Source organism: Rattus norvegicus, chromosome 3, assembly GCF_021556685.1.
Source record: "Rattus norvegicus strain SHRSP/BbbUtx chromosome 3, alternate assembly SHRSP_T2T, whole genome shotgun sequence".
Lineage (NCBI taxonomy): Eukaryota > Metazoa > Chordata > Mammalia > Rodentia > Muridae > Rattus > Rattus norvegicus.
The window spans coordinates 50249019-50502849 of NC_141536.1; the positions used below are offsets into that span (position 1 = coordinate 50249019).

General features: G+C 38.4%; 1 protein-coding gene, 1 long non-coding RNA gene and 1 pseudogene across 5 annotated transcripts; 1 reads left to right on the forward strand and 2 right to left on the reverse strand.

Annotated features, from left to right (window-relative positions):
* The first annotated feature begins 15073 nt into the window (after positions 1-15073).
* LOC147995489 (uncharacterized) lies at positions 15074-188413 on the forward strand. Of its 4 annotated transcripts, XR_015683542.1 has the most exons (5): positions 15092-15474; positions 37016-37081; positions 71133-71312; positions 185069-185114; positions 185903-188413. It is a non-coding gene; the product is annotated as an uncharacterized LOC147995489 (long non-coding RNA). The 4 variants fall into 4 exon arrangements; XR_015683545.1 differs by lacking the exons at positions 71133-71312; positions 185069-185114; positions 185903-188413 and adding exons at positions 124353-124397; positions 125349-125418 and having other exon boundaries at positions 15074-15474; XR_015683543.1 differs by lacking the exon at positions 185069-185114 and having other exon boundaries at positions 15078-15474.
* Scn9a (sodium voltage-gated channel alpha subunit 9) lies at positions 66828-211706 on the reverse strand. The gene is given in 27 exon segments (NM_133289.2): positions 66828-71358; positions 73840-74110; positions 74378-74482; positions 78760-78897; positions 79688-79741; positions 80438-80719; positions 82574-82696; positions 86157-86330; positions 89175-89329; positions 97037-97154; positions 108177-108653; positions 112532-112888; positions 113585-113758; positions 115482-115720; positions 116632-116761; positions 119465-119836; positions 121987-122271; positions 125281-125487; positions 127402-127543; positions 128679-128742; positions 139656-139868; positions 140843-140934; positions 142224-142352; positions 142855-142944; positions 143231-143349; positions 145719-146026; positions 211197-211706. Coding segments are annotated over 26 exon segments (5955 nt in total). The 5' UTR covers positions 145977-146026; positions 211197-211706; the 3' UTR covers positions 66828-70171.
* On the reverse strand, positions 191032-192094 carry LOC147995490 (histone deacetylase 1 pseudogene; annotated as a pseudogene).
* Positions 211707-253831: the final 42125 nt, after the last annotated feature.

Genomic DNA, 253831 nt, shown 5'->3' on the forward strand with positions numbered 1-253831 from the left:
ATGCTGGGTATTTGAACACTCACAGCAAATTCATGACTTTGATATTATAATCATCATTTTATAGATTAGAAAACCAAAATTCAGAAATTTGGCCAAGGAGGAGATAAAATGTAGTTTGGAAAATAACGACCTATCTTCAAAGTGAGATTCTTGTTTTATATAAGTCTCTTTGTGGTATCACATTATTGGTATGCTATTGTCAAGTCTCTGGGATGATGAATCTGTTCTTCCTGGTCTGGGGTACATCACATCGCACTTACTTAGATACCATGGACAAAGCACGTTTCTACATGTGCCCAGGCAAAGGGGGTTTTGAGGTACAAGGCACAGCAGCAGCCACAGTTCTGTCAAATGTGATGTGAGGCATATGGCCAGAAAGCAGAGTAGCAAATGACAACTCTTCTTACTTAGCTTTGTGTCTCAAATCTCCAATAGCATATGAAAGGACATGAGTTTCTGGCCAAGTAAACACATCAACTAAATTCCAGAGAAGCATTCAGGGGGGAAAAGTACCTCTTAGTCTGTTGGTCCCTTAGTATCCACAAGTCTACGGTGATTGAAAATAAGAAAACTATAAGAGAAGAACTTCTGGGCATGAGAGGTCAACAATGAGGGTGTTCTGACAATGTTTCAAACATCACGTTCCATGCTGTGTTTCCCTTTTCCTCAGGACATTTTTGAAAGGGCACATGCTATCTGGCTCTGTTGGATTTTTGTGAAGACACAGATTACATGAGAACACAGAACTTTGTAAGCTTTCAAGCCTTGCTTCTCAGAGCGCGGCAGTGGGAAAACAGCATCTCCATTTTTGAGGGGCTTGTTGAAATTTTGGTCCATTTCTTTTGTCCCACGATCTGCCAGGTCTGAAAGTACGTTTTGACAAGATGCCCCCTGTGATTCCAGTAGACACTGTGGTTTAAAAGTGGTGCTGTATACTACTGTTTAACAGGTCCTGGAGACTTTAACATAATTGATGTCATGATGCAAGTTCCATTCCCGACTGCTGCTGCGATCCTTTAATATCACCTCATGTTGTAGTGACCCCAACCATAAAATTATTTCTGTTGCTACATCATAACTGTGATTTTGCTAATCACAGTTTTATGAATTGTAGTGTAAATATCTGATATGCAGAATAGTCTTAGACATTCCCTGTGCCAGCATCATTTGCTTCCCACCAAGGGATCATGACCTACCGATTAAGAACTCTAAAAACTCTAAAAGCCACTTTAGGCTTTAAAAACTCAGCACATGGACAGTACCACCAGTCACAACAAAGACAAAGATGTGACCCATCAATTCACAGTTGTAGGACAGTCCCTGAATGCATCACCCTTGCCTTTTTCTTTTCTTTTTTTTTTTTTTTCGGAGCTGGGGACCAAACCCAGGGCCTTGTGCTTGCTAGGCAAGCGCTCTACCACTGAGCTAAATCCCCAACCCCACTACCCTTGCTTTTTGGCTTCTATAGTTCTGCTTTTGGCTAACTGTTCTTACTAACAGAGGTGTGTCAATTCAAGAGGTGGCTCTGTGCTTGAAAACTGACTCTGAGCCTGCCCCACATGTGGCCCATACATATACAGTCACCCAATTAGATAAGATGGATGAAGCAAAGAAGTGCAGGCTGACAGGAACCGGATGTAGATCTCTCCTGAGAGACACAGCCAGAACACAGCAAATACATAGGCGAATGCCAGCAGCAAACCCCTGAGCTGAGAACGGGGCCCCCATTGAAGGAATCAGAGAAAGGACTTAAAGAGCTTGAAGGGGCTCGAGACCCCATATGAACAACAATGCCAACCAACCAGAGCTTCCAGGGACTAAGCCACTACCCAAAGACTGTACATGGACTGACCCTGGGCTCCAACCTCATAGGTAGCAATGAATAGCCTGGTAAGGGCACCAGTGGAAGGGGAAGCCCTTGGTCCTGCCAAGACTGAACCCCCAGTGAACTAGACTGTTGGTGGGAGGGTGGCAATGGGGGGAGGATGGGGAGGGGAACACCCATATAGGAGGGGAGAGGGAGGAGTTAGGGGTATGTTGGCCTGGAAAGCGGGAAGGGGAATAACAATCAAAATGTAAATAAGAAATACTCAAGTTAATAAAGATAAAAAAGAAAAAAGAAAACTGACTCTGAGAAAGACTCAGGACTGTACATGAACACCTAGTGTAGTCTCTAGCCAGCTAATGAAGACTTTCTATTGCTTTAAATCTATGTCCATGCAGTGTTCTCTGGTGAATACCCCACAACATTAGCCAGTACTTTCACACCTCTCCTAAGCACATTTATTTTTAATTAAATTTTAATTTGGTATGCAAAGTAATGTTTTTATTATGACATTATATATACACATCTCTCTCTCTTTATATATATACACATACATTTATATATATACATATATTTATATATATGTATAATGTGTGTGTGTCTGTGCGTGTGTGAGTTAGAACAAATCTTTCCTCTTACTTGCTTCCCCCTTACTGATCTACTCTTCTCCACCCTCTTCTTTCCAGTTTCCTTTCTTCTCCTTTCTGATTTCATGCTCCATGTTACCTGATGTTTATAAACTATCAATTTATCTATACCAAGAACATGCAATTCAACAATTTGTTCCTTCTCATCATTCCCTGGGCACTCCTACTCCAATCCAGAAACTTTATTGCCTAATTTTTTCTTGTAGGAACACTTTGGAGATCGGATCACCATGGTGGCTCTTTAAGAGAAAAATAACATTTCTATTCACTGCTCAGGTACAGGTCATGCCAGCCAGAACAGGGAAGGGCCCCATCTGCTATCTGAACCCTCTCACTACCTGGATGTGGAGCCCAAAGACACAAGCCACTGACACTACAACCCTATTGCCAGCCCTCACTTCTTACACTTGTCCCTACTCCAGTCAACACCCAGAGCGCTGGTGCAGGCCAGGCCAAGGAGAACAAGGAAGAGCCTCATCCGGACTTGGAAACCTCCTATGCCTTTGGTTTGGATCCCTAAGGAACACTCTGCAGACATTCTTCTGTGTTTCATCATCCACACTGCTCATCACCCATCACAAAGGCCCAAAAATACTTTTAACAAAATCATAGAGGAAAAATTTCCTAACCTTAAGGAGGACATGTCTATATGGACAGAAGAATCTTTAAAATACCAAATAAATTGAATTGGAAAAGAAAGTCCCAAGTCAACTAATAATTAAAACACAGAACACACAGAAAAAGGAAATTATTAAAAGCTGCAAGGGAAAAAGCCAAATAACATACAAAGACAGAATTATTAGGATTATATTTAATTTCTCAAAGACACCATAAGAGCCAGAAAGGCCTGGACAGATGCCTTACAGACTCGAGGAGACCATGGGTGCCAGCCTAGACTAGTACACCCAGCAAAACGTTTAATAATCATAGTTGGAGAAAACAAAATACTCCATGACAAAGTCATATTTAAACAATAACTACCCATAAACCCAGCCCTATAGAGGTACAAATGGAAGACTCCAACCCTAGGAGGTTAACTACACCCATGAAGAAATAAATAATCTTGTACCAGAAAAAAAGAAGAGAAACACACATGCACATGCACATGCACACACACACACTAGCACTACCATAAACAACTTAATAATAAAAAGTAACAATTATTAATCATTAGTATCTCTTGATATCAGTGAACTCAATTCTCCAATAAAAGGACACAAGTTAACAGAATGGATATCAAAACAGGATCATCCTTCTGTTGCATATAAGAAGCACACCTCATCATCAAAGCTCGACATTATCTAAGAGTTGAGGGTTGGAAAAATTTTTCCAAGCAAATGGATCCAAGAAGCAAGCTGGGGTAGCTGCTGTAATCTAGAACAAATAGACTTCAAAACAAAATTAATCAAAGGAGATGAAGGACACTTCATACTCATCAAAGGAAACGCCTACCAAGATGATGTCTCAACTCTGAACATCTAAGCTCCAAAAGCAAGGGAACCCACATTTGTAAAAGAAACATTATTAAACCTGAAATCAGAAATCAAAACACATACATTTATAGTGGGAGACATCGGGTCATCCAGACAAAAACTGAACAGAAAAATAATGGAGCTAATGTGATATTATTCAAATAGGCTTAACAGATATCTATGGAAAATTTCACTCAAACATAAAACAATATGCATTCTTTTCAGTAACCTCTGGAACTTTTTTCAAAATTGACCACATACTCTGTTATAAAACAAATCTCAACAGATACAAGAAAACTGGAACAACTCCTTGCTTCTTATCAGACCACCATGGGTTAAAGTTGGGCTTTAACAACAGAAACAACAGAAAGCCTAAAACCTTATGGAAAGTGAACAACTTTCTATTGAAAGACTACTGGGTCAAGACAGAAATAACGAAATACATTAAAGACTGCTTAGAATCCAATAAAAATGATTGCACAACATACACAAACTTATGGCACATAATGAAGGCAGTGCAAAGAGGAAAGTTCACAGCACTAAGGACTTTCATAAAGAAATTTGACTTAATACTAGCAACTGAACAGCACACCTGAACACTCTAGAACAAAAGAAACAAACATCCCCAAGAGGGGTAGATGGCAGAAAATCATCAAATGGGGCTGAAATCAGTAAAATAGAAACAAAGAGAACAGTACAAAGAATTTAATAAAACAAAAGGTTAGTTCTTTGAGAAAACCAAGAAGATAGATAAGCTGTTATCCAAAACAACTAAAAGGCAGAGAGAAAAATGTCCAAACTAGCAGAATCTTTTCTTTTGCTGGAAAGGGAGACATAATAACAGGCACCAAGGAAATACAAAGAAACAGTAGATCATATTTCAAAAACTTACTCCACAAAATTAGAAACCCTAAAATAAATGGACAACTTTCTCAATAGACACCACTTACCAAGATCAAATAAATAATTAAAATAGACCTATAACCTGAAAGGAAGGAATCACAAAGAAGCATTAGAGTAGTCTCCCCAACTCCCTCAAAAAACAATCCACAACCAGACAGATTTTAAACACAGACTTCTACTAGATGTTCAAACAAGAACTAATACCAATTATTCCACAAAATAGAAAGAGAAGGAATATTGGCAAAATCATTTAATGAGGCCATAGTCACCCTGTTACCCAAGCCACAAAAAAGTCTCAACAAAGAAAGAGAATTACAGACCAATTTTCCTTATGAACATTGATACAAAAATACTCAATAAAATACCCACAAACTGAATCCAAGTACACATCAACATTTTTTTTCACCATGATAAAGTAGAGGTCATCCTATATGAAAATCTGCCAATGTAATTCATCATAAAATAAACTAAAAGAAAAAACCCACATGATAATCTCATTAGATACTGAAAAAGTCTTTGATAAAACACAACACCCCTTTATGATAAGAGTTTTAGAAAGATTAGGAATTAAAGAGACTTACCTAAACATAACAATATATAGCAGGTTGATAGCCAACATCAAATGGAAAGAAACTCAAAGTAATTTCATGAAAATTTGAGACAAGACAACACTGTCCACTCTCACCATATCTCTTAAATACAGTACTTGATGTTCTAGTCAGAGCAATAAGACAACAAAAGAAGAGCAAAGTGAATACAAATTGGAAAGGAATAGGCAATGTATCATTATTTTCAGATGATAGGATAGCATACACAAACAACCCATAAAATTTTACCAGAAGACTCCTACAGGTGGTAAATACCTTCATCAAAGCAGCAAGATGAACAAGATGAACTGAAAAAAAATCAGTAGCCCTACAAACAACAAATGGGTTGAGAAAGAAATCATGGAAGCAACACACTTCACAGTACATAGAGATAAAATATATTGGGGTAACTGTAAGTAAGCAATTGAAAAGCTTATATGATAAAAACTTTAAGTCTTTGAAGAAAGAAATTGAAGATGTCAGAAGATAAAAAGATCTCTTACACTTATGGATAGACGAGATTAACATAATAAAAGCAATCTATAGATTCAATGCAAACCCTATCAAAATTCTAAAAAATTCTTTTCTTTTCAGATCTTGAAAGAACAATTCTCAACTTCATATGGAAAACCAAAAAAAAAATTCTGTACAATAAAAGAACATTCTAAAGTATCCACATCACTGGTTCCAAGCTCTTCTAGAGACCTATTATAATAAAAACACATGCTATAGGCCCAAACACAGGCAGCTTGATAAATGAAATCGAATCAAAGACCCAGTTGTAAATCCACACACCTATGGACACCTGATTTTTGATAAAGAAGCCAGAATTATACAATGGAAAAAGAAAGCATCTTCAACAAATGGTGCTGGTCTAACTCAATGTTGGCAAGTAGAAGACTGCAAATAGATCGCTTTATATCACCCTGCACAAAACTCAAGTCCAGGTGGATCAAAGAAACTAACATCAAACATATGCATCAAACTTGATAGAAAAGAAAGGAAGGACCAGCCTTGAATGCGTTGGCAAGAAGACAACTTTCTGAACAAAACATCAATAATGCAGGCTCTAAGATGGACATGTAATAAATTGTTCCTCGTAAAACTGAAAAACTTCTGTAAGGCAAAGGTCACCATCAAAAGGACAAAATGTCAGGGAACAGAATGGGAAAATATATTCATTGACTCCACATCCAACAGAGAGCTGACTTCTAAAATGTGTAAAAATCAAACAAAAAACCTCAAGAAACTAGACATCAACAAACCAAATGATCCAATTTAAAAATGGGGTACAGCCCAGTGATGTGGTGCACACCTTTAATCCAGCACTTGGAGGTAGAGGCAGGCAGATCTCTGAGTGTGAGGCCAGCCTGGTCTACAGAGATATGTCCAGGACATTTAGAGCTACCTTGTCTTGAAGCCTCTTAAGACCCAGCTATACCACTCCTGAGCATATGCCCAAAGAACAGCCCATCCTACCACAAGGATACCGTTCAACTATGTTTATAGCAGCTTTACCATGAAATTTGCAGGCAAATGAATGAATCTAAGAAAAAAAATCATCCATAGTGAGACCCAGAAAGACAAACATGGCATGTATTCACTCGTAAGTGTATATTCACTTTAACGTAAAGGATAACAATGCTACAATCCACAGACTCAGAGAGCCTAACTAACAAGGAGTGCTCAAGGGGGTTGTCATGGTTTGAATATGCTTGGCCCAGGGAGTGGCACTGTTAGGAGCTGTGGCCATGTTGAAGTAGGTGTGTTCTTGTTGGAGTGAGTGTGTCACTGTGGGTGTGGGCTGTAAGACCCTCATCCTAGCTGCCAGGAAGTCAGTATTCTGCTGGCAGCCTTCAGATGAAGATGTAGAACTCTCTGCTCTGTCTGCACTGTGTGTGTCTAGATGCTGCCATGCTCCTGCCTTGATTATGTTGGACTGAACCTCAGAATCTGTAAGCCAGCCCCAAATATATGTTGTCCTTTATAAGGCTTGCCTTGGTCATGGTGTTTGTTCACAGCAGTAAATCCCTAACTAGGACAGGGGGGGACACATGAATCTCCCTTGGAAGATAAATAGAATATATATTGTGGATACACTAGGATGGGTAGGGGTAGGGACAAGAGGGGTCATATGGGAGAAGGGGACATGGAGGCGGGGACAGAGACAGAAACAGAGAGAGACAGAGAGACAGAGAGAATTGGAAAGACAACTGGAATGAGGGGAAGGAAATTTTGGGAGTGATGGAGAAACCTAGAACAATGGAAAAATCCCAGCAATCTATAAGGGTGACCTAGCAAAGGATCCTAGAAAGTGGGCATATAGAGCCTGAACTAGACATCTTCTGTAATTGGGAAGATATCTCCTGGAGGGACTGAGACACCAACCTAGCCTCAACACCTTCAATCTACATTTTTTTCCTGCCTACAAGATGTACTGTACTGTGGTGATGCAGAAATTGGAGGAGTGACCAACCAATGACTGGTTCAGCTTGAGACCCATGGAGGAGGGAGCCCAGGGTTGATACTGGCTGGAGGGTCAGGACCCAGAGGCTGGATATTACAGACACCTAGGATAGAACCAAATACTATTGAAAATAATAAGTCAATAGAATGATTCCTAATGATATTCTGCTATACGTGTAGATAGGAGCCTAGCAGCAGCAGCATGAGAGAGGCTTCATTCAGTAACTGATGCAAACAGATGGGGAGACCCACAGCTCAACATTAGGTGGAGCTAGGGGAATCCTGGGAAGGAGGGGGGATTGTAGGACAGGGGTCAAGGACACCACAGGGAAACCTACAGAATCAACTAACCTGGATTAATAGAGGCTCACAGAGACTGAATCCACAGCCAGTGAGCCTGCATGGACTGACCTATGCCCTTTGTATAGATGTTATGATGGTTTTGTAGCTTAGTCTTCTGTGGTACTTGTAACAATGGGAACAGCGAGTGTCTCTGACTCTTTTGGCCTGCTTGGGATCCCCCTTTTTTTCCACTGAGTCACTTTGTCCAGCCTAAATACAAGACAAGGAACTTAGTCTTGTTGCAACTTGATCTGCCATGTTTGATCTCCCTGTGAAGCCTGCCCTTTTCCGAAGGGAAATGGAGGAGGACTGGATGAGGTGGGGGACAGACAAGGAGGTTCAGGAGAAGGACTGGGTGGAGAGGAGACAGGGTAAACTGTGAACTGGATATAATATATGAGGTAAAAATAAATTAATTACACAGAGAGAAGCTAGCATTCCATGTTCTCTTTGCCTAAGCAGACTCTACATGGGCAGTAGATGTAAACAATTTATTTTCTGGAACTTCCTGTATATATTCAAGTATATGAAATGTGCTTATTCAATAATGATACCATGCACTATATATAGCTGCATAACTTGTTTGGTTTAAATGACCTAGTTTATTTCCTTGTTATTCAACTCAAAAGCACCTTTCCACTATATGAAATTTTCTCTAACGTACATTCTCAGGAAATACACCCGTTTTTAAACACTGGTAGATTCCAATCAGCGTCCCTCTGAAGGTGTGGCACCATTTAAGACTCCAGCACTAACCCCTTCACACCGTTTTGTTTTGTTTTGTTTTCTGGGAGGGGACGTTGAGGCCAGGGCTGATTTTGCTTGTAAGTTTACCTGAGGCTTTTGGTAGAACCAGGTGACAGTATGTATACACAGAAAAAGGGTCAGATCCAAGCCCTGGGCTAGAGTTGGGCAGGAGAGCTGCGGTCCAGATCCCATGGACCCAGAGCATGTGACAAAGACAGAAAACTGGATCCATGTTCACGTGGAAATCAGGAAAACCGTGCTGAGAAGGTAATACCAAGTACTGTATTGTTCCTTTCTAACAGTGAGAAGGAGATTTCTATTTCCAGACAGGGCAATGCTATAAAAAAGGCATTCTTCTGAATGGCTAAATTGTTCTTAAATCACAGTTCAGAAGTTTTATTGATGGGAGAGGGTTGGCTGCTAGGGGGGCAATGTTTAGTAAGTTGGAAGGACAAACCAATACCTTTTCTGTCCTAGCTGTACTGATTAATACATAGTTATTTCTAACAATTTCACTAGAAGGTGGGCGCTGGAAACCAGAGCTCCTTTACTGTTAGCGCTGTGTTCTTGTTTTCCAACATTACAAGACCATGATACTATTTTTAGGAAATGTCATATGGAAGATTAACACCTGTTCTACTCATATGTTCCCACACAGGACAGTTTCAACAGAAGGTGGGCACCCTTTGGATGTCTTATTTCTTTTGTTTTTACTTGTAGATATTAAAATATTAAATAAAATAACTCAGGGAAGAGTATAGTGTCACTGTATTACAGAAGGTCAGACGTCCAGCCCCAGGCCACAAGGAAGAAGCAGGACTCAGCCTCAGACTCTTGCTTCTGATAAATTCCCATTGGTGAATGCCTAAGTGGAACCATACAGTGACTACTATGAAAAACACAGAAGGGGCCAAACAAAAACCAAATACCAAATTCCGTTTCTTTAGCTCTATTCCTAGGATTACTGGATCATGTGAGGAGTCTACTTTAACTCACACTATTGTTGTGTCTTGTCCTGTAGGACAGAAGAGAGAGAAGTAGGTTTGGTACCTTGGGATCTTGATTTTATTTTCTTTCTCAAAAATGATAGCATCAGGAGAACCTACCTTTTTATACTTCTGTGGTTCTCAGAGCATATAATGTGTGAATTTACTTACAAATGTGGATAAAATATTACACCTATCGGCTAATAATTTTGCTTGATAGAAATAGAGCTACTACATCTTTGACTAGATTCCTGAGTTCACTGATATTTCTGGAAAAAAAAAACAGCTTATACTTGTAGAACAGGATACCCAACTCTTAGACATAGAGAAAGTGTGTGTGTGTGTGTGTGTGTGTGTGTGTGTGTCCTTGTATATATGTGCATACATGTGTTTATGATTAGATGTGCTTATGTATAGTGTGCATGTATGTGTGTATTTGGGTTTTTGTAAAGTTTGTATGTTTGTACCACACACATTCACTCCAGAAAATGTCTGGATTGTGTTGCTAAGTTTTTCAAGATAATAATTTATGGGAAAATATCACTCAACTTTCTGAGGCTCTAACATAGACCATGCATAATTTGAAAGGCCATGAGAGTCAATATAACTTGGATGCAAAGATGATCGTGAGTATAACATTTTTTTCCAGCTCTATAATATAACATATTCCATCTATTTCCTTCTGGGCACATAGTCCTAAATGGAGGTCCTTGATCGCCTGTGTTCTAAAATGGTTTGTGTGTCTACATCTGTATAAAAAACCAAGGAAAGGTAGCCTACCATATGCACAGGAGGAAACTAGAGGAACTCTGCAGTTCCCCGGGGATGGCAAGGTGGATTTGAGGTCCAGAAAAAATGTGAATATAAATCCCTATCTTCAGTGAAATCTATTAAATCTAAAAGTCATTAGCTTAGCTAAATATTTGGTATAAGCTCATAGTAGAAGGAGTCTAGGCCATCTGGGAGAATAGGGCGGTCCATAAAACAAGACTTCAGAACAAAGACGATGATGGAGAACTAGTTCCCTGGAAAGTGGCAGAAAGAGTTTAGATTTCCAGTCTGTGGATACTTGATTGAATTACACCCCCACATTTGTGAATATGATGGTATCTAAGTTTACCGTATTACATATGTGGGCATATGTGTTAGAACCTTCTCCTAATGAATAAAAATTTCAGGGGACCAATCACTGGGCGAGGGGTAGGCGGGACTTCCAGGTCAGAGAGAGGAAAAGGAGAGACAAAAGAAAGATCTTTTAAGACCCGTGAGTTGATGGAGGACACAATGTAGGTAGGGGAGACCCCGGGTGCGGGTGGAGGGCCTGCCGGGTTGCACTACTGGAGGATTTATAACTTAGAATGGCTCACAAATTAGGATGCTAGTTGCTGCTCCCAGCAAATGTATTACCTGTTGATTCCAAACTAGGTTTTGTGTGGTGTTTTCCTTCACATGGGGTTCCAGAGAGACAGATAGGGGGATGGAGAGTGGGTTTGTGAGAGGTGCACCCCCAAAGCCATGGGAATTTAAGGAACCAGGTGGAGAGATTTCGGAGCTTGGGGTCAGAGATTCTGCTGGGCTGAGAACAGGCCAGGCCAGCCTGTTCGCCTGAGCCCTGCCAGTGGTAGCAGGAGATTCTTATTTAATCCTTCATGCAACAGGCAAATATTTATTTCTGTGTCAGTTTAACTTACCGGTAGGAGAAGCAACACAGTTGTCTTGTTTACTGTAATTGTTCATAGATAGATAATCTAAGATGGGAAAGATAATCTAAATTGGTTGAACTTAAATTGGCATGCGGGAAGAGTTTTGCCTTTAGAGGATGTTTGTTAGTCTCTACCAGCACACCAGTATAGGTCAGTATAGTGGTAGAATCCTGATATGCACAAGATAGACCCGTCGCTAAGAATTCCTGGCCCAAACGCCCAATATCATGGCTGGTTTTATGTGTCAACTTGATACAAGCTGGAATTAATCACAGGGAAAGGAGCCTCCCTTGAGGAAATGCCTCCATGAGATCCAGCTGTATGGCATTTTCCCAATTAGTGATCAAGGGGCCGGGGGTGGAGGTGCAGGTGCATTGTGGGTGGTGCCATCCCTGGGCTGGTAGTCTTGGGTTCCATAGGAAAGCAAGCTGAACAAGCCTGGGGAAGCAAGCCAGAAAGCAGCATCCCTCCATGGCCTCTGCATCAGCTCCTGCCTCCATGTTCCTGCCCTGTGTGAGTTCCAGTCCTGACTTCCTTTGGTGATGAGCAGCAATGTGGAAGTGTAAGCTGAATAAACCCTTTACTCCCCAACTTGCTTCTTGGTCACGATGTTTTGTGCAGGAATTCAAACCCCGACTAAGACACCCAATTAGGCACAGCCTCAATCTTGTGTCAGAACGATCACTTACTTAACAGAGGGAAATTGAGCATCAAAGGGGGCCAAGTCACACTGAGCAAACAGGAGAGGTGGGTCCTCTAGTGCATTTCCGTCATGCCGTTTAGCCTCAAAGAGCCAGTATTCTACACAAAACTGCTGAAAAGCGAATATTGCTGTGAACACGTTCTACTTCAGATTCAGTACATAACTGCACACACCTTTAAAACACAGCATAGGTCAGCGTCAGGCCATGGCTAATGTTAGTTAGATCAGGCAAGGAGAAACAGAGAATTTAATTATGTAACACATATTCAGATATCGTACGAAAACCATTTTCATATCTGACCAAATTACTGGCCCATGTACGGGATCTTCACACATCTCACAACTGTCTGGAGGTTATAAGAACACGTATTTCTAGAACCTACTTAGGGAAGTTCTACTAAGTGTGTCTGCCTTGAGGCCTGAAGATCTGCATTTCTAAATGCTCCATTTAGATGCTGATGGAGCTGGCACTCTCAGACCACTGAGAACCACTATCTAACATTTGATGGGAAATGGCAAATATTGGTCTAAGAGTGTAGGTATTTAAACTCGAATCTTGCCTTTTAACATAGAGTGTTTAATGTTAATTCACACAAAAGAATATAATCATAGAAATGGTGAGCCCCAAAGTAATTTAGACATAATTCAAATTTCAAAACATCTAAAAAGGAAGAAACTTGTAGGTTTTAAAGTTTGTAAAAAAAAAAAAAAAAACAAAAACATAGCACCAGTGGAAGGGGAAGCCCTGGGTCCCGCTAAGACTGAACCCCCAGTGAACTAGTCTATGGGGGGAGGGCGGCAATGGGGGGAGGGTTGGGAGGGGAACACCCATAAGGAAGGGGAGGGGGGAGGGGGATGTTTGCCCGGAAACCGGGAAAGGGAATAACACTCGAAATGTATATAAGAAATACTCAAGTTAATAAAAAAAAAAAAAGTTTGTAAAAAAAAAAAAACAAAAGACAACCAACCAAACAAACAAAAGAACAAAAAAGTAAATCCATTTTATAATAGCAATGGAGATAACATTGAGGAATAACCATGTTATTTGAGAAGTGATTCTCTAAATATAATAAATATTACACACACAACACCCTAAATTGAAGACATCCAAGCAAATAAAATAAATATTATTCTGTATGTATTCCTTATTTATAACATTTTATTTCTGCCAGACTCAGTAACCTTGATTTTGTTGGGGCTGCTAAGCCAAGCTGCATCTGTGGGGATCATTGCTATTGACATCAGTAATATAAAATCAGGCCTTCAGGGAGCTGTAACTGTCTCTTCAAGTGATTTGGGGAAATGTGTACATCTTCAATCAATTAAATACAGCACAAATTCAGCCAATCATAAGTGATCAACACGCCCTGGTTCATCATACTCGGCAGTGTGAAAATGGCACCCAGGGAAATCGATTCCCAAAACACTCAATTTCATTCTTTTAATTCAACGGTGCACGGAATGTAAGGCAGTTTTCAAGGATCTACCCGGAGTACATCCTGTAGTTAGCCTGTCTTATACCAGAGTTCATTTGAAAACACCAAGCAAATGACAGGGAACTTTCTACTCTGCCCTTTGAGATGATGGAGACGGTTTACAGAGCCATTAAGCCTTTAACTCCATTGAGCCCCTTGCTTGCCAAGGGCATATAGGAAGGCAAAGACTCACGCGTGCAGCATTTACCTCCAACTTTTAAAATCCCTCTGTCTTTTTAAACGAGGTGCACTCTGTTGTGGCATCATCTCTGGTTTAATTGTGTGAAAATTTCCTGCCAATCTCACACCGCTGCGGTAGCCTCACTGAGCTACTCGTCCTGCAAGTTCTGCAGTGTGCGGTCTGGGTGTGCTGTTTTAACTAGTTCCTACAGCAGGACACAAGGGGAGGTAGTCTGAAAGAGAACCAGTTCTCTTGCCTTGTCACCTTTACTCTTAGATGAGTAACTGTTCACATCAAACCAGGGCTCAGCCCTCCGGAGCTCCTAAGCGCAGCCCCTCCTGACCCAATGCAGTTAATCCAACCTCATTCAGCGCTAGTATCAGATGACGCTCCAGCTGCTGCAGTATTTATCCATCCTGAGACTAAGTAGGCAGGATTGATTATCTGCCGAAGTCCCCTAACTACCAGGTTATTCAAGCCCCATTCTTGTCACAAACAGGTGCAACAGAAGACAAGTGCAGCAGACACAGAGCTCATTTCCAAGACAAGCGAATTCACAGTTAGGGAGACAAGGGCAGCGCGGCAGCAGCAGAGAACTGCAGTAAATCTTTTCATGCTCACAGCGATGTCTAACAATGCTCTCCTGCAACGCCTCAGATCAAACGGCTCCTACTTGGTTTAAAACATCAAATCAACACCACAAATAATGCTTCATTAGCAAATTTAAACTTGGGATGTTTTTCATCGGGCCTTAAGGCTAGGATCAGTGCAAGACTTCCAGGGCTTATTCAAGCATGCTGATAGAATTGTAACCTCTTAAGACTGTCTACCTGCACCTATCAGCCTGGCTGATAGGTGCCCGCCAAAGGATGAAAAAAAAATCAAATCATGCAAAAAAATATTTACCCCCAAAAGATGTATGTAGTTAGAGCTCAGCTTCCTGTAGCCTCCATAGCCCCTGAAGTGTTAATCTGAAGAAACAGTTCCATGAGTTTCCACAGGCCGGTACTGAGTCTCCTACACTTGACCTAGACAGACTTACATAATGAAGCATCAGTGCTGAGAAGCTTGCACGATGTCATCACCAGCGAGAGTAAGAAGTATTGGCAGCAGCAAGCAGGCAGGCAGGCTGGGATCTTGCATGGAAATCATGAACCCTGTCTTGCTTTTCGTTTTTGAAACATTTTGGAAGGAGAATTATGAATAGCCCAGAAATAGATCTCATTTTGTGGGTAGGAAGAATGACCAGAAGCATGAAAGCTAAATCTTCTGGCAAGTGCATGAACCCTTTCTTGGAGTGTGCAGTAAACCCGAGGGGAGGACTTTGCCTGCTGTGAACTCATGAACCATCACATCTGGAGTGAAGGCGTCGGTGAAGCCTTGTAATAAACGCAAAGGATGTCGATGAGAGCTTTGGTCTGCTTTTAACTCGTTGTGGTGAGTAGAGGGGGATATGGCAGTACGAAATGAGAGAGCTGGCAATGTAGGTTGCTTTGCAGAGTAACAGCCAAAAGGTTTTCAAAGTGTTCAATACTTTGCAAACAGTTTTATAAACAAGATGACAGCAGAATTACTCTCCTAGATCGAATTGTGCTGGGTTAAACTGTTTAAAGCATTTTAGCTCCTGATGTTCAAGTGATAAGAACAGGTATCTCTGTGGTTTGCAGAAACGTCAGATTGGTCTGCACTGCGAAACAGGCTATGAGTTTTCTTGTTAAATTTTGCATATAGAAAACCCTTTTTAGACTTTGAAAGCAATCTCTATGAATGCATCATGGGAATTCTTGTTTTACTTTGTCTTTTTTCTTTTTTTGTAAAGATGGTTTTGGTTAGATTCACTTTTGATACCTAGGGGAATATTTTAAGCAGCAAATTAAAACAAAGTGTAAAACTGCCTAATTAGCAATCAATTATCTCAAGTGTAATGTTAAATGAGTTACAGCCTTAAAACCTACGAACAGTAAATTCAGTCTTCCATCATGATTCTGAACATGATGACTTCCTATGAGAGTAAGATGACATCATACTATTTAGATATATGTAAATTTATGGTTTTACATGGGTTGTGGACAAAGCCACCTAGTTTTGGAGGTGACAGAAATAGAGAGGACCCCATGCACTATTTAAAAACAATCACAATCTTCTGTTCTTAGCTAGGGCTGATAGCAATTGGCCACATTAAGACTAGGGTGAGGCCATGAGACAATGCAGGTCTAGGAAAGAACACGGTGATGTACTTCCTCCTGTTAGTTAATGAGTCCTTACAGATATCAAAAGAAGTTAGATATGACTAAGCCGATGTAAAAGAGGTTTTCCTCAAACTCACCTGGTAATTTTGATACCATTGTATAGTAAATAACAGCTTTCATTTGTTTTTATACTCGAACATGGGCTGGATTTACAGTCTTTTTTTTTTTTTTTTTTTTTTTTTTTGCTCCAGACAGACTATAATGTCACTAAACACTTGCATTTTTGCAGTAGTATAATTTTGGAAAAAATCAAGTTCTGTAGTAAATAGAATAAGAAAACTTATAATCCCCTTCCCCTGCCTTCCTCCCCAGAACTGTAAAGAACATATTGGCATAGCGTTGAGTCACATTTTCAGAGACTTACGTTGTACTCTGAATATTAAGTGACATAGACGGTGCTGATGTGAATTATGCAATAGGCTTCTACGTGGTTTGAAGCATTGATGACCTGGGAATAAACCACATAGAAGGCAAGGATCTGGGATATACGTATCATTTTAAAAAGTCCTATCTTACATTTTTTTTTGAAAAAACACTAAGTCTCTTGTAGTCTGAATCTGATTTTCTCACTGGTGTCTCTGCTATTAGGACAGTGCTCACTGAACCTCATTGAATGTTTGCTGAATGAATGAATAGTGGAATAAACGGGGTTCACAATGTGTATTCAAGTACGGGGAGCTGCACTACTACGGCTTAGTCGAGTTCTTCAGGAGTAAGTTAAATGGTCTATACGATTATCTATTAGCATGTTAATGTAATAATTTCCTATGCAAATGGAGGCTCCTGAAATACTTGTTCACAAACTGGTTTTTATGATGTTTAATATAAAGATTATCCTACTGGATCAAGGTAGTATGAGTTTGGCCACATAAGATGTAATATGGCTGCTATGAACATAGTGGAGCACGTGTCTTTTTTATATGTTGGGGCATCTTTTGGGTATATGCCCAAGAGAGGTATAGCTGGGTCCTCAGGTAGTTCAATGTCCAATTTTCTGAGGAACCTCCAGACTGATTTCCAGAATGGTTGTACCAGTCTGCAATCCCACCAACAATGGAGGAGTGTTCCTCTTTCTCCGCATCCTCACCAGCATCTGCTGTCACCTGAGTTTTTGATCTTAGCCATTCTCACTGGTGTGAGGTGGAATCTCAGGGTTGTTTTGATTTGCATTTCCCTTATGACTAAAGATGTTGAACATTTCTTTAGGTGTTTCTCAGCCATTCGACATTCCTGAGCTGTGAATTCTTTGTTTAGCTCTGAACCCCATTTTTAATAGGGTTATTTGTTTCCCTGCGGTCTAACTTCTTGAGTTCTTTTTATATTTTTGATATAAGCCCTCTATCAGTTGTAGGATTGGTAAAGATCTTTTCCCAATATGTTGGTTGCCGTTTTGTCCTAACAACAGTGTCCTTTGCCTTACAGAAGCGTTGTAGTTTTATGAGATCCTGTTTGTTAATTCTTGATCTTAGAGCATAAGCCATTGGTGTTTTGTTCAGGAAATTTTGGTGTTCAAGATTCTTCCCCACTTTTTCTTCTATTGGTTTGAGTGTATCTGGTTTGATGTGGAGATCCTTGATCCACTTGGACTTAAGCTTTGTAAGCTTATTTGTGATAAGAATGGATCGATCTGCATTCTTCTACATGCTGACCCCCAGTTGAACCAGCACCATTTGCTGAAAATGCTATCTTTTTTATATTGGATGGTTTTGGCTCCTTTGTCAAAAATCAAGTGACCATAGGTGTGTGGGTTCATTTCTGGGTCTTCAATTCTATTCCACTGGTCTATCTACCTGTCTCTGTACCAATACCATACAGTTTTTATCACTATTGCTCTGTAATACTGCTTGAGTTCAGGGATAGTGATTCCTCCGGAAGTCTTTTATTGTTGAGGATAGTTCTAGCTATCCTGGGATTTTTGTTATTCCAGACGAATTTGCAAATTGTTCTGTCTAACTCTCTGAAGAATTGGATTGGTATTTTGATGGGGATTGCATTGAATCTGTAGATTGCTTTTGGTAAAATGGCCATTTTTACTATATTAATCCTGCCAATCCATGAGCATGGGAGATCTTTCCATCTTCTGAGATCTTCTTTAATTTCTTTCTTCAGAGACTTGAAGTTCTTATCATACAGATCTTTCACTTGCTTGGTTAGAGTCACACCAAGGTATTTTATATTATTTGGGATTATTATGAAGGGTGACTACAATGTAGGTAAAGAGAGATAGGAAACAATAGGTGTTAGGTACCAACAGTTCAATTGTTTCTCTAAGAATATTTCTTGAGGACCACAGGAGACTGACTTACATCTCCTAGTGCTTAACTGTGAAAAATGCCTTCTACAGGGTTGTCCAGAATATTTGGTATTTTTGCTAAGATGTTGCCACCACCACAGTGAAACTTGGGTTCTGTTTTTATGGCCAATGTGGTATTCCTCTCTCTATTAACTACTTTAGTCTTTGCTGTGACCAAGCACCTGACAAGATGATACTTAAGGAGATGATTTCGGTTTACACTCAGAAGGGATACAGCATTTCATGATAAAGGTGCATGGTAACACAAGCTTCATGTAGCCGGGCACACAATGTCCATCCAAGGTCGAAACGCTGAGAGTTATAAATGCTCCTACTTACCTAGATGTCTCCTTTTTCTTCAGCACAGGACTCCAGCCCACGAAAGCAGCCACATTCACAATGGATTTTCTCATCTTAATTAGTCCAGTCCCTGACCGGTTTGCCTAGCCAGCTGTCTCCTTGGTGATACTACAGACCTTGTCAAGTTGACAATCAAGGGACTGGGGTCACAGATGTTTAGTTGTCACCCCAATAAAGGTGTTTCTATATGAAGTAAGATCCTCTGAAAGAGCAGGATATGCTCCTGACTGCTAAGCCATCTCTCTATCCCTGAACCATCTCCTTGTATAACTGAGACCTTCAGTTACAGTTGTTCAAAGGCCTATTGATACATAAAAAAGAATCTTACATGAAATAATAAATGGATTCTGAGTTAAACCCTAGCTCTCAGATCTCTGTTATAAGTACACTCCAGCCTGGCTAACTTAGATCAACGCTACTACCACTATTGCTTACCATTCTCAGTCTCCCACTCTCCTGTCAAAACCAACGGAATTGAAAAGCATGAGGTTCCCCTGGCAGATGCATGGACATCCTCCTATTTTCCATCAATCAGATTATAAAATACTGCCATTAATCAGAAGTCATTCTGCATCCCAGGACACTGGAATGAGAAGGGCCATCTACTCAAAAACCTTACCTTCCACAATCAATATTTATAGAGAAGGCAGGTGACTTCTAAAGCTAAATTGCAATTATCTTTAAAATAATCTCTTCACAAATAATTTCATATTGAATATGTCTCACTGAAATCCAGGTGCAGTCATTGGCATACATACATACATACATACATACATACATACATACATACATACATGCATGCATGTATGTGATGAGTTTTGTAACTTATTTGGGTTTTTGCTTCATTTTTATGATGCAATATTTTTCTTTACTGAAATAGATTTTTCTTATTACATATCCTGAATATAGTTTCCTTTCCCTCTACTCCTCTCAGTTTCTACCTCCCTTCCCTCCCCTTCCCTCCACATCCACTCCCGTTCTTTCTCTCATTAGAAAAGAACAAGGTTTTAAGAGATAACAACCAAACAGGCCAAAATCAAATATAATAAGGTGAAACAAAAACTCTCATATTTCAGTTGGATACCAAAACCCAACAGGAGTAGCCAGGCACCTGTGGGTCTTGTAACAAATGCTTGCAGTTCGAGGCCTTGGGAGACTGAGACACAAGGATCAAGAGTTAAGGCTAGCCCAAATGATGTAGTGATCCTAGGTTGGCCCGATTACATAATAAAAGCCTATCTTATAAAATATACATGTGATATAATTGTGGTAGCGGATCCAATATGATTGTTCTCTGCATATTTTGTTTGACTTTATATAAGACCTGAACTATTGTTTTTTAAGAAGCTTAATACTGACAGCACATATCCTATAAATTAGAGAAATAATTAGGACTTTATGACACATTCTTTCAAGTAATTCTTGAAAGTAATTTCTTGATCATATATTCTATAAATGATTCCAGTTCCTCCAATCACACTCATGGTTAGTTCCTTATTTCATTGCTATAATACCCTTATAATGATCATAAAGTTTATTTTGCTACTCTTTAAAACAAGCAGAGGGAGAAAGAGTTGTATATCTCTTCAAAATCTGTTTACTGCCTTCTCTGTGCCGTATAGCCTTGCTTTTGTGAAGAAGTCTCTTTTGATCTGAGTTCAGAATTAAGGCATGGGTCTTTGGATCCAGCCTTAGCAGTTCAGAGCTCAACAGCAAGCCTCATATTTTGATGTGGTGATCTGTAAGCACCAAGAGAGCTGAAAACCAGCCATACCCCTTCTACTGAAGACCTGCACTTCTGTGGGGGTGAAGATGAACTGACTGAACTGGTTTAGGCTGATACAGGTCTGTTTATCCGTTTTGCCTGATAAATTTCCCAGTCCTAACCACCAGTTTTTCATTTGGAGAAAGGTCCTGAAGAAACTCGGTGATTTGTCCAAGCCCATATACTTAATTTGCTGTAAAACTTGGTCAACAAATAGATCTCGAGTGGAATCAAAAGAATGAAAATTCAATGGGACTGAAATGAACAACCAGTTTCTTTTGTGCACACAGCTGGATTGTAAAAAAAATTAAATATATTTCATGTAGCAAAAATTCTGAACATCTTCTATATGATGACTTGTGTGCTGACACATTGTCTTTGTTTCCCTTTACTTTTTTATTTTTGCACCTTTCCTTCATTTATTGAAATAGATTCATTTCCAGAACAATATATCCTGGTTACAGTTTTCACTCCTGCTTCTTTTCAGCTCTCCTGCCCCCACCTTCTTGTCCATCCAGGTCCAGCTCTCCCTATTTCTCAGAAAAGAACAGGCTTCTAAGAGATAATATTAAAAATGTAATAAGACAAAAACAAAGAATAATTGCTTCAAAGTTGGACAAGACAGACCCCAAAAGCAGGAAAAGAATACAGGAGTCAGACATCTACTCTCTGGCACACTCGGGAATCCTATAAGAATATTAAGCTGGGAGCCATAACTTGCACACAGAGGACCTGGTGAAGACCCCTGCAGGCTGTGCGCTTGTTGCCTCAGTCTCTGTGAGCTCCTATGATCTTTGATCCTGTTGACTTAGAAATCCTTGTTTTCTTGGTGTCCTCCATCCTTTCCGGGTCTTACACTCTTTCGTCCTCATCTCCCAACTTTTCATCCTTTTATACGAGGGGGGTGGGGTATGGTGAGACTATAGGGCCAGTGCAAACAAGTGCTAGTCATAACATGTATTCAGGGAGCATATTTAATTCTTTGCAAACCTCTAATTTATCTGCCTCTTAACCTGCATTCCTACCACCAGTGTGAGCTTGGTAAAGCCCTTACTAACTTAATTACATATCTCTGTGAGGTTCCACTCAGACAGCATCTCTCACGGAACTCTGCCTTGTCATAGGAGAGGATGCTTCTAGCCCTCAGAGCTACGTGGACGTGAGGGAAAAAATGTGTTTGGACATTACCAAATTCAATTAGAAAGCGCTGCACAGCAGCTGGGAGATCTCGTCCTCCCACTTGGAATTTTGATTGATGTTCTTAATTTCAGTGGTAGGGTCAGACTCGTGAAATGGTGATGAGATTTTTTTTTCCAGCAAAATGATGCTCTGACATTATTGTGAGCAACAATTAGTCCCAAGATGCCTTTTATTTTGGGGACAGCAATCTTAGAAGCGCTTCGCCAAGTAGATGAACAGCTGCAGATCTCCTCAGATTTGAAAGCACTGCTCTTTCTGCTAGACTGGCACTGCAACTCCAAATGTGAGCAATTTTGCACCTAGGAAGAACTATTCTGTCAGCACACGTAATTATGCAGGACAAAATTTCCTCTAATTTCAATGACAATGTACATTACATATCAACTAACAATAGTACCCTGAGACTGAAAAACACCCTGGTTTTGCTATTGTCCCATGTGTTGAACATGAAAAAAAATGAAAAAGATAGATTTCATGAGAAGATAATGTTTGAAAATAAAACGTATTTTGAAAACACATTAAAGTATGCCATCTTCTCTTATTGATGTAAGGCAATCTTTAAATGTAAAACAGTGGCGGTATAACGTATAAGCTTTGAGCACTAGTAAATTGTGTTTTATACAAGTAAATAATATTAAAGCGCTATGTTCGTGAATGTTCAAAAACATTAGGCTATATAATATTATGTGTGTACGTGTACATGTGTTTATATATGTGCATGTGTACATATAAGTGTGGGTGCATGTGCATGAATGTGTACATGTGTAGAGGCCAGAAATTGACCTTGGTGTCCTTCTTTAGGTGTCTTCTTTCTTATTTCCTGAGATCTCGTATCTCACTATTTTGGAGCTCATAAGCATGCTAAGCTGACTGGCCAGTGAAGCACTTGGATCTCCACTTCACAAGCACTGTATTTACAAGAGTGTACTGCCATGCCTGTTGTGGTGATTTGGATAAAATGGTCCCCCAACAAGGTGATAGACAATGGCATCATTAGGAAATGTTGCTTTGTTGGAGAAAGTGCCAGTGCAGGGTGGATTTTGACATCTCAGAAACTCAAGCCAGGTTTAGTGGCTCATAGACTTGGGGATCTAGATTGAGAAGTCTTACCTGCACCACGTCTGCCTGCATGTTGCCCTGGTGATGATAATGAACTAAGCCTCTGAAATTATACGCGAGCCCCAGCTAAATGTCTTCCTTTATAAGAGTTGCCAGAGTCATAGTGTCTGTTTACTGCAGCAAAACTCTAATTAGACACCTACCTTTCATTGTGTGGGTTCTGGGATTTGAACTCATGCCCTTATGCAAGCAATTATCTTACTGTGTTGTCCACCAAACCTATCATTTTTTAAAACAAATGACATTATTTTATTTTTTAAAATTCTTTTGTGAATATGGGTGTTTGGCCTGCATGAATGTGTGTGCACCAGATGCATGGAGTGCCCATGGAGGCTAGAAGCAGGTGTTGGATCCCCTGGGACTAGAGTTACAGATGGTTGTGAGCTGTGTGCCATGTGGGTGCTAGAGACAGAACTTGGTTTCTTTGGGAGAATAGCCAATGCTCTTAAGCACTGAACCATCTCTCTACCCTTTATAACCGCTTAATATTTACTTACTTTATAGAACAAAGAATAGAAAAGTGTACCACTTTTAAGTAATAATACACCTTGACTGTAATTGTCTGTACTCCTGTTTAGTTAGTATCAAAGTGCATTTTGTAAGATTATGGGAAAAGTAATGCTTCTCTGGTAAGGTTTTATTCAAAAAGAATGTCACAAGTACCTAATAGTGTTCACCTCCATCTTCCTTAATGCTTTCTTACAAACACGGGGATTTTGATCTCTAATGGTTCAAAAGAAATGCACCTAACCATTTAAATAATCAGATTCAAGCACATTGAAAAGATTCTGTTAGCTTTATATGATTAACCCCTTTCTATATTCACTCATCTGTTTGTGAAACTTAGAAAGTTTGAGTGTTCGTTATAACTGAGGAATTCCGCTCTCGGTGGAATATAATTTCCTAATAATCTAGTGGTCCCATTTTCAAGTATGCTTTCTTCTGACCATCTTAACTGTCTGATGTACGCTACCTTGCAGCAAGGAAGAAATCAACCACCTCTTCTATATTCTAAAAGAATATCATTCAATAATTTTGAAACTCTTGATCTCTTGGCTGATTATATATAAGTCATTGTATATTCAATATTCATGACTAGAAGAACAGACTATTTAGGGTTTGAAGAAGGACAGGATTGCTTCATCCTTTGGTGGTCAAAGCCTGCGATTGTGGGAAAATGAAAATTGAACCAAGAAATGGAGGTGAAGATTTTATAAAAGAGGATGGAGTTAGTCCTTTTTGGAGGAAAGGAATGTTCCAAAAGGAGGGAATAAGACAGTTTATGCAGAGCTAAGGGTTTGTGCGTTGTTATGATTAATCATGAGGACAGCTGCCAAGTTTCCATCATGAAAATATTCTCCAGGAGAATTCATCAGGCTCCATTGTCTATTAATTTCTGTTGATGTATCTTATTTGACATCTCCAATGGCAGAGGACACTTGTTAGTTTTTTTTAAAAGTGAAGGTTAAAAGACAAAGTTCATTAAAGAAATGATTTATATATGTTATTTAAGAACTAGCAATGTCATCGCTTCAAGAAAAATATGAGAATTTGGTCTTGGTAGGAGTTTACACCATGTCCTTGAAATTTCTCATTATGTGACTTGATATTTTTACTTAGTACTTATTCATTGGGCTAATATTTATTATTTATCAAGAAATTATGGGAGGAGGTAATGTGGCATGGGAGCACACATTCTGATTTTAAAATAACCCTACTTTTACCACTAACTTTACTCTCATATAATTTTGAATATATTTCCTGTTTATGAAACTATGTAATCATGCAAAGAGAAAAAAAAGCAAGACTGAACCTAAGCACATTTTAATTATCTCAAGTTCTATTTTTAAATGGAATCTTCTTCCATTATATCCCTTTAAATAAACACATGCAAAATGAATGTGAGCCACACAATTCAAGTCCTTTTCCCCTTCAAGCGTCAAGGGAAGTTTTCGGGATATGCAGGCCAGCAATTGGCCTAGTTAAAGCTTAATACCCAAACCAACTTCCCAAAGAAATTTAATGAGGTAAAGAAGACTCTGCAAGGCTGCTTCTCCTTTGTTCCTGGCAGGCCTTGCAAAGAATAGTAGTAGATCAATCACAGGGCAGTGCAGAAGTGTTTCACAGTGCAAGTACACTTGACCTTAGTGACCTTCAGGGAAGGATAGTAAGGCATTTAAGACTCTCTTGGAACTGGCAAAGGTGCATCCTCTTTACAAAGAAAAAGCATGGTCTCCCGTGAGAAGTCAAATATGAAGGGGTGGTTGCTGGCTTAAAAGTAAACTAAAGACTCTCTCCTGTAATGGGACCATTTCTTCTTTATCCCCTCTGTAATGAGGTTGAGCTGAAGTGAGTCAGGGTGGTTGTTTCCAAATGCAGACTTACTCAGAGCATTGCCTCAGCCTTGCTGATCCATCTTCAACCCAGAGAACACCTGAGGGCCTTCTCACAATGCCTGCTCAGAAGACAGGCCTGGCTTCGCATTTTTACAGTTCCTTCTGTGAACTCTTTCAGGAATTTTCATAAGACCGTTCCTTGTGGACATGCAACTCTAGCTACACATAAATAAATAACACCAGAGGTAATAGGACATGCACCTTCTGTTGTGAAGTAATTTTCCCAAATGCCTATCGTTATACATTTTTAATTCCCTCAGAATAAATAGAAAATATTTCTTTAAATAGCGAATAAATAACTTCCTATTTGAGTGGGAAAGATAAACGTATGCTACTTCTTTAGGTTTTGAGAATATAGGAGCTCCTCTCACTTTTGCCCAGAGCAGATTTGAATGTTCTATTTTCTAGTATCACTCTTTAATATTTAAAGATCAGTCGATTATATTAGCCAAAAATAAGAGTATGCTTATAAAAACTCTTAATTTTTAGTAAGTGTCCATTACATTGTCATTGGTAGTTAACCCCTGAAACACATACAATGTCAACATTGCAGGACATAAGCAGATCTTAGCTGGGCTCGTGGGTACTAACTGCAGTACTGTGAGCTCTAGAGTATAGTTTATGCCCTTGTTCTCATCTGTTAAATGGGGTGATGATCTGGGATCCCATGGCTGTAAAATATAGCAATGAATAAAGAGCATGCTGTTGCAAGATCAAGCATGCCATATAGAACTACCGCTCTCCTCCCCCTCCTATTTAACTCGCTACCCCAAATCTTAGCGGTTCTTGTCCAGACAGTTGCAAAGGCTCCATAATTATAATCCCTGGTTACATAATTGCCACATCTTCCCTCTAGTTAGTAGCCAGAGAAATCACTTAAAATACAGATGAATTACGTCATCCCACTTGGTAATAGCCCTAGAAGAAAATCCGTGAGGTTTATCGCATCATACAAAGCTCATGTGGTCCAGCCTGGCTCTACTGTAGCCTTTCACCATCCACACCAGCTGTGTTCCTTACAAGAGGTGATATTCATGCCTATGTGAGAAGATTGACCTTGTGTTCCCTGACTTTTTTTCTTATTTCTCCAGCAACCAGTTCAATTTAACCCTTTTTTGTTCTCCCACTTATACAATCTCTCTCTTAGCCTACCATTAGTCAAATTTAACATTTATTTCTTTAGCATTTAAAATGCATATGCTTGTATAGTTCTCATCTTCCTTTAGATAATGTTTAATAGCAAAAGTGAATGCAAGCAATCTTGGAAATAGGGATTCTGGTCAGTAATGCCTATAGCTTAGAAGGTTGCAAAAAGATTTTTATATATCTTCTCTAAGCATGAAAATAACTTTATATATCTCTATTCATTGATCTGATATTTACTATAGGGATATTTTTCTAGGGAGAAGTGATGTTATGCTATAAATATCCACACAGAATTATATTTCCATGACATTATTATTATTATTATTATTATTATTATTATTATTAATTATCTGAGGACTAAAGATATAGTTCAGCAGTCAAGAACATTTATTGCTCATGTGGAAGATCCAGTTTGGTTCTCAGTGTCCACTTTGGACAACTCCCAACCACCTGTGATTTCAAATCCAGAGGATGAAACACTTTCTTCTGGCCTGCATGGGTACCTGTACACATATGATGCATGTAATTCATGCAGGTAAACACACACACACTTATAAATAAAATACATATACAAATTAATCCTTATTTTTCTTCCTGTGGTAGAAAGTACTCAATGGAGTTTCCATATTGACTTAATAACTTTTTATAATATAGAATAGAGTTTATTTAGGGCATGGGGAGGGGAGTTGAGGGAGTAGAGTCAGAAAAAGGCAGGGGCAGGAAGAAGTAGAGGCTGGCTATGAGTACATAGAGAGAGGGGCAAAGAGAATGGAAAGAAAAGGGACAGAGGGGGAAGAGAGTAAGAGCTCAAGGTAGCAAGAGAGACAATTTAATAACTTTGGAAGATGGTATTATAAACACTTTAATGTGCTCTTTGCTCCAAAACTACCATATCTTGGATATGATTAAAATTACACTCTAATAGCTCAGTGTCTGCCAACTAACATCTAACAGTGCTCTTGGGGCATGTGGGAATGTTTCACCAATGTTTCTGTTCATTCAGTGTTGCCTTTGTAACAAGGAAAATATTCATAAGATACTAGATGGTTTTATGTGTGCAATATGGGGCTTTTAAATGTGGCTGTTGGTAAAGTATATTAGACAACTCACTGTTTTGATTTTTCTTCCTTGTGTACACAGACTGTGATGTGTTTCATCCATGTGGCAGGTCTCATACATTTCCATTCACTGTATGTTTGGTGTTAGAAAATGGAAGAAGGTTTGAGAGGAGGCTCTGTAGTTAAGAGAACTACTACTACCTTCTGTAGGTCCCAGCATTGGCTCTCAGCAGCTTACTGCCCTCTGTAGCAAGAGTTTTAGGGAATCCTATGCCTTTTTTCTCTCCTCTTGGGCGTGACACACATGTGATGCAAAAACATACATGCACGAACAAGTATGTGTATTATATGAATCACTGAATGAACAAAGAAACAAATAATTAAATAATAGGAAAAGTAAAATGACATTGTCCTTAGTTCTGGACAACTTGTTAGAGTTATATTCTTTGGATTGTTAAATTCTAATGGTGACCTATGTTTTTCCCTTTTTTTCCAAGAATAAACAAAAGATCTATGATCCACTGCTAAGGTAATAATAGGTGAAGTGTTCTTAAAGACTAAGTTTTATTCTCAGAACTCTTTAGGAGAATAGAAGCAGACAACTTATGAAAAGATAAGAAACACAGAGTGTGAATTTGTGTCTACATATGGATTTTCTTTATCATTTGTTTTTATTTACTTTATTTATATGAATACACTGTAGCTGTGTTCAGACAGGCCATATGGTTGTGAGCCACCATGTAGTTCCTGGGAATTGAACTCAGGAGCTCTGGAAGACCAGTCAGTGTTCTTAACCACTGAACCATCTCTCCAGCCCTGCTTTATCACTCTTAATCTTAAGGTATTTCCAACTTTCTTTTAGAATGAAAATCAGCAAGGAAATACTTTATAGATTACAAACATATCCACATAATGGTAATAATAATAATAGTAATAATAATAATAGTAATTATAATAATAATAGTGACACCTTTTTAAGATCTCTTATCTTCACGGTGCATACGTTTCCAGTCATATCTTTGCAAAACTGATGTCTTTTGGTTTAGAAAGGTTGGACATTAAATGTCACAGGCACACATGGCCATGCTTTGGTTATTTGTATTTTTCTTTCCTCCATTGTGAAATGTCTCTTCATTCAGAATTTACATGAATGTGAACTAGAAGAGCTTGTCTGAGTGGAGTCAGGGTCAGTGCTGGAGGCAGCCTAACTTAGTCACACGCCCACTGAGCATATCTCCAATTGGCTCAGAGGTGTTTCCTGCCCTCAGACCTATACTCATGCTGTGGAAATGGTCTTGCCAAGAATAATGTTTGTTATAAAGTTCCGATTGAAATAGTCCATTTGGAGCATGAACCATCTGCATACTGATTCATAGACTTTGTTCCCAGAGTGAATGCTGATCTTCCAAACGTCACAGGTTCTTCTTCTTCTTCTTCTTCTTCTTCTTCTTCTTCTTCTTCTTCTTCTTCTTCTTCTTCTTCTTCTTCTTCTTCTTCTTCTTCTTCTTCTTCTTCTTCTTCTTCTTCTCCTCCTCCTCCTCCTCCTCCTCCTCCTCCTCCTCCTCCTCCTCCTCCTCCTCCTCCTCCTCCTTATTCTTTTCTTTATGTGGAGGCCAACTTCAGTAGTCATCCTTTGGTGAAAGATAAGATTCAATGGACAAACCGCCTGTCCTGATTTTTGGACAATCAAGATGTTTTTGTTGTCCTGCCTGCCAAAGAAAAGAGCAAATGATTCTGTTTATATCAGATTTTGTCTCCCAATACTGAGAAATTGAACAAGTGGAATGTGAGGATAGAAAAAGTGGCCAAAATGCATTACCCTTGATGATAGATCTTTGCTGGATCTTTACATGGACTAGAGTTCAAATTTTCTGATTCTTATGTAGACATTCCATGAATTTTGAATTAAAATGTAACTCTATGTTATATTTCTTTAAGTAGGGCAGAGTTGATTTCTAGTTCTGAATATATTTTTAATTTAAATTTAATTTAATTTCATGTGAATTGGTATTCTGTATACATGTACCTTGGTGCACCATGTGCGTGCAGGTGCTTGTGGGAGCCATCTGATCCTTTGGAATTGGAGTTACAGACATTTGTGAGCCATCAAAGGCTGTGTGAGAATGGAGCCTGGGTCCTCTGGAAGAACAACCAGTGTTCTCACACACCGAACCATCTCCAGCCTATCTCTGTATAAGATTAACTGAGATACAGCATTTCCTCAAGTATAAGTCAGTATTTTAATGGAATTTTATAAACATCTTTTCTAAAGCTATTCCTTTGGGTAGGGACACCTTCAGGGACAAAGGAATCTGACTATCTTATATTCAGTCTCAATTAAAAAGCAAATGAGTACATCAATTTCTGTTCATGCTATAAGTGCTTAAATGCCCGTGAAGAATACATATATGTTTTTTGTGCCAGATTTAGAGGTTGATGTAATTAAATATATAATCTCCACAGTAAAGAACATTTTAAGGTGAAAGTCTAAAGTGGCTTATTAAATAAAAGTAAATTAAATAAAATTAAATAGAACAGTAAAGATTGAGTTAAAACAAAACCACATGACAAATACATCACGTGGCTACCATCTGGCCCATTCAAGCCAAATCAAGATGCGGATGTAGTGATGTCCAAGTCAGCTACAAACCCCATGTGCTGAGGTGTTCTGAGGAGATCCTGGAGATTATATTGAACAATTCAAGTGGGACACTGACTTTATGTCTCCTGATCCTGAAAAGCATGCTACGCCTTAAGAAGGGAGCAGTAGCCATGAACACATCACCACAGCACTGAACTGGACTAGGAAGTATGGATGTTGCCGTGCTCCCCAATTCACTCTCAGTTTCGTTTCTTAACTATTTGTCTGCTCAGATCACCTAACTTGGTGTCTCAAGTGATCAAATCTCAGTGGCCTTGCTTCTCCCACTGGCACGTAATCTGAGAATTATGTTTCCTGTGATATTGATCTTTAAGTATCCCCTTGGCGAAGCCAACTTGCTCCACTCCTGATGGAAAACTGCCTTTTTAAGCAGCAAGTCCTGGCTGTACACCATGCTTCTCTCCATTATAGACCACAAAAGTTGTACTCTAATTACTGGGAAGGCTTGGATTGGCAGTGGGAAAGGTGTCAAGAATGACAAAGTACTGGCGATAGAACACAGCGAAAGTACAGGTGCAGAAGGGTATACAGGGTAGCAGGACTGGCTGAGGTCCCTGGACTGAAGGGGAATTGTGAAGGACTGAAGTGATAAGGCCGACTGAAGTTAGTTTATAAGTGAATAGTACCAGAAGAATGAGTTTGGATTAACCTTATTTGAAATAGGAGTAGATTACTTTCAGTAGGTACTATTTATACTATTAGGTATAACAGAGGTTAATTTGTGAACATTATGCATAATACATTGAAAATAGGAAGGCCTTGCCATAACCCAGATGTGAGGAAATGAGAACTTTAGGTGGTGGGTTGTTGACAGTGAATATAGAAATAAGAGACTGACTATGACAGGCATAATAATGTCTTAGACCCTCAAGTGGTTTTTGTTGCATGATACATACACAAAATGGGTTACCAGTGATTTCTCAGGAGTTCTGATAAAGTTGCAATAGTAGCCAACATACATACCTCTTTCATGTTCATTTAAACTAGTCATGAAAAGTAAATATTTGTATATTTATAAATAATTGATATATATGTCAATTGATATATATATATATATATATATATATATCAATTATTCTCTTGACCCTTCCTAAGGTAGTGGCTTTTTATTCATAGTCTTGCCCAATTGATCTGAATTGGATTACTAGTTTCATGTTGAATAGAAATGAATGGTGATACTGAGTTTGCTTGTCTAATTCTACTTCCTGATGTGATTGTCTCATAACATTTAGATGTAAAGCTCTCAACTTCCTCTTTGAGGGTGTTGCTAGCCATGGACTTACTCTACATTGCCTCTATTTTGCTGAGAAACGTTCCTTCTATTCACACTTTATTGGCATTTATCATAGACAGGTATACTCTAAGATACTTCCTAAGTCTAGGTCTACTGGGGAGCCTCCTTGTTTGTAGATTGTCTGTAGACAGTAAGGCTAAATAGCAGGTCATTTTAGCTTTCCATATTTTTCCTTTCTATTTTGACAAAAAATTTGTAAAATGAGTCCCCAAAGAGAATGAAAATGGGAATTTCTGGTTTCATTGGAGACTCAATTGTGTATGTGATGTTTTTCTGGAAACTGTCTTATGAGAGGATGTTTTGCTGAAGCAGACACAGGAAAGGATGTCTTCCTGATAACAGACATGTGGTAATTTATCTGGGAGATGCCCGGTGAAAGGGCATGTGATGCTTTGCATATGAGTGGACAGTTGAGAGGACACATGTTGTTTGGAAAAGGTATAAGTATAACCCAACTGACAGTGAATGATGTTTTGGCATTGGTTTGCCTTACTGGTCTTTTTGGGCTTTGCTGACACGGGTCCTTGCTGATGACACTCTGGCCTTGCTTTTGTCTCTGATCTTCACTTGTCAAAACCTTGTAGAGAGAAAGGTACCAGTGAACCTCTGGTGGTGTTCTCGCTGTTTCTTGCCTCTTTCTTGCCTTATACTGATTAGCAGAGCCTCGAGGTTTCTTCTGGATTGAGCTACTACTGCTGATTTGTGTTTGGTGTTTTGCTAGTGGACTGTACTGTAGACAATGAAGATTGGAATACCTCCAAGGAACTTCTCCTAAACAGGTCCATATCCCCCTTGTCCTATTAGCCATTTTCCTTCCCTGCCTTTGGTCGTTGAGTTATAAGGAAGGTTAAAGTGTTTAAGAACTCTCCATTGTTGGTGGGATTGCATACTGGTACAACCATTCTGGAAATCAGTCTGGAGGTTCCTCAGAAAATTGGACATTGAACTGCCTGAGGATCCAGCTATACCTCTCTTGGGCATATACCCAAAAGATGCCTCAACATATAAAAGAGACACGTGCTCCACTATGTTCATTGCAGCCTTATTTATAATAGTCAGAAGCTGGAAAGAACCCAGATGCCCTTCAACAGAGGAATGGATACAGAAAATGTGGTACATCTACACAATGGAATATTACTCAGCTATCAAAAACAACGACTTTATGAAATTCGTAGGCAAATGGTTGGAACTGGAAAATATCATCCTGAGTGAGGTAACCCAATCACAGAAAAACACACATGGTATGCACTCATTGATAAGTGGCTATTAGTCCAAATGCTTCAATTACCCTAGATGCCTAGAACACATGAAACTCAAGACGGATGATCAAAATGTGAATGCTTCACTCCTTCTTTAAAAGGGGAACAAGAATACCCTTGGCAGGGAATAGAGAGGCAAAGATTAAAACAGAGACAGAAGGAACTCCCATTCAGAGCCTGCCGCACATGTGGCCCATACATATACAGCCATCCAATTGGACAAGATGGATGAAGCAAAGAAGTGCAGACCGACAGGAGCCGGATGTAGATCGCTCCTGAGAGACACAGCCAGAATACAGCAAATACAGAGGCGAATGCCAGCAGCAAACCACTGAACTGAGAATAGGACCCCCGTTGAAGGAATCAGAGAAAGAACTGGAAGAGCTTGAAGGGGCTCGAGACCCCATATGTACAACAATGCCAAGCAACCAGAGCTTCCAGGGACTAAGCCACTACCTAAAGACTATACATGGACTGACCCTGGACTCTGACCTCATAGGTAGCAATGAATATCCTAGTAAGAGCACCAATGGAAGGGGAAGCCCTGGGTCCTGCTAAGACTGAACCCCCAGTGAACTAGACTGGTGGGGGGAGGGCGGCAATGGGGGGAGGGTTGGAAGGGGAACACCCATAAGGAAGGGGAGGGGGGAGGGGGATGTTTGCCCGGAAACCGGGAAAGGGAATAACACTCGAAATGTATATAAGAAATACTCAAGTTAATAAAAAAAATAAAATGTATAAAAAAATAAAATGTATAAAAAAGAAAAAGAACCCTTATTAAAGTAGATTTTGAAAAAGCTGACATGAAAGTCTGGAAGAAAGTTATAAAATGTAGGGAAAGCAAATCTTAAAATCTCAGGGGCAGCAACAGCAGGATTTTTGAGCATTCTGGAAAAAATATCAAGATGTAGGAGTGGGGAAGACGACAAAGAAAATAGAGGGGACAAAGCAACCATACCACCCATGGCAGGATTAGGAGCATAAGATGACTGAAATGGCTAACAAAATAAAATTTCCAAGGGAAAATGACTTTAGCCTTGTCAAATAAAACTGTGAAAACAACCATACTCTTTTTCTGATATATTACACTGTTTTACAGAATGTAGCATGTAGTTTTACACTGTACCCGTCTTTAGTTTCGGGAAGTGACCACACTGCCAGCCCCCTCCCAACTTTCTATGACTCTGTGGATAAAAGACACACATATACAACTTGTTTCTTCTCACTTTGCCTTAGGATACAATTGCTGTGCACTACTGTCTCCCGCCTGGAGAAGTGTGCCCTTATAATTTCTTATCTCCATCTTTTCTACCTGCCCTAGGCTTCAGTTGCTAAACTACTGTAACCGTTGTCAAGCTTCCCTGACCACCCACTTGTGGTAGTGGCTACAGGACCCGGATCCTCCAGAGACTTCATATGACTGCTGTGTTTTTCTGGTTCCAAAGCATGGTTGAAAACCCCTCCTCTCCTTCCTTGTGTCAGTCCTGTCCTCCTGACACCTGGAAATCCTGCCTGTACCTTCTGCCCAGCAATTGACCCCCAGCTTTCATTACTGACAGATCAGGAACCAATTGGGGAACAGGACCTTAGCATCAGAAGCACCCCCTACAGCAGAATGTGAAATGACTTCATATTTACCCAGCATAAAATATCATTTATTACATACTATCAGGAACTCGATTTACTGGTAATAAACTTATTCACATCATGGGAATAGAAAACAAAACGAGTTAAGCTCATCAGAAAAGAATGAATAATACACATTGCCAGTCGAGTATGAAACATCCCAGAGAGTTCATGTCTTGAGTGTTTTTCTTCTGCAACTTCATTTTTGATGCTGAAACTTACTTCACAGGCCAGTAGATAGAGACATTGGACAAATCATTTTGAAGCTTATAGGTCACATTAGAACCACAATTTCTCTGTGTATTAACTTTTTGCCTAAAGGAAATAATTTATTATTCACAGGACTAATATGTTGCAATGATATTTGACCAGTCAACAGCTAGTGAGAATGAACAAGCAAGATCCATTGCTTCCCTTTGTAGGAGATGAATTCTATAAGAGAAGGTAATCTCTTCAGTTGCCTTAGACTATAGGAAAAATCATGAAGCCCTCATTTTCCAAGTGTTTGGATTATGAGCTTGAGCTGCAAGGCCCCCTTTTAACATCCTTATTTGGAAGCTTCCTATAATCAGGAGGTCTGGGATTATATTTTGAAAACAGGAGATAATATACTTTTCTCCTCTGTGTAGCATGTCTAAGCATCAAAGTCATTATAGCCTTCAATGCCAATTCTTTGTGACTTTAGATTTCTCTGAATATTTTCCCATTCCTTTATTTACTCCCCCTGCTAATCTGTACTTAAGGACAAAGGGCAGGCAGAGGACAATGTCTGCTGGTTATTTTAGCCAGCATCAAGGGAGGGTCACCTTCAGTTATTTTTCTTTAGTATCTTCTCTCTCAATGGACTCCTTGATATCTTAGGCATTAAACTTGAAGATTTTTTTTCTTTTTTTATATATAATTGGAAGCTAACAAAGAAGGAATAAGCAGAGTACAAAGCACACTTCTGGGATGTTCTTGCTGTATCCTTCTCTGAATTTTTATTTTAAGGATCTCATTCATATATGCCATAGATAGGAGTAAACTTTGCATAATCTGTGAGGAAGACAGAATATTTAGAAAATTCTCATGTTATTAAGAAGCAGCTTGATCCACCCTTTCACTACCCCTCCCTGGTGTCATGTAGCCTGTTTGGGCAGGGCAAACCTGAGAAGCCCCCCCGACCTGAAGCCAGGTCGGCAGAGGTGCCATGCAGTATGTATGGGCAGAACAAGCCTAGGATGAGCCGTCCACTGGGTACTTCCCAGCATGGCCAGGATATAGCACACTTGAGCTGACCCCAGACACCCAGAGGTCCTGGGTACTACTTAGATGAACGAGAAAGTGGTGAACAGATGGAAGAGAAAGAGACAAATGGTGTGTGCAGTAGGAAGAGAGGCAGAACTGGCGATGGGAGGGTGGTGAAGACCAGCTGAACGTGAATAGCTGGCAATACCGCTTTAAGCCACGGTGGGGTCCTGGCTTGTCCTCTTGCTAAGGACCATTTCTGTGTTCATGGCACTACAGCAGTGGGTGTCTGTTACCAGCAAAGGTCAGGAGGATGTTCCTGGCTGCCGCCTGGCATTGCACAGATGATGGCCCTGCCCCATTGCTTGAGTGTCCTGGGAGAGCTGGCCCAGAGGTCACGAGGGTAAGAACAGGAGCAGGAGAGCTGCATACTTCAGGAGAGTGGACAGCACCTCACATGGGAAGCACAGTGAGCTGGCCTTGGTGGCGTGGGAATGGGTGAACTAGTCTGAGGTGGTGAAAGTGAGAGAGCTGGCCCTGCCTATTGATGGCTGAAGCATTGGGTAAGCTTGTCAGGGCAGTGCTGAAGAGCTTACCCTGATTGTATGGGTGCAGGAGAGCCAGCTCAGCTTCCACCCAGGCTCAGGTCCAGGGTGTTGGCCCATCTCAACATCTGCGCCATCTATGCACTGCTATAGTTGGTGAAGGGGCCAGTCCTTTTCAGATCCAAAGCTGTAGTAGAATCTCAGTGACACAGGGAAACAATAACATATCCAAGAGGAGTCCCAGTCGGGATCCAGTATTGACAGTGTGTCAGAAACCAAAGGCCTCAACCCGACCAATGACTCACTGCAATGAACATTTTCAAGTAGAGATACGTGGACAGAAGGGAATATTGTGTGGCACACAATGACACATCACAGCTTAAAAAAAGTGATATTTGCTTGTTGGAGATTGTAAGGGCAAAAGGCAGATATGAAGAGATGGGAAGATAAGTAGAATCAGGGTGTATGATGTGAAATACTCCCCTCCCACACACACACACACTAAAGTTTTTTTAAAAGAAAAAAGAAGCTCTTAACACTTAACAGAACTCTTTCTTTATAAAATATTATTTTATTTTTCAAAATTCTTTTGTTGCTGTTGCCTCTTTTTATCACCACCCCTGATATCTGAAAGGTACAATCCCTTAGTGTCAGAGAGAGCTGGGTGTAAAGTCTTGTTTTGTCTTTTCACAAGGTATGCTCGTGGGTAAGTCACCAAGGTTATTTCTAATTTCTGGCACATGACTAACACTGTTTTCTTTCCATTTTTTTTTCTGCAGGTGTCAGAAGTGAATATGAAATGTTTTGCTGCATTGTTGCGGTGTAGATGAGCTGATACCAGCATGGTGAGTTGGATGAGACAGTGGTGCTGGCCTCCTCTCCGGTTTATGTCTGGTGACTTCAGGTTGATTACTTGGAATTGGCCGTAGTGTATTTGCATGATCAGAATTAGCAAAGTGTACATAAAATACAAGCTTTATTGCTTCACCTTGTCAAGGTCCCACGTAAGACACTATTATTTTAAAAATTTCTTTAAGTAAATAAATTGAAGCTCTATCTTTAAGAAAAACTGTATCCACCAAAGGGTAATTAGGAGCAGATAATGTCTCAACTAAAGATAAATAACTTTAAATCTCAAATTTTGTGGAGGGAATACTTTGTGGGTAGGCAGCCACTGTTTCATCTGCAGACTAATACTGTCCAGAAAAGGACAAATTATGCAGAATAGTTGACTGATAAACCCTGCCAAGACAGGGTGATCAGCCCTTCGAAATCTGCATTTCAAGAGTCTGTCAGTTGATTTTGGTCCAGAAGGCTGAACACTTGCGCTCACATGTTGCTAACAGAGGACTGTGCTAGTGGGGATTTGTCTCTACAACCTCTCAGTTCTGGAAGCCGTGTTAGGTTTTCTTTGTGTATAGATATTTGGTCATTCTCAGATTTCTGACGGGGTTGAAGACTGATTATAGTCTCATAGCTTATTAGGCTGTTTAACTCTGAATAATATATATTTTATTAAATAGTTATCAGATAGTATACAAGCTAACCAAGATATAATATAGATTTTAAGCCTTTCTTAAGCTGGAATGAATAACTAAATGTTCTGTTTAACTGATATAGTGATGGACTGGGTGTTGAGAATATCATATGCTTTATAAATTGTAGAATGGTAATAATTGTACTCAATTTATATATAAGTGAAAAGGCTTTTTAACTGGATAAAAAGGGAGAAATGTTGTGGTTTGCCCTGAAGTCATCTGTATTTTGATGCTAATTCCACTGCCCCAAGGACAGCTGCCTAATCAGTACTCAGGAATCAGGTGACTTCACCAGAACCTTCTCCCCATTGAATTTGTAAGATACAGGTGAGGGGCAGGTACAGGATAGAAGGTGGCCTGTCAAAGGAGGAGAAGGAAGGAAGGGCAGGAGAGAAGTTTGAAGGAAGAGGAAGAGACTAGAACAGAAAGGAAGAGACAGGAGGGAGAGAAAAGGGGAGAAGCTGTGGCAGGAGGAGGCTGATGTAAAGATCTCGCTCTGTGTATTTACAGGTTGTTATCAATGTTCCTAAGGGATGGATGGTACCAGGCTTTGTATGTTTAAGTGGGCAATTATATCTTATCAATTGGATCTAAAAAAAAAAAGAAAAAGAAAAAGAAAAGCTGTGTATTAGACACTAGCACAGTCAATGACAGTCATCGTCTTAGGGTTGCCTGCTGCTACTTTTGGGAGTTATTGCCTTTGTTTCATGGAACAAACAAAAATTGCAATGCCAAAGCCCAGATAGGTGATATGATCACAACATGCCTGGGAGAGCCCTTCATTGAGATTTCTGTCCAACCACATAGGAACTACTTCTCTACAGTTTCTCTCTTTAACTATACTTGTGGATTGTGTGCAGACATCCATGTGAACCCATCAGAGATTCAGCATTTATGTCAAACTGCCGGAGTCCACAGCTCTGGAACCTCCATCTGTGCTGGTTAGCTTAATGACAACTTGTCATAACTAAAGCCATTTGAAGGAGGGGAGCCTCAAGAGAGAAAATGCCTCCATATGATCAGCCTGTGGGCAAGCTTGCAGGATATTTTCCTATTTGGTGGTTGATGGAGGAGGGCCCTGCCCATCATGGGTAGTGCCATCCCTGGGCTGGTGGTCCTGGATTCTATAAGAAAGTAGGCTGAGCAAGCCATGGGGAGCAAGCCAATAAACAGCACTTCTGTCACCTCTATATCAGCTCCTGCCTCCAGGTTTCTGCCCTGGTTCAGTTCCTGTCCTAATATCCTTCAGTGATAAACGATGATATAGAAGTCTAAGCCAAATAAACCCTTTCCTCCTCAGATTGATTTTGGTCATGATATTTTATCATAGGAATAATAATCTTAACTAAGACATCCTCTAGCAATATGTTGAGCATTTTCTGACTGTGTCACCATCTTGGAATGGAGATGGCTATAACAGATCAAGTCTGTACCTTGTGGCACCATATTTATCACTGATGAGAGAACATGAAGTTAGGCCAAAGTACACTACATTTAGATAGTAATAAATGGTGAGAGGAAAATAAAATGCCTTAATGATAAAGTAACAAGGAATATTTGGTAGACTGATTAGGAAAGGTCTCCAAGCGAAGAGATTTCTGAACTGAAACATGGAAGATACTTTATGTTTAGAGTATTCCAGGTTGAGATCAAGATAGAAATACTGAGAGAAGAACAGACTTATTGGACTCAAGAACAGAAAGGGAAGTGTAGGCAGATCATTGTCAGTCTAAGAAGTTGCAACATGGGGCAGTATAATTAAATGGTGACTGGACTGGTGTGTCAGGAGCCATCTAGGAGAGGCTAAGGCTAGCAGATGACATTCCTAAAGATGGCCTGCAGTTTTTTCAAGGTCTATGATGGATAAATTCTGAATTTCATGGCCTTCAGAAATTTCATCTCAGGATTGAGTCTTATTGATGATATATTTTTCCTGTCATTATTATATATTCTAATGATTCCTGGGCATTATCCCAACCTGTAGGTCAGATTTTCTATAGATCAACAAAGATGTATTATCTGGTAGCAATGGTACATAGAGGAATCAGTGATTTCTTTCCTAATGATTCTGTAGAATTCCTAAACTTATACAACTAATTTTGAACCCTTATAGAAAAAGCTACATATGGGCTCTGCAAATCTCATGGGTCACGGACTAATTGCCCTTAGGATAGAAGGTGGGCTTTGAACAAATTCATGGCCAGGTAAATTATTCCTTCTAGGCTAGTTGGGGAACCCTTTTCTGCTAACTAATGCTATACACTGGGAACAGATAATTTATTGTAGAAGAAAGGACAGAAGTTTGTATTTATCTATACAAAAATTTCAAAACTAATGAGACACAATGCAGTGATTTGCCTCTTGACAAAACTATGCTAACTTATGGCATGAAAAATATTTTAAGCTTTTAATGAACTTGTGAAGATAGTGACAGATAATGAATGCTTAATTAGATAACCAGTCTTAAAATGGAAACTCATATAAACATTCCTGCTAAAACTTTTTATTTGATTTATGATAAACTTTCAGAATGTAAACATACTCGGAAAACCATGTGATCTATTCTAAGAAAATATAAGTGCTAAGGACAACAATAAGGCATGTTTTTTTCTCTTTTACTCACAAGGCTTCTTTATTTAGCAATAAAATGGTAGAAGCTTTTTCTTTCTTTGAGAAATAAAGGATGGAGTTCATTTTTCATCCAGAATGAGTAAGTCTCTGTGTGTGTGTGTGTGTGTGTGTGTGTGTGTATAATCAGGTGTATGTATGAAATACTTGTGGAGTTGATGAGACAAGTAGTTGGGCCTGACCAGAATCAGAACTTGTACATGTATGAATGTATGTGTGTTTGTGCATATTACTTGTGTGATGTTTTTCCTTTCTGTGAGTGTGATTTTCTTCTTCTGGTTCACAAAGAACTAATAAGCTTCAAGCTTCCCTTTTACCTGGCCAGTGAGAGGTGAGGCCCCAGGGCAAGAGAGAAAGAAACTCTAATGCTGCTGTAATCAGAAATTAGTTACCAATGTATAACCAAATTAGTTACCAAATGTCTGTCTATATGTATGAACACTTAAGAGTTAGACTAGTTTAGAGTTTCTCACTGGTCATTCTTGCCAGCCGCAGATAATTAGCTTTGTTCTGTCAATAATTTTGGCTCCATAAATCACCAGTGGCTGTCACCAGTCCCTGTCTGGTATCAGCTTGACCACAATCACTAACACTTCTCCCCCAGAGTTGTCTTTCTAGAGAGAGAGAACTTATGCTGGGAAGTTTCCCAGTCCCTGGAAAAACCTTTTACAGTACAAAGAACTTGTCTTTCATTCCTAGTGACATAAGAACTTCTGAAAATCCTTAAGAACTGGAGATAACTGGGAGAGTGGCTTAATCTAAATTGGAGCTTTCAAAGATTTCTTTTCCAGACTTGCTTCTGTCTAAGGGAAATATAGGGACAAGGAATGAATCAAAGACTGAAGAAAAAGCCATCCAGAGACTGCTCCACCTGGGGATCCATCCCACATGCAGACACCAAACCCAGACCTTATGGTTGATACCAAAAGGTGCTTGCTGACAGGAGTCTGATACAGCTGTCTCCTGAGAAGCTCTGCCAGATCCTAACCAATACAAATGCAGATGTTCGAAGCCAACCATTGGGCTGATCACAGGAGTTAGAGGAAGGACTAAAGGAGCTTAAGGGTCCTTATCTGTCATCAGTGGGGGGGGGGGCTTGGTCCTGTGAAGACTTGATGCTCCAGTATAGAGGAATGCTAGGGTGGTGAGACAGGGGTGGGTGGGTGGGTGAGGGAGCACCTTCATAGAAGCAGGATAAGGGGGGATGGGATAGGGATGTTTCAGAAGGGAAACTGGGAAAGGGGATAATATTTGAAATGGAAATAAAGAAAATATTCAACTTAAAAACAAAACAAAAAAGAAATAATCAGAAATCTATGTAAAGATTCTCACTCAAAAAAAAAAATATCACTTTCATTCGATGGAGAATCTGTAATAGCAAATCAAAGGGGAAGCCAAAAGATCAGTAAATGGTGACTGTAACACTCAGTGCTGAGACTCAGGCAATTTTGACAGGAATAAGTGGAAATGGGCAGTTGGGGCAGGAGGCAAGGACAGTCCTTGGTGCTGATTCACATGTCATGCAAGGAAAAAAAATCAAAACATGTGAAGTCTTTTTTAATGGTAGCAGAAGTATAAACATGATGTACAAATACACATAAGTTCATTTGTAGTCTAGTGTAGGCTGAAGAGTGTATATTTTTGCAAGTGGGAGAAAGAATTGTTCATGTTGCCTCATTTCTTTCAACCCTTTTCAATAGGATAAGTGATAATGCATTTGTGATATTTCCAAGAGCTTAGATTTCTCTGTATTTTTAGCAACATACAATTTAAAGCAATAGAAATGTAATTGTTCAATTAAATTACCCAATAATTAGCCTAATATAAAACAATTAAAATAATATTTAAACCTACAAATATAATTCTCAGTGTTAATAAGTCTTCCGGAGTCTTTAATTTTCTATTTCATTTCCAATTTTAGCATTTTCAGTGTCCCTTGAGAGGCCTTAGAAATAAAAACCAAAAAAAAAATGAAAAATAATTGAAAGCCCACTTTTTTACTGTAGCAGCTAAAATTTAGTGACTTTTAGACAGAGTTTCAGGAGATTCTTGGGCAGGAAATTACTTAGTGACTATCTAGTGTCCAGCAACTAGATGATCAGATATCTTGGGGGAGGGTTAAAAAGCTGTGGTTAAAATTTAGTAATCATTGAGTGAGGTAACTCAAACACAAAAGGACATGCATGGCATGTTCTCACTAATAAGTGAGTATTAGCCAAAAGAAAAAAAGTACAGAATACCGAGGATACAGTCCATAGAATTCAAAAAGGTTAACAAGCTGAAGGGTCCAAGTGAGGACACTTCAATCCCACTTGGGAGGGAGAAGAAAACAGTCACAGGAGAGGGGAGCGAGGGTCCTCAGTGGTAAAGGGGACAGGGAGGGGAAGAGGGAAACATGATCAGGTGTTGGATGGGGGAAAAGGACTGAAGCCCCCCAAGGGCCAACAGAAAGAATGGAAACAGGAAACCTGTGGAGGTAGGAGTTGGGGGGGGTGACCCTCCAGAAAGTACCAGAGACTGGGGAGGTGAGAGACTCTCAGGACTCAAAGGGAGGGACCTTAGATGAAATGCCCTACAGTGGAGAGAGAACTTGTAGAGCTCACTTCCAACAGCAAGACATCATCAAGTGAGGAATGAGGTTGCCATCCCACACTCAAAAACTCTGACCCATAATTGTTCCTGTCTGACAGAACTGCAGGAACAAAAATGGAGAAGAGCCTGAGGAAAAGGAAGTACAGTGACAGGCCCAAAATGGAATCCAGCTCAAGGGAAGGTCCCAAGGTCTGACACTATTACTGAGGCTATGGGGTGCTCACAAAAAGGGACCTATCACAACTGCCCTCAGAAAGACCCAACAAGCACCTGAAAGAGTCACATACAGATATGTGCACCCAACCAATGAACAGAAGCTGATGACCCCTGTGTTGAATGAGGAAAAAGCTAGAAGAAGCTGAGGAAGAAGGTGACCCTGTAGGAAGACCAACAGTCTCAATTAACCTGAATCCCTGAGATCTCTCAGACACTGGACCACCAACCAGGCAGCATACAACAGCTGAGGACACATATACAGTTGAGGACTACAAGGTCTGGGTTCACTCAGAGAAGATGCACCTAACCCTCAAGAGCCTGGAGGCCCCAGGGAGAGGGAACATCTGGTGGTGTTGGGGTTGAGTGGCTGGGACAATCCTTGTGAAGATGAGGTGGGGGCAGGGGAAAGTGTAGGATGTGGAATAGTGAGAGGGTGGGTCGGGAGGGGTGATAAAACCTGGAGTATACAAAAAAAAGATTAAATAAACATTTTTAAAAATTAATAATTTTTGCATGCAAGGCTAATCTTTTAAGCAATTAAAGATTTCTAGGAACCCAAAGCAAAAGATAAGTAATGCAGAAAGTGATAAGATGGCCTTGTAGCTGTCCCATGGGGATTTTGCTGTTCTCAGGAGCCTTGAGACATGCTTGCTGCCATTGCTACTATCTGATATCTGATAGCTTTTATCTTATAGTAGAATCTTATGAAGGTATAAATATTTACTTCCATGATAAATGACTAATATACATTTCAAACGTGTATAAACTTTAATCACTCTTCTATCGCTGTGAAGAGACACCATGACCACGAAAAAGAAGCATTTAATTGGGAACTTGCTTACTGTTTTAAAGGTCTAAGGCAGACAAAGAGAGAGGTGGGGAGAAGAGAAGGGGTGGGGCACAAGACCAGGGACTTTTTTTGTTGTGTTTTTTTAAATTTTATTTTTTTTATTTATTCACCTTATCTTCTGATCACCGCTGCCATTCCTAGACACCCCCTCCACAGTCTCTCCCCCTCCTCTTCCCCCTTTCTCCTCTGAGATGGTGGAGGCTCCCTCTGGGTATCCTCTCACTCTGACACATCAAGTCTCTACAGGGCTAGGTACATTCTCCCCAACTGAAGCTAGGCAAAGTAGCCCTGCTAGGAGAATGTATCTCACAGATAGGCAACAGCTTTGCCATAGTCCCTGCTCCAGTTTTTCGGCTCCTACATGAAGACCTAGCTGCACATCTGCTACATCAGGGGTGGGGGTGGGGTGGGGTTACGTATAGCCCATGTATGCTCTTTGGTTGATGATTCAGTCTCTGAGAGCCTCAAGGGTCCAGGTTAGTTGACCCCTATCTTCCTATGGAGTTCCTATTTTCATTGTGGCTCTCAATCCTTTCTCCAACTCTTCTGTAATTGCCTTCAAGCTCCACTCACTATTTGACTGTGGGTCTCTACATCTGTCTGAGTCAGCTGCTGGGTAGAGGCTCTCAGAGTCTGCAAGCCTAGCAGAATATCATTAGTAGTGTAAGGGACTGATGCTTGCTTGTGGGACTGTTCTCCAGTTGGGCCAGTTATTGCTTGGCCATTCCCTCAGTCCTTACTCTATCTTTGTCTCTATAATTCTTCTAGACAGGATAGACTTTTGGGTCAAAAGTATTGCAGATAGGTTGGTATCCCTATCTCTCACTGGAGTTCCTGTCTGGCTACAGGGGGTGGCCTCTTTAGGTTTCATATCCCCCATGTAACAACTAAGGTTAATCCCACTGATTTGTGGACACCTCCCCTATCCTAGGTCTCTGGCATACCCTGGATATACACCCTCCTTGCTATCCCAATTGCAGATTTCTATTTATTCTCCTGGTCATATGGCCATCTCTCCTGTCTATTCACTCACCCAAACACCCTCCATTTCCCTCCCCATCCCCTTTTCCACCCAGTTCCCTCCCCCTTCTAAGTGAGATCCAAGCATCTTCACTTGGGCTTTTCTTCTTGCTTAGCTTCATTGTGTCTGTGGACTGTAGCAGGGTGTCCTGTGTTTTGTGGCTAATACCCACTTATAAGCAAGTACATGCTAGGCATGTCCATTTGGGACTGGGCTACCTCACTCAGGATGATATTACCATTTCATTCACTTGCCTTTGAAATTCAAATTGTCTTTGATTTTAATGACTGAATAGTGTTCTGTTGTATAGATGTACCACATCATCTTTATCCATTCTTCAATTGAGGGACATCTAGATTGTTTCTAGTTTCTGGCTATTATGAATAAAGCTGCTATGAACATAGTTGAGCAATATCCCTGTGGTATAGTGGGACATCTTTTAGATATATACCCAGGAGTGGTATAGCCAGGTCTTGAGGTAGAACTCTTCACAATTTTCTGAAAACTGTCAAATTGTTTTCCAAAATGGTTGTACAAGTTTACACTAACACCAGCAAAAGAGGGGTGTTTCCCTTTCTCCACATCCTTGCCAGCATGCGCTATCTCTTGAACTTTTGAATTTAGCTATACTAATAAATAAAAAAAACCTCAAAGTTGTTTTGATTTGCATTTTCTGATGACTAAGGACATTTCTTTAACTGCTTCTTGGTCATTCAAGATTCCTCTGTTGAGAATTCTGTTTAGCTCTGTACCCCAATTTTTTAATTGGGTTACTCATGTTCTTAGTGTCTAACTTTTTGAGTTATTTATAAATTTTTGGATGTTAGCCCTCTGTCAGATGTAGGGTTAGTGATGATCTGCTCCCAATCTGTAGGCTGCTATTTTGTCCTGTTGACAGTGTCCTTTGCCTTACAGAAGCTTTTCAGATTCATGAGAGACCATTTATCCATTGTCGATCTTGCAGTCTGAGCCATTGGTGTTCTGTTCAGGAAACTGTGTCCTGTACTAAGGAATTCAAGGCTATTTCCCCATTTTTAGTTCTATTCAATTTAGAGTATCCAATTTTACATTAAAGTCTGATTAAAGGTTTGTCTATTTTGTTGATTTTCTTCAAGAACAAACTTGGTTTCTTTGATTTTCTTTGTTTTCAGCCCTTAATTTGATATTTTCTGTCTTTTACTCCCCTTCCATGTGCTTGTTTTTTTCTTTTTAGAGTTTTTAGGTGTAGTTTTAAATTGCTGGTATGAGAGCTTTCTGATTTCTTTATCTCGGCATTTAGTGTTATGAACTTTTGTCTTAGCACTGCTTCATTGTGTCCCAAAAATTTGGGTATGTTTTGCCTTTATTTTTTTTTTATCGAATTCTAGAAAGGTTTTAATTTCTTTATTTCTTCTCTGATCCAGGATTATTGCGTGGCGAGTTGTTCACTTGATAAGTAAGCAGACTGTTGTTGAAATCCAGCTTTAATCCTCAGTAGACTGATAACAAGATGTTATATCAATTCTCTTGCATCTGTTGAGGTTTGCTTTGTAACAAATTATATGGTCAATTTTGGGGAAGGTTCCATGGGGTGCAAAGTAGAAGGTATAATCTTTTTTTTAATTGGATATTTTTATTTACATTTCAAATGTTAGTCCCTTCCTCAGTTTCCCGTACCCTATCCCATCCTCCTCCTTTTTTCTTCAAGAGTGTTCCCCCTCCACAACAACCCCCTATTCCCACCTTGACATTCGCTTACTTTGGAGGGTCCAGCCTTGGCAAGACCAAGAGTTTCTTCTCCCATTGGTGCCCAACAAGGCCATCCTCTGCTACATATGCATCTGGATCTGTTTTTGTGTACTCTTTGGGTAGTTGGTTTAGTCCCTGGTAGCTGTGGTTGGTTGGTATTGTTGTTCTTATGGGGTTGTAACCCCTTCAGCTCCTTCAATCCTTTCTCTAATTCATCCAATGGGGACCCCATTCTCAGTTCAATGGCTTACCGCTAATATTAGCCTCTGTATTTGTCATGCTCTGGCTGAGCCTCTCAGGCTCCTGTTAGCATGAACTTCTTAGCTTCATAAATATTGTCTAGTTTTGGTGGCTGGATATATATATATATATATGTATGTATATATATATGTATATATATATGTATGTATGTATGTATGTATATATGGGCTGGATCCTCAGGTGGGGCAGGCTCTGAGTGGCCATTCCTTTATTCTCTGCTCCAAACTTTGTCTCCATATCCTCTCCTGTGAATATATTTGTTCCTCCTTTTGAGGAAGATTGAAGCATTCACTTTTTGGTTATCCTTTGTCTTGAGATTCATGGGGTAATTCGAGCATTTTGGGCTAATATTCACTTATCAGTGAGAGCATACCATGTGTGGTTTTTTGTAATTGGATTACCTCACTCAGGATGATATTTTCTAATTCCATCCATTTACCTATGAATTTCATGATGTTATTGTTTTTGATAGCTGAGTAATACTCCATTGTGTAGATGTATGACATTTTCTGTATTCATTCCTCTGTTGAAGGGCATCTGGGATCTTTCCAGCTTCTGGGTATTATAAATAAGGCTGCTGTGAACATTGTGGAGCATGTTTCTTTGTTGCATGTTGGAGCATTATTTGGTTATATGCCCAGGAGTGGTATAGCTGGGTCCTCAGGTAGTGCAATGCCCAATTTTCTGAGGATCCTCCAGACTGATTTACAGAGTGGTTTTACCAGCTTACAATCCCACCAATGGAGGAGTGTTCTTATCTTAACCATTTATCTTAACCATTCTGACTGGACTGTGGTGGAATCTCAGAGTTGCTATGACTATCTTTTCCCTAATGACTAAGAATCCTGAACATTTCTTTAGGTACTTCTCGGTCATTCGATATCCTTATCTGAGAATTCTTTGTTTAGCTCTTTATTCCATTTTTAATAGGGTTATTTGTCTGTCTGGAGTCTAACTTCTTGAGTTCCTTGTATATATTGAATATTGCCCTCTTTCAGATGTAGGGTTGGTAAAGACCTTTTCCCAATATGTTGGTTGCCGATTTGTCCTAATGACAGTGTCCTTTGCCTTAGAGAAGCTTTGCAGTTTTATGAGGTCCCATATTCTGATTCTTAATCTTAGGAGCACAAACTCTTGGTGTTTTGTTCAGGAAACTTTCCCCAGTGCCCATGCGTTCGGGGTTCTTTTCCACTTTTTCTTCTATTAGTTTGAGTGTTTCTGATTTTATGTGAAGGTCCTTGATCCACTTGGACTTAATCTTTGTATAGGGTGATAAGAATGGATCAATTTGCATTCTTCTAAATGCTGACCTAGAGTTGAACCAGCCCCATTTGTTGAAAAGGCTTTTTTCCACTAGATGGTTTTAGCTCCTTTGTCAAATTCAAGTGACCATAGGTGTGTGGGTTCATTTCTGGGTCTTCAATTCTATTCCATTCATCTACCTGCCTATCTGTCCCACGCTACTTCTCGCCAGCAAGAATGACACGGGACACAAAGGATCCTCCTGCAGAAAAAGCTTTAATGCATCTTGAGAGCGAGAGCATAAGCTTACAATACAGAGACCCCGAGTGAGGGAAAAACCATCCCTTATATAGGAAACTATCCTCGCCTAGGATGTGTCACTCTCTGGCTGGTCGCTGCCAAACATGCCAGATGACGTACCACAGCATACGTGTCCCCCTGAGTGAGGAATTTACCAGGCGCTTGAGTGTTGCCCTTTTACTAGGTGCATCCTGCCGGATATCGGTGCCATCAAACAATGGAGGATGTGAGGGTGGCCCTCCACACCTATCTCTGTACCAATACCATACAGGTTTTTTCACTATTCATATGTAATACAGCCTGAGGTCAGGGATGGTGATTCCCCTAGAAGTTCTTTTATTGTTGAGAACAGTTTTCACTATTCTGGGTTTTTGTTATTCCAAATGAATTTGCAAATTGCTTTTTCTAACTTTATGAAGAATTGAGTTGGAATTTTGATGGGGATTGCTTTGAATCTGTAGATTACTTTGGCAAAATGGCCATTTTTATTGTAATAATCCTGTCATTCCAAGAGAATAGGAATTTCTTCCTTCAGAGACTTGACGTTCTTGCCATACAGATCTTTCACTTGTTTGGTTAGAGTCACACCAAGGTATTTTATATTATTTTTGACAATTTTGAAGGGTGTCATTTCCCTAATTTCTTTCTCATCCTGCTTATCCTTAGAGTAGAGGAAGGCTGTTGTTTTGTTTTGAGTTAATTTTATACCTATCTACTTTGCTGAAATTGGTTTTCAGGCTTAGTAGTTTTCTGGTGGAACTTTTGGGGTCACTTAAGTATACCATTATATCATCTGCAAATAGTGATATTTTGACTTCTTCCTTTCCAATCTGTATACCTTTGATCTCCTTTTGTTGTGATTACTCTGGCTAGGACTTCAAGAACTATATTATATAAGTAGGGAAAGAGTGGGCAGCCTAGTCTAGTCCCTGATTTTAGTGGGATTGCTTCAAGTTTCTCTTCATTTAATTTGATGTTGGCTACTGGTTTGCTGTATATCACTTTTACTATGTTTAAGTATGGGCCTTGAATTCCCGATCGTTCCAAGACTTTTAACATGAAGGGGTGTTGAAATTTGTCAAATGCTTTCTCAGCATCTAATGAGATGATCATGTGGTTTTTTCCTTTGACTTGTTTACATAGTGGATTATGTTGATGGATTTCCATATATTGAACCATTCCCGTATCCCTGGGATGAAGCCTACTTGATCATGATGGATGATCATTTTGATGTGTTCATGCATTTGGTTTGCAAGAATTCTATTGAGTATTTTTGCATCGATATTCATAAGGGAAATTGTTCTGAAGTTCTCTTTTGTTGTTGGGTCTTTGTGTGGTTTAGGTATAAGCATAATTGTGGCTTCATACAAGGAATTGGGTAGTGCTCCTTCTGTTTCTAGTTTGTGGAATAGTTTGGACAGTATTGGTATGAGGTTTTCTATGAGTGTCTGATAGGATTCTGCACTAAACCCTTCTGGTCCTGGGCTTTTTTTGGATGGGAGACTTTTCATAACTATTTCTATTTCTTTAGATGTTATGTTTAGATGGTTTATATCATCTTCATTTAACTTTGGTACCTGGTATCTGTTTCAAAAATCACCCATTTTATCCAGATTTTTCCATTTTGTTAAATATAGGTTTTTGTTAAATATAGGATCTGATGATTTTCTGAATTTCCTCTGATTCTGTTGTTCTCTCCCTTTTCATTTCGATTTTGTTAATTTGAATATAGTCTCTGTGTCCTCTGGTTAGTCTGGCTAACAGTATATCTATCTTGTTGATTATTTTTCAAGAACCAGCTCCTGGTTTTGTTGATTCTTTATATAGTCCTTTTTCTTCCTACTTGTGTGATTTCAGCCCTGAGTTGGTTATTTCCTGCCTTCTACTCCTCTTGGGTGTGTTGCTTCTTTTTTGTTCTAGAGCTTTTAGGTGTACTGTCAAGGTACCAATATATGCTCTCTCCAATTTCTTTTGGAGGCACTGAGAGCTATGAGTTTTCTCCTTAGCACAGCTTTCATTGTGTCCCATAAATTTGGGTATGTTGTGCCTTCATTTTCATTAAATTCTATAAAGTCTTTAATTTCTTTCTTTATTTCTTCCTTGACCAAGTTATCATTGAGTAGAGTGTTGTTCAACTTCCATGTATATGTGGGCTTTCTGTTGTTGCCTTAGTCTGTGGTGATCTGATAGGATGCATGGGATTGTTTCAATCTTCTTGTATCTATTGAGGCCTGTTTTGTGACAATTATATATATGGTCAATCCTGGAGAAAGTACCATGAGGTGTTGAGCAGAAGGTATATTCTTTTGTTTTAGCATGAAATGTTCTATAAATAACTGTTAAATCCATTTGTTTCATAACTTCTGTTAGTCTCTCTATATCTGTTTAATTTCTGTTTCCATAATCTGTCCATTGCTGAGAGTGGGATATTGAAATCTCCTACTATTATTGTATGAGGTGCAATTTGTGCCTTGAGCTTTAATATGATTTATTTTATGAATGTAAGTGCCCTTGCGTTTGGAATATAGATATTCAGGATTGAGAGTTCATCTTGGTGGATTTTATTTTTGATGAATATGAAGTGTCCTTCCTTATCTTTTTGATAACTTTGGTTGAAAGTCAATTTTAATCAATATTAGAATGGCTACTCCAACTTATTTCTTTGGACCATTTGCTTGGAAAATTGTTTTCCAACCTTTTACTCTAAGGTAGTGTTTGTCTTTGTCACTGAGTTGTGTTTCTTGTATGCAGCAAAATGCTGGTTCCTCTTTATGTATGTAGTCTGTTAATCTGTCTTTTTATTGGGGAATTGAGTCAAATGTTGTTAAGCGATATTAAGGAATAGTGATTGTTGTTTCCTGTTATTTTTGTTGTTAGAGGTAGAATTATGATTTTGTGTCTTTCTTTTATTGATTTTGTTGCAAGGAGATTATTTTCTTGCTTTTCCTAAGGTGTAGTTTCCCTCCTTGTATTGGAGTTTTCCATCTATTATCCTTTGTAGGGCTGGACTTGTAGAAAGATATTGTATAAATTTGGTTTTGTAATGGAATATCTTGGTTTCTCCAATGATGTTAATTGAGAGTTTTGCTGGATATAGTAGCCTGGGTTGGCATTTGTGTTCTCTTAGGATCTGTATGACATCTGCCCAGGGTCTTCTGGCTTTCATAGTCTCTGATGAGGAGTCTGGCATAATTCTGATAGGTCTGCCTTTATAGTTACTTGACATTTTCCCCTTACTGCTTTTAATATTCTTTTTGTTTTGTTTTGTTTTGTTTTGTTTTATTTTGTGACTTTCGTATTTTGACTACTATGTGATGGGAGGAATTTCTTTTCTTGTCCAATCTATTTGGAGTTCTGTAGACTTCTTATATGTTTATGGTCATCTCTTTCTTTAGGTTAGGGAAGTTTTCTTCTATAATTTTGTTGAAGATATTTACTGGCCCTTTAAGTTGGGAGTCTTCACTCTCTTCTATACCTATTATCCTTAGGTAGGTTTGATTTTCTCATTGTGTCCTAGATTTCCTAGATGTTTTGGGTTAGGAGCTTTTTGCATTTTACATTATCTTTGAGGGCTGTGTCAGTGGTTTCTATGGTATCTTCTGCCCCTGAGATTCTCTCTTCTATCTCTTGTATTCTGTTGGTGATACTTGGATCTATGACTCCTGATTTCTTTCCTAGGTTTTCTATCTCCAGGGTTGTCTCCCTTTGTAATTTCTTTATTGTTTCTATCTCCATTTTTAAATCATGGATGGTTTTATTAAATTCTTCCACCTGTTTGGTTGTGTTTTCCTGTAATTCTTTAGGGGAGTTTTTGTTTCCTCTTTAAGGGCTTCTACTTGTTTACCTGTGTTGTCCTGTATTTCTTTTTTTTTATTATTATTAACTTGAATATTTCTTATATACATTTCGAGTGTTATTCCCTTTCCCAGTTTCCGGGCAAACATCCCCCTCCCCCTCCCCTTCCTTATGGGTGTTCCCCTCCCAACCCTCCCCCCATTGCCGCCCTCCCCCCAACAGTCTAGTTCACTGGGGGTTCAGTCTTAGCAGGACTCAGGGCTTCCCCTTCCATTGGTGCTCTTACTAGGATATTCATTGCTACCTATGAGGTCAGAGTCCAGGGTCAGTCCATGTATAGTCTTTAGGTAGTGGCTTAGTCCCTGGAAGCTCTGGTTGCTTGGCATTGTTGTACATATGGGGTCTCGAGCCCCTTCAAGCTCTTCCAGTTCTTTCTCTGATTCCTTCAACGGGGGTCCTATTCTCAGTTCAGTGGTTTGCTGCTGGCATTCGCCTCTGTATTTGCTGTATTCTGGCTGTGTCTCTCAGGAGCAATCTACATCCGGTTCCTGTCAGTCTGCACTTCTTTGCTTCATCCATCTTGTCCAATTGGGTGGCTGTATATGTATGGGCCACATGTGGGGCAGGCTCTGAATGGGTGTTCCTTCAGTCTCTGTTTTAATCTTTGCCTCTCTCTTCCCTTCCAAGGGTATTCTTTTTCCCCTTTTAAAGAAGGCATGAAGCATTCACATTTTGATCATCCGTCTTGAGTTTCATTTGTTCTAGGCATCTAGGGTAATTCAAGCATTTGGGCTAATAGCTACTTATCAATGAGTGCATACCATGTATGTCTTTCTGTGATTGGGTTAGCTCACTCAGGATGATATTTTCCAGTTCCAACCATTTGCCTACGAATTTCATAAAGTCGTTGTTTTTGATAGCTGAGTAATATTCCATTGTGTAGATGTACCACATTTTCTGTATCCATTCCTCTGTTGAAGGGCATCTGGGTTCTTTCCAGCTTCTGGCTATTATAAATAAGGCTGCGATGAACGTAGTGGAGCACGTGTCTTTTTTTATATGTTGGGGCATCTTTTGGGTATACGCCCAAGAGAGGTATAGCTGGATCCTCAGGCAATTCAATGTCCAATTTTCTGAGGAACCTCCAGACTGATTTCCAGAATGGTTGTACCAGTCTGCAATCCCACCAACAATGGAGGAGTGTTCCTCTTTCTCCGCATCCTCGACAGCATCTGCTGTCACCTGAGTTTTTGATCTTAGCCATTCTCACTGGTGTGAGGTGAAATCTCAGGGTTGTTTTGATTTGCATTCCCCTTATGACTAAAGATGTTGAACATTTCTTTAGGTGTTTCTCAGCCATTCGGCATTCCTCAGCTGTGAATTGTTTGTTTAGCTCTGAACCCCATTTTTTAATAGGGTTATTTGTCTCCCTGTGGTCTAACTTCTTGAGTTCTTTGTATATTTTGGATATAAGGCCTCTATCTGTTGTAGGATTGGTAAAGATCTTTTCCCAATCTGTTGGTTGCCGTTTTGTCCTAACCACAGTGTCCTTTGCCTTTCAGAAGCTTTGCAGTTTTATGAGATCCCATTTGTCGATTCTTGATCTTAGAGCATAAGCCATTGGTGTTTTGTTCAGGAAATTTTTTCCAGTGCCCATGTGTTCCAGATGCTTCCCTAGTTTTTCTTCTATTAGTTTGAGTGTATCTCATTTGATGTGGAGGTCCTTGATCCACTTGGACTTAAGCTTTGTACAGGGTGATAAGCATGGATCGATCTGCATTCTTCTACATGTTGACCTCCAGTTGAACCAGCACCATTTGCTAAAAATGCTATCTTTTTTCCATTGGATGGTTTTGGCTCCTTTGTCAAAAATCAAGTGCCCATAGGTGTGTGGGCTCATTTCGTGGTCTTCAATTCTGTTCCATTGGTCTATCTGTCTGTCTCTGTACCAATACCATGCAGTTTTTATCACTATTGCTCTGTAATACTGCTTGAGTTCAGGGATAGTGATTCCTCCTGAACTCCTTTTATTGTTGAGGATAGTTTTAGCTATCCTGGGTTTTTTGTTATTCCAGATGAATTTGCAAATTGTTCTATCTAACTCTTTGAAGGATTGGATTGGTATTTTGATGGGGATTGCATTGAATCTGTAGATCGCTTTTGGTAGAATGGCCATTTTTACTATATTAATCATGCCAATCCATGAGCATGGAAGATCTTTCCATCTTCTGAGGTCTTCTTCAATTTCTTTCTTCAGTGTCTTGAAGTTCTTATTGTACAGATCTTTTACTTGCTTGGTTAAAGTCACACCGAGGTACTTTATATTATTTGGGTCTATTATGAAGGGTGTCGTTTCCCTAATTTCTTTCTCGGCTTGTTTCTCTTTTGTGTAGAGGAAGGCTACTGATTTATTTGAGTTAATTTTATACCCAGCCACTTTGCTGAAGTTGTTTATCAGCTTTAGTAGTTCTCTGGTGGAACTTTTGGGATCACTTAAATAAACTATCATATCATCTGCAAATAGTGATATTTTGACTTCTTCTTTTCCGATCTGTATCCCCTTGACCTCCTTTTGTTGTCTGATTGCTCTGGCTAGAACTTCAAGAACTATATTGAATAAGTAGGGAGAGAGTGGGCAGCCTTGTCTAGTCCCTGATTTTAGTGGGATTGCTTCAAGTTTCTCTCCATTTAGTTTAATGTTAGCAACTGGTTTGCTGTATATGGCTTTTACTATGTTTAGGTATGGGCCTTGAATTCCTATTCTTTCCAGGACTTTTATCATGAAGGGGTGTTGAATTTTGTCAAATGCTTTCTCAGCATCTAATGAAATGATCATGTGGTTTTGTTCTTTCAGTTTGTTTATATAATGGATCAGGTTGATGGTTTTCCGTATATTAAACCATCCCTGCATTCCTGGGATGAAGCCTACTTGACCATGGTGGATGATTGTTTTGATATGCTCTTGGATTCGGTTTGCCAGAATTTTATTGAGTATTTTTGCGTCGATATTCATAAGGGAAATTGGTCTGAAGTTCTCTTTCTTTGTTGGGTCTTTGTGTAGTTTAGGTATAAGAGTAATTGTGGCTTCATAGCAGGAATTCGGTAGTGATCCATCTGTTTCAATTTTGTGGAATAGTTTGGATAATATTGGTACGAGGTCCTCTATGAAGGTCTGATAGAATTCTGCACTAAACCCGTCTGGACCTGGGCTCTTTTTGGTTGGGAGACCTTTAATGACTGCTTCTATTTCCTTAGGAGTTATGGGGTTGTTTAACTGGTTTATCTGTTCCTGATTTAACTTCTGTACCTGGTATCTGTCTAGGAAATTGTCCATTTCCTGCAGATTTTCAAGTTTTGTTGAATATAGGCTTTTATAGTAAGATGATTTTTTGAATTTCCTCTGAATCTGTAGTTATGTCTCTCTTTTCATTTCTGATTTGTTAATTTGGATACATTCTCTGTGTCCTCTCGTTAGTCTGGCTAAGGGTTTATCTATCTTGTTGATATTCTCAAAGAACCAACTTTTGGTTCTGTTGATTCTTTCTATGGTCCTTTTTGTTTCTACTTGGTTGATTTCAGCTCTGAGTTTGATTATTTCCTGCCTTCTACTCCTCCTGGGTGTATTTGCTTCTTTTTGTTCTAGATCTTTTAGGTGTGCTGTCAAGCTGCTGACATATGCTCTTTCCTGTTTCTTTCTGCAGGCACTCAGCGCTATGAGTTTTCCTCTTAGCACAGCTTTCATTGTGTCCCATAAGTTTGGGTATGTTGTACCTTCATTTTCATTAAATTCTAAAAAGTTTTTAATTTCTTTCTTTATTTCTTCCTTGACCAGGTTATCATTGAGTAGAGCATTGTTCTATTTCCATTGTCAGCTCTTGAACTGTTTTACTTATTTCCTTCACCCGTTTAATTGTATTTTCCTGTGTTTCTTTACGAAATTTGTTTCCTTTTAAAAAGCTTCTTCCTTTTTGATTTAATTTTCCTCTATTTCTTTAAAGGCCTCTACCATCTTTATAAGATAGGATTTAAGGTTTCTTTTATGTTTCAGTTGGAGGGAGCATATAAATATACCCCAAAGGAGTAGACAACAGGAAATAATTAAACTCAGGACTGTAATCAACCAAGTAGAAACAAAAAGAACTATATAAAAAATAACCAACAAAACTAGGAGCTGGCTCTTTGAGAAAATCAAAAAGATAGGTAAACCCTTAGCCAGACTAACCAGAGGGGACAGAGAGAGTATCCAAATTAACAAAATCAGAAAATAAAAGGGAGACATAACAACAGAATCTGAGGAAATTAAAAAAATAATCGGATCCTACTACAAAAGCCCATTGTAAACAAAACAGGAAAATCTGGATGAAATGGACAATTTTCTAGACAGATATCAGGTAACAAAGTTAAATAAGATTAGATAAACCATCCAAACAGTCCCATAACCCCTAAAGAAATATAACCACACAAAGACCACATAAACAAAGAGCACTTCAGACCACTTTCACTTATAAGTATCAGTGCAAAAATCCTCAATAAAATTCTTACAACCTGAATCCAAGAATACATCAATATGATCATCATTCACTGTGATCAAACTGTAGAAACAAACTAAACAACAACAATAACCACAACAAACCAAAACCCACATCATCGTCTCATTAGATGTTCAAAAAGAATTTGACATACCTTTTCATGTCAAAAGTCCTGGAAAAATCAGGAATCCAAGGCCCATACCTAAACATAGTAAAAACAATATACAGCAAACTAGTAGCCAACATCAAACTAAAAGGAGAGAAACTTGAAGCAATTTCACTAAATCAGGGACCAGACAAGGCTGCCCACTCTCTTCCTACTTAACCAATATAGTACTCAAAGTCCTAGCCGGAGCAATTAGACAACACAAGGAGGTCAAAGGGATACAAATTAGAAAGGGTGAAGTCAAAATATCACTATTTGCAAATGATATGGTAGTATAAGTGACCCCACAAATTCCACTAGAGAACTCCTAAACTTGATAAACAACTTCAGTAAAGTGGCTAGATATAAATTTAACTCAAACAAACCTTAAGTAGAGCCTTCTTCTACTTAAAGGATAAGCAGGCCGAGAAAGAAATTAGGGAAACAACACCCTTCACAATAGTACCAAATAATATGAAATATCTTGGTGTGACTCTAACCAAGCAAGTGAAAAATCTGTATGACAAGAACTCCAAATTTCTGAAGAAAGAAATCAAAGATCTCAGAAGATAGAAAGATCTTCCATGTTCATGAATTGGCAGGATTAATATAGCAAACATGGCCATCTTGCTGAAAGAACTCTACAGATTCAATGCAATCCCTATCAAAATCCCAAACCAGTTCTTCACAGAGTTAGAAAGAGAAATTTGCAAATTCATTTGGAATAACAACAAACCCAGTATAGCAAAATCTATTCTGAACAATAAAAGAACTTCCAGGGGAATCACGATCCCTGATCTCAAGCTTTATTACAGAGCAATTGTGACAAAAGCTGCATGGTATCGGTATCAGAGACAGGAAGGTAGATGAATGGAACAGAATTGAAGACCCAGAAATGAACCCACACACCTATGATCATTTAATCTTTAACAAGGGTGCTAAAACCATCCAGTGGGAAAAAGCACCCACAAATGCATTCAACAAATGGTGCTGGTTCAACTGGAGGTCAGCATGCAGAAGAATACAAATCTATCCATTCTTATCTCCTAAGATACAAAGCTCAAGTCCAAGTGAATCAAGGACCTCCACACAAAACCAGATACACTCAAACTAATAGAAGAGAAAGTGGGGGAAGAGCCTTTAACACATGACAATGAGGAATATTTCCTTAACAGAACACCAATGGCTTATGCTCTAAGATGAGCATAGACCAATGAGATGTCATAAAACTGCAAAGCTTCTGTAAGGCAAAGGACACTGTCAATAGGACGAAACAGCTACCAACAGATTGGTAAAAGATCTTTACCAATCCTACATCCAATAGCGAGCTAACATACAATATATACAAAGAACTCAACAAGTTATACTCCAGAGAATCAAATAATCCTATTAAAAATGGGGTACAGAGCTAAACAAAGTATTCTCAATTTAGGAATACTGAAAGGCTGAGAAGCACCTAAAAATGTTAAAAATCCTTTGTCATCAGGGAAATGCAAATCAAAACATCCCTGAGATTCCACCTCACACCAGTCAGAATGGCTAAGATAAAAAACTCAAGTGACAACAGATGCCTGGTAAGGACGTGGAGAAAGAGGAACACTCTTTTATTGTTGGAAGGATTGCAATCTGATACAACCACTCTGGAAATTAGCCTGGTGGTTCCCCAGAAAATTGGACGTAATCCTACTGGAGGACCCAGTTATATATCACTGCTGGACATATACCTAAAAGATTCTCCAACATATAACAATAACACATGCTCCACTATGTTCATAGCAGCCTTATTTATAATAGCCAGAAGCTAGAAAAAACCCAGATGCCCTTCAACAGAGGAATGGATACAGAGAATGTGATACATTTACACAATGGAGTATTACTCAGCTATCAAAAACAACGACTTCATGAAATTTATAGGCAAATGGAAGGAACTAGAAATTATCATCCTGAGTGAGGTAACCCAGTGACAAAAGAACACACACGGTATGCACTCACTGATAAGTGGATATTAGGCCAAAAACTTGGAATACCCAAGATACAATTCACAGACCACATGAAGCTCAGGAAGAAGGGAGACCAAAGTGTGTATGCTTCAGTCTTTCTTAGAAGGGGGAATAAAGTACTCACTGGGAAATACTGAGACAAAGTGTAGAGGAGAGACTGAAAGACCATACAGAGACTCCCCCACCTGGGGAGCCATCTCATAGACAACAAACGCAGACACTATTGTGGATGCTAAGAAGTGCTTGCTGACCGGAGCCTGATACAGCTGTGTCCTGAGAGGCTCTGCCAGAGCATGACAAATACAGAGGCAGATGCTTGCAGCAAACCATTGGACTGAGCATGGGGTCCCTAATGGGGGAGTTAGAGAAAGGACTGAAGGAGCTGAAGATTTGCAACCCCAGAGGAAGAACAACAATATCAACCAACTGGAACCCCCAGACTTTCCAGAGTTTTCAGGGGCTTAAAGAGTATGCATGGAGCAACCCATGGCTCAGCCATATACGTAGCAGAGAGTGGCCATCAGTGGGAGGAGAGGCCCTTGATCTTGTGGTGGCTCAATGCCCCAGTGTATGGAATGTCTGGGCAGGGAGGCAAGAATGGGTGGGTGATTGTGGGAGCACCCTCATAGAAGCAATGGGAGGAGGTATTGGATAGGGGGTTCCGGAGGGGAAACTGGGATAGGGATAACATTTGACATGTAAATAAATAAAATATTCAATAAAAAGAAAGAGAATGATGATGGTGAGGAGGAGGAGGAGGAGGAAGAGGAGGAGGAGGAGGAAGAGGAGGAGGAGGAGGAGGAAGAGGAGGAGGAGGAGGAGGAAGAGGAGGAGGAAGAGGAGGAGGAGGAGGAGGAAGAGGAGGAGGAGGAGGAAGAGGAGGAGGAGGAAGAAGAAGAGGAGGAGGAGGAAGAGGAGGAGGAGGAGGAGGAGGAGGAGGAGGGCAGTCTATTACATGTAAGAGTCACAGACAGGGGTTGGGGATTTAGCTCAGTGGTAGAGCGCTTGCCTAGGAAGCGCAAGGCCCTGGGTTCGGTCCCCAGCTCCGGAAAAAAAAAAAAAAAAAAAAAAAAAAAAACCAAAAAAAAAAAAAAAAAAAAAAAAAGAGTCACAGACATTAGGATGTGGCCAAGCACAGGACAATCCACTAGGTGGCTCCCTACAACAAAGAATCAAGTAACTCACATTTTAACACCGACTATGGAGAAGCCTTCAGGGAGAGGTGATTTGATATACAATTATTATTTTTTTACTTGACATTATTTGTTTTTATTTCTTACTTATACATAAAAGTATTGAGAAAAGGTTGTGAACTTAATTTTTACAATTATCAGTTATGTTTGTTTATTTTAGAGGCAGTGCTGTTCAGATTCACATAAATCTTTATGTTGGAGCCCCCTCCAGGACTGTGTTCTAAGGACCATCTATATCAGAAAGTTATCAGAACCTAACTGGATTCACTTGTGCCAGTTTTGATGAAAAATAGATACAGTGAGGAGGCAAAGAAGGGAAAGTGCTTCTACATAATCATTTGATGAAAACAGATCCCAAAGCCTCCCAGACCACAACCTTGTTAGGTTGCACCGTGACCACATATGAAAAACATCTTCTGCCAACACATTTGTTCAGTAACCTTCTGTTCATCCTCACAGTGGGCCCACACTTGCCATCCTTCGTAGCTAAGGACTCTTCCTTTAAAACACATTACTTAATCCTCCTGAATTCATTTTTAAAAACTGGTGAGGTTTTTTTTTTTGGCCTCAAAATTTATGTGAATATTCAGAACACAATGGCGTATATATTCCTACTGTTATGCTCTGCTATTTTCAAATAAATATCAATATTGAAAGGAAACTCTCTCTCTCTCTCTCTGACCATTGCACAGGTTGATATAGGCATGTACTACATGACCACTTAAAGGCAAGACAAACTAGAGGGAAGCTGCCAGGACAGAGGCACAGGGAATATGATAGCAAAATAGACAAAAAAGGTAAGAGAAGCAGGCAGGACTTAGGGCTTGCAGTCAGAATACGGTTTATTGGCAAATTAGTACAGCCTTTCTGTACCAAGGGTTTTAGGAGCGATAATAATGATAAGAGAAAAGGGTAATTATACAAAATTTGAACCAAACAATAAGCATTATCAAACAAAAGCCATTCTGGCTAAGTGTGCTGAGAAAAGATTTGAAAGTGTGTTGAGTTGGGGAGTTGAAGTCAAGAAGTTGTTGTATTGTGTTTCAAAGAGGGACAAATGATGAAGGGTGGGATTTGGGGACAACAGATGAAGCATTGACAACGGGAATTAGAGTTAAGCAATGGACTTACATTTCAAGTATTAGGTAAATGAATATATATTAGTGGAGATATTAGTGAAGAATCATAGATAGGCAAGGAAGAGGGTCATTAGGAAAGCATAGAAGGGGGTGGTGATATCAATCACCAAGAACATAATGTAAACTATAATATATTATATTATATATCATTACCATTATACACATGATCATTACCATGGGGATTAATAGTTTTAGTAGAAGAGAACAGAGATAGCTGCTTTTCCTGTGAGGACCATGTGAATTCCTATGAGAATGGAGGTCTTTACAAGTTTAGAGCAGAAATCTACCTGGGTGCCAAGCTAGTTAGAGGCCTACTCTTAGAGTCTCTCTCTCTCTCTCTCTCTCTCTCTCTCTCTCTCTCTCTCTCTCTCTCTCTCTCTCTCAACTATTGGAAATAAAATCCTTTGTTTCAGTTCCCTGGTATCTGGTGTTTGATTGTGACACTCTGAACTAACTCAAACAGTTACCAACACAAACACAGTAATACCTTGGCTACCTCTTATATCATATAATACACTAAATTATGATTTAAATATATTTTACATCCCTCTTGACATGTATAGACTTGGAAACACGTTTATGACTCACAAGTGACATTTGGAAACACATCATTGCAGTTCTCTTTACATATGGGTTGTTGGGTGTATGCTGTGTTCTCATTGACCTGGAGAAAATATCACTTAAAGTTGACCACCACTTTCTTTAGGTTCTGATTATAAATTGATGAGATATCTTGAAGCCAAAAACAGAATGCACTAAATGGTAGATATGAAAAGTATGGCAACCAGGGACAAAAATCCACTTTGAATGTCTAAGGCTGACCAATGCCTGCTTTGCTTGAATCTGTGTGTGTGTGTGTGTGTGTGTGTGTGTGTGTGTGTGTGTGTGTGTGTTAGAGAGAGAGAGAGAGAGACAGAGAGAGAGAGAGAGAGAGAGAGAGAGAGAGAGAGAGAGAGAGAGAGAGGTCAGTGTATCTCTCTCTCTTTTTTGGCTTTCCCCTCCTTTTACTTCCACAGCACATTAGTTATTTTGCTTAACTAAAACAAAACAAACAAAACATTTCCTAGTAGCCATTTGGTCACTCTCCTCAATGTATTAACCTAGCACATTGTAATTTAGGAGAATGTCTTTGTCTTCAATACTTCATAACAAGTTATTGCAAAATTAGCAGCTTTAAATTTATTTCTTTGCTTGCTCATTTTTTCAGGCAGGGATTAGCTATAATTGTTGGTGTTTTCTGCATGGAGATTTGTGCATTGAGAATTTCATTCATTTATCAAACGAAATGCGATCATAACTACCCTACTCCCCCCAACAATTTCTCTCATATCCCTCAACACTTGTCTTACTTATTTCCAATTTCTCATATGAACTTGGCCCAGATTAACTCACTCAAGATGGTCGTATGTGCATGGGTATGGGGCCATCTGCTGGCGATGAGAATATAACCATTGGATCATATCCTCCACAGAAAACGATTCTCCCCCCTTATACAGGATGGGCTGTCCACCGTCTATCATCAACCATCTGCCCATCTATCTATTCAGAGGATTTGTCTAGCGTGATCTTATATAAGCTATTGTGAGACCATGATTGCAGTAACGATGTCATGTCCCGAAGGACACGTCTCAGCACTCCTCCTTACCTTCCAGCCCTTGCATTCTCTCTCTCTCTCTCTCTCTCTCTCTCTCTCTCTCTCTCTCTCTCTCTCTCTCTCTCTCTCTGGTGTGTGTGTGTGTGTGTGTGTGTGTGTGTGTGTGTGTGTGTGTGTGTGTGTGTGTGTGTGTTCTGTAATGAGCCTTGACTCTGGTGCTGTGGTTAATAGAGAATTTCCGTTTAGGACTAGTCTCTTATCTCAGCGCTTTGATCAGTTACATATCTCTCCATTGTCTGTTGCAAAAAGTCAGATGCTCTGATAAGGTTGAGAACATCCCAAGTCTATTGCATAAACATCAATACTTAGAAGGTACTTGGAGAGTGTGTCATTTAGCAACATGACAGGAGTATGACATATCCTTCGGTCTATGACATCCTCAGCTATAGCCTTTTGACCAGGCCTGTGATTATCTCAGGTGGAGCAGGGCTCAAATCCACTAGAAAGCAGCAGTTACTCTAAAAGTGATGCCGCTATTGACCATCAGGTAGATTTTTAACAGTAAGGTTGGTGTTTTAGTTAGGATTTCTATTGCTTTGTTGAAACCCTGTAACCTAAAGCAACTTGAGAAGACAGTGTTTCTTTCAGCTTACACTTCCTTATTACAGTCCTTCACTGAGGGATGTCAGTGTAGAAACTTACAGGGCAGGAACTTGGAGGCAGGAGCTGATGCAGAGGCTATGGAGGGGTGCTGCTTACTGGCTTGCTCCTTATGGCTTGCTCAACCTGCTTTCTTATAGAACCCAGGACCACCTGCCAAGTCCCGCTGGACTTTCCCACATTAATCACTAATTAAGAAACTGCACTACAGATGTGCCCGTAGGCTGGATATAGGGGGGCATTTTCTTATTTGAGAACTTCTCTTTGCAACTGACTCTAGCTTGTGTCTAGTTGACATGAAACTAGCCACACAATTACTGTCACAGCATGCATTGTCCAGCACTGGTTAAAATCATCAGTATCTTTTCTTTCCCACCATCCTGCACAGCTCTTTTCAGCACTATGAAGGGAGAGCCAGCACTAGCCAGCAGAGGAAGTTTCTGGGTAGTTTTGGATTGATTTCTCTATATCCAGAATCCAAATAATTTGGCATGTTCATCAGTAGGGTTTTATCATGTACTCATGGTGGGTAATGAAAGGCAGTGGTGATAGCCTGTGTCACTCTGCTCTTCTTGCTGAAAGCAAAGGTTGATATACCATACCTTGTACCCTGCATTATTAAAAAAAATCTTTGTTTTCTGGGAACAACCCTGTAAAATCATGAAGGGAAATTAAAGAGATGTGAACAAAAATATAGAAGCCCACTTCCTCACAACCCATTTTTTTAAGAAAGGAGAACATTAGTGAAACACTTGTGAAAAGAAAGAAATTAGAGGAATACTAAGGTTTAGAGGATTAATTAGGAATAGTGGCAGGGGATAGGGAGGTTATAAGGTAATCTGTAAGGTCATCAAAGTAAAGACATTGTTTTTGCTTCTTTAAGGTGGACTGACCCAGGGCTTCAACTGCATATGTAGCAGAGGATAGCCTTGTTGGGGCACCAGTGGAAGGGGAAGCCCTTGGTCCTGCCAAGGTTGAACTCCCAGTGCAGGGGAATGTTGGGGGGAGGTATAAGGGAGGTTAATGTGGGGGAACACCCTTATGGGGGAGGGGGAGGCAATGGGGGCTTATGGACAGGAAACTGGGAAAGGGAATAATATTTGAAATGTAAACAAAGAAATATATCTGATAAAAAATTTAAAAAAAGTGAAGTTACTGTGTTACAGCTGTCTAAAACCTCTTACATAGTGAGCTAAAATACTTTGAGTTCTCAAATGCTAGAAAAAATTAGATATAAACATTTTTTAATGGATAAAGGAATGGGGGATACACCTTAAAAATGAAGAAAAAAATCTTGGGGTTCACAAATAACAACAGGATCAACTAGCAGTAAAAGAATGTTTTTGTCTAATGAACATATTGAAACCTAGTTTAAGTTTAGAAGCATTTGGAAATGATTATAATTTAATGGAGAATATTCTTTTTAATGAGATCTATTTTTGATAAATTATACATTTTATATTTTTTGCATTATATTAGTATTTTAGAGAAGTCTATTTTGATAAGGGAATGTAACTTGAAATATATTCTGCTTTGAAACATAGGCAATACAATTTAGGACTCCTTAGCAAGTGGAACAAGTAAGGTATTGTTTGCCCTGTTCCTGTCGATTGTTTGATATTTATAGGAATGCGGGATCTTCCAGCTAGACCACAGGACAAACAATACAGAAGCTTCTCCAACCTTATCAAATCAGCTTCCTGCAGACAGACCAATTACTACTGAAAGATCAACTCTCAGAGTTGATAGATGGGCATTAAGTGAAGCAGGTTTGATCGATTGCACATAACTGTTAATTATTCGTATTCCTCTGTTGTGTTCATGAGGTGTCCTCTCAGCAGAATTCCCTTCTGCTCTAGCTGGCGTGTAACCTTTTTCCATGAGACAGATTGACATGGGTTCGGCATCTCATGTTGCTTGAGTTACTGATTAGTGCAATTTACAGCATAGAAGAACTGAGCTTTTCTGTGGGAGGAAATTTCTGTCAGTGTCCGTCAGTACTGTTGGAAAGAATTTTGATATCATTCGATGTCTACAATTTTATTTTACAGAGTGACTGTGACAAATATTAATAGCATTACAGAGGTCCTCTAGAATGTTTTGAAGCTATTTTGAACACTATTATATTATTTCCAAGGTTGAAATAATAATACAACATAACAGCTATTAGTTTTACTGTGTGTTAACTGAAAGAAAGTTATAAACACAGGCTGCTCACAGCTAAAGTAAAACACAGTGGTTTGTATTAATTATGTAGGTAAATGTTAGAACAAATATCTCCATTTTTTGAATAATTTAAGCTTTTGTCAATGCCCATTTTTTTCAACCTTACCATGTTGGTTCAATGCACAAATCATAAAAAAGAAAAATCTAAAACTTGGAACACTTGTGCAAATATCACATCACTAAACATTCATTCTTTACACTAGAAAACATGGAACTTTTCTAGGAATATACTTATACATACTCATGGGAAACAGGAACTATTTCCGTTATTGAACAGGTATGTGGACTGCACTGTGGTTCTGCACAACCTACATGTAGCCTGGGCTCCTGGAAACCTTGGGAGCCCATGTAGTGCTAAAGTAGTACAACTACTGAAGCTAATTCGTGATTTTGTATTGTCAAGTATGGCTCTAATCGCTTCATGGGAATTTTTCTACCCTTCCTACAACTTGTGAAGTAGGGCACTCTCATATTTTCAATGAGAAACAGAGATCCATGTAGGAGAAATAATGCATCTAGGAAATGCATTCAGAAGGTTATGATTTCTTTGGTATCCATATACGGCTCTGGCTCTGACACACACACCATTTCCTGTTATGTATGCTAGGCAGCTTCCCTATGTTAGGACGAAAAGAACAAGCAGACATTAGTGGGCGGCTAAATGCTTGCCTTTGGTGGCTGCCTGTCTCAATTTCATCTCACTGTTCATACCAGGTTGTAGATTTGAATGAATTACTTTGGTACTCCAGACTTTGATTTCTTAACTTTTGCATCCATGAGTCATTTACACAAGATACTTTGTTGCAAAAAACAAAGATTGGAGAGAGAGAGAGAAAAAAAGGAAAAAAATACCAACTGTTATTAGAGATCCAATGAATTTACCCCTAAAGGTGCTATTCTCATTGGGGCACAAAATAAATACAACATAACTTAATTTTAAGCGACTTTTATTTTAGATTCTATTAACATTTTAAATTGTCAAGTATAACTACAATGTATTTTTTTTTACAAACTCAGACGTTTTGAGCATTCATGGGTCTATGGGTTTTGTAAACAGCATTCATATATTCATGGCTACTTACTCATTTTCTGGGAGCAATTCTTGATTGCTTTCTTTAGAAAACTAATAAAGTGAGAATACATACTTAAAAATTGGTGGCTCCAAACACAAGTTCTAAACCCAGATCAATCACTGACCATTCTTATTTAGTTGCTTCCTTTTAATTAATTCCCTTAGCATATGACGAATCTGCTCATATGGGCTGCTGTATTTACATATTAACATTTGATGAATCTGCTAGTATGGGCTGCTTTATTTACATATTAACATTTGATGAATCCGTTAGTATGGGCTGCTTTATTTACATATGCATTTGTTTTTCACTCTTTTATAAAACTATCAAAATTCTACAAAGTCGTGCTAAACATTTATGATTGCAAATTGTGACAATTCGAATTTAGAAATAGCCCAAAGATTTCTTGTCCTTTTTGCACAGTGAGAAGAGACAAAACAGAAAAATGAGATTCTCCCGTTTTCACGCAAACTACCTGCATGGATTTGTGGTCACGTATGCTGTCTTCTACTTAATGCTAACTCATATTTTCTGGCCAGTCACCATTCTCCACCAATAGGTAAAATAATTTCAGTGACTAGTAGCTTCCGTGGGTGACATTTTATAGTTAGTGCAAACCCTAATCAACATGAAAAAGGGTGAAAGCTTTTAACTTTTACTAAATACAGTCCTAGTGTCAAATACCATTTTTAATTGATATGATGTCATAAGTAGTGATTTTGGAGATAAACATATGCATATAAAATAATATTACATTTAAAATTGTGTAAATCAGAATGAAATATGTTCAACATGATGTAGAAAAAAGAGAAATTTTATACCTGTTTATTTTTTGTAATGCTAAAAAAATTGTGTTGAGGAACCAGTTGCCAACATATTTTAAATTTTCACAAAAATCAGTGTAAAAACATTAATAGTAAATTACAGATAATCTACAACAAACATCCACACATATAATATCAATAAAAATGGACGATATAGTTATATTTTAGGAATGTGAAATAATAAAAGTACTGATTTCTTAATTAAATGTATTAAAATTGTCAGAAATGTAAGGCTTTGTGTGTTTCCCTAATTAAGTTGCCCAAACATATTTTAGCCGCTTGACAGATGCACAATGCATCTGTATTGTCTGGCTTAGCATTCCTTGGCATCTTCCATAGAAATGTAAAAGCAGCTTCCCAAACTGTTAATGATTAATGATATCTGTAAACAACCTTTAGTCTTGCACTTAATTTCTTCGATCCCCTTATGACAAACATTTGGAAAGAGACTTTTATACAGCATCCCGGACAAAGCCCATAGTGTGAAAACCTGGACGTATTCTGTCTAATCTTTTTGTCCCTAGTACTTTGTTTCTTCTCTCCCTCTTTCTCTCTCTGTCCCTTCCCCTCTATAGGGATTTTTAATCCTTTCCTTTAAACTGGGCCAGAAATAAAGAACGTGTTTTGATGACTTATTAAATCCATATTTTTGTGTTACTTTTTAATTTCAAAGGCAAACTGAGGAAGTATGTTTTACATATTTACTTCAAAGGTTCTCTCAGAATCTTCTAGATAAAGCCCCTTTGTTTACATGGCCCATGGGCTTATCTTTGTTTTTTCTTTCTTCTCTGCAAGGATAAAGTGTTGGAGGAAAGATTTCACATTGCTGGAATAAAATTATGAGAGAATTTGTCAGGGTCATTCATTTTTATCAAGTACTTTAAAAACTTGGAGTAGGTTTCTAATCCTTGGTAGATTAACTTCAACTACCTCAAAATGTATATGCTCTTAAAATGGTTATCCCAGACTACTTTACTGATCAATGCAAAATATATGTCACACCATGGATTAGAATATTAAGAACGAAGTGACATCTATGTTATTTACAAGGGGATATAATAGTGCTTCAGAGGATTAGTTCCTCATTTAGGAAAGTCGTTGGTAATAAAGCAAGCCAATGAGACTCACTCTTTGAATGTCATTTCATTCATACAAAACACCTGGTGAACGGAGAGATATTAAAAGCCCGGCGTTCCCTGTAACTTGGGAAGCTGCCAAACACATTAAGGATTGTATTTTAAAAGATGGGGTACATACCATGCTCCAGTCATCTGCTCAAACAAGCACTAAAGTATCAAGTAGCTAATCGCTTTTCAGGATACGTTTCATTAAAAAGGAAACATAGAATTTGCTTAGAGATAAAGTCTGACAAACCGAAGCTTCGTAAGAAGAGAAATGTGGCAACTGGCTGTAAGAGGTGAGAGCTGTCTCATTGTGCAAACTAGATTGGATAGACATTAGTAAGTAAAACGCTGTAAATTAACTTTTCTGTTAATATTCACATGTTTATATTGAGAAACCTAATATTTATATTCCAAATAATGTTTAAAGGTCTGTGGTTATTGTATGAACAGGGTGGAGCGTAAGACTGGGTAGCTGTTCTCTGTGATGTGTGCCTGAAGTTTCAGCTAAACAATTTTGTGGGAGCATCATGTGACCACAAAATGTCCAAGATGTCCATAAATCAAGGTGAATGATGCTAATATACAAATGAAAGTGATTTCTTAAATAAGTAGCCCACATACGTTTTTCAATTCCATGACATCTTATAGATTCCTATAAGTTGCTTTTGACGCAATGTAGGATAAGTTTCAGCACCTCAAAAATATAAACTGAATTCTTTTTAGATTAAAGATTCTGATTCCCTAATAATAAGATGTTTTGACAAAACCTTCGTCACTAATCCCATTTCCTTTACAAGGAAATTTCATTGCAAACCAAAGTGAAACATTTACATAGAATTTGAAATCGTAGCCAATCCTGTTTGTATTTGTGACTGTGTGCATGTGTGCATGTATGCCTGGATTTCTAGATTCACATGGGTGCACATTTATTTAGAACCTAGAGAAAAGACATGGAGGCAAATGAGAAAATGTTTGACTTGGTTTTCTGATTTTTAGAATGTCTAAGTCACCCTTGAATGCAGTGATGGCTATTCCCTGCAGAGTTACACTCTCAAATCTTAAAAGAATCATTTACCAAAGCAAAACATAGCCATGTGTAAATGCTGCCCTCTGCCTCGTTGGATCAGAGCTAATGGCTGTGCTGCCTTTGAGAATTTTTTGATAAAAAGAGTTTGGCATAGACCTCCGTAAAAGAGTCTTACTAACACGAGTGAGTCAACCTTCACAGGCTGTCAACAGTGTATCAAAACCAAAGCTCTATTTCCTGCTTTCATCTTTCTCTTTGTCTTCCTTCTCTGTTTTGTCTGTTTCATATTTCTCTTGATCTGGCTTTGTGACACTGTCATAGGAAGGTGGCGAGATGGTTGAGGCAGTTACATCTGTCTTTTCCGGACTTGAGTTCTCGTTCACGTTATCAAAAACTGTATCTTCTTTATTGGGCAAATCATCATCCCTGTCTCCATCTTTTATGTATATACTCGATATATTCTTGACGTGTTGTCTGAGGCGATACCGTCTGTAAGCACGCTGAATGATAGTCGCGGACACCTCCTCTTGTTTTCTCTTCAGTGTGGTCGTGATGGGTTCATAGGACACTTTAGAAGGATTGGCTGACATGAACCTTTCTTCCATCTGTGAACGAAGAGAATCCATCTCTCCACCCTCACCCAGGACCCGCTTTGTAAAAGCAAACAAGATGTCCAGGCAGTGGATGCGGTCTCCACTCACCATGGGCAGGTCCATGGCAATGAGCTGGACTTTGTTTGGCTTTGCGATGAGGAGGGGAGGATCCAGGGCAGCTGCAAAGTCAGAGAGCTTGCAGAACTCTATGAACTGAGTGGCGTCAGGGTCGAACTTCTCCCAGACCTCGTAGAACATCTCAAAGTCGTCCTCACTCAGAGGCTCAGTGCTCTCTTCGGTGGCGACGCTGAAGTTCTCCAGGATGACAGCGATGTACATGTTCACCACCACCAGGAAGGATATGATGATGTAGCTGACAAAGTAAAAAATCCCCACGGATGGGTTCCCACAGTCCCCTTCCACTGAACTTCCTGGGTGAACTTTTTTAGGGTCACAGTCGGGAGGTGCGCTGTTGAGGATGGGGGCCAGCAGTCCGTCCCAGCCGGCAGAGGTGGTGATTTGGAACAAGCAGATCATGCTGTTGCCAAAAGTCTCAAAGTTGAACATGTCATTAATTCCAGCCTCCTTTTTAACGTAGGCAAAGTTGGACATCCCAAAGATGGCGTAGATGAACATGACCAGGAAAAGCAGGAGGCCGATGTTGAACAGCGCAGGAAGGGACATCATCAGAGCAAAGAGCAGAGTGCGGATCCCCTTGGCGCCTTTGATCAGGCGTAGGATTCGTCCAATCCTGGCCAGGCGGATGACTCGGAACAGGGTAGGGGACACGAAATACTTCTCTATCATCTCAGCGAGAAACATTCCTGTATTGGAATAATAAACAGAAATGTTCAAAGATCCATTAAGCACAATATCATGAGTCTAAATAGCTTCATTCGACATATGATAAATGCAGAATTGCTGTTCTATCTTGATTTGATATTTTATTAACTGCTTGTGAATGTTTTTCATCTAAACTAAATTCATGGACACACTCCTCTCTATTTTGGCTGGTAAGATTTTGTTTTTTCGTTCTCTTGAGACTAAAGTTTGTGTCATGAATAGAAAAGATTTCACATGTGCATGCTCAAAAATTTAATTCCAGGGTTCAGAATGGAGTTCAGTGCTAGACCTATGTGCAAACTAAATCCTACTAATAAAACACGTGTGTGTGTGTGTGTGTGTGTGTGTGTGTGAGAGAGAGAGAGAGAGAGAGTGTGTGTAAGTAAAATCATTTATAAAAATTTCGATCTTAAAACATTTTTCTTTTTCCTTCCTTCCTCCCTCCCTCCCTCCCTCCCTCCCGCCCTTCCTTCCTTCCTTCCTTCCTTCCTTCCTTCCTTCCTTCCTTCCTTCCTTCTTTCCTTCCTTCTTTCCTTCCCTTCTTTCCTTCTTTGAGGTAGAGTATTAGTTTGTAGCCTTTGCCCTTGGAAGGAGAATGGGATTTGCTATGTAAACCAGGTTAGCTTGGAACTCACAGGGATCTGCCTGCCTTTTTATCCCCTGTGCTGGGATTAATGATAGATCTCACTCCACCTGCCCATGTTTTAAATATTGTGATTTCTATGCCTATAGAACTGCATAAATTCCTAATTGTGCATTACAGTCCAGTGTTCAGTTCCTTGGAATTCTTTAAAAATTCACACACCGTTGCAGCTGCCCTCACTGCTGTATTTTCTGTCAGTAACCACCGCCATATAAAAAGTTTCCCTGATAGTTTTATTGAAATCATAAATTAATTTCCATGAAAGGTGGCTACTGAGGCTGGAGAGGTCTCTCAGAGGCTAAGGTTTCTTGCTGCTTTTGCAGAGGACCTGAGTTCTGTATCTGATGATTCACAACAGCCTGTAACTTCATCTCCAAGGGCTCTAGCACCTTCTTTCTGCCGTCTGGAGGAGCTCAGACATACAACATGCATTCACACAGGTACACACTCATATGAGTAAACGTTAACAAACCTTCAGAAAGTCATCATTGCAATGAAAGCCTTTGGAAGCACGCGTAAGATAAGCCTTCAATTATTGCAGCTTTTTTGTCTTTTTTTTCCGATAGATATCTGATACATTATATGGTACATTTACTACTAGATTTGTAATCCTATTTTTATTGTGAGTTTGAATTAAACTTTTCTTCAGATATGTTTTCTACTTTTTTGGTCAACATTTCAGAAAGTTAACTCCAATGGATTTATTATTATTATTATTATTATTATTATTATTATTATTATTATTAATTATTATTATTTTAAAGTTTGAGATTGTCTCACTAGGTATCCTAGGAAAGTCTGGGACTCCATATCCTCCAGGCAAAGCCTCCTTAATGCTGGAATGGCAGAGAAGTGTACAGGGCCACAGTCAACTCTTCCCTTTAGAAGAGTGCCATGATTTAACAAGGATAACAAAGAATTACTCCTGGTTTTAATGCATAACCTCCTTGTTCTCTTGTTTAAATGCTCTGGCTAACATTGCTAAGACTACATTATTTTATTGTCCTGACTGAACATGAACGTTTCCATCCTTACACTTTATCTTGTCACTCTGGCATTAATTACTACCTGAAATTTAATTTGCTTGGATATATCAATCTGGTAGCAATATTGCTCGAACATTGGTTTTAAGTCATTTGGTATTTTTTTTATTGTGGTTCTGGATTATATAAACTTTGGATTTTTTGGCCCTGTTTGGTTAGCTGTGCATTTTATCCTGCAGTTTCTTCCATCTAGAAAGTTCAATGCTAAAAGTTAAATGTAACCTTAAGATATTAGGCATGTTGGACAAAAAGAGAACAGGAAAGATATGACAGTGAAAGAAGACTTGTAAATCATATCTGTGCTACACGGACACAGCTGCTAGATGAGAAATAACTGAATTTTATAGACTGCTCCAGTATTAATTATAAGAGATGAAATGTCAATTTTTTTGTACATTTTAAATCAGGATGAATTTCAAAAGTAAGCCAGTATCCATATCGACTAGCTTGGCCCTGCTAATAAAAATAATTGCGCATTCTTCATTGGCTTCCAAGACACATCTATGAATAGATGTCTATGAGCAGGTTCCATGGGGCAGTTTTGGAAACTAATCTCAATGGGAATTTCTTTCTGACAGACCCATACCTTTGGCTTTCTGGGCTGGGGTTTGAACTTGGAAATTCTGACCAGAACTTTGCTTTCTTTCTAAATCTCCTTCCTTCTATCATGCTAATAATTCACTCAATGGTAAAACGGATCTCACACATGTAGACTACTTCTTAGAACAAATGTGGACTTTATCCACAATTAAGATTTGATTAGTAAACGGCCTTACCTACAATGGAGAGGATCACTACCACAAAATCAAAAATGTTCCAACCCACAGTGAAGTAGTAATGTCTGAGGGAGATTAGCTTCAGCACACACTCCCCAGTGAACAGGATAATGAAGACCATGTTGATCCAGTGTAAAACATAATCCATGTACTCAGTTTGCCCCTCTTTTTCTACCATCATGGTTACCATGTTGAGGCATATAAGAACCATGATGGTGATATCAAAAGCTTGGTTTGTCACTAAGTCAAATATACATCCTTGGAATTTGTTCTGCAAAAGAAACCAAAAGTGAGACAGAATGCTGAACACAATTCTAAAGTATTATCTGCAATTTTAAACATACAAAGGTTCTGGGAGGAGTTGAGAGAGGGGGAAAATCATGAACAAATATATTGTATAAAAAATAAATTTTATGAAAGATTAAAAATATGTTACAAATTTAGTACACAAACATGCTTAAGAGAATGAATATCAAAGGTGTGTGTGTGTGTGTGTGTGTGTGTGTGTGTGTGTGTGTGTGTGTTTGTATTTATTTACCCCTGGCCTTGGAATTGGTTTTTGTGGTTTCTTGGACCCAAGCTTCTTCATTGCATTATAGTATTTCTTCTGTTCTTCTGTCATAAAGATATCTTGACCTCCAAGGTAAAGGAATAAAAAAGAAATCCAATTAAAACCAGAACCAAAGTGCAGTTCTTTCTTCTCCTTCATAAAGGTTAAATATATAAACATAGAGATGATATTATTCACTTGGCTAATACCTAGGAGCCATACATAAGATGCCTAAAAAGGGTTACCTGTATAAACCTTGTATAAACATGGACATGCTGTAATTCAAATATATAGAGTATGCACAACATATGATCATGAGTGGCCACATTACCTATGATATACTAATACGTTATTCTTTAGCCTCTGTGTTGAGGTTTTGTTTCCTCTGCTATCTCTCTTACTGGAAAATATTTGTGCTAAGTAACGGACAGATTAGGAAAATTTAAAAATGTCTTTCACACATTGGCAGATGTTTTGGACTCTAATCACAAGTAGGGTTCAGAAATAACAACTAAGATAGCACTAATTTTCTATTGATTTATAATTTCCAAATGGCACCATTTCATTAATGGAGGAAAAAACACAGGCAATTCTAGAAGTGCTTGGGCAGTCCTATATCTATGTCAGCATCCATGTATGTCTCTGTCTTCATGTAAAGAAACTGGATTTTTAATAATCCCTCTCTGGTTTCAATATAAATATTTTATTGGATATCAGCATTATACTTGTAAAGTTCAGGTACAAAGGAAGCTACCAGTCATCAGTCTTGAGCGGTCTGAAAGATTATCAAATAATTAAACAAAAAGAAATGCAGTCACCTAGATTAAATAGCCTAAGCTGATGTCAAAATCACATTTTAACCCTTTCTTCATCAGAAAAGACAAAACTTCAGAAAGAAAGTCTAGAAACTTTGGTTATTTTTTTTTATCCTTTGCTGACTTTTGAAGACTATCCACAATCTTCACAGACTTGGATGGACTCTGCCATGGTCTTTGCTATTGCTCTTTTAAACTCACAGCATAATGCAGAGTAATGTGATCTTACAGATTCATTTCTGAGGACTTGAAGCTTCAACTGCTTTGCTTAACTTACAGTGTGTTGAAGTTGAGGACAATCTGACTGTGGCTTCCATTTTGTTTTCCTGATTTAACCTATATTCAGCTTTATTTTGGTTTCATATAGTCATACTTTCTTTTTCTTAGATTTTATTCACTCTGCCTACTTGGCCCACTGTCTTCATGCCATTCATTTTGGTACTCATCTGATGGCAGAGAGTTCCTGCTAATGTTAAGAGAGCAGCCTTGGTCCTTAGTCATTATTAGTAGTGACTGACTATCTTCACACATCAGAAACTAAACAAAAGTTGGTAACAACACATGGAGAAGAAATTTAAAGCATAAAATAATGTTGCAGACTTTGTTTTCCAGGGAAAATATTCTATTTTCAAAATATCATGATGGGTATGATGAACCGTAGGGGAGACTGTGTGACCCAGAGTAAAACTGTTGTGTTTTACTGCAGACTATATAGTCCTTGTGCAAAATCGCCTCCTAGAAAGGCCAGACGGACATTATATATAGGTCAGTTTTTCCTATCCGAATGTTTATTGGATGTCAAAGTTGTATCAGTTAAGACTAGGCTCTTATCTTTGTTCAAATCTCATCTCTCTTGTCCATATATAAGTTCCTTGATTTCCCCAAACACACTATTATTATGCTGTTATATAGCAAATACACCATTCATTTGCTGAGAGGATCAAATGAAATCAGACTTGCCAAACAGTATAAAACTAGGACAGAGAAACACTTTATAAATGCTCTATATTAACTTGAAATCTTTCAAATTCTGAATGTTTTGAGAATTGGCATGATACTCAAAGTGGAGAATTCTGTTACTAACCCAGTGGCTTGGTCTTAGTGAACATGCAGATACACTTCAAATTTTATGCTAAATTTCATTCTTCTCATTTCTATGAATCATAAATGATTGTTTTTTTTGTTTAGTGTTGGGCCTCATACCTCAATACTTTATTATATATGTTGATATTTAAAAATACAAGAAAGTGTGACATTTGAAACATGTGGGGCTCCAAAATTTTGAATGAAAGATGTTTTTGTGTATTTGCATTCATCTTCCCTATAAGGATGTAGCTATTTAAATAGGGCTGTTGTTACTTAGAATTAGCACATAGAATAATTTTCTGTAGAGATCCTACTTCTAATTCTCCAAGCATCTCTTTTCCTTAGATGGTAACCAGGTCAAAGTTAATCATCAAGAAACCTGAGACATAGATTCTGCTCTCTTGAAATCCACAACAACCATGTAGACACTCCTTGAGAGAATGTCTCATTTGAGTATGTTCCCTTTCCCAGTTGTCATGGTGGGCTATTTTGGGTTTCCAAGAGCAGCTCAGTTGTCAGATTACACAGGACCTGGATCAACTTGTGTTTTCCTAGTCACAGACACATCTACTAAAGCCCCGTTTCATAATCTGTGATTGAAAGAATTCTGGGGCTTAGTTTTTGATGAAGCTACTCTCTAGGGTCAGACTGTAAATATTACATAATGTTTCTAAGAAGTTAACTAGATATCATTCCTCTAAATTACACACAAGGCATCTTATGCAATATCAGACAGAACAGAATTCCAAAAATGTCAATGCTTGCATGTAATTCCTTGCTTGGAATACCCAATGACATATCAGCTCCTACTGAATGGTAGTTAGTAAGGGTTTTCAAATCTGCTTTTCCAAAACTACAAACAGCATGTATTTTTAAAAATTTCTATCTTCAAATCTGAACTCTATAATAATGGAGTGAGTTGCTACTCATCCTGAAGATCTTCCTCCTTTATTAGGGCTAGACATTATGCCCACATATTTCTGTTCTTCATGAAGACAGTCTATCCATTGACCTCCCAGTTGCTGCATATTCTCTTTCCTACCTTCAGAAAGCAAATCAAGTACCACAGCATCCACTTCCTGACAGCTCATTTGCATTATCATAAAATTTTATCATTGCGCTTATTGCTATTTTATATGTGCAGTGTGGCAGATGGAATAAAATACTTGATTAAATACCCAACAGATAAGGGATATATTACAGATTCTACTTAGTCTGATATCTGATTTGGAGGAATTACTTGTTCTTTGTGCCCTTCCTATTTTCTACTTTCCTAATTTTATTTAGTTATTTATTTTCATGCTGGGACAAAAAACAGGGCCTCGTGCTTCCTAAGTAAGTGCTTTACATATGTTAGATCCCCAACTTCATATCCCCCTTTCTAGGTTATTGTAGCAACAATTCAGACTATAATGGTTGACTGTATGAATTGAATTGTATTCCCTTCAAATAAATATGGAAATCTTAATTCCTAGCACCCCAGTATATGACATTGATTGAAGATACTGTTATTGCCTAGTGTGATTAAGAGGAGGTCCAAGAGAAGTAGAGCAGATTCATAATCAGGTACTCAGTAGAGGAGATGATATAGAAGGAATATTATACATATATATATATATATATATATATATATATATATTAGATGTACCCTGTTCTCACCCCAAAAGGGAGCCTGGGCTGACAGGGACTGAGGGATACAAAGATGAGTCCTCTCTTAGGGGCCAGGACAAAAAGCATGACTCCTCCAGCTCTTTGATTTTGACTTCTAATGTCTAGATGAGTGGGGAATAAATTACTGTTGTTTTTAAGTCCTGCTCTTGGTTGTATTTTATTATGACAGTCAAAAGGATCGAAAGCTGACACGTGGATTAGTGAGCTTAAAAGCTAAGGAGAGTGATTGGCACACACACTCTGCAGACCTTATTTTCACTAGTTATACTATTTCTTATGTGTGACATAAGTGACCTGGGTTCACCAGCCATGTCCTAGGTAACTGTCACCCCATGACCATCATAAGATTCATCACAGAAGAGTGGTTAGCAGGAAAAAAAACCCTGAAATAAACTACTATAACTGCTTTGAACAAAATAGCTCACTGCTTTGAGTTGTAGTATATTTATTGTTTAGTCCTCTATATGCAAGATCAGAGAAAGCAGAGAATATAATTAAAAGTATTATTATGTTTAATTACATTTTAATATTTTAAATACATATATAATAGCATATAACTAAATGATAGTTTAAATAATGAGTATACTATATAATAATATATAACTACATACAATATGATGTAATGATTTAATTAAAACTATTAATATAATATTCAAAACTACACAACAAATATGATAAGATTATGCATATATGCAATTGCATACTTGACCAATTATTTTGAAAAATTAAAATCAAAATAACCCCCTTACATGAAGTGCATTTTTTCTCAGTGCAATGAAGGAAACCTAAGATACTTATCTTTTTTTTCTGTTGGTTGAAATTATCTATGATGACACCAATGAACAGGTTCAACGTGAAGAATGAGCCGAAGATGATGAAGATGACAAAGTAAATGTACATGTAGAGACTGTATTCGTATTTCGGCTGTTCATTTACCTGCAGAAAAAGTCAACAGCGTGTTGACAGTAGCATGGATTATTTCCAGTCATACGTGGGCTGGAAAAAGTTAGTATTTCAGAAGCACTCGCGTTCAGCAATAAGCACATGTTTAATACATGCTTATATTATATGCACACAGTCTTCCAATGATGTATAAAGGATCTTATCATAGGCAGTGATTGTCCTCAGACTGACAGGACAAGTCACCAGGTAAATTACTCAAAGTATTCCCTTCATTTTCAAATGAAATTGTCAAAGTGATCGTACCAGAGTCATACTAATTTTATTGTATTTCCATTATTTATAAATAGGTCTTTACTGGATTTCACAGGAACACAAACCAGCCAATAATCTCTAAAGTTTATTGGTAAAGATATTGTTGCAAAGGGTTTCAAGACATAAAAACAGTAAAAACTATGAATAAAAAAAATCACTTTACTTTTATTTTGATCCACTAGTATTTGCTGCTCACTGGTTACCACTAGCCTCTGCTAAGTGCTGGATGGTGGATCCCCACAAGGAACCTGTGAGGGAGACACTGGGTCGTTTCAGTTTTTCAGTAGACTGCTCTGAGTTGGTTGCAGAATTTGCACAATGTAGCAGACCCAGAATTTACACTGGGTCCCGCCTTCAAATGCTAGACTCCAAAGTAATTGAACTCAGTAGGGAGGCAGATTTTCGTTGTATTTGTACATATTTAGGGTCCTAGAGAGCTGAAGTTCAAATTCTAAAGCTAAATTAAAGGTAAAAAAATGTAAGATTTCCTTTTAGGTTGATAGAAACTTACATTAACAGAGTCAACTGCTGCATACATAATATCCATCCAGCCCTTGAATGTTGCCTGCAAAAAAATACATTTAGAGAAATTAAATGATAAGCTCAGACTCTAAAATCATCATATGGTTTACCTATTTAATCTTCCAATATAACTAGTAGCATCCAATTAGTTTAGTTCTATTTAAAGAACTCGGTAGACTTAACATAAAAGTGCTATGATTATGCTTTAGAATCAGAGCACTCCATAATTTACTTCAGATGTAAAAAGACATGTGAAAACTGCTATAATATTTTAAGAAGACATAGTCTAAGCTTTTTTCCTTATTAAGAATTTCTTAATTGTTACAAATACTTGTACGTTTTATATATGAAACTTTTTCTAAAAGTGGAACTGAGTTTTTTTCATTAGAGCAGAAAATAATTTGTCTCTATTTCTCAGGGCTTCTCAGTGCCTTTAAGAAGATCTTCCCATTACCTTGTAAGATAAACATAGAAGTCCCACAAAGACTGCTTGGAAGGCAATTTTCTGTTGATGCAGTGATGGGGGTTCAAGGGAAAATAAACCATCTATCCTGGATTAATAAATCTAAAAATCAAGAAACCTGTGCGCTTTAGCTAAGCTTACAGGGCACATGCTCTGAGAAAATATTAAATCCACTTGAAAAATCATATGGCATCTTAATTTCTAGTTAGTAGCAGATTTACACAGCATTTTACACCCTCCACTCTGTACCAAGTATTCGCGAAGGGAGTCACTTACAACTTGAAGCAGCGACAGGTAACCAAGCCCAACGTTGTCGAAGTTTACTTTCAGGTTTTTCCATCGCACATTTCCACTAACGTTCATCAGGGCAAAACACTCAGAACGGTTTGCAACTTGAGATGTAGGAAATCGTGACCCATCGGTGGTGTTGACACACTCATAGAACTTGCCAGCAAACAGATTGACTCCCATGATGCTAAATATTAGCCAGAATATAAGGCACACGAGAAGCACATTCATGATGGAAGGGATTGCTCCTATGAGTGCGTTGACCACTACCTGATTCCCAAGAGACAAGACAAGACCAGTTAGGATCAGTAGAAAATGTCACACAGGCACCAGTGCAGAATTAAAGGCATAAGGCCAACCAACCCACAAGTCTATATAGAGCTACCGATATACAGTGGCCAGTAGGGCACCTAGTAATACGAGGTGTGCCACACACCATGTGATTTTTGATTTACCAGTTTCATGATTAAGACAGGAAAACTATTACCATACACAAGGACTAAGTGGCCAAGATTACATTGTACTCCAAATAAATGAAAACAAAACCAAGTCAAACAGAAAAACCAAAAACATCCCCTCCTCTCAAAAAACTCTCCAAAGAACCTGGTCCTGCTAAGACAAAGTCAGAAATATACAAACGTTTGAAAAGAGAAACATAAATGGCAAAAACGAACAAGCAAAAAACAAAAGAAAAGACCAAACAGACAAAAACCATCAATTAAGAATGTGCGTATTGACAGTTCCATGATCTTGAAATCACCAACTTTTGGAAATGCACTCTCCCGTATGGTGAACCTGCTAGTTTGTATTGGATTAGGTTAGGGTTGGGAGTCTTTTAGGTTTGTATTCTTTAGATTGTGATGATTATACAAGGTGAAGGTAATTTTCTTGAAATTACCTTTATAACTCTAAAATTAGCTTTTATGTAAGTGCTTGGCCAAATACAGGCGGTGCTGGCCTCAGCAGCAGCTGGCCCTAGGTGAAGCTCATGCCCCTCTTCTTCATTACTGCCTTTCAGTCTTGGCTACTGATCCTGTGAGTTCCCTGCTTCTAATTTCCTGCCACACACCTTCTGGAGTAGGTCTCTCTAACCCGGTTTTCTTAATTATCTCATTCCTCAAAAAACGGTCTTTCTTCTTACTCTTAAGCTAATAGTCCACATTTGGGTACAAATGAGTTAGAATTAGATGGTTAGATAATAGATTAGCATTTGCCGTTTTTTAAACTTTCAACTTATTAAACAGGATCTCAAGACACTTCCAAGTGGGGACTCGTGGGCTCTCTGTCCACTTGTGAGACAATCTGGAATGGAGATAGGCTTCAGTATGTTTAGCCAACATGGGTTCCATGATCTCTATGGCCATTGGAATCATCTTCCACACATAAAGGGTCTGACTCTGAAGAATGACTCAGGATGAATATCAACAAATGACTTGTGCCAAATTCAGGAAATATAGGCACTGTCCTCTATGGGTACTATGAAGAAGTTGCTGATTTAATACAGCCCTTAAAACCAGGTTACTGTAGTTACTGTTTGCTTCACTTTGTTTCTGTGGAATGACTCTATTTGGGGTCTACTATGCACATATTACGTTGTACTAGAGCATATAACTCCTGGGGCTTCGATTTCTTTAAGTGCAATTTTGGTATAATCCACTGATTTTGAATCCTTATTTTGAGCATGAAATTAGATACAATGGCTAGTGTTACCTTACCTTCTTATCATTTCTTATGTTCCCTAAGTTTGTTCTCTAATCAGGAATCAGCTGGACATTTGATGAGGCAAACTATTTATGTATTTATGAAAAGTTGTATTAGGATGAACAGTGATCTCATCCTTTAATTCTAGCATAGGAAAAACTTCATTTTGAAAAGAAGGCTCTTTATTAAGACCATAGACTTTCTATCCATATTATATAAATTATAGTATCATCTGCTACTTTGTTACATCATAGGTATTCTACAGTTCTCTGTGTAGTTAATCTATATAGCCATATCACATGTGTATGTATATGTCTGTGTACATATACAGATAGTTCATAAGAACTATACAATCATTTTAGAATTATTTCAAACTATAGTATAAAAAAGAATTTTACATTAAGGAGTTTGGTATTTTCTTACCCTCATTCCTTCAAATCTAGACAAGGCTCTTAGGGGTCTTAGGGCCCTCAGTGTCCGTAGAGATTTAATGGGGCCAAGGTCTGAGTAGCCAAGAGTGTTGGCTACTAAAGTAACTAGAGACACCTGCAAAACATGGCATTCTCAGTAAGGATTTTAATGAAGTGACACAATGAAAATTCAAGTCTAAATTGCACTCAGAAAAAGCAACAATAATGTAATTTTCTTCCAGTCAGCCCTCCCCATAATAGTATGTAAGAAGGAAGATTTGGAAAAAAAATAGATTTCTTAGAAGGATGGCCAAAAGAGGAAATAATGGAAGGAAGAAAGATTACTTATTACTACACATAAGTAGAAACAACATCTACAATTTTTGTATTTCATAATTACTGGCTATCTAATTGAATAATAAATCAGGACCTTGATAACAGCAACCAACACATTTTCTATTAAAATGAAACCCATGGCACACCCCAGCATGCCTTCAAAGCTGTAAATAAAAGTATGTTAAAAACTTAAATAGATCTAAACATGATTATCACTGTATTTTGAAGCCATCTGAAGATTCATGACTGAGATGGGAACAAGTTCAAAGAAAGAACGTTTGCAGCCTTTGGTTAGTCAACATTATCACAAAAGATCTGTCTGTAATGATTTATGGAAGGAACTTTGAATTATATTGAAAATAGAGTGAGAGTGAGTGAGTCACTGCTTAACTGTCAACCTGAGGGCATAATAATTTCATCATGTTAGACCTAGCCACCATGATGACGAAGCTACAGGAATGTGTACTCTCTTCACGAATCATCTCAAAAGAAAGAACACTTTCAGAAAGGAAATCAGCGTCCATTTTGGAATAGAACAACGAGTTCCCAGTGAACAAAAAAAAAATCTGTATCTCTAAGTGTGCTCCACGTCTGAGTAATTTCCGTTTATTATTTACTGCGGCAGGCACTGTGTCTAAGAACAATGCCTTCAACACAAGCTAATGCAATGTCAGAGACCCAGTATTTCTAGGGAAGAGTGGATTGAGTTCAGTTTCACTGAATGGTTTAGAGAATTAAAGACTTCATTCCTTAGAAGTTCACTGCTGCTGCTTGAGACAGGGACAATGCTCTGTGGAACAGATGTCCTTGTGGAGTCATTTCAGAATATCCCACTAAATGGAGCATACATTTTTAATAACCTCTAGCTAGTAGGACTCATTACTCTTCTTCTCACTCCTAAAGTGATTCAGTCATGCAGTTATCCCCATTTCCCACGTAAGAAAAAAGGGTATGCTCTCTTTTTCATAAGAGAGATTCTAAAAATATTACATAGAATTTGCTCATTCTTTAGTGACATAGTAGACCAGTCCTTCAACCTGATGCTGAATGTTGTGATAATGAAAATGTGATAATCGAGAAATGCTGCACTCCAGTCTGTTCCTGGGAACCTATGTGCATGTACCCACACGTATATTGTTCCTTTTTAATTTTAAAAGTATTTCCTTTATTTTTGAGATTATAATAATTAAATCATTCCCCCTTTGAATTTCTTTCCTCCAAATGCTCTCATATTGATTAATCACCCTGCCTCTATCTTAGACTTGAAAGTCATTTTGTAGTGAAGTCAAGGTAGAGTCATTCCTGTTTATAATTAAAACTGTTTCTCATTGTTGGCTGTGCCCCACCTATAACCTTAACTACAAATAGTTCCATGCTGCCTGGTCCAGAAAATGGCAACCATGCATTTGTTTCAAAAGTTTATTACAACAGATGCTGTTCTGATTACCTTGTTATGAGCACCTGTAACCTCTTTAATTCAGGAACTTGTTATACTGTTTCTGTAACCCCACCTATTTGCCTGCTGAATCCCCTATTTGGAAACCCCCTACTCCTGGTCTGTAAAAGTCCTTATCTCACCACGTCCAATGATGATCTCTTGAACCCTGTTTCAGGAAGAGACAAGCTGTGTACACTTTTTTTTAAAGCTTGTTTTAATTAATTGCTTGCTATAATTAGTTTGACCATGATGATTTGGGTTGGCGATCTTTTCCCTTAAATCTGTGAGATTAACAATATACCCCTCCTCACTCTCTCTTTTTCATTAATTGTTGTTACGTATGTGTGTATGTGTATGTGTGCATATGCCCACACGTGTATTCCTGAATACATATTTATTTCGAGGAATGTCAGAGACTCTATCAGAGCATTTTATTAACATGACTGCCTAAACTTGAGCTAAACAAAACAACAATAGATGGTCTAATGTGGACAGGTATTGGAGGGCAGCCGTAAGCTCAACTCTACACAAAGAACTAGAGACAAGTAAGAACATAAGAAATGTTGGGGGTAATTTGTATATATGCATACAAAATTTTCAACAAATTAAAATAATAAGGAAGCAATGGCACAAGTTTGCCGTCGCTTCCTCTTTTATTTTTTCTGTGCTGAATATTGAACCTAGCGCATCACGCATGGTAGGCAGACACTCTACAATAGAGTTCTGTCCCTAGCTCCCAAATCATTTTTCCTATGTTGAATAACAAGTAAATTAAATTATTCTTATGCACTTTCCATCATCCAAGTCCAAAAATATTCTCTTCATTTATTGAAGTAATTAGTAGCTTTGCTGGCCTTCTGTAAGGGGAGTGGGTGGGGTAGGAGCACCCGTATGGGGGAGGGGAAGGGGATGTGGGCTTATGGACAGGAAACTAGGAAAGGGAATAACATTTGAAATATAAAGAAATATATCTAATAAAAGATACAAAAATAAAAGGAAAACTCATATTGGTTTTCTCCATCATTATGACTGAGCTATTTTCTAGCCTTTCCTTCTCTCTAGCATAGAACTAGTCTTAATCCTGAATTTTTACCCAAATTTAACCACCATGTGAGACAACTTGAAAATTAGTATCCTGTCTTTTAGAAATATTCATATGCCCTTTTCTGTTTCTATTGCTCAAGGATACTCTGGTCTCTATTTCCTTTCCCTTTCTTTTCCTTTCTTTCTTTCTTTCTTTCTTTCTTTCTTTCTTTCTTTCTTTCTTTCTTTCTTTCTTTCTTTCTTTCTTTCTCTTTCCTTTTTCAGTGTTAAGTGGAATGATATTTAAATCATGTGCAATTTTAAGAAAATTATTTTTTGAATTATGTGTGGTTATCTTACCAACATGTCTGTTCAGCATGTGCATGTACTGCCCACATAGGTCAGATGGGGGCATCGGTAGCAGAAGTGAGAGAGTGCTGTGAGTCTCTAGGAGAGCGCTGGGTACTATAAGTAGGTCCACTGGAAGAGAATTTAGTGCCTTAACCCTCAAGCCATCTCTCCAGTCTCAAATCAGGTATAGTTTTAAATCCACAGTTTCGTTTGATTTTTGAGAAACATATGCAAAGGTTACAAGTATATTAGAGTCATATGGAAGAAAAATTACAATGATTGAAAGATTGCTGTTCTGTTCATCACAGACAGATTTCTATAACTACCTTAACATTCATAAAAGCTTCTGGCTTTAAAGTAAGATGACAAAATGGTAATCTAGAAAAGCACTGGTGAAAACAGAACTCTTGAATAAACCACACTTTAAATTTTATTCTAAAATACTTACATCAACAATTAAGAAGTCCAGCCAACACCAGGCATTAGTGAAATATGTTTTATACCCATATGCGACCCATTTTAGAAGCATTTCCAGAATGAAGATGTAGGTGAATATCTTGTCAGCATACTCCAGGATAATCTTAATGGTCTTTTTCTTTTCAATATAGATATCTTCAAAAGCCTGTGGAAACACATTTCAATTTATGTACAATGCTAAATTTATATTTCACAGGAGGAGAAGAAATTACAATTCAGTAGGAGACATCACAAAAAATAATGGTGTGAAAACAACTTGATTAGCATTCTAGTTCCAGCACAAAATTTACTTCCAGTATCCTTTTTTTTTTGTTACTAGAGGCTGAGAGAATGCAAAGGAATGAAATTACATACAATCATCTGAAATAATCATGGTTTCTAAAAACCTACTTTTTTTTTTTAACATCACCTGCTTGGTCTTTCTTCCCTTTCAAATGGAAAGAGTCCTGATCCTTTTCAGACTTCAATTCTGGGTCAGCCCCTCTCTAGAGCTTTGTAATCCCAAGCTTTAATTCACACCCACCCATAAGGTTAGGAACCTCCTTTGGCTCTTACTCCAAGCAAATAGCATTTATAGTCTGCAAAATATTCTAGAAGAGTGACAAGGGTGTGGTAGTTAGGGAACTTATCACAGTCAGAAGCTCTTTGGAAAATACATTTAGAGAGTTGAACTAATGAGGGCATTATAAATGGCCGCTGATCAAAATAGATGTGAATTTCTAGAGTTTTTTTCCTCATATGGAAGCAGTAATCTCTTTGGTAGAAGAAATGAAAGCTAACATAGATTTGGTGGTTAACATCATATTTCCTGCCCATGGTTTTGGACTTGATCAGTTCTTATCCCCCTCACTGCCAAAGTGAGTCAAGTGTGTTAGTACTTTAAATATTATCCTTAGCACATTTTTTTCAACTGTTGACAACAATACCAAAGGAAAAAAATCTAGGTTCGAGAGAATGGGCAGACTTGCTAAGATTCACATTTGCAGATATTCTGAAAGTAAGCAGGGTTGAGATGGGGATGGTATGGGGTAGAGAAGGAGTCTCGCTCTCAAGACTTTCCTGCACCTTTCTCCAAGTTCTAGGGGATTCACAAAAACCATCCAAGCAGAATCAGTAACTTCAAAACATGGCAAGACAGAGATTTGGTGTCAGAGAAGAAGTCCGTTCTTTGGATTTGGGTAGAGGCTCAGAGAGAGGAGTATCGAGTCTTAGTGATGAGGTGAGATGCTCTGCTCGGCAGACCTCGTCGTGACTAAACCAGGCAGCAGACTCAGTGCAGGGTCTCAGTTTGCAGTGTGAACTTTGGGGAAGCAGAAGTAGGGGTTTAGGCTTCCTCACTGCTCATTTCAGGTACTACTTGTTTTTCTTTTCACCTATGTCTGGGTTAAAGAAAGGATTTCGAAGTTGTAACACTGACATTTACTATATTTGACATATGAGGAAACATTTTAAACTCTGTATTTGTTAAGTGATGAGATTATATATTTTCTCAGAGATTTTTGAGAATTTAATGAGAGAAATGTATATTGAAATTATAAAATATGGTATTTTCTATATTATACCTATTATTTGCATTTATTTTATAGGCGGGAATTTCAAAATTTTCATTATCTTACTTGGAAAACTCCTTGAGTGAAAACACCAATCGTGAGCCTGTTTCTTTTCCTAATGGGATTCTTTTAATTAATTTGTGATGGATTCTTCCAAAACGTCAGTCTTTTTTTGGACATTTTGAGCAAAAGTTTATTTAAAACTTTATCCTTTTAAATATATTCTTTAAAATAAGTGGCCATCTATGACTTAGAAAAAGATAAAGTTGAGAGACTTTATTAGTTATTAATAGGTAGTATTAGGAGGGCTCTGATTTCCATTCTGAAGACACACTCTATTTTTAATTTTTAAGAGACTAGACTTGTTAAGAAAAGCATTACTCTGTGGGCCCTGACTTTTCTCACAGAATACAGGGTTCCCAAAAAATACCACAGAAGGAGAAATTGCAAGTCCTTCTCCATGATAAATATAAATTCGAAAACTATCAGTAAATTATTTTCAAATGGCATTCAAAATTATATCAAAAATCATTCATTATGACCAAATTGGCTTTATTCCACAGATGCAGACTGGTTCAATTTATGTAAATAAATAAATGTGGTTCATCATATAAATCAATTCAGACATAGATCACACGAAAGCTTCAATAAACAAAGAGATCTTGGACAATATCCCAAATCCCTGCATGGTAAAAGTAATGGAGGATAGGGATGGAGGGAGCATTCCTCTGCAGGATAAATAATATGCATTTTACAAACTGTTAGCATCATACTAAAGGTAGGGGAACTTAGGTTTCTACTACTAGAATCAGGAAAACCACAAGTCCACTCTCTTTTATTTTCATTTTTTATTTTCGGAAGTGCTACTGTAAGCATTTTACTTATGGCAGAAGAAAGAGATGCGAATAGGAAAAGAAGAGGTCGAAGAATCCAGACTTAACAGATGATTTTTGCTTCAATAGCTAACTAATCTTAACAGACTCTACTACGAAACCCTCAAAGTTGATAAGCACTTCAAACAACATGTCAGACTACAAAATTAACACACAGAGATCACTAGCTGGAGAAATAGCTCAGAGGTTAAGAACATAATGCTCTAGCAGAAGACCTGAATTTGGCTCACAGTACACACAGTGGGTGACTCCCTATCATCTGTAACTCCAGTTCCGATGAATCAGATGCTCGGTTCTGGCACCTGTTAATGGTTTTTGCACTCTCACATGCATGCGAATGTACATGCAACCCAAGGATTGAACAGTAAAATATATCTTGTCAGTACCCTTTTTATACACAAATGACAATAATGCTAAGAAAGAAATCAGAATGAGCCATATTTATGATAGCCTAAGGATTAATTTTCAGCGAAGTCTGACATACTTCCCATCCCATTTTTTGGTATAAAGATATTATTTTATGAGTCCAGTTATCAGTCCACTTACCAGAGCTCCACTGCTGAGCAGGATCATGAGAACGATGAAGCTTTCAAACCAGCTGTGTTCAACTATCCTGTAGCACGTCTTCCTGATGGTCCACCAAACTTTCCCTTTCCCAGAGTCTACATTAACTTGGCAGCATGGAAATCTCCTCACACAACCTGGCAAGAAGGATATGTGTAGAAGGTCTTGACACTGAGAGTAAAAGCTTAGAAAATATCATTTAAGGACAACCTTCTCCCACATTACATAGTTTCTTTTTCCCAATGCCTCAAGACTTTCTTTCATTGTCTAATTTTGATGGCATTCTTTTGGTATCCATCCATTATTTCTAACACAATATATTATCATGTGCAATTTTCTAATTTCTTGATTTCTTCCACACCATTTAAATTATTTAATGAGGAAACAAATAAATGAATGGAATAAATGTAACACTGAGGCAGAATTAGTTTCAAGACTTTCTTCACTGACAGATAATATAATTGGACATAGTTCTACTCCTGAATTTAAAATTATTTTGAGGAACTGGAAGTGTGGTTCAGTTGGTACAGTGTTTGAAGAGCAAGTAGGAAGCTACATTTGGTCTCCAGAACTGCATATATGGGGGTGGTGAAACTGACATCCAAGCAAGAGAATCAGCAGGTCAATGATATCCTTGGTAATAAATGGAATCAGATGGAATAAACACAAACACAAGACAAAATATTTTGAGAAACAGTATTCTCAATAATGTTGGAAAAAATAATGGGAAGTGTTAAAATTAAGATTAGAAAGGTAAATGTTTTTTGGGAATCCAAATGGATATATTGCAATCTGCTTTAAGCTTGAAAGATCTGAATTGGACTCTAATATTTAAATTATTTGGCTATGAAAAACAGAGGGAAATTTTATTTAAAATGTTTATGCTTATTCATTCATTTTTTTTCGGTTCTTTTTTTCGGAGCTGGGGACCGAACCCAGGGCTTTGCGCTTCCTAGGCAAGCGCTCTACCACTGAGCTAAATCCCCAACCCCACTTATTCATTCATTTTTACATCAAGTATTTTAGTGTGTCTTTCTAGTTAGCTTCATCTCCATAGAGAATTGGCTTTTGACTTTATCTAGGTTAAATAGGCACAGATATTAATGAAATAAGTGGATAAAGAAATTAAAATAACTCATATGTAGAGGTCCTTTTGGACGAGCAGAAGTCCGCATAACCCGGTTTCTTATATTAAAAAGAGTTGGGAAGAGGTTTCTTGGAAGAGACAGAGCCTAAAATGAATCAATTTATTAGTAGCAAAAAGAGTTTTGTTTTGGAAAAAGTCTGAGTTTGGAAGGAGGTCCATTGCAAAAGAGCAACAAAGACGGTCCTTTGTGGGAATTAAAACAGGTCAGAATTAAAAAAGCGATGTTCTTAGAGGTGAGTGTGATATCATTCTCTATCATATTCTTGAGGCTGCACTTTGGCTTTTCTTTTGAATGGTGGACCATATCATGCTATTTGGCTTGTGTGTATCATACACTCAACAAGGTTACAGCCACAGTGTGAACATGGCTGGCATAAACCTTTACGTAGTGAAAACCATTATAGGTAATTTGTGGGAACTTGACGTGTGTGTGTGTGTGTGTGTGTGTGTGTGTGTGTGTGTGTGTGTGTAATAAAATGATGGAGGAAATGTTAATGAAATAGATAAACAGTAAGTCTATGATGCAGTATATACTGACAGCAGAAACCATTTGAGAAATGCTTTTTCCTTACTTTATTATGTGGTTATTAAAAACTGCTCAAATCATTAATGTAGGAATGAAATAGTGTTTGTTTCAGTAACTAATATAAATGAAGACACTGACATGAATTGTATTTACTCATCAACTGCAATTATAGGCAGTTAGCAGAATTCAACAAGAACATTCTGTAAGACACTGTTGCATATGTAGAGTCTGTGGCAAGGAAGTTACATATAATAATATGTATTAATTACATACAATTGTTAATTTCATACACATTAGTATCAGAAATTCTTATACTAAAATCTGTGTGCAAACATAGATTTTTCTCTTGGACAAGTAGTTGCTATGTATTGAACTGGGTACCTCTGGGACCAGTAGAAGGAGGAGACAGAGTGGGAATGGTAATCAGTGTTCATGGAAAGCCAAGTAAAGGAACAGTGATGGATAGGCAAAGAGAAATGTGAACACGAGGGACCAGAAAGATTGTCATTGCAAATTTTAAAAATCTATTAAAATGGTGACATTGATGAAAAATAAACAACCAGGATTACTTTTAAGAAGAGAATTGTCGCAGGAGAAATTAACTTTTGCCAAGATTTTGCTATGTGAGATGCAATCTTGCTCATCTTAAAATTGAAAAAAAAAACCCCACATTTTTATGACTATGGAAAGGAAAACAAACTGCATTGTAATTAGGAAATAAGGAAAGTTTTGTCTGAGCGAACGCCTCATAACCATTGCCCCTGGGTGGATCATACCACGGGGGATTCCTCTCTTACCTGATGCAGGAGTGCTCAGTCACCTGCCTGCTGTTCATGCAAAAAGCCAATCCCCAGGGATTCCCAACCTAGCTGGTTAGCAAGGCTATCATACCTTCTCTGTAGAGTGACTATTAATTAAATGCAAACACAACAATATCTCTAAACAGTCTAATGAGTCCCAGTGGGCCGGGTCTTTGTCTTTTGGGTGGGATCATTAGTTTGCTTTTGTGATACATTACATAAAGTCTAGGCTAGGTTTCATCATGTTAGAGCAATGATCCCCAACAGAAAGGAAACCTATCCAAAAGACAGATCACCCCAGAACACTACAGCATAATCAATTTAATCCATATAAAACTGATTAGGGGAAAATAAACTTATTAATACTATCAGTGTTTACATGATATAAAACAAATGTTTTGTTCATAATATCCTTTCAAAATAAAGAAAAGACTGAATGGAATTGTTAATTCTTTTATTAAAGTGAGAATTTGTTATTAGTTATTTATAGGAAGAATTGATGAACTCAGAATATTTTAAAGAGAAGATAAACTGGCTCTGCCTACAAACTTAACTGAAAAGCCATGATTTAAACAACAACAACAACAACAACAATGTTAGAGGTTCCTTTCTAACTCAGATTCTGGTGGCATAAATTTATTATACAAATAATTCCTAAAAAGGTACAATACACAAATAAGTAGACCCATAATTATGTCATGCCCATATTTAATTGGTTTGTCATACTCATAATTAGTTCATTTCTGAGACATGAAGGACAATGCAGAACACACCATGAGACCTATGGAAGGGATGGGGATTTCTGAAATACAAAGCCACAATGAGAATTAAGGAAAGATGTGGCTGAGAGAGGAGAAAGTGAAGCAAAAGGAAGACAGACAGCAGTTGGTAAAACTTGTCAGCAATGCAACAGCAAGAAACAGAAGAATCAAGGTCTTTATGGCAAAGGACAGTAAAAAAAGATCACCTATATAAAGTACCACTCTTGTTTAACTTTATGTTCTTTTGATTTTTATGTTGACCTTCTCAATTGAGTATTTCCTGTGGGTCATGTGCTACTCTGAACTATCATCCGTTCTACCTTAGGTCTTGCAGATTCCTCTTGGATTTGTAAGAGTTGATTTCCAGTGGAAGTTGGCACATTCTCTATTTTGCTTTCTGGGAACATATGCTTCTTAAATTTTCAGGTGGAATCAGTATGTTTCCTGTTTTTGAGTTCGTATTTTTCAAACCCTCTTACAACACCTCATTCCCAGTCATCAACAAGGCCTTTCAACTTACCATAAAAGTAGTAAAAATTTCAGTCCCACCATCCCCAACTCTACTACATTAGGCTAAGGCCCTATTAACTCCCTCATCTGAATTTCCACAGGAACCCCCAAGAAATCATCAAGACTCTATCAAGATGCTCTCTTGAGAAGCTGTAAGACTTTGTAATTAGATTCTTGTTATCTCTGAGAGCTCTTACATTCATTTTCTGTCAATCTTTTCAGTATACTGGTGCCTAGAGTTTCTTCAAATGTTAGATGTATTTCACCACAGAGAAGTGCTTCTGTTGACCCATCAAAAAATACTGATTCTTCATTTATTTGCATAGCCCACTTAATCTCATTGCAGTCTTGATCAAAGGCCTTCAGGAGCCATGTTATTTATGGGACAGGTCCCTAGCCCTTTCTTAATATTCACTTTTCCCTTTGGATTCATCTATATGATGATTAGTTATATAGAGGGCATTGTTGTACCCAACTCTATCATACTGTAGTGCTAAGAAGAGGCAGTGATGTATAGCAGACATTGACTAATTGTTTATTGATTGAGTAAGTGGTTCAGAGGCTGAGCAAATTAGTTTCCCTGTTTATTACACTGAGCTTCAGACCAAATCAGGTCCTGGCAGCAGTGTAGAGCGTCTAGTGGAACCCAGTCCATGATATGACTTAGATATGTATATATCTTCTCTCAGTCAACTTTCACCGGTCCAAACCCAGTTACAGAGAAAATGTGATTCCATTACATTATTTCTACAATGGGTCTGAATTTAGAAATTATTACTAGTTTCAGGGTAAGCACAAAAGTATTCTCCATGATGTTTTTGTCTCCCAATTACTGGGATTGAAGGCATCTTCCAGCTGTCTGACAGAATGAATGGATTAAGGAATATTCACCTATCCTTTCTTAAGAGAATTCCACGGCTCTCATTCCTATAAGCACAAATATATAGATAAATCGTAATGCTCCTTTGCTTCTCATATAAAAGAAATTTGATGTATATCTAAAGAAAATCAAAGTATCATTGTAGTCCAGATATCTTTATTTTCCAGCCATTTTGCTAATGTGAGAGTATCTTAGGAGCCTTCTTAAAAAAAATTGTAGCGCCTGAAAGCAAGTCAGTGATTCATAAAAGGAACACTGGTGTAGGTAATCCAAAGAGTAGACTGAGTCAGCAGCATGGGTATTGGCATAGTTTCCACAAAGGATTGTTAAAGTACTTGAAATCATTTAGAAAAGTGAAAGAAAAACAACCAAGATAACAATCATGCTAACTAATCCATAAGCATGATGTCATTTTAGAACTTCACAATTTACATGAAAGGCACGTTAATGCTACTCTGTCTTACATTACAAATCTCAGGTTTTAGACACATGCTCCCTCAGCCTGGCATGGCTGTACTTTGTGAGGCCCTACCAGCAACTGACTGAGACAGGGGCAGATACACCCAACCAGTGGACTGAAGGAGGGCACCCCTATGGTTGAATTAGGAGAAGGATTGAAGAAGGCGAAAGGGAGGGAGACCACATAGGAAGACCAGCAGTGTCAACTAACCCAGACCCCAGGGAACTCCCAGAAACTGAGCCACCAACCAGGAGCGCACCGGCTGGTTCAAGATCCCTGGCACAGATACAGCAGAGGTTTGCCTGGTTTGGCCTCAGTGAGAGAAGGTGTGCTTAATCCTTGAGAGACTTGAGGCCCCAGGGAGGGGGGAGGCCTGGTGTGTGGAGGAGCACCGTGTTGGAGGCAATGGGGAGGAGGAGTGGCATGAGGAAGTATGAGAGGGGAAACCAAGGGGAGTAAGCAACAATTGGAGTGTAAATAAATAAAATAATTTAAATTAAAAAAAATTGCTACCTCTTAGCGGCAGCAATTAAGGACTAGTTGATTCAAACTCATGTCTACCAGAATCAAAGTTTGCACCTTATATTATTAGACCACACTGTTGCCTGGCCCACAGTGTTTGGTTTTACTCCGGTGGTATAAGACTTACTTAGATAGCGTCACATACTTTCCTAAAACACTATTCAATTTTTTTTTGTTTTAATTTGAGTGCAATCTCTAGCAAATTCCAAGAATACTATTGAAGCTTAGGGTAGCAGACAGTGCAAAAAAGGCTTCTTGTTATAAGTAAATGGTCAACTGTAATCAAATTATTTTGTATGAAAAAATTTCAGTAAAAGAAAAATAGGAAAAAGAGTAAACAGACAGCCTAAAATGTAGCAGGACTTCCATATAAACGTAAGAAATTTCTGGTTCTGATTCTATTGCTCTAGAAATCCCCTAATTTTAGCATGCCTTAGAATCCCCCTCGGATTTGGGAACTACATCTGGGTTTCTATGAACTAGAGATGGAAATAGGTTAAGGCTTCAAAGTAATTTACTGGTAGGAACATGATGTTATAAAATGAGTTAAAAACTGGAAGAAGATATAGATATGTAAGGAAGGGCCCATCAACTTTCACACATGCATCTATTAAATTTTAAAACTTTATTAGTCAAAAAAATTTCAAGGAAATAACGGCATAAACCATTAAAATTAAACAGACTCAAAATCTGTCCAATTCATGTTCTGTACCGTTAGAATGGGTGCTCAGAGAGGAAGCTATGGAGCCTCTTCACATTGATACCTCCACTAAGGAATAGATTTTATGTCTTATTCACCATCAAAACCAAAAGAAAATCATGGTAGAATTGAAACTAGGAAAACTTCTGGTTTTGCATCCTCTTTCCTGTGTTCATTACCTGCATCCAACCCTTCCTTGTCACTTTACACTTTAGTTCTTCTTGTCCTCTGTATTCATGCTATATTGTCTCCACAGACTCATCTCTTTACATGCATCCATACATCATTGGCTAGAATTTGTATATGCTAGAGAATGCGCAGTTGTTTTCTTTTCATTCTTCAATTAGATAATTTAATATTGCATTTTCTGCAAATTTTAAACTTTATTTTAAAATTTTTCTTTAGAGTTAAGTAGTATTCACACACACACACACACATATATATATATATTTGATATCTTTTAAGCAATATCTGATATGACCAGAAGACTCTCGTTAAGCAGATTTATTTTTCAAAATTGAGGCCAAGAATACATATATTGATTTGTATTGTTATCCCTGATATTACCAGAGATAATAGTAAAAAATGCTCATTCAAGCCATAGTCTTGGTTCAAACATTTCTGACTTTAAGTGTGCTATTTTAGTATGGCATTACTTATGGGATGCACATAACATGGTCATTGAAAGAAATAAGAAAAGACTTTACAACTCTTAAAGAAGTAGAAGAGTATCAGAAACATGCTCTGTGTCCTATGAATGTAGGGCAGGGATGAATTTTGAGACACAGCAGTCAACCATATCAAAGTATTTACCAAGTCTTAATGAATCATTCTAATATTTAAAGGAAAGAAAAGATCCTAGTAAGATCTACCCATTATATTGTATCCTAGGGTCTTGGCTAGCTTTTATGACCTTGACACAAGCTAGAGTCGTTGAGAAAGAGAGAACATCAACTGAGAAAAATGCCTCTACAAGACCAAGCTGTAGGTGTGCTTGTGGAGCATTTCCTTAGTGATTGACGTGAGAGGGCCCAGCCCACTATGGGTGGTGCCTTTCCTGGCTGGTAGCCCTAGGTTCTACAAGAAAAGAAGCTGATCAAGTCATAGGGAACGAGCCACTGAGCAGCGCTCCTCCATGGCCTCTGCATCAGCTCCTGGCTGCTGACCTCTCTGTTCTCACCCTGACTTCTCCCATTGGTGGAGTATGCTATGGAATTTTAAGCTGAACTATTCCCTCCCTTGGTTTACGTTTGCTGTTTGTGTTTCACCACAGCAACAGAAACCTAGCACACCTAGTAATAAGAGTTAAGGCTGCAAAGTGAGCAGTATCAAGATCCTATACGGGTAAAGAGTTCTACAGTAAGATACACTGACATTGGAAGTTACTGTCAACAGATGTCAGACATATGGGGCACTTAGATAGAGAGCCAGGCTCGGAAGAGCGGGAAATTCCCTGTGAAAAAATAGTTCCCGGATAACACGTACTAAGACAAAACTGAAAACACTGGTGAATGGGAGCGCTTCAGGTTGGTCCTTACCATCTGTAAAGCAGGCTTCAGGCTCATCTGCGTTTACGGGCTCTGCTTCAGCCTCCTCTTCTCCTGGCAGAGGGTTGTCAACAGTGCTGCACTCAGAAGAGCTTGATCGGTTCCGTTTCTAAAAAGAAATTCACCACCACCACCACACAGGCTATTTAGTGAATGCTAGGATGACATTCAAACTTCATTTAGAGACCAGTCATGCAAAATGTCATGAGAGATGTTTAACAGTACGATGGCCATAAAAACATAGAAACACATGTTGAGGTCAAGTTGCCCTAGGGTCCATCTATAATTGACCTTTCTATCTACACATCCTGCAAAAAATAATTTATTTCATAATGCTACCAATTAAACATTCGGACAAAGCTTCCAAGAGGAAGCATTTTATGTTAACTATAATTTGGGAAATTATTGGTTGCACTTATTGTTATCTTATGTTTAACACTGACTTATGAGCAGTCATTCTTTGGGGATAACTGACCTCTGGGGAACACTAATATGTCAAGTTGCCAATGCTGCATGACTAAAAGTACAGAGCTGATAGTTACCGGAAAAAGATTTTAAGTAGCTGGGAGCTAAAACAAAACACAATGACATCCAAATAGGTTCCATTTACTTCAGACCAGAAGAGATAGCAGGATGCTATAGATAGAAAGCCTTTAACCAAGACGAAGATTAAACACAAACTTGTACCGCCCTCCAAATGTTAAAGGCCATACCAACATCGCCCGTTTTAATCTCAAACTTTACTGCAGAAAAGAGATCATAAAGTATTATTTTTCAAGGAAAAAAAGGATGGCTACATAAGGAGCGTCACATGCAAGTGCTGAAACAAAACTTCAATGGAATTAAACATGGCAGGTTCACACGTGAGAGCAACGAACTCGTCATTATGATCATTCTGCAGATCATAATGCAGACGAGTTCCCCTCGTGAACTTTATGATCAAGTGGTATGTCTGCATGTATACACACATACACAGACGATTTCAGATACAGTACGTACGGTCACTGTAGCAGGACTCAGCCAAACACCTAATACTGGTTTGTAGAGCGCAGAGCATCTCACCAATCGGAGAGTTCATTCCTCATCCTCATTTGCTAAGTGACCCGTGACTATGGAAACCTGCTGCTTGTCATGACACTGTCTCACTTATTAAGATTATAGCTTAGGTTCGGGAGAAAACTTTAAGCAAGTGCAGGTGCTAAGATAAGAAAAATACTCATTTGCAATTAATCTTTGGACAATAAATTTGTATGACTAGCACAGGCTCAATCTAAAGTATTAGCTTTTAAGTGGGGTCTTGCCGTTCTTTTTGCGAGTCCTACATTGAGTACGCACGGTTGTCCTGTTCACGCATTGCCCACCAGTCAGGGCAGAAGTGGAATGTCATACAGAGTGAATATTGGTTAAGTCATTTTTAGAACCCGAGAGAAGAATTAGAGACACCTTATTTAATGAATTCCTCAGTAGATGTGTTATTCTAACCAGGTAAAGGCTTTGGTTATTAATACCAGTTTTAAAGGGCATCAGTACAAAATTTCATTTAAAGGTTGGTTGTAGAGAGTGGTTAAATTAATCTAAAACACCTCAAAGAAAGAGAAATGTTAATTAATTAGTGAAAGTATATTTAATAGCACTATATTGGGCTTGCTGAGGTGTAGGGATAGGGGAAAACAAGACTAGGTTAGACTGTATAAAATTAATTTCAACAGCTTCAATAAAAAGATCGTTAATACTTATCCCACATTACATTGAACATCTTGCAGGAGGCAAGGTTTCAAAAATAAACACTAGTATGTAAATAATACTTGTCAGAAGACACTTAAAATGACTAATAGTTTATCTCATGGTAATTCTACAAAACAAAATTGTTGCACTATATATAAAATATTACAATTATCTGATGCTCTTAGTTTTTCTACTTCAAAGCTGCAGTGAACTGTCACCAAGGAACCAAAGACTAGACCATTAATTCTATGGAGAGGATGTCAACCTCTGTGATAGAAATCCACGGCCTGCATTTGGACTCCAAACAGTGGGAAGAGTTATTGACAAGAATACAAAACCCTTCCCTGTACTGAGTCAAAATATTAACAATAGTGTAGTTGGAACTGTTTCCCTTCAGCTGGCGGCAACTTTTAATTAAAACTATTCTCAGTTGGATTTTGGCAGAATTTTGATGAACTAGTGGCAGCAAAATTACCATCACAGCCCTGAGCTTACTGACTATATTGTATGAAAAATAATTTCAATAAAATAGCATTAATATATATCCCAAGTTGCATTATTAGCTAGTAAAATGTAGAGAGACTTTACACAGTGTTTCTTTCTATTGAAACCTCTTTTTAGAGATATTGATTTTCTGTCAATTAAATTTAGAGGTTGGCTCAGAAGCAATAGCTGAACAGTGTTATTGTTCACTGTAATAAAAATTATGCTCTCTGCATGAATTATAATTAATATGGGTAACAAGTCAAATTATTGTGGTCAATATTTAACTTTACAACGAATATATTATTTGTTCACACAGTAACTGATTATGTGCTTTATATAAAATACATATATGTGTAATGCGTGTGGTCTAGAACTAGAGGGTTTTCTAATCTATTCAGCTTTTGTAAACTTTAACACTTCACAGAGTCATATAAAAATACCCCTCAGTGCAAAACATGATGGCTAGAACAAAAGTCTTATCTTGAAGGAATATTCACTTAATGAGTACAGCAAGCACCTCTAACCTTAAACACTTAAATTATTTAGATCATCCCAACTTTGCCTTATTTTCCATAATCTTATTATTCTATTTTATATTATTTATCACTTTTTAAAGTTTTCCTTGTAGTTAGATATGAAGAATGAATGGAATAATGTTAGTGATTTAATATTAAGATATTTCAATTTACTTTATTATCGTGCGAATGGTATACTTCCTCAATCATTTATTTGCTTGCAGTCAAAGATACTTTTAATTCATAAGTGGAGAGAACAAGATATCTCCCCGCTAACACTGAGACGAGAAGGCGTGCAGGAGTTTGCCTTCCTTTCCTTAAGCTATGACTTTGGCTGTAAGTATATTTCAATCCGATTTCTTTTATTTCCATGGAAATAATGTAGAGTAAAGTAGTAAAGTTCAGAAGAAAGGATCAAAGGACATACATCATTTTTCATCTTTTAAAGCCTCTCATGGCTGTCATTCCTCAGGTTCCTGCAGCCCTTAAGCCTGGGGATGAGCTGTGAAGTATCACTTGTGCTATCATCGTGACTGAAATAATTTCTGTCTGCCTCAGAGTTCAGAACTGTGAGTCCTCCGATAACCAAAGACATTCTCAGTATTATGTTTTTTCCAAAAGCTGCTGCCATCAGTTAAAAAATACTGTAGACACTCCCAAACAATAGGAAAGTCAACAGAATCATCCTCCTGTCTACATGTTCGTGTCCTTTGCTCTAGCTCAGAACACCTTCAATTTATTGAATTGCAGTAAAATGTTTCTTTACCTTTTAATTATGAGCAACTAAAACTCCTGCTCGTTTACTAATATGGGGTAAGGATGCGTTTTTATTTTATTTCCTTTCTAATTTTCCTCATTTTTGCTATCAGAGGACTGGCTAGAATGCCAGGCACATCCCTGTACTGAGTGCCAATGCTTAGCAGTAATCACTCACACAGTCAACATAGTATGTAGTCTCAGATGCTGAAAATAATGAGGCAAGCTCAGCCATTGACAAGAAAATGTAAAATACGGCAATGACTTTATGGAATTCTTCATTTCCTAAGCATCCTCTATCAAGGACACTCCATACACCTGATATGGTCACGTGGTAAGACCTTGGCTGAAAGCATGAACAGACAAAGGTAACATTTAGAAATGTAATGAGTTTGAAGGCAGAATTTTTGTTGTTGTTTGTTTATATCCATTCTAACTAAAACGGAAGGGGCATTCCCTTATAAGGTTTTTCAAGGTTTCTGTGTGCTATCATAAAATGACCAGGGTAGTGATTGATAGGAAATACTCCACAAACTTAGTAAACGTTATCACAACCAAAACCTGCTGAAAAGTTCCAAGTCGGTTAACAAGGATTTAATCACTGCAAACAGGAAGACAGCATGTGTGTCCAAGTGTAGATTCAAAGCCCCAAGTTTCCTTACATCATTCATAGATTCAAACAAATGAGAAAGAAAAAAACTAATTTGTGTATGTTTGTAATGTCATTGCCCCCTAAGTTAAGATCAGGAGGGGGAAATTCCAAAGACTTGAGTAATTATCAGTTTTCTCAACATGTGAAGTTATAATATTGAATGCTCAATGCACAATACAAAATTTTCATGTGTGAAAAATGTCTTCTAATCTTTGTACAGGCAGCTTCTATCAAAGTACCACATTCTAGATCACTCTTTACAACCGAGAGGCTCAGTTTATACTATGTCAGAATTTGAAACCTTACTGTGCGTCTGTGTTTGAGGATGTTGGCACAGTGCTTACGAAGCCAGAAGAGGGCAGCGAGTCCTTCAAGCAGGAGTTACTGGCAGTGGTTCGACATGGGTTTGAGGAACTGAATAGAGAGCCAGCACTCTTAAACCCTCAGCTCCTCTCCGGGCCCAGGAATATCATTTCTTGATATGTACTGTGTCTTTCCTAAAACTATTTTGGCAAGAAAATATGAATTCACAATATAACCATACATGTATATATCACATATAGTTATGTGCATATATTATGTACACATAAATGCATGCAACTACATATAAGCATATATCTAAAAAGTTCTGTAATATTGTATGATCTAATGTATTTATATAAGGGATATTGATATAGGTTTATTTTGATTCATGATTCACTTGAAGGCTACTTATTACATTGTGAAATCATTGAGTTCAAACTACTAGCAACTAAAAACGGAAAGTTCTTTTTTCAAATTGTTAACAATAGCTTCCTGTGCACAGAGAACACTGAAACACCAGGATTTTTTTGTTTTTGTTTTTGTTGTTGTTTTTCTTTTTCCTTAGTGTCATTGTCCCTGGGGTGTGACCATTTCAGCACAACACTTTGCTTTCCTCATTGCACAATGGACAACAAATAGTACAAACATTTCAACAGTGACAGAGAAAGTCAAACTATGAACTGGATTATAAAATAAGGCAAGAGTCTTAGGATGGGTTCCTCACTCAGTCTTTCAAAGATTATACTACAATTAATAGACATTACTTGATATCAGAGAAAGAGTTTTTGCCCATGTTTTACAAGTGTTAGGCAAAGCAGCCTACATTCTTGTTCATAATGTTAGCACAAGTGTCTTCAGCATCATGAAATAAAGCTAAGTGGGTTACTTATTGTCACTGCACACTAGAAGGATAGGGAATTCTGCGTAGAATAGAAACCTACTCTCATCCATGAGAGATCTCACTTCTGGGATTAAATGAAACATTTCAAATACATTTCTCATTGGTAGACATAGCTTATTAACATTAACTTGATGGCATTTAATATGAACACACATGTCTGAGCTTTTGAATTGCTTATAAAAATAAAGTGCTATCATTGCTAAGTCATTTCGAAATTATTCAAAATCTAGACTTGGAAGTTGGGTACATTGGCTCTGCTCCTATTTTTCCTAGGTATGTATGAAAGCAGCCAATGGTGAGTCTTAATTTTTTTCTCTGTGAAATCGAAGCTAGAAATGGAATGATCCTCTCCCACTATGATTTTAACATTTATATCTAAAATATTCCTCCCGCTAAATTTAGGCTGGATTAAATTGTTAAAACAAAAGGTGGCTTTTATTTGAAATATGATTTTGAAGTATTTTCTACTGTATCTCACTTTTATAATCCATTTGGTAACATTCTATAGATCATGCATTTGAAATCAGTTCAGAACATGAAAGCTATACGAAGAGAGTAATCAAGAAAATCACAAAAAATGATGGAATAACCCCAGTGACATGCTGTGAAGTCGATTCATTAATGGAACAATTGTATTTTTTTCTACTTTCTTGCAAATGGATCAGGCAGAGAGATTTTGTAGCTGAACAGCATGCAAGACACCGAAGAAAAAAAATCATATATGTATGATATTTTAGGTAACCTGTGTAAAAGTGGTCACATGTGTCTCTGAGTAGTTACAGCACAGAGCTGTATCCTGGGGGCGTTCCACTGTGTTTACCCCTGCAGAGGTGACAAGGTTAGGTTCTGAAGCTGAGAAAGGCAGTCAACTGAGACTCAGAGTCTGCAAGGTCTTCTACCTGCAAATAGGAACTAAGGCTCTGTCTGAAATACATGCTACGTATTTAATATTAGCTAATATATATATATATAACACACTAAAAATAAAATGTCATTCACGTAGACTTAAAAATAATTATCTAGTTTTATAATATCATTTTTCTGCAAGTAAACATATACACTGTAATGTACTAAGCAATTTTAATATTTATCCTATAATATAATCAATATTTAAAAATATGTTATAAAGCAGTGTGGGCTGGGCAAGAGCAATAGTATATAAGTTGAGAGAAATATTCATAAATATTTCTCAATTTTCATTCAGTTGTCATGTTTAAATAAATTCAAGAGTTTACACATCACAGCAGGAAAGCAACACTTCCAAATCTTTCAAAGCATAAAGAATGCAGAATTATTATTTAGATATTCCAGACCTATGTTTCATTGCCCAATAAAAATAGAAAGGGTTTTCCAAGATTTTGGATCCAGTCTAAGCAACAGAAATGCTCCACGTAGAATTCTCAGAGGAGTGAATGATTTTAGGGAACGTATGCATGGAAAGCAGGTTCAAAGAGCTGCTCCCCCAAATATAAACGAACAAAGAATGAAACTTGGACGGTCAAGAGCATTTCTGGTGGAGATGATACTTTATAAAATTCAGTACTAAGTGAAAATATAAACTGCCCTATAATGACAGGATAAGGGGAAAAAACAAACAAAGCCTTTGAAACAGACTTAACCACAAGGAAAAAATTAAAGTAAATGGATGTAAAAAAAACTCTGATGATTGTACCCATTCAAGTAACACTTTATCGAACCAGTAAAATGAATGAATTTCTCATCAGCCCTTCTTCAGAGGTGATGGCTTTCAGACTTATATACTGAGTAGGAAACAAGCGGAGGGTTGAATGAGTGAAATTGGGTAAGAGATATGAAGGCTTGGTGGTTTGCCTGCGATTTCCTTCTGTGGGACTCACAGCCAGTAAATTTACCTCCGTGTGTCAGAGTTTGGCTCACGGTCTACCTCTTTCAGCCTTATGGTAGGCATTACTAATTTTGGAGACCTCCAGTGGGAAACGTTAGAATCCTGCTCCAGAATGTGCTTACCTTGCCTGGGTTGCAATGGTTTGCATATTTACCTAACTTGTAAACTGCCAGGTTAAATGTATTTCATTATTTTCATCAATTACTACTTCATATTTACCTTTAAAGTACATGAACATCTAGTGTCATCTAGGAAATCAAATATTTAAAAAGATCAAAATAGTGAAGGACTATAATTTATGAAAGGAAACAATATACCTGTCTTAATGCTGGGCACATATAAAAAAGACGAATCTATGCTCTCTGTTGTACATGGGTGGAAGAAATGGATGAAATGATTATAGTTAGTTGCATAATGTTTAGGCAATTAAAATGAATACAGTACTTGTAGAGTAAAGGTTACCTCCAGCACATTTTCTTTTTTCTTTATGTTATACTGAAATATATGAAACTGAATACCGTGATAGAAAAACTGTTGAATATTTGCAATTCCTATCCTTCAACTTCCTATCTTCTCATTTCGTGTATCATTCTAATTCAGAAAGATAAATTTAATTCTTATTGTCTTAGTAACCTTATATTTTTGTGTAATAAAACATGAAAATGGAAATACTTGCTCTCCAGTTGTATCCACTTTCTGTCTGTTAGAGGAAAACGCTACTTTGCCAAATTCGTTTTATGCTTTGTTGTAATAATGCAAATCTTCATGAAGACATGAAAAAGCTGCGGAGCCGATGTCCCGGACCTCAGGGGTGCCCCTGAGTTACACGCCTATCTCACTGGCAGCCCCAAAATATCAGGATAAGAAGCCCAGGGTTACGCCAACAGTGCTCAGTGTACCAGGTAAGAACCACAAAGGGCCAACTTTGGTCGAAAGGAGTTTGCCATAGTTACTAATAATTTACGTGAAAGTACAGGCAAGTTATTAAAACAGATGATTGGCCTTTATTCAAATGTATAATCTTAGTGTACATTATGTTATTAGTAGTGTATACTGACAATTTAAATAAATGGAAAAGAAACAGTTGTGTTGTCTTGAGAAAAATATATTTGACAATTAAATATCAGTTCAACAAATCCAGAAATAAGGCTGTTACAAGCAAACAAGTTTTAGCCTGTGAAATATAATGTTTAAGAATGATTTTGGAGGTGCAGTCTAAGCTAGTAAATCAGATTTAAGGATTCACCTGAAATTAGAGTGCCATGTTAGACTTCCAGTGAACCACAAATGCCAAATCCCACTGAAACAGAATATTTGATCCTAAATATCACTGTTGCAGAGGATTGGCATAAGGCCATTTTCATTTCTACTTACCGTCTTGCCTTTCTATGCGTATAGGAGTGTGGTATAGATTTGGCACCCAAACTGAAAAACTTGCAGAAACATTTACAACAAGCATACTTTATTAGTCTTTTAGTGTCTCAGTTATCAGTATGTATAGACATCATCTACTGTCTATGGTGAAGAGGAATGTGCACCAGATGAACCAGATTGATTACTATATGCATTTTCTTTCTCTCTCTGCCTCTGCCTCTGCTCATTCTCTCTCCATCTACCTTTCAGGTTTATAGGAGATCACATGACTCTTTTTTATGGTGCTGGAGTAATATAGATTCTGTGGAACGATGTTCAGATCCCCCTTTTTGGAGAGCCGTGCACAATGATCCTGCTGTAAAAGGATGAATTCCTCTGTATGAAGGGCTGTGTCAGAAGTGAGCTGCTTTGTTCAGTGTTATGTCCCTTCTCCTGGAAGGCAGAGTGGGGTCTGTATGCTGCTAAGAGTCAGGAACTGGCCAGACCTCCTTGCTTTAAGTTAAGATTACTCCAACAACTATATTAGCACCAGGGATTCTGTAGGAGCAGGCAAGATAGTGTTGCAAATGTAGCATCTTAACATGCCCTCTAATACTGTGGTATTTCTCACATCTTGTAGCTGTTAGGTGTTTCCGGAGAACATTCTCCATCAGATCATCCCATAGCTGTCTCTGTATGAATATCTCCAATGATTTACACAAATAACCCGTGTTTCCTTAGCTTCAGTTGGATGTCTGGATGTCCCAAAGTATAGTCAATTAATTGCCTAATTCCTAAAATTTATCTGCCTTTTGTATATTTTAATTATACATCTATCTTTCTGAGTCTAATACATTTACATGAAATGTATCTTCCCCTCTCCTGAAAAATATAAAACCATGTTTAGTCACCTGGCACCTTTGAATGTATCTTTGTCTAGAATCATCTTTGACAACTGGTTAAGATGAGGTTAAAACTGTGGGTTAATGAATCCCCTTGGATGTTAGTAAGCAAGTTCAATTGGCTTTGCTTGACTTCCCTGTCTTGTAAATTTCTTTGACAAGTAGGTTTTTAGGCTTCCTTTAAAGAGTAATTGTGTTCCCGGCAATTGAAACTTCATAACTTTCCTTCTCTTCAAGAGAAAACATGGGTCATTGAGTTAATTTTCTTTTCCATCTGAGGCTAAACCCAGAGACATGCTACTAATGTTCCACTTATGGAGTTGGGTTTTCTGCAAGCAGATATTTGTAAGATTTTTGTATTAATTTTTCATATGAAATATTTTAAAATATAGAAAGGAGTTTCTCCCTGAATTAGTTACCAGGTAGGATTTTTTTACTTAGTGATATACATTCATAATATTTATTTAATCATTTATTCACTCAATAAATAATTATCATGACACGCACACACACACACACACACATACACACATATGACTGAATTGCCCATTATTATGTCATGTAACCTTTCTGATATATTGACTATAAATTCATGGATGGCAAGTTTTAATAAGTTTAAACAGGTCGATGATACTTGATAAATGTAACCAACAATTTCTAGTATGAATACAATTAGAAAATTATAAAAATAACATAGAAAATCATTTCTAAGTAATAATTAGTGATGCATTAAGGTTATTATATTTGACAGAAATTAGATAGAGCTCAGTGCAGACATTGTTTTGCTTAGACATACATAGACTGAGGTGAGAAGACACAAATGTGTTTTTAGAGTTTCTATCCTGAGCTCATAGTACCATTTAATGTACCCCAAAGTTGCCCATAAAATTAAATCTAAATAATAAATTGAGAGGGGAATGAAATCATGTAGGCCTAAAAATTAGATGATTTTCTGTCAATTGGAGCAGAGATTGGGAAGGACTCAACAAGTTAGGTGTTTGGAGAACTTTACATACAATCTCCTAAGGTGTGATTTAGGTGCTAATGACTTTAGAGAAGGATATCCAATTCAAATTTTAAAAGATTTATTCAAGATTTGCCCACAGAAGAAAATTGCAAGCAAGGTAAGAAGTGTTCGTGGCATAGAAGGAAAGGTACTGCTGTTAGTGATGGATATGCAGGAAGGCAGGAGGAAGCACCAGTGGTCAGATGGGTTTGGGTCTCTAGTGTGAACCTTTCTGGAGTGCACACTTCCAGAGACGCTGGAAGCCATGTGTGACTCTGTCTTGGCAAGCACTTGATTAGGAATGAAATGAAGTGAAATTAGCTGTAACGCATGGTGCAGATGAAAAATGGGGGTGGAAGGACTAGTTGGAATTGGCAGGGAGTGAGTGCAAAGATAAGGATGGGGGAGATGACAAGGGAACTTAACAGGAGGGAGACGAAGTCTGTCTAATTGCAGCACTGGCGACAAGAAAGAGACGGTGTGGGAAAATCCTATTGTCTATGCAGGGTTACACCAATTATTAGGAACCAGCAAGAAAACCTTATCTGAACAGTGAGCACGGTGTTTGAAATGAAACCCACAATCTCTCCCTTCTGAGATACCAGCCCTCTCAAATGTTGGTTCATCTCCAGGTTATTAGGGCAACAATACAAGCAGAGTGACCTTACCTCTTTGCTGTAGTCACTGTCTGAGTCACTGCTAAGCTCTTCTGTGTTCATAATCTCCAAATCAGACTCCCCAGGTGCAATTGGCACTGTCACTGTGAGGCTGGGGTTATGGATAAAGGACTGGTAATCATTTTCATCCATAAAGCTTTTGTCTAGACTGCTGCCATAACCACTGATCCTATCCTTTTCTTTGAGGAAATTGTGATCCTTGCTCATCTCCGCAAGGGTACGGTTTGAAATATAGTTTTCTTTCTTGTTGTTGGGATCTGCTGTTCGTTTTGTGTCCTTGGAGCCCTTTGGCTTTTTGGAAAATGATTTTAGAATGAATTCACGCAGGGTCTGTTTCACGTAATTGATTCCCCTCTTAATTCTGGCCACTGCGATCTGGAGGTTGTTTGCATCGGTGTCTTCCTCAATTGCTGTAAGATTGTCAGAACTAAAGGAACTCAGCAAAAGAGCCAGAAACAGGTTCAGGACCTACATCAGGGTGGGTGGGAGGGGGAAGAACGGGGACATGGAAAATACAAAGAAACGTACTTTTCAGAATTATAAGTCAAGATGCAAACCCACCATGACAAAAAGACAAAAAGCACTTTTTCGAGAACTGGTAAAAACAGATCAGAGTGGTCTCAATACTCTTTCCACATATAGACATGAAGACTTGGGCAGCAGAGGGCAAGCAATACTCATGAGGAGTTGCCCTGCGGATCAGAGAATCGTCCCACACCACTGTCGTCACGCCATTGGTCACTCTATTGTTGCTCTCTAAAGTGAGCCAGTCAAATTCCCTTTAAGGGCTCTTAAAAGGTTATTTTTAACTCAACCATACTTGCTGCCTTACTTTCATGGAAAACAAAGAGTACAAGAAAATTATACTGTTGTCATTGTGCTGACCATTCCAGTCAAGGTTGAAGCACATTGAACACAAGTCATGCAAGACAATAAAATGGATTAGCTGCCTTTATTGTGTATCATTAAATCCCGGAAGAAGTGGTCAAGGATGTCAGGGAAATTTGTATCCTTGAAGCAAGGTCATATATATATATATATATATATGGATATCAAAAGTGAAAACAAAGTCAATTTCATATAACTTCTTCTAACACATTAGAAAGGAAAGTAAGTACTTATGAAAACAATTGATTTATAAAGTCCAATTTGAAGAGAACAGTTTTCATCATTATCTTACCACAAAGTAGAATGGACTAAAATCTTCTAAACCTTGTGGTTTTACTGATTTCAATAACTGGAAATAAACTGACATAAGGAGTAAATGTGAGTTTCTCGAGCGTGTGTGTGTGTGTGTGTGTGTGTGTGTGTGTGTGTGTGTGTGTGCGCGCGCGCGCTCGCATGCGTGCCTGTGTTTGTGTCTATGTATGAATGCTGAGAGCAGAGATGGTATGCTGTCCTCCTCTAGCACTTTCATATTTGATCTATTGGTCAGCGTCTCTCACCAAATCTGAATTGGTGACAGATTGACAGCCAGCAAGCCAAAAAGACCCTCCTATCTCTACCTCTATAATGCCAGGCTTGCAGGCACGTATGTCTCTGCTTTTAAAATGGCTCTGGGAACTGAAATAGGGTTCTTTCCTTACACTGGCCGCTCTCTTATCCACTTTCCATATCTCTAGCCCCATGAGAAAATTTGAAAACATTAGATCAGTAAACTGTAATCCTTTAATGCGTAGGTCCATCTCAGAAACATTTTTATACTTCTCCCGTGTTAAACTTATATTGATTGTAGTTCCTTGCTACTTAAAGAGCTAATCTGACAGACTTGCTTTTGACTGGACTCAGAAGTAGAAGCTCTCAAAGAGGACAGGACAGCCTATGTCTCTTGGTAATCTGTTTCTGACATTTTGCTTTGGCTTCCTTCATTGTTTTGGCCAAAAGTTTTAGCATAGTACACAGCCTCTTCCTTGTTTTTCTTAGTGTAATTTTTCAGAGCAATGTATCGGTGCTTGTGTTCCGGGTCATATGCAGTAACAAAACATTGAATCTTGGGTGTTCTTGTTACAGGACTCTCACCCTCTTTGTTCAGGGGTTTGTGCTGACAATATGTTGATGGACATTATTTTTGAGAGAGAGAGAGAGAGAGAGAGAGAGAGAGAGAGAGAGACAGAGACAGAGACAGAGACAGAGACAGAGACAGAGACAGAGACAGAGACAGAGACAGATTAAAAATCCTCTCAATTCTGCTAGCTTTTTTGGGATCAAATCATGGTATCTGTCAGTCTCGGATTATGTTGCTCTTCCTCCTCCTGCTCCTCCTCCCGCTCCTCCTCCTCGTCTTCCTCCTCCTTCTGCCTCTTCTTTTTCAACAATAATAAAACTGAGAACACTCAGACTGTCACTTATAATGTATCTAAGAACAGGCTTGTACTTTCTCTTTCCAGTTCTCCTGGGTCTGTAAGATAGAATGTTCCTTCCTCAACAGCAGGTCAAGCCACCTGACATCTTGGAAAAGCCTTGTTTGTCCTTCCCAACACTGAGTCGGATCACATAACAGGTTCACTCTTCACCAGGAGTACCAGCAGATACTTTGTGTCCATACACTTCTTATAGAAAGCATGAAGTCTGCATTCTTTGCCCACTTTAATGAGTTTCTGACAGCTGGTGTCTGGAAAGAAGGCACCAGGAAAAAGAGCCAAACTTCTGTTCTTGTTTACTATATTGGATCAATACTTTGTGACTGAAATGTGAGTTATTTATAGCTAGTTCCATGTAGAATTAACGTTCACTTATGCTTTACAACCAATCTACTTTTCTTCTCAAAGAAAAATATTCCTTTTAGATTTGTTCTCATACCTAAATATTGCATTGTGTTTCTTCAAAGGCTTGCTTCAAAACTTTCCAAGAGTATCTGTCTAGAACTTCATTTTTACTATGAGAAGAACATTTTCTTTGATATATCCTTCACTATATATCTAACTATATCCATCACTTGCTTGCCTGGTAATTTTTCCACATAATTTTTCTTGCTACTGACACATCACTAGCTTATAGAAGACAAAGGCCACATCACTTCATTTTGTAGGCTTTAACTTACAAAGGTTTAACATAAAATAGAGAAGATAAAGGTCTGCTAGCAATGTGCAAAACTTAAGTATTTAGGTAAACACAGCATTGCATTATTGTAATCCCATCTCCCAGGAGGCTGAGACAGGAGGATCATGAGTTTGAGAGCAAAAGAAAACCATGTGTATTTTTGCATATTGGAAGGATTTGTTAACCTATGTCACATTAGAAAATGTATCATCACTACAGGAGGGGGATAAAGAATTGCAGATTGGCAATTCATGTTTTGTTTATGCCACAAGGATGTAGAATTATTATTGTATAATGTACTCTACGGACCCATGCTTTAAATTAGTGTGTCATCTGGTGAATGTAGATTTATTGTTCTGATGCTTTAATGGAAGCTACAGGGACAAATATTTAGTAACTTTGTTCTGAAGCCAGTGGGAGAGAATGTACTTACCATATGGTTGGCAAGTGATTTGATGTCCAGTGGACCACTACTAGGACAAGACAAGATAGTGGACTCGTAAAGCAAGTTGAATGGCTCATAGAAGAATATTTTATCTAATTTTCTTTTTTCTGTAAACTTGGGAACTTTGACTTACAAGTGTATGGAAGAAACAAGCCATCAGAAGCCAAGAAAACACTAATTGGAAATACAAGGAGATTGCTATTTGAAAGAAATGCTATAAACTAGTGGGTGGTAAATTTTTCTGTAAAGGGCCATATAATAAATAATTGGTATGTTGTAGGACATGGGGCATTCAGCAGTCCCTCTCTTTGAACACTGGGCATTAATGCACACATATGTAAAATGTAAAAGAATGAATATATCCAATTTTCTTTAAAACTTTATATGGACACTAAAATTTGAACTTCTTCCTATGATGTACATATGCTACAAAATATTCTCCATTTATTCTTTTTAGCCGCTATGGACCATGGGAATCCTTTGTAACTCAAAAGGTCACATAGAAGGAAGAACTAAACTAAGTTTAGCCCACTTGCTAGTTTCATGAATGTGAGGAGCGATAACAAGTGTTCTCATTTGCCTTGCTCCATTAGTCTTGATCATTAATTTAATCATGCAGTATTTACCACCATAGTTTCGTATCTGATGACAGGTCATGTTTTAAGAGGTTTGAAAGCCACAGATTTAATTCATCTGACAAACCCTAGGAGGTAATTTTGAAAAATATAAATACAGGTTTTCCTGGCCAAGGAGATTAAAAATATTATTTTGTTTCTAAAATAAAGTTAATTTTAAAATTGCAACAATAACATCAGGAATAATTGTAATAGAAAATTTAAGTATATGAATAGCTCTTACATACCACAAGGTTCCCAATCACCATGACCATCATGTAAACAATAAGGCACATGGTCTGGCCCGCGACCTCCATGCAGTCCCACATGGTCTCTATCCACTCCCCACACAGCACTCGGAACACGATGAGGAAGGAGTGGAAGAAGTCGTTCATGTGCCAGCGCGGGAGTTTGCAGTCCACATTGATCTTGCAGACACACTCCTTGTAGCTCTTTCCAAACAGCTGCATGCCGACCACGGCAAAAATGAAGACGATGATGGCCAGCACCAGGGTCAGGTTGCCCAGTGCGCCCACCGAGTTGCCGATGATCTTAATGAGCATGTTCAGTGTGGGCCAGGACTTTGCCAACTTGAAGACTCGGAGCTAGAAATAAAGTTTACAATTAGTCATGAAACATTTCTCAGTATTTCCACCCTTGATTTTTGTCATAAGTTTGAAGTATTACCTCACATTCCCTTACTGTTGTATAGCTAAAGACTATATTTTGTTTTTGTTTGTCTTTTGACAGTGCTGTTGTTTTTTATAATTACAATAATGGCAATATCTATTGTGAAGACAGTGTGTAGTTTTAGTTGAGGATTCTGATCACAACTTATTTGTATGTTAGGTATACTTTTAAGACTGGTAGCTAAACCTTAATTTTACTTTTTTAATACTTTTAATTTTTTTAGACTTCATGGTTATTTGTATGATGGTGATTTAAACTTTAATTATTAAACCCATTAAGCTATGGGCATGTTATGCTTAAAGTTTTAAAAATTATCTCACAATGAAATACATCATTATATATTGGATTAAAAGTATTTCTATCATATTAGAATACACCTTAAAATAGAATTGGACATAGTTCCTAGTTTCTAATTAATCATGGGATTTTAACACTTTAAGTGAATTTGTAAACGAATGGACTTTATTTACTAAATCTAAGACTTGTTATTGCCTTCAATTCAACTTCCAAAAGCTTTAAATAATAATACAATAGGGTATAAAAAGAAACCCCAAACAAACCTGGTACCCCTTCATTATAAGAATAGAACGGTATCTTTAGCTTCTATTTACCAATCTGAATGACCGCAGAACTGATAATCCTTCCACATCTGCTAGGAAAAGCTCTATCAAACTCAGCGTCACAATTAGGCTGTCAAAAATATTCCACCCTACTTGGAAATACTCATAGGGGTCCATGGCTATTAACTTCAGTACCATTTCAGCTGCGAAGATCCCTGTAAAGATCTAAACAAAACAAAACATTGTTCTGTTAATGCAAAGTACAGAGCCAACTTGATGATGACATTGACTATTGACTTGGCAGTGGCTATGTTAAAAAAAATGTGCTCTATTTACTTCAAAGATGGCTATTGTTTCATTTCTTCTTATGAGCAAGGCATAGATTTCTTATAGTTTTCCTTAAGCATCAAAACCCCAAAAGGCTCTAGTTATCATGTCAGTCTTCAGCATCAGAGACAATGTTTAAATGGCTCTGACGGGAATTCCAAAGACACAAGCCTTTAACAATTGAGCAATCATTCTTTATTAATAGATCTCTCTCCCTCCTCCTTTCCCTTTCTTTTCTTTCTCTCTCTTTCATCCTCCCCTTTTTTTCTCTCTTTCTCTCTTTCTTTCTCTCTTTCTTTCTTTCTCTCTTTCTTTCTTTCTTTCTTTCTTTCTTTCTTTCTTTCTTTCTACATCTTTCATCACCTATCTGACCATTGTTATCATCTATTTGACCATCTGCCATCTACCTATCATTTATCTAGTATCATGCATCTATCATCTATCAATCTATTTCTATTTTATCAGTTTTCTATTATTTCTAAATATAATTTATACAATTTTCTATCTAGATTATCTTATCTATTAGTTATCCATCTATTATTGATCTAATCGTTGATGTATCAGTGGATACATCATTGATGGATATCATTTATCCATCTACTTAATCATCTATTATATATTTATCATATAGCTACTCAGATACTGAAATTTTGACCCAGTCTCCCTTTCTACTCTTTCTACTCATAGAGTAATAAAGAGCATGTTAACTCAACTTTTGAAGATTTAAAGGCACAGAAAAAAAGTGTTTAACTATCATGGGCAGATAAAGTTAGATATCTAAGGCATTCACTCATAAAGTGTATTGTAAAACATAATTCATGACATAGGTATCAAAGGGTTCGAAGATGTAACATAAAAAGTCTGCCACTCCCTGTGGCACACTTTGCCTCAAAGAATTTAGCTGAATAAGTGTGGTTCAGAGCGAATGGGTGAAAGCATTTTAAAAAAGAAGAACCATGCAAAACATCAGCAGGGAATCTCCACTCTGGGGTTGTGGTGATGTATAGGAGAAGGGGTTGAGTTCCTGAGTTCATGTACTACAGTGCACTCAGAAATAAGGCACTGATTGGCATGATCTAGGCTTCCGTCTGTAAATACAAAGCACACACTTCTGCATTTTGCCAAAGAGGAGTAGAAATAAAGAAGAAAAAAATCTAATGCAGACATCTCCAGATTTATCAAGATAATAACTAATGGGAGACTAAATCTGGGCTCAAACCAGGATCTTTAAGATTATAAACATCTGGATAACTCGCCACCACTATTTCAGAATAATACACCTATAGTGTCTCTAAAAAAATGTGAATGTATTCATTGAGGCAATGTTATATAATTATAAAATGTATTCTTAAAGATATTCAGAACTTTAAAATGTTAACATATATTTTGGCAGTTAAAAGCCATTGGAGTTCCTGAAATAATAACACTCATGAATGTTAGTTTCTTGGAATCCACATTATTGAAAAAGTATCTTAAAATAGTATGTAACTTAACTCATATGGTAAATTCCATGCCTGCATAATTAGCTGTAGACTTAAAGGCTTAAAAACCAGAAGGCGATGGTAAGGTGACACCTAATGGGATAAAGTTGTGAGGACACAGCTCACTCCAGAGGACTCACCAAGTTCCCCACTGCAAGGACATTTTTGAATTCTTCAGTCATTGGGTGGTGCTCCATAGCCATAAATAAGGTGTTTAAAACTATGCAAATGGTAATTGCAAGATCTACAAAAGGATCCATCACAATAAAATAGATGAGCTTTTTGAATTTTATCCAATATGGAGAGCAATTCCAGATTAAAAATGTGTGAGCAAATCTGTACCACCATGGTGGACATTTTTGTCTAGATTCTTCAAGTTCTGAAAAAAAAAAACAGCAAACATGAAATCATTCACTTCTATGGCTTATCCACTACCAAGTAGAAATTGGCAATAAAATCTAATATTCAAACATTGTGGTTTAAGTTTTATGTAAAGGTACTGGTTTTTTGAAAGCTCAGCAGATTATGTAAAATTCTCGTACCACGTATTTATTGGTGAGATGAAGGAGACAAAGGCAGTGACATTAAACCAAATACAGACACATGGGTACCTCTCAGATAATATACACTAGCACGGGGCTGAGGAGAAGGCTGTACCATGAAGACCTGATTTCTGACCACTAGAGTACAGGTAGAACGCCAAGCATTATGACTTATGCTTGTAATCCTAACACTGGGAGGCGGGGACAGGAGAACCATTGGGGTTGGTAGTCAGATAGTTTGGTTGAATCAGCGATCCCTAGGCTGAGTGAGAGAGCCTGTCCCCCAAATTACGTGGGGGCCAATAGGGGAAAACCTTTGATGTCAACCCACAAGTGCACACATACACATATGCACATACACCCACAACGCAAGTTATCATTACTATCGATAAAACTTTTCTTGTGAAAGTAATGTCTATCTATTAAAATTAAAACTTTTACTTATATACCACACACACTACACTTGCATATACGTAAATCTTGGCAACGTTTAGTAGTGAAAACAACGTTCTTATTTGAATGAGCACCTGCTTTTCCAGCGTTTAATGGAACATAGTGGCACACAAACCCACTTGCTGGTGAGATTTTAACCTCATCCCTAAGATCAACATTTCTTCTTAAAGTGGTTCATTTTCATCTTTAACATTCTTTAAGTTATTCTTAATAACTCCACACACCTCTTTAAAGGTGACCACAGTTCGTACTGATTTAATTTAGCAATCCGTAAGCTAAAATGACTATCACATACCTTCCACAGTGTTGGTCAGTATGCTCGCCCTGCTCATGGCCCTTTGCCTGAGATGCGGGTCATTCAGCATGTCCTCAGACAAGAAGTAAGAACTAGAGAGCCTTTTTTTGCGCATCTGATTAGTCGTGCCCTAAAGGGGGATAAAAAGGCAACCAATTCCAATCTTAAGAGCAAAACTCTAGTATAACATAGGTACAAATAAAGTCGTGCTTGGGCAGCTGTAATCAATCATTAAACGTTGCTAGATTTAAATGTTGACCCTGCTTCTTGTTTTGGGTTAGGAAACAAAGTGGTCATTTTTATCATTATAGCACTATTGTGAGCTCTCTGCATATACAACTTAATCCAACATTTGCCAAGGAAAAGCCACACGGGAATACAACCAGGCAAGAGCTGTAGAGGTGTGTGAAGAAAGGGTAGAGTCAAATACTCTGGTTTTTGTAATTATGACTCCCAAGACTGTTTATGGTGACCAACATCAATGAACACCACTTTAAGATTTTTTTTTCTTCTTACGGCTGAAGGAATACTTTGTGACATGATGTGTACATAGTGCTAAGGGACTCAGTTTGAAAAAGGTGTTTACGACCAATGGCAGTCTGGGGGGAAGATGTCTCCATCTCAAAGAAGTAACCATGGTGCAGCTCTAAAAATCAGACATGCAGGAATAGAGATAGAAGCATGCCAGCCATATTCATCTTTAGGTGAAAATTCTTGCTTTCCAAGCAAACTTAAACATCTGTAAAAAAGACTATACTGGTCTTTTAAAGAAGATTTTTTTTTTCGGAGCTGGGGACCGAACCCAGGGCCTTGTGCTTGCTAGGCAAGCGCTCTACCACTGAGCTAAATCCCCAGCCTATACTGGTCTTTTAAAGTATACACTCCCCAACACATGATATACATAAACAAGTATACAACTTTACAGCTGTCATATACTAGCATGTATGTGCTATGGGATAGATAGTAGATAGTTTACCATATGACTGTGACTAAATAATCATAAGGATGCAAAGTTGTATATAGTCATGTATGTATACACGTATACATACAACACATTTGTATATGTGTGTATGGGTGTGTGATGTGTTTTCTCTGCTCTATGCTCTCATGTACTTTTATCTCCAAAATAAATAAAAAAGAATTTGATTACACAAATCTTCTTCCAGATGGGCATGTGTACAGTGAACCGATTTTATTGTCATTCAGGAGCAGAGGTGAACCTGTAAACTGTGCCATATGCCTGTAATAATCACATTTGTAATTATTGGGCTTTTATAATTTTAGCCTTTTACTTTTCTGGTTTAGAGTCGTCCTTCCCCCCTGTTGAAAAGCAAACTCGTAAATAAAATATTAATTTGAAGGAGTGAACTCAGCTTCAAACATGACATAAGTTGCATAATAACATTTTACAGGTCAGAAACAACATTGAAAGGCAAAGCCTGAGTGTCATTTCATAGAAAAGTAACATGCTATTTCCAAAGGAAAGCAGCTTAACAGAACAGCACAAGTCCCAAGCAGAACAAGCAGAGAGGGTGCAAGTTATCCCAGAGCACATGCAGTTTTTTTTTTTCAAACTGAAATGTGTGTGTGTGGCCATGACGTGGATGGAACTTTATTCCCACTAGAAATAATGCATGGCTTTGCTACTACAAACACATAGACACGTAACGCATGACGGAAACTTGCTGGGTCAATGGCAGCACTTGCTGATATTTGGTAATGCAGAATAGCATAATAAGTGGGTAAGACATTTTTCATGAAAACTCCAGACTGGTTTCCAGGCCTAATGTGACATTGTCTAAACTTTCAGTGATTCAGTGTCACTGGAATGTGTACGTCAGAGTCGTTATATTTTTAAATTTATATTTATTTGTTTTGGTGAATATATTTTGGATATTTTGTACGGAGAGACTTCAGACAAAATATATTCTAAATGAAAGTGATACATTTCATTTGTTTCAAGGAGTAAGTACAGAGATTCTATGCCCTTTGGAGACACAATGGGGATGGAGGCTCAGAACACACCCTTAGGGTACAGGGCTCTTTTGGAAATGTCAGAGCTGCTGATGAACAATGGGGACCTGTGAACGTTCTGGTTTATTTCTCCTGTTTGCAGTGGTAGGAATGAATCATCTCATTCAGGTGGAGCAAAGCATCAGAATGTGTTTACTCTTCCTCCTGTTGTTAGCTACAACCCATGCAATAAGCACATATTAAATAAATAACCTGAAATAAATAGAGGTAGATGACAAGGGATCCAATTTTTTTTCTTACAGAGTGGAGCCCATCTTCTAATAAGGTCAGCCTATTCAATAAGCCATAGACATCTTTTATAAATGTTTCCTAAAGTGATGCTTTTAGAGAAAACCTGTAATCATAACATAAATAATATTTTCCAGCATGAGACATAAAATATCTTTGTTTATTTAAGTTTTATTTTCAAAATATTAAGTGTGTGTGTGTGTGTGTGTGTGTGTGTGTGTGTGTGTATTATGCACATGTATGTGCGGTACCCACTGAAGCCAGAAGAGGGAGCCAGATCTCTTGGAGCCAGAGTTGCAGTGTCTGTTTCTGTGAGCTACCTGAATTGAGTGCTGTGCCATGGGGCCCTTTATTCACAAACCATCTCTCTAGTCCCATAAACTAGATTTGAATTAGGTGACTATAACACCTAACTTGAGGATTTATCTATGAATTAAAGCTGTGTTTTCAGAGAGAAGGCATCACCAAATGCAGAGCCATTCACAGGCCAGAGAGCAGGCCCCCCAGCAGAGACAATGACTGATGCGCAATAAGAGCTCAGCCATGCCTGAGCTATGGAAAACGTCCTTACGCTGTCGTCGGAAGTTGCCTTATCTATTATCACCTCTGGAAGAAGCTGTCCATTGGGGAGCATGAGGGCTGAGGGTCCATCAACAAGCGACACGACGCCATTGCAGTCCACTGCACTGTGCATCTTCCCGTTCACCGGTAGCACTGGCGGGGACCTACTGGCCTGACTGATGTTACTGCTGCGCCGCTCCCGGGGTCTATGGGGTACGAATAGTGAACCCCTTCTGCTCTCGTTGTCTCCAAAAATGCTATGCTCATCATCAGCGAATTCTGTCTCAGATCCCAGATCTCTTCCTCGCCCCTTAAAACTGAAGAGACTCGTCCTGCTGCTGCGCCTGGCAGAAAACAGGGACCCGCGAATGCTGAGTGGCGACTGTGGGGGAAAAAACAAAAAGACAGAAAGGGTCTGCTGGAGCTCCTGCAAGTAAGAACAGACTCCGTGAAATTACCACTAAATCTTTAGCCTGAGCCCAGTGATTCCGTGTTTGCTTAGAAGAAACATATCTAAAAGAAAAGTAATAAAAAGAAACCCAATTCTAACAGATAAAGAAGAACCCATCCCCAGAACAAGGAAAAGGATCCGTCCTATCCTAATATCAAAATTCAGTATTTAGCTTTTCCATCTATCAGTTCCTAAGTTCCATTAGAAATTAAAGCTTTAAATAGTATTTCTTGTTGGGCGGAGGACCTTGTGGTAAGGCCTAAGTCTGGTAAGACCTTCCGTGGTAAGGTCTGGGGAACTCACTGGTGTACAGACTTGCAAGCAGTTGGATGTGCCTTAGAAGTTGAATAGCCAGTGAAATGGAGAGACAGGGACTATTACAACCCTGCACGTATATACAGGGATGGGGTGGGAAGTTGCTCCCAAGGGAAAAGGGGAAAACTGTCACCTTCATAGGACTCCTATCCAGAATAAACTTTCCATTAGCAAAACTCCAGAGCACAATCCACAATCCAGCAATATTAAATCCACTACACGTAAGTGCTTTCTATACAAAGGACAAGTGGCTGGCAGGCACTGGGAACCAGGGCAAATGCATATAGGACATGAGCTTTGCAGTGGAACAAGCCTGGACTCCCTCTTTTCTTTCTTTGTGCTAGTATCATAAGGATTCAAGATCTGTTTCCCTTCTGGACTGTAGTGTTTACAGATAAGGATGGACTCTTGTCTTTAACTTGTGTTCTTATCTGGTCATCAGCAGTCCTAAGTAGCAGAGGTTGGCACCTTCAAACTATGGCAAAGACTATGACTGTTCATCCCAGACAGTGCATGGAGAGTCAGGTTGGGAGAACACAGAGCACAGAGGAATGTTTGAAGGGTTACTGGGATAGGATGCTTGAGCAAAATAGGGGAAGAAAAATGCTGCTAAATTAATGAAGAAAATTACCAGTGAGAAGGGATTGCTAGGTTGGGAACTTGGCTAAGTTAGTAGTGTGCTTGCCTGGTATGCATATGGTCTAATGTTCAAATCCCCAAACTGCCTAGTGGGCAAGGTGGCCAATACCTGTAACCCCAGCACTAAAGATGCAGAAGGAGGAAGATCAGAAGTTCGAGGCTATCCATGGCTATGACAGAGGGTTTGAGGCCAGTCTTTGCAAAAAGAACAAAAGTTTAAAAGAGGCAAGGAAATAGTAAAAGTCTTCAGACACAGTGAGGATCCCAATTAGGGAATCGGGAGTCCAGGATGGTAGATGAAGGGAGAAAGTGAGCCACAGCCAACTGGTGACCTGCATAAGGTGTGACCCTTGGTCTTCCGTGCTGAGTCAGCAGAGTAACTCCTACATACAATTCCCTGCTAAGATTCGAGGTGGGGGTATGATGTGTGCACGGCTAGCTGCTCGGAGCCATGGCTCATCTCAACTGGGATGCAGATTCAGTGGGGAAAAAAAAGACAAAGAGAGGGACAATCCAGAAGGGGGAAATTCACTTACTAACCAATCGGCAGCTTCTAAGCTTGGGGTGGAGGATCTCAAAGGCACAGGCAGAACTCCAAATTTGGTGTCTGGTGCATTGGTAAATGCTGGTCTAAGGAACTGAAGAAGGTAGATGCACCAGTCTAAGATTAGACTCCCTCCCTCCCTTTCTTTCCTTCCTTCCTTCCTTCCTTCCTTCCTTCCTTCCTTCCTTCCTTCCTTCCTCCATCCTCTCTTCTCTCCTCTCCCTTCCTCATCCTGATCTTATTATGAATGAGATATTAAAATGACTAACTGAATACAACTGTGGAGTGAACAATCTCTTCATCCCTACAGTAGTTTTCAAGAACATTTTATTTTATTAAAAAAAATGTTTCCTAGAGAAGGTATGGTAGTTCTGAAATAACAAGCTTTTTTTGAAGTTAAAAAAAAGAGAAAAGAAAAGAAAACATATACTTCTCTCTTCTTTTCATGAACGCTCAGCAAACGGTAGTGTTTTTGCTAAAACATGGTGGTGCAGCGGCGTTTCTCTCCTGGGCCTTGACCCGGAGTCAAACCTCGTTCTGCTACCTTTTGGCTGTGGAGCCCCTTGTGGAGGGCTCTCAGTACCTGGTTGGGGGTGGACAGCCTCTTTTCCCGGGTCCGGTGGTGCCCTTCCACACCGAGATGGAAGCTTTTCTTTCGGATGCTTTCCTCTGATCCTGACTTGGACAGCTTCTCATCGTCACCCTTTTCCTCGCCACTGGACATCTTCTGTTTCTTTTTCTTTCTTCGGTTTCTTCTCTCCTTGGCACTCTTTGAGCTCAGCCTGGAGGTTTCTGAAGAGCTCTCAGAGAGTCCCATGATCCTGCTCCGCCCTATACTCGTGAACTCAGCAGCAGCTGCAGCGATCGCCTGTTGGACCAGGACAATCCCAACATTTAAGTAATTTTCAAATTGTACACTGCAGGGTACCTACCCTGTGCACACAGTTACATGTACAGGAAGTGACATATGCTTTGTTGCATTCGGACCAACGGGCATACAAAGCATGTTATCTTCCTCCCACACATTATAATAGAGTATCAGTATCTTTGCAACTCAACGCTTATGTGTTATGAACTTAGACCTTAACAAATCGAAGTATATGTGCTAAGTACATAGGTACTTTTCGATATAAAACTCCCATAGATTGAGTGTTAATGTGTTTGTATAATATGCTTGCATAAACTTTTGTATAATATAAATATATAATACAAAATATAAAGCATTTGTATAAAACTTTGCATATTAGATAAGCAACTCAGTGTAGCAAGTAGAATCAGGCACCCAGTAGCATAATGAGAGTAGCATATCAGAAAATAAAAATAAGTTACTGAGGAAATACTATGTCAAGAAGTAAAGGTCAATGATTATCTTAAGATTTTGGTGAAATCTCAGAACTGAGGTGTACTTGGCATAGAAGACACCATATCATCTCTTTAAAATGTCCATTAGGAATAAAATGACAGGGCTAGGTTTTACCATAGGGTTTTTGATGTTCCTGGGACATCCCTGGTTATTTTGCTGAATCACATGGGGTTAATGCCTTCTAAATATTTATGTTTCTACCCCTAGACTTAGGCTATCCTCAGCCTTAGTCATAGAAGCTTATGTTCTTACAGTGGGGAAACAGTTAATGCAATATGCATAATTGGTCTAAGTAACGAGAATAAGAAACAAATGCTCAGCCCTAAAAGGGCATCTCTCAATCCCCTTCTCACACAACCAGGCTCAGGGAACATCACAGAAAAGGAGGTAAAAATAATGTAAGAGGCAGAGAGTGGGTGTTAGAACTATGAAATGGTGACTTCCGGTTGTGGCCATCATTCTCAAGAATTCACAGCAACCGAGGTTACCGGCACAAGACCTGTGCAAGAGTAAACCAAACAAATTTCAGGCAGAGATGGCAAAGATTCTGCCTGGGCGCCACCTTTATGGAGGGACTAGTGGCAGTTAAGGACAGCTGGGGCAGGGAGATTCATTGTTCTTTGTGTGTGTGGCCACTGGTAGTTCTCCTGTGGGATGGCCCACAGTCATGCACCTCTGGGCAGTACTAATTAGACTTAGTGGGTTTTCAAAAGAAGGACATGGGATTGGGAGGAGGAAGTTAGGAATAATCACATTTTATTGTATATGTGCATGAACTTTATACGACAAAAGGAAAATTATTTAAGAAAACTTAAAAAAATAACATATAAGATGTAAAAAAAAAAAAAGTAAAGTGCTTGCAACCAGATCATCGGAAAGGTGCCCTGGTAAATAATTCTCCAGATCACTTATGTATCTGTGTAATATTTAAATTGTGAGTGCATGCAATCATTCAACAAATTATTATTTTATAAGACTTTTCCTCACGGTCAGATTTTCGCAAAACACATGTTATAGATGAACAAAGTATCAAGACACAAAAATATCGTAATCCTATCCCAAGTTCTTGGACTTCTGGAGAATGAATTGCGTTTCTGAATTTTAACCTTATTTAAATGCTAAACTACACTTATTTATACATGTGTGTTTTTCCATATCACCGATTATTGCCCTGGGCTAACTTGCGAGTCATTAACTATTCAAATGCCCTGACGAGTTTAAAGGTTTTGCTGTTTGGAGTTATCTGTGCCTGAGGTCTTTCAAGCCTCTTCTGTGGAAGAATGCCTTTGAAGAGGTTTATCCGCACCGGAGTCTTACTTGTAAATAAGTGTCAATCACGAGGTGGCTATTTTGAAACATTAACAAAAGTTAATAAATACTCCTTTCTACTTTGCAGACTAACTTTCCCACTGCAGTTAAAATTTCTTGTGATTCCGATGGTCCCTTCACAAGGCAGAATCCATGACTGGTACTTCAACTAACTTACAAACTAAGGAGGCCTGAAACCCTACCTGGGAACGCTAAATAACTAAATTGACTTGGTGACAAGCTGCCTTCTAAATAGTTATGTTTGTTCCTCTCAACAGATGTTACTCTTGGTCTTCACTAAGAACCTGCTCCTGCCAGTGAAGGTTGGTGAAAGAAGAAACACTTGGCTGCTTGAGACATTGAGAACAGCAGATGCATGCTCAGCTCAGGAGGACATTTCTATCCTTCTCCAAGGCTCTAGGAAGAGTATAAGTGCCCAGAAGACAGGGATGAGAGCTATGAAGTTCGGTGCTGTACCAATGACACAATCAATACAATCATGACACCATGGCAGCAGAAACCATCAGTGGGCTCGTGCAAGACTGAGCCTGTCAGCATTCACTCATACACAGGGAGGGCCCATGGAGCCACATCCTCCCTGCTGAATTATGAGCTACTGATGGATTGTGGGTGGGAGGGACAAACATTCTCTTCAGCCTTGTACCCACTTGTGAGTTCACCAGGCTAAAGTGAGCAGTAGCTACTCCATGGACTCTGATGTCCCTGGTTAAATGCAGTGGATTAGGAAGAAAAGGCAAGAAAACGACAGGACTGGGCTGTGGGAAAGGGACTAGAAAGGGAGGGATTATCAGGTAATATGGGTGTGGGGGGAAGCAAGAGAGGGTTAGGGTGGCAACAATCAGAACAGACTGTGTATGAACTTGTCAAAGAAAGCTACTACAGATGAAAATGAACCCACAGATTTTGTATTCTTAAAAATAGTCACACGGAAGCATTCTGGGTAACAGACAAAATCAACATCTCAGAACATGTGTTAGGAAACTCGGAGACTATTGTGTGAGGCTCAGTGTAGAGCTCATTCCTTCAAACATATTAGAAACCAAAAGATGTTATTTGTACAGAAAACAGAAAGTGCTTCTTGGCTTTCAGCAGAGAACAAGTGTAGACCATAGGAAAAGGAGAATCTACATGGAAAGATCTTTGTCCCACCCCTTTTGACTTCATATTTGTAATAACAAAGATTACCTCAGCTTCTTCCTGCTCCTTTTTGAGTCGGTCTAACATCTGCTGAAATTCTAACTCTTTCTGTTTAGCTTCTTCGATGTTGGCCTGGTTCTGTTCCTCATACGCCATGGCTACCACAGCCAGGATCAAGTTTATCAGGTAAAAGGAGCCCAGAAAAATAACCACGACAAAGAAAATCATGTAGGTTTTGCCAGCAGCACGCAGAGTCTAGGGGGACAAAAAAGAGAAATGGTTATTTTAATAATACAAACAATTCACCTTTTTAAAATTTTGGCTGGTATATAATAAACATGTAAAACAGACATTTTTGTATAATTTTGTTACAGAAAGATAAATGAAGATAATATCTTTAAAGAAAAATCAGTATTAAACTTTTTCATAGAAAAGGCACAGCTATACTAAGGTTTGATTCTTCCTTAGAATGAAACATAATAATATAACAACTCTTCATTTTCCACATTATTGAAATTAACACTAACTTGACCTCCCATGCTATCTTTTAACTTTTTAGAACAGGCCCCTTTTATTGTTAGATTTTATTCTTCCCCTTTTAATGCATAAATTATAGTATCACAGTTTGACATAGACAGAGGTACCCTATGGAAGGAATTTATCAATTGACCTCATAGATATTTATTTTTTTAATCTGGCATAACCATTAATAATTTTAAATGTAGCATATCTTCTATCATGCAATGCATTTTTAGATTAATTCAAAATAGTGCAGAGATATTAATAAAACTTATCTACTGTTGATACACCTAATGTTTATCTACTCAGTCCTCTGTTCTATCACTCCATCATAAGGATTGTTTTTCTCTCTTTAATAAATTGCTAAGAGAGGAATCATTAGATCAATGAAAACATTCATTTTGATTTTTTATTAACTTTCTGCAAAGGTTATACCAATGTGTAAGAAAGTCTAGCTTCCATATATCAACTTAAATATGCCTAAAATTATGTCAGTGGCTTTATTTACATATCTTTAATTGGGGGTTAAAATGGCCTTCTTTTCTATGTTATTAAGCTGGGGACTGCTATGATAATCCATGGCTACAGCCCTAGATATGTTTGTTAGAGGAGGAAGCAAGATGAAGCACGTGAGGCCAGCAGTACAGCATTCTGAGATTCCATTTCTACTCCCGAATTATTTCAGTTACATTTATCTTCCTACAAAGGGTCTTTTTATATAATTTTATAACCATCAATAATATTCACAGAAGTAAATAAAAAACAAGCCTGTAGCAATTCTGAGAAAAGAAATTCACTGTTAGATGGAATAATAGAATAGCCATTTCAACCACTTTCCTCTGGGGATTGTGTATTGAGAAATCTATAATAAATACACAGAGCCCATAACAGCAAGCACCTTGCTAGAGAAGATGTCTGTGTGAAAGGACAATATGGCGATTGGTATCGTAAGCTAAGAAATATTTAAAGGGGGCTGGAGAGATGGCTCAATGGTTAAGAGCACCCGACTGCTCTTCCAGAGGTCATGAGTTCAATTCCCAGCAACCACATGGTGGCTCACAACCATCTGTAAAGAGATCTGATGCCCTCTTCTGGTGTATCTGAAGACAGCTACAGTGTACTTATATATAATAAATGAATAAATCTTTAAAAAAAAAAGAAATATTTAAAGGACCATGAAGTTCAGAGGAGGAAGTAGTTGACATGGGAAAGGAAAGTTTGGAGAAGAACTGAGAGTGTGTTATAAATAAGTGTTCAACACTAAAGTATTGTGGGCCCATTACAGGAGAGTCTCACAGGTCCAGACAGCCTGGGCATGTGACAAATGTGCCGAGTCTGCAAAGGTAGCTCAAGAGAACTGCAATGTCCTGTGCTCTTACGTTGGACCCAATGGATACACTGAAGAAGATGGAAGACCTAAAAATTAACGCTGCTCAGAACACAGCAGAAAATTATTGATGACTTAAGAACTATCTGTTCTCCTATCAGCCAAGGAAGTTGTCTGTAATTTTAATAATGCACAGCAGAAGTCCCAGACCATCTGCAGAAAGAAGATGAAAGCATCAGCAATTACGGTAGCTCATAAGGCAGGAGACGACATACACCAGACACTGATGGTCTTCAGAGATGCGTGTTTCTCTTGCCGCTCACCTGTTGGTAAAGGTTCTCCCAGTAGTCCTGAGTCATTAGCCGAAACAAGGCCAAGAAGGCCCAGCTGAATGTGTCAAAGCTCGTGTAGCCATAATCCGGGTTTCTGCCAGCCTTCACACAGATGTAGCCTTCTGGACACTGCCTACAGATGAACAAGAAACTTCTAGGTCAGAATATCCTGGGCGTGTAGCTAAGGAGCAGAGGTTTAAGCCTGAGGACCATTTCTGAGGCTCAGTACTGTGTAAAAGCTAAGAGCACGTAATCTGGGATCAGAAAGAGAGGGTATAAGATCCCATTCTACTATTTACTAATTGACTATTTTGTCAAATTACTTAAATTCTCAAAGGCATGCTTTCCTCCAGTGGAATCCACAAAATAATTTACCTCAAAGACTTAAGATTGATTTTGAACTGAAAAATCTGTCCATAGCAACATTTAGTACATGGTGGATGGCATAAGTCACATTATGTTCATCTCAAATCAATAGGGTTTGATATGAGGGCCTCTGACAAAATGGCTTCTCTGAACGTTATTCTTGGAATGAATTAGACCCAAGAACAGCAATGATAGAACATTTGTGAATGTTCATAAAGATCTGTGGCTTTAAACCTTTTTACTTCCTAAAACTGCCCAGATGGGCTTTTAGTTTCTTTAGATGAACATCGTGTCCCATGGGCTTGGGGGAGGGACAACACTGTTGATTCAGAAGTTGGTAGAGTTCTCAGAGCCTGATGAAGAGATGTCTTGATGGGAGGGAGAGCAGGAGCAAAGCTCCCCTGGAAACTGAAGGTGGGGTTTGGAGGAATAGCAACATGGCATTTGCATAAACAAGAGAGTCTCAAAATACCTTTGCCCTATCTACTGGATCCTGTGCCCAGTGGTCAGAGCAGTACACTCGGTTACCATACTGTCTCGAGCAATGGAGAACTTGGAGATGGAAAGAAATCGATATTTTGTTACTCTCCTTTCCAAGAAGAAAACCCTTAAACTAGCTAACTAACTTTGAACGAGCTTTCAAGAAGAAAAATTTTTTTTTTTATATCTCAAGATTCCCGTGACTGGTATTTTGTTTTGATTGAAGCCTTAGCTCACGGTCAGTCTTGCTTTCCAGAATACGCATCAACTATTAACATTTTAAAGTCTGTGTTCTCATTGTTAGATAAAATGAACAAAGTCAATGCTATGAAAGTTGTGAAAATTCATATAATTTGCTCTTCAGAATAATTTTTTTCTTTTGTAACAAACTTAAACTTAAACTGAAAGCAAATATTACATACCCTGAATCTGTGCTGAAGCCGCAGAGTAGAGCATCTTTGGATCCCTCCAAGTAATAAAAATATTCTGTTTAAGAAGAATTTGAACAACTTAGCATTACAAGATGTAATCTGTAAGAGTCATATAGCAAGTGAGTTATTGAATATAGACATACATACATACAAACACTTAGGCCTGATGCCTGCTAATGACCATTTGTTCATTTTTGCATTCTCTTGCTTTATTCATAAAATATCTAAGTTTTTATGGGCCAGTGAATGGTTATGAAGATAAAAATGATAAATTCACTAGCTTTGGGGAGGTTCCTTTGGTATATATGGATGTTGGTGTAATAGGAAAACAATTCATAAGTAAATAAATATGTGTAGTGACAGTTTCAGTCTTCATCGTTTACACGACAGACAGTTCTAGTGTTGAAGGCTTTTCCATCATTGCACAGAGTCACCACCATTAGTTAGAGCCTTTGGGAATATTATTGATTGAATCAAAATGGTTCTAAGCTCATGAGAGGACTAATGCATTCTGAGGCCAATCTTAATGAGACATTGAGAGACAACAGAGAACTATTAGGCTCAGGCATACTTGGAGTAAGAACATAAGTCACCGGTGATATTCCCTTGAAGGGCTCATTTTGTCCTTTGTCCCTTCATCCATAGCCCACCCCCGACCCCACCCAGACTTCTCCTTCTGCCTCTTGGCCACCATGAGATGAGCAGTTTGGCTCTGCTCATTGTCATAATGCTTCTCTGCCTTACCACAAACTCAGAAACAACAGAGGAGGTACCCGTGGACCAAAACTTCTGAAACCTTGAGCACAACTGATTTTTTTCTCTCATTTAAACTGAGTTCCTCACCTCCATTGGAAAGAAATAGAAAGTTATAACTGCCAGTGAAAATATATTGGAACGCTAAGAAGAGCTGTGTCCAGGAAAGGCTTTTCTAAGGGAATGCGGCATTGATAGGAAAGCCATTCATTGCTGTTCTGAAATGCGTAAGTGTGGCTATAGTAACAGGTCTACGAAGACTTAGATATGAAGAAGGATGTAGAATATAGTGGGTAGCAATCGTTGATTGGGATACGTGAAGTGTGTGTTAAGACAGAGGTGTGGTGAGACAGTATTGACTACTAAGATGGGGTTATGAAGAGGCACATTTAGTTTTTGATAGTTATACAAAATTTATATCCAAGGCTGTAGGTTTTTAGGAAGTTTGCTAGAAAGAAGATAGAGCTGAGAAGGAAAAGAAAGAAAGGAGAAAAGAACAAGAAGACAGAGAAGGAAGGAACTCAAAACTGTTCCAAAGTATGACATCTGAAGAAAAATAAAATAAAAATCAATTAGGCAACAGCTAAAATGAAAGCAATTTATTTTACAAAATTATCTTGTTGTTCACCCATCAATCAATATCTATAGTACTTGGGAAGTTTGAAATGTTGAGAACTTAAAAATGACAACAACTCATATTTTTCCTTATACTTTCTCTGATTCTTTGTGTCCTTTTTTATGGTAAAGTACTTCCTGTTCTCTTTCTCATCCAGTATTAAGACCTCCTGCTATGGTTGGAAGATGGCTTAATATTCCAAATTACATAAGTATCTAAAGAAGCTTATGTCATCACTCTCAAATACTAGCATTTTTATTAGTGTGAGTTAATCTTATGAAAAATTAGGGTTCACTGTGACATTTACATTCTTGAATATATCCATTCTTTTTAAATAAGGCCACAAATTCCCATATGGCACGATTCAATATAAATGTGATTATTATGAGACTTTTGCAGTAATGATGGAATTAAGACTTGAAGTTGCATAGTCTTATACTTGGGTGTTACCTGTACTCCTTGCGATGTAAATAAATCACCTAATTCCTTTAGCTGTTGGATTTTGGGACTGTGGTTAGAAACACCTGTCAAGTTCTTGAACAATTCATGTGTGTTTCGGCACATGGAACATTAACAAAGCTTCACACATCCTCTACTAGTCATTCAAAGGCAAGCACAACTGTTAGTAAAGTATCATTTAACTTCAAAGGACATTAAACATCTAGCTTAACACACCAGTTCTTGTTTAACACATAGGATGCAAGCAAAGTGGGAAAGCATCTGTCTTAGTTTGAACTGGAAACCCTAATGAGATGTAATACATAGCTTTTAAGGAAAACTCGTGCTTCAGTGAGGATCGATCCAACAACATGAAGATACTGGTGGCTTGTGCTTTGCTTCCCTTTTTATATTTGTTTATTTATTTACTTAGGAGCTTTGATATAAGGTTTTTGTCATGCACCCTAGGGTTATATACTGTATGTAACCCAGTCTTGTCTCAAACACTCATCCTCCTACCGTAGCCTTCTCAATATGGAGATTAGAGACACGGACTGTTATAGCTGGCTCTTGTGATGCCATTTTTCACACAGAAACCTACGTGATACTTCCCTACCTAAAAACTAGCCACAAGCCCTGAGGCTTCAGCAGTCCCTGGTGAGCCAAATTGTAGGAAGGGGCCCCAGGACCCCCTGAACTCGCACACTAGCAGGCTTTCATTTACTTCAGCAGGCATGACGAAAGCTGCAGCAAGCAGTTCTCAGTCTGCAGAGCGCCTCTCAGTCTTTCCGAAACAAATAGCCATTGAATTTGTAGGCTAATTGGCCCCAAGAGAATAAAATTTTAACATCTAAGAAAAGGAGAAATGGGCTGGAAGGAGAAAGCGATCATTGTATAAAATAAATGATTCTGAAAGTGACTGCTTAACTCACATAACCATGACTCAATCATTTAAACACTGGTTACACACTGAGAACTTAAAATATATATCCAATGTAGAATGCTTACCAGCACATATGAAGCCGGAAGTGTGATACACAATGCTGCACAAACTGGGTATGATGGGTTATGACTACAGTCAGTAATGGGGAGGCTAGAGGCAGAGGGATCCGAAGTTCGAAAAGTCACATTTATAGTGAATTTAGTGCCAGTCTGGGATACATGAGATATTTGTCTAGAATAGAAAAGACACCACATGTGCACATAAACCCTTCATGTTCATGACAGCGCAGTGTGAGCAAGGACGCTCATGAGATTAAAGGACATTTCTTTGTGTGTTATAAAGTGTTTCTGAAAACAATTCGATAATGAGGTTCTGACCACTGAACTAACTGTAAGAAGGTGGCAGAACTGTGGCCCGTGGCGCTTGTTTGAAGAAAATAAGTTTTTGTGGTTGGCTGTCCATTCTTTTGTATATTGACATTTTCCCTTCCTGTTAAAGATATGGATGGGGTGGGTAAGTTCATGGAATTAGAAAATGGAATTAGAATGAGGAATGAATATTGATGAGCAAAGGGTTCATTTTGGAAAAGCTGACATTTTAAAAAATTAGATAGTGTTTATGATTGTAGAACTCCAAGAACATAGAAAAACAACAAGAGTAACAACAACAAAACCAGACACACCTATATTTTGATTTTATAAGCCAATTGTTTTTGTAATAAAATAAATGCAATATGACTCAAATTTATGGATGGTGGGGAAATAATTCATAAAAATTTCCAGTAAAGTACACACAGGGAAACAGTAGAAAATTACAAAATGGATATAGCAAATGTCAAATTAATATAAATTAATCAATCTAAAATGAACGTTCTGTTAATTTCAGGACCAGTGGTGCAGGATAGAAAAATGTAATCTATAGTTGGGTCAAATTGTTCTTGCTCAGAAAGACAGCTGTAACCACTGCACATGGCTTGGGCCTTTGGTGACATAAGTGTACATTTCCCTAGGCAGGTAGGCTGATCTACCTTGAGAAAATTAAGCAGAGGAACATGCTGGGAAAGTGTCACATGGGATGCTCTGTGATCCATGAGATACAGATGCACCAGGAAAGAGCTGTATGTGGGGAGAGGGAAAACCCTGGTAGCAGCAAAGCCAAGGGCTATGGGTTATCCGAAAGACTCCTTGGAATGTCTAAATTCTTAGACCTAAGAACATCCTACTTTAGCTCAGCGCAAACTTGTGCTTGGAATGCTCAGGAGTTACTGAGAACTTAGCTCAGAACTATATGGAGTTTTTGTTCATTTGTAGCAGTTAGGATGCCTGATTAATATCAACTACATAGTGGATGAGCATAAGGTGGAATCTATGGATTCTGTTTCTATTCAGTGACTTTGCACATTTGATAAATCTCGAGAATTCTCCTGGTGCAGCTTTGCTGTAGGATCAAGGAAGCATTAGAAGACTATTGTGTTCAGGACTACTGTGTCAGTTTCTTTCTTGGTCATCTCCTCAGGAACGCAAACCCACTTGTTGCATCAGTTCTCATGATCTAGCAACTACACTTATGTCCACTCCTTCCTGTGTTCATCTTAAATCTATGGACACTCATTTTCATCTTCCTTCAGTAATAGTCCAACTCCCATCCATCTTTCTTTTTAATCAAAGTAACACAGCAGATTTCAAATCTATACTTACAATGGCACTCATTTTCCAAGTTTGCTGCCAAATGATTGAATTTTGGATGGAGAAATTCTCACAGCTAATGGAAAATTACATTTCAAATAAATGAACTTCTTTATCAAATTGACATGTAAAATAAACTTGGTCATCCAATCCGTAAGTTGATGGTATGATGCTGTGAATTCACCTTTCCTTCTGCAGTATCCTCCTCAGTTCCTCATTCCCTTATTCTATGTGCACAAAGGAAAGAAGAGCTACCGAGTTTGAACATAATTACATTTCCACTGACTCCAAATGACTGCTCCTTATTTTGTCCTGCTCTCCCACTTTCTCAAAGGCTTGGCCACTCTATGTCGGCTGTATCAACCCATCCTCTCTATCTACCTTGCATTAATATTTATATGTTACCCTCCAACCCATTTCTATATCCAGGATTGGACTCACTATCAAAATCAGTGAAAATGGGAGCCACGCCCCTGTTATTGAGATACTCTTGACCGCTGAACTGCCTACTCATACTCTTCTTCTCTGTTCTGACTTCTTATTCATCTTTAAAACTCCCTCGAGTGGCATTCGTGTCCCTCCCCATCAGCTTTCTTATGACCATATTTGATGAGTTCCCTGTCATTTCAAATAATGCAAATTTCTTCAAGAGGAAGTGACTATTGAATGGCTGGCCAGAAATGAGAGATATATGTTTTATATGATTGTTTTACATTGATAGGATGGCCTTAAATATCAAATATATGCAGTTCTAAAGGTGATCAAAAGATTTTAGAAAGTGAAGACAAAGCTTTAAATATTGTTCCAAAGAAGTTTTGTTTTAATGTTTGTGTCACTTCAGTCTTAAAATTCTCCATTTACATAAACTTGATATTTTTTTTCTCATGCAGTAAATGTATTTCTTAATTTTTAGGTTTGGATTTTATTTTTATTTTTGTTTGGCTTTTAAGGGTCTGATTGGTTTAGGTTTCTGAATTAGGGTCATGCAAAGATGGCCTAGAACTCTGTATTGCTGAACTTGATCTTAAACTCCTGATTTCCTGCCTGTATCTCTCAAGTGCTGGGGTGATAGTCATATGATGGCACACCTGGCTGTTTGGGGTTTATTGTCTGTGGGGTGAGTGAGCCAGGATGACTTTAAGCTTGTGGCAATCATTCTGCTATTGTCACCTAAATGTATGATTATAGGCTTGACCCCTACACCCAGCTGTTCTGATATGCATTTGTGAGTGCCAACTATGAAGTTTCTTGGGAGAAAGAGAATAGTAAAGGAGGTTGTTGCTTAGAGTTTAATGTTTTTAAATTTTGGTATCTAACTGCTTTTTAAAGTATTTATGCAAATATACATTAATCTAATTTGAAATTTATAATACGGGAATATATGTGTATGTAATTCTGTTTCTGTTCTTATGTAATGAGTAGTTCTGCTTTAGGCTTTGCTTTTTTACCTTTCTTGAAGAATCATTTCTTCCTTATCACCATCCTGAGGTGTGTGCGAGCTTCCAGAACTACTCAGGTAAGGCTTTCAGAACTGAGCAAGTGAAATTCTGTAACTACAACAGACCTATTGATTTCATTTATCTCATGATGAACAAAGGTTTTCTTCCTTCCTTCCTTCCTTCCTTTCTTCCTTCCTTCCTTCCTTCCTTCCTTCCTTCCTTCCTTCCTTTCTTTCTTTCTTTCTTTCTCTCTTTCTTTCTTATCCTCAGTTCAGTTGTAGTACATTAGTCCCTATGCTTTGTTAAAAAAATGTACTTCTTACATAGTTTAAAATTGTAATGTTCTATCTAATGTCTTTTAGACATTACTTGACCATATGGTTGCAGTAAATTTTGCTCCCCTCTCTCAGAAAGCTTTGCTGTATGGGGATGTTTTATTCTGTTAGGGAAATAAGAGAGTCAACCTTGCCTTTAGTCACTTGGCTCATTGTTTCGAACTGAGAAATGATATTGGTATAGGACAAATAGCTAAAGGACTATTAGTTTCATAGGGGTTCCATAAAAAACAGACCTTGTGAGAGAAAATTTATGTGTGATAATGCTGGTTAAGATTAGAAGAAAATTATTTATAATGTGTTTTTCTAAAAATCTAACCCACTTTTAAAAATCTATACTTGTTCACTAAGTAAAAGGAATTTTATTTACTTGAAGTTTTGGTGTATTCTTATCAGTCTGTCTGTCTGTCTGTCTGTCTATCTATCATCTATCTATCTATCTATCTATCTATCTATCTATCTATCATATATCTACCTTTCTATCATCTATCATCTACCTATTCATTCATTTAGAAGGACCCATTAGTCATCTCAGAATGGTATCTGTCCTTATATAAAGAAAAGCAAAGAATTGGTTTCATTTGTAAAGTACCCAAGTAGTTCTCAGATAACAGATAAATCCATGTCTACTTTTAGTTATTCTTCTATGGTTTAATATTATTATTAAAGTGGGTTTTAGAAATCACAGAAACTTTCAATATACCAGAGCATTTGTCATTCTATTGATTAGACAGGTAAATTATTCTGCTGTAATGGTGATAAATGAATATACTTTAGAAAACTAAAATAAAAGGATCGAGCAAAACAATTAATTAAGTACCAATAAGAGCTTGTCATATTTTCATGTTAGCTCGAATGGGCACCACTAAAATTGTTAAGTTATGCCATTTGATCCACACCAGATAATGGATACCTGGTCAGGCAAATATTGCTATGTGCCTAACTTGGAGAAAATACACATGTATTTAAAATAATGTAACCCCGTTGTTAAATGTTGATGGCTTGAGTATCTTCCTAATTGATACTAAGATCTGTTTACATTTTTAAAAACCCTGAAGTATGTGGGTTGTCTATTCTATAGTAGAGAAAAATGATTTAAAATTTTGAGAGAAAATTGTTCAAATTGCAAAACTTGTCTTCCCTTCAGGGTCAGGTTTTCAGAATCATGTATTTGGATTCTTTCTTTAAACATAATAGTAGTCAAAACCTGTAGATGGCTTTGCAGTTAAATTAGGTCAGAAATCAAATGCTGAAAATGAAAGTGAAAGTCTGAAGTAGATGTACATCCATAATTCCTTAATTGTTGGTAGCCTGGAACCATGCAGTGAGTAAATAGTGGAAACTTTGATCAATGTCATGCTTTCTTGTTGGTAACTTCCAATGTCATCCTCCAGGCAACAATGTGTTATACCTTTTCTATCTATAGAGAATTTACTGATACAATTATCAATTATCATTTAATCACATCTATGAACACTTCTTATTTCAATGAATGGTCAATATAGATAATGAATTCTAACAATGTAGACGTTAATTCACAGCCAATTGGCAACTGAATGTTAGTGGACACATTTAAATTTTACGAGGCATATAACACTCTAAATGGTTGATATTTTAGTGGGCCATTTGTTCTCTATCTGAGCAGACATACAAATACATTTATGAGTTGAAATGTGTTTCAAGCACTAGCTACAATAGGCTATAGTTGTCCTGCAAACAGTCTTGGAGTAACAAGATTGCTTTGAACCACATGTTGGAAAGTAACTAACATCTACTGCATTTCAAACAGATGTATTTAGAATGATAGAACTTTGATAGTTTTAATTTAATTCAATTCAGTGATAGTTTTAAGATAATACAATGGACCTGGAGATAGAGTTCAGTGATAATGCTTTTATTTAACATATGTGAGGCCTTGAGTTCAATATCCAGAATGATAAAAATAACTACATAAAAGTAACAAACAGAAGACATGATAAATATAAGAAATTAAAAAGCAAACAAATAGTTAAAATAGTTTGTTTTTGTATCATTTTTATATACTAGATTTTGCTCAGTTCAGTTGTGGGAACTTCTGTTATGCAGTATGAATCAATGTCTTGGTACTATTTCTTTATAGACATAAATATAAATTCCTTTGTGTACTATATTCTCTCAAAAGGTTTTAATCAGTTATACGTAATAATCAATTATAAACCAAATAATCTTACTTATTAAGATAATGAAAACGGTAACTACAGTAACTACAACAACAAAACAATGAATGCATAAAGAAATATTAAGGTGGCCCAATGTTGAGAATTCTGAATCCCAAATTGAGTCCAATCATCTTGTCATGGTGACAGAAAGAAGCATCAGTGCCCATGATTTCAGTTAAACTTTCAAAATTGAGGGGCTGACTAAAGGAAGAGCATTAAATTAAATTTGGCCACAAGCTATCTCCACAAACAAAAGAACTGCAACCAGGTGCGGTACAGAAACAAGCAGTTGTACCTCAACCAATCACAGCAGCTGGACTTCAGCTCATCACCACTGCCAACTGATCAGACCACGCCCATGTACGGCAAATGCTGGCCTATATGTAACTCATAAACTGTCTAAGCTATAACCTTGTTCTCTCTATAAATAGTGCCTGCCTAATTGATAGACTGAGCTCCAAACCTCTTATTCTTCCTAAGTGACACATGAATCACTATTTTGCCCAAACAAATTCTAATAAAACTTTGTTTGGAGATTTTCTTCTAACCAGAGTCTGAAAGACATTTAAATTATGAACTCATAATAGGATAAGATTCGCAATAAAAGAAATAGCAATAGCACAAGCATTAAAGAAGTTAAGTATAGATTAAGAATTGAATTTTAAAAAGTAAATGTAAATGTGGACTACTTTTTATTGTATTTATCATTTCTTTTGCACACAAATTAAGAAATAATATTTTCTAGTATAGAAGAATTTTAATTCAGCAAAATGGTTTCTTTAGCAAGGAATCATATCCAAAGACCTTCCAGGTCTATGTAATCAAACTGGAACGCAGACAGGACCTGGATCTGGTATGATCTGGCTGGAATACAGATATACCTTTAATCCAGAAAAATGGAAGTAAGGTTAATTTATAGAAAGAAGCAGCTATGTTTGAAAGTGACATCTAATTGAGGGACAAAGTGATGGATTATAGAAAGATTTACAGAATGAGTCAGAGATAGAATATGCCCAACTCTCATAAGAATAGCACAGAAGAAAAACTACTTGAGAGAGAGAGAGAGACAGAGAGAGAGAGAGACAGAGAGAGAGAGACAGAGAGAGAGACAGAGAAAGAGACAGAGAGAGAGAGAGAGAAAGAGAGAGAGAGAGAATGAAAGAGAGGCAGTTTTATCAGGAGAGTTATACAGGGACAGGTTCACAGGTGAAGACAGAATGAGTCAGAGAATGAGAAGGGGCAAGAAGATCAGAACAGATTACCAGAGTTAGTTTAAGGCCAAGCAGAGCAATTCAGTAAGAAACCGAGAGAAGCCAGACTGAATAAATCAGCTTGAAGAGGAATTTAAGTCAGAACAGCTGAGTTGAACCAACCAGCAAGAGTTCAGAAAGAGCTGGTAAGTGTGAGTTCATTCAGCAGTAAGCCTTTGAGACGACAATTAGTACTCCATTCTACAAATTGAAAATTGATGATATTGATTAAAAACCAGAAAATGGAAAATTTTAGAATGATAACAGGAAGAAAACATGCTAATTTGTAACCAAATTAGTAACGAAATACATATTAAGTATTTTACTGTGAAATGTATAGTAGTTTCCTTCCCATCAGTCCAATTGGTGTTCCTTTACTATTCTTTTGATATTTCAGCTAGGTTGGTTTGCTTTTACTTTGCCACTGAGTATTTAAAACCATTTAGAAAAAAATAAAAATTCCTGCTGTCTAAGATAATATCACTCAGACATTGTTCAGGTGTCAAGATGCACACAACCCCGACTTCATCTTTTTTCTTGTTCATCAATAGATCTCGTGAAAGACAGTCTAAGGGGAAACCATTTAGAGAGCATGCAGTGTGTGCGTTATGTGAGATCTCTAGCATATACTTGTGTATCCAGCAGGCTTCTGAGGTTATGTCTGATCATATTCTTGTACTAATGGGTATATTGCACTGAATCAGTCTTTTCTGACTGCATCAGTCAGAAATGGAAATACTGTCAGGAATAGTTATGAAGCCTATCAAATTTACAATTATGTATGGTGTTGACAAAACTAAGTTCTTTTGTTTTATAGAAACCTACATAAATATCATTAACAGGCAAATATCTTAATAGTGATATTATCATCATTGTTACCATTATTTTAGCTATAAGATATTATAGTTTGAAGCTGTAAATACAAAATAGAATTATATTATATATCATATTATGTAAGCAATCTTAGTTTTTTATATAAATAAAACTATAGAACAAAATCATCTCATATACCTTAATGCAATAGTTAACATGAATCATTATTGGTCCCAAACCACTTGAATCTTTATCTTGTAGAAATTTATTGTTATAGAACTAACCCAGGTTTCCCCTGACTGACTCACTAGAGAGCTAGGAAAAAGAAAGACATAAAATCACTTGTACCATGATAGAAAAAAAATCCCACACTGACACGTTTCTGTTGTATATTTGAATAGTTTCTGAATAATTAAAATTCAAGCATATAGGAATTGTTAGGAAAGAGTTGCACTTTTGGTGTTATTTCTAGCAGATAGTAAATACAGGCATTCTTACTTTTCAATTCTTCTTCACTCTCAGCAGTATTCATGATACTTTCTAATGTTTCATTCTCTTCGAGTTCCTTCCTGAAACATTTATGCTTCAAGTTGCCCATAAACAGCTGTAGTCCAATTAGTGCAAACACACTGAGACAGAACACAGTGAGGATCATGACGTCAGAGAGCTTCTTCACTGACTGGATCAGGGCCCCCACGATGGTCTTTAGTCCTTAAAATGTAGGGGGAAAAAGAGGCGTTCATAATGACATAAAGGCTCTCCACGGGAAACAAGTCAAAACACAAGCCTAACTGGGAATGCATGCATTATGTCAAGTCAATGACCTCAAATAACTGAACCCAGAGAGGTCTCTAGGTCCCAAAAGGTGGATCTGTAAACTTGTTTCTATGGACTACAGCAAGTGGTTAAAATTAGTAAAGTATTTACAAGAAATTATCAGGTTCAATTGTTAAGTAAGGTGGATGCTGAAACCATATCCACACTCACAAATATAATTGTTTTGTAACTACTAATTCAGTAAACATCAGTCAAACAAACCACCTCTACATAATGGAACTAAAAATGTAAGAAGCTAATCAAAGCACATAGTGACAACATGTACTGAACCAATTTTCAAGTAAGAAATAGCTTGGTAAACTGTTCAAGAAAAAAACAGAAAGCAATAAAACAATGTCATGCAATGCCTACATGCAGATATTTCCTATTTTATTAATCATACGATGTTCAGTTTAGTTGAAATTTTCCTTCCTAAAAAAGTAGAAAACCAATACTTTGGCAGGAGGAAAAATTTCAAGTGGAGATGTGAGCCAAATGGTCACCTTCCTTCTCCAAGACCCATGCAACTGATTAAACCCAATGGCTGACTTTTTAAATAAAAATTGCAATGAAAACAGAAGGAACGCAATTTAGTTCGAATTATGGAAGAAAATTCTTTTCTCCAAGAAGTCAAAGTCAGCCCTTGTGTTTAACCCCACTCTCACCTGGAATGACTGATATTGTTTTCAATGCTCGGAGAACTCTGAATGTTCTCAACGCTGAGACATTGCCCAGGTCCACAAACTCTGTCACATATCTGTAATAGGGGAGTTTATACACAGACACAGTGACAACACACACACAGACAAAGAAAACTCCCAAACAGCTGGAGTTGAGCGGCCTAAAGCTCCACACCAATCACGTCTTACCTGGGATTACAGAAATAGTTTTCAAAGCTCTCAAGACTCTGAAAGTTCGAAGAGCTGAAACATTGCCTAGGTTTACAAATTCTGTTAAATACCTGTAGGATTAAATCAGAGTTATTCAGAATCTAAGCAGAGTGTTTAATACTTACCGTGCTGTTAGTCAAAGTATTTTCTATATGTAGTTTGGCAAGTCTGTTTCCTAATTTAACCTAATGCATATGATTTGAATCATTTGATTAAGAAGACAAATATTGTATTTCAATGTATTTTGGCTTAAATAATCAAATAATTAAATGCTTAGTATAATACTATTGAGCTTTAGTCCTTTATAAAATACTGAGAGCAGCATGCTAAGTAAATGAAGCCAAACACAGCGAATTCCACTCAGATAAAATGTCTACCCTAGTAGGTTTCTGTAGAGCAAAACAATATAGCGTTTTAAGAGTCTGTGTATGGAGGGAGTGGAGGTAGCTTTTAATCAGTGGAGGGTTTCTTCTTGGAGTGAGTAAAATAGTCTCAATTTAGACAGTATTGATGCCCATAGAATTTGTGAATATCCCAGAAAGCACTGAGTTGCGGTACTTCAAAGAGATGAGCTTCGTGGTACGGGAATAACCGTAGAGCATGGGGAGTCATGAGAAGAGTGTGCATACTGTCATTTTCTTATCCACACAGGAATGGAGCTAAGATATCTCTAGTGAAGAGAACCTGATGAGTATGGAGTTGGAGAGGAATGAGGGAAACAGAGACTAGAAAGCTCAGAGCCTTCTGAATTGTCTGAATGTCTTTGATACTCTTACAACTCAAGATGATAAAGCAAATTATTTGGGGTTGAGACTCAGAAGGTTTATGACTAGGACATTTGCAAAAAGAAAGGAATAATTTAAAATGATACAGAGAATCAACTGCGGTACTCATGCAATAACTGTACAATACATGGCAGGAGCAATGGTGACATCTTAGGAATGTCCAACTGCATTTTAATATATTTACTAGCTTATGAACACACACACTGTGCTTAGAATTAGAGGCTTCAGTCATTAGGGAGCATTGTGAGAGCTTCTGACATACTTTTAGTTTTAAAATGAAATCTTAAGAAGAAGGCGTATCCAACTAACACTGGGTTAAACATGTGTGACACATGTCCACTCACAGTCTGATCAGGAAGCACGATAATCCTTATGCTAAACTTGTTTCAGTGGAAAACGCTTTCTGAATGAATATGGCCGTGAAGAGGTAGTCTTTTTACAGCTCTATTTGCCTTTAAATACAGTCATTGTGTGTAAGAAAAATCAGCCTCCAAAAGCTGATTTCACCAGAATATTATTCTGAGACATTCAAAATTTTTCAGGTCAAAAAAAAAAAAGCAATTGAGAGCACTTACGCAAAAACAATGACAACAAAGTCCAGCCAGTTCCAAGGGTCACGGAGGAAGGTGAATTCTCCCACGCAAAAGCCTCTTGCAAGGATTTTTATGAGTGATTCAAAAGTATATATCCCAGTAAAAGTGTACCTAAAGGAAAGAGTACATTGAGATATTAGTTGTGAAATGAGTAGTGTCTCATTAAAATCTTTACAGTTTATTATCGCTGATTAATAATAGGAAGGCGTCTCTTGGAAGCTGCTTTTGGTGTACGGATCATTCTACCTCATAAAGTACATTGTGCAACGGATTTCCAGGAGCTCTTAAAATGTCCTTATCAGCTAGACATAGGTATTGGATCCATCTAGAGAATCCCAATAGAGAGTTTAAAAACAATATAGTCACTAATATGAGATGCATATCATATTTATGAACGGGAAAGATAAGCTCAAGAAACACTGTGGTATCTGATGTTTCAACCCTACCGCCAGTGAGTTAACATGGAGGAGAGAGAGAACTAAAAAGAAAATTGCACCCAGGAGAGGATACAAAACACTGTTTTATAGACTCAACTTCTAAACTTCTGGAAGGAAAAAGAATGCTTGAAAATTAGCATTTAATCCCAGTCTCATATATACTAATGAGTACTTACTCTACATTTTTGGTCCATTCTGGAGGGTTGCTCAAGGTCATGAATATGCAGTTCGTCAGAATTGTGCACATGATTAGCATGCTGAATAAGGTGGCTTCCAGTCAAGGAACATGGGACACCACAAAAGAAGAGCTGATGATGACATTGGTTGAAATGAAAGCAACTTATCTTTAGAAAATAATCAAAATGGGTGAGTGGTTACTGTGTTGAATGAAATTATCATACTCTAAAATTCTAATAAGACTACCTTCTCATTCCTCTTATATTGGAATCTAAATATTTTTCCAAGGTGCAGAAGAGCCCATATCTAGGCCTGAATACAGGAGCAAACCCAGCCTCTTGATATACTGCTTAAGGCAAGCTTTGGAAAGGATATGAGTGCACTAAGATCTTAATAGATATTCTTCTTAGAGGACTGAAGGGAGACAGCATGTACAAAGCAGGGGTGGCGTTGAAACGGAAGATTGCTTTCCCTTTGTTCAATACTATAAAAGTCTGCAGGAGGAAAAAGAGACAGGATGAAGCTCAGTGTGCAACACTCTAATCCAGCACATTGCTGTGAGCACTTTATACCTTTATGGCATAGTGCAGGGCTGAGGAAATGCTGCCCCGCAGCTTTGCAAGCACTACCATGTGTGAAAGCAGCTGTCAGTCACTGGCCAATGAACCCCAAGGCTGTTTCTTTTCAATAAGTAAATAACTGATCTGCCTACAAGTATATACAGTTTGTAGCCAAGTCCATTCTTTAGACATTGAAGCTACACATTGCAATCTACAAAGTTCATGCTGAACAAGCTCAAAATAAAGTTGACCCAAAAAAGTTTCATGATGTAAACATGTTTGTGGTAATGTGTTGGACAAACACTCTTCTCTCTCCTCCAGCCACATTCAGCCCAGAGACAGTGAGATAGGTTGAGGGAGCATCCAAAACCTATGTGTTCTCTTCAGTGGTTATAGTCACTTGTCATGTGTTTTTAAATATAACCTTTCTTTCTTCTATTATATAGATTTTTAACAGTGTGTAGAAACAATCTATCCCTCTAGTTTTTAACCACAAAACCTTGAGAGTTTTAAAACATGCTGAGAAGTGTCATTAAAAATTTTCCCATCAATTTAAGGCATGTCAGGGTTCAAAGTATCTTTTCCTTCCTTGGAGTGAGTGTGTGTGTGTGTGTGTGTGTGTGTGTGTGTGTGTGTGTGTGTGCTTGCATGCAATTGCCTAATAGGTTCTGATGTGCAAGAGTGTGTATGTGTACATGGAAGGCCAGAAGACAACTTCGTCATTTCTCAGGTGTAACTGACCTAGTTTTTATGAGGCTTTTATCTCTCAGGTTCTGCTAGGCTAGCTGGTCAGTGGACTTCAAGAAACCCATCTACCTCTGGCTTCCCAGGTCCAGGATTATAAACCAATCCATAAGGTCCATTTTTCTCTCTATTGTGGGCTCTGGGTTGAAGCTCATGTCCTCCTTGCAGTGCAGGCAACTTTGACTACAGCTACATCCCCAGCCAGAGAACGTTCTTCCAATCACCCACTCTAATTCTAGTTTTTCAGTTGTGTAGCTGAAATGGCTAAAAATAAAAATAAAAATAGTATTCACCAACAATCACTGAAAATTAAAAAGAGTAACATATACTTGTACATAGCTCAATCCTTCATTTATTGAAAAAAAACCTTAGAGTTCATTGGGCAAATTCATTTTTTAAAGTTAATTAAAAAATAAAATTAAAAGGTCCTTAAAATGATTTTTTTTCAGTGAGTGCACCGTGAATGACATTTCCCTGGATCTTATTTAGTTGAACAATTAAACAAGTAAAATATTAAAACAATCCAAGGCGAGGAACTGAGAAACACTAAGTCTTAATCACATCATTGTCTTCTGACACAGAAAGCAAGATACTTGTGTTATCTTGTGTGAGCTCTTTTTCTCCTGTTGTCTTTATGTTTTATGTAAGCATAAATGAGCTTATTATAATAAATATTTTCACCAAGTTGGGGGTGTGGAATAAGTTCATAATTCTATGTTTTTACTCATGTGGGAAATTATTTTTTTAGACAGATAGTATCTCAACAAACGACTTTCTACAACAACTTAGTGAGGAATTGAGTCATAAAAGGCAAAGAAAAGGGGTCAAAACTAAGTGCATTTTTACATAGTCTTAGCAAGATCAAGTTGTGTTACATTTGAAATTTAAAAAAATAAAAAAGTATAACTTTTGTGTTTTAAAATATTTTTCTTTTGTTGAAAAGAGATTTTCCCCCTTACACAATATATCATGGTTACAGTTGCCCTGCTTTCAACACCCTCCACGTGCTTCCCACCTCCCTTCTCATCCGGGTCCAGCCCTTTCCATCTCTCATTAGCAAACAAACAGGCTACCAAGGGATAATAATTTAAATCAGCATTATTCATTTGCCTTAAAACTTTAAAGGAAATTTAAAATCTACACACATAAGGATTACGTATTACCATGAATAGCTGCCAAGAGTTCTGGGCAGGTAGAGACATTTTCTACCAAACCTGATAATAACTCGAGTTTGATCCCTAGACCTCACATAATGGAAGCAGAGAAATAACTTCGACTAAGGAGTCATCTAACTTCACCCACACACCTCACATACTAAACAAGTGCAAAGTAGCTGTGACACCATAAATACCTAAAAAAATATGTTGAATAATTAGTCCATTCAAGTAAGCGTGCCGATACCACTATCAATTTTAACGAAATACTAGAAAAAGCACATATTCTCAGCAACCTAATATGTATTTTCTATAATGCTTATGGCATGAGGTCATTGATGGTCATGTACCTTTGGTATGGGATGATATCAAAGAACTCTTGTCACTGAAGTCTCAATAACTTACTTTTTTGTCAGCATAGTATGGGTCCAGGTCCTCCAGGGGCTCTGACACCATTCCAGGGGGAATGTCTCCATAGATGAAGGGGAGCTGTTTCCCAGCTTCCAAGTCACTGCTGGGCTTGGGGCCTTCTTCCTCATCATCTTTCTTTTCGTCTTTGTGTTCCTTGGCTTTTTCTTCAGAAATACGCTGTTCAATGAGGGCAAGGGACTGTTTTGTGAAGTGAACGAAACTCTGAGGTCCTGGAGGAGGCAGCATCGCCATCTTTTCATCCTGTATGTTTTATTTCCCCTTTGACTCCTTACCTAAGAGGCCTGGGTGGAAGTGAAGAAAGGAAAATGTAACAATATCGCTTCTAGAGAAGATAATTTTAAAACTAATGATAAAAATATCCAGTCTTTGGGGATGCACTCAGTAGCTGTGATTGCTACTGATTACCAATGTGACCTACAACACCCCCTAGGACACATGACCCTAGACTCAGCTGGGAGGGATTATCTACATTGAGTTTGCCTAAGAGTATGACAGTGAAGGAGGATCTAGATTAAATGAACTGAATTGTGAATACCTTCCTTGAATGTAGGCAGCACCATTTCATGGCCTGGGACTCAGGACAGCATAAAAAGAAGAAAGTCCTCTGGACTCATGCATTAACCATCATGTGCTTCCTGAGCATGGACACAGTACACCCAATGACCTCAAGGTCATACTGCCATGACTTTATTGCTATGGTGGATTGTATCCTTGAACAGTGAGTCAAATTATACCCTCCTTTCCTTAAGCTTGCTTCTTGTTGGGTATTTGTTACAGTAAAAAGAAAGCAACTAATGCAGTCTTAGAGTATTTTCTTTTATGCACAAGGGCTTTTACTCTGACTTGTAGATCTAAACAAACAAGTAAACAAACAACATATAGGAGTATAAGAGGCAATGTGCATATAAACTCATAACAAAGTATGATGTAACCATTGCTGGTCAAGGAATATGTGCTACTTTGTTAAAATATTTTAATCTAAAGTCAGCTCTAAAGTGGAATAAAGACAGTTTCCTGAGGAAATATTTTAAATTTTAAATAACTTTTATTTTTCCATGTGTGTGTGTGTGTTGTGTGTGTGTGTGTGTGTGTGTGTGCGCGCGCGCGCGCGTGTAATGATCGAACACTGTTTCTCTGTCATCTATGGTCAAACTTGTTTAAAAAGAAAACAAGCTTATACTCTGGCACTGTTATTGATGTTTGTGACTGTTCCCAGACAACATATCTGTAGTTTAAGGTGAAAAGTGAAATGCACAGTAAATGTTTGAAAATGTTCAGTGGAATCATGAAGTTTGCTTTGCTCAGGACTTCAATGTAGTGCGAACATTGGATTTTGTTATCCATGCTAGCAATCCGAAGGCTTCTCATTGTGCTCAGCATGGTGGCCCCTCACTATTGATGCCAGAATTCCAGAGGGTAAGGCAAAAATCTTGAATTCAAGATGAGCATAGACTATATTGCAAATTTGCTCTTTAAAAAGTATTCAAACAGCAAACTTGACCACCTGTGTATTAAGGGACTTCTTCACATGCAGTAGAAGGGTAAATTATTCAGCTCTTCCCCGACCCCTGACACGACACACCAGAATATAAGTGGCATGTGAATTATAGTAATGACAAAAGTAGGAACATAAATGCATAAAGAAGTTGCTGAAACTATTTTTACCAGGATTTCTCCCATTCCCGTGGCAAACCAATAAGCGTCAATCAGGACAATGTAGATTCCTTTCTCCTCAGGCACCCAGGCACATTGCAAGTGAACTGTCTGAGAAGCAGGGTCCCCAGGTGTCATAACTAAAGTGGAATCCTCAACATGCAGAGGAATCAAAGATGGGGCATGGCTCATCTGTTACTAGAGCTGCTTTCGGTGTCCCCTACTCAGCTGTGTGATTAAGTTCATGTAGAAATTGTAGGTTTCGTCAGAAACATTTGAATACAACACAGAAATTTTTGAATGTTGTTTGCTTTAGGATTTCTAAAACAAATCCAGCTCCTAAGAGGGATGCTATTTATGGTTTCTGAGGTAGTCGACATATCATGGTACACGTCTTCATATATCTTTCTAAACAGCTAACTCATCCTTAATTACAGGAAGTGTCTTACCCAAAACTAAATCTGCACATTTCTTTATACCTGATATTTATAGTTGTCACAATTAAGAGAAAATTAGCTTTGTCTTCAACATACTTAGGTGTAAAAGGCATACTCTTCACATGCAGTAGAAGGGTGAATTAAGAAGAGTTACCATATTCGGTTCTTCCCCTACCCTTGACACCACACATCAAAATATAAGGGGCATGTGAATTATAGTAATGACAAAAGTAGGAATATAAATGCATAAAGAAATTCTTGAAACTATTTTTACCAGGATTTGGATTATTCAATCCAAAGGTAGACTTAGCTTCACTCTAGCAAAGACAAATATGACTACGATTAGTACTTCACATAATTTTTCTACTCTCATGTAGAAACAGATGGAGGTTTAGTCACATGTCAGGAGATAATCACAGGTTAGTAGGAGGTAACAGTGTGTTCTGTTTGTGGGATAAAGATAGACATTTCTGACATAAATGGTTGCACTCTTTGCCCTTTCTCTATTTAATTACTACACTGGAGAATGGAAAGACATTTATAGGAAGAGGCAGAGATGACAAATATTGAATGTCATGGTGTGTTATATTTTGGAGTAATATATCCATACTCATACACTTTGAATTATGAAGCTGCATAATTGTGAGTGTAGAAGCATGGTCTTGGGCAGTTAATATTATTAGTTTGTGAAGAAAAATCTCAATAATTAATTAACTGTACCAGAACTGTCATCATAAACCTGCTAATCTGAATCCAGATGTTGGTAGCTTTATTGAATTTATATTTATTTAATTTGAGAAGCAATGCCCTAAGAACAATTGCCACCAATGCCTGAGAAATTGCAAAGCATAGACAGAGTTCCTCAGCCTTCACTGAGTTTCTCTGGGCTCTTGGTGAACATGACTGAAGGACTAATGATTATGTACATTCTGAAGTAGATAGTAAGGTCTTCTGTTGTTCTCCTCTCAAGAATTGATTAAAGTCTGTGTAAATAGATACATTTCATGATCTGTGATGTCTACACTCAGTTCCATTGTTTTTATACTTTCATTTCTATTTTTTCTATCTATCTATCTATCTATCTATCTATCTATCTATAAAATGTATGAATCATCTATCATCTATTTATCTATTATCTATCGCTTTAACTAATATATCATCTATACATCTTTTATCCAAATATATCTAAGTTATCTATCTAATATCAATCATCTATCTATTTAATGTATGTATGTGTCATCTATTTATCTATCATCTATTCTATCTATGAACTATCTATCATGTTTGCCTGTCTATCTATATGAATCAATCTATCATCTATCTATCTATCTATCTATCTATCTATCTATCATCTATCTATCTATCTATCTAATCTCTCATTTATCTATCTAGACTATCTAATGTATATCTATTAATTTATTTATCATTTATCTCTCTAATGTATGTATCATCTATCTGCCAACCATTTATTTATCTATAATCAATTTGACTATTCATACATATCCACACAAGCACCTGAATAACCAAATGTCATACAAGCAGATGAGGTATGTGTACGTATGGTGAATTCACATTTGCAAGAGATTATGCCTTATTTTCTTGATGAAGGACAAACCAATGGAGACAGTAAGTACCAATTTAACAGCATGTTCTGGGAAATGACATTATAGAAATAGTGATTGGACACTGTCGTCTTCATGTAGGCTGGGGAAATGAAACTTTACTTTGTTTTAGTAATAAGACTCCTTTCAAGAAGAGCAGCTCTAGTTGGCATCTGAATGTCATTGGAAATTTGATAAAACAGGTTTGTAAAATGGTTGGTTGGCAGGGTTCAAATGGACAATGAAACTAAACTTGGAAAAACAACACAGAAATATAAGTGATGGGATACACCGTTTCTGCTACCACAGCTGCTTTCAACTTTCTTGCCTACGTGATGAATAATTAAGCCAGGTACATTTTTATCACTAAAGCATCCATAAGAACCACATGATCATTTCATTAGATGCTGAGAAAGCATTTGACAAAATTCAACACCCCTTCATGATAAAAGTCCTGGAAAGATTAGGAATTCAAGGCCCATATCTAAACATAGTAAAAGCCATATACAGCAAACCAGTAGCCAACATCAAACTAAATGGAGAGAAACTTGAAGCAATTCCACTAAAATCGCGAACTAGACAGGCTGCCCACTCTCTCCCTACTTATTCAATATAGTTCTTGAAGTACTAGCCAGAGCAATCAGAAAACAAAAGGAGATCAAGGGGATACAGATCGGAAAAGAAGTCAAAATATCACTGTTTGCAGATGATATGATAGTGTACTTAAGCAACCCCAACAGTTCCACTAGAGAACTACTTGACCTGATAAACAACTTCAGCAAAGTGTTGGGGTATAAAATTAACTCAAACAAATCAGTAGCCTTCCTCTACTCAAAGGATAAAAAGGCTGAGAAAGCAATTAGGGAAATGACATCCTTCACAATAGTCCCAAATAATATAAAATATCTTGGTGTGACTAACCAAACGAGTGAAAGATCTGTATGACAAGAACTTCAAGTCTCTGAAGAAAGAAATTGAGGAAGATCTCAGAAGATGGGAAGATCTCCCATGCTCATGGATTGGCAGGATTAATATAGTAAAGATGGCCATTTTACCAAAAGCGATCTACAGATTCAATGCAATCCACATCAAAATTCCTACTCAATTCTTTATAGAGGTAGAAAGAGCATTTTGCAAATTCATTTGGAATAACAAAAACTATACTCAACAATAAAAGAACTTCTGGGGGAATCACCATCCTTGACTTCAAGCAGTATTACAGAGCAATAGTCATAAAAACTGTATGGTATTGATACAGAGATAGGCAGATAGATCAGTGGAACAGAATTGAAGACTCAGAAATGAACCCACACACCTATGGACACTTGATCTTTGACAAAAGAGTTAAAACCATCAAATGGAAGAAAGATAGCATTTTCAGCAAATGGTGCTGCTTCAACTGAGATCAGCATGTAGAAGAATGCAAATTGATCTATTCTTATCACCCTGTACAAAGCTTAAGTCCAAGTGGATCAAGGACCACCACATCAAACCAGATATACTCAAACTAATAGAGGAAAAAGGGGGAAGACTCTTGAACACTGGGGAAATTTTCCTGAACAAAACACCAATGGCTTATGCTCTAAGATCAAGAATCGACAAATGGGACTGCAAATCTTCTGTAAGGCGAAAGACACTGTCAGTAGGACAAAACAGCAACCAATAGATTGGGAAAAGATCTTTACCAATCCTACATCTGATAGAGGGCTAATATCCAAAATATACAAAGAACTCAAGAAGTTAGTCTCCAGAGAGCCAAATAACCCTATTAAAACTGGGGTACAGAGCTAAACAAAACATTCTCAGCTAAGGAATATCAAATGGCCAAAAAGCACCTAAAGAAATGTTCAACATTCTTAGTCATCAGGGAAATGCAAATCAAAACAACCCTGAGATTCCACCTCACACCAGTCAGAATGGCTAGGATAAAAAAACTCGGGTGACAGCAGATGCTGGCGAGGATGTGGAGAAAGAGGAACACTCCTCCATTGTTGCGGGATTGCAAGCTGGTACAACCATTCTGGAAACCACTGGAGGTTCCTCAGAAAATTTGACATTCCACTACCTGAGGACCCAGCTATACCTCTCTTGGGCATATACCCAAAAGATGCTCCAATATATAACAAAGACACATGCCCTACTATGGTCATAGCAGCCTTATTTATAGTAGCCAGAAGCTGGAAAGAACCCAGATGCCCTTCATCAGAGGAATGGATTAAAAAACTGTGGTACATCTACACAATGGAGTACTGCACAGCTATCAAAAACAAGGACTTGATGAAATTCATAGGCAAATGGAAAGAAATGGAAAATATTATCCTGAGTGAGGTAACCCAATCATAGAACAACACACTTGGTATGCATGCATTAATAAGTGGATATTAGCCCAAAAGCTCGAATTACCCAAGATGTAATCTACAGACCACAGGAAGCTCAAGAAGAAGGATGAACAAAATGTGGATGCTCCCATTCCTTCATAAAAGGGGGATAAAAAATATCCATAGGAGGGGATAGGGAGGCAAAGTTTAGATCAGAGACTGAAGGAATGGCCATTCAGAGCCTGCCCCACATGTGGCCCATAGATATACAGCCACCAAAACTTGATAACATTGATAAAGCTAAAAAGTGCATGCTGAAAGGCACCGGATATAGATCTCTCCTGAAAGACACATCCAAAGCTTGTCAAATACAGAGGCGAATAACCGCTGTACTGAGAACAGGACCCCCTTTGGGGGAATTAGAGGAAGGATTGAAAGAGCTGAAGCGGCTTGCAATCCCATAATAGCAACAATGCCATCCAACCAGAGCTTCCAGGGACTAAAGCACAACTGAAAGACTATACATGGTCTGACCCAGGGCTCCAACTTCATATGTAGCAGAAAATAGCCTTGTTGGGGCAACAGTGGAAAGGGAAGTCCTTGGTCCTGCCAAGGTTGGAACCCCAGTGCAGGGGAATGTTGGAGGGGAGGGCAGTAAGGGGAGTGGATGGAGGAGAACACTCGTATGGGGGGGGGGGAGGGGATGGGAGCTTATGGACAGGAAACTGGGAAAGGGAATAACATTTGAAATGTAAATAAAGAAATATATCTAAGAAAAAAAAGAAATGATACTTTCTGAGCTAAGATTTATGTGGTGAGATGGGGTGGTAAAAACTCTGACCCAAAATTGTTCCTGTCTAAAAGAAATGCAAAGACAAAAATGAAGAAAGGACTGAGGGAAAGGAGGTCCAGTGACAGGCCCAATTTGGGATCCATCTCCAGGGTAGGTTCCAACGCCTCTCTTGACACTGTTACTGATGCTAAGATGTACTTTCAGACAGGAGCCTAGCATGGCTGCCTTCCCAGAAGCCCAACAAACAGCTGAAAGTGTCAGATACTTAAACTCAACCAATGGACAGAAGCTGGGGACCCCAGGGGTGGAATTAGGGAAAAGCTGGAAGAAGCTAAGGAGGAGGACAACTCCATAGGAAGACCAGCAGTCTCAACTAACTTGGACCCCAAGGTCTCCCAGACACTGAGCCAGCAACCAAACAGCATACACCAATTGATATGAGACCCACGATATATATATATATATATATATATATATATATATCTGATATATATACCTGATATATATATATCTGAGATATATATATCTGAGATATATATATATCTGAGATATATATATCTGAGATATATATATATCTGAGATATATATATCTGAGATATATATATCAGATATATATATATCAGATATATATATATCAGATATATATATATATATATATATATATATATATATATATCAGAGGACTGCCTGATCTAGCCCCAGTGAGATACACCTAACCCCAAAGAGACTTGAGTCTCTCTCCAGGGAGTGGGGAAGTCTGGTGTGTGATGTGGTGTGGGGACATCCTCTTGGAGACGGGGGAGGAGGTATGGGATGAGGAACAGTCAGAGGTCAGAATGGAAGGGGGATAATGGCTGGACTATAAAAAAGGATTAAAGAGTGTAAAAGAGAAAGAAGCGAATCTAAAAATGCCTAATGAAAACAAAAAAATCTAAATGTACAGAAACTCTGTGTTAAAATTACTTTATTTCACATGTGGGTAATGTGCTTGAAAGATTGTTGTGCACCCTGTTCACACAGTGCCCTGAGATCTCCTGGAACTAGAATTACAGATGGCTGTGAGGTTCTGGAAATGGAATTCTGTCCTCTGGAAGAGCAGCTGGTGCCAACTACTGAGGCATCCTACCAGCCCCCAGGAACTCTTTAAAACATTAAATGAAAAACATCACTGGCAGAAAAAAGAACGTAAGAGCCACATAATACTGAAGAGTAGAAGGCATCTTGAAAAGTTAAAGAAAATATAATAAAATGGAAAGAAGAAATGTTTCCTTAATATATTAACTATTAACTATTAACATAATACTATATCACAATGCAAAACGCAACAAAGAACAAAATTACTCTAAATATACAAATATTTAACCATGTCAAAAATCACAAAGAAATAAAAATTAAAATATGGGAAGCCAGATATTGTTTATTAATATATGAAAATATCAATAAAATAGCAGTGATGTTTGAGAAGAAATGTCCAAAAATATGAATGAGGTACACAACAGCAAAGATGTTTCGCATACCTAGCAAAAGTCTTAAATACATTGGCTGATGTTTATTGCCAAATGCTTCCCATCTAGGAATTTATCCAGAGCCAGCAATGTCAAATGTCTTCTAATAACTATGAAGATGTTTATTGAAATGTTTTTGTATTACGTAAAATTATAATCAATACAAAAGTCAGAATTTATTAAGCAGCAAAATGAACATACAAGAATCGACCTAGGCAGCCTTTGAAGAATGCTTTCATAGACTATTGGGTTATAAACAGCTTATAATGCATCTTGATGGAATGCAAATTTCATTCACACATGGAGTAAGTTAAAAATTTAAATGTGTGGAAATACACTCAGTATGTAATGTATTTAATGTAAGTAATCACTGGTCTGCAATGACTATCCTAAAACAAAATTGATTGCATTTCTTTATATGTGTATGTGTTTCCTTAGAAAAATGTTAACATCATGTTTTTCCTTACATGCTGTAGGGTGGGTGTCAAGCTTCAGTCAGTTTTCGCCTGTAGTGGTAGGTTCTGAGGGTCAAACTCAGGTTGTCAGGTTTGATGGTGAGCAGTTTACCTTCTGAGCAAACTCACTCACTCACTATGGAGCATTTTAACTGATTATTCCTACTAATTTAATCATACTTTTGTTTTAAATATTTTATGCTATGAAATGCCTACTCATGTCAAAAATGGTAATACTTTATAATGAAGTGTTCTGATCTTGTTTTTACTTAGCAAATGAACCAGTATTTGTTACTGCCAAGTTTCACTGCTACTTTGAACCGAGAGGCCACCATCCTGTTTACCATTACTATGAATGTATATTCTTTAGAGTGAAAATACAATCTTACCCACAAATACTTTTTTTATTTCATTAGTATTTTGCACATTTTTCATTAATCTTACAGAAAAGGGTTATTTAGATGATTGCCAAGAGAAAAACCTTAATATATTATGTTGGTACCTGGGACTATCAAAAGTTGAAGTAAATATGGAGGCAGTCGGAATACTGATTTCTTTCTGACCTTTTTTGTGGAATTTATCCATTGTTAATTCTAGTTTTTTTTTTAATTCACGTAATTCTTTCTTTACACTCCAGATTTGATCCCCCTTCCAGTCCACCCTCTGACTGGTCAACATGCCATACCTTCTCCCTTCCCTGCCCTGCTCTCTTCTTCATGAGGTTGTCTCCATCCCCCATCCCCATCCCCACCCACTAGACCTCCCCATTCCCTGGGACCTCCAGCCTCTTGAGGGTTAGGTGCATCTTCTCTGACTGAGCTCAGACCTGGCAGTCTTCTGCTATATATGTGTTGGGGGCCTCATCTCAGCTGGTGCATGCTGCCTGGTTGGTGGTCCAGTGTCTGAGAGATCTCTGGGGTCCCGGTTTATTGAGACTGCTGGTCCTCCTACAGGGTCACCCTCCTCCTCAGCTTCTTCCAGCTTTCCCCTAATTCTGCCACAGGGGTAACTAGCTTCTGTCCATTGGTTTGGTCTAAATATCTGCATCTGGTTCTTTGAGCTGCTTGTTGGGTCTTTAGCAGGGTAGTCATAAGAGTTCCCTTTATGTGACCACTCCATAGCCTCAGTAATGGAGGCCTTTGGGTCTCCCCTAGAGCTGGGTCCCACTTTGGGTCTGTCGTTGGACCTCCTTTTCCTCAGGCTCTTCTCCATTTTGTCCCTGCAGTTCTTTCAGACACTTTTATGAAAACCATTATGGGTCAGTTTTTGACTGTTGAATGCCAAACCCTTCTCTCACTTGATTCCCTGTCTTTCTGCTGGAGGTGGGCTCTACAAGTCCCTCTCCCCACTGTAGGATATTTCATCTAAGGTCCCTCCCCTTGAGTACGGAGAGTCTCTCACCTCCCAGGTCTCTCCTATATTCTGGAGGGTTCCTCCACCTCCTACTCCCAAGGTTGCCTGTTTTTATTCTTTCTGCTGGCCTTCAGGGATAGATCTATCTAATTTTCTGAAGAACCTCTGGATTGATTTCCAGAGTGGTTGTACCAGTTTGCATTTCACCAGCAATGAAGAATGTTCTTCTTTCTCTGCTATCTGGCCAACATGGGCTGTCATCTAAGATCTTGATCTTATGCATTCGGATTGGTGTAAGGTAGAATCTCAGGGCCACTTTGATTTGAATTTCCTTAATCCCTAAGGACTTTGAACATTTCTTTAGGTGCTTCTCAGCCATTTGATATTCCTCTGTTGTGAATTCTCTGTTCACTTCTATATCCCATTTTTTGATTGGGTTGTTTGGTTTTCTGGTGGTTAGCCTCTTGAGTTCTTTATATATTTCAGATATTCAGTGAAGATTTTTTCCCCCAAACTGTAGGTTGACGATTTGTCCTATGGACTATTTGTCTTGTGCCTTACAGAATCTTTCTGGTTTCATGAGGTCCCTTTAATCAATTCTTGATCATAAAGCGTGAGCCATTGGAGTTCTGTTTAGGAAATTTCCCCCTATGCTAATGAGTTCAAGGCTCTTTCGCACTTTCTCTTCTATTTGATTTAGTGTATCTGGTTTTATGCTGAGGTCCTTGGTCCACTTGAACTTGAGCTTTGTGTAAGGGTGTAAGGTGACAAATATAGGTCTATTTTCATTTTATTACATACAGATATTCAGTTAGACCAGTACAATTTATTGAAGATACTTATATATCTCTTTAGGTATCATCTATGTCTTTCTAACCATCCATTTTTTATTTTTTTCTTCATATGTTCTCTTAGTTATACAGTGTTAGCTATAATTAATACCAATGGCCCTTTTAAAATAGATATCACCCCTTAATGTCTGTATTTCCAGTGTAGTCACAGGAATGATGTCATGCGGGTAATTTCATGAAATCTCTTGAAGCCAGAAGGAAAATCCCTAGAGTCCGTGAATCTGGAGAAAATGATGCAGATGAGAAAGGAGCTGAAACTGAAGGCACAGCATACAGCAGGTATCTAATGCATCGGAAAGGAGTGATCAGAGTTGACACATGTGGCGAGAACAAAAGAGAACAAGGTGATTAACCGAAGGATTGTTCGTTCAACAATGTTTCAGGGCACACTTTCTGATATAACCCCCTCTTTACTCTTTATCTAACTACGAAACAATGTGGTACACCCCTAAACTGAACTGAAAAAAATCAATTTTAAAATCAGCTATGCTGGGTTACTAGGGTGTTAATATCCACTGCAGCTAGAAACACGGTGGAATCCAGAGAATTCTTATTTGCTTCTCTTTACACATATACACTAAGCTGTAGTCTGGATATCAGGATGCCAGGCAGGTAAAGAGAGCTTGAAGCTATCCTTCCTTTTTGAAGAATGACTTATTTGGTAAACAAACCTATACCAATACATAGCTAGAAACAACCTTCCCTGAAAGTACTCTACTCTTTCCCCAGGAGGGATTAGAGAACAAATGATACATTTATATACCAGTACTAGCAAACAGAAACTGTAGACACAAGTGAATGGACCAAATGCTTAAATCCAGAAAAACTTACAAATACTATATATATTTAAAGAGGATAAAACTAGTACTCCTTGAGAAGTCTGAGGGAATAGGAAATCTACTACATAATGGGCATCAGCAGTAATAAGGACACAGTTATTTATTAGTAAAGACATGGCGATCAAATAAAATTTCGATGATCTCTAATAAAAGAAGTCAGAAATTAAATGGAATTCCAAAATGTAAACTAAAGTACACATTATAGAAAATTTAAAAGGTTCCAGAAATAGGATCACTGTACATAAATGACAATCAGATTGCCATTAAAAAAAAATCTCCAACCACCCTCTTTCCTCTACCATACTGAGAGAAACAGTTTGTGTAAATCTCTATTTCCATACTACCTCACATAAAGTCTGATAGCAAATATAACAGAGTTTGAAGTATAATGAGACCCAAAATAGTTCTTTTTTTATTTTCTGTGAAGAATTATTTGGATTTAAATAGTATTTCAAAAAGAAGCTAGAATACAAGAAACACTTTATATTAGATTGGTTGGCAAACAGTCTGAATAAAGGGAAGGGAAGATATTTCTTCAAAAAGCCCCAACAATTGTATAGTTTTCCAAACAGAGAGCAAATCAGTATGGCATGCAAATTGACCTGCCAAGGAATTCTAATTCTAATTCTAATTCTAATTAAGCTTGATATGGTCTTCAAGTTACACATTTTTTTTTTCCTTCGGAGCTGGGGACCGAACCCAGGGCCTTGCGCTCCCTAGGCAAGCGCTCTACCGCTGAGCTAAATCCCCAACCCCAAGTTACAAAATTTAAATGAGCGTTTTATTTCTTTTTCCTTGTCAAACCACCTTGTTAAATTTGTCAAAAGAAAAGCATTTTTATACTTTGGCTAGAGTGTCATTTTGCTCCCGTGGTAATTACCAAGGCTTATGAGAAATGTAAGGGTAGAAACAGGCAAGAACAGACAAAAATAGTTGTATGCCTATCTATATGAACAGACTTTGTGAGTGTAAAGATTCATTTCTTAGTTCAGGTTCTGCTTTCTGCTTTCAGTTCAAGATGTGAGCTTTAGCATCCTCTTCTAATAATCATGCTTGCTGCAGTTTGTCTCATCTCTCTGCCACTCCGGACAGCTACTGTCCGGAAACATACTCAAGCAAACTTTTTAACCCCAAAATTTCCTTGGTTATCATGTTTTATTACAGCAATATACAAATACCTAATACGGAGCAGTAACAGACATGTTCAAATGAGAGCTGAAATATAGGCTCGGGGATATTCTCATGAAAATATGAATCAAACATCTGGAGCTGGGATAAACATAATTCAAACGGCTGAGAACTTCAAAATGGGGCAAAAAAGAGGAAGCAGAAATGATACATGTATTGTTGCTGACGTTAGAAAATTAGACGTAATGCTTAAAGCTGTTAAAACGGTGAGACCAACATAGTTCTTAGAGATATCAAGAAACTAAAAATATAAGGAACCTAATGGAGAGAGATGTGAAACAAAACCTTGTGGTCATTTCCTTGCATAATTTTTAATCTTACAATGCTAATTCAAGACAAGCAAAACCGGCTGTAAGCTGAAGGGAAACAATGAACCTCTGTCTTGAGTCAAACAAGTCAGTGTTCAATTTTGAGTGTATAAAATACACATCTTCTGCATTGGATGTTTAAAGTACTGGTTGATTCAATCTTCCAAATATCGACAATATTTAAATCTGCTTGGAGATAAATTGTCAAGACTTCACAACTGGTTTTATTAATATATCCCAAGGACACAGCATGACACATGGGAAGATTCTGTCTTCTCCGGTTTCAATGTAAAGGAATATGAACACTTTACCAGGAGTAAGCTGTGGATGGGTAATGGGGTACACAAGGTCAAATGTCTTAGAATCTGTCATTAATTCTGCCATGACTGTCTTCTGTGCACAGGCATTCTACATTACATAAAAACAAGAATTTTCAGTGTGGAATTTATGAGTTTTAACTCTAATATTTTCTTAAGTACTGCCATTTTAATCTCTTCCTTTATGTAAGACAATTATCAAGGAATACTTGATGTAGTATCGTCCACAGCAGGGTGATGTCATAGTTAGCCTAACTGACTTTTGGTTCTTGACCACAATAAATACTAGAATTTCCTGTGTAATTTAAATACCAGCAGACGATAGAACAGTAATCCTGAAACAAAATTCTCAGGGAAGAGCCTAATCTGTCTTTTTTAAAGACTATAATTTAGTAATGGGAGCTTTCCATTAAGAACTACTGAAGGGGATTGCAACTCAATATTAATATCATCCAACTGGCCCCCCCCAGAGCTCCCAGGGACTAAAACACCAACCAAAGAGTACATGTGAGGGGTCCATGGCTTCGTCCACATATATAGCAGAGGATGGCCTTATCTGTCATCAATGGGAGGGGAGCCCTTGGTCCTGTGGATGCCCGATGACCCACTGTAGGGGGTACTAGAGGGGTTAGGCAGGAGTGAGTGGGTTGGGAAGCACCCTCTTAGAGGCAAAGGAGAGAGGGAATAGGATGGGGAGTTCAAAGAGGGAAGGGGAAACGTGAAATGTAAATAAATAAAATAACCAAAAAATAAATAAATACAACTACTTAAAGTGTGCGTTGAGGGAGTGCATGGAGATCAGAAGACAACATGCGGAATCAGTTGTTCCCTCCTTTTGCTATGTGAGTCTGGGAAGTAAACACTTGACCAGAAGCCCTCTTGCTGGACCAAGAAGCACATTTAAAATAAAATATATATTTACTTATGTAAGCATGCATAAAATAACGGAGATGTTTTATCAGTCAAAAAAATAGAAGAAATTCACTTTAAAATGAGTTTGGATGTTGTTTTATTTGAAAAACAATAAATAGAAGGTTATATTTAAAGTGAGACAGGGCAAACATAACTTATTAAATATAGATGAATGGTAATAGTAATTATCATAAAGATGAATGTTTAGAACTCTGTGTTTTTTAACTGGCCAAAGAAGAGATGGAATGAGGAAAAATTATTGGAGGAAGGATGGAGGGAAGAAAGAAGGGAGAAATAATAGATAGATAGATAGATATAGATATAGATAGATGATAGATAGAATGATAGATTTATATATAGATAGATGGGTAGGAAAAGGAATAGATAGAATGATAGATAGATAGATAGATGATAGATAAAATGATAGATTGACATATGGATAGATAGATAGATAGATAGATAGATAGATAGATGATAGATAAAATGATAGATTGACATATAGATAGATGGATAGGTAGATAAATAGATACATAATAGATGGATAGATAGATGATAGATAAAATGATAGATTGATGTATAGATAGATGGGTAGGTAGATAAATAGATACATAGATGGATAGATAGATAGATAAGTGGATAGATAGACAGATAGATGGATAGACATATAGATAGATAGATAGATAGATAGATAGATAGATAGATAGATAGATAGATAGACATATAGATAGAGGGATATATATTTCTTAAAGGAGAGAAGGAAGCTTACAGATGACCAAAAGGAGAGGAGAGAATAATACAATAAAATAGCAGATGAGTGACAGTATGCCCATAGTATCCTCGCCTACTTCCTGCTGAAAGAACAAAAATCCAAGCAAGCTTTTCAGCATATTAATTTTTATTTTTAATTCTTTCTGCTTTAGCCTCCACTCGTGCCACTGACCTGGTGCCATCACTATCAGCAAGCCCGCCTTTGAGTCTTTTACTTTCTCCATATGCATTTGAGGCAGGCAGTGCCTCTACCCAGACTATCCCACACAGTCAATCATCCCTCAGACCTGTCTGCTCTAAGAGAACTTCAGACAATCTGTTGCTAAGCAACAGGCAAGGACAAGGAAGTACCACTGCTGTGGTAAACGAACCAGGGGTGCATTTAGCCTTTCAAGCATTTATCTTAGAATGCTGAATTGCTTGCTTTCAGCACTAGATGACAAAATTTCCCACCAAAGCAATAACATTAAAAGAATTATTTATTTTTATCAGCCTCAGAAGCAAAACTAGGGATTATTTTTGTGTCTTATTTACTTATTTTAATCTATATTTCATTTAATTTTTGGGAATCCATATTTAAGTATATATTTGCACTCTGCCCCCTCTTTTCTCCTTTCAGCTCCTCTTATGTACCCTGACTCCTTGAATTCATGGTCTTTTATTCTTTACTACTTTTCAATTATCATTGCTTCTACACACACACACACACACACACACACACACACACACACACACATTCACACACATACACGTTTCTGAACATAACCTGCTAAGTTCATTAAGTGTTTCTCATACATATATGAGTCCAGGGCCGTGACTTTTTAAAATTGGATCATCCATTAGGAGAAGCATCTCTAGAACAGACATGCTCAGCAGTCATTTAGAAATATGTATTGGAAAAAAATGTGTATTGGTTTCTGTATTTTTTCTAAATCCTGAGTTCTCCAAAAATAAAAGACTGAATATATGGCCTAGTTTATCGTTTAGCCAATATAAAATTGGTAAAAAAAATATTCAGGATAATCTGTGCTTACCCTGCAGTGCACATGTATTAGATGAAGAAAAGTCAATGTTGTGTCAGAGCTCACAGATGATGAAGAATCACAATCCTCATGGTCCCAATCCTGGCCCTATAGTTCTGAGCTGTGGCTCTCTGCAGAGTACATCATCACTTTAAACTGTGGTTTCTTAATGAGAATATTGGGATGAATGATCACACAGTCGAGAAAATGTTTCGGGTGGGATAGAAATCTATGCAAAGTACCTAGCAATTTCTTAGCCTTTTAAACACAGAACATTTCACATCTCTATAAAGTAGCCAGTGTGAATCAATGACTTTAGGAGAAGTTTTGAAACTGTAAAATATGAGATTTAAAATTTGGATTTACCACAAGTCACGAGAATGTGACATTTAGGGTACACCACTCGTTAAAAATCAAACTGGACAGACTTGGGTCATTAGCAGTCAGTTTATACACTGCCTCTGTAGACAGTAAAATTGAACCTAGTACTGATTGCCAGAGGATTAGTTTGTGTCTCCAATGCTTTCATTCAGGTAAATTCTTTTTTAACTTTACTTGAAGATATCATAAGCATTATTAATTAGAATAAATTACATGTTTCAGGAAATGCCATTATGATTTTTAGCTCTTTTAAATATCATGATCAATATTTCTAAACTCAAAAGGAAGCAAATTCCATCATTTGGTTCCTCTTCTGAGAGGCATTTAAGTATCATTAATGGAGTCTCTGAACAGAGTACAAGAATGAGCCCTTCCTTCAGGCATAGACATAGCTCAAGTCACTGAAGTCTCTGGAGAGCTTCAGGGACTCTGGTGCTTGGAATGGATATTGTTTCAAAACCTATCAGGAGGGTAACAGTGGCAGTTATCAGTGCAAAATTCCACTTTTTAAGGGATTTGTTTAGTAGACTTTTGTAAAATCCTTTTGTATAGAGAAAACTTATGGAAGAACTTCACTAGACACTGATGGTCCAAACTGTGACTCTCCCAGAAACTGTGAATGTGAATTCCTGTATTCATTTTTACCCTAGTGATTAAATGGGGGAACGCGTGAGCTGTGCTCGTCCATTATCACTAACAAAGGTCTCACTGGATTCCTGTATTCTTTTGACCACATAGAAGGTGCCTGATGGTGGGGATTTAAATTGTAATTACCAAATGATTTGTGACAATTCTATTGTGGTTAAGGTAGGCTAGATTCATATTATGTGTACATAATTGATATGTTCTATCTTGTTTGTTAATGAATATCATCAGCATATGTCTTACATATTTTATCTTCTGTTTTAAGAAACCTTTCTTACAAACTTAAACAGCAAGTCTTGCTGGATAATTTTCAATTATTCCTTGCCTCTCTAGTTATAACTTTAGGGCAAACACATGGTAAATCCTTTATTTCAGGGTGTTACAAAATAATTACCAGTTTACAATTCCATTGCAATCTCAGACTATTTTATATACCCTTCTCCATCCTGCCCTGCAGTTTCTTACCTGCGGTAACATAAATTCCATTTAACAAATCAAATTAAAGACGATTTCAAAATCAGAATAGAATTACCAAAATAATTCTATTCAGATCCAAGTTATCAAAAATAAAACCAATGAAAAAATTCAAAAACATGTAAAAATTTCACTTTTATATTGAGGATCACTGTTGCCAAGTGGAACCTCTTTGAAATGTTACTTCTAGAAATAATTATGATTTTTAACAGGTAAAATTTGGGCCGAGTGTCATTCATTTTTGAAGCATTTTCCAAGCAATATGAAATCTCCAAAAGCACTTTTAGAAAGGACTTAAAATGTATCCGATTTAATAGCGATGGAGACAACCTAGATTTATAACATATACCATTGATATGTTATGATATGATATGATATATAATGACATTCACTTTGATAGTGTGGTACCCTGCCCTGAACGTTTATTGTAGATCTTTCAAGAGAAAAATATTAGAAACGTCCAATCCGAGAATAGATTACAAGGGGTGGATTATGTTGATTGGCAAGATCTAGAGTCCCAGCGCATGACTGTGGCAGATTTTATGATTTAGCTCACCTAGGGTAGGAAGATTGACCTTAACTGCCACACTGAATAAGAAGGAGAACATGAGGTGAGGACCAGCACTCTTCCCTCCTCCTGAATATAGAAAAAACACGGCCAGCAATGGCAAGCTCTCAGCAATGCAGTTTTCCCACCATGATACACTCACTACACCACACTCTGTGAGCCAGATCACTCCTTCCAGAATTTCCTTTCGTCCAGCCTTTGATCACAACAAGAAAAGTAGCCAGTGTAGAACACTGGTCCTGAGACGCTAGAATGTTCACTGTGTTACACCTGGCCATGTAGACCTTAGACCTTTGGAAATAGTTCCCAAGGAAAATGTGGGACACAGCAGAGAGAAATGGGCCATTCTGTTCAAAGCTTGAGAGACAGGAATATTCAGAGAAACACAGGCAATGGGAGGCTGGATTCTGAGGTTTCCAGAAAAAGAAATCACTCTGCCTTGAATTAGGCTCAGGGGCACTTGTGAGATAATTCTGGCTAAGACTCTGGCTTTATTCTGTCCCTCTTCTGAGAAATCCAAGGGGGTTGAATTTAAAGGAAATGACAAGTTTGTTTGGCAAAGGAGATTTCAAGATGGAAACATATTCAGACTGTGCTGTAGTTACTTCAAATTTCTCTCAATCCATGTCTAGAAAGATTGTGTAAGGAGAAGGGAGGAGAGTGAGAGAGAGAGAGAGAGAGAGAGAGAGGCAGAGAGAGAGAGAGAGAGAGAGAGAGAGAGAGAGAGACAGACAGAGAGAGAGACAGAGAGAGAGAGACAGAGAGAGACAGAGAGAGACAGAGAGAGAGACAGAGAGAGAGACAGAGAGAGAGACAGAGAGGAAGACTGAAACCAGTCACTTTGCACTGGGTCAACAGAAGGAGTGAGCTTATGGCAAGCCCAGAAAAGGCTAAATTGGGTGTGAGACAGGAGGTCACAGTAGAGAAGTGAGCATAGGATGGGGAAGGAATAACCAACACTATAGACCTTTAGAAAAAGACATATGCATGCCTGCTACTCTATAAGCTTAATACAATACATAAAAATCGTTACACTTATACCCTATAATGGATAGACAACGCCTCTACTAGGTTCTACAGTATAACAAATAAAAAAACTCAGTACTTGAAATGGGCTAAATATTTGTGGGGTTGTTGGTTGTGGACCCTCAAACATTTTAGGATATGCCAATGCTATTGGTTACCTACTAGAACTTGACCTTAAGACCCCCATGGGTTGGGCAAGTCAAACAAGAGTCATGTAGCATGGAGGAATCAAATTAGTATTGAACTGGGAACTTCGTGGCTGTTGGCTAGATTTCATAATGCTGGGAGATGCTACTGGACTTGACAGGTTATAAAAAACAAAGATGACATGAAGTTGAGTAGATACTCAAAGGGTATCTGTGAAGAGATAGGGCTGAATATGGTCAGAAAACACCCCAAGATCTAACAAAACAACCAACAAACAAAATCTTTTCCAAGATACAATAAAAAAAACTTTGTGCAAAAATAAATCTCACAATGAAACTTATATAAAAATAAGAATGCCCCATGGTGGTAAATGACTCCAGGGTTCCTCATGAGTTCAAGACCAGCCTGTAATATATAGCAAGTTGGAGGCCAGCCTGGTCTACAGAAGATCCTGTCTAAAAACAAGCCAGCAAACAAACCAAATCAACAGATCAACCAAAACACAAGAAATGTTGTAGTTACTGCTCCATGCTCTCACAGTTGAGTTTCTCTTGGTTCACATTACCCTTATTTAAAGTATACCTGTGAGAACTGATGCATGTAAGGCAAGTGACAATTAACACAGGATCCCATATTTTACTAAAGTTAATTAAGATGAGTTGCAATTAATACATAAAAATACATATTTTGTGTCATACAAATTGTATTGCTTTGATCAATAAGAGATCCATTATGAAACGCTGATCAATTTTTTAAGTCTTGAGACTTGGTAAGATAATTTTCTATAAATGCACCCTCCTGTGTCAGGAATGAGCTTTCATCTCATAAACAGAACCTGACTGGAGTCACTGTGTCTGAGTCTAAACACACTTGAGAGTTGTGTGGCTCAGTGGGCTCAAGAGTGCATGGTAAGGGATTCTGCTTTTGTTTTGTTTCTTTTAGAATATGAAGAGCTTAACTCATCTTCAGTAAATTATCAAATAAACTTACGTTGCTATATTATATCCTTATTAAATAGCTATATTACTGATACTTTCAAGGTACAAATGTCATCCTTTCAGTTTTGTGTTGTTTTGGGAGCTGGAGTAACACAGTTTAAAGAAACCCATTTAACTCAGAAATGATTTTTACAGAAATCCAAGAGTCCGATGGCATCATCAGTGAAAAACGATAGCTCCTGTGTGACTGTCAAGGATGCACTTACACGTGGGTCATAAACACAAAAGCCTCTTTGGACAGCACTGCAGTTACAATACTTCTCCATCCCCTCACATCTTTTTGTTTGTGGTATCTAAGATCCAGCAACAGAAAAGGCATCATTGTGGACATGTGGAAATGCAGTGCTTCATTTTGGATACACTGTGAAATGAGAATTAAAAACACTTTCTGATGGAGCCTGGCACTCTTGTGCACACTGGTACCAAAGGAAATAGTGTCATTGGCTCCTTTCTTCACCAATCCTATACACACACACACACACACACACACACACACACACACACACACACACAAAGTGTTTTTTTCTCTTTGTCTAGTCTGGTTTCCTCCTTTATCTACTGGAAAGGAAGCGGTAGCTATACAACAAATGATGAATCCATTCACGCCATGGTATTCGGGCAATATTGGGCAATCATCAGGAAGATATTACAGAGGCACGATGTGGCTAGAATCAGATCACTGATGACACGGTACTATGTGAACACAGAAAGTCAGTTTCTGGGAATTCCAACCTTTCTTCCTCCTCCCTGTCTTCTGTTTTATTCTTAATAAAATTTTGGGATAGTATTCAAACAATGGATTTCATTCTGGCATATTTACATTCACTATATATGTCATTATACTTTGTTCCTAACCTATTCCTACCCATCCGCATTCCCCCACATCCCTCCCCAACCCACTGATTACCTTTCTTCCCCCATTTAGTCCCAAGTTCTGACTTCTTATTACATATATTTTAGTAGCCTGTTTCCCAACTCCCCCAACATATCTTCATTCTCATTATCCTCTTTCTAGTTACGTGACCTATTCATAAGTGTTTGAAAATGCATATACATGTAAAACATACATACATACCACACAGCACACACATACAGAGACAAAAACATACACATGTATTGCTTATTGAAGAGCAAGAAGAAATGAGACTCACATCAGGTTGTTTTGTGCAAATTTATGGAGAAGGCTGAAATGAGGAAGTGAATAGCCCCTGTTTGAGACTGACCTGATATGTGCACTTTCTTGGTGATAAACACAGTTGTCGAGCAAATGGGAAGAAAGAGGAAAGATATGAGTGTGCTTTATATACGCTAGTGATTAATTATGAGTTACCAATAATATATTGGCGTCATGTTAAGGAAAGAAATGAAAGCACTTCCCCTTGGAGTCATTTAATAAACAGACAAACAAATGTTCTGCAAATGCAAAAAGAAACCCTCTGTTTTTCTCTTTCTGGGTCTTTTTTATTTTGCTTAACAATGTAATTTCCATTTGCATCCACTTTTTTGCAAATATCATTATTATTTCGTCTTTTAAATGGTTGTATTAAAATTCTACTGTGCATCTGTATGATATTTCTCTTATTTGTGACTCCGTTGACACGTCCTAGGCTGGATTCATTTCCATTTCCTGTGTATTGTGAGTAGTGCAGCTATAAACACAGACATTCGAATGAAAGTATAAGTAATCTTTCATCTTGATAGCCATCACATCAATGCATTGAAAGGAATATCTAAGTGCAGTTTAGCCACTGGATAACTGTGTGGTTTAGATAAGAAACTCAAAGATGATGTCCAACCGAGTCTGGAGAGTGCAGGGTAGAGGAGTATCTTAGTAAGGGTCTCCATTACTGTGAAGAGACATCATGACCAAGGCAACTCTTATAAAGGACAGCATTTAATTGGGGCTGGCTTACAGATTCAGAGGTTCAGTCCATCATCATGAAGATGGGAGCATGGCTGTGTCCAGGCATGTGTGGTACAGGAGAAACTGAGAGTTTTACAACATCATTGAAAAGAAAGCCAAGAATGTTTTCAGGCAGATAGGATGAGGGTCTCCAAGCCCACCTCCACAGTGACACACTTCCTCCAACAAGGCCATAGCTCCTAATAGTGCCACTCCCAGGGCCAAGCATATTCAAACTACCCACAGTGGGTAAAACCAATGCCAGGCTAAGGGTGGTTCTGTCTGTCTTAGGAGTTGTAAATAGGAGCTATTTTGATCTGAACGCCTGATATCATGGTTTGTTTTACTTGTAAAGATGTCATGGTACTATTTTTCTTTATAATACATGTTTTTATACATTACATTTATAAAATTATGCTATTTTTATTACGGTACGTTCACCATAGAAGTGATGGATTTGAGCATTTATACATGCTCAAATGACTCCCACCCCACTACTGCCACATGCCCTCCTTCCAAAGCCTGACAATCTCCTTCCTCTTCCCGAATATTCCCATCCTGTTTTATATGATATTGTGTATATAAGATTAAATAATATATATAATATATAATATATATATATATATACACACTGAACTCCACACATGGGAGAAAACAAGTGGTATTTTTTTGTTTTGTTTTGTTCTTTGCTTATTTGGCCTAACACCACAATCTAAAGTTGTATCCCCTTTTCCTTCAAGAGACCTCCCTTAGGTGTGTATTCAGGAGGGTAGAAATGGAACTATTCTTTGATTTGTTTGTTTTACAATCTTTAAAAGTATAATAGATATTGATCATGTTTCTCCCCTCCAATTTTTCCCAGATCCTCCTTACTTCCTACCCACCAAACTTCATTCCCTCTCTCTCTCTCTCTCTCTCTCTCTCTCTCTCTCTCTCTCTCTCTCTGTCTCTCTCTCTCTGTGTGTGTGTGTGTGTGTGTGTGTGTGTGTGTGTGTGTGTGTGTTTTGAGGAACTCCCCACACCTGCTCCACCACACACACTGATTTCTGAAGTGTCATCACCAGTTAATCTTTTGTATTGCTAAGGGTGTTCTGCTTACAGAGGGAAGAATGTTAGTGCCATAAGAAATGGAAGCATTGGTGCTCCCACTCAGTCCTCTGTGTGTGTGTGTGTGTGTGTGCAAAGATGAACTGATGTCACAGAAGAAAAGATGGAGAACTGGACAGTAACGATTACTCCATGGATTATAAAACCATGTACAGTTATATGAATGAGTTTATTTCTTTATATAAGCAAAGTAATATCTCTTCATTTTATCTTCCATGACTTTTACATCAACATGTATTGCTAGTGTAATTTCTGTCATTTAAAAAAAAAACTAGAAAGATGTTTTTCTTTCTCTGTTCATAAATTACCTTCCTATACAATTACAACATAAATGCTGATTTTAAAAATTAGTCTTATTTTGAAAGGGGCTTAGTAACTGAAAAATTAAATAGAAACTAAGTGATTATCAGTTAAATTGTACAGGGCTATTATTGACAATTAAAATTTATTTTAAAAATTCCATCATAATAGCTGTCTAGTAAAATTAATGGATTCACTTTGAAGTCTTTTTAAAACCAAGATAGAAGACTAAAGCAAGAATAAAGAACAAGTTCTGTACATTGCCTGCTCCTTATCACTCAGGCCGCTAAGGCAAAGGGACGAAAACTGATTTAGACTCATCCTATTGATATAATGAATAGCAAAATGTTTGAACCTGTGTGACTCTGAGATCTCTTTAAAATGTTTATTCTGTTTTAATTTTATTCCAGCAAATATTTATTTCTTATTTTTTTATTTATTTTGGGAATAAAATGCTATTGAATTCATGGTCCTCCTGACCCTGTCTCCAAATTGCCTTCAATACGGTCTGGTGTCTTCAAGCCTGGCCAACATTTGAAAGATATATTTTGGTGTGTATAATACATAGAGGTTTGGAATATAAAGATACATTTAAATAAAGTTTAGTATCACATCTCAAAGTGTCACATCTAGTTTACCATGCATATATTTTTTGTTCTTTTCCTTTTCCTTGTAAGATTCTTTGTTTCTTTGTTTCTTTCTTTGTTTCTTTCTTTCTTTCTTTTTTGGTGTGTGTGTGTGTGTGTGTGTGTGTGTGTGTGTGTGTGTGTGTGTGTGTGTATGGCAATTTTTTTTAAAGAGTCTGCCAAGAACCACACCTAAAGCCAGATTGTTGGAGACACAAAGACAAAAGAAACTTTTTTTAGGCCTCATCCCCTGGGGCACACAATCTACTGGGGAATGCAGGGAGGTAAACAATCACAGATCCTGCCAGCTGGGAGCAGCTAGAGCACCCAGGAAGGTCACCTGACCTGGACTCAGGAAGGACTCAGTCACAGGGCAGGGGAAATGAGACATCAGTGTGGTCTGTTCCTTGCAAGCCCCTAACTCCTTCTATGGCAGTTCGATTCCTTCATAGGAATTCCACACCAGGTGGGGGCCTCAAACTCTTCCTTCATTTCCAGGCTTGCCTCTCCTCTAATTGTCCTCAGTGACCTCAATTTTCCAGACCACAAAGGAGTCATCTCAGCCCTGTCTAATCGCAAGATACAAAATGTAAAGCCTCAGAGTGTCTTCGGAGTCTATCCCTAGGCTTCTGCGAGCTCAGACTTTCCAAGTACATAAGAAAGAAAATTTTGCTCAAGGCTTATTTCACTTGTGAAAAATGAGATAGCTTAACTGACTCGCAGATGATGTCAACTGAAGGCTGACTTACTACAGGGGTCAGTTCTATTCTCCCACCACATGGGCTCTAGGGATCAAACTCAGTTTTTCAGCTTGGAGGCTAAGACACCTGCCCATCCTTAGGCTCCGTGACTCTTAACATATGTTTCCAGTGATACCCAAAAATCAGACTGCAGGAGTTAGACAAATATATGGAAGTGTGAGTGTGTGTGTGTGTGTGTGTGTGTGTGTGTGTGTGTGTGTGTGTGTGTTCATATTAACCATGTCACTTAAGTCAATATTACTATGGCAGAAAAGGAGATTAACTGCTATGCTTCGGTAATTCATTGAATTAATACGTGACTACCGGGAATTTAGGGTACATTGAAAATGCATGGCGCAGTATAAAATCACTGAAGAAATCATCCCTCATCTGCCTTGTCTCATAAAAATGGGACATTTGATTCACTTGTATGATAATATTGAGGAGGGACAAAGTGCTTGCTATGGATGCCGATTGGATAGCAGCCAGGAAAGGCTGCTAAATATCCTGTAAAAAGGCTGTCTCCAACCTGGCAAAGAATTAGAAGGCTCCTGCTGGTTGAAAAGTTAAGTTTAGATTACAGCTGAGGGTTATTTACACCTGATACTGCCATAGTGGAAGTCTCATCTTCAATTCTGGTTGCTTCCTTGATTTATCTTGGCATAGAGCAAAGAAAGTCAGATCGCAGCAGAATGTGGTGAGCTGATCTATCTTAAGTCTGGAAAGCACAAGCTGGGTTAGCTACTTACAAATCTACTTTTTAATATTAAAAGGTTAACTAAATGTATGCCTCTGTTGACTCATCTGCACAATGGGTACATAAATAAGCCAGAGAGTTAAATGTTATATACATAAATCTCTTAAAACTCTACTTGGACCAAGGAGTCCTCAACAAGTACATATTATTACTATCATTTTAATCATTGCTTCTCCTACTAGGGAACAAAATGAAAACAGGCATCGATGAATCACGGCCCACAAAGCAAGACCAAGGGATGAGAGCTTCCCTGGAGAACTGGGAAGTCTTCTGCCCAGCAGCCATCATAGCCTGTTGGTCTAGTTTTGATGTTCTCCTTCAATCAAATAGACCCAGCCATTTTGTAGTAACTCGGGAAGCAAAGGGCACCCATCTCAATACAGTGAGATGCACCCTCACAGAGCAAGCTTAGCAATTGTTCCACTGAGAAGCTACATAAATCCCGAGCCACTATCAGTTATGACAACTCTCTGTGAAAAGAAGAGGCTACACTAAATGCCAAGAGACACAGTTGTCTTTCTTGGGAAAGTAACCCTTTTATGTCAATACTCCCTGTGTTTCTTGGCATCAACACCAGTGTTTGGAAGGAAGGGACCCTTCACATTTCACCTTCTTCCTTCTCCCCATTCTGAGGACACTGTTCACCCATACCTCTGTGCTTCTTTACACTTTAATATCTTCTTTCTTAAAAAAAACTTAATTATATTTTTTATTTTTGTGCATTGGTGTTTTGCCTGCGTGTATGTCTGTTATAGTTTTGAGCTGCCATGTGGGTGCTGGGAATTGAACCCGGCTCCTGTGGAAGAGCATTCAGTGCTTTTAACCGAATGAGCCATCCCTCCAGCCCTGACTTCAATATATTCTATGGAAGTATTTTATATGTCTGACACTATTGTCAGACAAGGTCGCAAAGTCTTTGTATTATATATGCAGCACAATGTCTACAAAGATTGTTAATGCCATTTAAAACGTATTAAACAGCAAAGAATAGTTTTCTGATAGTATTATTTGCATGCTGTATCATGTTCATCGAGAGTTAACTAGGCATCTGGTTGAACTGTGGAAGCACTACAAAATCCTTACAGGGAAACATCCTCTGAATTCCTAGCAAATGGCTTCTGAACTCACTACTACAGTTTGACTCACCAGCAACCTAACAATGGTATCAAAACACACTTCTGTAGTATAATCCATGAGCAACTTAACAATGGTGCATAAACACATCCTACAGTGCAAAGCACCAGCAACCTAGTAATGGCTTATAAATATACTACAGTGTAACCCACCAGCAACCTAACAATGGTATAGAAAGAAACATACTTCTAAAGTGCAAACCACCAGAGACCTACTAATGGCTTATACACATACATCTACAGTGTAAACCAACGTAGCAAGACTCTTCCATTCCACGTAAACAGCTTAAAAAACAAAAGACATCGGATTAGTATTAACATTAAAATATTTATGCTCCACTGTTCATTTCATAGCAGCAAAGTGCAGATCCTTTACTCAATAGCGCCCATCTTAATGCAGTAGAGAGAATGTGGCTTGAGCCTCAGTCATTTACATTCATGGTCTGTCTCACACTTTTATTACCTCTGAGACTCTGAGCAAGTCACCCAGTTTGCCCTAGTGCCAGGGACCTCATAAAGAAAACCTCATTTAGAAAATATAAAACTTTGATGATAAGCTCTAACATTATTTTCTTGTCTCAAGTGTCCATTTCAATAACTATGATTTTTCTGAAGTTTTTAATATATCAGAATTTATTTTCAGCAAAAGTAATGATGCCTATAAATAATTATTTAATAAGCCATGATCTCACAATAAGATCGCTTTTTGAAAATAATAAATAAAACATCTATAATGATACATTATTTGAAATAAAACATGAAATGCATATTCTGATATTCATTCCCCAAACTCTTTTTACAAGGGAATTCTGGGTAATCTGTCTCCTATGAGTTAGAAGTTATATACCAAAGGCTCACTCACCAACTTGGTATTATATGAAATGGCAAAACCTTTAAGAGATATAGATTGTAATTAAGCCATTCGGCAATGCCCTTAGAAAGGATTAATGTACTTGGCAGGGCCTTTCCCCCTTTTTTGAAGAGTAAGCTATTACAGGGTATTATACAGTTCATACCTGTGACCCCAGCTCTTAGAAGACTGCAAGAGGAGGATCACAATTTTGAGGCTAGCCCGTACTACACAGCAAGTCCTATTCTCATAAGAAGAATTCAGAGAGGGAAAAACACTAGATCATCATACCAAGAGCAAACTTGGCCCCTGATTCCTGGCTCTCATTTGCTGCATCTTTTCCAAGTGCATCCAGGGCTATTCCCACTGCACTGTGCTATCCTGACGCAGCCTAGGCGGGTCCTCCACTAGATATTGAACCAGCAGGACCAGCTTAGGTTAACCTTTCAGCATCGAAAACTGATAGCTATGTAAACTCCCTCTCCCCACTTTTAAGCCCTTATGCTCAAGTACTTTGTTGTGGCAGCAGACTAATAATTTAAGGAAACTCAGAAAACTACATTGTCCAGCATTCCTCGCGAGTAGAGGTGATGCTACGTACGATGAAATGTGAGATGCCTGAAAGCGGAGAAGGTGAAACTCTGCCCCTCCTTTTTTACTTCAAATGAAATATTAGTACTTTCACGATGATTTTAGGCTACAAGGTGACTGTAACCTTGGGGTTAGGGTGGAGAACAAGTGACATTTGAAGCAGATAGATTTTGTGGGTGTTCAATCACTCAAATTCAAATGAGTCCACGAACTGTCGATACTCACTGGAACCATTTATTGAGGGCCTGTGTAAATTGCTCTCCATTTAGTTGGGAGAAAGTTTAATAAATAAATAAAAATATTTAAACACAGGCTGTAGTTTCTAATTAGGAGATTTAATGGCTGTTTTTAGTTTCTTTGTCTGAAGTTCTAGAGATGGAACCAAGGGTAACATGCATGCTGGATAAGCACACCTCTGCCTTGTGACTTATCTAATATTTTACTCGTTTGACAGTTTCTTACATTGCGATAACAAAGTTTAACCATTGTAACCCACTGTTCCTTCATCTCCATCCATCACCCACTGAACCACTTCACCCAATAACTCCCTCTCCCATCTTCATGGTTTATTTGTGTGTGGTCCAATGAACTTATTGGCATTATTTGCCCAATCCTAGATGAGAGGCTGTGCACTGGAGCCAAGGAATCCTTTCAGAGGGCTCACCACTGACAAAAATGACAGCCACTACCTCAGCAGCCATTAACTGCCAGTGTCCCTCTGGGAGGGATGTCATCTCGTGGGCTCCTCCCTCATTTAGGATTAATGTTAACTGGGCCAGTCGCATGAGGGTGTGTGCAGATAGCCACCATTGCAATGAATTTGTGTGGATAATGGCTGTGTCTTGTCCACAAGACTTCTTCTTGCTGTTTCTTCCCAGCCTCTGGGTCTTGCACTCTTTCTGCCCACTCGTCCGAAGCATTCTTTTTTTTTTTTTAATTTTTTTTCCTTTTTTTTTTCCGAAGCATTCTTATTGATTAGGAGTGGGTGATACAGACGTTCCATTTAGGACCAGGAACTCGACCATCAACTGTTCTCTGCGTCTTGGCCATATTATAATAAACTTAGGCAATAATCTAATAGTCAAACAACTTTAATACTATCATAAATCATGAAAAGACCATAACTTTGGCACTATTTAAAGGACTTTCAGAGGCACAGGAAACAGAGATTTTTACTTGGAAAAGAATCCTTGGATTCCTTCGATGAACCCAGAAGCAGTCTACTTTCTCCCAGACCACACCCTTCTCTGATATCCTTTTGTAGGTCAGACAAGCTGTGAATTTATAATCTCTGCTCCTGTGCCCTCACCTCCTCTTTAGTCCTGAGTACTGAGTCCCGCAGTTATAATATGTATGTAGTATCATAATCACAAGTATGCATTAATAAGTATCTACTCTCTGCCAACAATAATATCTAAATTAGACTTTCACATACCTCATATAGACAGTTTTAAAGATCTCACATATACAAATGTCTATATTAAAGCAAGTGAATCTTTCCAATTGACACTTTCCTATTAGTCTCACATTTGATGATTACTCTTGGTTATCAGCTTGATTCCCCTTGGAACTAATCTCTGGGCCTGTCTGTCTGGAATCATCTGGATTAGGTTGGGTGTGGACTCTCGTATTAATACAGATGGTACTATCTCACAAACTGGGATTCCAGCCTAAATAAACAGAAGGCAAGCTGAGTCCAAGCATTAATCACTGCTTGCTTCCTGTCTGAGGGCACAAAATGACCACCGTCTCCCCCTACCACTTCCCCCTCCCTGCCATGAGGGATGTGTATCCCCTGGAATTGTCAACCAAGCTGAATTGACTAAGCTGCTCTTGCCAGGTGTTCTGTCCCAGAAATGAAATAAACAACACACCACTCAAATCTAATTTATAGCCTAGAAATGAAAACCCAAATACTCCAAGTCTTCATTCATTACTGCCCACTGAGGCTCAGTACCTATCAATCATCTTGATTTGATATGTAAATCTCAACCTGCAAATTTCAAACTCCTTGTTCTAAAGGGAACCATGTTCAAATAAGTCAACCACTGGTCTTTTTAGATGAAGAGATCGTCTAACCTGCATCATTCATTTTAAAAAGAAAACACTAAACATTGCTTTAATAGTCATAATGCTTCTTAGTTTAAAACTCAACCAACAAGTGCTGTTATAATTAGGTAGGAGAAGGAGGCTGTGTGAGCTACTGCACAGTAGTCTGACCATGGGGAGTGAGATGAGACCCTGGCCAACACTGATCTATGAGATGCAGCCCATCTCGAGCATTGCCTGGTGTCAGAAGCAGGGAATAGATAGACCAGGGACCTAGTGGAAAAGCAAATATTACTGTTTTGTTAAAGAGACACAGAGTTCATTGAGAGGGGCAAAAAAGCAACAAAAGGGACAAATTACCTGACACATTGCTTCTGAGAAGTGTGTTATGTAATGCTTCTCAGAAGCTCAGCAATGCCAATCAAGATAGCCAGAAATTGCTATTTCCCAGGACCAAATGTAAATTAGAAATCAAACTATCTCCATGTTAATTTTCTCTCAAGCATGAATGATCTTGATTCATGTTCATGCTAAAGTTTATCATTTGGTGTGAGAGTGTTTTCAGGGTTGTAACAACTGTATTTTTCAATGGGGCACAGATACAGTGCACGAAGTTCTCATTCGGAATGAACAGAATGGAAACGGTGGGTAACACCCTAGAAACGTTCATTCAAGCGCTCTTGGTCGTAACAAGCAGTGAAAACTCTGCTGATGGGTGATGCATATGCTCGTTCTATTTTCCTCCTTCACCTTGGTTTGTGCCAGTGAGACCAAATCTGTACAGTACACTAATCCTGCCCCAAACCACATCTGATTTAATGAATACTTGAAGGAAATTGAGGCTTTTAAATCCAGCCTGGATACTGAAGTGTCATTTAGAGGGTCAGATGGCTTGTCTAAACTGTGACATAGATAATAAAGCCAGGACTCAAGCTATGATCTGATGTTCCCCAGCCCAGTATACACACAAATATATAAATGCAACACTGGGAGAGGGATTTCGGTGTGTATAAAAGCTTACGGTACAAGAGTCCATGGCTTGGGATATTTACTTGCCACGAAAGTCTTGGCCTGTGAATCACTGCAGGCTTTTCCTGATGAGTCATTTGGTTTTACTCAGAAGACCTGAGCTTAGAAATCCAATCAGTGACTAACATGCTTGGTGAGCTGTTCTTGTAATTAAATAAAACAATCCCGAGAAATTTAATCGAATAATGCCTGCCCATCAAGAATCTAGAAGCCACACTTTGTCGGTTTGTTTAAGGCAAATTTCTGGCCAACTGTTCTTTAAAAATCAAATTTAACATGGCAGGCAAGTTGTTTGTAACTTCCTTAAGGGCATAGGCAAGTAATCACAAACCCTTAGATATTAAATGTGGTACGGAAAAGACTCATTGTCTACGTAACAGCCCTCCCGTGACTGTGACGAGATTTTTAACTTGTATCTTCCTCACTTTAATTTTCAAATATGCAAAAGCACATTTTTAGAACTATGTTAGTTAAAGTGCAGCCCATCTTTATGAGCTTCAGTTGTCATGTGTGCCCGCCCCTATGTGCAATCAATTTAGGGAAATTAATGAGAAGTTCTATAAATCTGTTAACTTTCACACAAAAACGTCTAGATTGAAACAAACACGTTTATTAACACTAAAATATCAAGTTTCCTTTATCTAAATTAGTCCCTGATCCATAAGTCTTTTTATTGTGAAGCTTACCATTGCAAAGAAGAGAGTTAATTATTAGTGTAAAAATCACTTTTAATAGGCTGGAGACAGCTCAGTAGCACCACTGGCCTAACAAAGACAAGGCCATGGGTTTTATCTTTAGCACCACAAAAGTCAAAATATGAACTATAACAACAGGACATCTTAGTACAATAAGTCAGAATGTAAGTTAGATAACCTGTGTGAAATAAAATGATAGAAAGGAAGTCAAGTGAGGACCTTGATCTCTAAATATACATGGTGTTCCTGGGTGCTCTCCTATAGTCTACAGTCTAGGGGGCTGAGAAGTACAGTTGGGCTCTCAGATGTTCAACCATTGGCTCTGCATCAGGTGAATAAACTTTCAGTGCCCTGTAAGCTCTCAGACACTCAAAATAGTATAGTCTATGTCATGGGGGTTGTGGTTTGCTGCCTGAATGACTTCCTGGGATGCTAAGGAATTCTACAGCACATGACTTGGGGAGGGGGGGTGTGTTGGCTGCCTGAATGATTTCTTGGAAAAAAGGCAGTTTATAAGCCCAGCCAGCCCATCCTCCTGCTTCTGTCTTCCTGCTTTGGGAGGCACTGTAAACACAAACAACCATAGCTAACTTTTAACAACGTAGTTTCTAGAGGATCTAACTCATGTACTTGTGCTTGCAAGGCAAGCTCTTTACCTACTGAGTTCCAGTGCACAGGAATTCTTTCCTAAAGCCTTTCTCCCAGTTAGCACATCTCGACAATGATAACAGCTGCCTTCTCAAGAGACTGCGCTTTGCTGTCTCCCCAGTATCCATGTGCTTCACATTTTCAATTAAAATTAGAGCCTTACTCTTCTAAATATTAGAAAAGAAGTACTCGGTCATGTTTTCCTTCATTCTGTAATATCACAGCCGTAGAAATGGAAAACAAATGGGAATGAGGACAAACCATTCTAAATAATATGAAGGGAACAGAGCAGGCTTGTGGGCCTTTTTAACGTCAAATGATTTACTTTAAGAAAACATAGTCTATAGTTAACTGATACAAGTTTCTTCCTTGATACTTAGATTTAAACATTGGCTTGCTAATACAAGTGCAGGCACATTTACTGAATAGTGTTTTCACTTGACCTTCTGGGTCTCTCTCTCTCTCTCTCTTTTTTTCCTAGGTTTTATTTTATTTTTATTGGTTATTTTATTTATTTACATTTCAAATATTGTTCCCTTCCTTTCCTAGTCTCCTATCTGCAAACCACCCATCCCGTCCCCCCTCCCATTTGTCTCTGAGAGGGAGCTCCCCAACCTATCCACCCACTCGCACCTCACCTCTCTAGCAACCCCCTACACTGGGGACATCAAACCTCCACAGGACCAAGCACCTCACCATGCACTGGAGGTGCCATCCTCTGCTACATATGAAGCTGCACCCATGGGTCCCTCCATGTGAACTCTTTGGTTGGTGGTTTAGTCCCTGGGAGTTCTGCAGTGTCTGGTTAGTTGATATTGTTGTTCTTCCTATGGGGTTGCAATCCCTTCAGCTCCTTCAGTCCTTCCCCTAACTCTTCCATTAGGGTCCCTGGGCTCAGTCCAATGGTTGGCTGTGAGTATTTGCATCTGTCTTAGTCAGGGGTTGGCAGAGCCTCTCAGAGGACAGCCATACTAGGCTCCCATTTGGGAGCACTTTTTGGCATCAGCAATAGTGACTGGGTTTGATGTCTGCAGATGGGATGGATCCCAAGGTGAGTTGGTCTCTCTTTCAAGCACTGCTAGTTCTCTGGTTCTATGCTGTAAAACTTAAGTTTCTGGTTCTATACATGTGGCCTTCTAATAATATCATGTTTATTTCTTGATATACTCACGTTTACCAAGAATGTACAAGTTGTATATTTGTTATTTATTTTTAATGGTCTTTGTAATATATGACAGCTATTGCTATATCACTATATTGTCTGTGGAGTCATTTGCTTTGGAAATGCTTCATAATTAACTTGACTGTTTATAAAAACAATTAAAACTTAGGTCATTTAACATGGTTAATAAGATGTTTTTTTCATTCATGCATGTGATAGAATGGCATAAAAATTTAAACCATAATTAAACTTCCTACTTATATAAATATAACATATTATTCTAGCATATGCTTTCATAATTTCTTCATATATTGCTCTGAAAGAGAAAATGAATAGACCCCTCACATACTTTCTAAAACAAATGTTGATTACAGGCTTTGAGATTTATAAAGTTCAGAGCTGGCCAGCAAGTGCTGTTCTAGTTAAAAATGAAGCTGAGACTTGAAGTCAACTTTTAGTTTTGAGCTCTCATAGCTCAGCTCTACCACTTCATAATGCTTGAAATGAAAGAATTAGAGACATCAGGCATATAGTTGAGAAAGAGAGAGGGGAGTAGGAAAGTATAGGAAAGGAAAGGGAGGGAAGGGAAGGGAAGGGAAGGGAAGGGAAGGGAAGGGCAGGACAGGACAGGACAGGACAGGACAGGACAGGACAGGACAGGATCAAACACCAAGTCATAAGTATGCCTAAGTATCTCCTTGTGTGTCTTTGTTTTAAGATTCCACAGAGGAACAAGGTAAACACTCCAGGGAATGGACTAGTCTTGGTTTATAAACCACGTCTTAGCTCACAGTTGCTATGGGAAAAATGATAGATCCAATTATAAAAAGTCTAGAAGGTTTCCTATAATTAGTGTCTGTTGCACTGCTTTTGTTTATGATACAATGCAGGGAGAAGAAGAAGAGGGAATAACCACAGAGAGGAATTGCTATTTCCTTCATTATTGTCTTATTGCTTTTCTACTAATAGTTGTGTCTCAAGGAAGTCACGTCATACTCATTCCATCAATAACGTTAATTTGTCATTTCACTCAGGAGCTGTGAGAAAGGTCTAGGCATTAACATTATGACTACCAAAGCCTATTATATTGCCTTGAAAATATACCTTCAGCATAATATGACCAAACAACAGGAAGTGTCCCAGACATGCACTCTAATGTGTGCCATAAAATTTTATCAGATGATAGTAGCATAGTAGTTTTGGCTAATGTTGTTCCGAAGTCTTTCCTGTTAATATTGTACATGACATTGGAGAACAATGATGTTATTTGTCTATAGAAGAAAAAAAACCTATACAGACATGTACACATTATTAAAGCCTTGTAGTAAGGATAGTACATTGTACTCACTTTAAAGCCATTCAGCACTATCATCAAGTCATTTCACATTTTTGGGTGAAATGAAAGCCAGTTCAGTTAATAGTAAGAGTAATCTATTCAGTTCATGCATAGAGACAGGTTCTACTTCATTTACATAGTACATAAGCTTGGCCATAGCCATTCTTTCATGGATATGCTCAAATAGTTCATTGCACTTAGTTTTCCTACCCTTTTTTAAGATGATAATAACCATATGGTCACATTTTCAATTCTTTTACAATTGGATCTACCATTTTTCCCATAGCAACTGTGAGCTAAGACTTGGTTTACAAACCAAGGCTAATCCATTCCCTGGAGTGTTTACCTTGTTCCTCTGTGGAATCTTAAAACAAAGACACCCAAGGAGATACTTAGGTATACTTGCGACTTGGTGTTTGGTCCTGTCCTGTCCTGTTCTGTCTTGTCCTTTCCTTTCCTATCAAAGTCTACAACTTTAATTATAGTGTCATGCAATTAAAAGTCTATTAGAATCAGGAAAGATTTTATACTCAATATGTAGTCTTCAATAATTTTAATCATTCATCCTTAGCAACAAAATAACAACAAAACTGCAAATGAATTGAGCATGCCCTAATAGATGGCCATAATTCTCTAAATGAAGACTCAATAGTACAAATAAGAGATATTTATTGCAAATGTGAAAAAACTTAAAGATCAAGCATAGAAATTAAACCTTTTTATAGCTCATTTAAGGTATGAATATTTATCTGTGTATATCATAGATTATACTTTCAAATATTGAAATTAGACATTAATAGGTCAACTAATGGAGCCATCAAAAACTCTAAGAAAAATGTTCCAAATGACCCCTACCTCTGCACTATAAAAAAAGAAAATGATTTCTAGGTCACTCGACTTTTGAGTTCATATTTTCAACAAAATATTAAGTTGACTGTTCTCTTGAATAAACAAACACTCTGGAATCTATAAAATAGACTATTTGTAAGCAGATGAAAAAATCTTATTTAAGGTAGATGATTATAAACTAAGTTTTTTGTTGAAGTGAAAACAAGCACAGATTTTTTCATAGTTTCCTACTTTTACAGATCAAAATTATAGGTTAACAGAAGCTCAATTAGATTCCTAAATTGTGTTTTGTTTCAGAAAGAAAAAAAGGCATAAAGCCCTCACCTGCAGAAGTGCCACAGTCTTAGGCCACTTTACATATACCAATGTTTAAAATTCTTTTTTAGATTTTATTTCATAAGTATGTTTTGCCTGTGTGAATGTATGTGTGCCATGTAGATGTCTGGTTCCCCCTGAGATACATTAGATCTTGTGGAACTGAAGAAATGTACAGTTGGGAGTGTCCACATGGATGCTGGGAACCTACACCTGGGTCTTTGCAAGAATAATACTGAGTCATCTCTTCCTCTCAGCCACATTCTATATAACTAGAAATGACTGTGTTACAACAAACTGCTAAAGAAAAGATTTAAGGATGTGAGGATGCTCTGGCCGAGACATCTGTTACCCAATTGATTGCCAGAGTTGACTCAGCTGATCTAGCTGGCTAGGCTGGTGTCCCCTTCCTTACTCAGTGCTCCATGTACATCCCTCTTGAAGTTACAAAGAAGATGGCATTCCCAAAATAGATTAATAGATGAGGCCTGGTCTTAGGTTAAAGGAAATGAGAAACTGTACACCCTTGCTAGAACACCCACACAAGCTTTCAAGAGAATATATAAACTGTCACCTAGGAGTTAACACAAATGTGAAATATGAGAATACCAAATAAAGCCCAGTGATGAGATGGCCTCTCCGATGGGGAGATTTAATTTCCTACATTGTTTAGAAAAGTAGTCTTCTAGGTATTTGACATTAAAGGTCTTTGAACATAGTAGTCCTGCACTTGTTCAAAGGAAATTGGAGCATAAATTTTAAGTTTTACCTCAGCTACTCAGAGTCATCATGTCAGCTCTTCATCCTTATGAACTAGGTCTTATGTAATAGGCAACGTTGAAATTTCTTGCTATTTTGATTTTTGTCTCTATTAAAAAACACCCAATTTATTTTAAATCTTTTAGTGGTTTTTTTTTATGTGTGTTTTCTGATAATCCATATAAAATTCTTTATGTAACCATACAAATACAAACAAGGTACGAGGTGGAAATTTCCATCCCTGATGTCATAGCTGTGCTTTGCGATAAGAAAGTCCAAACTATGTGGGAGGAAAAGATCACTAAACCCAATTTCTCGGCATTGGATGTGGAACAGAGGGCTTCTCTGACAGCATTTGAGTCATGGCTTTTGTTACCTTGGTAAGCATTTCATTTTTTTTTCTTTAGGCATCAAAAGCAAGCTTTGAGCACATTTCGAACCTCATCAAATTGATAAATTAGATTCCAGTTGATTTTATTGTGAATGTGCCCCAATTATTCCAGAAGCCAAAATCTCATAGCTTCCTTGTAAGATAAATGTGTTTCTGGAGGAATAGAGGTTTCAGTCCTTCATGCATATAGCAGAACAGCAGACAATACACTGCTATAGAATAAATACTTTCATTTTGGGCCTCCCAAATTTCTTCTACAGACTACATACTTTAGACATATCTTGGTCTGGGTGTAGTGGTCGATGGCTTGTTATAGCACTCTAGGTGCAGTTAGCTTGGACTACATAGAGTTCCAGACCATCTAATATGCAGAGGGACACTATCTCAAAGAAAAAGATATAACTAAGATATTTTATGACTATGTTGTGATTGTCTTGTGATATTCTTAACTGATAAAGTTAACCAGTGACAAATGAACCAAGCTGTAAAGACCACTGCAGAGAGTAATGGTTTGAACAATATTGGTACCACAGACTTAGACATTTATGTGTTTGGTTCAGAGTTCCACAGTAGACTGTTGGGAGGGAAGGATTAGGATGTATGAGCTTATTTGAGTAGTTATGGTCTTTTTCAAGGAGGTATATTGTTGGGAGTAGTTTTTGAATTTTCAAAAGCCCATGGTAGACCTAGTCTCCTTCTTTGTTGCCTGAGAATCAGAATGTAAAGCTCTCAGCTCCTCCTCCTCCTCTCCCTCCTCCTCCTTCTCCTCTTTCTCCTCCTCCTCTCCCTCCTCCTCCTTCTCCTCTTTCTCCTCCTCCTCCTCCTTCTTCTTCCACCATAACTGCCAGCCTACCTCCATGCTCCCCACCATGATGATTATAGATCAGATTATAGACGATTATAGATCAACTGTAAGCAAGTTGCAATTAAATGGTATTTTTAAATAAATAAGAGTTGCTTTGTTGTAATGTCTCTTCACAGCAATAGAGCACTAAGACACAGTTTTAGAAATGTGACCTGCTATACCAGACTCATTAGTTTTATTTTCAAATATCCACCCCCACAATGATGTCTCTCCTGTGTCTTTTGGTTCTTATCTCATGAGATTATCTTCTAATGTTAAAGATGGTATCTTGTTAGAATAAAACGCATGTTTAAACATAACCATGGAAGGGCATACTGTGTAACTACTGAACAAATTGCAGCACCCGGCATAATCATTGAATCCTGTTAATGGTGTGTGCTGAGTAGCTATGGGGCAATATCAGAATGATTTATGTTGCTAGACTTGCTCTTGAGATTTACAGAATGAGTAGCTTTTGCCATCTGCCTTGACAATTCCCAGAGGAAGTAGAACACTACCATACAGTAGAGGTAATGGGTGTATCATATTCCTGCACCTCAGGGCCTTTGTAGGACACTGTGCTGCACTAGAGGAAGTTCGTCTCATTGCTTTGCAAAGGAAAACAATCTGGAAGTGCGAAGTTACCGATAACCCGCCTCTTATTCTTTCTCCTACCCTAGTCAATATCTCAAAACGCCCGTGACTTCATTGGAGGACATTTAAAAGGTGAATAGTTCATTTTGAGAATCCTTTCCTCACTCAAGTCTAGTCTTCGTCTGAAAACTTAATAGTAAAGGTTTTATTTTTATGTCCCCACCACATGTGTCCATCATGACTTGGCATTTCTCACAGATCATCCAGTGTTGTCTCTGGCACCCTAAACATCTTTTATTTGTTTCAGCAAAGTACTATGGTATACTAAGGTTTTTAATGCTATAAACCCACCCAGTGACATGCAAACATAAACGATATTAGACACTGTGAAATGTATATTGCTTGAGCAATACTGAGCCTTGCAGATGGCCCCTGGAGGCATTTCTCCTAATGAATGTGAGATGCTCGCTCAATCTAGAAAGAAAAGATCACCTGTTTGTGAAAGATATTGTTCAGTTGCTACCCTGACAACAAAGGCAAGCATATTAGTGACCCAAGGGACTGCAAAGACATCTATTATTATTTAACACCTAAAGGAACTGGAAAGTTACTAAATACAGTGCAGATGCAGAGACCTACCACTGTTCTTTCAATAGCATGGTTTTAGGTTCTGATTCCAGCTCTCTAAACAGGCACAGGATATGGAAGACCTCATGAGTAAGACCTCATGAGGATTAACATAAGACATCATGAGAATGCACATCATTTCTCAGTTTTGTTCCTCTATAAAAGAACTGCAGGGACAAAAACAGAGCAGAGACTGAATGAATGGCCAACCAGTGACGAGCCCAACTTGGGATCTACCCCATGGGCAGACAACGAACCCTGACACGATTACTAATCCTATGTTGTGCTTGCAGACAGGAGCCTGGCATGACTGTCCAAGAAGCTCTACCAGCACCTGACTAAGACAGATGCAGATACTCACAGCCAAGCATTGGACTGAGGTCTGCGACCCTTATGGAAGAGTTAGGGGAAGGATTGAAGGAACTGAAGTGGATGGAAACCCCACAGGAAGACCAACAGTGTCAACTAACCAGGAACCCTTGGAGTTCTCAGAGACTAAGACACCAATCATAGAACATACGTGGGTAGGTTGGTGGCCCCAGCCACATATGTGGCAGAGGACTGCATTGTTCTGGCCTTAGTGGGAGAGTATGTACCAAATCCTGTAGAGACTTGATGCTCCATGGAGAGAGGATACCTTGGGGACCACCTTCTCAGAGGTGGAAGGGGAGGTAGAATCAGTGAAATAACAAAGGACTGGGAGTGGGAGAGAGCAATATTTTGAATAAATTAATTAAAACTCAGGAGTAGAAAGTCAGACATGAAAATACAAAAAGAAATTCATAATCTGTTGCTACTCTTTTAGCAGTACTAGGCCTCAAACCCAGTGACTTGTCTATGCCAGGAAATCATTCTATACCTGGCCTCCACCCACCAGTCCTGCATAATAGTTTTAAGTCAAAACTATTTACATTACATTAGATAGAACTCTACCTGAAAAGCTGAGTATTTTAAATGAAAACTAAAGGAATGCTAGGTGGCAGTATGTCTGTCACTTTTTTTCATGTCAACTGCTGTTATCTGTATTGCAGACTTTACAAAGTTTGCGTAATGATCCTCAATTGAGACAATGAGATGTTTCAGTGCTGTAAACTAATCTAAATAGTCAGTTAGTGTTCTTTTCAATGTCTCTATCTCTTGGCCTATACCTAGAACCTGCTCTTAATGTCCTCCAGGATCCTGAACTTTTAGTCTTCTATGGTTTCCACGTAAACTTCCAACTCAATGTTCAGAATAAAATACATTATCAAATCAAGTAACTCTTTCAAAACCCAAATGGGAATAATGTTAATACATTGTGCTGGATCCAGAAGTTCACAAATAATTGCTCACCCAGAAACAGATTTTTTTTTCCTTGTAGGCAATGATGTCAGGTTCTGGAGTCTAGGATGTTAGTTTTCCTGGTAGAAAATGCACTTCATGTACAAGTGGCTTTTTTAAAAATCCTGTTACTAAACTAATATGTAGAATGACCTCAGTTGAGATAAAAATTCCTGAGTTCTATGTGTTTTAAAATCTTCCTTTCAACAGTCCCATAATTAACTAATTATTGCTGAAAGCATGTCTGAGGCACCATTGGTACTATCCCATCTTTTTTCTAGAGCTATAAAACATTAAGGTAATCAATATTACGAGAGCACTGAGGATAAATCCAGGAATTGGTGTCTGAAGTACTTGAATTGGCTGATGGGTGGTCCTTTCCCAGGCCTATCCTTCATGGGCTCCAGATTGAAAAGGTCAAATGCAAATTTATCCAGAGCAAGGTATGAGAAAGGATTAACATTACAAACTTAGAGTAAGGTTTTTAAACCAGAATCCATATCCTCCATCTAACCGAAACCTCAGAATTCAATACATAGCGAATCCATGGCTTTTCACAAATGTATTCTGTATGGACTGAGACTTACAGTCCAGCAAGATGACAGGGACCTAAATTCTGCACATTCATAGAAAAGACACATCTTACTTCTAACCTGATAATAAGCGACTCTCAGAAACCACCCCAGGCAGCAATCAATCAAGAGGCAAAGAAAGTGGGCAACATCTCACCTTTGTCTGTGTGTAATTGTTTATTGATTGCCATCTAGATTGCTTCCTACAAACCAAGAATGAAAAGGTATTCAATATATACACGTGAAAAGCAGCTGCTTCCTAGAGTAGATGTGCCCTTGAAGTTCAGCAAGTATAATTTTTATCTACTTTTACCACCCTGATTTTTAATATCCACTGGTGGAGATGATAAATACCACCCATTTCTTGGAAGCTCAAGAACTCAGTTATCATCTTTAATTAGTCCTATGGCTTTTACTCTCTAAATCATCACAAAGCCGTGCCTAATGGGTCTGTATCAGTCTTATCCCCCAAACTATTAACATTATTTCCTAGTCTCTAGATTTCCTATATCTTTTTCTTATATCCATTGGAATGGATATACTTTGCTGTCAGAATGGCAAGTAAAAAGCCGGCCATGTCAGGTCTGCATTCGCAGGTCAGCAATGGCACTCTCAAGGGGTATGAGAAGAACTGCACAGGTTGTACAATTGTGATCTCAGCCCCATTTGCATTCGTTCACTTCCCCAATCATTCAGGTCTGGACCTGAGTTATAGGCTTTGCCCCACAATGAATTCATGGTCATACTTCAGGGTAGCCTTCATGACTCCTTCCTCTTAAGTCTCCAAATGATTCAACACTCCTGCCTTCTCTTCATCCTATGGGCACCTTACTCAACCTTATATTGTATGATACTATGGCACACAACATCTGATCAATAAATACTCATTCATCTCTCTCTGTTTCATTCTTTTTTTCACAAAGAAACATAAAAAGGAAAAAATAATTCAAAACAAATAATCCTAATGATACAAAAAGAAAAACATCACACAATTCATAAATTTCTTTGCCTTCTTTAAAAACAATTTTTTCTTTGCCTTCTTACATTAATTATTTTCTATGTAATTTCAATTTGCTTTAACTTCTACAGTGAATCAGATATTTTATTAGTGTTCTGAGAATTTTTCTACCATCTTGTAACAACATTTTTTAAAAAGTTACTTCTTATTGTAGAGAAAGTTAGATGTTAGCAATACTGCTGAGTGGCACTATTGGTATATAGCAAATTAGAACTTAATTTTATGAAGAACTATGCAAACAACTGGGGTAGTATAAAATATGGCCCTTAGTGGTCATATTTATGGAAATATTTCAGGCTGGTATGGTAGAAAATGCCAAAAATTCAGGCTCTTGGGAAGCTGGGAATGTTTGAGGTCAGCCTGTATTGTATATATGAGCGTATGTTCTTTTAAATATAAAAGAACCTTTCAAATTTGCATGGCCAGTCTGTTTTGTGTGTCGTCCAAGAGATGTCATATTCTTAGTTCTCGATTCTTGACTTTCTATACAATCCACTGTCCCATAACCTAAACCATCACAGAACATAAAATTCTTTATAGACTCATGGTTTCAACTACAGCCTCCAACAGGTATTGTCTCCCCAGGTACAGCATCCAATGAGTTCTATCTCCTTTCTAGTTATAAATTTTAAGGGAATGATTTAGGATTACTATGTAAGCAAAGAGATTACTGGAAAGGCCAGTGAAGATGCTTCCTCTCTCTGGCCATATCATGTCAATCGTTTGGGCTAGTAGACTTTTAACAAAATGCATTGAAATATGAAACTCCTATAACATGAAGTACAATAAAACATATATAGGTGTGGTGGTATGTCCTTAGGATTCCAGAACTTGGGAGACAGAGGAGCGGGCCAGAGGTTCAATATATCAGCCTCAGCTACATAATGATTGAGGGTAGCCTGGGCTATGTGAGATCTTAAAACACCACACAAAACAACAATAATTCAAAGCACAAGTCCACATGTTAGGTTGGGGATGAACACGTCAGAAACATTACCTATGTGATTTTTATCAGGACCCAATTACTCCCACAGAAAACCACCAGCTGTTTGATTTTTCACGAAAAGCAGCTTTCAGCAGCTGAACCAAGAGATTGAAAAAAAAAGATACACATCGAAGGGAAAAGCATGTTCCTTTTAGATGGGGCACGTGGGCCTGTGCTCCTGCGGTGTCTGCATGACTCTCTTCCAAAGGCCTGATGCATATTTAATCACCTTATCTAATGGATGTGATTTCTCAAGTCACAGCTTAGCCATTAGAAGGCTCTTGCCCTCCTCCAGCTGGGCACTCACTCTCGTTACATTTCCTGACTCTGTGGTTTCAGAGAAGCAGCACTGATGGAGAATTCCCCCAGCCGATCCATTTGTCTCTACTGTGGACCAGAGTGGAGGAGATGATTGGCAGTTTTAGGTTTGGGGGATGGGTAGGAAGAATCTGTGGACTCACCATGTCTAAGCCTTCAAAGTGTGCTTTTATGTACAATGTAATTATCAGAAGAGATCTTTACCGTCTTGTCATTCTAGGTTAGGGTGCAACAGACACAGGAATAGAAGTATCTTTTCAAGACAAGTTTCCTATGGGTATAAACTGCAGTGGAATGGTTGGATCACGTGAGCAGGATATGATTTAACTACTAAAAAAAAGTTGAAAAAAATTAAACGTGGTGGCAAATTAATGACGGTAAGTAATTGAGAAGACTGTGAACCTACTTAAAGTGGCTTGGTGGGCCTGAAAAGATGGCTGCTCAGTGGTTACCAGGACAGGTCCAATTCCCACACCTCATACAGAAGCCAACTGTCCTTAACTCCAGTTCCAAGGAATCCAGTGCCTTCTTCCAGCCTCCTTTGCCACTGCACACAGGTTGTGCATAGACATACATGTAGATAGAACAGCAGCGCACAAAACAATAAAGTTATTTATAAATGAACAGTCAGCGTTGTGGGGGAGTGACATTGGTATCTTTTCATAACTTTAGATGCTGATTATGCTCCTCTACTTGTGCATTATTTATGAGTAGCTTTTACTGCTTTCTTAATAGGCCTGTAATTTATTATCACTTTTAGAACACTTACCAAAATTATAAAATTAGCTTTTTTTCCTAACGTTGTAAAACATGCAGACTTTATTATCTGTTTTAGTTTCTTTTGGTTAATGGTGACTTTTGTCCTTTAATGTATGCCATTAATTAAATCAAATGAAAAAAATGTATTTCCAAGGCCTACAAGGCTTTGTACCAACAGCATAGAAAGAATGTATACTTCGAGATGCTGTAAACATCTGTACATATTTTCTTCTAGTATTTTCATGGTTTATATTTTGTCTTAAAATTTGCAGTAGAACAGGGCATGGAAACCAAATATTGGTGAGCTGGGACATGAATCATGAATGTGTGTATGCACCTGCATACACACTTCACGTGCAGTTCAGTGGTGCTGGGAGAACTCTTCCCAGAGCTCCCTTGTCCGTCCTGCCCCAGGTCTGAGTTTTGAACCTCGTAGGGTCCAGGTGAAAAGAAAACAACCGGAAGACGAAATCCTGAACTGCACGTGCCTGCTTAGGAGCTCTGCTAAGATGCTCTTGCTAAGCTCTTCAGCAGGGGTGAAGCTTGAAATCTGGTCCAAAGTATTCAAAGTACTCATTGTATGGTAGCTCATGAGAGATCTCTGTGTCCAGGGCCACAGCTGTCTCGTAAGTCCAGCACCCAGCGCCATTATGGATGGTGTAGTCACCTCCTCCCAACATTAGCATCGGCAAGTTGAAACTCTTCACGAACTCCACACACTTGGCATGTCCTTTGATGGTCAGATTGAAGCAAGTAGCGGATCCCCAGACAGGGAGTCTGAGCCGCACTGTAGGACCACTACACTAGGCTGGAACATCTCCATTACTTTGGACATGACTGGCTTGAAAATGGCTTCATAGGCCTCATCATCAATGCCATCTCGCCGTGGTTAGTTAACGGCGTAGTACTTGCCTTTGCCAATATCCCGTAGGTCCCCAGTTCCTGGGAAGTACTCTCCGTATTTATGAAAGGACACAGTCATGACCTGGTCTGTAGTATAGAAGGCCTCTTCCATGCCATTGCCATCGCCAATGTCAATATACAGCAGCCTCTGGTGATACTTTAGAAGTTCCAGGATGGCCAAGACGATATCATTGACGTAACAGAAGCCGGATGCTTCAGACTTCTTTGCATGGTGCAGGCCCCCAGCTCAGTTCACAGCGATATCCGTCTGCTGCTTATTGAGTTTCACAGCACTTGTGACAGAGCCACCCGTGGACAACTGACAGAACTCAAACAAGCCATCAAGTACCGACGGTCCTCACCCACGCTGAATCTCTGCATCTGCTTTCTGTATTCAGACATATCATCTGGGCGAATAGAACACAAGAATTTAATGTAGTCCTCGCTGAGGTCATCACGTCAGCACTGGCTTTGTGAGGATGGTAGATTTCCATTTTTCGGTAGAGACCATAGTTGAGCAGCAAATTATGAGTCATTCGGATTCGGTGAGGCTTCATTGGGTGCCCTTGTCCATAATAGTAGTAACAGACTTTCCTCTTGGTGACCTGAGTCTGTGCCAGGACTTGCTCGCCACCCGGACCTTCCGTCAGTCTCACATATATATATTCTTACACACGAACCTGACTGATTAAAAGAATTGACTTGGGATACAAACAGAACATTCTCAAAATAAAAAAAATCCAGCAAATTTCTCAAAAATATTAATCCTAGCAATTATGGAAATACAAATAAACATTTTTCCTTTAAGAAACACTTCTTGAAATTTGTAAAGAAGAAAAGTAATTAGGATGTCAGTGTATTTAAGGTGTGGAGACATGGGTATTTTCTTGGTTTATTGTTTAGACGTATTCCTTTTGGGCATGTTCAACAACAGTCATAAAATTTTAGCCAAAACATACAAATCATTATCATAGTCTAATACTGTTTTAGGGTCTGAAGTGTGGAAACTAAAGGTACCCCAGTGCTTATGTGTGTCCCATAAACTTGTTTCTCCCCAAACTCAAAGCACTCGCAAGAACTCGATCCGTTAGAGGTGAGAAAGGAATGTGAAATATTGGTATACGGTGACCCAAAATTGCAAAGGACAATTTTCTATGAGAATTAGGGGTTTCGTGAGCATTCGCTCTCATTGTGATTGAGTTAAAGTAAGGCACATTCATTCATTTCTCAAGTTTGTCCCTTTATGGGTCACTGTGGTGTTGACTTACCACACAAACCTCTAGGCATGGGTAGTAATCTCCAACCAGACAAGTCATTGAATTATTTGTGGCTTTACCCTCTGACCAACTTAAAAATTGCCTTCTCATTTCATGGCTCCCTTTCCTACCTGCTTTTTCTTTATAATGTTTCTTATAATACCATTTTGGGCATGGGGGCGTTATTTACAACATTTCTCTCATAGTTAACATTACATATTCATGTTCTGTCCAGTGCTGTCTATAGTGTCTACAATAATGCCCAAATAACTTTTCTCAACAAAGACACTCTGAAGGAAGAAAGAGACATTGAAAAGAAAGAGAGCGAAGGACTGTGTGAAATGCTGAGAACATAAATAAGGCCTCTGAAAGCTGGCGTGAAGCATCTGGGCAGACCCTCTCCCAGCCTTAGCATCTCTGCCAGGGCCTTCCTCCCCACAAACCTCAGTGGCACCAGCACCAGACTGGATGCCAAATCCCATCCTGCACATTTTGGAGACTAGCCAAATGGTGTTCAATGATTGATCACTAGCTCTAGGAGATTTCAGCCGCCTTTCTCCTCTCCATAGTTCATCTTTTCAGTATCTTTTGGCTAACATTTCACTTTTAGGAAAATATTTGTATCTCGGCGTTTTTAATGTACCAACTTTAGCACATGTTAAAATATGTGCACTCAGTCATCCACAGAAAGCCTAATGCAATCCTGGGCTAGGGAGCACAATCGTGGCAAAAATGAAGCAGAAAGTGGTGTGCTTTCCTGAGTGTAGAACCCTCACTGGGTAGTAGAGTGAATTTCAAAATAAAACATGCAGAATAAGAGTTTGAATAATTATCTGGCTTGGGTGGATAATGTCCCTCGCAAAAGACATGGGTCATTAAATGAAAATAACAGGTCAAGGCAAAGGATACCTATGTATGAGCTATTGGCCGGCAGGGATCTAGAGTCTCCTATTTGTCCTTTATTTTCACCTTAATTATATGGTAAGACTCTACTCTTGCTTGCTTTCTGTTGCTGTAATAAACACCATGATTAAAAGGAAGGTGATGAAGAGTTTATTTCAGTTTAAAATTTACATTCTATCATTGAAGGAAGCTACAATAGGAGATCAAGCAAAAACTTAGAGGCAGGAACTGAAGAAGAGACCATGTAGAAGTATTAATTCCTGGCTTGCTTCTAGGCTCATGTTAGCTGCCTTTCTTATCCAGTCCAAGCCTATGGGTGGTACGGTCCTCAGTGAGCTAGGTCATTTTATGTCAAGTAACAATCAAGAAAATGTCCCATAGATATGCTTACAGATCAATCTGATTAAGGCAATTCATAAAATGTGTGTTAGGCCAAGACTAGTGGTCATATACTGTATTCCTGAAGACACCACACACCTCGACTAATGGACATAAAGACATTAATCTCAAAACAATTAATAAACTTCCTTGTTTCTGGCTAGATTACATAGTACATGGAGATGCTGTGTATGCTGCTGGGGAAAGGGCATTGCTAGTCATATTTGGCACTGGATCCATATGCTAAAATACTAATCTGCCATGGAAGGTGCAGCTATTGGTACAATAGGTACACTACTGTTATGGGATCACTAAGTGCAATCTTATTGGATCTAAAGCTTGCAGCACTGGCCTAGTAATCCTAATAAACATCCAATAGAGGACTAATATCCTATATATACAAAGAACTCAAGAAGTTAGACTCCAAAGAGCCAAATAACCCTACTAAAAAGGGGTATGGGACAAAGAATTCTCAGTTGAGGAATATCAAATGGCTGAGAAGTATCTAAAGAAATGTTCAATATCATTTGTCATCAGGAAAATACAAATCAAAACAACCCTGAGATTCTACCTCACACCAGTCAGAATGGCTAAGATCAAATGCTGGGGACAATGTGGAGAAAGAGGAACACTCCTTCATTGTTGGTGGGATTGCAAACTGGTATAACCACTCTGGAAATCAGTCTGGAGGTTCCTCAGGAAATTGGACATTGTACTACCTCAGGACTCAGCTATACCTCTCCTAGGCATATAGCCAAAAGGTGCTCCAACATATAGCAAAGACACATGTTCCACTGTGTTCATAGCAGCTTTATTTATAATAGCCAGAAGCTGGAAAAAACCCAAATTTACTTCAACAGAGGAATGGATACAGAAAATGGAGTACTACTCAACTCTCAAAAACAATGACTTCATGAAATTCATAGGGAAATGGATTGAACTAGAAAATATCATCCTGGGTGAGGTAACCCAATTACAAAACAACAACAACAACAACAACAACAACAACAACGACAAAACCCACACATGGTATGCACTCACTGATAAGTGGATATTAGCCCAAAAGTTTGGATTACTTAAGATACAATTCATAGACCAAATGAAGCTCAAGAAGAATGACCAAAGTGCGGATGCTTCAGTCTTTCTCAAAAAGGGGAAGAAAAATATTCATAGGAGGAGATATAGAGACAAAGTTTGGAGCAGAGACTGAAGGAATGGCCAACCATTCAGAGCCTGCCTCACCTGGGAATCTAGCCACCAAAACTAGACAAATTGATGAAGCCATGAAGTGCATGCTGACAGAAGCCTGATATAGCTGTCTCCTGAGAGACTCAGCCAGAGCTTGATGAATACAGAGGTGAATGCTAGCAGCAAACCATTAAACTGAGAATGGGGTCCCTGTTGGAGGAGTTAGAGAAAGGATTGAAGTAACTGTGGGGGTTTCCAACCCCATAGAAAGAACCACAATATCAACCAACCAGACACCCCAGAGATCCCAGGGACTGAAACACTACCCAGAGTACATACATACACATGGTCAGACCCATGGCTCCAGCTCCATATGTAGCAGAGGATGGACTTGTTGGGCACCAATGGGAGAAGAAGCCCTTGGTCCTGCCAAGGTTGGACCTCCAGTGTAGGGAAATGTCAGGGCAGGGAGGCGGGAAGTGGGGTGGTTGGGGAAGGAGAACACCCTTATAGAAGAAGGGAGAGGAGGATGTGATAGGGGACTCATGGATGGGAAACTGGGAACATTTAAAATGTAAATAAAAATATCCAATTAAAAAAAAAGCTGATGGTGGGGGTCTTAGGTCTTTGGATTGGTTATGCTGTCAATATTTCTAAATATCTATAATTATAACCATAGACTTGGACCCTTCTTAACATCGGTCAGTGAAACTCCATTTTGCAATGGGTAACAGTCCATGGAAAGCTGTGCAACTGGTCAAAGAGGTGAGAGTAAGGTGATATCTGTGTTAAACCCTCACCTCCAAGGCTCAGGGGACCTTGAAGAAGATACTTATGGAGGATGTACGAATCAGAAGATGGGGAGTACTGCTATGAAATGCTGTCTCCTGGATATGATATGACTGTTAATGGTATGACCTCACAGGAGCTGTGGTTAACTACAAAGAATCTATAAAAGATCAAGTTGAATAAAATCGCAACATCAATGATATAGACAATCTCTGGGTACCAACACTTATTGGCAGTAGAAAGCTGCTGAGGAAACAAGAATTATTCTTTCCTGCAGACTGGTACTGGTAAGTTTCCCATGATCTAGTTGATGGCCTTCATAAGCCATACACAAAGGGTAGCTCTAAGTAGTATAGTAAATTACCAAAAAAAAAAAAAAACCTCATGAAATTATGAGGGGATGGGGATACATTAGTAGACAAATAAAGGGAGTTTGGAGAAGGAGAATGGTTTTAGATATCATCCTATTGCATTGTAAACAAGCATGAAATTCTCAAAAGAAAAAAGTTGAAAGGAAATGTGACTCTATCTGAGGAAGCATGGGCCACAGCTTACTTGCAGAGGCCAAAGGGCAACTCACATGGGACTCAGTTCTCTGCTTCCAGCAACAGATCCTGGGGATGTAGTCCAGGTCGACATCATAGACTTGTTGGTAAGTGAAATTACTTCCTGAGTCATGTCTGACCTATGACTAATTTTTGAGAAATTTACAACAAAATAATCTAAGCATAGGTACCAAGTTATTGTCAACTTATTCTTCTCATTCTTAGCATTTTTTGTTGAAAAAATCAGATTTTAAACTAGAGTTGAACATAGTGTTGTATAACAAATATTTATAATTTATTTAACACACATGTGAGAAACAATTACATATATTATTCTAATGAAGGACACTTTTGGGAACAAAATATGGTCTCCTTTTTGTAGATAAATTGAATTTTAGTTGTCATTCACAACTATATTTTATTTTAATGCTATAAAGATTAATTTGGATCTGTATATATACTTATAATAATACCATCAGTACACACAAGCATTCATTGGTTCCTTTCATTTTTCATTCTTTCCTTTTCTGGTATGAATATAAACTTTCAATAATTTTTTGTAGTAATGCCTTAATGTCTTCTCCAATCTGTGCTCAAATTCAGAACCATAATCCAGTCTCCTGCCTCAGACTCCTAAATACCTGGGAATGCATATATGTTTCAGTACATTCTTTTGGAAGTGTTTGTGGATATGTTTGCTGTTTGTTTGTTTCAGAACTGTAGATCAAACGTAAGGGTTCACATGTGTTATATAATAACTGAACCACTACATTCCATTGTAGAACATCAATTTTTAAGTTTATACCATTATATTGTCAACTACATTGCCCTGTGTGCCAGAACTCTACAACTGATCTATCTTGCAGAAATGTCTTTAAGCCTAGAGTAAACAGCACACAGTTTTTCCCCTGGACTCATTCTACCACTTCCCTAGTCACTGTTCCTACTGAGTCTAATCACTTTGGGCAAGTCAGTATTAACCTTTTTCAGCTGATTTTAGTTAACATGTCCTCCAGGGTCATTCATGCTGACAGAAATGGAAGGACTTATTTCTTCTAGGCCAAATGTTCTCATTTTGAAAGCATAAACCAAATTTTCTTTATGAGTTCATCCTAATACTTGTACAGCACTTAACTATTTAAATAATATTTGTGAATATAGTAAGAAGTTGTCTCAAAATATTTAGACACTTTTAGTTAATGGAATGTAAATATTTATAATCCTGCAAATTGCGATAGTCTAATGTAGCCTAAATCATAGCGGTCATTCTTGTAGTCAATTATCCATGTCAATTAGCGTTTCCTTAAAATTTGTTATGTAAGAAGATTACCCCTTCAGAGATTTAAAAATATCTTTAGAAAATTAATTCATTTAATAAAAATAAACAATAATTTTGTTTGAAAATTATTCTTTTAACGTTTTTTATTAATAGAGTTCAAGTCAGCCAGTGTCACATACTAAGAACTTATCTCAAAAATAAAGTAGGGTGTGACACCTCAATTCTATGGTATATCTTAACCTCTCAAATGATAGTGTACTTAAAAGTTATCCACTAGATTGTTAAAACCATTTCAATTATTCGTAAACTTTTTCAAATTCAACCTAAGTTTCAACTTTAGTTTAAGTCAAATATACTGCTCAAATGTAAGATGAACATTACACGTTTTTTCATCTTTCACATTTTTTCTTTTTCTTTAGTATTGTAAATATGTGATTCTATCTATTTAATTGCAAATATTTAGATTATTTTAGTCTTGTTGTGTAATAAAAAGATTTTCTGGAATATTCAGTTTAACTCTCAGGTGTTTCTATGTTTTCTGTCTGTTTAATAAGTCCATATGTGTGTGTGTGTGTGTATAGTATTCCCATTATATTATATATATTTACTATATAAATATGCATACATCCATACAGATACTGACAGAGAAGGGTATTTATGTGTCTCTGTGTGTGCATCTATGTGTGTATATGTCCATATGTATAAATCCGTGTGTGTGTGTGTGTGTGTGTGTAAGTGTGTTTGTGTGTGCATTTGTGCATGTAAAAGCTAGAATAAAACCTTGGGTGCTGTTTGTCAGGTGCCTTTTTCTTCTTAAAAGATTGCATTTTCATTGCTTGTTGGTTTGTTTGTTTTGAGTAAAGCCTCTCACTGGATTGGAACTCATCATCTAGGACAGACTGCACTTTCAGTAAGTCCTAAGATCCTCATGTTTCAGATGCAGTATTGAAATCGCAGGCCACCACTGCCAGTTTACTTCAGATGGGTTCCAGGGACTGAACTCAGGTCCTCATATTGGAAGGCAGCGCTTTATCAACTGAGCTGCATTTCTAGCCCCACACATATGCTTTATCCTTAAAAATATTCACATCACATAGCTGAACTCTTAGAAACCTGAATAATTTCTACATCTTACTTTCCTTACCTAAAGAGTGACAGTGACCATTTGAAGGGGATAACTCCAAATCTTTGATGTTCTGCTTAGTATATATGAGATCGCCATATGTACAACTAACAGAGTTATTATCAGTGACCTCAGCAACATGCAAAACTTGTCACCATGTCCATCCTAACAGCCAAGCCCATATTTCCTATTTGTCTTTATAATAAAGTTAGCCAAGTTTCTGCAGCATATGTTCGGCATTTTCTTACTGAAGAGGAATTGTGGGTTTCTGAAGAAAACAACGAATAAAATCAGTTTGCTAAACCATTGACAGTATTTAATGATTACGTTAAAAGGTTCTGATCTTTATTAGTACGTCATATGAATGGGCATTGTGATGAATATTCATATCTGTGCTCAGAAACTACATTTGCTTCTTTGAAAGTTCACAGTAATATTCCAGACAGGAAGGTACTGGAGTGAGTTTGACTGGCATTTATAGGTAAGGAATTTCCAGATATACACTTCCCAAAATCCCCTTTAAAAATGAATGTCATAGGTAATGAGATGGCTCAGCAGATACAGTTAGTTGCCATGCAAGGCTGATGACTTTAGTTCAGTCCAGGTCAATCATGGTGAGCAATTGGCTTCCAAAATTTCTCCTCTGACTTCCACATAAACATAATGATACACACACATAGCTACACTCACACATACATAACATGCACGTAGCCAAACACAAACTCTATAAAAATGTCTATTTTTTTAACCTAAAAAGTAGTTGTAAGAGTTTGGGAGTTGACTCCATTTATAAAGTGCCTCCTGTGCAAAGATGAGGACATGAATTTAGATTCCCTGTAGCCATGTAAAACCAGGTATGGTGGCAGAGTCAATAACTGGAGCATAAGGAGTACAGGGGCACACAGATCTCAGAGCTCACTGACCAGGCTGCACACTTGAAACAATGAGCTCCAGGTTCAGTGTGAGAAACCGTTACAAATAAATGAATAAACAAACAAACAAACAAACAAACAAACTAAACTAGAGGGTGATGGAAGGAGATGCCCAAAGTGTGCCTTTGAGTTACACATAACATATACATGAACACACATTCAGTACATGGACACTGACAACTAATAGACAGTGCATACACACACACACACACACACACACACACACACACACACACACACATCATGAACTTATGATCCCAGTCCATAGAAGCAGGGTGACTGTAATACAAAGTCCATTGTGGGCTACACAGTGAGACCAAATTTTGACAAACAATAGCATCAGTGGTAAACAGCTATTGATCATAAAATGTGTTAGTAGAACTCCCAGTGGATCAGCTCCATCACTGAACGCTCTCTTTTAATGCAGAATTAAGAGAGTGCACGTTCAAAAAGCAGGACAGAAATGAGGAGGGACATTTACTAAGTTCTTTGTTTTCAATGTTTGTCCATCTTTTCCTACTTAATTTTTAGGTATTGTATATAAAATGTTTAGCAATGACCTACACCTAAATACCTAGTTAACTGAGTCAAAAATGAAATAGTATTAATGAGATGAAATGATAAGTGGAAATGAAAAGTTGCCATTGCCTCTTAAAATGGTGATGAAATGTCTCATCAGTAACCATTGGAATCTATTTAAAAATAAAACTATAAATACAAACTTTATCTGTATTGTAATTTATACTTAAAAGATAGTCATTATACATTCTTATTATAGTACATTAGTTTACCAAGTGCATAATCATCATTTTTGAATACCTATGTATCATATGTGTACAGTAAAATGACTGAATATATTCTTTCTATACTTTAGCCAAACATATATATATGCATATATACATATATATTTTTTCTATAGAAGTCATTAAAAGTAGATATTCAATAGACTGAGAATGAACCTGAATTTGAGACATTAAATTTAACTTAAATCACATAACAAGTTAAAAAATATCTAGAATGAAAAGTTGTGTCATTATAGGAAGCATAATGTATTTTATAACAAATTAACATCTGGATCCCAAAAGTTCCACCAGAGAACTACTAAACCTGATAAACACCTTCAACAAAGTGGCTGGGTATAAAATTAACTCATATAAATCAGTAGCCTTCCTCTACACAAAAGAGAAGCAAGCTGAAAAAGAAATTAGGGAAATGACAACCTTCATAATAGTCTCAAATAATATAAAATACCTCGGTGTGACTTTAACCAAGCAAGTTAAAGATCTGTATGATAAGAACTTCAAGCCTCTGAAGAAAGAAATTGAAGATCTCAGAAGATGGAAAGATCTCCCATGCTCATGGATTGGCAGGATTAATATAGTAAAAATGGCCATTTTACCAAAAGCGATCTACAGATTCAATGCAATCCCCATCAAAATTCCAATCCAATTCTTCATAGAGTTAGACAGAACAATTTGCAAATTCATCTGGAATAACAAAAACCCAGGATAGCGGAAACTATCCTCAACAATAAAAGGACTTCCAGGGAATCACTGTCCCTGAACTCAAGCAGTATTACAGAGCAATAGTGATAAAATCTGCATGGTATTGATACAGAGACAGACAGATAGACCAGTGGAATAGAATTGAAGACCCAGAAATGAACACACACACCCCTACGGTCACTTGATTTTTGACAAAGGAGCCAAAACCATCCAATGGAAAAAAGATAGCATTTTCAGCAAATGGTGCTGGTTCAACTGCAGGTCAGCATGTAGAAGAATGCAGATTGATCCATTCTTATCACAAATAAGCTTACAAAGCTTAAGTCCAAGTAGATCAAGGACCTCCACATCAAACACTCCAACTAATAGAAGAAAAAGTGGGGAAGAATCTTAAACACATGAGCACTGGAGAAAATTTCCTGAACAAAAACCAATGGCTTATGCTCTAAGTTCAAGAATTGACAAACGGGATCTCATAAAACTACAAAGCTTCTGTAAGGCAAAGGACACTGTTATTAGGACAAAGCAGCACCCAACAGATTGGGAAAATACCTTCACCAATTCTACAACTGATAGAGGGCTTATATCCAAAATATACAAAGAAGTCACGAAGTTAGACTGCAGGGAGACAAATAACCCTATTGAAAATGGGTTTCAGAGTTAAACAAAGAATTCATAGCTGAGGAATGCCGAATGGCTGAGAAGCACATAAAGAAATGTTCAACATCTTTAGTCATAAGGGAAATGCAAATCAAAACAACCCTGAGATTCCACCTCACACCAGTCAGAATGGCTAAAATCAAAAACTCCGGCGACAGCAGATGCTGGCGAAGATGTGGAGAAAGAGGAACACTCCTCCATTTTTGGTGAGATTGCAGACTGGTACAACCATTCTTGAAATCAGTCTGGAGGTTCCTCAGAAAATTGGACATTGCACTACCTCTGGACTCAGCTATACCTCTCTTGGGCATATACCCAAAAGATGCTCCAACATACATCAAAGACACATGCTCCACTATGTTCATAGCAGCCTATTTATAATAGCCAGAAGCTGGAAAGAACCCAGATGCCATTCAACAGAGGAATGGATACAGAAATTGTGGTACATCTACACAATGGAATATTACTCCACTATCAAAAACAATGACTTTATGAAATTCATAGGCAAATGGTTGGAACTGGAAAATATCATCCTGAGTGAGGTAACCCAATCACAGAAAAACACACATGGTATGCACTCATTGATAAGTGGATATTAGCCCAAATGCTCGAATTACCCTAGATACACAGAACACATGAAACTCAAGAAGGATGGCCAAAATGCGAATGCTTCACTCCTTCTTTAAAAGGGGAACCAGAATACCCTTGGGAGGGAATAGGGAGGCAAAGTTTAGAACTGAGGCAGAAGGAACAACCATTCAGAGCCTGCACCACAGCTGGCCCATACATATACAGCCACCAAACTAGATAAGATGGATGAAGCAAAGAAGTGCAGGCTGACAGGAACCAGATGTATATCTCTCCTGAGAGACACAGCCAGAATATGGCAAATACATAGGCGAATGCCAGCAGCAAACCACTGAACTGAGAACGGGACCTCTGTTGAAGGAATCAGAGAAAGGACTGAAAGAGCTTGAAGGGGCTTGAGACGCCATTTGAACAACAATTCCAACCAAACAGAGCTTCCAGGGACTAAGCCACTACCCAAAGACTATACATGGACTGACCCTGGGCTCCAACCTCATAGGTAGCAATGATTAGCCTAGTAAGGGCACCAGTGGAAGAGGAAGCCCTTGGTCCTGCCAAGACTGAGCCCTCAGTGAATGGGATTGTTGGGGGGGAGGGCAGTAATGGGGGAGGTTGGGGAGGGGAACACCCATATAGAACAGGAGGGGGAGGGGTGAGGGGAATGTTGACCTGGAAACCGGGAAAGGTAACAACAATCGAAATGTAAATAAGAAATACTCAATTTAATAAAGATGAAGAAAAAAAAGAAATTAACATCTTATAAAAACAATTTACAATGATTCTGGAATAGAATGCGAATTTTCAGAGGCACTTTGCATAGCTATTCTATTAATGTTTATCTATATATATTCATTATATATATAATATTTCAAATGCTATTAAGGTGTCATTGGGACTTTGATTCCAATTGATCCCTAAAGAAGCCAATTCCCTTCTCCCTATCTGAATTACTAGGAGCTGAAGACTTTGCATAGAGTAACAAGGCAAGGATTATGTAGGTAGGCCTGGTAACATATGCCTATTTCCCAGCAGCCAGCAAGAGCAGGACCATCTTGAATTCAAGGCCAGTTGAGCTTCATAGGGATACTCTGTCATTAAAATATGTATTACACAGCCAGAAACTGGAAACAACCTAGATGTCCCTCAACAGAATAATGGGTAAAGAAGATGTGGTACATTTACACAGTGGTGTATTACTCAGCTGTTTAAAAAAGTAACATCATATTGTGTAAATTTGGTTTTGTCATGGAAGGGGAAGCCCTGGGTCCTGCTAAGACTGAACCCCCAGTGAACTAGACTATGGGGGGAGGGCGGCAATGGGGGGAGGGTTGGGAGGGGGACACCCATAAGGAAGGGGAGGGGGGAGGGGGATGTTTGCCCGGAAACCGGGAAAGGGAATAACACTTGAAATGTATATAAGAAATACTCAAGTTAATAAAAAAAAAAGTAACATCATAAAATTTGCAGGCAAATGGATGGAACTAGACAAGAGAAATCATCCCAAATGAGGTAACTCAGACCCAGAAAGACAAGCATAGTATAAGTGGATGTTTATTAGCTGTAAGGTAAAAGATTGCTATACTACAGTCTACAGATTCAGAGAAGCTAAAAAGCAGGGAAGACTCAAGGGATAGATGTAAGAATCTCCCTAGAAAAGGAAGTAGAATAGACTGTAAGAATGTTTGGGGTCAACAGGGAATAGGGATGACAGGGCTCACGTGTGGGAGGATAGAGGGAGAGAGCACTGGAAGACTTGGGAGGTTTTTTGGAGCAAGATAGATTCCTAGTGCAATGGAAACTTCCAGAAGTCTGCGAAGGTAACCCTGGCTAAGGCTCCTAAATTGGATAGACTCAGTCCGAACCAGCCATCTGCTGTAATCAGGCCAGGCTCCCGGTGGAGGAATTAGGACACCAACCCAGCCTCGAAACCTTCAACCTACAACCTCCTGCCTGCAAAATATGCTGGAGTAAAGACCGCACAGAACTTGTGGAAGTTGCTGACCAAAGACTGGTCCAACTTGAGGTCCATGCCATGAATGGGGACCTATTCCTGCCACTGCCAGAAGGGCCAGAAGCCAGAGACTGGATGAACCAGAGAACTAGGATAGAATCAAACACGACCAAAAGCCAACCAACCAAACAAATAAAAAATGAAACGACACAGCATAATCGTTATCAGACAGGTTCCGCCCAGCAACTGATGGAAGCAGATACAGAGACCCACAGACAAGCGTTAGGTGGTGCTCAGGAATAATGTGGAGGATGGGGGAGGGAGAATTACTGGAGCTTGAGGGTTCAAGGACATCAGAAAAAACAAGTAAACAGGGGCCCACAGAGGCTGATGCGACAACCAGGGCGCCTGCGGAGTCTGACCTAAGCCCTCCGTATATATGTTATGGTTGTGTAGCTTGTTCTTGTGGGACTTGTACCAATGGAGTAGAGGTTATCTCTGACTCTTGCCTGCTCATGGGATACTTTTCGTCCTATCAGGCTGCCTACTTTAGCCTTAATGTGAGGGGATGTTCCTAATCTTACTGAAACTTGATATGCCACATTTGGTTGATTTCTTTGGGAGGCCCGTCCTTCTCTGAAGGAAAATAGAAAAGTGGGTCTTGGGGAAAGAGGAGGAGGCAGGTGAGCTGAGAGGAAAGAGGGGAAACTGAGGCAGAGATACAATACCTGAGAGAAGAATGGAAAAAATGAAATATATTAGGATATTTTTTTTTACCTTTCAACTGCTGCAATTAGGTAGAGCATGCCATAAGTAACCACAGATGTGTTTTCACAAATTGATAAAAACAACAAAAAAATGTTATGCTGCGTGAAATAAAAATTCTTTGAACTCTTTTATTCCATAGAAGGATTATTTATAGAAACTGGATCCATTGTATTTATCTAGAAGGAATATTAATTTTACTTTACCAGAGAAAGTAAAAGCATAATTTGTCAACAAAGCATCTTTTCCTCTTATTTGCGGCATATTTATGTTTGTGTTCCATATGTTATCCTAATCCCATGCTCTTGAGAAAGTCCTGCCTAGTAGACGAAAGGATAGTTACTTAATGGAATTTAAGTCAGTGCCTGGAATATGATAGGAACTCACTTTCTCCGATTTAATTGAATATGTACATTTAATTCATAACTTTGACTTTCCAAAATACTGACCTTCAAACACATTATGTTTTATCCCAACTGCTTTGCGTTTGAAAATCTATACTTCATGAGCAATTAGCAAGATTGTTAGGAACTACAGCCCTTGAAATTATCCCAATTTTTCAAAAAGCTACTGGGTAATCACCATGGAGTCTAGTTTAGCATGTGGAGCACACAAATTTCCATTAAAAATCCCAGTGGAAATGGCCTTGTGCTTATATCATAACGCATCTGTCTGGCAGCATTAATGTTCCTTTAAAAGCTCATTTTCTTTTTGTTTGCATTGTTTGAATGGAAAGTGGAGTGTGTAGTGGCATGGATGTCAAATGTTTGTAAAAAGAAACGTAGGCTAGAGGAAAAAGGAGGAAAAGAATTAAACCAGGCATTTGTTTATGGCAGAGTTCAGTGGTAGAAAATACACCCATTTCCTCTAAATATATAGGTGAAAAGGCATGGAGACCTTTGAGCTTTATTGCATTTTTCAATATATGAGTGGGAAAGGGTTGTTTAAAAAAGAACAAGTAGTTATTTCAAAGAAATTTGTGAACAATCACACGGCTCTTAACACTTGACACGCAAAATAACTAGCAATGAAACACGATCATAGGTTATTTTTTTAAGAACAATACATGATATTTTTGTCTCTGTTATATTGATTTTAAAAAATCCCAAAGGTTCTACTTCCTGTATTAAATAAGCAATGACAGTGTGTTTAAATTATTATTTGAAACAAAGGACAGAAAAGAGCCCTTTTCTTAGTGGGGCTAACAAGACAAAGAGAACTCAGCTCTCTACGTTGCGCCAATCCACATTGATCTGTCAGACTGCTTTCTGGCACTACTCAAGGTCTTCCCTTTCCTTCCCTCTTTATTATGGTCTGGCATTTATCCTTTCTACCCACAAGGGTTTCAACCATCCAAATTTCATTACATTTTTTAGCTGCCAAGAGCTGATGGCTTTTCTTGTTGCTGAAGGCCATTTCCTTCCAGTAATGCAAAGAGGAAAGGGTAAATAAGATCTTCAATGAAGAAATTCCATTTTGTGGAATAGCAACACACCAAAATTGATCTCTGAGAGCCCATAAAAGTATTTTATACATATTTTGAAGCTTTCTCGCAAATCTTCATATACACTATTTTATAACATCCGTAAAATCCATTTGCCATGTCAAGCACTCATATGACTGTAACTCCTTCTGGAAATGCTAGACAGTCTTATGAATATGCTAGCCCATCAGTGAGATACCAATGGAAGACCATCTTTAGTTAGTGCACAGGTCCACTAACTATGACAGTGTGTATCCTTAATAACAAATTTCACAACATACCCAGTGACAATTCATGGAACGAATGTCTTCTTTTAATATAAAACATTGCCAAAATTTTAACAAAGAAACATAAAATCCAAACCAAATGGCTACTTGCTACACACACACACACACACACACACACACACACACACACACTACACTTGTCACTCAATGAAAATCTAACTAAATTCACAACAAAATATTAACAACAAAATTATTTGTTTGCTTATTTTTAAATTTACTTTTATTATATATATCAACTTTTTGCCTCCATGAATCCATGTTCACTATGTGCTGGCAGTGCCCTGAGGCCAGAACAGAGCATCATATCCCCTGGAACTGGGGTTACTGAAAACTATGAACCTTCATGTGGATGCTAAGAACTGAACATGGGTCCTGTGAAAGAGTAGAAAGTGGCCTTGATGACCGAGCCATCTCTCCAGCCCTTCTTTATCAATATTTTTAAGGGCGTCTTGGGGCTTGAAAAGTGAAGGAGATAGAGAGGCTTATTTAATATTAAAAATGTTGGGGTATGGATACAGTTCTTTATATAGTACAGTGTTATTAATCAGCATCATGTTGAAGCCCTTTACTTGATCCCAAGATTGATGATGCTTCGTGACTCCTCCCCCCCTCTGAGCCTCCCTATATAAAATACTTCATATTTATAGGATAATTTCAAGTACCTGGAGCAAATACTAAGAGCATATGGAATATCTTAGCACACTTCCATGGCTCAAGTTCATTCACGTCTCTGGTGTTTTAATATCTTTCACAGTGATTTCAATGATTCTCAAATCTTTAAGGACATATGTCATCATCATTGCTTAGTTTCCACACATAGGGAAATCGTATTAGTTCATTTATACCAAAATTTCTTCAATGTATATTTTAATCCATTTACTGCCATGTCATTTCTAAGCATACGTTATAATCTATTTATCTTCGAACACATTACTACATGCATTGTTGAAAAATGGGATTGCATCTGAGGATAATTAAATTCCATCTCTTCAAAATCATAGCACAGAGTTATAGACACCCAGCATATTTGATTACTTACAATGTTGAAACATATTTTTCCACTGTTGTTTAATGTTATAGTGAAATAATTCATGTATTCATGCTCTGTTATTTATGTAAATACATACAAACCCTCTACTGTTCATTTCAGCTGTATTCTAGAATTGAAGTCAGAAGTAGACATGCTTTCATTTTGGTTTGAAACTCTGAAAAATAGCTGAGGAACATAGCAGGAACTACAAGGGAACAAAGATCAAGAATAAAGAAGATCAAAAACAAACCTGTTTGGACAAGGCATCAAGAATGATCTGCTGGAGACAGAGATCTCTTAGTTGAGAAATAAAGTTTGAGAAGCAGCTACACACACACACACACACACACACACACACACACACACACACACACACACCAGGCAACAGAAACAAGAAACAGTTTTTGAGATATCCCTTGACTGTGATATTGCTTCTAATGTTCTAGGCACTAACATACCAGTGTGGTAGGAACACACACACACACACACACACACACACACACACACACACACACACAGAGAGAGAGAGAGAGAGACAGAGAGACAGAGAGACAGAGAGACAGAGAGACAGAGACAGAGAGACAGAGAGACAGAGAGACAGAGAGACAGAGAGACAGAGAGACAGAGAGACAGAGAGACAGAGAGACAGAGAGACAGAGTCAGAGACAGAGACAGACAGACACACAGGAGATCTGAGACAGGGGTGGGGAGGGAATAAGGGAAAGAGGGAAGAAGGGAAGGTGGATTTTTGCAGAGGCTAGAAACAAGAGAGAGATCAGAGAAGTTAAGAGAGTAAATAGCATGCTAAAGGTGTTTACTATTGCTATTTTTCCATCTTGCTGTTTTCGTGTTTAACTTCACTTTTTCCAGGTATAAAGCTGTGAGTGTTCTAAAGAGTAAACATGGTAATACTGCTTTGAATGGAGAGTAAATTACAGAGGAGCAAATCATTGAAGTGGAGCGAGAAGTGTCTTAAGTACTGTTCCAAGTAAACTAGGAGGCTGACTTGAACTGACTTGGTGGCTGTATATAGAAATTCTGGTAGCTGAGATACATTGGGGAGGTATTAGGACTAGAGATACATTTGGAAGAGAAAACTGGTAGATCTTTCTAGAGGTAGGCAGAAGGACATGAGGTCATGCGGGGAGAGCAAAGAATCAAAGGTAACTTTGACAGTGAATGAAATGTGAATCACACATTCTGATTATAAACATTGGGGAAAACATCAGAAATCTCTTAGGCAAAACCAAATATGATTAGCCCCGGAACATCTAAACTGGTCCATTTACACTAATAATCTCTAGCTCCTTTATAAGAGTCATGATAAATTTTACAAAAATACCACACAGATCCTTCTCACACTTGGCCACCATGTGCACATATAATTTAATGCTTTAATTATCTATGCAAATGCACCAAATGGTTTTCCCTTGCTGTGGACAAAGAGAGCTGAGCATATTAAATAATGTAAATAAATGGCACTGTTTCCTTCTCTTAATTTCTTTGCAGTCAAATCACCTCAGCAACAAGTAGGAAAAAAATACACAGAAGCATTACAATTGGATGGCTCCCATGATTACCTGCGGCTCCCCTGAGGTCTGGGGTGGGGGGCGGGGGAGAAGGAGGCACTGGATGTTTTTGGCAGACGTCCAAACCTGACTCAGCTTTCTCCTTAGCAGCATCAGGTACACTGAAAGCCTAGTTCTGCATCACAGACCTCCAGGCACACATTGTTCATACCCTAGCTTCCACGAAGTATGTTGCTGTGTACCGACTTCACAGTGGCTTACTTCTAAAAGGTAACCCTCCTTTAAACAACTGTAGTTGCTTTTTAAAAGTCACCACAAACAAAATTGGCATCAGTGGTCTAAGGACTTTGTCTGTGCACAGTCACATCAAACGCCACATTTGCCTGGTATCTTGCAGTGAATGACTTAGTCTAACAATCATGGTAATATACATGGAAATCAGATAAAAGTAGTTTTTAAATGAAATAAATTCCATTTATTTTAAATTGTAAGAATGAAAACTAATTTAAACACGTGAAGATGACCAAAACAGAAAGAAAGGATGTCTTTTTCCCCCTCAGTGTATTGGGAAAGGAGCTAGAAGAGAAAATGTTTCTAGATAGAAAGGATCATTCCCTCAACAACGACTCACAGTCCGCAGCCAAAAATCCCATCATTTGTGTAAAAACATATACAAATTTGGTCCTTATTTTTCCTAAGTTAGCTTTGAAAAAAATCCCCAAACTTCGTTCTGGCAAAATTGCCTTTGGATTCAGGTAAATTACTGTGGATTCTAAAATTTTAAAAGAAAAAAAAAAAAAGAAAGAAAAGAAAGAAAAAAAGCCGTACAAAACTTTTTGCTACGATTTAAAAAGCTGTCTTTAGCTTGTTTATTTGGTTGGTTAGTTGGTTAATTAATCTTGTTTGGAGCGCGCGCACACACACACACACACACACAAAGAAAAAAATTCACTCTAAGAGCTCATGATATTCAGTTGTACTTTATACCGAATTGCCTGTTAGTGCTTTTCTGGGATGCATAGCTTTCCTGATCTTTCCTAGGTAAGTCAGCCGTGCTGGGTTTCTGTGTTTATCTTTGCAGACACAAGCTCTAAATCACAAGCCTTTTTATCAGCTGGTCAAGAAGCATAAGCTGGCCCTGGTCCTGAGAGACCCCTGTAAGAACTCTGCTGAAGTAAAGAAGAGGAATAAGAGACTATCAAGCACTTCTACCTTTGTGTATACTGCAGAACCAGTAGGATCCGAAGCCGCAAGGGTGTGTTGTGGGGATAGGGGGTTGGGAGTGGGGGGAGCTTTCCCGTTGAAATAGTTGGATCTCATTCTCTGCTGACCGTCCCCCCACCTCTTTCAACTCCCCTGAATTCCTGGTGGCGCAGTTCTCGATGGCTAAATTCGAGTTTGTGAAAACGGACACAGGTGGGTGTGGCAGTTGAAGGGAGCAAAGGGACCTCAGGTCCTCTTTCTGCCACACTCTTGGGAGGAGTAAGGCATTGGGGAGAAAAAAAAAAGACTTTCACTGACCTGGCCCCACGGATCATGCCCACCCGGTGTGTGCACCTGCGGAGTCTGATCCAAGGAAAGTCTTCCTCTCTCCCCAGGCTTCTTTCTTGCCTCTGCTTCTTTCTCTGAAATCCTGTTGCTCAGAGTGCCTGTTACTACGAGTCGCGAATCGTGGATACCCAGGCTAGCTCAGCCCAGTCTGCGCAGTGGGCAGGAATGAAAACCCTACAGTCGCAACTGGAGCGCGGGCGAGGCCTGCACGGAGTCTGTTTCCAGTCTGCTCAGGATGAGGCGACCCCGCCCTCGGCTGCCAACCGCGTCGCTAGGCCTCCAGGATGCTCCCTGAGCTCTCGGGTCCCCACCCCTAGCTCCCTCCTCCCAGCCGGGTAGACCTTGCAGGGCGGAGACCTGGCGATTGGGCGCGGTGATGCCGGGGATGCGGCAGCCTCTGTACTGTGCTCTAGAAAAAGGGACAGGAGGTGGGTCGCGCAGCCTCCCACCCACGGCCACCTCTCTGGGTGGGGTGTGTGCGAGTGCGCGCCTGTGTGGCAGGCAGCTAAAAAAGCCCTTCCATCACCTCGCCCCTCCTCCCTCTAGCTCTTTCCTTCCCTCTAGTTCAGAGCAATCTGCTAATGTTTCCGAGAAGTCACTTTATGTGACCTGATGGCTTAGTCGGAGAAAAACTCCAAGGTAGAGATGAATAGCAAAGGGCTGGTGCTTGGAGAGAGTGTTCAAAGAGGCATTGTCTTCCAGATGCCTCCCTGCCTGCCCTGTGTTGGGGCAAGACACTGTTCCCTGCTATGGGGTTTGCCCTTGGTAGAGCTGGGTGCTGATGCTCAAGACCTCTTTTTAGGCTGTGTCCTTTACCTGCTTTTTATAAGCGAGGGTGCAGTCTTCTAGATAGGCAAAGAATGCGTATTTCTTTTTGAAGCTTGACTAGACTGTAGAGGTTGGTCTGGATGGGGAGGAAGGCATGGCTAAGATTTTCCCAGACTTAGGACCTCCTGGATATGCAATCTGCCTAGAGGACAGTGGATTTCAGAGCTTAGTTCAGGGACTGTGGAAAGAAATTATTCTTGGTGTGTGTGTGTGTGTGTGTGTGTGTGTGTGTGTGTGTGTGTGTGTGTTGTGTTCTGCAGAAACATGACAGGGGAAAAAGCAATGGAAAAACTGTATTCCTCAGAGACACAACAATCTGCGGAAGGAAGAAATCAGAAGATGGCAGGTTCTGGGTCATGGTAGACTTCATGACCCAGCTTTCAGAAAGTTCAGGGAGGGCTAGATGAGCTTGATGGGCGAGGCCTTTTCTGCAATACCGTGCACTCCCCGGCCCCCGCAGGGAAGTAAAGCTTAAGTTTAATATCCACAGTTTGAAGCACGAGATCTACATGGCCTGCAGAAAAGAGGGACTTGACTACTACATCCCTGCTAGGCAAAAATGTGCTACAAAGCGTGCGCGAGACCTTTAATTTTGAGATAGCTCTCTGGAAAAATAATTCTTCTGACAGTAATTCTGAGAATCACATGCTGGACAAGTAGTCACCTTTTCCTGGATGATTTCAGATGTAACAAGAGTTCAACAGAAAACATAATGTACTCCCTCCCCTTTTTTACAGTCCTAACTGTACAGTAATTTTTTAGGTTTCCAACACTAAGAACACACAGAGATTTCCTACAAATATCTTGTTCCCAGACATGCATAGAATCATTTCATTACCAACATCAGTACCAATATGTCTCATTTACTACGATCTATGGAACTGCACCGCTTAAAGGATCATTTCTTTATGCCTATAAAAAACATTTCATAGTCTGGATCTACCATAGTTGATCATTTCATATTTTCATTACTTTCCAGCATTGGGAATTTTGAGTAAAGCATCTATAAATATGTGATGTGGGGCGTGTGTGTGTGTGTGTGTGTGTGTGTGTGTGTGTGTATAGACATAAGATTTCAATCCTTTCAGTAAATGCCAAGAAGACGATCATTAAATTGTATGGTAAGAGAGATTATTATGCAAGAAAATGACAAACTGTTCCAATGAGTCCATGTCTTTGGTTTCCCACTGGCCATGGCTAAAAGTTCCTGCCAGCGTCTCTGCTGGTGTTGGCTGTGTCAGCGTTTAAGATTTCACCGGCTATAAGAGATCTGTAGTTGCGGCTCAGTTATGCTGTTGACAACAGAGGTATTATGTGATCTGCATCTCCCCAACTATGGTGCAGGGTGGGGTCTGCAAAGTTCTCAGACCCGTTCCATTGGTAAAGCAGCTCGATTCGTTTTTGTGTTCCTAGAGTTCTTGGTACATTGCAACTAATGTTCCTTTATCAGATATGTCTTGTGCAAGTGCTTTGTTCAGGCTGTGGATTTGTCTGGTCATATTCCCTAATACCAGCTTTTTCATAGTAGGAAAACTAATTATAAACAAGGTATAAATTACCAATCTCTCTTTTCATTTATGCCTTTTTCTTACAACTAAAGTATGATCATGTGGTTGCGTGGGCTGGGATACCTATTTATTTCTCATTTTTTTTTTCTGTTTAAAGCATCCATTAATGGCTCTTACAAGGGCATACCAGTTCTCTAAGAGATTGTTAAGACAAAATCTTCTTTCGTTTGTCTAAGGAATTTGATGACATATTTTTGATGATTTCTCATAAAGGTGTGGTGAACATAAGTCATTATTTTTCTTAATTCTTTTCATTTTTCAACTCTTTAATTTGCCATTTTCTGTTTCTCAAATATTCTGTGATACGTTACTATTAACCTTTATTACATAATTCTTTTTGTCAGCCATATGATTCTTGTCTGTTTAAACATGAAGATCATCTCCTTGAATATTATTTTGAAAATCACAGTATCTGCTGAGGATTTGCCACTCAGAGTGGTGTCACATGCAGATATTGTGTCAAGTACCTTAGAAGAAGTTTGGAATAAGTTTGAATTATGAAAGGCAGAGAACTCCTGACTGACCAGCAGATGACCACTAAGCTACTAAGAATTCTGAAAACTGCTCTTCTGTGATTCTGTTCGAAAAATGTGAGGTATTTATGTGTATAGATTATTGCTACCATGCATACACATGTACTTTTTTAATAGCATTGTATTAATATAGGAATAACAGTATTAGTTATTAAAATTAGATAGTATTATTATTAAAATTAAAATACAGCAGCAGTTTTTTACCAATTAAAATTTTACAAAATTACATCTTAATATTCTGTGCATGGCAGAGAGAGAGAGAGAGAGAGAGAGAGAGAGAGAAAGGAAGAGAGAGAGAGAGATATATCACATGCACTAAAATTAAGCATAAGGCCATACAGATGCTATGCAATTACTATATCAATAGGTTATATCACATTATTATGTAAGGAGGACAGGGTAAGATGGAAATTTGCTTTTGTGGAAGTGAAAAAATAAACAACGATTATTGTTTTGTTGCTGAGTATATCTGTATACAGCAAAGTATATTCGTCAGGGTTCTCTTGAGTCACAGAGCTTATGGAATATCTCCATATATTAAGAGAATTTATTGTAATGATTTATAATCTGTAATCCAACTAACCCAACAACGGGCAGCTATGAATGGGAAATCCAAGAATCTACATGTGGTTTAGTCCCAAGAGGCAAGTTATTTCAGCTGATCTTCTGTATGAGCTGGAATCCTGAGGTAGGTTACAACAGATGTGCAGGCAAGGAAGTGCAAGCAGGCAGAGAAGAGTGAGCTTCTTGCTTCCATTGTCCTTATGTAGGTCTCCAGCAGAAGGCGTGGTCCAGGTTAAAGGTGTGCACCACCACACCTGGATTTAGAACTTGCTTTGTCCCAAGTTAGCCTTGAACTCAAACATCAGCTTGCCTCAGGCTCCTGTAATTAAAGGTATGTACTACCATGCCTAGGCCTAAGCTTTTCACAGCCACTATGGCTCAAAATTTCCATGTCAAGATCTTGGTCGAAAGCCTGAGTCTTCTAGCCTCAAGATCTGGATCACAGGTGAACCCTTTATTTCTGGATTTTAATTCATTCCAGATGTAGTCAAGCTGACAATCAGGAATAGGCAACACACAAAGTAGGACATGGTGATTTTATCTAGCATTTTACATGAAATTCATTGATGAATGTGAGTTAAATCAGACAAGTAATACAAATTGTAACAACTAAAGAAAAGTTGGATGCCAACTGTGTCAGCATCTAGTGTTTTCTTCAGATTCAATGCAATCCCCATCAAAATTTGCAAATTCATTTGGAATAACATAAAAGCCAGGATAGCAAAAACTATTCTCAACAATAAAAGAACTTCTGGGGGAATTACCATCCCTGACCTCAAGCTGTATTACAGAGCAATCATGTTAAAAACTGCATGGTATTGATAGATCAATGGAATAGGGTTGAAGACCCAGAAATGAACCCACACACATATGGTCACTTGATCTTTGGAAAATTAGCTAAAACCATCCAATAGAAAGAAAGACAGCATTTTCAACAAATGATGCTGGTTCAACTGGTAGTCAGCATGTAGAAGAATGCAAATTGATCCATTATTATCATTTTGTCCAAAGCTCAAGTACAAGTGGATCAAGGACCTCCACATAAAACCAGATACACTGAAACTAATAGAAGAGAAAGTAGGTAAGAGTCTCAAATACATGGGCATAGGGGGAAATTTTCTGAACAAAACACCAATGGCTAATGCTCTAAGATCAAGAATCAACAAATGGAATCTTATAAAATAGCAAAGCTTTTGTAAGGCAAAGGACACTGTCAATAGGACAAAACAACAACCAACAGATTAGAAAAAGAACCAAGCCTACATCCAATAGAGGGCTAATATCTAATATATATAAAAACTCAAGAAGTTAGAATCTAGAAAATCAAATAACCCTATTTAAAAATGGGATACAGAGCTAAACAAAGATTCGTCAACTGAGGAATAGGGACTGGCTGAGAAGCACCTAAAGAAATGTTCAACATTCTTAGTCATCAGGGAAATGCAAATCAAAACAACCCTGAGATTCCACCTCACACCAGTCAGAATGGCTAAGATCAAAAACTCAGGTGACAGCAGATGCTGATGAGAATGTGGAGAAAGAGGAACACTCCTCCATTGTTGGTGGGATTTCAAGCTGGTACAACCATTCTGGGAATCAGTCTGGTGGTTTCTCACAAAATTGGACATTGCACTACCTGAGGACCCAGCTATACCACTCCTGGGCATACACCCAAAAGATGCTCCAACATACAAGGACACATACTCCATTATGTTCATAGCAGCCTTATTTATAATAGCCAGAAGCTAGAAAGAACCTAGATTTCCTTCAACAGAGGAATGGATAGAAAATTGTGGTACATTTACACAATGGAGTACCACTCAGCTATTAAAAACAATGACTACATGAAATTCGTAGGCAAATGAATGGAACTAGAAAATATCATCCTGAGTGAGGTAACCCAGTCCCCAAAGAACACACATGGTGTGCACTCACTGATGAATGGATATTATCCCAAAAGCTCAGATTACCCAAGTAACAATTCACAGACCATGTGAAGCTCAAGAAGGAGGAACAAAATGTGGATGCTTCAGTCCTTCCTAGAAGGGAGAACAAAATACTCATGGGAGGAAAAGCAAGAATAAAGAGTGGAGCAGGGACTGAAGAAAAGCTCATCCAGTAACTGCCCCACCTGGGGCATGCATCCCACATGCAGCCACCAAACCCAGTCACTATTACTGATTTCAGGAAGTGCTTGCAGACAGGATCCCAATATGGATGTCTTCTGAGAGGCTGTGCTAGAGCCTTACAGATCTATATCTGAGGATGCTTGCAGCCAACCATTGAACTGAGAACAGGGTCCTCAATGATGGAGTTAGAGAAAGGACTAAATGAGCTGAAGCCCCATAGGAAGAACAACAATATCAGCTAACCAAACTCCCCAGAGCTTGCATGGACTAAAGCACCATCCCAAGAGTACACAGGGATGGACCTATGGTTGCAGCCCCATGTGTAACAGAGGATGGCATTGTCTAGCATCAATAGGAGTAGAGGCCTTTGGTCCTGTGAAGGTTTGTTTCCTCAGTTTAGGGGAATGCCAGGACATTGAGGTGGAAGTGGGTGGGTGGGAGTGGGAGCATCTTCATAGAAGCATGGGGAGGAGGAAGGGGGGATGTTAGAGGGGAAAAGACGATAATATTTGAAATGTAAATACATAAAATACGCAATAAAAATAAAATTCAAATAATAAGTAAATATGCTTTGTTTTTTCATGCAGTAGATATTTAGATAGTACGAACATTTCTTAATTCTTCAGGATGAATTCTTCACATATGGCCAATTAGTCATGGACGGGTCCTTCATACAAGCTTTTGATAATCATGATGTGCTTCCAGTTGAGTAGTTTTGATTGAAAAATACTATTACCAATGCTATGTCTTGCAGGAAGAGGTCTTAAGCCAAACAAAAGGGGAAGTTATGCAAACCATTAGTTTTCAGACACCACGTAACATAATAGAGAAGACCGATCCGCTGATTCTGTGGAGGTGGTTTCCAAGCCACAGCTCTGAAGTATGGGGCCCTTCTTACCAGATAGAAGTGATGAGACTGAACACCAGGAGGAGGAAGCCTACCTGGCATACTGGAGAGCTGTAGCTGAGTAACCTAGAAGCTTTGACTGACCTAAAATTACATGAGAATAGAAATACCCAAGACAAAAGACAGAACTAGCATTAAGCAGGTGGTTAAGAAATCCCCATATACCACAAAGGGCAGGTGATGTTTTTATATTCCTCCTTCTCAACAAAAAAAAGAAAAGAAAAGAAAAGAAAAGAAAATTCCATAACAAGAGAAATACCAGGTCAGTTCCTAAGAAGGGTCTTAAATGTGAGAATAGTTGCAAATTGAAGTGCTGAACTTTACATTTAAAAGCGAGTCTTAAAAGGAGCCAACTAATTTTGATTTACTTACATGGCAGCTAGGATAATATCCAACACTAAAATGCATCGAACGATGTAAAATTCACAATGACTAGCATCCAATAATGTACAAAATTTTGTTATCTGTACAGAGAAGCAAATAGGAGCCAAGGCCATTACAAACATCTGTCAATAAGAATGGACCTAGAAACAAACAAAATACCATTACCAAAATAAGGACATGAAATTCTGCACTATGTCTCCTTTCCATAATAAAAGAAAATAGGAACATCATGACAGGGGAGCAAGAAAACAGAACATAATGAAAACGAAATAAGGGGTGAAGGTATAGCCCAGACAATAAAAGGCTCGTCATGCATGCATGAAGCTGTGAGGTCAGGCCTCAACACTACAGAAATTGGGCATGGCAGAACACGTCCATATTTCCCTGACTTGGCAGACAGGAGGAGGAGCAGAAGTTCAAGGTCACCATTAGGCAACACAATGAACTCCAGGCCAGTCTCAGATCTATGTGATCCTGTCCTGAAAGCAACAGATGCTGGAGAAAGAGGATACAATGTTCTCAATATTTCTGTATTTGCCGTATGTGACTCAAGAGTTCTTCATAAATTTCTGACTAAAACGAACCCAAGAATTCACTGACACAAACCCAGTGATCCAAATTTTAGGTGTATGACTGTGGACTGGCTTGAAATTTCTTACTTAGTGTAAGTGTATTCTGATCATGTTCTTTCCCATCCTCCCACTCCTCACAGGTCACTCCCAATAACTGACCTACCCAGCCATATGTTCTTTTACTCTGTCTTACTCTCCTTCAAAAAACAAAAACAAATATAACCCATGAAAAAGAAAAACCAAAACAAATAAACACAAACGACCAATATCACAAAATCAATCAATCAAACAAACAATCAAACAAAAAGAAATGAAACAAAATTTTCTGAGAGGAAAAACATACGGAGTTCATTTTGTTTTTTTGTTTTCATTTACTAACTTTTGTTTTAATTTTATCACTTAATCATTTTTTTTACACTTCAGATTTTATTCCCCTCCAGGTCTACACTCTTGACTGTTCCTCATCCCATACCTCCTCCTTGTATCACTGTCTCCACTAGGATGTCCCCACCTCCCCACCCCCCACCCACCACCTTACCAGAACTCTAAATTCTCTGTGGCCTTCAATCTCTCAAGGGTTAGGTGCATGTTCTCTGACTGAGCCTAGACCCAGGAGTCCTCTGCTGTATATGCGTTGGAGGCCTTATCTCAGCTGGTGTATACTGCCTGGTTGATGGTCCAGTGTCTGAGAGATCTCAAAGGTCCAGGTTAATTGACGCTGCTGGTTCTTCTACAGGGTTGCTCTCCTCCTCAGCTTCCTCCAGCTTTTCCCTAATTCAACCACAGGGGTCAGCAGCTTCTGTCCATTGGTTGGTTGCAAATATCTGCATCTGGCTCAACTGCTTGTTAGGTCTTTCAGAGGGCAGTCATGTTAAGTCCCTTTTTGTGAGCACTCTGTAACCTCAGTAATAGTGTCAGACTTTGGGGTCCCGCTTTACCTAGATGCCACTTTGGACCTGTCACTGTACCTCCTTTTCCTCAGGCTCCTTTCCATTTCCATCCCTGCAGTTCTTTTAGTCAGTAACAATTATGGTACAGTGTTGACTGTGGGAAGGCAATCCCGTCCCACACTTGATTGCCCTGTCTTTCTATTAAAGGTGGGCTCTACAAGTTCCCTCTCCCCACTGTAGGGCATTTCATCTAAGGTCCTGAGAGTCTCTTGCCTCCCAGGTCTCTGGTACATTAAAGGATCCCCCAATCTCCTACCTCCTGAGGTTGCCTGTTTCCTTTCTTTCTGCTGGCTCTCAGGACTGTAGTACTCCCCCCCCCCCCCCCGCGCGCCCAACTACTACCAGATGATATTCCCCTCTTCCCTTCTCTGTCCCCTTTTCCACCAATGTCTCTCCCTCCCCCTGCCCCTTGTGATTGCTTTCTTTTTCTTCCCTAGTGGGATTGAGGCATCCTCACTTGGGCCCTTCAGCTTGTTGACTCTTTGAGTTCTGTGGACTGTATCTTGGGTAATCTGTACTTTTAATTTTAGCTTACATCTACTTATTAGTGAATACATACCATGCATGTCTGTTTGGATCCAATTTACCTCACTGCTACTTTTTAGTTCCATGATTTTGCCTGCAAAACTCAGGATGGCCTCATTCTTAAGAGCTGAGTAGTATTCCATTGTGTATATGAACCACATTTTCTGTATCCTTTCTTCTGTTGTGGGACATCTAGGTTGTTTCCAGCTTCTGGCTATCACAAATATGGCTGCTATGAACATAGTGGAACAGGTGCCCCTGTGGCATGGTGGGGCATCTTTTGAGTATATTCTCAAGAGTGGTATACCTGGGTCTTCAGGTAGATCTATTTCCAATTTTCTTTGGAACCTCCAGATTAATCCCAGAGTGGTTGTACCAGTTTGCAATCCTACCAGCAACGGAGGAGTGTTCCTCTTTCTCCACATCCTCACCAACACGTGCTGTTGCCTGAGGTTTTGAGCCTAACCATTCTGATATCAGGGTCATTTGGATTTGCATTTCTCTGAACTCTAAGAACTTTGAACATTTCTTTAGGTGCTTCTCTGCCATTCGATATACCTCAGTGGTTGTGAATTCTCTGTTTAGTTCTATACCTCATTTTTTGATTAGTTTTTTTTGTGGTCTTGAGTTCTTTATATATTTTGGATATTAGCCCTCTATTGGGTGTGAGGTTAGTGAAGATTTTTTTCCCTATCTGTAGGTTGCTGATTTGTCTTATTGACTATGTCCTCTACCTTACAGTAGCTTTCTAGTTTCATGAGTTCCCATTTATCAATTCTTGATCTTAGAGTGTGAGCCATTGGAGTTTTGTTTAGGAAATTTCCCCCTGTGCCGATGAGTTCAAGGCTCTTTCTCACTTTCTTTTCCATTAGATTGAGTGTATCTGGCTTTATGTTGAGGTTTTTGATCCACTGGGACTTGAGCTTTGTGCATGGTGACAAATATGGGTCTATTTTCATTTTTCTGTATACAGACAGCCAGTTAGACCAGCATCATTTATTGAAGATGCTTTATTTTTTTACCATTGTATACATTTGGTTTCTTTGGTTCAATATATGAAAAAAACCATTAATGTAATCCGGTATATAAACAAACTCAAAGAAAAAAATCATATGATCATCTCCTTAGATACAGAAAAAACATTTGACAAAATATAACTCCCATTCATGCTAAAAGTATTGGAGAGATCACGAACTCAAGGCCCATACCTAAACATAATATGAGCAATTTACTGCAAACCAACATCAAATTAAATGGAGAGATACCTGAAGGAATCCCACTAAAATTGGGGACAAGACAAGGATGCCCACTCCTATACCTATTCAATATAGTACTTGAAGTGCTAGCTCGAACAATAATAGAACAAAAAGAGATTAAGGGGATACCAATTGGCAAAGGAGAAATAAAGGTATCACTATATGCAGATGATATGATAGTATACATAAGCGGCCCTCAGAATTTTACCAAAGAAATTCTCCAGCTGATAAACAACTTCAGCAAAGTGGACAGAAATAAAATTAACTCAAATAAATCAGTAGCCTCCCTTTATACAAATGATAAACAGGCTGAGAAAGAAATTAGGGAAACAACTCCCTTCACAATAGCCACAAATAATATAAAATATCCTGCGGTAACTTTAATCAAGCAAGTGAAAGATCTGCATGACAATCAATTCAAGTCCTTCAAGAAAGAAATCGAAGATCTCAGAAAATGGAGAGATCTCCCATTTTCATGGATTGGCAGAATTATCATAGTGAAAATGGTCATCCTACCAGCGGCAATCTACAGAATCAATGCAGTCCCCATCAAAATCCCCACCTAATTTTTCAAAACATGCAAATAGCAATTCTCAAATTCATCTGCAAAGGCAAAAACCCAGGATAGCAAAAACAATTCTTAAAAATAAAAGAACAGCTAGGGGAATCACCATCCCTTACCCCAAGCTCTACTACAGAGCAATAGTGATAAAAACTGCATGTTGTTGGTACAGAAACAGACATGTTGATCAATGGAATAGAATTGATGACCCAGAAATAAAAACACACATTTATGCACACTTAATTTATTTTGCTTTGACTACTTTTAGATGTGGACCCTGCCCTGAAGAATAGTTGATATTCACAGTGATTTTTCTCTTTTATCAATTTCAAATGTGTTCTTGGTTAGGGATGGAACCCTGTGTCTAATTCCCACTTTCAGTACTGGGAACTCGTCTGACTTGAACTTATAAAGGCCCTGTGTATGCTGTCACAGTCTCTGAATTCGTATGCATGTCAGTCTTGTATTTTGAAGACATTGTGTCATGCTTGTCATCCATCATCTCTGGCTGCTACAATCTTCCTACCTCCTCTTCCAGAGAGACTGCTGAGCCTTGAGGGAAGGGGTTTGATGATTTCTATGATATGTCATTTAGGAACAAGTGCTTCAATGTCTATCAGTCTCTGCACATTTTCCATTTGTGGGTCTCTGTACTAATTACCATCCCATCAACTGCAAGGAGGAATGTCTCTGATGTGAGCTGAGGGAGTTGCCAATTTGTGGATATATCATTATGTCACCGGGAGTTATTTTATGGCTAGACATGAAGTTTATCATCTAAAGGACACCACAATTTCCTATGGTTTAGTAACAACAATGGTATCTTTAATATCATGACTTTTCCAAATTCTTAGATTCTTGGTATATATTTGGTTTTTATGTAATTAGAAAAATCATACTTATATTTTGCTTTGCATTTTTAAATAAGAATCAAACTCAAATAGCTGGGAAAAGGAATTAAAAATAAACCAGTCTCTGTTTCTCTTCATCTTCGCTCTCTCATTGGACAGGTGATCAAATCTAGGAGTAAACACTCTACCAACAGATCAGATTTCTTTAAAGCAGGATGTATTTATAATTTTGGATAGAAAATCACACATTTAGCTTGGAGGACTGTTTTGGTGATGTTTAAATAAACCTATTATGTGCCATTTGATGAATAGTAAATTTTAGCATATAAGATAACAATACATGAGTAGCTAGAGCCTTTTCATTCAAATATTCAGAAAAGTGGAGCTATTCAGATGGGTCAGCAGATACAGCTGTTTGTTGCCAAGTCTAGGGACTCGGGTTATGTCTCCTCCGACTCATGTGGCCAAGAAAAGAACTGGATTGGAAATTTTGTCCTCTGACCTTCACATACATATTGTGGGGCATATGTGTGGGGCATATGTCGCTAGTCAACACACACACACACACACACACACATACTCTCATACACACACACTCACACACACACTCACACACACACTCATACACACACACACTCTCACACACACACTCACACACACACTCACACACACACTCACACACTCTCATACACACACACTCACACACACACTCACACACACACTCATACACACACACACTCTCACACACACACTCACACACACACTCACACACACACACTCACACACTCACACACACACTCTCATACACACACACTCACACACACACACTCACACACACACTCATACACACACACACTCTCACACACACACTCACACACACACTCACACACACACTCACACACTCTCATACACACACACTCACACACACACTCACACACACTCTCATACACACACACACTCTCACACACACACTCACACACACACTCACACACACACACTCACACACTCACACACACACTCTCATACACACACACTCACACACACTCTCACACACACACACTCACACACACACACACACACACTCACACACTCTCATACACACACACACACATACTCTCATACACACACACACTCTCACACACACACTCACACACACACTCACACACACACACACACACTCACACACACACACACTCACACACACACTCACACACACACACACACACACTCACACACTCTCATACACACACACTCACACACACACTCACACACACACTCATACACACACACTGAGTACAAAGATTTCTTTTTTAATTTATAAAAATAAAAGATTTAGCTTTTTAATTAGCTTTTAGTTTTGGTCATTGAGATTAATGATAAACTTTACTTCATGATCCCTTGGGAGCTCTTGAGTTGATGCTGTCTTTTTTGTATTGAGAAACTAATTACTATATGCTTTGGGAGATGTGCCAAATGATAGCCTTTATGTGCACTTTCCAGATATCCTTCAAAGTCCATAAAAATATTATTCTATTGAAAACTTCTATCAGATACCTGCTAGTCAGATATCAAGTCCAATACCCCTATCAATGCTTTAGTGGCACAGCTAGAAGCATAACTCTCTCCTCCTTAAACATAGTTGCTCCCTAGTTAGAGAGTTAGAGACATACGACAAATGAATGGACACATTCGAGGTAGATCTAAGTTACAAACTAGGAAACAACTATACTTTTCAAAAGTGTTTATACTAATCTGGTGAAATAAAATCATTCATTAGGTTCCTCACTGACATGTAATATTGACCCCCTTTGAGACTCAACCCTTCTGTCAAGGGCGATGCAACATGATGCCCATTTATTAACAAGGACAGAGAAAACAGTTTACTGCTAATTCTCACAGAGAAAAAGTAGAACACCAATTGGATGAAACATAGTTTCAGTAAAAATCAAGGAGAAAGATGTCCACAGAAGCTACCCTGAATTCCAGGTAAGTTCCTAAATAATCTTATAATGATGATGATGATGATGACGACGACGACGACGATGACGATGATGAATAAAAAATCACAGAGAAATGTAGATGTGAATGGCTGGAACCAGGAGTTAAATCTGAAGAGAGACGTGTGGTAGAGGATAGGGATGAAGAAGAGTCCAGTCCCTTTGGATCTTTCATATTCATGGAAATCATCAACTGAAAGGTCAGCTTGAGGTCAGCAGAATGAAAAGAGTTTGCTTGCAACAAAATGAGGTGGCCGCCTGAAAATTGCCGATTCTATTCATCTAGTACAGAGCCTTTGCACTGAGGTGGTAGTGTGGCTTATGAGTAATGTATAGAAGAAGAAGGGACAGAGGAGGGGGTGGGGGTTAGCAGCTGTAAAATGGCAGTCAAAATAACATTGGTCAACACAAGTAACAGGGCTGTTTCGATCATTAGCTATTTCCCTTCCAGAGCTAGGATGAGAAAAAAAGGCATTCTCTAAGATATTTACTCCTCTGAATGGTATTGCTATGTTTTACAAGGAAGTAAGCTGAAGCTATCGAAGAAGGTAAAAGTAATCAGATATGGAGACATTGGAATCCTGGGAGCTAGAACCATTGGCTGGCAACTGGGCTTTATCAGGCCTGATAGGAGTCAGAACCCCTTATGTTTCTGCCTTTGTTTCAGTGTCTTAACAGTTTAGTTTAACACTGTAGACTCAGCCAAAATAAGTGGAGGCAGTCTTTTAGGGGGCTGGCAGACAAGTATGTTTTTGTAGATATGGAGTGATGAAGAACGCACACACCCGAACCAAACAGATGAGTGATTTCATCTTCCTGACAAGGCAACGCCAGAGAGATAGAACAGCAAAAACCAAAACAGAATAAAACAAATCCCTCTAAGGAATGGTAGGATCTGGTTATCTCACGATCCATTCAAAGTGAACTTGACTATTACATCATTTGAAATCAGTCCGTTTGGAAATTTTGGTGGTTGTTTCTCAGAGGTCAGAGTTTCTCCAAAACCAACTCTCTGTGCTTAACTTCATTTTGATTCTTAGTAACTGGAGTTATTTTTTAAAAAATGTTGTGGGATTATTTTCGTCCATACTATAAATCTTGCAGCCATCTTTTTCCCCTCTTCAGCCCGTCTCTACCCCAGGTGGTATTCTTAAAGCGGAAGAGGTTAGACTTATCAGTCTCCCTTATCAGTCAGGGGCAGAGACACTGACTTAGATGTGTGATTCAGGAACATGTGCCTAGCAGCTGGTTATGTTACTGCCATAGGGAAGTTTGCTCTTCAGTCCCTTGAAGTACAATGTATGCATCCAGACAATACATCAGAATTGAAAATAGAATTTGATATCTGTAGAAGAATAAAGTAAACTATAAATTCATAAACCTGTCATCAGCTCATTTATTCACAAATATACCTGTTGACTAAAGTCAAATGTGTCAGAGAAAAACACATAGGAGAACGTGGTGTGCAGAGTACCTAAACCATTTCCTGGTTCATCAATTATCTGTGATAGGTCCCTTAATGCCTATTTATTTTAGTTCTTTCCTATATAAATGGGAACGTTTGTGCTAAATTATATCAAGGTATATTATTCCTTAGCACTTTTATTTCTTTTTATTAACATATGCAACATTCTGAATTAAAGTAAAACTAAGTATAGTTTCACTGAACCATGTGATTTGGTAGAAGTTAAAAGATATCATGAAAGGATTTTTATTAGAACAGAGGTCATAGAAATGAATAAGACCTTGACTTTAGAGGACATGATCAGAAGTGTTTTGCTCCTAATTAAATTCTAGCATGATTACATGCATATATACAAACAATATACAACAATGTATACATATGAATATATATATACATGTATGAAAATAGATTGTTTAGTCTGAAATCTCACACCAAAATGTTATATTGTACCCTCATACAGACTTAAAATTCTTACTCGTCAATTAAAAATTAAACAGAACAGAAATCCCAGCAGCTCAAACTTACATGATATATTTCACTAGTTATTTAAACATTCAAAAAATTACTGAAAGCTAACATTTTTCAACTGTATATAAATGTGCCAAACTAAAAATTCTACACTTATTTTGAATTCATGTTCAAGCTTTCCTCCCTCATCTCTGATAAATGCTGCATTTACTGCCACCTGGTGTTCAAAAGCTGTCGACTAACATAGGTTGAGTGATCAGACTGGACAGAAATATTTGGCTAAGGAAAGGCCATCCAGAGACTGCCCCGCCTAGGGATCCATCCCATCTGCAGACATCGAACCCAGACTATAACTGATGCCAAGAAGTGCTTGCTGACAGGAGCCTGATATAGCTGTCCCCTGAGACGCTCTGCCAGAGCCTGACCAATACAGATGCGGATGCTTGCAGTCAACCGCTGGGCTGAATGCGAGGGACCCCAATGGAGGAGTTAGGGCAAGGACTGAAGGGGCTGAAGGGGCTTGCAACCCCATAGGCAGAACAACAATATCAACCAACCAGATTCCCCAAAGCTCCCAGAGACTAAACCACCAATCAAAGAGTACACAGGGGGACCTGCGGCTCCAGCTAGATATGTAGCAGAGGATGGCTTTATCAGGCATCAATGGGACAGGAGTCCCTTGGTCCTGTAGAGGGTCAGTGACCCAATGTAGGACGATGCCAGCGCTCTGAGGCAGGAATGGGTGGGCAGATAGGGGAGCACCCTTATAGAGGCAGAGGGAAGAGCTAAGGGATGGGGGGGTTGTGGAGGGGAAACTGGGAAGGGAGATAACATTTGAAATGTAAAAAAAAACCAATAAAATAATAAGAAATAGATTCATTTTAATCAAACCAAACAAAAGCATATTAACTCTTGCACTTTCCTGAGACACTGCCTTATAACCACGCAAGACCACCTCGTTTTGAAGATCGTATACACCAAATTTTCTAAACTCTCCTTGATTTCTTAGATTCCCATCCTGCACATTCCCACTGTACCTGAAATCCTCTTTATTGAACGATATGTCCTATTTTATTGTAAATTGAGTGCCAAGGACGGCTTCTCAGAAAAAGGAACACTTAATCTGGACCAGAGGGGATGTGTCTTAGTCAGGGTTTCTATTTCCTGCACAAACATCATGACCAAGAAGCAAGCTGGGGAGGAAAGGGTTTATTCAGCTTACACTTCCACATTGCTGTTCATCACCAAAGGAAGTCAGGACTGGAACTCACACAGGTCAGGAACATGGAGGAAGGAGCTGATGCAGAGGCCATGGAGGGTGCTGCTTCCAGGATTTCTTCCCCTGGCTTGCACAGCTTGCTTTCTTATAGAACCCCAGATCACCCCTACCACAATGGACCCTCGCACCAATGATCACTAGTTGAGAAAATGCCCTACACCTGGATCTCTTGGAGGCATTTCCTCAAGGAGGCTCCTTTCTCTGTGATAACTCCAGCTGTGTCAAGCAGACACACAAAACCGGCCAGTGTAGGATGCTTAAAACTGTGGCGGCTGAGTTTGAATAAGAAATTGCAGGCAAGGGGGACACCGCGTGCAATGGCACACTCTTTTGTGAATGTTCATAACACTTCAGTTCTGTTGTGGCAGGATCTAACTGGCAAGATGAGGGGAGATGAGACAGGTCGATGAAGCAATGGTGTCATAACTGTTTCAAATATTACCTACCAAATTTTTTAAAAAGGGAGGTAAGCCAAATGTTTCAAAAACACCTGTCACCATCACACTTTATTTTTAGAAGCATCATCTTTAATGAGAAAGAAAACTACAGCCATGTGTGCTGATGCGTTCATGTCATCCCAACCTTCAGGAGGCTGGGACGGGAAGGTCTATGAGTTTAAGACCAGTCTGGGCAGCACAGAGAGTCCCAGACCAGTCAGAACTGAGACGTTTCCAGAATAAGATGAAATTAGTTCTGAGAAAACTAGAGACAAAGAAATTAGTCATGTGGAGATTAAACACAATGGTAAGGAATCATAGATTTTTTAAAGCATAATAGAGAGGAAAAGGGTGCTGTAGGACGCATGCAGGAGAGTAGACAAAAGTGACCAGTGCAAGCCAGTGTACACACTGTGATGATAGTTTTTATGAAGGTCACTGCACAAACCACACAGATGCTAATCCCAGTCAAATAGCGATGGTTTATTGAATGCCAAATCCTAATACTGATTGATTAGAGCTACAGACTATATTTCGGAGATGGCTGGGATGCTCAGTAGAGTCCTACAGAGATTTTAAGCCAGAGATCCACAAGCATCTATGCCTAGTTATTTCACCAATCAGGATTTAGGGATATAGGATCTCCTTAGAAACATGTCTTTATTGTACACTTATCCTTCCCATTGTTTGAGGTATTCAACTGTGGCATGGGGACTTGCCTTGACTAACATTCATAACTTTCTGACCAGGATGTCAGATACCCATGTACATGTTTATTTCTACCAAGAAGGATGTCAGTGCCCAGGGATGTCTTGAGATCTTAAACTTTACTGGACCCCTCTTTAAAATGGAAGTTTTATTCCAAATAGTTTCTTATACTGGTGTCTCTCTTACATTGGGGTCCATCCCAGAGACAGCTTATAAAAGCAAAAAAACTCTAAAAGCTCATACAGGAAGTGCAGCATGGTGGTTGGTTCAGTTCCAAGTTTATTGTGACTAACTATGCAAAGCGGTCCTAACTGATTTCTATTGTGATTTGTTTCCAAGGACACCAAAGCACAGAACATAGCAGAATATGTAATTAGCTCGGGCATGAGAAAATTTCCTATTGGTGTTTTTCACCAATAAAAACACAAGAGAAAGCTTCCTTATAAGTTTAGTAAAAGCACAAAGTACAAAACGGCAGGCTAGACATGTAACAGTTACCTAGGCTTTTCCATTCTGCCTAGGCTTCCCATTCCGCCTAGGCCTTAACAGTTTCCCTAACAAATCTTTCCCTATTTGAAACAAGAGAAGATTGACAAGGAAGTAGATTTAAATAAAGGAAAATGATGAGTGAAGTCTTATACATACTGTTTGAGTTGTTATTTGACAGACATGTCAAATATTTGGGGAAAATATGTGTAATATAGTGCCAATACATTTCATGTGCGTTGTGTTTTGAATTTGCATTATATATCATAAAATATAAAATTTAACACAAATGAATATATAAAACACAGTGCTGTAAAACTATAAAAAACTACATCTTTAACAGAAGAAAATAGCTATCAATTTCTTTCTGGCATCCCCTGTGATTTAAAAATCAAGTTACAATCCTGTGTTGCAAGATATATATGTGTATATATATATATATATATATATATATATATATATATATATATCTTCCTTCCTTCCTTTCTTCCTTCATTCCTTGCCTGCCTCCGCCCATCCCTCCATCCCTCCCTCCCTCTCTTCTCTCTCCCTCTCTTTCTTTCTTTCTTTCTTTCTTTCTTTCTTTCTTTCTTTCTTTCTTTCGTTCTTTTTCAAGAGAAGGTTTCCCTGTATAGCCTGTCTTAGAACTAGCTCGGTTGACCAGACTGACCTCAGACTTACATAGATCTATCTGACTCTGCCTCCCAACTATTGAGATGAAAGGTGTGTGTCACCATCACCAGGCTATAATAATTTCTAGATCTATACTTGTTAGTTTAGAGACTCATATTTAATAGCTGTGCACAGAGAGGAGAGAAAACATCCAGTGCATATTGGCATGCAGAAAACCGAGCTCTTCTGTGTTCCTCCTGGGGAACAATGGATTCATCAAGTCAGAAGCAGTATGGTTATTGATGGCTTATATCTGAGATCCTGTCTGGGAACTTCCCTAGATTGAAGGTAGCTGCCTCACTTAAGATTGTAGTTCTTGGACAGAGGTGGTCTACATCTCATGAACAGTTCACATCCCAGTGTCTTATTTTTTGCTTGGACCACCTGAGTCCCCGGAGAAAGGTATCCAACTCCTCTACCCTTCAAGCTAGAGAGTATGTGCTAATGAAATACTACAGCAAACTTTTGCCTTGTCGTTTCTGCAACAGAAGCCAATGTGCGTTGCTTACAGTGCTGAGCGAATAGAGTCAATTTCCTCCCGTTAAATCGTTACGGGAAAACGGCAGGCATTTTGAGGAAAACTGTCTGCAGTCTCTGGAATTTGGCACTACCTCTCACTCTTCAATTAAAGGAAGAAAGACAGAACTGGAGGCCAAAGAATGAACTGGCTAATTGATAGTATCTTAGGAGAATGGGAAGAAGACAGGGAGAGTCTTCCAAGCAATGGAACTGGCCGTTTGTAGTAAGACTCTGGATTATTGATTTCCACTATTGGGAACTTAGAAGTTGAGAACAAGGGAAAACACCTCATAAGACCGATATCTGCTTTAGGGCAGCATTGTTTCCAGATTGTCTGGAGACCCTGTTATTCTTTCTGTTACCCCTCACTTCTCATGTGATTACAGCTTGTGGTATATTATGACTTAATACAGGCCTCCAGAGACATGGAGACTAAGACTTTATGAACCCAATCACTTTTACTAACCTTTTCAGCCATTGACCCATGTTAGGGCTCAGCAACCCCTGGAGGAAAGAAGGATCAGGATAGTGCAAGGCTGAAGTGATTAGAACTGGCTCACTGTAGAACTGGCTGACCTACTTTATAAGTTGTGGGAGACTATCTGTTCCCAGGAAATGATTTACATTAGCACATTGTATGGACAAGGACAGTTAAGTTTCAGGAATTCAAAACAAAATGTCTCACTGTTCATTATTCTCTTTAATGTTTTTCTGTCAGTCAATAGCTTCATTTGTAAATTGGCTTTGTAATGTAACTGATAACCATCTTCAAAATTACATGATTTTTTGTTTCTTCTCAGCATATAAATTATTGTATTGCACAAAGGGTAATAATATTTATGGTTTGTAATGAGGAATATATTATTATTGTTGTTGTTGTTGTTGTTGCTGTTATAATGCTAGAATCAAATTTGGAGTTCTTAAATGCAAGGTAAATTCTATATAGCTAAATCCCAGAACAAAGAACACAAGTTTTAATTAGTTATTTTATTTATTTACATCCCAAATGTTGCCCTCTTCCTGGAATCCCCCCCCACACACAGTTCTTCACCTTATCTCACCTCCCCTTCACCTCTGAGATGGTGCTGCCTCCTAGGCACTCCCCTTCCCTGGGGCATCAAGTCTCTATAGGATTAGGCACATCCTTTCCCACTGAGACCAGACATGGCAATCCTCTGCTACATACATGTGCCTGGAGCCTCAGACCAGCTCATGTTTACTCTTTGGTTAGTGGCTTAGTCTCTGGGAGCTCCCAGGGGTTTGGGTTAGTTGACACTGTTTGTCTTCCTATGGGGTTGCCCATAGGAACCTTCAGTTCCTTCAGTCCTTCCCCTAACCCTTTCATAGGGGTCCCTGACTTCGGTCCAATGGTTGGGTCTAAGTATCTGCATCTGTCATAGTTAGCTACTGGTGTACCCTCTCAGAGGACAAGCAGGCTGGGCTTCTGTCTGCAAGCACAACACAGCATCAGTAACAGTGTCAGCGTTTGGTGCCCACCTATGGGATGGATCCCAAGTTGGGCTGGTCACTGGATGGCCTTTCCTTCAGTCTCTGCTCCATTTTTGACCCTGCATTTCTTTTAGACAGGAACGATTCTGGGTCAAACATTTTAAAGGTGAGTTGGTGCTCCCATTCTTCCACTAGGGACCTGTGTAAATATTGGATGTGGTCCTCCAGGTTCCATATCCCCACTGTTGGGCATTTCAGCTAAGGTCACCCACTGCGTCCTGGGAGCCTCTCATCTCCCAGACCTCTGGGACTTTCTAAAGTTTTTGTCCCACCCCCACCCTCATCACTCTCCTGGTCCTCCGGGCTCTTTTTCTGTCTCCTCTCCATACCTGCCTGCCCTTTCCCTGATCTCTTCTCCCACCCAGGTCTTTCCATTCATCTGCCTCCCACATTTATTTTGTTCTCCCTTCTAAGTGGGATTGAAGCATCCTCATTTGGTCAGTTCTTCTTGTTTAACTTCTTAGGGTGTCTGGGTGTGTGACATGTGTATTCTGTACTTTCTGGCTAATATCCACTTGTCAGTGAGTACATAGCTTGCGTGTCGTTTTGAGTTTGGGTTTGTTCACTCAGGATGATATTTTCAAAAAGAAAATGAAGGGAGCCTTTGCTTTAGAGGCAAGGGACATTTATCAAATGTATGGTCACTAGATTTACTTAAATATTCTACGCTCTAGTTCTCTCATCACGAGAACAGTAACATCTGATGAGTTTGACTTTGTGAGAATTAAGGAAAACCATATCGCTATAAATATCTGAGAATGCCAAATGGAACCAATAGTTAATGTTCAATCCTGAATACGTGTGTGAAGCTGTAGCTGTGTTCTTTTGAATGTTTATAGCTTGCCAGATATCAGCACACAATCCCACTAATCCTCATTACAGTGCAGGTGTTATCCATTTATATCACTCTACTTATCTTAAATAAATGCAAAACATGTTTAATTAAAAGTTGAAAGAAAAAACAAACGTGCTGCACAAATAATGGATTCTGAGAGCCGAGGTTTTAATGTCAGCCACTACTTCCTTTGGGATGCCTTGCCACCATGTTTGAGCAGAAGGTAATTAAAATTAACCATAAAAAAGAAAGAGGGAGGAGGGAAGGGGATATCTGGTGGGTGGTGGGATTAAAGGCCAGGACAGAATATAGAAGAGGCTGAGAAAAAAGACCAACAAACCCAAAACAATTAAACAAATTAAAGAAAAGTTGTTTACCATGAAATACTTGTTTTCATTTCAAGTGGCTTGCCCACACACTGTGTCCTGCTCACAAGGTCACTCCTCTCTCTCTACCTCCTCTTTAAGTCAGTTATTTCTCAGTTCATGCAAACTCTCAGCTCCCAAGACCAGGCCCAGATTTCTCAACTTGACATGCTCATAACATTTTGAACTTTGCTTCTATCACATTAGACGGGCTTTAAAATTAATTAGCTGGACAATTATCCTTTAGCACAGAGATGTAAACCCAAGTTCTGTGAGAAGGACAGAACTTTGGGTCCACTTTGTTTCATACTCTCCCCAGTGTTAAAGATGTCATGAAAAGACAAACAGCTCAACTATTAATAAATGAAGGCTACACACAGCAAGAATTAGAATTATACCAGTAAAAGTTTGGGGGATGAATACAAACAAAAGTTAAATCTAAAACTAGATCTAAAAACAATCTACTTCAAATTCTTCCAAAAGTTTCAGTGATAATTCACACATTTAATTTTTTAACTTTTGATTGATTCCTAGAGTGTTTCATACTATGCACCCGTATAGCAAATCCCCTTCCCCTTAGATTCACCCTTTGACTTTCCAATCTCCACCCCAAAATAACACACACACACACACACACACACACACACACACACACACATACACACACACACAGAGAGAGAGAGAGAGAGAGAGAGAGAGAGAGAGAGAGAGAGAGAGAGAGAGAAAGTATCTCATATCTGAAACTGTAGTATGTCACAGTGTGTCCCACAGTATATCCCTCTGTCCACACACTTGTCAATGTTTGTTGCAATGAATGATTGGTCAGGTTTGAGATGTCTGGCTTCTGTGACACCATCTATATTGGATCCTCACCAGGACTCCTCCATTGCTGCCTTGCGTCATGGAGATCCTGTAGCTTTGGATCAACAGGACCAGCCATTTCATGTGTTCCACCTCTTTTCAGGTGATAAAGATTTAGGGGTGGCCTAATTCAGAGCCCTGGATTTAGGCCTGGGTGGCAGTCAAGCTGGTAAGTGTGCCTGCTCTCCTTTACAAACATCAGGGCGAACTCTCCAGCACTGCTCCCACTGGGCAACTCAATGCTTCCACCTACAGGAGGCGGGGTCAACTCGACTGCTCTCCTGCCCTCAGGCAGGCTCACCATACTCATGCCTCCATAGCCAGCTCTACTGTGCTGCCCAGTCAAGGCATGGGGCCCACTCTCCCAATTGCTGCAACCTTCCAGGTCTGGGCCAGCTCTCCACCTTCTATACTCTTGGTTCAACTGCTCCTTCGTCATCAGGGACAGCTCCACTTTGTTGCCCAAGTGAGGCTTAGGGCCCACTCTTGTCAGGTGTGACAGTCAGCTCTCCCAACTACTACAGCTGGCCAGAGGAACATTGTGGGGCAGGAGGAAGTCACTTGTGCACCCATGCTACTTCAACAGATGAATAGCAGTGTATCCTGAGGAATGGCATACCCCACCCTATTGACCATGGCCAGTCCTACTGAGTCACCAAGGTGAGGTGCAAGGCTCCTGCTTAGTGCTTCAGCTGTCCCCCACTCATCAGCCAGTGGGCAACTTTCCTTACTGCCAGAGGTGAAGAAGGGCATTTTATCTGTACCCATGCTGCCCTGTGGCAGACAAGTGGCAGGGTCAGCTCTCTCATACAGCCCCTGGATATTCACATCGTCCCAGGTTAGGGACAGCCCCTTGTTCTCTAGTGGTAATATGAGCCTTGGACATGGACACCAACCCTGGCCTCTGCATAGCCCCAGACCTTGACATTGCCCTCAGTGGCAGATCAGCCTGGTACTTCACTATTGCTCCAGGTGGTGGAACTGGCAATTCCTTATAGGCGACCTCTCTCCACCCTTTACTCTTCAGTTCCATCTCTCTCCATAATGCTTAAGCTGTTCCACTTCTCTTTCTGTCCCATTTGACCACCACATACTCATACCTTTTAGTGACTCCTACTGCAGGCTGACCATAGGGCTGGTGAGTTCCTGGGTGACATCATCCTTCTGTGCTGCAAGTAAGCAAGCAAGCAAGCAAGCAAGCAAGCAAGCAAGCAAGCAAGCAAGCAATCAAGCATCTATGGCCTGCTTGTGCCATGTGCAGGAGGGCAGGTCTGAGGGGAGCATGGTTCAGGGCAGGTCTGGTTGCCTTTCTCTACCTGCACCCAGAGGCATGGTAGAACACTAGTCTCTGTCTTCCTCCTGCGGTGCACTGACTGCATTTTATTTATTTTATTTTATTTTATTTTATTTTATTTTATTTTATTTATTTTTACATGTCCCAGCATAAAAAGCTTGGGCCACCAAACTGGGCACCGAGCTAGGATGAACAAAGGACTGCCATCTTCTCTGCTTCTGACTGATATAAAAACAACACCACATCAAAAAGATGTCTATTTGCCTGTTGCCAGGAGGATTGAACTATGAGAAAAATAATTTTGTTCGCCAGTATTCCCTTCGTACATGGATTCAAAAATCCTGATTAGATTTCTAGCAAATGAAATCTGCACTAAATTCAACAGCATGTTAAAAGTATTATATACCATCATGAAATGTAATGAATCCTGAATATCTAAGGATATTTAACATATATGAATAAATTACTGTGATAATCTAATAGAATGAATGATGAAAACTAAGAACCTCTCAGTAGATGTAGAAAAACAATCGCAGGAAAAACAAACTTCTTTAATGTCAGTTTCTCAATGGTGTAAGAACAAAGGGAATTTATTTACAATAACTCAGACCATCTCTGAACACCCAAGAGAGGGAATGTGTCTGACTGTAACTCAAACCATCTCTGAACACCCAACAGAGGGAATGTGTCTACTGTAACTCAGACCATCTCTGAACACCCTATCTACCACTATATTTGGTGATAGCCATCATGAGCTTTTACTGCTATATTTATATGACAGTAGCAGTGGGTATTTTTGTCATTTCTACTTAAAGTAGTACTGGAACTGTCGGTCACACCATGTAGATATCACTAAGAAACTATAATCGTACACATAAAGAAAGAAAAATTCCATTTGTGGATGATATGAACTTATACAAAGAAAATCATTTAAGAACACATTTAAGAAATTTCAGTCTTTTAAAATATCCATTCAGAGTTGGGATACAGCATTCTGTATGTCAGCGACCGAATCAACTGTGCTTGGATGGGGTGTGTGCACTGCAGATGCTGGCACTGTTCTAAGGTCAATTTCGTTCTCAAACCCTGCATCATTTCTGATTGCCTAGCCTTGTTGAGTACTGAAGGCGAAATGTAAGGGCTCTGACCAGGCTACAATGTTGTCTATGTCTCCTTAAAACTTCATCAGTTTTGCTGTGTAATTTCATGTGTATGTGCATGTGTGTGTTGAACCTGGAGATCACTGATACACTTGCTCACCTGTAAGTTCCTAAGATGTGTCTGCTTCCCCAGCACTGAGACTGCTCACAGACAGATCATGCCTAACTTTTTACAAGGATGCTGAGGATGCGTTTGTGGCACCACTTTAAGGACCAAATCTTCTCCTCAAACCTCTACTTATTTATAAATCTTACTTACTTGTTCATTGTCTTTAGAATACTGGTTGAATATCAAATCTTGATCTTTTGTGCTGTTAATGTATTTTATTTTTTAAACCTATGCATATTTGTTAAATTCTTTTTATTTTCTTGAGACAGTGATTCACTATATAGTGCCATGCTGGTCTTGAACTTACAATCCTTCTAGATTTTTCATTCCGATTGTAGGAATTATAGGCCTGTGTCACTATACCTACCTGCCTGCATCATTTTTTGTTTTTTTTAATATAAAGTTTGTATCATTTGCATTTAATTTAATTATTGTTCATTTTAATTACTGTATAATATGCCATTAAATCTACCATCTTGCTATTATTTTCAATTCCTCCTGTTCATTGTCATGTGTATTTCTTTTAAAAATTCATTTATTGATGGGAGTAGATCATTATTCCTTATGTTGGCATAGAATCCAATGTATTTTTAGCTAGTATTTTACTTCATTATTTCTTTGACACATATGACATTGTGCTACTTTATCTACACGGTACAAACCTTACTTGAATAGTGGACATGACACCATCTGTCTTAGTCAGGGCTTCTATTTCTGCACAAACATCCTTACCAAGAAGCAAGTTGGGGAGGAAAGGGTTTATTCAGCTTACACTTCCACATTGCTGTTCATCACCAAAGAAAATCAGGACTGGAACTCAAGTAGGTCAGGAAGCAGGAGCTGATGCAGAGGTCGTGGAAGGACGTTTCTTACTGGCTTGCTCAGCTTGCTTTATTATAGAACCCAGGACCACCAACCCAGGGATGGCACCACCCACAAGCCTCCCCGAAACTTGATCACTAATGGAAAAAAATCCCTTACAGCTGGATCTCATGGAGGCATTTCCTCAAGGGAAGCTCCTTTCTCTGTTAATTCCAGCTCGTGTCATGTTGACACACAAAACCAGCCAGTTCACTGCCATTCTTTGTTCTACTCTATGAACATCTCTGTATCTGTAATTTGAAACATAAACAGCACTATATAATGTCGCATTTTTATTTTAAGATTTATCTTTATTTATATATGGGTGTTTTTTCCATGTATCTAAGTGCACCATATGCAAGCCCAGTACATGTGGAGACTGGGGAAGTTGTCAGATCCTATGGAGCTGAATGTACAGATGGCTTTAAACTTCCACATGGGTTCTGGGAACCAAACTTAGTTCAAAAAGCAAACTTAGGTGCAAAAACACCAAGTGCTCATTACCATAAACCACGCCCTAGCCCACAATTTTAATGTTTAAAAGTATTACTTTCTAAATATTCAAAACATACATTTTATATGCATAAATTTTAGTCTGGCATCCTGTGTTCTCCCCCTGAAGACTTCTCTCTGACCTGCTTTGTAATACAATAGTACTGGGAATGAATTCAGTTTCCATTTGTTTGTGTGAAAAGTGTTTATCTTCATTTTGATAATGTCATCAGATTGTCCCATATTGGTCAAAAGATCACAGAGGTATTACCTATTTTTTACTTTGTTTTCTTACTTTGTTAAATGTGTGTATGTTTTTCTCTTATAGTCCAAATCATTGATTGCTTTTGTAGGGTTTAATCTTTGAAGGCCACAAAGTTATTTTTTTATTTTGAGTAATATTTTTATCTCTAGGACCTTCCAGTGTTTTACAAACATTTTCTGTTTTTCTTCTTATATCCCAGGGCCCTCTAATTCATGCCTATAGTTACATAATGTCATAATGTGCAATATCTAATTGTAAGGTATAATTGGCTTATTCTGTCCTTATTCTGTTTTGTCTGAAATTTTTATGGATAAGGGACAAACAGTTCGGTTTCTTTTCTACTTTGAAGCCAGTTTTAATGAGATCTTGGATATCGACTGGGGAGAAAGCTCTGTTGTTGCTTGCCACACCAGCATGAGGACCGGAGTTTGATCTCTACCTCCCAATAAACAGGAGCCTGCCTAGTGCATGCTTTGTCATCTTGGTTTGGGGAGGATGAGAAAGGGAATCCCCATGCTTACTGGGTCGCCAACCAGTATATCAAAACCGGTGACCCTCAGCTTCAGAAAAATAAAGAGGAAAGTCCCTGAGGTGGCTCAGTGAGTAAAAGGTACTTGCTGCCAAACTTGACATCCTCAGAGACTGCAAACGGACTCCTGCAATGTATCTTTGGACATCCACACATGTGCTGAGGTATGTTCATGTCCTTACATGCATGTGCACACATGTGCATGTGTAAATAATTGCATAATTATAATTTAAATTACAAACAGATGAAAAACAGTTAAGAACACACTTGATTTGACATCCTCTCAAGCATGCTCAAATATGTGCCCGTGCCACATTTGCACACATATAGAGCTATATAAGACACTGAATGCCAGGCAATGTGAATTTTATATTATTGATGATTTTATTTTTTCTGCCCCTAAATTCAGCATGTTACCTTGTTATTTGTAGATCCTTCCTTTGCAACATGTTATGGAATGTAGAATAGGATGTAGAATAGTATTTAAGTCAAATCAACAGTATTTAAATCAAGCCTTAAGAGAATCTTAAGTTTTGTCATTTCATATTCTAGTATTGTCTAATGCCTAATACCTAAGCATGACTTTTATGAATTTTTATTTCTCTGTCTTGCGAGAGAGTAATGTCTGTTATAGTTAATCCTTCATAATTGGTATCAAAGCCTCAAACTTTATCATTAAATGAACAAATCCCCAGTGATTATCTCTGTGCTATGACAGCTGAGGTTTTGATTATTTCTCTTTTCACATTAGTCTATTTATTTTTATGCATTAAAAAAAAGTGAGCAGGAAACAGCTAAGATGTGGAGAGTACAACTCTAACAGAGTAATTGTAGAAGACTCTTCAGCAATGTTGGACCAGAATTAATGGAAGAATTATTTTCTCTTAAGGAGAAAATAACAATCACACATTTAATAGTGTACAGAAAATATTGATAAAATTGTTATCAAAATACAAAAGTACACAATAAAGGAAACAGGCAGACAACCAACATTGCAATCCGACATTCAAATATCTGTAAGTGCTATTTAATAATTCACGGTATGATATGGCACATCACCGTTACCTGTTTAATATTCATGAAATGAATATTAAAAGGGTAAAGAGCATTGTTTGTACCTCCAGCATAGGTCCTAATCATGGGAGTATCTGGCTTCATCCTAGGTTGTGCTGATAACCCTAGCTGATGGAGGAGTGTCTACAAAGAATGTGACATTTAAAGTCCCTTACACAGTCTCTAACTGGGAAAGTAGTGCTCTCTATTTTCATCTTACATAATAAAAGGATAATATAATTATGCTGAAGACTCATGGTAGTTATTCCAGGAAGGCACCTAGAGTCACTTGAAAACTTCTTGTCCTTGGTGTTAAGAAAATAGCTGAGATAGATTCATAGCCTTCAAGCTGCTTCATTAGACACACATCAGTACTGAACCCTGTTTCAAAACCACTTACCCAATTATAAGGTATGTTTCTGTTAGAAGCTTTCGTTTCTTACTTTCTGTGAAATATTATTCCGAATTTTGATTCCTGAGACTTCAAAATGTTTCCCCATCCCTGCTTTGTGTTGCATTTTTGATTACCCCTGCAATATATGGAAGCTTTTTGCAGAAAATAAGGCAGGTCAACTCAAGCTAATGCACATAAAATCGATACCTTCCTTGCAAAGCTTTTCATCACACTCTCTTCCTGTGTAGATCAATAGATAATGAAGGTATCCAGTTACTTCCCTCAGAGTGTATTTGGGAATAGCATTAAGTGAAGAGAGCATGAAGTGGCCACCTGTTTATAATCACAAATCATTTATGAGGCAATTTCTGTGTGCGTCAAATGCTGCTGTGGTGGAGAACCACACGGGCAGTGGCTTAATGTACTTGGGGGACATTCCAATAGAATCTTTGCATGGATTTACTAAACCCAGAGCTCTCTTCAGCAAAAAGTGAGGTGAAGACATTGCAACATATTTAATAATTAAGTAATGAAGAAATGCAGCCTCTGTGAGATAAACCTTTGCCACTTCCCATGACTTAAAACAGTATATCTCCCTTAATGAAACTAGTTTTCCTGCTGAAGAATGTTACTTGTCCTAAGATATGAATACATATCACTCAGTTGAAAGAACAAATGAGTTTCTCCACTCGAGCTGCGAAGCATGATTGAAAGATCGAATAAAACTGGTTTGGCAATCTTGGTAGCTCTTTCACATATGGCTACAAAGTGGTATCAAGGTATTCAGTGCTCGAGAGACTATATTGGAGGGATAGACAGGGTCTCTCATGCCTTTATTCCTGGAAAGCTGATGTAGGAGAACAACCTTGAGTTCAAGGCCAATCTTGGCTATGTATTATGCTCCAGGCCAATTTAAACTACAGAGTAAACCCCTGTCTCAAACATAGCTACCTAAGCAAACAAACAAACAAACCAAACATAAAATAATATCTTTGTCATAGGATATCTAGTCCTTGGTCATATAAGAAGCCGTGCTACAGCTGTGGCTATGGTAGATTTAATTTCCATCCTAATTTTCTGATCTGCCATGCTGGTTTTTAGTGCCACCAACTGTGATTGGGCATTCCTTTTCCCCACATCCTCTCCAACCAGCCTTAATCTCTCATTTTGTTTATCTTAGTCATTCCTACTGGAGCAAGGTAAAATATCAATGTTGTTTTAATTTGCATTTCCCTATTTGTTAAGGATGATGAATACTTTGAGATATTTTTTTACCAATTTTATCATCTAATGAGAATTCTGTTAGGTCCATAGTGCATCTCTTTTTTTTTTAACTTTAAAGTTTTACTTTAGTTTGTTTTCTAAATTTTCAAAAGTTGCTGCTCTTTCTTTCCTTTCTTTTAAAAAAAGATTTGAATATTTTATGTATGTGAGTGCTCTGTTTTCATACACACCAGAAGAGGAAATCAATTTGTATTACAGATGCTTGTGAGTTACTATGAGGTTGCTGGGAATTGAACTCAGAACCTGTTGAAGAGCAGCCAGTGCTCTTAACTATTGAGCTTTCCAGCTGTATGCTTTAAAGTTTTAATTAAAATGTACTTATATATCAGTTCTCGCCTCCCTTTCACTTCTCCAACTTCTCCTATAACACTCTCAATGTCCTCTCAAATCTATGACCTTCTATTCTTTAGTTACAACTATTGTTATATTTATATATCTAGCCATAACCACATTTATATAAATATATAAATACAACTTACTGAGTTCACTTAGTCTTGCTTGTATTTATATGACAACTTGGTATAACATTAGTAGCCTCACATCTGGGGAAGGCTAACATTGTTCCCTCAGCAGTTATTAATTTCCTATAGATCTTTATCCAAGGTTGAGACCCTGTTTTTGTTTCCCCCACCCATGTTGACTTGTCAATTGGTATTGTGATTTTTCAGATACTTTTCGGATAACCAGGTTGTTGAGACTTCATGGGTGTACCTTGTCTGTCATATCGAGAAAACAGTCTCACAGCAGACTTCTTGCTCCTCTGGCTCTTCTACCCATCCCATCCCTTCTTCTGCAATGGTCCATGAGCCTTAGGTATAGAAATTGTTTGCTAGATACAGCAACTGGAGCAGTGAAAAATTGTTCTTTCCATTTTGTCCAAGTGTAGCTTTCTGTAAAGGTTTTTTCTTAATGTAGAAAGAAGAGTCTTTGATGAGAGAAAGAGCTGCCCTTCTCTGTGAATATACAGATAAACATTTATAATGCAGTTAGGAACAGTTTAGGGAGGCAGCAGTAGTGGTTTATTCTCTAAAATTCGTGACCACACTAGCCATGGAAGGTTGGCTGGGTTCACAGCCCCAGTCATGATGCTCTTCCTGTCAAGCAAGCCCTAAGTTCAATCAGATAGCTGTTGGATACCTCTGAGACATAAATGCTACTATTGCACTTTTAGTAATATCTCCCGATGCTTGTCATTATTGTGGTTCATAAGAATCACAACTGGGTAAAAGTGTTGGCTGCCTCCCCACCTTGGCAGCATGGGCATCAATACCAACACTGTAAAATCTAGTCCTAAGGAGGGGCTTTGGTCAGATTTAGCTTCATTCCTTAATTCTCTGTAGTAAGTACTTGCTGTCTTCAGCAAAATGGACATATCTTCAAATTTTGGAGGTAACAACAGGCAGCAGAAATAGTTCAGAGCCTGCCCCACATGTGGCCCATACATATACAGCCAACAAACTAGATAAGATGGATGAAGCAAAGAAGTGCAGGCTGACAGGAACCGGATGTAGATCTCTCCTGAGAGACACAGCCAGAATACAGCAAATACAGAGGTGAATGCCAGCAGCAAACCACTGAACTGAGAACGGGACCCCCGTTGAAGGAATCAGAGAAAGAACTAAAAGAGCTTGAAGGGGCTCGAGACCCCATATGTACAACAATGCCAACCAACCAGAGCTTCCAGGGACTAAGCCACTACCTAAAGACTATACATGGACTGACCCTGGACTCTGTCCTCATAGGTAGCAATGAATCTCCTAGTAAGATCACCAGTGGAAGGGGAAGCCCTGGGTCCTGATAAGACTGAACCCCCAGTGAACGTGATTGTTGGCGGGAGGGCGGCAATGGGGGGAGGATGGGGAGGGGAACACCCATAAAGAAGGGGAGAGGGAGGGATTAGGGGGATGTTGGCCCAGGAAACCAGGAAAGGGAATAACAATCGAAATGTAAATAAGAAATACCCAATTTAATAAAGATGAGAAAAAAAGAAATAGTTTATATGGTTTGAGGGTCTTTTGGTTTCCTCTTACCAATAACTCAAAGGCAGACTTATGAGTAGTTGGAATTTTGTTAGAAAATAGGCAGTTTTCTCGGTAAGCATTGTCACACAAGTGGAATAATGACATTTAACACACAAATTATTGATAAGTTATAGCTATATGTCTCCCAGGGAAAGCGTCACTCATTCAGTATCAGCATGGTACCCACCTGAGAATCAGTCCCTCTCCGGTTCTGCTAGTTGGAGCTTTGAAAGCTTAATACTCATGAGAAGAAATTGTCCAAGAAATTGTCTTGGCTTTGATACTAAGGAAGTGATTTTCTCAGGAAAGGATTCAGGTAATTGGAATTTGAAGTGAGAGAAAAAGAATTGGTATAAAAGTTCTCAAAATATTTTCACTTTGGTTGCATATAGATAAATGTTTATGATGTGGTCAAAAACTGGGTCAAGTTCAACATGCTTTCAACCCAGCAACTGTAGTATACATAATCCCATTAGTAGCTAAGGTTGAAATATGTTTATATGACTTTCTTGATATACTGTTGCCTTACTGGATACTAACTTTTTGAGGTGAGAAAATTTGTTGTTCATATTTTATTTATTTGTTTATTTTTATGGTTGTTTAAATCAGTATAAAATCCAGTAAAATAGACAGAGGTGATGGACAACACCAATAAAAAATGACCCTCCAAGTCAACACCATCAAAGCTCCTATGAACTCACAGAGTTGGAGTCAGGCCTATACAATTTGCACCAGGCCCACTGCATGTGTGTGTGTGTGTGTGTGTGTGTGTGTGTGTGTGTGTGTGTATGTATGTATATGTATATATATATATATATATATATTTCTGAAAGGTAATATTTTTGTGAGATTCCTGAGTACAAAAGAGTTGGTCTATGATTCTTGTGGTTTCTCTTTGGTTATTTAGCTTTGTCCTGTCCAACTCTGATATATTCATTTTTCTGTCATTTATAGTACAGTATCATGTCATATTGTATCATATTGTGTCCTATAGTCCTTTAGATGACTATTTGTTTTCTAAAGTGAGACAGAAAGGAGGAGGATGAGTCAGATGGTTGGGGAAGTCGGGAGGTAATGAGAGAAGGTGGAGAGAAGGAAACCATAATCAAGTTTTATTATGTGAAAACATCCATTTTTCAATAAGAGGAAAATAATTTAAAGCTAATAAAACAAATAATTAAAAATAAAAAATTGTGATTCCTAATGAAAAAAATAATAACAGGTTTGTCACTATGAGTTCTATTGATTCTATTTTGCATATATTTTTATATATAAAGTTTAGGTGAAATGACTCTGTGATGGTATTCTATAATGAAGAAGTAATAACAATCTATTGTAAACACTTTCAAAAAATGTACATGTGAAGAATATTACCACACTTATTTTTTTATGCCAAAATTTTCTGATATATAAAATTCAGACATAGTACAAGAAAAGAAAAGTATACATTAATTTCTGCAATTAACATGAATGTAAAATTCATCATTGAAATATCAGCAACCTTAGAATGGTCATCTACCCCAATTAAGAGGAATTTATCATAGAAAATCAAAGTTTAATCAACATATGTAACTATATCTATATGGCATACCACATCAAAGGAACAAAAGTTTAAAAAAGTAGGATCACCTTAACTCAATAGTTACAGAAAATTCATTTGACGAAATTCAATATACTTTTATGATAAATCCTCTATAAATATTGAATATATGGAAATGCTGTGAATGAATACTATACATGACAAACTTGCAGTTAACACACATTTAATGATAAAATCTTGAAAGCATTTTATTAAATGACCAGGAACAACCACAAAAAAGGAGTATCATTTTTCATACTGTTATTTATCATATCACTGAGACAGGTAGATAGGACAGGAAAAATTGACATTCAAATGATAAAAGAAACAGCGATGTTTCTGTTTGAGAAAGACATAATCAAATTTGTGAAAATTTTTACATTCTGTGAAAACACGACATCTGAATATATCATCACAATACATATTCTAATACTTATTGCTGATTTCATAGTCTGTTGAGGGATCCAAGGACATTTGTTAACATTTACCATTTAAATAAAATCAAAATACCATAAAAATTCCTACCTCAAGCCAGAGGAATTAAGGAAATTATTATTTTTTTGTTCAATGATATGGAAAGCCATTGTGAAACAATGCAAGGCTACAGGAAATATTAAAAGGGTTCTTCATTTAACTGTGTGATTTTAGTGACTCATTTCAGTTACTGTAGAACATTTGTTTATTAAAGCAGGGTAAACTAGAAAAATATTATTTTAATTGTACTATACTCACTGTCCATATGTGTTACCTGAAACAAATCACATTTCATATTGCTTGATGTTAGAATGCTTTGTTAAGAAAATGTTAGCCTATTTACAGCATTGTTGAATGGTCATCAGTGTTTAGTTCTGGATATTTTCATCACTTTGAAGGCAACCCATGGACACACCTAATCATTCTCCTTTCTCTTCTCTGTCTAGTTCCTAGCTACTACCTCACCATTTTCAGACTCCAGATACTCTGATCCAGACAGTTCCATAAATGAAATAATACAATATGTGCTGTTTGTGTAAGGCTTCTTTTATTTAGGCTCCTGTCTTAGTGGTGCACTATATGTTGCTACTTCAGACACTTTTGTAGTTGAATAATTCTCATTGTATGAAGATAATACATTATACTTATCCATCTATCAGCTGATGACATTTAAGTCATCTCTTTATATTTCTCTATTGTAAATAATAGTATTCTAAATATTTATGAACAAAAATCCCTAAACAACTGGCATTTCTTTACAATACTGACAACTTGTCTGAAAAAGTTAAAAGAGTTCAATTCCATTTATAATAACACAAAATATTTAAGTGTGAATTTAGTCAAAGTGCTAAGATAGCCATATGTCACAAATTATCAAATATTGCTGAAATATTTTATTATAGAATATATGGCATAATAAATGAAAATATAGTGTTTATGGATTTAAAGAATTATAATTTAGTAATCATTTAAAAATTACATTGCCATTTAAGAGACAATTACAATATCTACATTATCCAAAGTTAACTACAAATTCAATATTATCACTACTAAAATCCCAATCAAAATATCTATTGAACTTTGCGGAAAAAAACCCCAAATTTCTATGAAACAATAAACAACATTGAAAATAATTTTCATGGTTATCATGAATTAAAATCCAGAAGCTGGAAGCAGCCTACTAGATCTAAACGTATAATAGAAAGCTGTCAGCAAACTGTGTAACCACTTTCATGTTGACATTATATAAATGTTATTTGTTACAACTACAGATATCCTGGAATGTTTGCAGTTCATAGACTGAGCTCAGACATAGCTGTTAATGATCAAAGTACTTTAAAAATGGCATAAAATTGACTAATTGACAAAAGACACATTACAGGGACCCAAAATAAACCCATATACTTATGGTCAATTGATTTTGCCATAGTTGCCAAGAACACACAGGGGCTATACAGGGCAGTCTTTATAGTAAACCAGATTGGGAAAACCACATATTCACAAACACAAGAACAAAAGTGAATCCTTATCTAATTAATGTTTTTTTGTAAAACTTAATTAAAAATGAATTTAAAGGGTCAAACATAAGTCACACACATTAAAACTAGAATAAAACATATATATCCTATTATATAGTCATGGAGAGAGATCTTAAAACTGATTCTAAAACACGGGCAATAACAGTAATCTAGTGAGGTAATCCAGTCACAAAAGAACACACATGATATGTGCTCACTGATAAGTGGATGTAAGCCAAAAAAAGCTCAGAATACCCATGATACAACTCACAGACCATATGAAATTCAAGAAGAAGAAAGAAGACTAAAGTATGGATCCCTCAGTCCTACTCAAAAGGGGGAAGAAAATAGTCATGGGAGGTAGAGGAGGGAAGAGATTTGTAAGGGAAAGAGGAGGAAAAGGGGAGGGGGGAGGGGGGCAGGATCCTGATGGAGGAGAAGTACAGACGGTCAGGAAATTGAACATTGAACGGAGGTGTGTAGTGATGGCGGATGGGGAGCTGAGGGTAGCCTCAGAACCCAACAGGGATGACATTAGCTGAAATATGTAACAAAGTGGAGAGAGAACCTGTAAATACCATATCCAGTGGATAGTCACGGCCCCCTGTTGAGATAGGCCACTTACCCATCTTAAAAATATTAACCCAGGATTGCTCCTGTCAAAAGGAAATGCAGGAATAAAGAATGGAACAGAGACTTAAGAAAAGACCATCCAAAGACTATCCTACTTAGGGATCTATCCCATCTGTAGATGCCAAACCCAGATACTATTGCTGATGCCAAGAAGTGCTTGCTGATAGAAGTCTGGTATAGTTGTCCCCTGAGAGGCTGTGCCAGAGCCTGACTAATACAAATGCATATGCACACACCCAATCATCTAACTGAGTGCAGAGACCCCAATGGGGGAGTTAGGGAAAAGATTGAAGGAGGTGGGGTTTTTGCAGCCTTGCAGGAAGAGCAACAATATCAACCAACCAGACACCCCACAGTTCCCAGGTGTTAAACGACTAACCAAAGAGTACACATGGGGGGACCCATGGCTCCAGCTGCATATGTAGTTGAGGATGGCACTGTCTGGCATAAGTGGGAGGAGAGCCCCTTGTCCCTGTGGAGGCTCAATGCCCCATTGTAGAGGAATGCCAGAGCTCCGAGGCAGGATTGGGTTGGTGGGTGAGGGAACATCTTCATAGAAGTAAGAGGACCAGGGGAGGGGATAGGGGTTTGTCGAGGGGAAACAGAGAAGGGTGATAACATTTGAAATGTAAATAAATAAACCCAAAATTAATCTAACATTATCTGTACAACTCCATCCAAAATGGATTAAAGAGTCAAACATATGACACAAAACTGTAAAATTAGAATAAAACATATGTCAGTGCTACAAGATGTTGGCCTGAACAGAGCCCTTGACTATGCATAAGCAACAATGATAAAAACAAATTGGATTGCATCAAACTAAAAACTTTCTACATAGCAAAAGATTCTGTTACTAGAGAGAAAGGCCAAGCTATTGGATCGAGAGAAAAGATTTGAAACATATACTTTATAATATGTAAGGAACATTTACATATAATATGTAAGCAACTTTGTAGAACTGAAACTAACTATTCCACTGAAAATGTGCAAAGAACCTCAAACAACACAATAATAAACACAATTAATACATTTATGAAAAATCAGTATTTCATCAAAAGACCAGAAACTCAAAAAATAATGAGCATCACCCCACAACTGATAGAAGTTCTTTTCACATAAAGATGAAAGTTAGTGTTGAGGAAGATGTGGAGAACAGGGAATCTTGGGGGCTGACAGGAGGAAGACAAATATAATCATCATGGGAAACAATATCTCAAGATTCTTGAAAACACTGAACATTAGAATTACTGTTTGACACTCTAATCTCATTGCCAAGTACATATGTATCCAAAGGCATCAAAAATATTCCAAGTAAAATTTTGCAGTCATTGTACCACCATTCATGAAAGCCCAGATATGAAAGTTTCTAAGTATCTCTATCAGACATGAATTTAGAAAATGTAGTAAGTGTATTACTGTAATACTTGTGGTGGGCTGTTATTCATCTACTATTCTAAAGGTTTACCAATGTGGATTAATCTAGATAACATTATACTAAGCAAAATAAGCCATGAACAGGAAGAAAAATACAGAGTGGCTTCTCTAACATATGATATCTAAAAATGTAAATGAATAGAACTAGGAAGTAGAATTGTGATGGAATTATTCTAGGAAGTAGAATTACAGGAGGCTGGGATAGGGGTGTGCATAAGGGACAGTGAGGATGCTACTCAAAGTGTACAGAATTTCTGTTAGATAGCACGGATAAAAAACAGAAATATACTGAAGAAAATGCAGATTATAATCAAGGATAATATAGTTTAAATGCTATTAAATTGCTAGAAGATTTTAAAATGCTCTTATAATAGAAATAAAAATGAGATATTTATTCACTAGCCTTATTTCACATTGTAGGTATACATAAAAACATTACATTGCACAAAACTAATATCTATATTTATTGTGTCAATTAAAAACTTAAAATTTCAAAAGAAATAATTTTGTGGTATTCCATGATATGAATTCATAATTTTTATAACATTTTATTAATTCTTTGTGAATTCCACGCAATGTATTTTAACCTTATTCATCCCATTTTTACCTTCTCTTGGACCCACCTCCACTTTCATAACCACCCAAATTCTTGTTTGTTCGTTCTTAAACCTTTCCAGTGGTTTGGGTTGTCAAAATACTCTTGAGAATGGAATCTGCCCAGTGCATGTGGTTACTGAAGAAAACTGACTTTCCCTCTCTCAGCAGCTGTCAAACGCCAATGCATCCTCTGTTAGGTACGACTTTGAGGTCTCTTCCCTCCTTCCCTGCTTGGATTTTGTCTGAGTTTATTTTGCACAAGACTAGTTCATTCTGTAGCAACCACAGTGTGTTCACATGTGCAACTAGCCTGTGTATCTGAAAAACACTGTTTGTTTGCAGACTTACTCTGTCTCTAGCCCTTATCAGTTTTATGCTCCATTTACCTCCATAATTACTGAGCCTTGTGAGAAAGGGTTCAATATAGATGACCTATTTAGGGAGGAGTGCTCAGAAGTTTGGTATCCTCTGTACACTGGCCAGTTCTGAGTTGTTGAGTGGTCAATTGCTACAAAAAGAAGCTTCTTTAATAAGGGTTGAGAGATACATTCATCCATGAATATAATGATAAGTCATTAGGAATCTTTTCATATTTCCACTTAGCAGAATAATAGCAGTAAAATTTCCCCCTAGATAGCCTCTAACCTCTCCAGAAACACATCCACAGCTCCAATAACAGTGCCGGCTTTCAATTCCATTTCTTGGAGTGGTCCGTAATTCCAATGAGAAAGTGTTTGTTTCCTCCTGTAAGATGTCTATCATCACTATTGCAGTGGTAGTTATAGCTTTCCAGGGGAGGCATAACTGTAGTTTAATCGGGTTTTTTTCTTCTAGCACCATGAAAACTACCCAGTAGAAATGAAGTACTCAAATATTTCCAGTGTTTTTGTCAAATTATAGAGAGTAACCAAGAACAGTGACAATAATGGGCTATGTTTGGAAACATATGGATCTCCCCTGGCCAACAACTCCAAAAAATGATGACCCATTACTAGAACTAAGGGTTTTATTTGCTAGTATGTAATATCTTGAAATAGTTACCCATCCTTGTTTACACAGTAATTCTATTTAAACTCCTTATATAGATGAATATGAATATGTTTGAGAAAGCTTCTACAGTTGTAGATTTTCATGTGGCTTTTGCAGAAGTCTCTTTGTGTTGTGGTTGCATGATATAATGATGAATTCATATGTTTGGACTTACATTTTACTCTTTCCATCCTCTGCCACGTTCCTCCCATGTAAGCAGAGAAGAGTTTTTCTTTTTTTCTAAACTTAAGTGTGAGACAATAAAAAAGGAAAACAATATCCAAGTTTTAAAAAATACAGGATTTCCCCCAAAACATGTAAGATTTGAGTACATTTCAAGACTGAAAGGAAAATATGAAAAGGCAGAAGCTGAATATGATCTTTACTTCATCAGACGAAATAAAATGTTCTTCGTGCTGAATATAGGAGGGGGAGCTTAATTCTTTGCAATGCAAAGGAATAAGAAATTACACATCTGATAGAGGATGAATTTCTAGAATAAATACAAAACTAAAGAATAGTGAACATCAAGAAAACAAATAACCATATTAAAATGAGATGCAGAGCTAAACAGAGAGTTCTCATAACATAAAACAAAGGGCTGAGAAATACTTGATAAATATCGAGTTCAGTTAGTGGGGAAGTGAGAAAGATATGGAAGAAGTTCTGGGAGAGTAAACTGTGTTTGGAATATATATTTTCAATAAAATTATAACAAAATATAATTTTTTTCAAAAAAAGTAGATGCAAAAATTAAAAAACAACAACCACAACAACAGAAAGGGAGAGAAAAAAACCTAGAGAGCCAATGTCAGTCTTCAGTGCTAAGAAATCTCTAGGTAAATGTAAATGGTTGAATACACCAATCCAAGAAAATCCTTCCAATTGAATGGCATATGAAATTGCTAATAAAAATAGTCAAAAGTAAGGAAAAGATTCACCAAACAAGACCCAATTCTTCTCAAAATAGCAGCTCAGATGATGTTCTTTGCTGGGGTCGATTTCAGAAGGAACAGTTATGAGGCGCATTATACAATGATCAAAAGAAAGGCTTATCCCAGGGCAAAAATAGCAACCCTTAATATAAATGTGTCAATAACAGCCCTTCAAAATGAAGCAAAACTCATTGAAAGGAACAGAAGCGTGAGAATATTTCCCTCTCAAATATCAACAAGATCAACAAAGACCCAAATGATCCACACAGCATAGCGAGCAAACAGGATGTAAACACACACAGAACACTCCACTCAACCGTGACAATGCACATGCTATCAAGTGCCCGTGGAGCAGCTTCTGAACCAGGTCAATATTTGCTCAACAAATGGATCACGACAAAATGACTTGAAATTACATGCTATGTGTTCTTAGGCCATAATGTATCTAAATTATAAATCAATCACATACATGAAAGTTCTAACCATGGAAATAAACTTAGAATAAATTCAAGAATCAGAGCATAAGCATTAGAGAAAAATTTAAGAGATTCCAAATTAAACTGTACTTGTATAAAGGAAGCACGCACTAGAAGAGCAAATCTGCATATGATAGGATATTTTAAAACATATGTAAATGAGGCACTCTATTCTATTTATAAAATATTTTATTTTGATTATTTTAAATGTGTATGTATATGTCAATTAACTAAAGAAATACATGCAACACATTAGTATGTTAGGACACAAATAAATATAGAAGTTCTTTTTCTTAAGACATATTAATCACGAAGAAAATACCCAAATAAAATAAATAATTTTCTATTATACAAAAATAAAAATGGAGACTGGAACAAGAGAAAGGAAGAAACCCTAACAATAAGAGCAGAAATCAACAAAAGTGAGAAAAGGAAGTGAGAAAAACCAATGGAAAAAAATGGATCCAGAAAGCCCTTAGAATTGGTTAGCCTCTGAATAAAACTGATATACATGCTTTATTAGTGGAACAGAAGACTAACTTTGGTGACTGTGCTAATACCCAAGAGAATTTCAAAGTCAGCGTGATTCTTACTAACATTCTAACTCTCTCTTTCATGGATTTGATAGCTGATCATATTCTTATATGTAAGCATCAGAGATCCACAGGCACCCTCACTCTTGCATTATGAGGATGAACAATGAAATAACTCTGTAAACATTATTTAAAAATTCACTAATCAGATTTGCCAACATGGCTTATAAACTAATAGTTTTTTTAAAAAAATCAAAGCCAAGTATGCTTAGCAGGTTATATTTATTATTTTCTGTGGGATGTCAAAAGGAGGACCTAGGGCGACAATCATTCAGAAATGAAATTTTCTACTTTTTGGATGGCTATTGCTCGACATTCTTTATTGGTAACAGCAAAATGATTTTCAAACTCTGTGTCTTGTCTTAATGGGATTTATGGAAGCAAGTTATGACTGAGTCTGACTATCTGTAGCACTTTCCTCAGTAAGGCATTCCCAGAAATTGGAAAACTGAAGCGTTGAGGTAACACAGAAGCTAACATGTCATCAGTTAAACCTCCCATGCTTCTCTTGCCTCCATCACATAACAAAGAGTAAACAATGAAAGAGAATGACTTTAATAAATATAACCAACCAACAAACCAACCAACGAACCAACCAACGAACAAACGAACCAACCAACCAACCAACCAACCAACCAACCAT